The 288,358-nt window shown below is 42.8% G+C and overlaps 3 protein-coding genes across 4 annotated transcripts; 1 reads left to right on the top strand and 2 right to left on the bottom strand.

Moving 5' to 3' along the window:
* Positions 1–130,634: 130,634 nt before the first annotated feature.
* OSTN (osteocrin) lies at positions 130,635–213,087 on the top strand. Its single transcript, XM_040349566.1, has 5 exons — positions 130,635–130,708; positions 175,080–175,166; positions 176,081–176,295; positions 209,106–209,201; positions 212,409–213,087. Exons 2-4 carry the CDS (start codon positions 175,080–175,082, stop codon positions 209,188–209,190), a joined length of 387 nt encoding a protein of 128 aa, XP_040205500.1. The 5' UTR covers positions 130,635–130,708; the 3' UTR covers positions 209,191–209,201; positions 212,409–213,087.
* Positions 213,088–225,760: 12,673 nt separating this feature from the next.
* On the bottom strand, positions 225,761–244,275 carry UTS2B (urotensin 2B). 2 transcript variants are annotated; one of them, XM_040349565.1, is made up of 5 exons: positions 243,950–244,275; positions 232,947–233,030; positions 229,460–229,497; positions 227,970–228,063; positions 225,761–226,101 (listed from the first exon to the last, which is right to left on the bottom strand). In XM_040349565.1, exons 1-5 carry the CDS (start codon positions 244,143–244,145, stop codon positions 226,076–226,078), a joined length of 438 nt encoding a protein of 145 aa, XP_040205499.1. In that variant the 5' UTR covers positions 244,146–244,275; the 3' UTR covers positions 225,761–226,075. The 2 variants fall into 2 exon arrangements, with proteins under 2 accessions (XP_040205499.1, XP_040205498.1); XM_040349564.1 differs by having other exon boundaries at positions 232,947–233,048; positions 243,950–244,209.
* A 30,867-nt stretch (positions 244,276–275,142) lies between these two features.
* LOC120935352 (radial spoke head protein 3 homolog) lies at positions 275,143–276,488 on the bottom strand. The gene is given in 2 exon segments (XM_040347474.1): positions 275,143–276,094; positions 276,096–276,488. Coding segments are annotated over 2 exon segments (1,026 nt in total). The 5' UTR covers positions 276,390–276,488; the 3' UTR covers positions 275,143–275,362.
* Positions 276,489–288,358: the final 11,870 nt, after the last annotated feature.

Below are 288,358 nucleotides of genomic sequence, written 5' to 3'. Positions count from 1 at the left end.
TGCTTATGTAGCAACTGAGGATCAGATTACAGTTTGCTGTCTTACTCTTGGTGTATCTGATCTCACTCAAACAAATCTTTCTACAGCTTGGAGGGTTGTGCATGTATTGGAGTTTTCTGTGTATTGAACTTTTCTTGAAGAACTGCAAGAACTGTTGGTACTATAATGTATCTCTGTTGCTGGAGTTGCTGTGCTGTGTTTAAATTCTGCTCTATACAGAATTCTATGTCTCTGCATAATCTTTGCCTTTTGAAGTTTGACAGTCCCCTAGAGAACTTCAGGAGCTGGAGGTTCATGTTCAAGTCAGTAGTCCAGGACCTTAGCATCCCACCTATGCAAGAACTTAAAGCGGAGGTCTTCCCACCGATGCAAAAATTAAAAGCCAGCAGCTGCATATACTGCAGCTGTTGACTTTTAATAATTGGACACTTACCTGTCCTGGAGTCCAGCGATGTCTGCACTCCAGCTGATGTTTCCAACAGCTGTCGGGTGCATGCCCCCTATTTACGAGTAAGGCAGTGGTTCTCAACCTGTCTAGTGCCGTGACTCCTTGATAAAATTTCCCAAGTTGTGGGGAACCCTAACGGTATAATTTTCTTATCGTGGGTTGTTGCCACCCAAGGTAAGACAAGTAATTTGCACCCCTAACCCACGGACATTTAGCGCTCACTGAGTCCCTTCCACTCGCACAATATTAAAACCCCTTATAGTGCATTTTAGGATGTACCACTCTCTTCGTTCTCCTTTCTTTCCCTTTTATTTCTCTCTTTAGCCTAATTTCTTGTTTGTTATCCCCATTCCTCTCTAGACATCTTTCTTGTTTTTTCTCTTATTCTTTCTCTCCCTTTTTTCTTTGTTCCTTCCCCTCTTTTCCTCTCCCTTCCATTTATTCTCTATTTTTATTATTTCTCTTACTCCCTGGTGGGGAGTATGGGATCAGTGGCAGTGCTGCCGGGGAGTTGGGATCAGCCAACTTAGGTGCTCTTGATCAAGATCATCTGCTGATCTGAGAACTGTAGTGGGGACTTTTAAAGGCAACTCTAATCACAGGTAGTGTTACTCACTGTGTCTCAGACTTTGTGGTTTTTCGTAGCAGTGGCACCTATGCTGAAATCAGCAGATGGGGTCTCCTCCAGCCCCTCCCACTTCACATTCCTCACCAGTCAGCTGACCTCTAGTCCCTGCCCCCCAGCTATGCCATGAACTAAATGGGCAGCTGTGAAGAGGCCGAGTGGGTGGCCGCAGGCTTCAGGAACAGCCCAGGCTTTTGGTGACCCCTGGCAAATCCTCATTTGACCCCCAAGGGGGTCCCGACCCCCAGTTTGAGAACCACTGCAGTAAGGGAACCTGGCAGTGAAGCCTTTACGAATTTCAAGGAGCTAAGTGATCTCCTTCATGAGTTTGAAATTGCCAAAGACGACTCACATTTACCAGGTCTTAGCTACCTAGACACTGCACATGGTATAAATTTAGTCATTGCAAAATTGTCTTACAATATCCAAAGAAAAGAGGAAACAAGTTCATCAAAGACTTAACCATAGCTAAGAACAAGCAAATCTTCTCAATTATCAATCTGAGCATCTCTATCCCCTCAACTTGAGGAAAAGAAAACATCACACCTAAAGACGGAGACTGTAAAAACATTGTATATGTTAGAAAAACAAGAGTTACACCCACAACTAGCAATGGGGAAGAAAGGCAAAATGACCCAAACTCTTGCTTTCTTATCCACAACAAAACACATTCTCTCAGAAATTGCCATATGTTCAAGGGAAAGACATTTGAAGAATGAAAGGGATTTTTAAGGTCCCATGCCTTTTGCTTCAGATGTTGTGCATCCACAGAACTCTTTTGGCAGGCAGGACCCAAGTCAGATAGTGGAGGGGAAAGCCAAGAACTTCCACGGATCATATTGAAGCATAGTGAGCTACAGTACATCACAAAACGAGCGCTAAGATTTGTATGTTTGAAGTGTTGCCTTTAGAGCAATCAAAGAAGGCTGTTAGGGTGCATGATTTTTTAAACAATCAAACCAGTCATTTATTTAGCACTTCAGATTTTTTCAACATCTTTAATGTAAAGGGTAACGTCTTATCCTAGACACTGGTAAGGCAGAAACAACAGGAAGAATTGCTTTCACTGAAAAAACAATTCACATGGAAACAGATGCAATTCATCTTCCTACACTCATTGACTGAAATCAAATATTTTAGTCCACCCACCGAAAGGGGTAGGACCTTTATCCTGATCCCCCGGGGGGCAAGGTTCCTCATAGGGACCAAGGTTTCCAATGGTCTGCCTAGCCAGTGCAAAAGGAAAGCAATTTGGTGACTGTGACCATGTGCCTTTTCACACAGTGGGGTCCACATCCAAGTGTTACTCAGAGCACCCCTAAGGCCCCGTACACACGGTCGGACAAAACCGATGAGAATGGTCCGACGGACCGTTTTAATCGGTTCACCGCTGAAGTGGCCTGATGGTCTGATGTGTGTACACACCATCAGTTCAAAATCCGATCGGGTCAGAACGCGGTGACGTAAAACACACGACGTGCTGAAAAAAACAAAGTTCAATGCTTCCAAGCATGCGTCGACTTGATTCTGAGCATGCGCAGGTTTTGAACCAATGCTTTTCTGTACTAACCATCGGTTTGGTCCGATGGGGCATCGGTCCATCGGTTCGGTTTTGAAGCATGTTTTAAAATTTTGGACCGAAGGAAAACAGACCGATGGGCTTTACACACGGTCGGTTTGGTCCGATGAAAATGAACTTCGGTTCATTCTCATCGGACCAAACCGACCGTGTGTACGGGGCCTAAGGCTCCCAGGGGGCACAGACCACACAAATCAGAATGAAATGGGCTCTTCCAGCTTTCCCAGGAGGATTACGCCCATGCCCCAACTGCCTGTTGGCGCTCCGGTTTCTGTGCCAGCTGGAACTAACCTTCGAAGCCCCCATCATAGCCACCACTCCAAGAAAGGAAATCACCACACAAGAAGACACAAATCATGTGTCATTTATTTAATTGGTCTCATCTAACCACATGATAATGATGCAAAATTCATGTTTTTGCCTGGAAGAGACACTTGTAGGATGCACAAAATACATGAACAGTTCAGTGGTTGGAATGATAGGTTGGGTCAATATTCATGCTCCTCACTCCAGTAAGAATCAGAGATTAAAACTATTAAATGAACTCTGGCAATGAGACTTCCTATGAGTTATCAAGTTTACATCAGTGTATCATCTTATATCAGCATTAGTGAGACTACATCTCAAGTTATTACTGAAAGCAACAGGACTGAACCTTCAACAGGTAACCAGAAATCTGCTAATACTGAGATCCTGCATGGCATGTCATTGGTTCATGGACTGTGTACCTAGCGACTTTAAATCACTGTTTACTTATTTAGATGCTACAGCGTTTCTCACAGGACCAGCTGTAACTTCAGGTTAGTCCTGTTAGTCTCCAGAGGCTCCAAAGGATAGAAACTATACTTACTTACACCCATAAGTAACACCCCCCGGAAGGTAGGTTACGAGTCCAGCAATTACTGCATCTATGGCGCGGGCAGAGCTTCCCTCCAGGGTGATGGGCGGCGGCTTCCTCCATGTTTCTCCTCAGCCAATTGGAACACTTCTCCTTTTGGCCAATTGGAAAACGGGTCTCAGACACACTTCCTGATTGGTTGGGAGGAGAATCAGTGTGACAATAGCGAATATTAATTCGCTGTTGTCATACAACTGGGTGGGCTCGGGCGCAGTGATCTGAGCGCTGAGCCCACCCTTTTTTAAGCCTATTAGCGCCTCTGTCTCTAATCAGATGCTTAAAAAAAAAAACCCTGATTGGAATCCATACTTCCGGGGGAACCGCATGCAGATTAGGGGGCCAGATGTATGGATAATGAAAGGGTCGCCACTGGGAGAGATTACTAATCTTCATGGACTTATGGACCATCAATGCCAGGCTGGAAATGCTCTGCCACTGCAGCCTGTTTATTATGTGCCCTTGATATGTTGACCTTCTGTTTAGAGCTAGTTGGTTAAGTCACTAGTTAGACACTACCTGCCACACCCTCATGTACAGACATAGCCAGATTCAGAGATGTTTACGCCGGCGTATCAGTAGATACGCCGTCGTAACTCTGAATCTAAGCCGTCATACATTTAAGTGTATTCTCGAATTGAGATACACTTAAATGTAGCTAAGATACGACTGCCTGCGCCGTCGTATCTTAGCTGTCTAGTTCCGCCGGCCGCTAGGGGCGTGAACGCTGATTTTACGCCAAGAATGCGTAAATCAGCGAGATACGCCTATTCACGAACGTACGCTTGCCTGTTGCAGTAAAGATACGCCGTTTACGTAAGGCGTTTTCCGGCGTAAAGTTAGTTGAACAAAAAGCTGACCTAGCCAATGTTAAGTATGGACGTTGTTCCCGCTTCGAATTTTGAAAATTTGACGTCGTTTGAGTAAGTCGTCCGTGAATGGGGCTGGACGTAATTTACGTTCACGTCGAAACCAATACGTCATTGCGGCGTACTTTGGAGCAATGCACACTGGGATATGTCCACGGACGGCGCATGCGCCGTTCGTTCAAAACGTCAATCACGTCGGGTCACGAGTCATTAACATAAAACACGCCCCCCTGTTTCTCATTTGAATTAGGCGCGCTTAGGCCGGCCCATTTTCTCTGACTTACGGCAGCATAGCGTATATGCGATACGCTACGCCGCCTCAAAGTTAAGCCAGTCTTTCTGAATCTGGCTAAAAGTCTTACTTTCCACTGCAAAGAAAGGGATTAGATAAATCATATATAATGTGGTACTAATGCGCTTCTACTACTTCTGATTAACAAGGAAAAAAAATATATATATATATATATATATAGAAATAAAAAACTAAATAATACAGCTGCAAACACAAAGGGTGTACAAAACCAAAAAGTGATATGATAAAATGTGTGTGTTGCGCTAGTATTAACTTATTTCTAAGTACAAAAATGCATATAAGAGATCCCCTTGTAACTAGTAAAGGGGTATCACAAGTGCAAATAGACAACAAGCCATCAGATAATAAATGACATAAGTAAACAACCAGTGAAGTGCTAGAAGTAAATAAACAAAAAAAGTCCTGTTTAAAACCAGCATACAATCTTCATGGAAAAGAGCAGCAAACCAGTACAAACACTGTCAGGAGGGAAGGCAAACACAGTCCTATGTTAATGGAGCATTCAGTGTGATCAGACTTCACCCCCTAGATAGCCTATTCCTTCAGGGCAATGCAGCTCATATAAAAGGAAGGAAAAACAGATATGGTGCAAATAACGTTTGATCAAATGATGGGAGAAATTGCAATACAGCGATTGCACTCACGGAAACCTCGATAGTATAAGGCTCAGCTGTATAGTCAAAGATTAGATAAATCATTGCCTTCTTAATCTTAAAAAGATTGGAAAAACATGCATTGCATCTGATCTGATTCAACTTTCATGTCATACTGATGAGTTAAAGGTTCTGGTGCGGGTATTGGCCTTGTTGAAGGCTTTTCTTAGGGTAGTGGGAGTATACCCCCTCAGAAGGAGTCGTTCTCGTAGTGAGGCGGCCTGGGCACGGAAGTCCTCGTCTCGCACGCAGTTTCTACGTAGATGAAGGTACTGTGCAAACGGAATACTGAGCACAAGGGATTTGGGGTGAGCGCTAGAAGCGTGTAGCAGTGTGTTACCCGCTGTGGGTTTACGATATAAATCCGTGCCCAAGGAGCCGTCCAGGTTTTTTGTGATCAAGAGGTCTAGGTAAGGGATCTGTTTGTCGTCAGAAGAAACGGTAAAGAATAAGTTGTCAGAATTTTTGTTCAGTGTGTGGACAAATTCACCCAGCAGCGCTAGGGAGCCCGTCCACACAATGAACAGGTCATCAATGAAGTGGTACCAACACAGCACTGACTGTAGAAAAATGTGATAGGCCTCATTGGCAAACATCCTTCTCTCCCAAGCCACAAGATATAAATTGGCATAGGCAGGGGCGCAAGATGTGCCCATTGCCATGCCTTGGCATTGCAAAAAGTGTTGCTCCTCAAAGATAAAGTAGTTGCGGGTAAGAATAAATGTTAGTAATTTCAACAGAAATTTATTTAGGGGCCATGAAGTGTGGTCCTGTTCCATCAGGAAGGATCCAGCCGTCAGGACTCCCTGCTCATGGGGAATGCTCAAATATAATGTCTCGACGTCAATCGCCACGAGGAGGGAGTCTGGAGGAACCTGGATCCCCTCTATGTGCCGTAGGAGGTCAGATGTGTCCTGAATGTAAGAAGGTAGACTAATGACATGGGGCATGAGAAAATAATCAACAAATTTGCTAGCATGATCGGTCAGGGAGCCAATCCCCGACGCGATAGGCCAGCCCGGGGGTTGTTAGAGGTTTTTGTGCGTTTTCGGTAAGGTGTAGAACGTTGGGGTCCTGGGGTGTTTAGGGATAAGGTAACTAAGCGTATCCTTATCAATCAGACCCTGCCAAAATGCGCCAGTACAGAGTTCACAGAATTTATTGATGAAAACTTGAATGCAAGACATAATAATTCTATTTGGTACAAACCGATTCCTAAGTACAGTGTGGCACATCGTACGATATTGGGGATGTGTCATGACAACAATATTACCACCTTTGTCAGATGGTTTTATAATGATGTCCTTACATTGCTGAGGCTGTTTTAAAGCAGTTTGTTGGTGAGGGGTGAGATTGGAAGGGAACTCCTGCCACTGCTTGTGTTTGAGGTGCTTGATAGAGGAAGAGGTTTGAAACCACAGGCTGTAAATCCGGTAGGTCAGAAGTCTAAAACTGGCCATACATGGCTCAGTTTTTTCATTCAACAGGACAGCTGAAATAACAAACCTGAATCAATTTCCCCATCAAGGTGGATGGGGCTATCCTCTCCACTGTGTCTTTATATTCTGACAGCAGGACTAACCCTGCTGTCATAATACACTAATCAGTGCTGCAGCCCAAAATGAAACTAGTCTAGCTTAATTGTGTATGCTTTGAGGAGTTGTAATGATAAATTTGCTTGTCTGAAAAGGCATATACTGGAGTCAGAGTGTCAGGTGTGTACATCTTGATGCTCCAGTCTAACTTCCAGCATCAGAGGCTTGTAACCTGTCAGCTCCTGGATTTATTCTCTATCTTGTAATGCAGTGGACTCCAAACTTGCCAGATACGGCCCTTTGCTTGCCTTTATCTGGCCCTTATTGTGGCATCATTCCTCTGACTGATATGCACTACTCCTTCCACGGACACCAACAATGGGGCATTATTCCTCCCACTGACACAAGAAAAGGGCTCAATGCCTCCTTCTAATACCAATGATGGGGTACTATTCCTGCCATTGACACCACAGGCACTATGTAATTTTTTTTCTAGGATCACCAGGTCTGGGGCATTTTTCACAATGTACATTGACTCTGTCATTTTTTACTCCCAGTGGCCACCCCCTCCCCCCATGTCTGAAGGAATGTACGCTGTCCCTTTGTTTGGAGACCCCTGTTGTAATGAACCAAATTGTGGTCTTCTCTGGAAAGGGGTTTGTTTCCTTTTTAAGGAGCGCAGGCATTCTGCTCTATTTTTTGAGCTCAAGTGTATCATTCTTTAGAGTTGCCTTATGACTGATGACTGATGATTATTGGGTCTTCGCACAAAACCTATGCACTGAACTGACAAAGTTTACAGGTGCTTCCAAACCGAATATGTTAACAGCAATATTACTGTAATGCCGCATACACACGATCAGAATTTCCGACAAGAAAAGTTTGTGAGCTTTTGTTTGTAAATTCCGACCGTGTGGAGGCCCCATTGGACATTTTCTGTCGGAATTTCCGACAGCAAAAATTTGAGAGCTGGTTCTCAAATTTTACGATGGGAAAAGTTCTTGTCGGAAATTCCAATTGTCTGTATGCAATTTCCGATGCACAAAAATCCTATGCATGCTCGGAATCATTTAACTTAATTTTCTCGGCTCGTTGTAGTGTTGTACGTCACTGCGTTCTTGACAGTCGGAATTTCCGAAAACATTTGTGTGACCGTGTGTATGCAACACAAGTTTGAGCCAACATTCCGTCGGAAAAAAATCCATGGTTTTCTTGTCAGAAATTTGGATCGTGTGTACGCAGCATTCAATTTTTTTGAGCGTTTGACATATTTATGCATGTTATTTACCTGCAAAAGTCTCCCTTGTGTAAGCACCCAAAAGCAATGAGAATGCTGCTTGGCCCAGTCATTCCTAGCAGACTCAGAGCTGTCTTTCAAGTAAAGCTGGCCATACATTATACAATTTTCTTATTCAATTACCTTTAGATTTACCTTCAACTATGTAGTACAAGGGCCTGCCTGATTGCACACAAATTGAAAAAGTTTAGATTTGACCTCATATTATAAGGTTTTGGTAAATTTAAAGGAAATCTATAGTAGAAAATTGTATAATGTATAGTCAGCCTAACACTCTGTAGTATTTATTCCTCAGCAGTTACATAAAAGACTGTGTAGGGAAGTGAGGGGGGCTACGGAGATGCTGGGGCAGCACAGAATGTAATTAGGTACTCACAAAAGATAAGAAGGATATGATGTGCGTAGAGGCTGTGCTGATGAACTGGCTCTTCTTGGATTGGTCACATTTTTAAACAAGTTTAAAGGTACATTGAAAGAGAATAACAAATTAATAATGGTATGAAAACCACAAATAAGCATAACATATTTGATTTCTATGTGCTTTTACATAATTTTTGGTGACAGATTCTGCTTAACCATGATTTGTGCTAAAATAATGAAAAGCAGGAATTTATTTTAAATCTTTTCTTAGCTCATGTTTCACAGTTTTCTATGGTATCATCTAGCTGATATTTATAATTAATTAAAAACTTAATAATACGTATGAAAGATTGTTCATTTGCAATCTATGAGCCTTTAAAGTGTACAGTATATATATTTTGTCTATGAGGAACATGAAAAGATCTGTAGTAACAAGTTACTACATTTTAGACAATGTGAAGAAAGTTAGATACATAAAATCAGGATAATATCCTGCAGAGTTTAAATGTGTTCCATATGTTTTATTAGCCTGACCTCACAGCTCATTCACACTTGTTCTTTTTGACAGCCATAACATATTGTGAACTGTTCTGCTCAATTAAAACTTTCTTTTTCTTGCAACTGAGCTGAACGTTCCCTTTGTACAGGTCCATTTGTAAATGTTTCACTGTTCTAATTGTACTCTCTATGACATTTGTACATGAATTACATACTAATTACTGTGAAACTTTAGGGTATTGGAGGCAAAAAGGAAAGGAGATAAATACTCATAAAAAGTATAAAGTCAAAATGCAGGTGTTTTATACAAGTCACAGAAGTTTTTACATCGATGTGCTTCACAGTGACGTTGGAGCTAAATTGTAAATTGCCTGGCCACACAGGATGCCATATTGATTGGGATTTGAAAATATTGACTGGATCACCTCCAATACCACCGGAGCCTGCTAAGGGAGTCAGATGACCACACACTTAGAAATTGCACCTTACCAGTCTTTAGGTGTGGTGGCAAGTTTTATTTTGTATCCATCCTTTTTGATTTTTTTCACACTTTCAGTGCTTAGATGGCAGCATTTACCCTACAGGGCAACAGAAATGGGATAAGACTCTGTCCCTTTCCTCTTCTCTATAACATTGAGGGTGTGGTCCTGTAGTCCTGAAAAATAGCTGAGAACAATGTAACATAACATTCAGCACAAGAAAGGAGCACAGGAAGTTGTCAGCTCACAAGATTTCTTGCAAGCTCAATAATACTTTTTGCACTTATCAGACAGATATTGCACAACCTTTTCAATGGTTTATTTAACAAACCAACAGTCAATGATTACATACCCCATAGCTCCAAACTTTCCTTGATTTCGAGGGACTGTCCCTGATTTGGAACAAAGTCCATCTGTCCCTCTTTCCTCCTCATTTGTCCCTCATTTTGGTCTGATCTATATAGTTGTATTTAAAGGGAACCATTTATCTTTTAAGAAGTGTTCCTCAGTGCTAAACCTTTCACCAGTGTCTAAATTGCTGCATTTGTAAATTTCAAAAACAATAGTACTGGTAAAAAAAACAAAAAAAAAAACACTTGTGGGTTTACCTAATCATTTTTTGGGGATCATTTTCCTTTAAGGGGTGTGGCAGGCGGTGTGTCACATGCCTGCATGCTTTTGCTAATAGGTGTCCCTCATTCACCACTCAAAAAGTTGGGAGCTATGCATACCCTTTAACCCTTTTATATGTGTACTGTGAACTTTGGGGGTTCTTTAGCTCAGCGAGACAAGTGCTTAAACCGTAATAGTGAATAAAAAGGGGTTTTTGTTTGAAAACAAAACCAAACAAAACAACGCTTTCTTCAGCATAGGGAAAATCATCAAAACAAAAGTCCTGCTTGTCTTCAGCACAAATGAAAAAGTCTGTTTTACCTTCAGCACAGCAAACAAAACAAAACACAGGCACATACGGTTTGGTAAGTATTCCAGTCCTTCTCAGCAGCATACAACTTCTGCAGACACCTTCACTTCCACACTCCTCCACCCTCTGTCAGCACTTCCTCTCCTTTTAGCTGACTTCCTGGAAGTTGTTAACCCCCTGTGTGCTTGAAAGCCCGGTTTCAGAAGGGACTAGACTCCGAAAATTGGCGCTATGTAGCGTCCATCCAGGACCCAACCCTGGCGTCCTGTACATATCCCCCCCCCCTCTGCCTCAACACGGAGGTGTTGGAGGCACTACTCGCCATCATACAGTGGACTCTGGAGAGGGCATCGGCATTCTGATGCTGTCTTCCAGGTCTGTGCTCTACCATGAAGTTGAACTCCTGCAGAGACAGAAACCACCTTGTTACCCTGGCATTGGTGTGTTTGTTCTGTCTCATCCACGTAAGAGGAGCATGGTCTGATATAAGGCGAAACCTAGGAGAAAATAACGTAGGGAGTCCAAAGCCCACTTGATGGCAAGACATTCGCGTTCCACCACCGCATAGTTTTTCTCAGCTGGCGTCAGTTTCCTACTAAGAAAAACTATTGCTCCTCTCCATTGATTTCTTGAGACATAACTGCTCCTAGCCCTTCACTTGAGGCATCTGTCTGCACTATAAAATCCTTATAAAAATCTGGCGCCACAAGCACTGGATCCTGGCAGAGTGCTGTCTTAAGCATTTGAAAAGCTTTTTCAGCCTCGGCATTCCATTTGATCATGACCGACTTTCGGCCTTTGGTGAGGTCAGTTAGCGGTGCCGCAATGGTATTGAAGTTGGGGACAAACCTCCTATAGTACCCAACTAGGCCTAAAAACACTCTGACCTGTTTCTTTGTTAGGGGGCGGGGCCAGCCCTGTATGGCCTCTACCTTGCTCATTTGGGGCTTCACTAACCCTCTACCTACAATGTATCCTAGGTACTTGGCTTCCTCCACCCCAACCGCACACTTCTCCGGATTGATGGTGAACCCTGCTCTTCTCAAGGAGTCTACCACTGCCTGTACTCGGGGAAGATGGGAATCCCAGTCCGTGCTGAAAATGACTATGTCATGCAGGTAAACCGAGGCATACCGTTGGTGTGGACGTAAAGTTTTGTCCATGGCCCTTTGGAATGTGGCGGGGGCGGAGTGTAGACCAAACAGCATTCTCTTATACTGGAAGTGACCTTCCGGGGTAGGGGAATCTGCCAGTAACCTTTTGTGAGGTCCAGCGTGGTGATGTACCTGGCAGGACCCAATCTTTCAATCAGCTCATCTACCCGTGGCATGGGGTATGCATCAAACTTGGAGACCTCATTGAGTTTTCTAAAATCGTTGCAGAAGCGCAGAGTACCATTGGGTTTGGGCACCAACACGATCGGACTGGACCACTCGCTCTGCGACTCTTCGATGACCCCAAGTTCGAGCATCCTTTTAACCTCTCCAGACACTCACACTTTATGAGCTTCTGGGATACGGTAGGGTTTAAGCCGGATTTTCACCTTGGGCTCGGTCACGATGTCATGCTCGATGACGTTGGTGAGCCCTGGCAACCCTGAAAACATGTCCCTATTTCTTTGCAGAAATTATTTTACTTGCTGAGTTTGGGGCCTAGTTAGGGTAGCCGCAACCTGCACCAGGTCGATCCCTACATGGTCCCCTGACTGTACCGCCACCACCGCGGACACCGGTTCTCTGTCTCTCCAGAGCTTCAACAAATTTATGTGATAAATTTGATAGGGTTTTCTTTTTCCTGGTTGGTGTACCTTATAGTTTACCTCACCCACTTTCTCTACTACTTCAAATGGACCTTGCCACTTGGCCAAGAACTTGCTCTCCACTGTGGGTATTAGGACAGCTACCTTGTCTCCTACTTGGAACTGTCTCACTTTAGCCGACCGGTTATATACCCTTCTTTGGGCATCCTGAGCCTTCTGCATGTGCTCTCTCACCAGCGGCATCACTTTAGCCACCCTTTCTCGCATTTGAGAAATATGCTCTACCACGGTTTTGTGCGGGGAGGACTCACTTTCCCACGTTTCCTTTACCAGATCAAGCAACCCACGGGGCCTTCGTCCGTACACTAGCTCAAATGGTGAGAAACCCGTGGATGCCTGTGGTACCTCCGGGATAGCGAACAACAGGGCAGGGAGCAACATGTCCCAATCTTTCCCGTCTTTCTGGACCACTCTTTTTAACATGGACTTTAGAGTTTTGTTAAACCTCTCAACTAGGCCATCGGTCTGCGGGTGATAGACGGACGTCCGCAACTGCTTAATCTGAAACAGCCTGCACAAGTCCGCCATCACCTTTGACATAAAAGGGGTGCCCTGATCCATTAGTATTTCTTTGGGGAACCCAGTTTGTGAGAACATTTGAAATAACTCCCAGGCAATGGCCAATGGAGAGGACGTTTTCCTCAATGGGGCTGCTTCTGGGTATCTAGTGGCGTAGTCTAGGATGACCAATATGTATTGATGCCCCCTTGCCGACTTTACCAGGGGTCCCACAAGATCCATAGCGATCCGCTCAAATGGAACCTCAATAATTGGCAAGGGTACTAGGGGGTTTCTATAGCGGGACACTGGGGCAGTTAACTGGCAAACAGGACAAGACTCACAATATCTTTTAACCTCAGCCTTCACCCCTGGCCAGTAAAACCGGTCGGTTATCCTAGACTCCGTTTTCTCCGCCCCCAGGTGTCCTCCCAGTGCGTCGTTGTGGGCTAGATCAAGGAGCATCCGCCTATACGGTTGAGGGACCAGCAACTGCTCTATGGGTTCCCCTCAGCTCTCAGCAACACGATAGACTAGGTCCCCCTTCAACGCAAAATGAGGAAACCTCTGATCTGCACCTGGTATTTGTGAAACCCCATCAATGACAGAAACCTGCTCTCGAGCATTCACCAAGGTAGGATCCTGTAACTGGGCGTTGCCAAACGCACCCCTGGGTACATCCAGGTCTGGATGCACTGGCCTCGGGGACGTTTGCCCCTCACCCTCCTCAACTGGGGAGAGCTCCTTGTCATCCTCCCCCAGCATGACTTGTAATGGGGAGTCTCCCCCCCTCAGAGGTCAACTCGGTTTTGAGACCTGACACAGGATCATTATTATTAGAACTAAGATGCTCTGCAATGTCATTATCACCAACAGGTATCTCCACATTAGAGGGGTGTGTTGTGGAGTTTTCAGGCCCGGATCCCCCAGACTCTGTCCCTTCCAAGCTCAGTGTCCCCAGTTCTCCTGGCAGACCCGTCTGTACCGGGTTCCATAGTTCCAAAAATAGTGAACAGTCCCGCCCCACTATGATGTCATGTATCAAGCTTTTTACCACCCCAACCTCTTGGGTAACCAAGGTATGGCCATAGGACACAGTTACCGGGACCAAGGGGTACTCCTTGATGTCCCCATGGATACATACTACCCGTAGAGTCTTAGTTACTGGGCCTATCCTCCCAAGCACCCTGGCATGTACCAGCGCAACCATGCTGCCGGAGTCCAGTAGAGCCCTGGCAGGAAGGTGGTTCACCCACACTTCACACTCAAACCGTCCGGAAGCTAGGTCAAGATGCGTGGCACACGCTCTTTGCACATAAAAAGAGCTTCTTCGGGCAGTCTCGCACTCCATAGGCTCCTCCTTAAGCGGGCACTGTGCCCAGATATGCCCCTAGGACCGACATCACCAACATTTATGTCCCCCATCTTTGGCACAGGAACCGACCTCCGTGGTTCTATGGCAGACGGTGTAAACCTGCGGACGCCAATGTCTGGCAAGGCTTCTCTCCTCGGGGTGGTGGCTGGTCTGGGTGTCCTTGGCGTGGGTTCCCGACGCTTGGCAGGCCTAAGCAGGTCCTCCACCATGGTGTACCGTTCGACCAGCTCGACTAGCTGGTCAGCGTTAGTAGGGTTTTCATGGCTTACCCAGCGCTGTAGGTCATCTTGTAGGGACGTAGGTAACGGTCCATCACCACTCGTTCCGGCATTTGTGGTCCTGACAACTTTTCTGGCTGCAGCCATTTTTTAACTAACAGAATTAGTTCATGCATATGGGACCTGGGTGGTTGGTCAGGTTTGTACCGCCAGCGATGCACCCTTTGAGCCCGGACGGCTGTGGTCACTCCCAGGCGGGCCAGGATCTCGGTTTTTAGACGCTCAGTCCCTGATGTGCTCAGCTGGGAGGTCAAAATAGGCCTTTTGCGGGTCACCGGTGAGAAAAGGGGAGACAATGCCAGCCCATTGGTCCCGGGGCCACCTCATTCACCTAGGGTGGGGGGACCCGGATCTGGGGGCTCCCAGATTCCGACAAGCTCCCCGCCCGCAGACCTCGACAACCAACGGCCAGGGTTGCAGGAAGAGGCCCTGTCCTCATCAACATGGGAACAGGGTGCTTTGGGTTGGGGGGGCTGCAGGGCGCCCCCCTGCCCCAAAGCACCTACCCCCCATGTTGAGGGCATGCGGCCTGGTACGGTATAGGAGGGGGGGGCCTCGCTCGTACCCACCCCCTTTCCTGACCGGCCGGGCTGTGCGCTCGGATAAGGGTCTGGTATGGATTTTGGGGGCGGCCCCATGCCATTTTATCGGCGTACGGGGGTTCCCCTTAAAATCCATAGCAGACCCAAGGGCCTGGTATGCTCTTTGAGGGGGAACCCATGCCGGGTTTTTTATTTGAAATTTGGCATGGAGTTCCCCCTCAAGATTCATACCATCCACAGGGCTTGGTATTGGCAGGGATCGAAGTCGGATCCCCGTTCAATATCGTGCCGCAGCTAAACGCACTCGCAGCTAATCGCACTGTACAAATGCAGCTGATGGCTGTGCCTGGAGTCTTAAATTCCAGCAGAAAATAAACTGCTTTTAACTGCGGCAGAACGTGTGAAAGGGGCCTTATAGTTTGCTTTCTAAATAGTATGGCTGAAAGCCATGTGTAAATTACACTAGCACTAATGATCACACACATTTCATAATGAAATGGTGGAAACACAGAAATAAAAGGTAAGTTTATATTTTTATAAATAGAATTTGACTCGAATAGTTGCCTATTAAATCCTCTTACTTTTTTCAGTATTTTGTTCTGGTCTGCTACTTATAAAGTTTCCTAGTGTTGACCTCCATTACCTCTCTACCCTACTCAATGGGTGAGGTAGTTGCATACAATTCCTTTTGAAGTTATTTTTATGAATGTACGTCCCTTTCATGTAGGTGTTTACTGAAATATTAAAGAGGCTCATAGTTCATCTCAATACTTAATGACATCTGCATTGAATATTGACTTTTTCCAGAGACCACCAGTATCGCTGAGTAGTGATCTTAGAATGATGGATCTGTATGAAACTTTAAAAGATACTTAGAGACTCTAGGACTTGACAACATTAAACAAGTAAACTTTTAGTTACTTCAGCCAAATGTCACAGCATGTTCAGTTTCCTGGGGGGGGGGGGGGGGGGTACAGATCATAAACTGCTGCTTTAAATTTCCTAACCGTCTTTTGAAATATAAAATTGTACAGCTAAAGTAAACACTGCCTTAACCCACGTCATTAAGCTCTGTCTGTCTCAGAATATAGACACATTTCACATGCACTTCTTGTTACCTTACAAAAGCTCAGCTGTCAGTGAGACAAATGAATATTCAGCTAAACTTTCCTAAAACAAATTCAGTTTTTTTCCCTTTTCCCAAAGAATAAATACATATCACGCATCCTAGAAAATCATCAAACAATGACATTAACAAGTAATCTGTACAGTACTGTACTAAACAGCAGTTTTAAAAGCTAATAGAAAATTCTTACATTAAAGTGGTTGTAAAGGCAGAAGGTTTTTTCTTATCAAAAGGCATTCTATGCATTAAAATGAAAAACCTTCTGTGTGCAGCAGCCCCCCTCAGGCCCCCCAATACATACCTGAGCCCCATCTAGATCCAGCGGTGTTGCAGGAGTAACTAGGCTGTTCAGGACTCACCCTCTTCATTGGCTGAGACAGCAGCGTGGCGCCATCCCACTGCTGTCGATCAGTCAGTGAGCCAATCAGGGGAGAAAGGGGGCGGTGCCAGACTGTGGCTCCATGTTTGAATGAACACACAGAGCAGCGGCTCAGGTGCCCCCATAGCAAGCTGCTTGCTGTGAGGGCTCTCTGCAGGAGGGAAGGACCAGGAGTGCCAGCGAGGGACCCGAAAGAGGAGGATCTGGGCTGCTCTGTGCAAAACCACTGCAAAGAGCAGGTAAGTATAACATATTTGTTATTTTAAATGAATCTTTTTTTTCAATTTTGCATCATATAACATACAAAGGACATAAAACAATACACCATAAAAGAGAATAATAGCATACAAACAGGTCCACGTTAGTGTCATTCGTGGTGCTCAATATAATGACTAGAAAAATGGGGGGGAATGAGGCAAGTAGAGCATCATATCCATACTTTATTTGATGAATGTAAACATGAATGTGTCACCTAATAATCCAGCCCTGCGTGAGGCTAAAGGTGACTTAGACCCCATAACGTGGATTAGAAACTAGGGAGGGATAAGGAGAAGAGAGACAAGACAAAAACAAATAAAATAACAAAACAGCAATCCATGACATAATCAAATCGATACCAGGTATGTGGGTACAGTGGCTAATCTGGTTTGTCTAAGAAACAGAAACCACCACATTTCTATTCCCATCAGGAAGAGGGGTTGCAATGGGTGGAGTCCCCTGAGAGTACGGTGTGGCCTTGCCAGTGTAGTGTATCCAAGTGGCCCATATACTATAGAACTTGTCATAGCGATCTTTACTTGTCGCCATCCACTCCTCCGCAGTCATTATATTATTCACTAAGAGGATCTATTCAGCTTCAGCAGGAATTTATGGTCTCTATTACAGATTATCGGAATTAACCATCTGGCCGCATTAAGTAGATGAGGCAACAGTGACTCCAAACGGAGAGTCAGGAATCTCAATGTCCAGAATAGCCCTGATTTGGGATTGTATATCTTGCCAGTGGGGTTATTATCTTAGGGCACTCCCACCAAATGTGGAGGAATGAGCCCCTGAGATCACATTCCCTCCAGCAAGTGTCAGGTACAGAAGTGTAAATCCTAACAAGCTTAGACGGAACCCTATACCACGGGGTGAGTATCTTAAAACTATTTTCCTGCATTTTCATGTCCACAGAACTCGTATGTGTGAGACGGTAGAGATGGGCCAACTGTGTTTTGGTAAAGACATGCTGAATGTCTCCAACAACTGCAACATCTCATACAATACAGATATAGCATGAGAAATCGTAGAGGTAGATATACAGAGCTGATCAAAAGGGGATGCCGTGGTAGGGGTTTAAGCACTAACCGGTATACACCAGAGCTCCTGATGGTGGAGATGGGCTTTGCTGTGTGTTAGTGCCAGGTTGCGGTCCTCAGGATAGCCCCACCAGGAGATAAGCAAGCCGGGGTCCGTTAGCAGATATAGCAGGTAGGGATCAAGCAGAAAAACAAGCCAAAAGTCAGTAACAAATAGTTGCAGGTTGGGATCCAGCAGAAGCGCAGCAGCCAGGAAGTGCAGAGACATGGCTTAAATTAGGAAGTTCATGGAAGGAAAAAAAGAGTTCAAGGTTCAAGGCAAACAAGATTCAAGACAAGAACATTCAAGGAATTGTCTAAGGAACTATACAAGGAGCTGTCCAGCATTGCAGGATGCTCAGCAAGCAGAGTCAGGCCTCGTACACACGACAGAGTTTCTCGGCAGAATTCACCGAGAAACTCGGTCAAAACCCGGATTCTGCCGAGAAACTCTGTCGTCTGTACAGTTTTGGCTCGATGGAGCCGCCGAGGAACTCGACGAGAAAATAGAGAACATGTTCTCTATTTTCTCGTTGTCCTCGTTGTTCTATAGGAGAAGGCGGCCCGCCGAGCTCCTCGGCGCCTTCATCCCAAAACTCGACGAGGAACTCGACGTGCCAAGCACGTCGAGTTCCTCTGTCGTGTGTACGGGGCCTAACCGCCAGACACACCAGAGGTCCCAGGTTCTAACCGTACTCCCAGAATGTCCCCTGGACGTCTTAGGGCCAGGTTTCTGAGAAAACCTCTGGTGGAATTCCCTTGTTAATCTAGGGGTATGAACATTTTTTTCAGGTTCCCAAGAATTTTCCTCTGGCCCATATCCTTCCTATTGAACCAAATATTGCATTTTTTTCCTAGAGATCCTGGAGTCAAGAATTTTTCCCACCACAAATTCTTCTTCACCCAAGAGGAGGATGAATTCTTCCAGAAAAACGTATTTTCATATAACGGTTTCAGTTGCAATATATGAAAAACAGGGTGAATCTTCATATTGTCAGGAAGTTTTAGGCGAAAAGTGACCGTGTTTTGATTTCAGCGGAAATCTCAAAAGGTCCCATAAACTTTTGACCCAACTTAGCACATGGAATATGAACCTTTAAATTTTTGGTAGATAACCAAACTTTGTCACCAATGTGAAAGGTGGGAATAGAACTACGATGTCTGTCAGCGGCCTTCTTGTAATATTCCTGCACCTCCTTCAATGTATCAGTCAATTTCTCCTGGATCTCATGTAATGAAGTTAGTCTGTTGGTAACAGCAGAAATTGAAGTTGAGATAGGGAGATCAGGAATAAAAACTGGATGATACCCGGTGTTTAAGAAAAATGGGCTTTGGGAAGTGGAGCTATGTTTAGAGTTATTATGAGCGAACATTGAAGGTATTGCTCCAGAGTTTGATTGGTTCTCTTGGTCTGACCATTAGACTGCGGATCAAAAGCCGAGGACAGATTAATTGTTACACCCAAAGCTGAGCAAAAACTTCTCCAAAATTTTGAGGTAAACTGTACCCCTCTGTCAGACAACACATCATCAGGAATTCCATGAAGTTTAAAAACTTCTCTAACCATTACCTTAGCAGTATGTTCGGCGGAGGGTACCCCCATAACTGGAATAAAATAAGCCATCTTAGTGAGACGGTCAACGACTACCAGAATGGTGGTCATCCCTTTTGAAAGAGGAAGGTCGACCACAAAGTCCATAGAAATTGACCCCCATGGTCTTGATGGAACAGGCAGTGGTAGAAGTAACCCCAGAGGAGAAGATCGGGTGTCTTATTGCGAGCACAGGTTACACATGAAGTCACATAACTCTTTACATCTTTCTTGTACCCAGACCACCAAAAGGAACGTGATAAGAGTTCTTCTGTCTTAGAAACCCCAATCTAAAAGTATATACGACTATGATTAAATAACCCTCTATAATGGCGGCGGTCTCAGTTAAACTTGAGTAGTAGGGGCTTTTGTGCATTAGTATCTACGGCAGCAGTATCTCTGGCACAAAAGTCCTGCAATTGTTTATGCAGATCAAGGACTTTCACTTCAATTTTTAACTCAGAAAATATTTCCTGGTAGTTAACACCAAATGTCTACAACTCCGCGATTTGCACCCTGAGAGGAGACACAGCAGCTGCTACAATGGACTTCACGTTTTGGGCCAGAATATTATGTCACGGTCTGGAGTCAGGCTCAGAGGCCAGTAGCTATAGCAGCAGAGCAGGTATTCACACAGGTCACCCTGGCTGATGACACAGGTTCACCTGAGGTGCGGGGTCTAAGCAATAACTGCTTAGACCCCGCAAAAGCTTTGCTGCGTGTTAGTGCCAGGTTGCGGTCCTCAGGATAGGCCCACCAGGGAGTGAACAAGTCGGGGTCCGTTAGCAGATATAGCAGGTTGGAATCAAGCAGAAGCATAGTCAAAAAACAAGCCAAAAGTCGGTAACAAATAGTTGCAGGTTGGGATTCAGCAGAAGCGTAGTCGAGGAACGAGCAAAATGTCAGTAACGAAAGATACAGTCGGCAGCAGGAGAGACAGAAGCAAGATGTTGGCTGGTGAAGGCACAATATTCTGGTAACCAGGAAGTGCAGAGACATGGCTTAAATCAGGAAGTTTATGGGAGGAGCAAAGGGTTCAAGGTTCAAGGCAAATAAGATTCAAGACAAGATCTTTTAAGGAATTGTCTAAGGAATTATCCAAGGAACTGTCCAAGGAGCTGTCCAGCATTGCAGGTGGCTCAGCAAGCAAAGTCACTGCCAGACACACCAGAGGTCCCAGGTTCAATCCCAGGTCCTAACACTGATAGTAGAAAGCAAGGGGGCATAATTACAGGTGTACAACTGGGACCACTAAGCGGGTAAGTAGATACCCCAAAAAATTTAAAGAGGTCTGGCACCAGATAAAGGAGAATGAGACTTGCAGCTGTTTACACAATCCCAAAGGCATGTTCAATGGTATAATCTCTGACTTGTTATAGTTTATCTTAAAGTTAGAAAGCAGATTAAAGTCTCTTAGTTCAGCCATAATGTTAGGGAGGAAAATCAAGGAGTCCAAGACATAGAATAAGACATCATCAGCATAGGCCGATAGCTTATGCTCTGTCCCACCGTAAAACCTTTAATGGCATCGTTAAGGCGTATTTTGTTGAGCAGTGGTTCGAGGGTTATGGCAAAAATGAGGGAGGACAAAGGGCACACCTGCCATGTCCCGTTGCAAATGGGGAACGAGTCCTATAAGACCCTGTTCACCTTAACCTTGGCTTCTGGGGAGCTAAAAAGTGAAGATATCCACGAAAACATGTTTTTTGGATAAAACTAGTCTGGCCAAAAATGTTCGGAGATACGTCAAATCCACCCAGTCAGACACCTTCTCAGCGCCTGTGGAGAGCAGAAGACAGGGAGGGTAATTAGCCTGAGATTCACGCCAATAAATTAGTTGGATCACTCTTTTTAGAGTTGTCCCATGCTTCTCTCCCTGCAATAAACCCCATATGATTAGCGTGGACGATCGCTGTAAGGATTGGTTTAAGACAGTTGGCCAAAATCCTTGCTAATATTTTTTTATCGGTATTCAAAAGTGAAATCGGCCTATAATTACTGGGATAGGACGGTCCTTCCCCTCTTTGGGGAGGACCGTAATGTGGGCCATCAACGCCTCTCTGGCCATCGTAGTGCCCAAAGCTAAAGCATTGAAATAGGTACAGATGGGGCCAGAGAGCAGCAATGCCAGCTTCCTATAGTAGGTGTTCATGAAACCATCAGGACCCAGACTCTTCCCTATAGGGAGGTCTTTAATGACTGCCGCGATTTCTGCCAGGGAAATAGGGGTGTCCAGTTGGTGACTAATCAGGGTAGTGAGCTTCGGAGAGTGGGTGTCAGGTCACCTGTAGCCAGGTGACAAGTGCACCCTGTAGGGGTCAGGGATGCACCGCAGGGAAGTGAACCCTATAGCCGACTACTGCTGGCAGGGAGGAAGCGTGACCCAAGATCACCCAGGGCGCGGAGTCTAAGACCCAGTTTTGTATTCACCAGAGCCCTTGGTGGTAGGGATGGTCTTGGCCGCAACTGGGTCCAGGTCGCGTTCCCGGGATTCCTCAGGTCACACTCCGCAGGGAGAAGGGGGAAGCAGCCAGCAGAACAAACAGTGGTGATGGACAGGCCGAGGTCAGGGCAACAGGCAGACAAGGATAACCGTGGAACATGCAAATAGTCAGGGGCACAGGCAGACAGGGAAGTCGGGGACAAGCCAAAACGGTACACGGAAGATGATCGTAGCACTCTGCAACCAGGAACTAGCAATACACTGCAGACAGGAACTGAGCATTGGAACACTGTTGAACAGCACTGCAGACCTGTAGAGCAAAGGTTAATATAGGCTTCCTGGGATGGACTAGGGTGGAGCCATACAGGAAGAGGAAGTGATAAGAAGGGAAACCAGAACAGGATCTGCCTCTAATGAACACATGGAGATCAGGTAGGCAGACAGACATGATGCATATTCATGACAGTACCCTCCCTCTTACGAGGCCTCCCCCTTCCCTGCCTGGGTCCGGGTTTAGAGGGAAACTTCAGATGAAAATTCTTCAATAGACGAGGTGCAAAGACCTCTGATGCAGGAACCCAAGACCTCTCCTCAGGACCAAAGCCTTTCCAATGAACAAGGTACTGAAGAGCGCCTCTACAGAGTCGGGAATCCAGTACTTGACTGACCTCATATTCCTGATTCTCCTCAGAGACTGGTGCCGTGGTGGGGAGAGGACGAGAGAACCTATTAAGGACTAAAGGCTTCAGAAGGGAAACATGGAAGGAGTTAGAGATTTTGAGGTTTTTGGGAATCTGAAGCTTGAAACAAACTGGATTCAGCTTAGCCATTATGGTGTATGGACCAATGAATCTTGGAGCAAACTTCAGAGAAGGAACTCGGAGCTTGATGTTTCTGGTGGAGAGCCAGACTTTGTCCCCTGGTTGAAGAGAAGGCGGTTTACGCCTGCGGCGGTCAGCAAAGCCTTTGAATTTGTCGGCAGCTGCCCGGAGGGAATCATGGACGTCGCTCCAGATGGAATTGAATGACTCTTGAGCTGAAGCCAAAGCTGGGATATCCAGAGAACAGGTCATGGGAAGTGGAAGTTGAGGATGTCTTCCATAAACTGAGAAAAAGGGTGTTCTCTGCGAACTGGTATTCACATGATTGTTATGGGAAAATTCCGCCCATGGAAGTAGAGAGGACCAATCGTCATGATGAGCGGAGACTAAGGTACGAAGAAAAACCTCTAACTCCTGATTAACCCTCTCCGTCTGCCCATTGGATTGAGGATGGTAAGAAGAGGAAAAATCCAAAGCAATATTGAGGGATTTGCAAAAGGCTCTCCAAAAACGAGACGTGAATTGAACACCCCTGTCTGAAACAATATGAGAAGGAACCCCATGAAGACGGAAAATCTCTCGAACAAAAATGGGGACCAAAGCAGGAGCAGAAGGCAGACCAGGAAGGGGAACAAAATGTGCCATTTTGGAGAACCGATCGACTACCACCCAAATGACCGTATTACCGTCAGACAGTGGAAGATCGGTGATAAAATCCATGGCAATGTGAGCCGAGGGCTCCTTGGGAATGGGCAAGGGCATGAGGAGACCAGCAGGAGCTTGTGTGGAGGATTTGAACTGAGCACAGACATGACAAGCCTTGACATAGTCTTTAACCTCTGAGCGGAGATTTGGCCACCAATAGTGACGACTAATGAGTAGGAAGGACCGGAGGAAACCAGCATGGCCCGCCACCTTGGAATCATGTCCCCAACGAAGGATCTTGGCTCTTAGCTCAGTGGGGACAAAGGTCTTACCAGGAGGAATTTTTGAGTCCAGGGTGGTAGAATGGGCAACAATGCATGAAGTTGGAATGATCGGCTCAGGTTCAAGAGTGAGATCTTCGTCCAAGGTGTCAAAGGATCTAGAAAGCGCATCAGCCCGACCGTTGCAGGAACCAGGTTTGTATGTAATCGTGAAACTGAAACGGGAAAAGAAGAGACTCCACCTGGCCTGTCTGGGATTCAGACGTTTAGCATTCTGTAAGTACTGTAGATTCTTGTGATCGGTGAAGATCGTTATGGAGTGAGGAGAACCCTCCAAAAGATGACGCCACTCTTCTAGCGCCAATTTAATTGCGAGAAGTTCCCGGTCACCGATGGCATAATTTCTCTCTGCCTGAGAATTTTTTTTTGAAAAGAACGCACATGGTTGACGTCTCTTCTCAAAAAGTTGAAGAAGCACCGCTCCCACTCCCACAGAAGAAGCGTCCACTTCAATAAAGAATGCCTCCTCAGGGTTTGGTCTCCTCAAAAGAGGTCCAGAGACGAAGGCCTGTTTCAGATCGTGAAACGCAGAGACAGCTTCGGGAGGCCAGTCTTTGGCATTAGCACCCTTCTTGGTCAAAGCGATAATAGGCGCGGCAATGGAAGAATAATTCCTGATGAACTGCCTATAATAATTTGTGAAACCAAGAAAGCGCTGTGTGGCCTTGAGGCTAGCAGGAAGAGGCCAATTGGTAATGGCTAAGACCTTCCCAGGATCCATACGAAGGCCCAAGCTTGAAACAAAGCATCCTAGAAACAGGACCTCAGAACATTCAAAGGAGCATTTCTCCAGTTTGGCATAGAGATTATTCTCTCTGAGGCGCTGGAGTACAGTGCGAACATGGTTCCTGTGGACATGCAGATTTTCCGAAAAGATTAGAATGTCATCCAGATAGATGACAACAAACTGGTACAGCAGGTCCCTGAAGATTTCGTTGACAAAGTTTTGAAACACGGCTGGGGCATTACATAACCCGAAAGGCATGACCAGATACTCATAATGGCCGTCTCGAGTGTTAAACGCAGTCTTCCACTCATCGCCTTCTCGTATTCGAATGAGGTTGTTACGCCCCCCTGAGATCCAACTTAGTGAAAATGGAGGCACCCCTCAACCTATCGAACAATTCAGATATCAAGGGTAAGGGGTAACGATTCTTAATAGTAACAGCGTTTAATCCTCGATAATCAATACAGGGTCTCAAGGTACCATCCTTCTTGGCAACAAAAAAGAACCCTGCTCCTGCAGGCGATGACGATTTCCGAATGAAACCTCTGTCAAGGTTTTCTGCGACATACTCAGACATGGCCTGGGTCTCTGGGATGGACAAAGGGTATGTGCGACCCCTGGGCAGAATTGCTCCAGGAACAAGGTCAATGGCACAGTCAAAAGATCTGTGGGGAGGAAGCACCTCGGCTGATTTCTTACAGAACACATCCCGGTAATCGCTGTAAGCAGTGGGAAGATCCGAAGATACTGATGTGGTAGCAACCGGAAGTTCCCCCTTAGGAGTCACCTTGGAAAGACATGACGAGAAACATGAAGGACCCCAAGCCAGAATCTGCCCAGAAGCCCAGTCCACATGGGGAGAGTGGAGCTGTAGCCAAGGAAGGCCCAATACAATGGGAGTGGAGGCTTTAGGTAGGATGAGAAAGGATATCCACTCCTGGTGGAGAATCCCTATCGACATCCTAATGGGTAGTGTCTGGAAGCGAATAGGACCCCCTGGGAGAATAGTGCCATCAATTGCCGAGACTACCAGCGGCGTAGTGAGGGGTGAAAGGGTAAGCTTCATAGAAGAAGCAGTTCTCCAGTCCATAAAGTTGCCGGCAGCCCCGGAATCCAGATATGCAGAGATCGATAGGGGAGAAGTGCCTACATGAAGGGACACCGGAAGGAGCAGACGGGAAGGTGATGTTTCTGGGTCCAATACTCCACCTTCTAAATGTATTAGACCTGAGCGTTTCCCGGGCGAAGCGGGCAGGAGGCACGAAGATGGCCCTTGCCTCCACAATAGAGGCACAAGCCCAGAGTTCTGCGTCTAGCACGTTCTTCGGGTGTTAGTCTGGTCCGGCCCAACTGCATAGGTTCCTCAGCAGGCAGGGGGTGGTCTACGGGACGAAGTGAGGGAAGCACAGACTGACTACGACCTAGGGAGTGCTGGTGTCTTTTCTCAATGGACCTCTCCTGAAAACGAATATCGATCTGATTGCACAGGGAGATGACATCGTCCAGACCGACGGGGATGGTTCTTCCCGCTAACTCGTCCTTCACTCGGTCAGAGAGGCCATGTAAAAAGGTAGCGACCAGGGCCTCATTGTTCCAGCTCAATTCAGCTGAGAGTATACGGAACTGAAGAGCATATTGACCCACTGAACGAGATTCTTGGCGGAGACGTAGCAGAGCACTGGCTGCTGAAGAGGCCCGAGCCGGCTCTTCAAAGATGTTCCGAAAGAGCTTTAGGAAGTTGAACAGGCTGGAAACTACCGGATCATTCCTCTCCCACATAGGGGCAGCCCAGGCTAAAGCTTCACCGGAAAGGAGGGAAATAATATAGGCTACCTTTGCCCGATCAGACAAGAAGTTTTGAGGCTGTAGTTCAAAATGGATGGTGCACTGGCTAAGAAACCCCCTGCAGGCCTTGGAGTCTCCAGAAAAACGGACTGGAGGTGGTAGCTTCAGTGAATGCGACTCTGCGACTGGTGCGACGGGCACAGCCGCTGCCGCTGGTTGTACTTGGGGTTGTAGATTCGGGGCTCCCAACGAGGTCTGAAGCTGATCAAAGCGAGAAGCCAGATCCTGAAGGAAACGCATCACCTGAGCCTGATTAGCTTCATGCGTCTCGAGTCTGTGAACAACGCCCTGTAATGGGTCATCTGCAGGAAGCGGCACGTCGACCGGGTTCATGGCTGTTCAAACTGTCAGGTCACCTGTAGCCAGGTGACAAGTGCACCCTGTAGGGGTCAGGGATGCACCGCAGGGAAGTGAACCCTATAGCCGACTACTGCTGGCAGGGAGGAAGCGTGACCCAAGATCACCCAGGGCGCGGAGTCTAAGACCCAGTTTTGTATTCACCAGAGCCCTTGGTGGTAGGGATGGTCTTGGCCGCAACTGGGTCCAGGTTGCGTTCCCGGGATTCCTCAGGTCACACTCCGCAGGGAGAAGGGGGAAGCAGCCAGCAGAACAAACAGTGGTGATGGACAGGCCGAGGTCAGGGCAACAGGCAGACAAGGATAACCGTGGAACATGCAAATAGTCAGGGGCACAGGCAGACAGGGAAGTCGGGGACAAGCCAAAACGGTACACGGAAGATGATCGTAGCACTCTGCAACCAGGAACTAGCAATACACTGCAGACAGGAACTGAGCATTGGAACACTGTTGAACAGCACTGCAGACCTGTAGAGCAAAGGTTAATATAGGCTTCCTGGGATGGACTAGGGTGGAGCCATACAGGAAGAGGAAGTGATAAGAAGGGAAACCAGAACAGGATCTGCCTCTAATGAACACATGGAGATCAGGTAGGCAGACAGACATGATGCATATTCATGACAGTGGGCCTTCTCCAAGTACTGCAGAATAAGTTCCACCTTCTGAGGCTCCGTGGAGCCAGGTAAAGTATCAGGTAAAGTATCAGGGAGATAGTAAAGCTAGGCATAGTATTCCCTAAACGCGCCCGCTATTTTCGACAAATGCACCACTGAAGGGCCCACCGGAGTAGTAAAGTTATGGACATGTCCTGAGGCACATTGACGTTTAAGAGCCCGTGCAAGTAATCTCCCACATTTATTCCCAAATTTATAGAATTTGTGGGAATCATGTTGCAGCCTAACTTGAATCCGAACATCAAGCAAATTAGCCAATTCCTGACTGAGGGATTGTAGTTTTGTTTCCAGCTCCGGGGGAACGTTGCGCTTATGCGTGAGTTCAACCAAACAAATCTTTGACAGGAGGGTTTGCAGCTCTCCCTCTCTTGCCCTTTTTAACCTAGAGCCCTGGGAGATAAGTTCCCCCCCAAACCACTACTTTGCGCCCAGACAGATTCCATCCCTACCTCACCCCTCAAATTCTCAGCAAAATAGCGTAAGATAGTGTGAGGCCCCGTACACACGGTCGGACAAAACCGATGAGAATGGACCGCGGTTCAGTTTCATCGGTCCAAACCGACCGTGTGTATAGCCCATCAGTCTGTTTTCCTTCGGTCCAAAATTTTAAAACATGCTTCAAAACCGAACCGATGGACCACTGCTCAATCGGTCCAAACCGATGGTTAGTACAGAAAAGCATCGGTTCAAAACCTGCACATGCTCAGAATCAAGTCGAAGCATGCTTGGAAGCATTGAACTTCGTTTTTTTCAGCACGTTGTGTGTTTTACGTCACCGCGTTCTGACCTGATCGGATTTTGAACTGATGGTGTGTACACACATCAGACCATCAGGCCACTTCAGCGGTGAACCAATGAAAACAGTCCGTTGGACCATTCTCATCGGTTTTGTCCTACCGTGTGTACAGGGCCTCCGAGATTTGTTTCTGAGCCACTGCCAGGTCCATGTCTGTGCATCAGAAGACAGTGTAAACACTTCTGAGCCACACACTGCTCCTTCACCAAATATGCTGCTTGCAGGACATTTTTAACGCCCTGCCAGTGCATTGCCTCGGTGTGAAAGCCCTCTGGCTTTCACACTGAGACTGCAGGGGAGCCGTTTTTCAGGCGCTTTACAGGTGCGATTTTTAGCCCAAAAACACCTGAAAACGTCTCAGTGTGAAAGGGGTCTTACTGATGAATAAGTGAACCCTGGAAGGTGGTTAGAGCTGGGCCAGGCCCAGGTTTTATTTGGCAAGTGTATTTTATTTCAGTGTCCTTTATCTCTGCAGTGTGCTAATCCTTTATAAGACTATTTCAGGTAACCTCTACTTATGCATTTTTTCATTATGTGCTCAGTGTGAATTGCATACATTTGTAAATAGTCCATTTAAGGTTTAACATTTCAGTATGACTTATATTTTTAAAAAAACATAGTAAAATTAGTACATTGCTCATTCAAGGACTTTAACCATTAATTAACTATGGGTCTCTTTCTATGCATTTTTGTTTACAGTGATTTAAATCCTGCTTTGATTCTTGAGTTGGAATGAATGATACACTATCTAGTGAGCATTACAAAAGGCAATAATGAGGAAAAATTCTAAAGATACATGGGGCTAAAGCCTGTAACTAAAGTGTAACTAAAGGCAAAATTGTATTTTTTGTTTTTATTTTGGATAGAATAATAGAGTAGATAGTGTAAGGGAGGGTTATAACCTCATTAAAAAAAGAAAAACATATATACAGCATATACTGTAAATACTGTGTGTAAACAGTATCTCACAAAAGTGAGGACACCCCTCACATTTTTGTAAATATTTTATTATGTCTTTTTTATAACTTTTTATAACTTTTGTTGCCAGCTGTTTAGACATTAATGGCTGTGGGCCAGATTCAGATAGATTAGCGGATCTTTAGATCCGCGTAATCTATCTGATTTACGATTCGCCGGCGCAATTTTGCGAGGCTAGTGCAGTATTCACAAAGCACTTACCTCGAAACTTGCACCGGCGTATCATAACTCCCCCGGCGGAATTCAAATTCCGCGGCTAGGGGGAGTGTAGTATTTAAATCAGGTGCGTCCCCGCGCCGATTTAAATGCGCATGCGCCGCCGGCTAAATTTCCCGGCGTGCATTGCTCACAATGACGTCGCTAGGACGTCAGTGGTTTCGGCGTGAGCGTAACTAGCGTCGGGCCGAATTCTGAATCGACGTACGCAAACGACGTTAAAATTTAAAACTCGGCGCGGGAACGACGGCCATACTAAACATAGGATACCCAGCAGTTACCCCTACTATCCGCCGGAAAAAGCCGAACGCAAACGACGTGAAAAAAAAGTGACGGGCGGGCGTTCGTTTCTGAATCGGCGGTTTTCCTCATTTGCATATTCGTCGCGTAAAAAACCAAAGCGAGATTGTGGGAGATTGCAGTCTAGGATCCGACGGTGTAAGTCACTTATACCTGTCGGATCTAAGGGAGATCTATGCGGAACTGATTCTTATGAATCAGTCGCATAGATCCGACCGTCGGATCTCAGAGATACGACGGTGTATCAGGAGATACACCGTCGTATCTCTTTGTGAATCTGGCCCTGTGTGTTGAGTTATTTTGAGGGGACAGCAAATTTACACTCACTACTTTACATTTTAACAAAGAAGTGTGAATTTATTTAGTGTTGTCACATAAAAAGATATAATAAAATATTTACAAAAATGTAAGGGGTGTACTCACATTGTGAGATACTGTGTGTATGACAGGGTATATCTATATATCTATATATCAAGATCAGGGATCCTCAAACTATGGCCCTCCAGCTGTTGTAGAACTACACACCCCATGAGGCATTGTAACACACTGACATTCACAGACATGACTAGGCATGATGGGAATTGTAGTTTCTGAACAACTGGAGGGCCGTAGTTTGAAGACCCATGATCTAGATATATAGATATATATTTCCATTTACTTACTGTCCCATAGCCATGCAAGGAAGTGAGAGGAAATATCTTCAAAATGAGGGAATTCCGGTGTGTCACCAAGGTCACCAGAACTAGAGTCCCCTTGTTAGATTTATCCTTTATTAGTGTTCTAATGTCAATCTTAAATTTGGAATTTTCGTTTACTTTCGCTTTCCACGAAAATGGTAAAAAGGACAATTGGAGAGTATAAATCTCCTTAATTGGGACATAGACTGCAATAAAAACTATTTGGGGCAGATCCACAAAGAAATTCCGCCGGCGTATCTATTGATATGCCGGCGTAATTTCAAAATTCCCGCGTTGTATCTTTGTTTTAAATCCTCAAAACAAGATACAACGGCATCTCGGCTAGATCCGACAGGCGTACGTCTTAGTACGCCGTCGGATCTAAGCTGCAAATTTTCAGCGGCCGCTAGGTTAGCGTTTCCGTCGAATTCCACATCGAGTATGCAAGTTAGCTATTTACGGCGATCCACGAACGTACGTCCGGCCGGCGCATTTTTTTACGTCGTTTGCGTTCGGCTTTTTCCGGAGTATAGTTAAAGCTGCTATTATGAGGCGTACTCAATGTTAAGTATGGCCGTCGTTCCCGCGTACAATTTTGAATTTTTTTACGTCGTTTGCGTAAGTCGTTCGCGAATAGGAATTTGCGTAGACTGACGTCACTGTCGCAAGCATTGGCTGGTTCCGGTTTAATTTCGAGCATGCGCACTGGGATACCCCCACGGACGGCGCATGCGCAGTACAAAAAAAACGTTGTTTATGTCGGGTCACAACGTATTTACATAAAACACGCCCCCATTACATCCATTTGAATTCCGCGCCCTTATGCCGCGAGAGATACACTACGCCACCGTAACTTACAGCGCGGATTCTTTGTGGATAAAAAAAAAAGATAAGTTACGGCGGCGTAGCGTATCTTAGATACGCTGCGCCCGGTGCAAAGGTACGAGGATCTTCCCCTTCGTCTTTATCTACACTTTAAAGGTACATTGAGGCTGCTTTCACATTGCAGCGTGGAGCCGCGGTGACGGTATAGCCGCGCTATTTGTAGCGCGGCTATACCGTCGTATTTACCGCGATATTCGGGCGCTAGCGGTGAGGTTTTAACCCCCGCTAGCGGCCGAAAAAGGGTTAATACCGCGGTATTACCGCGCTTTCCCTTTGATTTCAATGGGAAGGCGCGGTATAGGAGCGGTGAACACACCGCTCCTATACCGCGGTAAAGATGTGGCTAGCAGGACTTTTGGTGCGCTCCTGCTAGCGCACCGCTTCAATGTGAAAGCCTTCGGGCTTTCACATTGAACACTGCAGGGCATGATTTTTCATGCGGTATAGCAGCGCTATTTTTAGCGCTGTACCGCATGAAAAACGCCCCAGTGTGCAAGGGGCCTAAGATAAAGTGAAGAAGGACTACTACAGGGAGTCCCCGAGTTACGAACATCCGACTTGCGGACGACTCCTTCTTACGAACGGGAGGCTGCGTGGCCACTTTTCGGCAGCGGACACATTTAACGGAACCTTTTGGACGGTGGGTACATTCAACGGGAACTTTTCGACGGCGGGCACATTCGACGCAACATCGCAAAACTACATATCTGCCGTTCTGCGCATGCTGTTCCGACTTACGAACATATTCGACTTGAGAACAAACCTACAGTCCCTAACCCGTTCGTACCACGGAGACTGCCTGTAAAGATGAAGAAATTGCTGATAAGTTAAACAGAAAGGAGACCGACGAAAGAGCGTTATATTGGGTGACAAAATATAAACTTGTCATTGATTCCATTTCATATATTAGGTATGTAGACCAGGAATACTGAAGTTTTTACTGTTACATGTTTCCTTTTCTATTTTATACATTTGTATTCATTTGGGGATGTCCATATTTTCTTACATTTTAGGCAATCTTTAGTTCCTGGTCAGCAGTGTTTCAAAGTGATTGTGGTTTACTGTTCCTCGCTCTCAATGCAAGTCAGCGAAGACTGACTGTAAACAATGTAATATATAGGTGGCTTTTCTTGGCCAGGTCTCAGCCTTATCCCCCTATTATGTCCAGATCTTCAGGTAAGTTAATTCCTGTGCTAAAGTTAATTCTCTGTATAGTTTTTTAACATCAGCATCAGCAAATACAATAATTGAGCTCTTAGTATCAAACTTAATGTTGATTATGAGTGGATTAACCACTTAAGGACCGTCTAACACCGATATACGTTGGCAGAATGGCACGGCTGGGCACAATCACATTCCAAAGCTCCGTGGCTGTGGGACCGCCAGACCTGATCGCCGCCAGAGTCCCGCAATAGGTCTCTAGAGCTGAAGAACGGGGAGAGGTGTGTGTAAACACACCTTCCCCATTTTTCACAGTGGCGCTGTCATTGATCGTCTGTTCCCTGATATAGGGACAGGCGATCAATGGCGTCACAAGTCCAGACCCGCCCCCCTGCAGTTAGAAACACACACAATGTCACACTTAACCCCTACAGCGCCCCCCTGGCGGTTAATTCCCAAACTGCAATTGTCATTTTCACAGGAGACAATGCATTTTTATAACACTTTTTGCTGTGAAAATGACAATGGTCCCAAAAATGTGTCAAAATTGTCCGATGTGTCCTCCATAATTTTGCAGTCACGAAAAAAATCGCTGATCGCCGCCATTAGTAGTAAAAAAAAAATTATTAATAAAAATGCAATAAATATGTAGAAGAAGACGTATCGGCCTAAACTGAGAGAAAAAAATGTTTTTTCATATATTTTTGGGGTATATTTATTATAGCAAAAAGTAAAAAATATTGAATTTTTTTCAGAATTGTCGCTCTATTTTTGTTTATAGCGAAAAAAATAAAAGCCGCAGAGGTGATCAAATACCTCCAAAAGAAAGCTCTATTTGTGGGAAAAAAAGTATGCCAATTTTGTTTGGGAGCCATGTCGCACAACCGCGCAATTGTCAGTTAAAGCGACGCAGTGCCGAATCTCAAAAAGGGGCTTGGTCCTTTACCTGCATATTGGTCTGGGTCTTAAGTGGTTAAACAAAATTAGCACTAAGACAGAACTCTGCGGCACACCACTTGTTACACTAGCTTACATAACAACTGAATAATGTCCCCTCTATTCCCCATTTTCACCCCAATAGACCTTAGATCTTCAGTGGCGTCTCTTTGGATTCCCCCAAACACCTTGCAAACTATTGATGTTAGGCTAACTGGTCTGTAGTTCCCTTGCACACATCTAGAGCCTTTTTGAATATTGAAAGTACATTTGCGTTACATCAGTTCATCCGTTTTATTCCTGTTATAAAATATCAAGAACCGCACCTCACCACACACGGATGTAAGCGATTAACCCTAGTGATTTGTTTTGGTTTTCAAATCTGCTTCAGCCCTGGTTCACACTGGGTACGATTTGGAACGATTTGAGATGCGATTTGACATGTCAAATCGCATCTCAAATCGGCGGCAATTGTCGGCAATGGCACTGTCCTAATCCAGTCCTGTCCAGTGCGACACCGCATCTGCGATTTCAAAAAGTAGTTCCTGTACTACTTTTTGCGATTTCGGGCCGCGATTTACGGTAAAATTGCGCATTTTACCGCGATTTTGAATTCGCAGCAGTGTGAACCTAGGCTCAGACCTTATTTTCTTATAACCAGAAAGGGGCTTCTCTCACATTGATACTAGCATTACTATTTCTTAATCAAAAATGCAAATGTTGTTTTAGCCTAGGTTCACACTGCTGCAAATTCAAAATCGCGGTAAAATGCGCGATTTTACCGCGATTTTGCGGCCACGATTTTGCCGCGATTTCGGCCGCAATTTAATGTAAATCTCGGCCCGAAATCGCAAAAAGTAGTACAGGAACTACTTTTTGAAATCGCAGATGCGGCGTCGCACTGATTAGGACAGTGCCATTGCCGACAATTGCCGCCGATTTGAGATGCGATTTGACATGTCAAATCGCATCTCAAATCGTTCCAAATCGTACCCAGTGTGAACCAGGGCTCAATGTGCATTTTTCCTACTAGCACATTAACACTGCATGCTACATTCAAGGCATGCTTCTGGTCTTAATTTTCACAGTTGCCTGGAACACAAAATAAAAAAATTGCCCCTGGGAGGTTTATGCCATAATGTACTAGTATGCACAGTATAATATGTTTACTATAGAAGATAACAATAGGTTCTCTTATCATAGACAACCTACCTGTCAGGGTTTTTGTTTTTTTGGAGTTCAATTCTGCTTTAAGTCAACTCTCAACCTATTTTTCAAACCTTTAAACAGCTGGTGTAATAACTGGCTATGTGTGACGCAGCATGGCAATTGAAGATCTAAATAGGGGCCATCCTCCAAGGATAGGAATATTTTGTTCCACACTTTATATTTATTGGAGGGATGGGTTTTTTACCTTTCTTATGTATACTTTTTAAATACCAGATTGTCTATATTTTAAACTCCATTAAATCTTTGGAATCCATGAACGCACATTGTTTATTTTAATAAGTATACATAGGTTTTGAATTACTGTTACTTTTTGATAAGCCCCTGGACACAAATTCACAATAGTTTGGTATATGAATATAGTTTTGCAGGGAAAGCTCAACTAAGAGCTCCATAAAGGGAGAAATCTTGAAAAGCACAATAGCTCTCCTGTCCAGCTGGCACTTAGCGTTGGCTTTTTCAGGTCTCCACACAATAAATCTCCAACTTCACTGAGGTTCACCACATAGAATATCATGGTCTAAAAATACAAAGATTAAAAGAATATTGACTCATTCATTTTTTCTTATAGATTTAAAGAATATGTATTTTATTTATGCTGCATTTTGTTTGTGAATATGCTGAGTTGATTCTTAATTTTGTGTTTTTGCTATTTTCAGTGCTCATTTCCTAAAAACGTTCTATAAACAGTTCACATATTTCATTTATATAGTTTTCAGGTAGTAAATACAATTTAATTATTTTTCCCCAGAACTGCAAACACAATATGCATAGCAGGAAAAAATGTTTAATTTTAATGAAACACAGTTTTGGTTGCTATAAAGATCCCATGCCTCAAAGATAATCCTCATTTTATGTAAGGGCTATGTGGTAACTTTACCATAGGGAGCAGCTTGCACAGGTTTCCCTGTGCAATTGGGCAAACAGTTGTTTGCACAAATGTAGGGTTGGAGGGGCCCACCAAATCACCAGTCTAGAGTGCATAGGGCAAGCACCATAAAACAATGCCCAAATGCAGTGCTTTGTAGCCGTGACTAATTTTTGCCATGAGTGTGTCTTGTAGTGGGACCTCTTTCTTTCTTTTTCTAGTGGGCTCCAGTGTCCCAGTCCTCGCCCAGATTGAGACTATTAATATGTACAGCTTGTAAAGCATTAGTGCCTCTCAACTGTCCATGGTTTTTCTGAACTGGCATTCGTTATCCATCCTGCATGGACTCTGGAACACAAGAGCTGAGAGAAAGGTAATTGTATTAATGTGAAGGAGGTAAAAATATTTTATTACTTTTAACAAAGGTTGTACAAGAATGTACAAGTGTTACATAAATAAGGAACACAAGGAGGGATAGCTGGTAGTTTTTTCAGTTCAAGTTCAAACTGTCCCAAGCCATAGCAGTCGCCACCCATCCACAGACAAGTTAGACAGGCAGCCTATGTGTGCCGGATAAACCTCAAAGGGCACGGACTGGGTGAAGAGATTGGTAAATACTCTTCCACTATACACCTTTTTTGCCATTTGTGTGTATATTTTGCTGTATGCTCATTTGCAATGCTCATTTTATAATTTGTAAAAACACTGTGTGGGTTATTTACGAAATGCAAATCCACTTTGCACTACAAGTGCACAGCAAGTGCATTTGGAAGCGCAATCCCTGTAGATCTGAGGGGAAGATCTGAAATGAGGGGAAGCTCTGCTGATTTTATTATAGAATCATGTGCAAGCTAAAATGCTGTTTTTAATTTCCCTTGCATGTCCCCCTCAGATCTACAGCGACTGCACTTGAAATTGCACTTTTTGTGCACTTGTAGTGCAAAGTGGATTTGCCTTTTGGAAATAATCCCCTGTGTTTTGTATACCTTGTATAATTTGTGCTGTAATATCCACTAATTGCCGCTAAAGATCTCTTCACCCAGCACATGTCTGACTCTATCTTAAAATTTTTACAGGACAACTTTATGTGCCAATTGGTTGATGCCCCAACTAGAAAGAATGCACTGATAGATCTAATAAGTACAAGTAACTCAGATCTGGTTGTAGATGTGGAAATATGGGACAACTTGGAGACCAGCAATCACAGCATAATTAAATTCAGCACAAATCATAGGAAAAGCATAGTTACATGGTAGGTGAGGTTGAAAAAAGACACAAGTCCATCAAGTCCAACCTATGTGTGTGATTATATGTCATTATTACATTGTATATCCCTGTATGTTGTGGTCGCTCAGGTGCTTATCTAATAGTTTTTTTAAACTATCTATGCCCCACACTGAAACCACCACCTGTGGAAGGGAATTCAACATCCTTGCCACTCTTACAGTAACAAACCTTTTACGCAGTTTAAGGTTAAACCTCTTTTCTTTTAATTTTAGTGAGTGGCCACGTGTCTTAATAAACTCCCTTCCGTGAAAACGTTTTATCCCTATTGTGGGATCACCAGTATGGTATTTGTAATTCAAATCATATCCCCTCTCAAGCGTCTCTTCTCCAGAGAGAATAAGTTCAGTGCTCGCAACCTTTCTTCATAACTAATATCCTGCAGAGAAGTTATTGCCCTGTTTAGCTTAGTGTCATCCGCAAATAAAGAGATTGAGCTGTTTACCCCCATCCTCCAGGTTGTTTATGAACAAATTAAACATGATTGGTTTCAGCACAGAACCCTGGGGACCCCATTGGCCATTCTGAGTATTCCCCATTTATCACCACCCTCCGAACTTGCCCTTGTAGCCAGTTTTCAACCCATGTACTCGCCCTATGCTCCATGCCAACGGACCTTACTATGTACAGTAAATGTTTATGGGGAACTGTGTCAAATGCTTTTGCAAAATCCAGATACACCACGTCTACGGGCCTTCCATTATCTAGATTGCAGCTCACCTCCTCATAGAATGTTAATAGATTGCTTTGGCAAGAATGATTCTTCATGAATTCATGCTGATTACTGCTAATGTTACCGTTTTCATTACTAAAATCTTTATATAGTCCCTTATCATCCACTCCAAGAGCTTGCATACTATTGATGTTAGGCTAACTGGTCTGTAATTCACAGGGATGTATTTTGGCCCTTTTTTAAATATTGGTGCTACATTGGCTTTTCTCCAATCAGGTGGTACCATTCGAGTCAGTAGACTGTCAGTAAAAATTAGGAACAATGGGCCAGATTCACGTACAATTGCGCCTTTGGAAACTTAAGCCATTTAAGTTACACCGCCGTAAGTTTTCAGGTTTAGTGCTCGATCCACAAAGCACTTACCTGGAAACTTGTGGCTGTGTATCATAAATGCGTCAAATCGAATGGGCGGCTAACATTTAAATTAGGCGTGCGCCCGCGCCGGACCTACTGCGCATGCTCCGTTTCCTAACTCCCGCCGTGCTTTGCGCGAAGTGACGTTATTTTTTCGAACGGCAATGCGCGTAGCGTACTTCCGTATTCCCGGACAGCTTACGCAAACGACGTTAAATTTTAAATTTCGACGCGGGAACGACGGCCATACTTTAGACAGCAATACGCTTGCTGACTAAAGTTAGGGCACCAAAAAAAACGACTAACTTTGCGACGGGAAACTAGACTAGCGGCGAAGTAGCGAACGCGAAAATCCATCGTGGATCCGCCGTAACTCCTAATTTGCATACCCGACGCTGGTTTACGATGCAAACTCCCCCCAGCGGCGGCCGCGGTACTGCATCCTAAGATCAAACAATTACACCTGTCGGATTTTAGGGATATCTATGCGTAACTGATTCTATGAATCAGTCGCATAGATAGAAACAGAGATACGACGGCGTATCAGGAGATACGCCGTCGTATCTCTTTTGTGAATCTGGCCCAATGATCTGGCAATTACTTGACTGAGTTCCCTAAGTACCCTCGGGTGCATGCCATCTGGTCCTGGTTATTTATTAATGTTAGGTTTCCCAAGTCAATATCTTAATCTGTTTCTGTTAGTACGAACACTAAATTTCAAAAGAGCAATCTTTTCTAAACTGCGCTCAATACTACAAGATATTAAATGGGACCAAATTCTTAGAAACATCGAACACTCAGGAAAAATGGGAGTACTTTAGGAACATATTAAACAAAGGTATTATGCATTGCATTCCAATGGGCAATACATATAACAGAGCCAAGGTTAAACCTGGGTGGCTAAACCATAATAAAAAAGTCATATTAAAAAGAAGAAAATGGGCCTTTAAAAATACACTGTCAGGGCGGTAAGTATGTGGAACTCCCTTCCACAATCAGTGGTGTCAGCAGGAAGTAATGATAGTTTAAAAAAACTCTTGGACATGCATCTTAGGGAGCTCAGTATACAGGGATATGGGAAATAATTTTTGACATGAACACACACCCACTCAGGTTGAACTGGATGGACTAGTGTCTTAATTCAACTTTACCAACTATAGGCCAGATTCACATACAAATATGTTACGCTGCGGCGGCGTAAAGTATCCCATTTACGTTACACCGCCGCAAGTTTACAGCGTAAGTGCCTGATTCACAAAGCACTTACCTGTAAACTTGCGTCAGTGTAACGTAAATCCGCTCGGCGCAAGCCCGCCTAATTCAAATGGGGCGGGCACCATTTAAATTAGGCGCGTTCCCGTGCCGAACGTACTGCGCATGCTCCGTCCATAAAATTACCCGACGTGCATTGCGATAAATGACGTCGCAAGGACGTCATTGGTTTCGACGTTAACGTAAATGGCGTCCAGCGCCATTCACAGATGACTTACGCAAACGACATGAAATTTAAAATTTTGACGCGGGAACGATGGCCATACTTAACATTGACTAGGCCACCTAGAGGGCACCCTTAGTTTTAGGCCGCGTATCTCTACGGAAACAACGTAAACTTAGAGCGACGGGCAAAGCGGACGTTCGTGAATCGGCGTAACTAGTCATTTGCATATTCTACGCCGACCGCAATGGAATCGCCACCTAGTGGCCGGCCTAGAATTGCAGCCTAAGATCCGACGGTGTAAGGACCCGAACCCTGAACTTTAACAAAAGAGTTCGGGTTCGGGAACTCGAACCCGAACTCCGAACCCCATTGAAGTCAATGGGACACAGACTTTTAGTAAAAAAAAAAAATGCGCGGAGGTCCCCCCAAATTCAATAACCAGACCCTTTAGGTCTGGTATGGATATTAACGGGAACCCCGCCATCAATATTTAAAAAATTTTTTTAAGGGGAACTCCACCCCAAATTTAAAAAAAAATGGCATGGAGTTCCCCCTAAAATCCACACCAGACCCCTTATCCGAGCACGTTGACCTGGCCGGCCGCAGAAAAGAGGGGGGACAGAGTGCGGCCCCCCTCTCCTGAACCGCACTAGGCCACATGCCCTCAACATTGGGAGGGTGCTTTGGGGTGCCCCCCAAAGCACCTTGTCCCCATGTTGATGGGGACAAGGGTCTCATCACCACAACCCTTGCCCGGTGGTTGTGCGGGTATGCAGGCAGGGGGCTTATCAGAATCTGGAAGACCCCTTTAACAAAGGGGACCCCCAGATCCTGGCCCCCCCCCTGTGTGAAATGGTAATGGGGTACACTGTACCCCTACCATTTCACGAAGGAAGTGTAAATAGTAGTTTTCAGAAAAAAAACACACACACCGTAGAACAAATTACTTTATTAATTAAACCAAATAAAAATCCAGCGGTGAAAATAGACGATCGATACTGCTCCCTGCTCCAACATTGTCTTGTATCCAGCGCCGGGTGATCTCTCCAGCGACGGGTGTTCTCTCCAGTGACGAGTGATTGGTCCAGCGATGAGAACATCCATCCATTCAGAGCACAGCTCAGCGAATGACGCGCCGATGCTTTGACGTTTCTTTTATAGGGGAGGCCACGTGACCCCGTCCACCTCTGATGCACACTCTGCTACGTCACTGGGACAGCCGTTGCGTCAGAGCGGGGGGGGGTCACGTGACGTGTGGCCCGCCTCCCCTATAAAAGAAACTAGGCCGGCATGTGGCCTGGTGCGGTTCAGGAGAGGGGGGGCGCACTCTGTCCCCCCCCCTCTTTGCTGCGGCCGGCCAGGTCAACGTGCTCGGATAAGGGGTCTGGTGTGGATTTTAGGGGAAACTCCACGCCATTTTTTTTTTATTTGGATTGGAGTTCCCCTTAAAATCCACACCAGACCTGAAGGGTCTGGTTATGGATATTTAGGGGGAACCCTACGTCATTTTTTTTTTAAATTGACGGCGGGGTTCCACTTAATATCCATACCAGACCTAAAGGGTCTGGTTATTGAATTTGGGGGGACCTCCGCGCATTTTTTTTTCCCGAACTCCGAACCCGGACACAAACTTTCATCAATTATTCGGGTTCGGGTCCGGGTTCGAGAAAAACCCAAAGTCCGTATCGAACCCGAACTTTACAGTTCGGGTTCGCTCAACTCTAGTTGTCAGTTTTTATTGCTTTCTGTGCCCCCATTCGGGAGATTTACCCTCTCTGTTTGTCTTGTGTACCATTAGCATTGAAAGTGAAAGTGAAAAAAAATCAAAATTTTGGGTTGTCTCCGGAAAAAAAATAGCTGGGAAATCTTCCAATGGGGACATTAGTTCTGGTAGCCTGGGGATCCAAAAGGATTCCCTTAATTTGCAGAGATTTACTCTCACTTCCTGCTTTGGCTGTGGGACAGGAAGTAAAGATAAAATTCCCCAATGGAACACAGGTGGCAATAAATAAACCAACGGGGGTTATAACCCTCCCTTACGCTATCCAAAATAAAAAAATAAAATAAAAAAAGTTTTGTCTATAGTTCTATTTTAAAGCTTACTTTATAAACATCCCAAGCACATGTTGTTGTTGTTAAACATTTATCCCAGGTGTGGTTCTTTCCTCACAGTGTAATAAAAGATAGATTTAGAAAGCAAAGCAAGTGACTCCAAAAAATAAGGAAAAGAGTTTTATTGTGTAAAAAACATCCAACATGAAAAACAGTTACAGTATCATGGCACACGCAGAGGGGAGAATGGTTGACACGTTTTTACAAATGTCTTCGCTTAGTCATAACCCAAAAACACTAACAACCACATATCTTAAATAGTCATAGTACAGCAGAATGAAATTAAAGTGCTTATTTGGTCCTGCTCAGGACAAACATCACAAAATGCCATATCTAAAAACAATACCGAAAAAGGATATATAGATATATTTATCTATATATAGATATATATATATATATATTGTGACAGGAAGTCAGGTAAATCTGGGGGTGTTGTCACAGACGGGAGATACATTTCTGCCTTGTTTAGAAAATTCACCAATTACTATCAGGTGGCGGCTGCAGAGGTAGCCAGAAAGGTTTAAGAACGTTGGATAGCTTCAGCTGTTCAGAATGAGGCAATTAAGGCCACTATAAGTTGTCCAGAGGATTACTACTGAATGCTGCATCCTGAGGCTTGTTGAGTTAAGGAGAGCAGTGAGCTGAGGAAGACATCTAAAGGTGAAGTGGTTGTTGATATTTTTGCTGTGTGATAAAAAAAATCAAAAAGACTATTGTTTTCTGCTGGAAGACCAGCAGTGTCTGCCCAGCAGTAGGCTGTGCCAGACTCCATAGGTAGGTTCCTGTGTTGTGAAGGTAGACGGCTCAAGTGGCCAGAGTTTATTTTATGTTTTGTTTTGTTTATGCTGTTTGGATGCTTGCACTTGTTTCTCGCAATATGGAAGAATAAACCATAATCCTTGGTTTTCAACCACCCTCGGCTGCCTCTCTGTATAGTTCAGTGTGTAGTGAACCCACTCAGGAGGTCACACACCCCCGCTACCAAGCTAACCCCTTCCAATATATATATATATATATATATATATATATATATATTTATAGATATACTGGCCGGGATTCAGATACATTGGCGCATCTTTGGAGCGGCGTAGCGCATGTGATATGCGCTACGCTGATGTAACTTAGAGAGGGAAGTACACTATTCAGAAAGCACTCGCCGACAACGTTGCGCCGGCGTAACGTAAATAGGCCGGCGTAGGCCCGTCTAATTCAAAGTAGGTGGAAGGTGGGTACGTTGTATTATAATGAAGCGTGACCCCATGTAAATGAAGCACCGAACGAACGGTGCATGCGCGCATGCTCAGAATCACGTCGAATTTACACCATAACATACGCCGGCTCAATGCCTGTGACGTGAACGTAACCTACGCCCAGCCCCATTCACGTACGACTTACGTAAACGACGTAAAAATCTACGCTTGTTCCGACGTCCACACTTTGCATTACCTGCGCCTCATATAGCAGGGGTAACTTTACGCCGGACGTACGCCTTACGTAAACGGCGTAGCATAATGCGACGGGCGCAAGTACGTTTGAGAATCAGCGTATCTAGGTCATTTGCATATTCAACGCGTAAATCTACGGAAGCGCCCCTTGCGGCCAGCGTAAATATGCACCCAAGATACGACGGCGTAGGAGACTTACGTCGGTCGTATCTTGGCCAAATCCAGGCGTATCTGATTTCTAGAATACGCGGAAAGATACGACGGCGCACATTTGGACTTACGACGGCGTATCTGGAGATACGCCGTCGCAAGTCCTTTCTGAATTCGGGCCACTGTGTATAAGTGTACAAAAAATCTAAATATTAAACTAAATACTAGAAAAACATTTGAACGTTTGGAAAATACTCCAAGGAACTTATAGAGAATTAATATAGTGGAAAAAGTCGCCAAAAAATATGCATATTGTAAAAAATGCATAAGGAAAATTGAGAAAAGCTGAAAAAATTTGATAAATGTGTCACATAGAGCTTTGACAGACCCTTTTATCCACGGGTTTGAACTTTAGCCCTCATGCACGCTTTGATCCATTTAATACTATTCTGGTCATAAATAAATTAATCCGTAACTTAACTGTTTATCGATATTATTTTAATGAAGACGACAGTATACAAAGAGGTGATGTTGATAATTGTCTTGTTGATATTAATGTTTTGTCCTTTAGTGAAAACTGTACAGTTATTGATATGGAGGATTTAAAATCTGAACAATCTCCTTTGTCTGGATTTGAGACTGATGGTGGTGACACCCAGAGAGTTATTTTCCATGTGCCATAAGATTTTTCAGCCATATAGTCTCGCAGTCCGGACATGGATAGATTCCAGAGATGGGTAGAAAGAGATTTATTTGATTTAGTTACACAACCATCATTCCAATCCCAGAGTAAGCCTAGGTTCACACTGCTGCGAATTCAAAATCGCGGTAAAATGCGCGATTTTACCGCGATTTCGCGGCCGCGATTTTGCCGCGATTTCGGCCGCAATTTAATGTAAATCGCGGCCCGAAATCGCAAAAAGTAGTACAGGAACTACTTTTTGAAATCGCAGATGCGGCGTCGCACTGATTAGGACAGTGCCATTGCCGACAATTGCCGGCAAATGCCGCCGATTTGAGATGCGATTTGACATGTCAAATCGCATCTCAAATCGTTCCAAATCGTACCCAGTGTGAACCAGGGCTAAAGGAGATAATTTCTCCTGTGCAGAAAGATCTGCCCTTAACAATCTTATGGAGGATAAAAACTATTATGATCCACAATGTGGACAAAGGGGGATCAGTGGTCATTCTGGACACCATTGCATATAGGGATGAGGCCCTTAGACAGTTGAGGGATACAGCTACTGTACGTATACATGTAGTTCTCTGAATCCATTACCCAGACCATGGACTGGACCAGCACCTGATCATTAAGGATAGAACTACTCTAATCCTCTTCAAAAGGCTTTCTAATCCATATTTTTGTCTTGAACATTCCAAGCTATGCTGGCTGGATATCTACAGGGCTTTGATTTCTTAGAGATGAAGGGACTAGTGGTATCTTATTATGTTAAAACAGGAATGCTGAGGAGGTTCATATGTCTAGACCAGACACTTTTAACATCCAGCAGGCAGCATCTTCAGGAACACCTATGCGAAGGGGAGACTCCTTCTTCTTCCAACCTCTGGATCTGAAGGTCTAGCTAGAGACATATAGCCAGATTCAGAAAGACTGGCTTAACTTTGTGCAGGCGTAGCGTATCGCATTTACGCTATGCCGCTGTAAGTCAGAGAGGCAAGTGCTGTATTCACAAAGCACTTGCTTCCTAAGTTACGGCGGCGTAGCGTAAATGGGCTGGCGTAAGCACGCCTAATTCAAATTGTAAAGAGGGGGGCGTGTTTTATGTAAATAAACCATGACCCCACGTAAATGAAGTTTTGAACGAATGGCGCGTGCGCCGTCCGTAGACGTATCCCAGTGCTCCAAATTACGCCGCAAGGACTTATTGGTTTTCGACGTGAACGTAAATTACATCCAGCTCCATTCACGGACGACTTACGCAAACGACGTAACATTTTCAAAATTTGACGCGGGACCGATGTCCATACTTAAAGTGGAGTTCCACCCATTTTTTTATGTTTGTCTGTGCTGCATGCTCTAATCTCATAGTGTTCAGAATGGACAATTTTTATTTAATTTGTTGCTTGTAAATACCTTTATTTTGTAGTCCTTCATTACTTCCTCCTCCTTATTTGCCTAGGCTATTTGCAAGGGTTTCTGGGATAGGCATCATGTTTCCCAGTAGTCCTTGCAAACCTGACTGAAACCTATTACATTGCTTGTGCACTGAGCATGTGCGAGATATGCAAAGCTGAAATCCAGGAAGTCATACAGTCTGGCTTCATGATGTCCACACTTAAGATGGCCACGGTCTATTTCTAGATTATAAACTATCTAAATGCTGTAACAACCTAACAAAACGGACCTTAGTTTACAGACTAACTTTACTAGAATACATTAAGCTTGTGTATTACAGGGGTATTTATATTTAAAAAGTGAAATTGTGGGTGGAACTCCCCTTAAACATTGGCTAGGCCAGCTTTTTGTTCGACTAACTTTACGCCTGAAAACGCCTTACGTAAACGGCGTATCTTTACTGCGACGGGCAAGCGTACGTCCGTGAATAGGCGTATCTCGCTGATTTGCGCATTCTAGGCGTAAATCAGCGTTCACACCCCTAGCGGCCGGCCTAAATAGAAAGCTAAGATACGACGGCGCAGGCCGTCGTATCTGAGCTAGATTTAAGTGTATCTCATTTTGAGAATACACTTAAAGATACGACGGCTTAGATTCAGAGTTACGACGGCGTATCTACTGATACGCCGGCTTAACTCTTTCTGAATCTAGCTAATACAGTTTTCAGCACCATCTCAGACCTAAGCCCAAATGGGAAGAAAGTGGGGCAGGAAATGTACTAAATATTTAACACTTCTCCAGCACAGATCACCACCTCACACAGATTTTGTCCGCTGTTATTTCCATCAGGGAACGCACCCTGATGTCTCGTACACACGATCGGTTTTCCTGACGGAAAAACTGCCAAAAAATTTGAACTTGTTCTCTTTTTCCCCCTGCCGTGATTCTCAGGTTTTTTTGTTCGGCAGTTTTCCTATGGGAAACACTGCAGTGGAGCATACACACGGCTGGTTTTCCAGACCAAAGCTTTCATGGCAGTTTTCCTGTCGGGAAAACCGGCCATGTGTACACGGGGAAAAGCAACCAAGTGTGTTTTCTTTTTTCCCCTCGGTTTTCCCGGCGGTCAAAAGTCTGATCGTGTGAAACCGATCATGTGTACGAGGCATGAGAAATGAAAGAGCATGTCGCAGAAAAAGGCTGCAGTTGCATCAACAGGTAAATAAAAGGTATAAAGAAACGTAGCAGTTGTTTATGATACAATGTAGTTAGCAAACTAAGGGCCTGTGTGGACAGCTTTCAAGAATTTTGGCATTCCTGTAGGTCAAATTATGGTCAAAAGGAGGTCAACTGACGGTCAAATGTATTTGCAAATACATTTTGAATGATCTCAGTAGCATCCCAGACTGATGTCAAAATTATGCCACTGATACAAGCCCGAAGCCTGTTGACAGGGCCCCAGATATCATTTCACTTACAATTTAAATAGAAACTATAATAGGATTTTTTAATACAGCTTACCTGTAAAATGCTTTTCTCTGGAATACATCACGGGACACAGAGCCTTAATTACTTAATGGGTTATGTAATCACCACAGGTAATTGGACACTGGCAAACCCAATTAGAATTGAGTTCCTCCCCTATATAACCCCTCCCAAATGGAGAGTACCTCAGTTTTTTCGCCAGTGTCTAAGGTGGTTGGTCACGTTGAACATGTGCTAAGAAGAAAAAGCTCTTTTGATGGTCTTCTGCAGAGACCTAGGAGCTATAACTGGATCCTTACCTCGGGACAATATCAAAAGCCTAAGATGGGTGGTACCCGGGCCTCGTGTAAAGAAGAAACAAAGTTTGCCAGTAATGTCTCTCTGGGGAGGTCTGGGCTCCGGGGTCCAGGCTATGGTGTACTAATGCAACTGTGGCATGAAAAGCTACTGGCAGAGTATTCTATAGGTCCAGGTATGAGGTTCCTCTAAGTAGGAACCCATGGAAACCTGAAGGTTAGCACAACATTACCCGCCGTGATGGGTGAAGGCTGGATGAACTATTTTTAGTAGCTTTCCTGTGGCGGGGATAAAGGTAAGAGAGGATCATTTTAATAAAATGTTATCTTCTGTGAGTAGGATGTCTTACCTGGTTTTTACCACTAGAGGGAGTAAGTTACATACCTGGTGTATTCTTACAAAGCCATCCAGGACACGCTCAGCGAAGTCGTTAAGTTTAAACACCAGTTACCTCCTTCGCTGCAGGCTCTGCCACACAACACATACAGGGGTCCCCCAAAAAGCCCCCCAGTGGTCTGTTCTCCTTCCTCTTTCACCATAGGGCACCCCCATGACGGTTGGCACGCGTATCGGGAGCGCGCTTTAGCTGTCTATAGGCAGGTGGATAGGGGAGGGCCATGGTTGCTCGTGCCTGTGCGCGTGCAGGCGCCAATAGGCTTGTTTAAAAGGCCCAGCACGCCAGAGCCTTCTGTAAAGCGGCATTGACACAGAGCTGTGGGCTGTAAGCATTCCTGTGGATTGAACCAGGCAAACCTTAGACTCCTACTCGGCATCAGGTTATGCAGTGAGCTAATATTTGTGTATTGTAAGACTATAGCACAACAGTGATTGCATTTTTTTGATAGTATCTTTGCTTTGCAGTAAGCACTATGTCCCCCAGAATTGGTACAAGGGCTAGTAAAAGAGGCACTAGGAAATCCCTGCTTATGGCTAAGGATTCTGAGCTTGCCTGCAGTTTACCATCCCCCTCTGTCAGTCTGGTAGCAGCCTCAGAGGATGATCATGTGCCCCTGTCTGGTTTTGCAGCTTCTCCTATGGCAGCTCCTGCATACATCACTGAGGACGCTTTAAAAGTTGCATTGGATGGCTTAGAAGGAAGGATTGTTACTATAATCGCAACCTCCTTAAAAGGTGGCAGAAAACGGGGTAGATCATCTTCATCTGCTCTGGCTCTCTCATCAGATGAGCATTCTGAGGGTGAGCAATCCCTCTCTGGAGATGAGGATCAGTCTGAAGACTCAGAGGATGAGAAGATGTCTTCTACCTCTCAGTCGCTAAAGATGCAGGTGCAATATTATGCAGAGATGGTGCGTGCAACTTACAAATTGTCCTCTGTTTCCTCATTGGGATCTCGGAAATCCCCACAGGCTGCATGCTCCTTTGCAGTTCATCCCTTGTTGTATAAACTGATGTATGATGACTGGGTTCACCCAGATAAACAGTTTTCTTCTCATAAGCAGTTTTCCCTCCTGTATCCTATGGAGGAAGGTTTCACTAAGAAATGGGGGGTACCTGCTATAGATGAAGCTATTTCTTGTGCAAACAAAAGCCTGTCCTATAGACAATGCTCAGGGCTCCTTACAGCCTCAGATAAGGCTGGAATATTTGGGCATGATTATAGACACATCCCGAAGCAAGGTATTACTTCCTAAGCCAAAGGCAAAAGCCATAGGAGACTTGGTCCGAGTGATAAAGGCAAAAAGAAGGCCTTCCATCCGTCTATGCATTGAATTATTGGGAAAGATGGTAGCATCATTCAAGACTGTCCCTTATGCCCAGTTTCACTCAAGGCCGTTACAGGGTTGAATTCTGTCCGCTTGGAACAAAGATGTTCAGGCCCTGGACCTTCCTTTGATCTTATCTCCAAAGGTTCGCCATAGCCTCAATTGGTGGTTGCTCCCCCAAAATCTATCAAAAGGAAGATCCTTTACTCCGGCTACCTGGAAAATGATAACCACAGATGCCAGCCTTCTAGGCTGGGGGGGGGGCAGTTCTGGAAGAGGCATCTGCCCAGGGCAAGTGGTCTGGAGCCGAAAAGCTCCTACCCATCAACATTCTGGACATTTGGGCAATTCATCTGGCCCTCAGAGTCTGGTCTTACAGACTGCAGGGTTGTCCTGTTCGGATACAGTCCGACAATGCTACAGCTGTGGCCTATATCAATCACCAAGGGGGCACCAAAAGTCGGGATACTTAAAAAGAGGTGAATCACATCCTGTCCTGGGCAAAAAAGGAATATACCTTGCCTGTCTGCGGTCTTAATTCCAGGGGTAGAAAATTGTCAAGCGGATTTTTTAAGCTAGGAGTCCAGGAGAATGGTCTCTACACCCCGACATATTTCAAATCATATGTCAGAAATGGGATACCCCAGATGTGGACCTGTTGGCTTCCAGGTTCAACACAAAACTGGACAACTTTGTGTCAAGAACAAGGGCCGGATGCCATGACAATTTTGTGGGATTGATATTCTCTGATTTATGCATTCCCTCCTGTTCCGCTTCTCCCACGATTCCTTCAGAGAGTCAAGAGGGAATCCGGTGATTTTGGTCGCCCCGGCTTGGCCCAGGAGACCCTGGTACACAGAAATCGTAAGGAAGACCTTTGGTTCTTCCACTACGCTCAGACCTACTATCGCAGGGTTCAATATTCAATCCTGCCTTACAAAGTCTAAATTTGACGGTTTGGCTGTTGAGACCCACATTCTGAGAAAACGTGGGCTCTCAGGTCCAGTCCTATCCAATCTGGTTAATGCTAGGAAGCCGGCCTCCAGGCTCATCTACTACAGAATCTGGAAGGCATATGTTTACTGGTGTGAACCCAGAAGATAGCATCCTAGGAAGTATGTCATTAATAGGATTCTTGCCTTTCTTCAGTTAGGCTTAAAGATGAAGTTGGCCTTGAGCACTATCAAGGGCCAAATCTCGGCCTTGTCTGTATTCTTTCAAAGACCGCTTGCCTCTCATTTCCTAATGCGGGCATTTGTTCAGGGAGCACTGCGTTTGTATCCTGTGTGCCCATGGGATTTGAATTTGGTATTGTCTGTTTTACAGAAACTACCTTTGAACCACTACACCATGCTTCTTTAAGTCTTTTGACAAAGAAACAGTTTGTTCTCGTAGCCATATCCACAGCAAGGAGGGTATTGGAATTGGCGGCTCTTTCGTGTAAAGAACCGTATATGATTATTCATGATGACATGGTGGTGCTGCGTCCTCACCCAACTTTTTTACCTAAGGAGGTTTCAGGATTTAATCTGAATCAAGATATAGTCCTACCGTCTTTTTTTCCAGATCCACAGTCGGCGGAGGAATAGAGTCTACACTCTCTAGATGTTGTAAAAGCGGTAAAATTTTATCTGCAAGCTACGGCTCAGATATGAAAGACTGATTATCTGTTTATTCTGCCACAGGGCCCAAAGAAGGGCCAGGCAGCATCGAAATCTACTATTGCATGTTAGATTCGACAACTCATTATTCAGGCCTATGGTTTAGAAAATAATATTTCTCCTTTTCAGGTGAAATCACACTCAACTAGAAAAGTTGGTGCTTCATGGGCAGTGCATTACCAGGCCTCCATGGCTCAGATCTGTAAGGCTGCTACTTGGTCTTTGGTCCATACATTTACTAAGTTCTACCAGGTAGATGTGAGAGGGTACGAGGATGCCGCCTTCGAGCATAGTGTACTGCAGGCAGCAGTATAGATCCTCCGGCCCAATAGCGGTCTTATTTCTGATCTGTGTCTCCCTCCCCTCAATTTAAGCATTGCTATGGGATGCTTAAATAATTAAGGCTCTATGTCCCATGATGTATGAGCAAGAAAATAGGATTTTTTAATACAGCTTACCTGTAAAATCTTTTTCTTGGGCATACATCACGGGACACAGAGCTCCTGCCCCTCTTCGGAGTTAAATGTGGGACACTTGTTGCTTTGCTACAAACTTGAAGTACTCTCCATTTGGGAGGGGTTATATAGGGGAGGAGCTCAATTCTAATTGGGTTTGCCAGTGTCCAATCACCTGTGGTGACTACATAACCCATTAAGTGATCAAGGCTCTGTGTCCCGTGATGTATGAGCAGGAAATTCAATTTATAATATTATATAGTCATGACAAAATGACACAGCAACAGTAAAATGTTGAAAGCTTAAAAAAAACAAAACAAGCAAACCATCCAATAATAACTTAAAATGTATACCCAATAAAATGTCACTATATTTTCCCTTAAACAACATAAAGACAGGCCCTACGCACAGGGAAAGATTTAGCCAGACAGAGACCACTACAGTAGGGTGGAACCAGCTAAAAAGGAGTTCCACTGCCATGTTATTGCTACAACTAACACTTTATTGCTCACTTGGCTTTCTAACACTATACTTATCTAACACTTAAATAATAAAGAAGTTCCTAGTGTCATGTCATGCACCTTTATTATAAATAATACCAAATGTTGTTTAAGTTGATATGTTTTCTAAGCTGTCGGAAAATTTTAGATGTTACAAAACATTATGTTAAATTTACCCTGCATTATGAATGGAAAAATACAAGTGGAGGTTAAAGTTACTAATCCAGTTACCATGAGATTCAGATCATTTTCCTTTAATATTTCAATTACCAAGTGTACTGTATCCAAGTCTAATTGTTCATGGTTAGATAAAAGCAGGGACACTATTGGCTTTTACACTGCCGGTTTACCACAAATTGTAGACTTTGTGAATAACTTAGAAAGAGCTTCTAAAAAGCCATGAAATTCAGGATGAGTACCAGCACCATAAGCACCAACCTCTATTGGTTTGCAACACTTTGACACTATTAAATACCACTGTTTATGGTAGTGCAGACATTTCATATTTTATGGATTTTTGCCTAGTTAATCATTTTACTTCCAGTTCATAACTTCTTGAGCACTGTACTCAAGTATTCCCACACACACAAACACACATACATGCTCTAACACCAGCATATTTTATTTCATATAAGTGGAAGTAAGGAAGAACCTCTGAAAATGTAATCTCAAAATAACTTAAAAAACCCATAGTCATTAGACAATGGCTGTGCATAGCTATTGGTCTAACTTTTTAAAGTGATCTTGCACTTTATTCATGCAAGGCCTTTGGTTCAATGTACTTGTCATTAATGCATACATTCAAAGCCATAAGTGTAAAGACTGAGAGAATTCATAGTGAACAAGTGGAATCATTATTACAAATGACCAAGATAAAAAAAATATATACACTGCAACATTTGAGGATGAGGAATTTGTTTTGGGAAACTTTTTCCATGGAAGATGAATTTTCATGCCATGGCAACATTGCAGAATGCCATGGGAACAACCACAAACCCCTACCATGTACCTCCAGCATTTGCTTCTGTTATCATTGCAATGTCCAATAAACTATCCTTAAGCAGCCATAGCAACACTCAGAAATGTCCTCCCAGTCCCCAACAGAAACAGCCACAAGCTTTATTTATTTGTAATGGCACCACCCCACACAGCTATCCCCTCAATTATTATCAAAATACATACAGAGCCATACTCTTATGCCGGGTACAGACGAGAGGATTGATCCGCGGATACGCGGATTTGGATCCGATGGAGTGTACTCACCATCGGATCGAAATCCGCGTCGAAATCTCATCGCGATGACGTGTCGCGCCGTCGCCGCGATGATGACGCGGCGACGTGCGCGACGCTGTCATATAAGGATACCCACGCATGCGTCGAATCATGCGAGGGAGGGAATCGGACGGATCGATCCGGTGAGTCTGTACAGACCACCGGATTGATCCGCTGAAGCCGATTCCAGCGGATAGATTTCTTAGCATGCTAAGAAATGTTTATCTGCTTGAGCCTAGGTTCACACTGCTGCGAATTCAAAATCGCGGTAAAATGTGCGATTTTACCGCGATTTCGCGGCTGCGATTTTGCCACGATTTCGGCCGCAATTTATTGTAAATCGCGGCCCGAAATCGCAAAAAGTAGTACAGGAACTACTTTTTGAAATCGCAGATGCGGCGTCGCACTGATTAGGACAGTGCCATTGCCGACAATTGCCGCCGATTTGAGATGCGATTTGACATGTCAAATCGCATCTCAAATCGTTTCAAATCGTACCCAGTGTGAACCAGGGCGGAAATCGGTCGGGCCGAAAAAAATTCACGGAAAAAGATCCGCTGGGATGTACACACCAGCGGATCTATCCGCAGATCAATTCCAGCGGATAGATCCTCTCGTGTGTACGGGGCCTTAGTTACCATTACAACATCCCCAACAGTGTTCCAATTGACTCAAACATTTTCTCTTTTTAGCAGTGGCAATACCTACAAGCTCATTTTTCTGTACCTTTGGACTAGGATTTTTTTTTAAAACTTGATGGAATACTCCGGGGTGTTCCCTTGCCAACACTACTAAATTCTTGAATTGTAGTGGATAGGATATGCACTACAATTCAGGTATTTAGTAATGTTACTAACATATCAATACAGGAATCTTTTTTTCACACTCATCCTTACCTTTAAGATTCCTGTTTTTTTAGTTCACATAAAACTGTGCTGAAGAGTGGGTGACCTGCATCCCAGCCCAGTGGCGGTGCGTCCATAGGGACGCAGGAGCGCCGCCCCCTCTGGCTCGCTCACAGCCAGTAAAATATACAGATTCATACACTGTATGAATCTGTATATTTTCGCCGATGCCGCCCACTATTCAGCTGGCCGGATGTTGAGTGCCGGTCAGCTGAATAGCGGCAGCTGACTGGCTGTGTGGAAGTGCCTATCAGGCTGTAGTCGGCTTCCTGAAGCTCATCCTCGGGACATACCGGCCGTACGTCCGAGGATAAGACTGACAGGCGTCTCAGCCAATCAGGTAACCTGATTGGCTGAAGCGTCATCGAGGGCGGGACGAGGGACATCGAGGGATGTAGAAGCCATAAAGGTAAGTGCCAGGGGGGGTACTGGGCATGGTGGCTACAAGTGGGGGCACAGTGGCTACAAGTGGGGGCATAGTGGCTACAAGTTTATAGACACAAGTTATCTGTTCTGTTTTTCCTTTTCAAAAATGAAAGATTTGATTTATAATGCTTCGGGCCTTTACCATGTTTTTTTTTTTTTTAGATGACCAGATATCTCCTGCTCTAAGCTATTCCCTGTTTGTTTGGTTCCACTTGTTTGTTCCTGATTGTGGATGTTTGTTACCCTACACATGTTTGGAGGAAAAACAACTCCTACATATTGACCCATGATGCAGTTCTCAAGCCTTCCCTGGAATACCAATTTAATCCCATAAGTTCTTTCTTTAAACTGTCCTCTTCCTTACTGGAAAATGGTCCTCTTTCAAAGCCTCCACTCAAGCATCAATTTTTTTTTTCACTAGTGGCGTGGCCCACTCATAAATTAGACTGCTTTTTGACCTACCACATGTCATGGGCTATGCCACAATCCTTTGTCTCTGAATGGACGTTAAAGAAAATAAGAATTTTACTTTCTGTAAAAAAAAAAATATTTTTGTAAGGTCCTTTGAGGATCACAGTTCCCACCCCTCTGTATTATTGGCCTTATGTACTGCTTGCTCACAAAACTGAGGCTATAAGTATAACCCACATGTTGTAGACTAGTCTACAATTCTGTGTCCCTGGACACAGAAAGCATTTTACATAAGTACAAAAATATTTTTTTTCTTTCTAATGGCCTTGCAAGAAACTGATATATATACAATTGTGTAAAGATCCAATGAGGTGTTGTGAATCTTTTAAGACTGGTTAATCTTCAACATAAAAAAAAAATAAAAATAAATTAAATGAACAGTGCATTTTTGACAGCTTTTGTTGATCACAAATTACATTTCTTACTCATGTTTTATTATTTCAAGATATCAGGCTTCTATCCAACCCTAAATTGTCTTTTTTATTTGGCTTTCAGTTTATTGTTATAGTTTCCATAAAGCCCCTAATAACTATTTTTACTTTTTTGTTCCTGGCAGTCTTAAAAGACTAAATACTAGTTTGCATTTTAGGCAGGGAATAGGTACCCAAATGCACTTTCAAAAGTCTCCTTCTTATGTTTTCCGCAGATCACACTTGTTTCAAAGAATTTGTTTTAACTTTTTCAAGAAAAAAAGATGGGTGTAGTACAGGAAATTATTTGTCTTAATAAAGATATTTACATTATTGCAAAATTTTTTGCAATAAACCGGAATGTCGTTCCTGTGTAATTTTAAGTTCCCAAAGTGTACTTGTCCATTACCTGCAATAAAAGCTTTACGAAGAATATAGATTATGCAATTTTCTTTCCTTCCACCAAGGGTGGAAAGAAAGAAAATGGCTTGATCCCCCCCATCAATACTGTCATTGTGGATGGAAGGATCTCTCCCACAGCGTTATAATGTTCTGCCGGTGGGCAGTGCGGGGAGCCCTTTCCTGCCACCAGAATAGTGTTTAATGTTGCCGACTATAGCTGGCGGCAAAAATCATTTGGGAAAAACCCGACAGGCTGGTTGTACACAAGTCGTTCGATAGATCCACAACCTTAATTAACCATGTGATATTGACCCCCTGTTAAAACCAAGGGTTATTACAGTGGAAAAACTCCCCATTGTTCTCTCTCTTGTTCTTAATTTCCTATTGTTCTCTCTCTTTTATTGCTGAATTTCTCCTGATAGACCATAACATCTAGGCAGCGACTATTTGATTTCATTTGATTTAATCTGTGTATAGAAAATGTTAAGCTACCTTAAAGCGGATGTTCCATTACAAAAAAAAAATAAAAGTCAGCAGCTACTAACACTGTAGCTGCTGACTTTTAATAAGGACACCTACCTGTCCTAGCCGCCAGCGATGTCTGCCCCCGCCGAGGCCGATCCTCGATCCTAGCAGCTCCAAGCGCCGCCATCCACAGTAAGGGAAACAGGCAGTGAAGTGGTACGGCTTCACTGCCCGTTTCCTACTGAGCAATGCACGAGCAGTGCAGCGCTTTGTGAATGGGCCGGCTTCTTTTTGGGACACACACAGTTCCCAGAATGCAGCGCGCCCCATTTACAAGAAGACACCCAGTGTAGGAGGAGGAAGAGAATCCACTCCGCATAGCAACAGCTATTTAGGGCAAGTAATATTTTTTTTCAGGTGGAACCTAGACTTTAAAGTGGAGATTCACCCAAAAGTGAACCTCCGCTTTTCTGAACCCCCCCCCCCCCCCCCCCGGCGTCAAATTTGACACCTTTCAGGGGGGAGGGGGTGCAGATACCTGTATAAAACAGGTATTTGCACCACTTTCGGGTATAGACTCCCGCGGGAGTCCGGCTCCTCCGCGTCGGGAGTCCAGTTGGAACTGCACAGCGCGACTCACGCATGCGCAGTAGTGAACCGGGCAGTGAAGCCGCAATGCTTCACTTCCCGATTCCCTTACCGAGGATGGCGGCGGGGGAAGCAAGAGCCGAGCTACCACTTAGCTTTTGCTGCCGACGTCGCCGGCGACTTGGACAGGTAAGTGTTAATTTTTTAAAAGTCAGCAGCTGCTGTATTTGTAGCTGCTGGCTTTTTTAAAAAAAAAATTTCAAGTGAACCCCCGCTTTAAGAAAATTTTTCTGATGGACACTAAAATTAAAGTTCCAGGTTGACACCCACTTGGAGCACTTTTCATCATATTTTTGATTATTATTTTGTATTTGTATATACATTTATTTGTATTGTTCTTTGGTGTGGTCACGTGATGTTATAGGTTCTCTTACTCCTCTGTTCTGTCCAGCAGAGGGCAGTGCTGAATGCTGCAAAGATCAGTGCCACGTAATGACATGCTGCTCCATGCAGTATTCTTTTGAAAAGCCAAAATCATTTTTTGGTGTGGGTTCACAGTTTACTAGATTGCAGAGTAGTGAGTCTACAAAGAACATCACCAGAGATAGGGTTATTATTTCAGCCAGAGATGCTTTTTCTTGTGTAGGGAAATTGTACTATATTCATTCAGGTAGCACAGTCACCTTAATCATATAACCAGAAAATACATCAAGGCAGATGTCGATTGTCCATTAACAAGACCCATCAATCAAATGCAAGTAAAATAACAGGTGTTATGGAACAAGCTCAGTTGAATGTGACTAGCTACTGCTAGCTAGCATCACTTTGTTACTGGAACCTGATTTGTATGACTTTAGGACTAAGCCCCATCAGCCACCTATCCCCCAATCCGAAAGAAATGCCTTACTTTTATGTTTAAATATTTGAAATAGCTGGCTTTTTAGATCAGTAAATATTGCTTACAATAAGGACATTTCTGTGGGTAGGGTTATTAGTGAACCAGGTTGCTGGCACGAGTTTACACAGACATCCACTTCCTCCTCAAGATACCCTCTGTAGACAGTGCTGACAGTTACCTGTCTGATGGCACAATCTAGGAAAATCACAAAACTTCCTGCACTGAACAGGTTTGGGTTTACTGCCAGGTCTCAAAAAGCTGCACAACATAACATATCTATGATGACTGAATTTAATGGATATAAAGGTGAAAGGAAAACTGCGCTGTCAATGATGAATGTAAGTAGCTGCCTGCACAACAGATATACTGTATATAAAGCAAGTGGAAAAGAGAAAGTGCGGCGCTCAAAATAATACTCTCGGTATGCTCAAAAGATATGTGTACATATAACCTCCGTGTTATACTTAATACATTAATTAAATTGCACACATAATAGGAAAACTATGCAAATGATTTATCAAAGTGATAATATAAGGCGATCATTGACTGAACAACATAATGGTATTCAAAATTTGGACATGATCCAAAATAATATGTGTAGGTTGAAAATGCACCAAATGAATATAGTGAATAAATAACCAATATTATATAAATAAATATAAGAAATACAAAGTGAAGCACCAAAGATGGAAATAAACCAAAAAAGTGCTAGTGAACAAATGAAACATAATTTCCAAAATTGATTCACTGTGATAAAAGTGACTCTGTATATAGTTGTCTGTAGGCAATTCACCACCATGAAGATCAAAGGCTTACTAGACAAGATGGACCCAACAGGGCATAAGCCTGAAGGATCGAATGAGCTTGTTAGTAACACACCCAGGGAGAGGTACAGCAAGCACAGCTTCCAATGGGGCCAGGCAGTGAGACCAGGCGATGATATTCCACTATATTGACATCAATGGGTATCCACCATAGGTTTAAGCAACGTTACTTCATACAACAATCCTCCCAGTGTAACATATTTTAAGGAGAGAAATTGGGCCACATTGTATAATTCCGTTTAAAAAGTGGTAATTTATTAAATAAAATATAAAATGGTCACTCACATGTGAGAAGACAAGTAAAAGCAAATAGGATCAAAATAACACAGTGGCATCAGCAGAGCCCTGTCCGACGTGTTTCTCCTAATAAGGCATCATCCGGCTATTCAAGCCTGCCGGTCACATACAGTCCCCGCTGTTTGCTCTACAGCGTTATGTGCCCTAAACCTGATCTGAGACTGTTACCTGTAAAAGACCCGGCTTACCTGTGACCATCCAGTTATCTGCCTGCACCTGATCTCGGCCAGCTTGTGACTACTCTTTTGCCTGCACCTCAATAGCTTTGCTGCCCGCCTGATATCCGACCCGGCCTGTCTGACTATTCCTGTGTTGGTCCTATCTGTTCCTGTTTCCGATCCAGCCTGCTAAGCTGATCCAGTCTGCTGAGCTATTTCTGATCCAGTCTGCTAAGCTGATCCAGTCTGCTGAGCTGTTCCTGATCCAGTCGGCTGAGCTATTCCTGATCCAGTCTGCTGAGCTATTCCTGATCCAGTCTGCTGAGCTATTCCTTATCCAGCCTGCTAAGCTGATCCAGTCTGCTGAGCTGTTCCTTATCTTGTCTGCTAACCAGTCAGCTACTTCAGTTCCTGTATCCCAGTTCCTGCAAGGAAATTTCCTGGCATCTGATCCACCTCCTCCTCTGTTGATCCTGCCAGGCACCCGTGCCACTCCTTACTTCTGTGCCTTCTGTTACCTTACCAGGGAGCTGCGAGTGGGAGCCTTAAGGGAGGCCTTCCTCTGCAATTCAGTCTCAAACCATCAGGTACACGACAGGTGCACGTCGCACCATACTGTCCAGGTCAGGACACACAAAGGTAGGAGCCTGTGTGGATATAGCATCTGGAAGCGGCAGGAGAAACAGTCAAGCTGACAAAGGTACAGCGTTTTGTGCACAAGAACTGGGACTGTGTGTTTGACTTCTGGAGGACCAAGGCAGGAGGCCTAAGCAGTGAAACTGCAAAGAAAGCCATGAGGCTGAATTCTATGTTTTGTTGCATTGATGGTGAGAACCCCCTGTGTGGGAAACTATTCAAGTGTGAACATTTTGCTTTTTAAAAATAAAATGGGCAGAAAAAGCCCTAAAACGGACTTCTGGCGTGGAGTAAAGGAATGAGCTACAAATTTCCCGACTTGTCACATTAGGTTATTGCATTTTAGGTTATATTTTTTTCTGGCAACGAACCTAACAACTTTACAGATAAAATTTGTGCAATTTTGGAATTTTACAAATCCTGGGCATGCACCAATGGTAGTCGGGAACCCGAACCTTGATACTTAGTCAAGACATCTACTTGCCTGTTTCTAACTGGCAGAAATGTTCCCTTTATGTAGCATACGAGAATGATCCAGCCCATATTTTTTTTATTGTATTACTATTCTCTTACAATGTTAATCTTCAGTGTTCTTAGGATATGTCACTGTTGGTGTTCTTAGGATATTTACACAGAAACTTCCTGTTCCTGTGTAAATAGAGAAACTCTCCCTAAATGGGTCATAAACTGGCTGAACAAAAGAAGTCTAACAGAATGCTCTATCCATGCTCTACAGTGGTGGCTATTGTATTCTGACAGCCAGAGAGGCGAATGTAATTTGATAAAGCAACTGTTGAGCCAACAATTTTCCATTACCCACCCTGCTCTTTTGATTATTGAGTCATAGGATGTTGATCGGGAGGGTGACAAGAGGACCACACATGAAGCTAATTTTGGCCAGTTCATCATCAACTGATCAAAATTCGCTCAGTGTATGGTTAGCTTTACTTGTATCCTCTAATGTTTGTCAACCTGCAAGCTACAGACAACATGCTTTATTTGTATCTAGAGCAAACTGTATTTATAGTTTTATTCCAGGCTAAATATGGATATTTGTACTATTATTATGTTCTTTGCACTATACAAAATAGTTTAACCATGTGCCTAGTGTGCACTCTTACCCCCTTTTTGGCCAAGCCAATTTCCATCTTTCCATGCTGTTGTACTTTAAGTGACAATTGCGCGGTCCTGCAACACTGTACTCATATGATTTATTTTACACAAATAGAGCTTTCTTTTGATGGTATTTAATCACGAAACAAACAAAAAAAGCACAGAAAAATTTGAAAAACAAATAGGTTTTTCTTTGTTTCTGTTATAAAAGTTTTCAGCAGGTAATTTTGTTCCTTCATTGATGTGCGCTGATGAGGATACACTGATGGGCACTGATAGGCAGCACTGATAGACACTGATGAGGCAGCACTGATGGGCACTGATAGACAGTACTAATCTTCACTGATGGGCATTGATGGGGTGGCACTGATGACATGGCACTGGTGGGCACTGATGAGGCTGCACTGATATGGCACTGCTAGGTGGCACTGATGGGCACTAATAGGTGGCATTAATGGCTACTGATAGGCAGCACTGATGAGCACTGATTGGCGGCACTGTTGGGGCTGCACTGATGATCAGGACACTGATGATCAGTGCCCTGATTATCAGTGTAGATGTCCTCTTTCACATTTGCCATTTTCCAGCTCTCCTGTCCTCACGCTGTGACAGCGTGAGGAAAGGAATGCTGTTAACCGGCAAATGCGTTTACATTGTGATCGACTGTAATTGGACACAGCTAATCATGTGGTAAAGGGGTGCTGTGATTGTCCCTTTACCCAGATCTGTGATCAGCTGTGTTCAAAGGATGGAACGATCACTGAGCGTGCCGCAGCAGGCATACAGGGTGTGTGGTTGTGGCAGGACATCAAAAGACGCCCTCCCAGAACTGGACGCTGTAGCCGTCATTCAGCTATCGGCATTCAGCAGTCGGTAAGTGGTTAACCACTTCCAGACCAGCCACCGCAGTTACACCACGGCAGGTTGGCACAGCTGCGTGAGCCGCTGGAGCCGCATGCACCCGCAGAATGTCCCCGGCGGGCCCGATGACCGACGGGCACTTGCGATCGTTCGTGACAGAGCGAGAGCAGGGATCTGTGTGTGTAAACACACAAATCCCGGTTCTGTCAGGGGAGAGGAGAGGTTGTGTGTTCCTACTAAGTAGGAACAATCTCTCGCCTCATTCCCCCCACAGTTAGAAACACACATAAGGAACACAGTTAACCACTTGATCGTCCCCTAGTGTTAACCCCTTCCCTGCCAGTGACATTTATACAGTAATCAGTGGCTATATTTAGCTCTGATCGCTGTATAAATGTCACTGGTCCCAACATAGTGTCAAAAGTGTCAGATGTGTCCATCGCAATGTTGCAGTCTCCATAAAAATTACATATCACTGCCATTACTAGTAAAAAATGAATAATAATAAAAATGCCATAAATCTTTCCCCTATTTTGTAGACGCTATAACTTTTGTGCAAACCAATCAATATACGCTTATTGCGATTTCTTTTGCCAAAAATATGTAGAAGAAAACCTATCAGCCTAAATTGATGAAGATATTTGTTATTTTGTATTTTCCGGGGGATATATATTTTATTAAAAAAAGCTCTTTTTTGTTTATAGCGCAAAAAAAATGCAGAGGTGATCAAATACCACCAAAAGAAAGCTCTATTTGTGGGAGAAAAAAAGAAAATAAATTTTGTTTGGATACAACATCGCACAACTGCGCAATTGTCAGTTAAAGTGACACAGTGCCTCTTTCAACTTGTATTGCTGTCTGTGGGAAAACTTGCTATTGAATTTGCACTTTATCATCAAGAAAGAAAGTGTAAAATAAAGGGGAAACACAACATTTTAGAGCTGTCCCCAGAACAAGAGGTAAGGGGAAATGTTCCAATGGAAACACCTGTTCCAGAAACAAGTGTCTAAGTGGGGATTCCTATTACTTCGGGAGATTCTGTCTAATTGCCTGCTGTGTCTCTGGGATAAGATGTGAAGGTAGATTTCCCCATTGCAACAAAGACATCAAAAAATAACCTGCCATAAGTTTTAACCATTCCCTACTCTACCGAAGAAAGTCATTTTGGCAATACATACACTTGGGTGTTTTTTCTGCTATGGTGTGTATTCTGCTATGACAGCATTTGGACAGTTATTTTTTAAATCTTTGAATGAAAGAAAAAGTACGGACATGCAGAAAACATAGTAAGAATTTAGTAGTAACCTCTTATCATGCCTCAATAGCAGCTCAGATTACACATTTCTAATTCAGTTTTGTGCTGACAAATATGTGGTTTCCCATTGCTATGAGTCTTTCACCACATCTCTTTTTTTTCCCTTGATAACCTGGCAAGAAAAAAATTGTTTATATGTTCTTCAGGAAAGCCATATATTAACATATATAACATACCAATGAAAACAGCAGTGAGAACATGTATACTTAAATAGAATAGAATAGAACTGGATAGAATGTTTACACAATATGAGTAGAAAATTGAGCATCATTTCACACTGAGGCCCCATACACACGACCGAGTTTCTCGGCAGAATTCAGCCAGAAACTCGGCCGGAGCTGGATTCTGCCGAGAAACTCGGTCGTGTGTACACTTTTCAGCGAGGAAGCTGACGAGGAACTCGTCGGGCCGAAAAGAGAACATGTTCTCTATTTCCTCGTTGTTCAATGAGGAAAGTCGGCCCGCCGAGATCCTCGGCGGCTTCCACACAGAACTCGACGAGGAACTCGATGTGTTTGGCACGTCGAGATCCTCGGACGTGTGTACGGGGCCTGACAGATTACAGTGGTTGTAAACACTACTTTTTTTTTTTACCGTAATGCATTCTCTGCATTAAGGAGAGAAAAAAAGCTTGACACTTTGGGGCCGCTCTGTACAATTATACTGCACAGAGCAGGTAAGTATAAACCTGTTTATTATTTTAATTACAAAAATGACTTTACACTCACTTTATCCAATACAATTAGTCTGAGGCCCCGTACACACGACCGAGATTTTCGGCAGAATTCAGCCAGAAACTCGATGGGAGACGTATTCAGCCGAGAAAACCGGTCGTGTGTACACTTTTTGCCGAGGAAACCGACGAGGATCTCGTTGGGCCAAAAAGAGAACATGTTCTCTATTTCCTCGTTAGTCAATGGGAAAAGTTGGCTCGCCGAGATCCTCGGCGGCTTCACAAGGAACTCGACGAGCAAAACGATGTGTTTTGCCCGTCGAGTTTCTCGGACGTGTGTACGGGGCCTGAGTCACAAAATCAAAAGTGCAAACATCTACTTGTAAAAAAATAAATAAAAATCTTTAAGGTTTTCGGAAGTACCAGAAGACACAAAATTGTGCTTATTCCTCAGCAGTTACAGTTTCTGCATGAACATTTTTCAATGCAAACGGGGCTTTGTGTACACTATTGAATTCAAATAAAGGAAAATTTAAAAACAGCATTTTTGCTTGTACATGATTGAATGATAAAATGGTCAAATCAGGAGAGCTTCCCCTCATTTCAGATCTTCCACACAGATCTACACCAACTGCAGTTGGTGACAAAAATGTAATTTTTCACATCATGAAAAACGGTCGTGTGTACGCGGCATAAGACTAGTGGCCATTGGTTTTAGCAGATAGTAAGTCATTGGTGAATTAAGGAGGGCATTTTCTGCTCAGTGTTGCTGGCGAAATCCAAACTGATAAGCATCAAGGAGAGTGCTGTCAGAGTAGCTCAGGTTGTTATAGACCAGGCGTATAGGAGTATCGCAGTGAACAGAAGCAAGGAGATGGGTCTTAGGTTGTGCAGATTGGTGGGGTCTGGTGAGAGCTTTTAAGTATGGGGATAATCAATTAATATTTTAGAGGATTATTTTAGAGGATTAGGGAAGATACCAGTAGAGAGGGAGAGATTAAAGGGGTTGTAAAGGTAAAAAAATTCCCTAAATAGCTTCCTTTACCTCAGTGCAGTCCTCCTTCACTTACCTCATCCTCTGATTTTACTTTTAAATGTCCTTATTTCTTCTGAGAAATCATCACTTCCTGTTCTTCTGTCTGTAACTCCACACAGTAATGCAACACTTTCTCCCTGGTGTGGAGAAAGCCTCTTGAGGGGGGAGGGGGCGAGCAGGAGGGTCAGGACGCTATCTACTTTGCAGATAGAGAAAGGAGCTGTGTGTTAGTGGGCGTCCTGACCCTCCTGCTCGCCCCCTCCCCCCTCAAGAGGCTTTCTCCACACCAGGGAGAAAGTGTCGCATTACTGTGTGTAGTTACAGACATGAATCAAAAATAGGACAAGGGGGGAGCATTCACATTTGCCACATCCGTAAATTTAGAAGACAAAAAAGAAACAGTTACTCGAAAAACGGTAATTGATGGTCGGATTTTGGAGGCAAGACGGGAATACCAAAAAATATATAAATTTATTACAAAAAGTACAGAATTTACAGAACAGATCAATAAAAGAAAATCATATAGGATATATGATATAGAAAATATCCTCTGTGCATCATCTACGCGTTTCACTGTTGGGCTTCCTCAGGACGAGCAGAAGAAATAGCACAGTATAGCACAGGCTATCCCCCGGGGCATACAGCGCTTATTAAACTACTGTGTGTTTGTGGTTCCATTGATTTCGCTGGCTGTCTTACCTCTGAGGGCTCTTAATACACACTTATTTGGATCCAGGTTTGATATACCTAGTTGTAGTGTATTGGATACCTATGTGTCTTTGCTACACCCTATTTTATCTGCCCTGGAACTAATGTTCATCTGTTAACCATTAGAACTGGCTCTCTATACCTACGGTGCACTTCTATAACCGATAGCATAGACAGAGGGAGCTTTTTCCGGTAGATCTTGGAGACTTTTCTACTATATTTGGAACTTCCTCCTACTATCCCCCTGATGTATGTATATATGACTTGGAGTATTCTGAGACAATGAAATATATTTTTCTACTGTTAATTCTTCTGCTCGTCCTGAGGAAGCCCAACGGCGAAACGCATAGACGGTGCACAGAGGATATTTTCTATATCATATATCCTATATGGTTTTCTTTTATTGATCTGTTTTGTAAATTCTGTACTTTTTGTAATAAATTTATATATGTTTTGATATTCCCGTCTTGCCTCCAAAATCCGACCATCAATTACCGTTTTTCGAGTAACTGTTTCTTTTTTGTCTTCTGTAGTTACAGACAGAAGAACAGGAAGTGAGGATTTCTCAGAAGAAATAAGGACATTTAAAAGCAAAATCGAAGGATGAGGTAAGTAAAGGCAGCTATTTAGGGAAATTTTTTTTTGCCTTTACAACCCCTTTAAAGATATGATGGTAACTGGAGTAGTTGTGAGGGAACAGGGTCCAAGTGGCAGGTGGTTGGGTGGGCATTAGAAAAAAGCTTAGCAACCTCCACTTTAGTAACATAGTTAAAAGAGGAAAGTAATGCGTGTGGTGTTGGACATGGCATGTTTGATGTCTATCTGGACAGTGCAGATCTCATCACAGTTCACTGAAAAAAAAATGTTGAAATGTTTGGTAATCTCTTGGGTAGTTAGTGAGTTAGTGGGAGGAGGCAGTGGAGTATGTAGTAGAGAGTTAAAGGCAGAAAAAAGTTGACAAGGACTTTATGAGAGGGTGTTAATGAAAGTAATACAATTGTTCTGTTTGGCAGTGTGGAGGCAGAAATTATGTTTTTGGAGGGCAAATATTTACAGGATGAAGTCTTGCTGGGAATTAGTTTTATGCCAGTCACTCAGAAGTACAATACAAGTAGCTGTATATGCTGAGGAAGGACATTCCACTGGTGTTGATTTACTTTTGTGTACCTTTGGTGCAGTTACAACTTTTTAGGGCTGGATGTACATCTCAGCAGCCTATAGGCAAAGAAAATCTGGCAAAACCCCCAAGTTAAGCACTTGTTTCACACTGTGTGTGTGTTTACCTCAATAGTAAATTGTATATCTCTGTATGTTGTGATCGTTAAGATGCATCTAATAGTTTTTTTTTTAAATTATCAATGCTCTCTGCTGATACCACTGCTTGAGGAAGTGAATTCCACATCCTTTCCACTCTGACAGTAAAGAATCCTCTACACAGTTTAAGGTTAAACCACTTCTCTTCCAGTTTTAGTGAATGGCCATGTGTTTTTTTTAACTCCATTTCACTGAAAAGTTTTTTTACCAGTAAGGTATTTGTATATCGCTATCATATCCCCTATCAAGCATCTCCTCCCCAATGAGAATCAGTTCAATGCTTGTAGTCTTTGCCCATAGATGACATCCTCTAGTCCCTTTATTAGCTTTCTTGCCCTTCTCTGAACTCTTTCCAGTTCCAGCACATCCTTCTTGAGGACTGGTGCTCAGAGCTGGATGGCATAATATTAAAGATTAGATATAAAAAAAATAATGAAACTATTATAGCTATAGAGAGAAGGGGAAGTGTCAGGAGCGTGTGTGCTGCATCCTGGTTTTGGCTATGGAATTCTCCTTGTCTGTCCACCTGCAAGGTGATTAATGTTGCCAGTCTTTGGGTGGAGACCAGACCTGTTATAAGCCAGCCAAACTTTCAGCCTCATGCTTGTGAGTGTGATAACATGTATATATCGGATCAAGCTCCCTGTCTGTCTGCCCTGCTCTGCTAGATTGGATTGCCCTGTGCATGACCTTGGACCAGATAACGTAATTGTCACAGAACTGGGTGGGTTTGGGGTGCAGAGCGCTGCATTTTGAGCCCACTCAGTTGTGTGACAATCGGCTGGGAGAAGAAGCAGGAAGACAAGAGCAAATATTAATTTGCTATTGTTACACAATTGGGTGGGCTCAGAGCGCAGTGCTCTGCACCCCAAGCCCACCAAACTACCTGGCATAATCTTTCCAGCTAGACCTGCACATGCCCAGTAAACTTTCCATTCAGTCCCATGGAGACATAGAGGGCCAGATCCACAAAAACCTGGCGTAACTTAAAAAATCCCATTTAAGTTACACTGCCTTAAAGTTTCTACCTAAGTGCCCGATCCACAAAGCACTTATCTAGAAATTTCAGGCTGTGTAACTAAAATTCCGCCGGCGCAAGGCGTTCCTATTCAAATGGGGCGAGTCCCATTTAAATGAGGCGCGCTCCCGCGCTGGCCGTACTGCGCATGCGCAAAGTTACGTTACGCCGAGTTTTGAGGATCGCGACGGCTTAAAAAAGTTGCGTCGGGAAAAAAAAAATGACAGCGGCATGCATTCCTGAGGGAGAACTCCATGCCAATTTTCAAAGAAAAAACCGGCATGGGTTCCCCCCCCAGGAGCATACCAGGCCCTTAGGTCTGGTATGGGTTGTAAGGAGACCCCCCCATGCCGAAAAATTGACGTAGGGGGTCCCCCTACAATCCATACCAGACCCGTATCCAAAGCACGCTACCCGGCCGGTCAGGAAGGGAGTGGGGACGAGCGAGCGGCCCCCCCCTCCTGAGCCGTGCCAGGCCGCATGCCCTCAACATGGGGGGGTTGGGTGCTCTGGGGCAGGGGGGCGCACTACGGGCCCCCCCACCTCAGAGCACCCTGTCCCCATGTTGATGAGGACAGGACCTCTTCCTGACAACCCTTGCCATTGGTTGTCGGGGTCTGCGGGCGGGGGCTTATCGGAATCTGGGAGTCCCCTTTAATAAGGGGGCCCCCAGATACCGGCCCCCCACCCTAAGTGAATGGATATGGGGTACATCGTACCCCTATCCATTCACCTGTAGGCAAAAAGTTAGTTAGTAAACACACAACACAAGGCTTTTTAAAATATTTTATTATTCTGCTCCGGATGCCCCCCCTGTCTTCGTTATTAGCTCAATTAGCAGGGGGGGCTTCTTCCGCTCTCCGGGGGTCTTCCACTCTCCGGGGGTCTTCTCCGCTCTCCGGGGGGGGCTTCTCCGGACTCCGGGGGGCTTCTTCCATCTTCTCCCCTCTTCCGCTGTTGACTCGGTGAACCCCGGTTCTTCTGCAGCTCTCCGGTGCCTTCTTCTTCAGCGCTGGCTGCCTGCTATGTTTGTGTGTTAGCTCGATTTCAAACAGGCAGCCGGCGCGGTCTTCTGTGACGTCAGGGTCTTCTCTTCCCTTCTTCCGATGTTGACTCGTCGCCTGTTGTCGCTGTAATGATGGAAGCGCGCCTTGCATCCCATTTATATAGGCATCACCGTCCCATCATGCTCCGGTAGGTACCCACGTGGTGGGTGCCTACCCATGTGCACCCACCACGTGGGTACCTGCCGAAGCATGATGGGACGGTGATGCCTATATAAATGGGATGCAAGGCGCGCTTCCATCATTACAGCGACAACAGGCGACGAGTCAACATCGGAAGAAGGGAAGAGAAGACCCTGACGTCACAGAAGACCGCGCTGGCTGCCTGTTTGAAATCGAGCTAACACACAAACATAGCAGGCAGCCAGCGCTGAAGAAGAAGGCACCGGAGAGCTGCAGAAGAACCGGGGTTCGCCGAGTCAACAGCGGAAGAGGGGAGAAGATGGAAGAAGCCCCCCGGAGTCCGGAGAAGCCCCCCCCGGAGAGCGGAGAAGACCCCCGGAGAGTGGAAGACCCCCGGAGAGCGGAAGAAGCCCCCCCTGCTAATTGAGCTAATAACGAAGACAGGGGGGGTATCCGGAGCAGAATAATAAAATATTTTAAAAAGCCTTGTGTTGTGTGTTTACTAACTAACTTTTTGCCTACAGGTTAATGGATAGGGGTACGATGTACCCCATATCCATTCACTTAGGGTGGGGGGCCGGTATCTGGGGGCCCCCTTATTTGAGGGGACTCCCAGATTCCGATAAGCCCCCGCCCGCAGACCCCGACAACCAACGGCAAGGGTTGTCGGGAAGAGGTCCTGTCCTCATCAACATGGGGACAGGGTGCTCTGAGGTGGGGGGGGCCCGCAGTGCGCCCCCCTGCCCCAGAGCACCCAACCCCCCCATGTTGAGGGCATGCGGCCTGGCACGGCTCAGGAGGGGGGGGGCGCTCGCTCGTCCCCACTCCCTTCCTGACCGGCCGGGTAGCGTGCTTTGGATACGGGTCTGGTATGGATTGTAGGGGGACCCCCTACGTCGATTTTTCGGCGTAGGGGGGTCCCCTTACAACCCATACCAGACCTAAGGGCCTGGTATGCTCCTGGGGGGGGAACCCATGCCGGTTTTGTCTTTACAAATTGCCGTGGAGTTCTCCCTCGGGAATGCATACCAAATGCCGTCGCTGGAATGGGCTTTTACATGGTGTGACTAGTTTACACTTTGTAGCACCAGCCCTAGTTTTACACTTGCAAAATAACACTTACGGCGAAAAAACGAAGCTGGAAAGCTTTGTGGATCGCCTTAAGTGCTAATTTGCATACTAGCAACGGCATTTCGACTCGAAATGCCCCCAGCGGCGGATGCGGTACTGCATCCTAAGATTCGGCAGTGTAATTCAATTACACATGCCTGATCTTCTGCCTAACTTTGGAAAAAGCCTTTTGAGGATCGTTTCCAAAGTTAGACACAGACTGAACAGCAGTTAAGTCTGCGTATCTCTTTTGAGGATCTGGCCCAGAGAGTATATATTCTGCTCAGGCATGGAGTAAAATGCTCCAAAGGATTTATTACTGTGCATGCATGAGCCCGGCTTTTCACAAAGATTTTCACAAGCAATTTAATGGCTTCATGGGCAATATCTAAAGTGAGTGGGGGGCAATGAGGAGTACAATATAAGAGGAACTGCACTAACCTAGTCCAGATTTTAGAATATATATTGAATCTTATTTCAGTCCACAATTAGATCTCAGCAGAAAATCTAAAATTATTAGATTTTGTAATCTGTTGTGCATATGACCATCTTTTAACCATGTTAATACAGGACCTGCAATGATATGCCTAAAGACAAGTAAGATAAAGAAAATGCTGAATGCCTAATGGGATCAGAGTATTTCCCATGGATGTCCACACTGAAATATTACAGCAATCATTTGCACATTGAAGATTTTTAGCACTAGGATTTTTAATTAAAAAAAAATACTAGCTTAATAATAATTTTATGTAACCTTATCCTAAAAAAAGTTCCAATAAACAATAATGCACATCTGATATTTTAAGTGATACTTGTGCCTCTGAATTCCATTAATACATTTGGCAGGTTTTGTTTGAATGATTATGTAGCTTCAGTACAGTCCAGACCAAAGCAATATCAAAAAAACCCAACTATATTTAAAATAATGTTATCTAGGTCTGGATCCTAGCCCTTTAGTTTCTTTCAGATATTTTTAATTTGAGCTGTTCTGTATTAGGTTTCATGGTTCTGTCTGAATTATTTTGCTTGTTGCTATATTTAAGCATACTTATGGAAGCAGAGTTTTGATCTTTAACACTTAGTTAAATTAAAATGTTATCGTCTTTTAACCTTACATTTGCAAGTTTTGTAAGGTAAAGACACAGATTTGTTAAAAATAATCAGAACAAAAGTATAGTCACTGCCATTAGTTACTTGTTTTTTAGCACGCTCCAGAGCCATTCTCCATCTTTTCTTCAGTACTTGGTCATTCACTTAAAGGGTTGTCAATAAATACTCTGGCAGTGATCACTGCCCCCACACTGCCAAGGTTAATGCCCACCCTAGAGGTTTCAGAGGAGAATATATTACTTTTCTTTTTTTCCTCACTAAAGAAAGCACCCTCCAGCATGGTAATCAATTCCCTGCAGTCTCTTCTCTAAGCCCCCCTCAAATTGGATCTACTTTGCTAAGTTCTTGTTAAGTATTTTTTTTTCCTTTTTTATTATTTCCTTATTAATTTTTACTATATAAAAATATAAAACATTTGCAACACAGCATTAATAATACACTTTATCTTACATTCCTTCCCCCACTCTTACCTCCCCCATCCTTACCCTCTCTCCTTATCTCTCATTATTTACTTGACATCTCCTGTTGCTCCCTTCATCACATATTGTTTTATTTGACTGTGCATCCCATGAAATAAACACTCCCAAGGCACCTTTGGTATATCTGTTTTGGTGATCTCTTTATTTAGTTGCAATACCTCTCCAATATTTTAAAGTTTTTGGGCACTCCCACCAAATGTGGGTCATAGTTCCCACTGCTTTACATCCCCGCCAACAGAGTGGTGATTTCCCTATCTGATATCTATGTGTTTTATCTGGTGTTATATACCATCATGACAGGCATTTCATTTCCTAAATGTTGTTCATTTCCCCATGCTCCCAATTCTTTTGCCCATTTTTCAATGTATGGCAGTATTTCTAGCTTCTTCAGTGTTACCAATATTTTGTAAATCAGTGAGATGCCATTCCTTGTGTTTGCCGCTATACACAAGCGCTCTAAAGGTAATAGATCTCCTCCGGATCTTATTGGTTGTGGTAATGTTGTAAAAAAAATGCTTCAGCTGGGAGTACCACCATTCATTTATCACCATTAAATCTTTCTTGTGTCTTAGTCCCTGTAGTGTGCATATTTTCCCATGTTTTATTATATCCTTTAACTGTGCATTTTCCTCTTTTATACATTCCCCAAATAATTTTCCCTTTCCTGGTGGAAAAAAAATGTTTCCCTAAGTGGATTTAATGGTGAATTATATTAAAATTATTATTTTATGTGAATTGAATCCCAAATTATAAATAAATTTTGTGTCATTTCATGTTCTCATCGTTTTCTCTATACTGTGGTGGTATCCATATAATCTTTCCCGATGGTGCATTACTTATTGTGTTTTTCAATTTAACCCATCTTTTTTTATTTTTTATTCTTGCCCATTCCATTACTCGTGATAAAAAAAATTGCATTATAATATTTTTTTAAATCTGGTACTGCTAGTCCTTGCAATTTATCTTTATTTAAAACCGAGAATCTTATTTTCGGCTATTTGTTCTGCCATATAAACCTCAACACCATAGTTTTCAATGCCTTAAAATATGTCTGTGGGAGAGAGATCGGCAACATTTGAAATGTATACATAATTTTCAGTAATATTACCATTTTAATGATATTTTTTTGTCCTAGCCAAGAGAGGTATCTTGTTGCAATTTTTTATTTATTCTGCTTTTATTTAATTTAATAGTGGAATATAATTTGTTTGATATATTTTCCCTAAGGATGATGTTAATTTTATACCTAGATATTTTAGTTCTGTTTTCCTCCATGTAAATGTGAATTCTCTAGAAATAGAGAACTCCGGCGCTGTCTGATGGACTGGGAGGTGGGGGGGACTGCAGCAGCACCTGTGGATCTGATTCTAACCGAAAAAATTATAATAATGTGAAGTATGGTAGCTGCGCTGTGGGGGAGGGAATGGGAAGGGGAAGTGAAAAGGGAATGCAAAGTAAAGGCATCGTGGGTGAACTAAACAGTGAAAAAAAAAAAAAAAGGGTATCTGATGATACTACAATGAACAATACAGATGAAAGTGAACAAACACCTATAATCCTGTAAAGATTTAACAGTGAAAATACATAGTAGAATGGCTACTACATATACAAACCCCAAACTAGCATAAAACAAGTGGAAAAAAGTGCAAAACTATTAAAAATCACACATGTGATAAACTCCTGTCCATAAATAAGGATCAGATCTAGCAGTCCAGTAATTCCTCCACAGAACAGTGTCTAGATAAAACACTTCCACCCAAAATGCAACGTGCACAAATGAAATCTTCAGTGATGACACCTCTGAGTGTGCTAGCAGCTCACCTCACGGCTGTTTGTCCAAACAGCTAACAGAGATACTGATTGCAGCTGAATGAGTGGGCTGATAAAACACCTCCTCCCGACTACTAAGACAGCTCTCAGTGGCCAATGTGTGTCATCGAAAAGATAAGATATATGTAATGCATATAGCGTGACACTGTGAGGGTACCTCGAACAGGTAAAGATTTGAGAAAATGCACTCACATGAATGAAAGGACAGCGGGCATAAATCCACGAGTGCCGAACTCGTATCCCCCTCAGAGTGTTAGCTATACAGGTGAAAGTGTGATGTGATCCTAATACGTCCAAATGGCAAGGCTCAATGTATCATAGGAGCATTAGGAAGAGCAAAAAAGAGACCATAGTGTGACTCCATATAATGGATACATTTAATAAAAAAAACGATAAAAAAACTCACATTTAGGTAGTGAAGTAGAATTAAACATCCACGAGCGCCGAACTCGAAGTCTGAAGTTTTAATACGAGTTTGCCTTTTTTTTTTTTCTTTCACTGTTTAGTTCACCCACAATCCCTTTACTTCGCATTCCCTTTTCACTTCCCCTTCCCATTCCCTTCCCCACAGTGCAGCTACCATACTTCACATTAAAATGTGAATTCTCGTTGCAGGGTCTTCTCCTTATGTTTACTCACATTTATATTCAGGATTTCTGACTTAGAGGGGTTTATTTTAAGATTTGATAATTCTCCATAAAATTTTAATAACTTATTTAAATTTGGTAGTGTTATACTCGGCCTAGAGACGTAAAACAATACATCGTCCGCATATGCCGCTATTTTATGTTCCTCATCTCGAATCCTAATCCCTCCTATGTCTGAATTGTTTCTAATCGCTGCAAGGAGAGGTTATTTCTTTTTTTTCTCAAAAAAGGATGTTTATTGAATAATATGGCAAAAATACATGGTTACATACATCTTGTCTGTTACATTACTTTTTGTTTTTTTATACAACCATATAATACCGCACAAAATAATGAAATAATAAAGAACAACAAAATTAAAACAACAAAAAAAAAGAACTTCTGGAATGCTACGTTCTCCCCCCACTAAACCTTTACATTATGCAGTAGTACAATTTAAGAGTAATGACATGCTCTCACACTCCGTGACCCGCCTCAATATATTACAGGGTCCACTCCCCTGGCCCTTTCCACCTCCCCCTTTCACGGTATGCTAATGACCCAGTCTCGAATCTTCACCCCCGGCCTTTTATATGAGCAGCCTGTCCAATACCAACTCAAGTGGGGCTAATCCCGGGGAATTTAACCATGGGGCCCACAGCAACTCAAACCTTCCCCACCGCTTCCTGCGCTGGTAGATATATTTCTCAGCCCGGAGAGTGAGTCCCATCTGGGCTATCCACTCCCCCAGCCTTGGTGGCTCCGCATCCTTCCAGTGCCTAAGGATGAGTTTGCGGGCCTGGAACAGGGCCCTGCCAACAGCTTTTTTAGGGTTATCCTCCAGAGGGAGGTCCTCTATAATAGGAGAGGTTATTTCTAATTAAAATGCAAATAGTAAAGGCGACAAGGGACACCCCCGTCTTGTTCCATTTTACATCTCAAAGGGTAGGGATAATGCCCCATTGATCTTTACCTTAGCTGTAGGATGGTTATATAATGCTTTGATCCATTGGAGCATCCTTGTGTCTACTCCCATTACCTCCAGAGTGTTCATCATAAATCCCCAGTCTACCCTGTCAAAAGCATTTTCAGCATCTATTGACAGGAGTAATCCTGGGGATCCTCCTTCCTTAAACTTCTGTAGAAAAGCAGCGTTCTTACCTTATTATCTCTCCCTTCTCTCTCAGGGATGAATCCGACTTGGTCCAGATATACCAAGTCATTCATCAAATTTTTGATTCTGGTAGCTAAAACTTTTGCAAATAATTTTGTATCTACGTTCAGCAATAAAATCAGTCTATTACTTGATCATAAGGCCCCTTTCACACTGGCGGACCGTTCAGGTCTGCCTGTCAGTTTATTTGGTGGTACTGAACGGGTGCTCCCTGCTTGTCTGTGGAGCATAGGATGTCAGCGGTGACCATGTCCGCTGACATCCGATCCGACCTGCTAAAATCAGATGCATACGTCGCCATCCGTCCTAGTGGATCAGATCGGGTGAGATCTGATGAAAACGGACATGCTGTCCGTTTTGTCCGATCTCTCTATAGCAAGCAGTGGCGCTTGACAAGCCCCTCCCCACTCACTGAGCAGAGAGGAATCTGTCATCCGCCGGCTCAGCGGAGATCAACGGGTGCCGCCGATGGATCCATCCCTGTGTGAAAGGGGCCTAGGGTAGTATCTTTTCCCTCCTTTGGAATAATTGTAATAGCAGCCAATAAAGCTTCTATTCTCATCTCATATCTTGTTCCAATTCCATTCATATATGAACATAATTTAGGAGTTCAAATTTCTTTAAACTTTTTAAGACAATAATTCGTAAACCCATCCGTGCCTGAATTTTTCCCTGATGCTGAATTTTTTAGAGCTATATTAATCTCTTGTGTAATAGGTTCTTCTAGGGGAGATAGCTTATTTTTTGATATTTTGGACAAACTTTCAAAAATTCTTCTATTTTTCCTATTCTTTCTAGCTCAGATTCCTGGTTACCTTTATGGTTTACCAAATATAGTGCTCCATAAAATTTTTGAATTATTCCTGCTATTTCTGTTGTTGTATGTACCATCCCCCCAGTACTATTTTGTATTCTTTCTATGTAATTCACAGATTATTTTCTTTTTAAGTATTTTCCTGTATTATTTCCCCATTGATATCTTTCTTTCTTGATTCTATTAAAAAGTCTGTTGGGTCTCCTGTTCCAATAATTCCATAAGGGGTCACAGCCAGGGAGCACGCCAGATCAACCACAACATAGTCCCGAAATGTACTATGTGTGCAACCTTAACATATGCCCAATCTCTGAAAATGGGCAGAAACTGAAAAACTAAACTGAACCCATAAATCGAAGGACTGACATCTATGTATTCCCACTATAGGAGTGTGTGTGTGTATGTATCGATCTGACTTTTCAGCATATACCATGCATTTTACTCTTGATGATTGGCTATGCCGCCATGAAACATGTTGCGTTTCCAAATAAGAGTCCTGAGAAATGCTCGCCCAATTATGCATTTTTAATATCATTGTTTATTATCTGTACATTTATAATGCAAATTTTACTTATATGCTCTGTATTCCGTATGAATTTTTTATTTATTCTGTATTGACTGTACCAATCATGTCCCTTGATTACTCGTATTAAATATGTTATATATTTGTAATGGAAATCTTTTATGATTATATTGTACTATATAGATTTTTTTAATATGATTGATATTAATACATTATGTTTTCTACATTCATGGACTACCTTATGGGATTTATACGCTTAATCAATTCACAGTTAGGTACATCATGACATGAGTAATGGGCAGTAAATTATTGTGATGACAAGCTTTGATTCTTCCTTCTGGTCCCTTTATCTTGTATACAGGGATCCCAGGTAACTTATCCACCACTGTGAAGATGTATTTCCTCCATCTGTCAGCTAATTTATGCTTTCCTGTTGCACAGAGTTTTTGTAGTAGTACTCTATCGCCTATATTCAAGTCCCTGTATCTCACACGAAGATCAAACAGTCTTTTGTTTCCTTCATTTATTTTGGCCGCATTTTCTTCATCCAAGCAGTAGGCAGGATTTAAGTGTATCTTTAAAGCCACATATTGGTAGTGGCTTTGGTGACTGATCCTATCAGTGGAGACCCCTAGTAGTAGGTTAATTGGTAATCTGGTCTATGTTCCAAACATTATAAAGTAAGGGGAAAACTTGGTGCTCTCATGCAAGGTCCTGTTAAATCTTTTAGGAAGAGCATCATCTTCAGGGTGGCAAGGTGTAGTCTGACTCTTGTGAATATTTAGCAGCTAAAGCAATTCCTTAATTAACTTGCTCTCAAAATCCCGATCCTGATTTGAGTGTATTCTGTGGGGGAGGCTGTAGTGGATAAAAATATTTCTCCCAAAGCACTGGAGCAACCATTACTGCCTTTTAATCTTTGATAGGGAATGTTTGGGCGTACCGAGTAAAGTGATCATCACCACTAATACATTTCCGATCCCTCTGGAATCTCGGTCAATACATAGAAATTCAATACAGACCACCAGGGCTGGACTGGGACAAAAAGTTGGCCCTGGACTTCATCCAGACTGGCCCACTATGACAGGTCTCTCCCACAGCAGCTGGACAACTCCCGCAACCCCCCGGCCACCCAAGCACCCTCTTCCCCTTTACTAGCCACTCTTTATTAGAGTAGAACGGCTGGTACTGGTACTCTTATAGGCAGGACCAGTGGGGAAGCTAGACATTATTTCACCCGGGGCAAAGAATCAGTTTGGTGCCCCCCCTTATGGGACAAGATTAGGCAGAAGTGAGAAACTCCCAGGCTGCTGTCACTGAAGTCGGCCCACCGGGAAACTCCCTGTAGTACCAATGGCCAGTACATCCCTGCAGACCACATCCATGGGTCCTTAACTTTGTAAGTGCTTCATGGGGGCACCACGGACTAGCAGAGCTTTCATGTGAAGACATTGAAGGCAACGGCTGCAAAGATCGACCATGGTGTCTCTGATTTTAGGCCTGTAAAATCGGTCTTGGTTGAGGTCATATGTCTTTTCCGGCCCCAGATGGCCATGATGGTCATTCAGACTCCTGAACACCATCTTGCGGAATTATTCTGGGAGCACTAATTAATGCCTCCCAGGGTGGTCATTAGGGATGAGCTTCGTATTCGAGTCGAATTCACGGTCGACTCGAACATCGTATGTTCGATCGTTCGTCGAATTACGAACGTTTTGGGCCGTTCGTGCCAAATTCGAGTGGCGTGTCTCGGCCCATAATTCACTGCGGCATCACAGTGCATTGCTGGCTGATGATTGGCCAAGCATGCACTATGACCCGCATGCTTGGCCAATCACAGCGCTCAAAAAACGGTGAGCCATAATTGGCCAAAGCCAGGGTGGCTTTGGCCAATTATGGCTCAGGGGGTTTAGTACACGCCCCATACTATATAATGCTGCCTGGAAGTCGGCCTTGTGTAGTGTGTTGGTGGTTTACAGAGAGAGACAGACAGAGAGAGAGCCCTGGTTCACACTGGGCTGCGGGAGTGAAGCCGTGCGAGTTCAGCTGAACTCGCACGATTTCACTCCCGCCGGCAGTCCCGATTTCGGCCGCGATTTAGGAGACATCTGTGCAGGTTTCTGCACAGATGTCTATGTAAATCGCGGCCCGAAATCGCAAAAAGTAGTACAGGAACTACTTTTTGAAATCGGTGCCGCACCGATTAGGACAGTGTCATTGCCGACAATTGGCGGCAAATGCCTCCGATTTGAGATGCAATTTCACATGTGAAATCGCATCTCAAATTGAAGGAAATCGCACCCAGTGTGAACCTGGGAAGAGTGTCATTTTTTTGCAGGCTAGTCAGTTAGAGTTACAGGGCCAGATCCACAGCCAGGCGGCGCAGCGGAACATAACCTATTTAGGTTACACCGCCGCAAATTTTCGGGCAAAGTGCCCGATCCACAAAGCACTTACCTTGAAATTTGCGGCGGTGTATCCTAAATCGGTCCGGCGCAAGGCGGGCCATTTCAAATGGGGCGAGTCCCATTTAAATTAGGCACGCTCCCGCGCCGGACGTACTGCGCATGCTCCCGACACTATTTTCCCGACGTGCTTTGCGTTACGTTACGTTGCGCCGAGTTTTGTGAATCGCGACGTGTAAAAAAGAGATGCGGCGGGAAAAAAAAAAAATTGACAGCGACGCGGGAAAGAAGGGTATACTTTTACATGGTGTACTAAGTTTACACTTTGTAAAAGCAGCCCTAATTTTGCGACGGCAAACTAACACTTACGACGACTTAACAAAGGGAAAAAGCTTTGTGGATCTCCGTAAGTGCTAATTTGCATACCCGACGCTGGATTACGACGAGAAATGCCCCCAGCGGCGGCCGCGGTACTGCATCCTAAGATCCGACAGTGTAAAACTATTACACCTGTCGGATCTTCTGCCTATCTATGCGTAACTGATTCTGTGGATCAGTCGCATAGATAGAAACAGGGATACGACGGCGTATCAGCAGATACGCCGTCGTATCCCTTTTGTGAATCTGGCCCACAGTGTGTAGAGGATATATATTCATCCCAGGTGTTGTATATATATTTATACAATGTATTGAGTTTAGATAGATCCGCTCTTCCTAATATACTGGCAGGCATGTGACTGTGCTAGCTGCAGTATTTTCACATGGTGTACAGTCTGTGTCCTCTGTACATTATGCACCTAAAGCTACGTCAATAGATTTGCTGGTGTTTCTCATATTATTTCCTAAAGGCAGTAGAACTGCACGATTCTGGGAAAAATGAGAATCAAAAAAATGCATGGTGCTTTTGTTAGCATGCATTTTTGTGATTTTTTATTTTATTTTATTTACACACACATTATATATATATATAAATCACAAAAATTAAAATGCATGCTAACAAAAGCACCATGCATTTTGGTGCAGCGGCATTAAAAAAAAAAGGCCCATGCACTTTGGTGCTATTGAGGGGTGGCAGGCAGTTCATTCTCAAATTAATAGGCTGTTCTGCAGCAAGGCACATACTCTGATGCATCGCATAGATGTGAAGTTGAACCTTTAAAACACAGTCAGGAGGCCGAGGGGCATCAAAAACCACAGCAGTGATAGCAGCATGGCTGTTAGTACACTTCCCAGTACATTAACACGAACCGCGTCAGGAGGACTCCACTGTCTCCTCATCTGTATACATACAAGCGCTGCATATCTCATTATCATGTAAGACTTCTGGGATTTATGGCATCATTTACCTAGGCTTGGAAGCCAGGAAGTAACTGAAGTAATGTAAAAAATATTTTAAAACAAGTACATTTGATATACTTTCCTATTTATTTAGAAATGCTAACAGCATAAGGATTAAAAATAAGGATACAAAATAGTCAATGTTGATTGAGAGAGTGAAGTTCCACTTTAACCCCCCTGGTGGTATTCCCGAGCCTGACTCTGGGTTACATTTTTTTGCTAGAATCTGCAACCCCAAGTCAGAGGCCCCGTACACACGACCGAGGAACTCGACGTGCCAAACACATCGAGTTCCTCGTCGAGTTCAGTGTGGAAGCCGCCGAGGAACTCGGCGGGCCGACTTTTGCCATTGAACAACGAGGAAATAGAGAACATGTTCTCTATTTCCTCGCCGAGGTCCTCGGCCGAAAGTGTACACACGGCCGGGTTTCTCGGCAGAATTCAGCTCTGAACCGAGTTTCTGGCTGAATTCTGCCGAGAAACTCGGTCGTGTGTACGGGGCCAGACTCGGGCTCGCCTCTCTGAATCCACAGGCAGTGTTTACTTACCTTGTCTCTGGATCCAGCGATGCCACCACGCTGTGTGAGCGAGCGGGTCCTCGCTCGATTCACACAGTGCCTCTGTGTGCCGCCGATCTTCGTTTCCTGCGACGTTATGACGCACGGGGGCGGAGAACGACGCCAAATTCAAAAAGGTAAACAAACACCTTACATACAGTATACTGTAATCTTACAGATTACAGTACTGTATGTAAAAAATACACATCCCCCTTGTCCCTAGTGGTCTGCCCAGTGCCCTACATGTTCTTTTATATAATAAAAACTGTTCTTTCTGCCTGCAAACTGTAGATTGTCCATAGCAACCAAAAGTGTCCCTTTATGTCAAAAATGGTTTTAGAGCAGCTAGAAAACAACGATAATAAATTATAATCACTTGCAGAATTGTGCGATAGCGATTTGTGGGGAAATTTGTCATAAAAAAATAAAAGTAATGACAGCGACAATTCTGCAACTGAGCAAATTTCAGTGATTTTGAGTTGATTACATTATTGAATCATTTTTATTATAATTATATTATTATTTGTTATAATTATTTATAATTATTTATTATATTATAATTTAGAATTTTGTTTTTAAAAACATTTCATACCCGGTTTGCATACTAGACTCTTGTTTGGACAGATTTAAGTGAGTTATTCCTAAGAATGACAGGCCTACAGTATAAAACGCCAAATTTACTTGCAAATAATGGTACCGCTTTCAGCACCTAAAACCAGAAAGAATCATACCGCTAGGGAGGTTAAACAGCTATTGTTGTCTGTTTCTCTGATGCAGATTATGCTCCCTACCTCCCTAATAAAATGTTGTCCCCGGAACTGAAATTGAAGAGAAATCTCTCTAACACAAAGGTTCTCAAACATTTTTGGCCTGCTACCCTTTTTTCAAAAAAAAATACTTGCCGTTCCCCTGGATATCTACTGTCTTTAAGCAAAAAAACAGAAAGATGCAGCGACATTTTTTTTTTTTTTTTTACATCTATATTTCTAACTACATCCTACAAGGGAAAGATGAATGGACATAAACTGATCAATCACTCTTTTCTGCTCAAGATCAGTCCCTGCTGTTGTCATGTTCTAGTGGTCGTGAGTCCTGACTTCATCAAGCCCAGAGCAGCGACCAAAGCCTGCTCTGGATATGAGGGTGCCAGGAACAGTCCACCACTGGACTGTTATTTATTGAGTATATAAAAATGCATGTAGTGTTAAGGGTTTCTTTTTACAGCCAACATTTTTAATAAACTAATGTTATTGCTACAGTTGACTTTCTATTTTTTTTTTACATCTTTTACTGTATGTAATTAAGGTAATGCTTTGTGACTATTTCTAATGTTTTCTGTCAGTGATAATTTCTCCTACTGTGCATAAATCCTGAAAATAGAAATATATGTCCTGGTGGTAATATATCGCAACATGAGGTTACTGTTTGTGTTAGGCATGGTGGAAAATATGTCTGGAAAACTAGTTAAATTACATTATAAAAGTGCAGACAATTCATAAATCTATTTAATCATCTCTGTGGAACTAATACAGTTTGGTGCTCTTAAGGAATAGGCTTCCTAGAAATTTCTCAAGGGTTTTAGCTGCTGAAACAATTTCCATCAACAAAAATGTTATAATATTTATTTGAAGGGAGGAGGTTTGACTATTATTCAAGTCAGATTTGTTTAGTCTTTGCTATAACTTCATCTTCTGCAATCATTTTATGTCATCTTGTAGCAAAATAGACCCGGACATTGTCTTCTGTGTGGCTATTTTAGGTTTTTCATGTTAGCTTTTCCCAATGCTTGCCTAAAAATCACTTTAGCATCTTTATTGAATCATATTTTTAGAGGTAATGCTCATCATATTTTAACTTGTAGCAACATTTTTTTTTAATTTTACATTTTTGTTTATATTTAATAAACCTACCCATGTCCATGTTTACTATAGGGATCATAATTAATCTGCTGCCTTTGGTGGCAGATTTGGATAGGTAAAAGGTGCCATAGAAGGAAAAAAAATATTGACTGGTTACAGTGTTAGAGATAACAAAATCAAAGGCAGTGTTTATCTCTTTTGGCTGCAGAACCAGTCACCCTGATATCTGTACTGGAGTTTGCTGCTGTATCTTCTCTTCACTTCAGCAGAAACGTTACTATGCATTTTGGATCAGGATCCCAGGTCTAAACCTGTCCTGATTATTTGTTGGATCCTGCAAACTAATTATGTGAAGTATTAGTGAAAATAATACAATTATTTAATTGGTTATGCTGCCTGTAACAGGATCTGTGAATGGGGGAATCGGTATAGGTATCAGCGAGTATGTGACCGAATGTATCGGTAATCACACTCTCCCGTAAAAACAATGGTATCGGTGCAACTCAGTTCTAACACCTTTCAGTTTTTTTGCCACCTGTGTCCATTGGTGAAAAGCACCTTCACTTCCTGTCCCATGGCCAAAACAGGAAGTGAGCAGAAATCCCTGCAAGTTAGGGGAATCACGCTAAAATATATATATTTTAGTCCATATGTACAAATACAAACCACCCTTCCACCCCTCCTGAACTAAACTGCTCTAATAATCCTCACCCCCAACTTCTTACTCACCTCTTCCGCAAGTACTTTTTACTTCACCTCAAGCAGAAACTCTGTTTGGTACCGACCTTGTAGACTTTTATTAGGCGATCCCAGACACTAAAAATGTGTTTGCCCCATACAAGTCCATGAGGGTGCAGTGCAAAAATGTGGCCAGCACCAAAGAGAATATCTGCCTGGAGTCAAGTAGTGTGAGGGGCTATAGAGAAGGTTGGTTCATGGGGTAGGTTGGATGATTTTATGGTAATAGTACAGGTGACCTTTAAAGTAAGTAGAATAGTGAAATATAATTTCTGAGCACGTCAGTCTTGTTTGTTTTATTTAACTAAATAAAATCATATGTTTATGCATGGTCATCTCCTCTGATATTATGTTGAGGTAGAAATACACATCTGAATTATTCCAACTACTTTCTATTTCATGTTTTTTGGCTACTCATGCCTACAAAGTTTTAATTTTAAGTATTTTTATTGGGCTATAGAGAAAAACGAGAGAGCTGACACACCATACAACCTAAAAAGCTGCTGACATTTACAAATTATATTTAACTCCAAGCATATACTACACACCAAGGAGATATTTACATTTTAAATTATGACAGACAATTAGTGAATATTCATACAGGCCCTCTTGTCTTTTTAATCAAAGCCATTTTATTTTCATGCTCTTTCATAATAATTATAGAATGATTATAAAATAATGGTTATAAAACATTCTGGCAGCTCAGGAAGTAATTCTTAATTACTTGGGATTACCACCTTGATGATTACCTCATCATATGAAGTCACCCTGAAAATGAGACCCTTCTTTAGAATGCCATAATTTTGGTTAGCATATGTGTTGTTTGTAATAGAGAACAGAAAAGGAAATGATTTTACAGTACTGGCAAGCAGTGTTTTATTTGAACATCAAATTCAAGCTGCACAGACATAGGAGAATTGAAGGTTCTCTTTCGTCATTCTGTTTCTGCATCATATGTTTCTCTAGAGATTCAGATCAGCAAATCAGAATTGTCTCTAGCTGTCTGGACCTTAATAATTTAATTTTATATCTTTAAATGTGAATACCTTGCCAATTCTTCATGACGTACATTATTCTCTTTTTAGACTAAGGGATTTCTATATTCTAAAAACTGGCAATAGTTTCTCTTTTCCTGTTAGCTGCTCAGGATTTCACCTTTCTGTTCTTTCATGAATAAATAAAGAAAGTCATGAAAATAATGTACACATGAATAACTACAAAGTTCTAACTTAGCTTTAAGGCTTGTAAGAATACTAAGCGCATTTTGAGCTAAAGTCCACTTTAAAGAATTTGCTAAATAAGGTGATACTTTCAAATGCCTTATATATTCTTTTTTTTTTTCATAAAGACATTCAAGTCAGTGGTAAAGATTATAAAAAAATGTCTCCATTTATGATCCATGCACCACTAATCAGATTCCAGATGCTGATCACGGTTGGGCGCCAGCTGGGCAGAATCAAAATGACTTGAAGACCTAGTATAGTGAAAAAGACAAATTTAAAAAAATGCTCTTGCTTATGTTTGGTTATTCAAAGTAAAAACCGCTTCACCTTATTTACCAAAATAAGTGACTATTCACTTTAATACATGAACAGCCTCTAAACATTTAGTAAATCAACCTCTATGTCTATCCGACCAACTTAAGAGAGGATAATTGGACAGTGAATGCCCTTCCTTTTTATCTAAGTACAAAGAGAAAAACCATATACATGATGGGAAGGCAATCTTAGTATGCAGTAAGTACACAGTATAGACAGTATATATCACACATGTTACATTTGTCAGTTCATTTAAATGATATTGTACATTAGGTCATAGATAATAATGACACTTACTACCTTTGGTATATCAGACAGGTTGTAGTGTGGATAGAAAAGTTTTGTGGATATTGTACATAAGGAGGAGAGGGAAGAATTCAGGTGGGAGGGACGTAAGGAAAAAAAGGGGGGGGATGGGAAAAGGAGGATAAATTCAGCTGAACCATTAAAACATGCCTGCTTTATTAGGCATGTATCAATCTGAAATGATCGTTTAATGTTCTTGCATGAATTTGTAAGTCATTCCAATAAAAACATTTTTTTAGGAAAAAAAATTCTTATGTTTTAATGTTGCTATGAGATCTTCTATATATGCGATTTCATTCATCAAGGGAGTCCATTGGCTGATTGAGGGCAGATCTGTGATTCTCCATTTAAGTAGTATACGTGTTCTTACTGCATTTAGAAGATGGATAAGAAGTGAGTTTTTGTACAATTTTTCAGGTTGTAAGTTGAGGTGGAGAAAAAGGGTAGTGGGGTTGTCCACCAGGGTGTCCTGTGAGTTTTGTAGCTATTTTTCTTCCCAGTAGGTGTATAGGATTGGGAATTCCCAGAAGTTATGGAGCAGTGTGTCCCTTGCCTGTTTGCATCTCCAGCACATTTGCCCCTCAGTGGGTGGTTTTCGATTGAGGGTGGAATGTCTGTAGTGGATGAACTTGTATGAGTATGTTTACTAGGTCTTGTTTGAGATCCACTCAGCTTTTAAATGAGGTATGTTTGCACCAGTTGATTACTCTTGAGAGGTGAACTGAAGCCTTCTCTTCTTTTCTGGAGTAAGAGTACATTGTATATCCATTTAAACGTATAGTCCATTTTCCATACTTTTTCAAAGTTTTGAAGAAGGGTGGCAGGTTTTAGATTGGAAGGGTTTGTAAAAAAAGATAACAAGCTGGAGTAAATATTTATTTTTAAGATGTTATTTATCCCAAACCATGTATGTGTCTTTGTTAAATTGTTTAAGGTCTTACCATTTCACTGTAAGGCTGAATTCACACTAGTGCGGCTGCGACTTGAGAACATTTTCAGTGTGATTTTGTAGTGTGTTTTTCCGTGCTTCATGCACTTTTTGTAGAAGGCCAAAAACACAAAAAAATGCATGTACAAGCCCATGGGGCCAGAATTGTGCTTCTTGTACCTTCAAAACGTGTTGCGCTGCATTGATGTGAATGGGCACCATTGAAAATATTGTGATTTCCATTGTCAAGTGACTCTGTGCACTAGCGCATCTGAAATTGCACTAGTGTGATGCAGGCCTCAGTAGAGGAGGGAAATGCTATTTAAACATTCCTTCTAAGGATGATGATTTGTGCCCACTTAAAAACAACATTTGATACAATGTTTGCTAACCTGCATTGGTTAATGGTGTTTAGGGCGTTTTCGATTTGTTAATCTTACCATGAGAGCTCTGTGTATGCTTTTAGTTATTCAAGTAAATTGGGTGTTGTGATTGCAGGTTATGTTTGGAATAAAATGGATATCATTGGCATATGCAACTGCTTTGTGATAGTCGTTGGTCCATTTCAATCCTGTAATGTTAGGTATCACTAATCTGTCACACAAAGGGCTTCACTACAAGATAAAGATAAAGATTAGTGGAGATAGTGGGCAGCCTTTCCTTGACACATTCATGAGGCAAAAGTCCAAGGAATGCACTTCATTTGCTTTGACCAAGGCCAAAAAAGCTAAATAAATAGCTTTGAGTCATTTGCTCATATTGTCTCCCAGTCCCGTGTGTCTGAAGGTGCATTTAAAAGAGAAGTGTGGGATTTCAAAGTAGTAAACAATCATACTTACCAAGGTGTATCCTTTTAGAGTCTGGACAGACTGAGTGAAGTCAGCTGACAGCGAACTTTAGCCTACTGCTGGCTGAATCTGGGTCACAGGAGTTCAAAAGTAAGTGCACTCCTGTGACCCACTGCTGAAGTAGGACCAAAAGAGAGGAACTGCCAGCTTACCTGGTCAAAGACCTTTTCCACATCTGCCAAAAGTAGCTAGTTCATGATGGCCCTCAACTGGGCAAAGTGGACAAGCTTTAGTACTTTGCATGTGTTGCATGTGTACTTAGTTTCTCTGTTTGGGTAAAATGCTACTTGGTCTTGGTGTATAAATCAGGGCATGTGGGATAGAAGCTGGTTAACTAGTATGTTTGTGACTACTTTAAAGTCTCCATTCAGTAAAGGATATTGGGAAATAAATAGTACATTGTGAAATGTCCTCCCACAAATGAATTGCAAGTTTTGGCCAACCAGGGTGATTTGGTGTTAAATAACGGGCCATAATATATTGTAGGGTCAGGCCATCTGGGCCAGCGACTTTATCAGATTTAATGTGTTTCAAGACCTCTGCCATCTCTGTTACCGTTATGAGAAAGTCCATGGATTCCCTCACTTATCGGGTAATCTGTAGCATTCCCAGGTTGGTGATGTTTTAAAAGCTATTAACATCATATCCTCACCAATGTTTCAATCTTGTTAAAAAAGTTTGTAAAAGATTTTGTAAAAATCACAAAATTAAATTAATATAGTTTTTGTCTCTGCACTGTGTTATACAGTATATGGTGTGTAAAATCAGGGATGAATATTAGGGATTTGTCCAGGTCTGCTAGGTTTGTTACAAAAAATGTATAGCAGAATTATCTGGTGTGGAGGAGTTTGGTCTTTACTTGCACTCTGGGCACTTTGGCCATAGCCGTGACCATGTCCCTCTAGTGACAAAACGCTGGGATGAACGACGTTCTGAAGTCACTGTGTTGTGCGCCAGACCCGGAAGATACGGGCTGCTGAATCGAAGAGCCAGCCCGCTCGATTGTATTTTATATGCCTTATCTCACTTCACTGTAAGTGTGCATTTTTATGTTACTTATTAAAAATGTTAAGGGTTTTACGCTATGCCAGTCCCTTCCTTTTTTATGTGGTGCATCCTGAATTGGTACGTTGTTTGAGACATCTTCTATGCAATATTGAACTATACTGAGGGATTTATGCTACCAATAGAGGCCCCAGGCTGGGATATCAACCATATGCGCATATTGATCTCCTATAATTAGAGATCACATCCATCTGGTAAGCGGCAGTGTTATTGTTTGGTGGAGGCACTATCCTGTCAGCACTTTTTCCTGGACTATTGGATTTGTTGAACACTGGGGATATTTAAGTTTATATGGACACTGCATTAGTATTTTTTACTATATTCAATTTTTTTTACCTTTGACGTTATTGTTAATGGTATTCCTAAGGATTTTTTTGTTTTGTTCACACGGAATTGCTATTTATTCACTTGATAATTTTCAGGTTTCTACCTAATTTAGGAATTAACCCCTTATTGTTATCTTATTGAGGTCTCACAGACCTATTTACAGATATAATTTTTTTTTACTCAGTCGATGTTTCATAATTTTAATTGATATTTATCTAGCACTTCATTGTCACTAGTGTCACATTTTAGCTTATAACAGCGCAGCTCTTCTTTTGGCCGTAGCAGAAGTCCAGCCTGAGCCTTTTTAGGCTGGGCTTTTCCTATGGGTCACAAAAGTGCAATTTGTTTTGCACTCCTGTGACCCGTTTTCAGCGGAGAGCGGTCTGAAGTCCGCTCTCCGCTGATGTCACTGCAATCAGTCGAGGCAGCGCATCTTCCGAATGTTTTTTTTCTTTGTCTAAATTTCTCACTTCCTGTTTCTCCTCAGTAAGCTTGCCCCCATGTTCTGGCTGAGGGTTAGTCAGCCAGAAAACTGAGGAGGAACAGAAAGTGAGAAATTCAGACAAAGAAAACAAAGAAAAAAACATTTAGAAGGGAAATCAAAGGAAAAGGTAAGTGAACCAACAATGCACTAGCTTAAAGGAACCTATTTAGAAAATAAAAAAAAAACCTTTACAACCCCTTTAAACTCCTAAAATTTCACCAAAGTCAAGTAACAAGGCTGCTAAATAAATAGTCAAAAAATAATAAAATATAAAAGTAAAAAAATAAATAGTCAAAAAAAAAACATGAAAAAAAGAATAACAACATAGCAAAAAAATAATGAAAACATCCACTGATCTACTGACCCCAGACCACTACTCTACTGACCCCCGTCCTCTGCCCTACTGACACTGTCCATTGCTACACTTAAACTGTCCACTGCTATATTGACTGACACTTTCCATTGCCCCACTGACACCTACCTCTTCTCTACTGACACTGACCATACACTGTCCACTGCCCTACTGACATGTGCACTGCTCTACTGACTGACATTGTCTACTTTTAGGTAGGCTAAGTTTATATTTTTACAGTGGAATTTGTTATATTATATTTTTCTAAGTTTTTCTTACTATTTAGTTAGGCCTTGCTATTTCATTTCTTTAAAAATAAATAAATAAGGGGGCACTGAACCCTGGTTATCTTTGACCTTTTTCATGCTGTTCAGGTAGATCTCCACCTCTCAAAGGTTGCCTACCCCTGCTCCAGGGTATTCAAAAGAATTGAACAGGTATGTCAAAATGTGGACAGTTTCTCCAAAACCATTTGAATTAGCCTCTCAATATATAAACAAAGATCTAAAATAACTCTTTAGCCACTTGGAATATCTTGGCGCTCAGTGGGAGTATCTTGGTTTGTGGTGGTAGCAACAGGTGGTAGTGGGGGCCTCAGGTCAACTGCCTGCCCATACAAGGTAGGAGCAGATAGATACACAGACAGGTCTGCAGGAGTGCTGCAGAGGAGAAGCTTCAAGCTATGTCTCTAGATTACTGAACAGTAGTTTTGTGTAGTCCCCAGGATTAAATAAAAAAAAGAAAGACATACAGCTGTCATTGCTGTGCCCGCAATGACTGTTAACTGCTGGTTTTATCTAGGGGCACACCCAAAGGTTATACTTACCAGATCCTTTGATCCTCTGGAAAATCATGCTCCCTGGACTGTTCCTGTTGACTTCACGTCCAGAATCGGTCTATGGGCATAATGATGTCAGAAACACTCCATCACAAGACCACTAGTGTGCGGGGGGGGGGGGGGGCAGGGGCATCCTTTAGACAAAAACGAGCAGTTTGCCCGTTCAGTGCGGACATAGCCCCATTGCATTTGAGATTTTTTTTGCCCTTTAAGTTTAGGGTTCCTGACATGAGGGGAATTTATTTTTTACTTTTTTTCAGAGGCAATAAATCCTCAACGCCAGTTTCTTGGTGCCAAAGTTTAACATGATGCATGTAAGTGAATTTACCAGCCGGTTACATCCTCACGTCTGTTTTACAAAAGTCCAAGTTCTTTAAATCTTGTAATTTATAGCTTTAAATATGAATTATAAAATGTAATGAAGCAACAAATGTATTAAAAAGTTGTGCTACAATTTAAAAAGTGAGCCTGTTATTTTTTACGAAATAAGAGTGCATTATTTCGTTTTAATGCAATACATTTTTTTCAGTGGCCACCAGTGTAGCAGAGTAAATCTGATATTTCCTTCAGGTGTTAGATGAGAATTTAATCCTAAAGATATTTTTTACTGATGACAGAAACATCATGTGAATCTTATATTTCTGCTCAGAGAATTCTAGTTGACTTTGGCTATATTTAATGTGAACAGAAAATGTCTGGCTTCACCCCTTTTGTTTTAGTGCTCATTTTAATCTTGCAGATAAAGTTTTTTTTTTGCTTCTTCTATATGTGACATGAAAACATTTATCACAATGAATGCAATCACCATTCAGACCACCATGTGTGTTTGATGCAATATAACATTTTTAATATGGAATAGTGTTGGTGCATTGAAATTGTGTGGCATCATTAAAGCGTTTGTTAACCCCACAAAAAAAACAGACCCTATTCCCTTAAAGCATGTTATACAGCACATTGATTGTGCTGTGTTATTTGGACCCCTGTAACACCTAAAATACCTGGCTGTTCCTGCCTGGCTATACTCTCCCCTTTGTAGACTGACCACGGTGTATCATGGTTCCTCCGTGCCTGGCTGCTCGTGTCAGCAACCCCTGACTCCTAATGTTCTCATGTTAAGTATAAAATGCTAACGCATCTGCTCCAAGCGATCATGTGACTCCTTGGCTTTCTCTCCCCTCTCCTCCCCGGCTGACATCAACGACAGTGCTCGGTCCTGCCCCCTGGAACTGTCAGCTGGGGAGAAGCGAGGAGGCACCAGTGCGCAGGAGCCGATGTGTTAGTGGTACAGATAAGCATATTTATTATATAACACAGACACAGGGGCACTTATTGTAATATTACAGAGGGGATAGGAGCATTTTATAAAAGTGGCTTAACAACCACTTTAACATCCTTTATCATGAAAGCGGAGTTCCACCCTTACATGCCACATTTTTTAAATAATTTATTGGTGTTTATATGGACATTATTTACACTGGTTGCGCCCTTTTGTACATTTCTTTCACAGTTGTATTAGTCACTCACTAATTTTTGGAGCTGCACTTGTCATTTTTTATTGAAATTTTATTATTATTGGCGCCATTTTCCACATTTTTCTATATATGCTATTAATACAGTATAACCATAAAGGTTATGGTGATGGACTAAAACCACCTTGGTTTCCATGCACTGCACTGATGAAAGTCAGAAACTCCTGTATTCAGTTTAGAATAAATGGCTCTATAATTTACAAAATCACCAGGAAACACCGTATTTTCCATTTAATATTGAACTTTAGGTACCAAGTAAGAACCATCGATGAACAAAGTCAGAAGTTCTTCTACATTTGCCTTAGTGTGTACTTCGATGCACAGACCTACATTTTTCACAAAGCCTAGTGCAGAACATCAATGCCAAAATAATAATTCGTGCAAATGTAAGTTAAAATCTATTAAAGTTAAGCAAATCTACCGTAATTTGATTTGTTTGTCTGGGCTTTACTTTTAAATTTTATTACTAACATAAGCCTGATATCAGGTAAACGAAACACTGCAAGCATAGGTGTTTATACAATAGAAAAATTATTTGGCACTCAGATTCATGGATCAGGAATATAGGGTTCCTATTATACAGGAATGTCTCCTTTTAACATTGCATACCAAGTTATGCTAATTTATCTGGCTGCCTGTAGACATTATAGAGCGATTGGACCTGCCCCAGGGCACTGAAATGGCAGATCGTGGCAACATGGTCTCTTAAAGTATATATATATATATATGTATATATATATATATATATATATATATATATATATATATATATATATATATATATATATACCGTACCATGTACTTGTATGAAAAGGTATCCTGTTCTCTTTGTATTGCTTCCTTTGTGTGAAATATCTGGTGTTCCTGTTCCTGCCAGTCCCTCTGCTTTTCTTTTTTTAAAAACTGACCACAGTAGGCACAAGAGCACATCATGGTCAGTTTTTTTTAGCTGTGATGGGAACTCAGCTTGTTCTCCGACAATGATGAGACTTGACGCATCCCCCTCTGCACAGCCATTCAATGGGAAGTTCAATGTGCTGCTGTTTCTCCTCTTCCAGCTCTTATGCATCTGAGAACAGAGGGAATGTCATCACTTATAAAAATCAGGAAAAAATATATTTATATTGTTTGTTTTTTACACATATACACAATGGGCCAGATTCTCGTAGATCGGCGTATCTTTGCGCGGGCGTAACGTATCCGATTTACGTTACGCCTCCGCAACTTAGATGGGCAAGTGCTGTATTCTCAAAGCACTTGCTCCGTAAGTTGCGGCGGCGTAGCGTAAATAGGCCGGCGTAAGCCTGCCTAATTCAAATTTGGAACAGGGGGGCGTGTGTTATGTAAAATAACCATGACCCGACGTGATTGACGTTTTTCACGAACGGCACATGCGCCGTCCGTGGACATATCCCAGTGTGCATTGCTCCAAATACACCGCAAGGACGTATTGGTTTTGACGTGAACGTAAATTACGTCCAGCCCCATTCACGGACGACTTACGCAAACAACGTAAAATATTCAAAATTCGACGTGGGAACGACGTCCATACTTAACATTGGTACGCCGTATGTACGCCACCATATAGCAGGGGTAACTTTACGCCGGGAAAAGCCTAACGTAAACGACGTATCTGTACTGCGTCGGCCGGGCGTACGTTCGTGAATTTGCGTATCTAGCTGATTTACATTTTTCCAGGCGTAAATCAGCGTACACGCCCCTAGCGGCCAGCGTAAATATGCAGTTACGGTCCGACGGCGTAAGAGACTTACGCCGGTCAGATCAAAGGCCCCGTACACACGACCAGTTTCCTCGGCAGAATTCAGCTTCCGACCGAGTTTCTGGCTGAATTCTGCCGAGGAAACTGGTCGTGTGTACACTTTCGGCCGAGGAAGCCGACGAGGAGCTCGACGAGGAAATAGAGAACATGTTCTCTATTTCCTCGTTGTTCTATGGGAGCTCTCGTCCCGCCGAGCTCCTCGGCCGCTTCAGTGCTGAACTGGCCGAGGAACTCGATGTGTTTGGCACGTCGAGTTCCTCGGCCGTGTGTACGGGGCCTAATAGAAATCTATGCGTAACTGATTCTAAGAATCAGGCGCATAGATACGACGGCACAACTCAGAGATACAACGGTGTATCTGGAGATACGCCGTCGTATCTCCTTTGTGAATCTGGGCCAATATTTTGTCTTTCATTTCTAATTTAAACTTAATGGGTTTTATAAGGTGAGGGTTTACATATACTGTACTTTAACATGTTAAGTTCTGCTCAGACTACCCCTACTTCCTGTGGATCATTTAGCAGTTCTGGCAAGCTCAGAAGCTGCCAATAGTTTATTATTTAGAGTTAAGAAGCGAGATGGGTCTGTAGTTATTGTGGGTCTTTTCAGGCTAACAATGCTTCCGGAGGTAGAGGGTTAGAAGTTGTGATTGTATTAAGATCACTACAGAGCGGGGATGCCAATATAGAGATACATTTCTTATAATATGTATTCCATAGGCCATCTGGTCCTGGACTTTTTCCCATTTTCAGAGTTGCCAATGAGTTGCTCACTTCCTCAATAGTGATTGGTCGCCCTAAATTCTCGCTGTGGAGGACAAGACGGGCAGGGCAAAGTCCTTGAAATATTCCCTGATGTCCTCGGCCTGCCCCCCATACACAGCCCCTTGAAGAAGATGATTGAATGTCATATAGATCCGTGTAAAATCCATGGAATTCTGCAGCTATTTTAGTATCCACTACCTGTTTATTATTAACTATCATATTATGAATATTCTGGTTCTCTTATTCACCTACAAGTTTAGTGCAAAATCCTGTTTGGGGAGGCAATTTCTTATACCACCCCTCCAAAAAAACAAAAAGAGGGATACAGTCATTTTATAGTTATGCTATTAATATAACTGTGAAAGAAAGGTACAAAAGGGCGCAACAAGTGTAAATAATGTCCATATAAACACCAATAAATTATAAAATAAAAATAAAAATGGTGGTGTGTCACTGGCAGGATCACCATGTGAAAACAGAGGGGAAAAAGCCTAAAAAAAGAAAATAAATGCAACCACCACATCTAATGATTGGTAAACTGCAATATGTAAGAAGGCCAGTATGGTGGCCTGAATTTATGGGAGGGGCCCGGGGGGTATTTAAGCAGCCCACTCACCCATGCTCTTTGTCAGTTCCAGTGCACGATTCATTACGTCACCAGGCCGACTCTCAAGCTCACTTTGTGTTCGTGTGTCTGTTGTTCCCAAATACAGTGCATTGCGGTTGCTTATTTGTGCTTTGTCAATTAGGTCTTGTTTGCTGTCACAGGTAAGAGTCATTACTTTGCATTTGTATCATGTCCTAACTGTTGCCATTCGTTGTATCCCCCATATCAGGTGTTCAGTTCCTGCCATTGCACTTACGAAGCGTTCATACATGGTTCTTCCCCTGTTATTTGCCAAATCAAAGTTATTTATGTGCGTTATGCACAGTGCCACGCCACACTCTTCAGATACATTGCATACCTGCAAAAGCCCAATGCGGACCCACTCGCACGGCCACTGGCACGGTAAGATTTGTTACCGTGTTTGTCATGTCAAATCGTAGTCACCCTTACCAGTTAAACTTACAAATCAATTGTATGCACTTCTTCTCTCATCTATTTTACTACACCAAAGTTTGTTGTTTTGCCTCGTACACGGCACCACGCCACACCTTCCCGATACGTTGCACTCACACTACAGTCTGATGCAAACTCACTCGCACAGCGCACTTTCGCAGGTAAGATTCGTTACAACATTCTTTATGTTGTATCAATTTTTTACCATTCGTTGTCTCCCATGTCGTTCATTAGTTCCCCCTACGGAACCTATGAATCGAACGGACATTGTCCTTATCCCATACACTACCCATTGAGACCATCGCAGCCATGAGAAAATCGTCTCAGCATCCTGACACTCATTTGAGACCCTTGCAAACGCAACACCATCTCAGCAACCCCTCACTCATCGAGACCTTGCGACCACGCAATCTCATCTCAGCAACCTGACACCCGTCTAGACACTTGCAGCCATGCAAAATCGTCTCAGCAGCCTGACACTCGTCAAAAATCTTTGCCACCACACAATCTCATCTCAGCAATCTGCCACCCATTGAGACCTTCATAGCCATGTGGAAATCGTCTAAGCATACTCATTTGAGACCCTTGCAAACACAATATCACCTCACACTTATTAAAATAAATAAATAAATAAAAAACCTCTGCGACCATGCAATCTCATCTCAGCAATCTGACACCCGTTGAGACCCTCACAGCAATGCGAAAATCAAATCAACAGCCTGACACACATTTGAGACCCTTGCAAATGCAACACCGTCTAAGCAACCTCTTACTCATCGAGACCTTTGCGTCCACGCAATCTTTGTCTGTCTCCCTTAGGGTCAGCACCTTGCACCCAAACCAAATAAAGACCAAGGGGAGGTGGGAAACTATAGCCCAATATCTCTGTTTAAAAATGACATGAAAATTTCCTGGATTTCCTGGATAGGGAGAGTGACTGCGGTTAAGATGACGCTGCTCCCCAAATTCTTTTACCTTTTCCAAGCTCTCCCGATCACCGTTAATAAAGATCATCTACGGATTTTCCAAAGTAAAATTATAAAATTAATTTGGGGTTCCTCTGGACATCGCCTTTGAAGACAAATTATATTTAGACCTAGGACACAAGGAGGACTGGGGAACCTGTTATGGTACTATCAAGTGGCACGCTTGGCACAATTGTCGATCATTTATATGCATCTGGAAAAACCTGACTGGCTGATATTAGAAAGACAAGCAGTCCCTACGCACACTAGACTTCCTACTTTGATGCCTTCCTAAAGATCACCCTCCTATTATGTCTCCAATTTTATCTCGTTCTATTGCGCTTTGGGAAAGCTTGAAAGGCCTCCCTGCCCTGACATCAGACAAGCCGTTAGCACATATTTACCATAACCTCAATTTCACCCCAGGAATGGACATTAAGGCCTTTAAGTGGTGGCTAGACAAGGGTCACCCTAAGCCTGCTCTCATCAGTTACTGTAAAAGCAAATTGAAGATGCCAGAACAACACAGCCCTGATCAAAGCTAATCTAAAACTGTTAACCAGGTGGTACCTAGTTCAAACCTAGTTAGCTAAAATGTTCCCTTCAGCCTCTTCTCAATGTTTCAGAGGATGCTCTTTTTCAGGATCTATGATCCACATATGGAGGGATTGCCCAAGAATCAGGGGGTTCTGGAACAGAATATTTCAAATGATATGTAAAGTTACAGGATACCAGGTGCCGAAGGATCCTTCGATAGCCTTACTAAATTCTCTGATCCCCAAAACCAACAAAGCTACCCAATTAGCTATCTAATTTTCTTTATTCTTTTAGGAGCAAAACTGACCATAGCTCATGCCTGGAAACAACCAAACATCTCTATTGCCGCAGCCAGGTGAAAAATGCCCTGGTTGATGGCACAAGAGAAAATGGTTAGTTCATTGACAGACTCAGTTGCTAAATTTGAGACAATATGGATTCCTTGGGGATCCTACGTAGGCATTTCTGGTTAATATTGCAATTTAGGTTGGGGATAGGGGGACTGGTAAAGTTCATTACTATCTTTTCTATTTTTCCTTTTTTTCCTCTCTCAGTCTATTCTTCCCTTAAAAATACAACACTATCTCAAAGTGCACCTTCATATTTACTATTAATGTTGTTTTCAAGGATTGATTCTCCAGATGCCTAGCTTGAACGGCTTTGTTAACTTCCAATAACATAAGTAAAGAGCATAACTCTATGGTTCAGTTGACCTTTTTGCATCTGATTGGCTTATATCAACACCTAATCAATCCAGTTTCCAGTTCAATGTGATCTTGAGGGAACGATGGGTTTAATGGTAACCTTGAACACCCCTACTGTTATGTATATATATATATATATATATATATATATATATATATATATATATATATATATATATATATATATATATATATATATATATATATATATATATATATATATTTTTGTGATGTGTTATCGCTAGATATCAACAATAAAAACGTATTGAAAGAAAAAAAAAAGAATTGGCTCACCAGACTTGTAGCCATTTCGTGGGTCTTACAGTTTTGTCTGAAAGATAATTCAATAAATAATAAAGACTTTATCTACCAAGAAATTATTACATTCACAAAATGAAACAATGCAAGATAATATTGCATTAATGCTTCCAGAAACAGGAAATGGGCATGCATCTATGAGATTACTGTAAAATAGCCATGTATTAATATGATGGAAAATGGCCCAAAAATCTGTTCCACAGATTTTCCTGGTGAATTGTGTCTGCAGTAAGGATCATTTTACGAAAAAATTCACAAACATGAAAATCATTCATTTTTCAACAGTTATCTTAAATCTCTGAACAGCCTTATAATATTTCTTAAATTGACTGACAATTAAAGCAGAGCTCAGATAATACTAAATGTAATGCATATACAGTGTGTGAGCTGTTTAACCTGTTAAATGATTTGTATTTCTATATATTTAGTGCTGAGAAGTAAAACCCATGTATGCAAACAACCTGATCCAAGTAAAAAATGATTATATACTTTACCTCCTCTTTCTTAAGAACTTTGGGCCAGATTCACAAAGCAGATGCGACGGCGTATCTCCTGATACGCCGTCGTATCTGTTGTTCTATCTATGCGACTGATTCATAGAATCAGTTACGCATAGATAGCCATAAGATCCGACAGGTGTAATAGTTTTACACTGTCGGATCTTAGGATGCAGTACCGCGGCCGTCGCTGGGGGGAGTTTGCGTCGTAAACCAGCGTCGGGTATGCAAATTAGGAGTTACGGCGATCCACAAAGCTTTTTCCCGTCGTTACGTCGCCGCGAGTGTTAGTTTTCCGTCGCAAAGATAGGGCACCTTTAACAAAGTGGAAAATTACTCCACCATGTTAAAGTATGCCGTCTTTCCCGCGTCGCTTTTGAATTATTTAAAACATTTTTAATTTTCCCGGCGTAACTCTTTTTTGACGTCGTGATTCACCAAACGTCGGCGCGTTGTAGTTTTCGAGCAAAGCACGTCAGGAAATTTGCAACGGGAGCATGCGCAGTACGTCCGGCGCGGGAGCGCACCTAATTTAAATGGTACCTGCCCCATTTGAATTGGCCCGCCTTGCGCCGGACGGATTTACGATACACCGCCGCAAATTTCCAGGTAAGTGCTTTGTGGATCGGGCACTTAGACAGAAAATTTGCGGCGGTGTAGCGTAAATCGGTTACGTTACGTTGCGCCTGCTGTACGTGAATCTGGCCCTTTGTACTTAACCTGTACTCGGATGCCCCCAAGACTTAAACTACTGTATATACTCTGCCTGTTTGTGTTGCTAACAGGCCCGCAGTTAAATGTATGATAGGTAGGGATAACTGAAGCAGAGACAGCAGACAAGAGGTCAGGACATGCAGCAGACAAGAGAAATTCAGTATGCTAGCTAAAGGTCAATATAGGGTCAGATGCAAGAGTGCAGTTGGTCTTGTAGTAAACACTGCCACAGGCACTAAAGTACAGGTAGGTGATGCTTAAATAGGGTGTCACCTAAACCATAGACCCATCCTAGAGCTGGAGGAATGTGGCTAGATTCATTACCATTAGCAGGTTGCTAGATAGTATGGTGAGAGTCATTACCCCACTGCTGATTAGAACAGGACTGCAATCAGTAACAAGAAGTTGGTTTCTTAGCATGAGATTGGTGGAATTTATTGTCATCTAATATGGTTGGTAACAAGTCAAGCATAAAATAGCTGATGGCAACACAATTTGGCATACAAAGTGAATAACAAGAAAGGCTAGACAGATCAGCATAAACAGTAGCAAAGCCACCTAAAGTGCAAGAGTGGACAGTAGTAAACTCATTTACCAAACATAGAAGCTATACTGCCAACGTGCATAGATGGCAACTAGGCTAGGCCTAGACCAACTGGATGTGCACGGTTCTTAGAAATGGAAGGAGGAGACTGGGAATAAAAGGGAATTAAAGGATTATTTTATGAGAAGGGCAGTCCTTTGTTGTTCTTCTGCCAGCTAAAGTTGAGGCCCTTTAAAGCAATTGTATACCGCTGGACATTTTTATTTTTTTGTTCCAGCAAGGTATATGTGCATACTAGCACATTATGTGAAACTTACCTTAAAACTAAGCTGTTGCAGTGCTGCAGACTCTTCCATTCCCATTGCACAGGAATGGCGTGCAGTTTCCGTGAAATTCACATGAAGTTTATAGTGTGAACCAGGGCTAAATGTGTACATTATTTATTCATGCATTCATTTTTACATTCATAAAATTGTGTTTTTTTTTGTAAACTGGATAATAAAATATCTCTCTATTCAAAATATCCAGAAGTGAATAGCTATCTCTCTGGGCCATGTAAACATTAGATCATGGATATCGTTTCATCACATAACATGGACTAAAGGTCTTCTGTAACAGTAGTACATTACACATTTGTGAGGTCCGGGACCCACTGTAATGTCCCTGGAAGACATCAAGGACCTTCTATTACTGTTCCTATGAAGTTATTTATAGCATTAGTCTAAGAAACTTGGAAATAATACATAGGTCTTAGTTTTATTTTATGATACATGACTGTGACTGTGGAATAACCACATTTTTTATTCACACAAACCATTTCCTATAAAATTCCCCACATAATCCCTTAATGTATGTTATTTTTTACTGCTTTAATATATGATCTCAATGATCCCGAGTCATTAAGCATAAAAAACCTATTGAAAATTGTGAGAATGCATGTTTTATGTGTTGGTTGGCCTCTGTTTAAAAATAGCAGCCTTAATTTAGGCACCAATGCTATTTTTGTTAGTATATTTTCAAACAATTATTGAAAGAGGAAACTTTATGAACAGTCTGGTCAATCTGAACGTTAACGCTTCCTTTTTCGAATTTTTCCTTAAAGTGGTTTTAAAGGCTCAAGGTAAAAAACCTTCTGTATGCCTGAATCTAAACACCCTCTCGGACCAGCCATGTGCACAAGTGCTGAGCTTCTCCTGGGTCTCTCATTCCTCATTGGCTGTGACAACAGCAGGGGCCATTGACTCCTGCTACTGTACATTTCAACCAATGAGGAGAGAGCAGGGGGCGGGGATGAGCCATAGCTCTGTGTTACTTATGGACTGACGTGGGGCTCGGGAGCAATCACATACCACTGCCCACAGAGCAAGCCGCTTGCTTGAGGGCACTGGCTTAAGAGGAGGAGCCAGGAATGTTGGTGGGGGACCTGAAAGAAGGTGGATTGGGGCTGTTCTGTGCAAAACCACTGCACAGAGCAGGTAAGTATGACATGTTTGTTATTAAAGAAAATGTATGTCACTTTAGGCTTTAGTTGAAGTATCTACAAGCATTAAGGTTCATAGGGATGGGCAAATATGTTGGGGTTCAATCTGCAGGGGGTTTGTTAAATCCTGTATGAAATTCACAAAACAGAAACTTAGCAGCAAATCCCAATAAAGTTTATGTTAAATTCCGATAATTTTTTGGATAATAGGCAAACAAAGACACAATGAGCTGGGCACTACCTTGGAGGACATTTAAAGGCCAAGCTTACATTTTACATTTTGGTAATTACAAGCCATCTGCCATGGTGGAAGACAGTAGTTGTAGTTCATTCATTCACAGATGTGGACAGAGCCCCTTACAGCCACGCTCTTTTTAATTTGTAACAGGGGCAGATAAATACCCCCGATTGCTGTCACAGTGGGGGGTAGGGTAGGAGCAGGCAGGTACTCTTTGGTAACATGTTACATTTTACACCCAAAATACAGGTGTAACATGTTACCAAAGTTGAACTTATCCTTAAAGTGGAGTTTCACCCATAAATATAACATTACATCAGCAGTTTTAAAAAAAATGTCATTAGTCCTTTAAGAAAAATTTTTTTTTTTTAGATGCCTTCAAAGTGTTGTTGCTAGGCAGAATAGTTAATCTTCCCACTTCCTGCACCTAGGTGCTTAAGCTTCCTAACCTACACTGCACAGACTCCTGGGAATGTAGTGGGTGTAACTTTCCAGGAGTCTGTGCACTCCCCAGTCTCAAAGAATCATGTGACTTGGACAGTACAGGTGCTGAAACCTGATCCCTATTACACTGCTTGTGCAGCACTGAGCATGTGCGAGATCTGCAAGGTTGAAATCCAGGAAGTCATACAGTCTGGCTTCATGATGCCCACACTTAAGATGGCCCCAGTCAATTTCTATTTTATAAAGTGTCTAAATGCTGTAACAACCTAACAAAACGGACTTTAGTTTACAGACTTACTTTACTAGAATACATTAAGCTTGTGTATTACAGGGGTATTTATATATAAAAAGTGAAATTGTGGCCGGAACTCCGCTTTAAAAAAACACCAATCCTTAAAATTATATGTTTGGGAGCCTCCTTTAAGCTGTATGTGTTGTTATGGACAAGTTCAATTTTCACAGACATCCTCAGCAACACTTATTCTAATCACATACATCCAAAAATCTATTCAGCTCCCCTGATCTCCAATATCTGGGCTCCATTTACTGATGTAAATATTGATATTTACCTCTATTGTCATTTCTACCTTTTGATTAAACAGACAATTTTGTACATAATTCCAATAGATGCCTAATACTCCTGAAGAAGCAAAAAAACTCTTGGGGAAACATGTCGAGGTTAACTACTTGCCGTCGCCGCACCGTCATAATACGTCCACAAGGTGGCTCTCCTAGGCGAGATCACGTATTATGACGTCCTACCCTTTAGCCGCCACTAGGGGCGCACGCGCGCCGCCGGAGGCGCGCGCACGCGCCCCCCGCTCGCCCCCGACTCCCGTGCGTGTGCCCGGCGGGCGCGATCGCCGCCGGGCACACGCGATCGCTCGGTACAGAGCGGGGAACGGGAGCTGTGTGTGTAAACACACAGCTCTCGTTCCTGTCAGCAGGGGAAATGCTTTTCTTCGGTTCATACACTGTATGAACCGAGGATCAGTGTTTCCCCTAGTGAGGCCACCCCCCCCCCCACAGTAAGAACACACCCAGGCATACTTAACCCCTTCCCCGCCCCCTAGTGTTAACCCCTTCACTGCCAGTGGCATTTTTATAGTAATCTAATGCATTTTTATAGCACTGATCGCTATAAAAATGCCAATGGTCCCAAAAATGTGTCAAAAATGTCCGAAGTGTCCGCCATAATGTCGCAATACCAAAAAAAAAATCGCTGATCGCCGCCATTACTAGTAAAAAAAATATTAATAAAAATGCCATAAAAATACCCCCTATTTTGTAAACGCTATAACTTTTGCGCAAACCAATCAATAAACGCTTATTGCGATTTTTTTTTACGAAAAATATGTAGAAGAATACGTATCGGCCTAAACTGAGGAAAAAAAATGTTTTTTTATATATTTTTGGGGGATATTTATTACAGCAAAAAGTAAAAAATATTCATTTTTTTCAAAATTGTCGTTCTATTTTTGTTTATAGCGCAAAAAATAAAAACCGCAGAGGTGATCAAATACCACCAAAAGAAAGCTCTATTTGTGGGAAAAAAAGGACGCCAATTTTGTTTGGGAGCCACGTCGCACGACCGCGCAATTGTCTGTTAAAGCGACGCAGTCCCGAATCGCAAAAAGTACTCTGGTCTTTGGGCAGCAATATGGTCCGGGGGGTAAGTGGTTAACGCATCTACTGTAAACATGAAATATGTAAACTATGTTTTTTTGATTACAATACAATGAAATTCATGGTTTTTATGAAAGATTTTAATTGATATGAAATAAAATGGTTAACATTTTTATAACTTTTGTGTATTTATCAGCACTTTAAAAGTCCCTTATTTTTTATTATACATACCTACCTTATTAACTTTTGGGATGTTGTGCTAAAAATATGTTTCCCTTCCATCTAGGACGTTGTATACATATAGTTTACATATAGTTAGTGAGTATTTTTTTATTTAATACCACACTGCATTGTGGTCTTAAAAGTCTCGCAAATTATTACCAAAATATTCAAAGTATAGATTTAAGATGTGTTTGGAAGAAAATGGCTCTTACCAGGCATTGTATGAGCACTTGAATATGCAGCATAGAGAAAGAGACAAGGTAGGTTTCATCTTTCAATAAAAATTAGAGAGTATTGTTTGAGAGACAATAGCCTACTGTTCAGTGGTTGGACAGTAAGCAAGCAACTTGTTCAGGTGGCAATATAAGATTCATATAAGATAATGAATTAGAGCGGAGACTGCAAGCCAGGTCTTCTCGCCCAACATCAGTGCCTGAATTCACAAATGCGCTTTTGGAACAATGGTCAAACATTCCCATAGACACACTCCTAAACCTTTTGGGCAGCCTTCCCAGAATAGTTGAAGCTCTTATAGCTGCAAAGATTGGGCCAGCTCTATATTGAGCCCTATGAACTACGATTGGGATGCTTTTAAAGTTCATATGCGTGTAAAGGCAGGTGTCCCAATACTTTTGAATATATAATGTATTTCATTCACAGTACACTGGGTAACTCTGCTTGCAACTCAGGAAATTGCAAGGATGCACATGCGCTGCAGTCAGCGGCTCATTGCAAGGGAAATATCTCCTAAACCGTAAAGGTTTAGGAGATATTTTTTTACCTACAGGTAAGCCCTATTACAGGCTTACCTGTAGGTAAAAGTTCCAAAAATGACTATGCAACCGCTTTAAGAAACAGTTTTTTGTTTTTTCCAACCCGTTTACTGTTTCTGCACTCAGGAACACACAGGAAAGTTGCATATATTTTTTTTTCTAGTGGTGGTAGTAAGCAGTCTTTATATGGAAGGGGTCTCACAATAGCACTGTCCAGTGCAGTATTGCTAAACAAGAGCCTATTCACACCATATCTGTTGAGTTGCAATTTATTGCACACCTCCACACATGTATGGTATGAACTGGGCACATAGAAAACAGTGGACCATATATCATACATGTGCCGTGTTGTGCAGTAAAATGCAGCTAATTGGACATGGTGTGAAAAATCCCTAAATTCTGCCACTTAATACACTCCTTTTTTTACACTAAACTCTGGTATAAAAATAAGATTTTATTCCAATATGTGAATATTCACATTCTCATGTAAATTCAAAGGAGCGGATCATGTGGTGGTCCAGACAAGGCAGTGGGGCTCTGTGATTGGCCCTCCTGATCACATGATGGCTTTGTTCAATCACAGCCATCATTATTATTATTATTATTATTATTATACAGGATTTATATAGCGCCAACAGTTTATGCAGCGCTTTACAATGTAAAAGGAAGACAATACAGTTACAATACAATAAAATACAAGAGGATTAAGAGGGCCCTGCTCAGAAGAGCTTACAATCTAATAGGGTGGGGTAGGTGGTACAAAAGGTTGTAACTGGGGAATGAGCTGATGGAAGTGGTAAAAGATTCGTTGGAGACGTGATAGGCTTCCCTGAAGAGGTGAGTTTTCAGGGATCGTCTGAAGGTAGCAAGAGTAGGGGATAGCCGGACAGGTTGATGTAAATAATAAGCAGGTTGCTAGGAGATCAGCTCTCCTTCTCCTCATGGAGCTTGTCAGTGAGGAGAGAACAGAAATTAGAAAATATTGTTTTATATTTTTGCTCTTTTTTCGCTTATATAGCAAAAAATAAAAAAAACAAGTGGTGAATAAATACCACCAAAAGAAAGCTCTATTTGTGTGCACAAAATGATATCGATTTCATTTGGGCACAGTGTAGCATAACCACGCAACTGTCATTCAAAGTGTGAGAGCGCTGAAAGCTGGAAATTGGTCGGGGAAGGAAGGGGGTGAAAGTGCCCTGTATTGACGTGGTTAAATATTGAATGTGTATGAATTTTATTTTTAAAAAGTAAGCATATCACCTCCCCTTACAGCTGGTCAATCATGCTCCTTTTTTTTATAGATGTTAAAGTGACACCAACCTTTGGTTAAAAAAAATATATTTTCTATTTAAGTATGTATTCTTAACCCAACAAGGTAATTTATACTGCTCTCAGCTTCCTCCAAATCCCTTCTTTCTTTTTTTATTGTAATCTGACTTATTTTTAGAGGGTGGATTTGTTACAGTAGTTATCCATTGTCCCACTGTAAGCAAGAGCATGGACTCCCTTTCTTTCTCACTCTTGAGAAGGGCTATGGACTATAGTGGGGGTTGGCAAGTCGTCAACCACAATCGACCAGTCAGCTGCGGGGACCCGACAGGTGGATCATGCATCCCCCCAGCCTCTGCTGCTCTCCTGTTAACCACTTCAGCCCCGGGAAGAATTGGCTGCTCAACGACCGGGGCTGCTCAACGAGCGGGGCTGAATTTTTTGCGATTCGGCACTGCGTCCTTTTCACATGGGGGGGAATCTGGGGGTCCTCTTGTTAAAGGGGGCTTTCAGATTCTGATAAAGGGGGCTTTCAGATTCTGATAAGCCCCCCACCTGCATATCCCCACAACCACCGGGCAAGGTTGAGGGGATGAGGTCATTGCCCCCATCAACATGGGGACAAGGTGCTTTGGGAACCCCAAAGCACCCCCCCCATGTTGAGGGCATGTGGCCTGGTATGGTTCAGGAGGGGGGGCGCTCTCTCGTCCCCTCCTCTTTTCCTGTGGCCTGCCAGGTTGCGTGCTCGGATAAGAATCTGGTATGGATTTTGGGGGAACCCCTAAGCCATTTTTTTTCTTTTTTGGTGCAGGGTTCCCCTTAAAATCCATACCAGACCTGAAGGGTATAGGAGATGACAGATCGTGTTTTTTTCTTTGTAGAAACACACGATCTGTCTTCTCTCCTCAGACAGCACAGGGATTTGTGCGTGGACTGCGGTGATCACGTGTCCTCTGGCGGCTCTCCCGGGCGAAGCCGTATATGTACGGGATTTCGCCCAGGAGAGCCATTTTGCTACAGTAGATATGTAAGAGCCGGTCGGGAACCGTTTAATATTCATACCAGACCTGAAGGGCCTGGTATGGATTTTGGGGGGACTCCATGCCGTTTTTTTAATGAGTTTTATCTATATTGTCAAAACCTGACAATTCATTACAGCCGCGATCAGTTTTAAATTACTTTTTTTCCTTTAGAAATTTCATTTTGCTGTGGTATTGTTCTAAACATGGGAAAAATGCATCACTTTACACTTTACAGGCATACTATAGACACCCCCCAGGCACGATATTTAAAGGAAAATTACATTTTTATTATTTCACTTTGAGCATTATTAAAATCACTGCTCCGAAAAAACTGCATATTTTTTTTACATTGATACATGGACCTGGGTCCCCAAACACTTTTTATGGCAATAAATTGCATGCAAGCCTTTAAAATTAGCACTTTGGTTTTTCATGTTAGTGTCCCATAGACTTTAACGGTGTTCCACAGCTTTCGAATTTGCCGCAAACACTGCATAATGTTGACTGTTGGGCGAACAGGCGAACGCCCGAGGTTCGAGTCAAACTTACGTTCGACTCGAACATCGGGCTCATTCCTAATTAAGATATAAAAAACTTCTGTGTTTTGTTTGCAGCAGCCGCCCTCAGCCCCCCCCTAATACTTACCTGAGCCACCTCTCTATCCAGTGATGTGCACGACTGCCTCAGCCATCCGGGACTCTCTCTCCTGATTGAGAGAGTCCCGGATGGCTGAGGCTAAAATTGGATAGTCGGAGCTGCGGCTCGGCTCGGGTTCCCCCATAGCAAACTGCTTGCTGTAGGGGCTAGGAGCGCCGGCGATGGACTCAAGAAGAAGAGGATCGGGGCTGCTCTGTGCAAAACCATCACACAGAGCAGGTAAGTATAACATGTTTATTATTTTTTTAAGAAAAAAAGTGAGACTTTTGTATTACTTTAAGTATTGGATGTGTATGGATTATTTATGAAACATAAGTTTACCATTCCACCATCATAAATCAAAGCATAGTGTGTTACTATACCACTATATATATTTTTAGTACATATATAATTTCCTATCAAATATATCTTATCTATTTTTTTTTTAAACAAAAGCAAAAAACATACCACTTTCTTACCACACAAGTATCTTATCTATATTTTCTAATATATATCTTATCTATTACCTATACTAACTTACCACACAACATAGAGAACGTCGGTGTCGTCTACATCACCGCGTTCTCTGTCCTCGGGGATTTCGGTTTGATGGTGTGTACAGCCATCAGACCGAAATCTCCGAGCGGACATGTCTGATGAAAACGGTCCGCGGACCGTTTTCATCGGATACGTCCTGTGGTGTGTACGAGGCCTTTGAGAACCTCACTGAAAAACGGTAGATGGGTGCCATGGAGAAGGATCCGCTGATCCCCAGTGGAAGGCGTCTTGAGCCATCTTTCAGAGTGCAGAAACTCTGAAATCTGCTGAAATTCTACAGAAATCCTGGAGCTACCACTCAGCAGCACAACTAGTGTTTGTATAATTAGTCAAAACTTGATGTTTTTCAATGTAGCTCATGTAGTGGATTTGTACATATATGCTTCACTTGGTGGATTCTTCACTGGGTATAGCAGAGCAGGGGGGGGGGGGGTGTATTTCATCAATCAATAAGTTAAGCTCTGGGGGCCGATTCCCACTGGTGCAATGTCTGAGATTGGATGTGATTCGCACCGCACTGCAGTGCAAATCACATGTGATGCGACTTCAGCCATAAAGATCGTATGCCTGAATTTGCATCAAACTCGCACAGGACCCTTTTTTGTATGCAGCAGAATGGGATCGCATGGGTGTTCACACGAAAAAAACTAAAAATCTATATAAAAATAAATAAATACCAACGTAAATAAAATAAATGTGCTTCAAAAAAGTGCATGTGACAATATCATGTATCAATATTGAATATCAATGTAAAATAAAATGTGATGAAAAAAATTGTGAAATGTTCATTCAGAGAAAGGCCCCAGGCGAATACAAATTCAAACGTAATATGGTGAAAAATCCTAAGCGGAGAGTAATGGAGCCTTCAAATAAAGTTCTTCCACCAATCAAACGAGAGAAGATAAACTCCACCAGACAGATGAACCTTACCAAATCCAAAGGCCACCAGTAACGGAATGGTTGTTGTAAAAAGGCCCACACTGTAATGTCATCAGGATGCCAATGAACCTCCAAACTCACTCCCACACCCTTGTCTATTTTATACAAACTAACATATAATTTGCTTATCTAAAGTGTACTTCCTTCTATTGAATCCAGCGCTTCATTGACTCCTGCACTGGCCACATTAATTTGTCACAATACCTGCCTTTGTGTCTCAGTCAGATGTATATCGGCTCCTTCGTGATGACACAGAATGTCAAAGTAGATCCAAGCAGTCTGACTCCCTGAGGGTGTCCTCCCCTCTCATACTATTCGGGGGCGACTCTTAGCATTACCTCAGGAGAATCGCCCCTGACTTGAAAATGTGAGGATTCCATTGAGAATTTTGTTGGCAACTACTGAGCACCAAACTACATTTATCTGGTTGACAAACTTTTTACAATATACAAGACTATGAAGTTTTATTTTTTGCATTCACCCTTGGACTTCATTCCAGAATATCTAGGTGCAGTCAGTGACGAACATGGTGAAAGGTTTAACCAGGACATTGCCACAATGGAAAATAGTATCAGGGCACCTGGCATTCATCAATGTTGGCTGACTATTGTTGGACATTGCAGTAGGGTGCACCAAACACTGAGTTCAAATAAAAATAAGCAGCAAAACACTTTTAGTCCTGTTGAACTCATGCAGTGTGTCAGAAATATTATGTGATTAAATAGTTTATAGTCATTAAAAGTTAATTTCAGACTCCCAAAATACCAAATCTCTCGTCTGCAAGTCGTTCAAAATACGGCCGCTCGACTCGTGACTGGGAAAAAAACATGGGAATCAATCTCACCTTCACTGAGATCCCTTGATTGGTTGCCAGTAAAAGACAGAATTACTTTTAAGGCACTCTGTCTGACGCATAAGTGTGTTCAAGGAAATGCCCCCCAATATCTATGCGAAAAATTTAAAAGTCATAACCCCAATCGCGTTCTCCGATCCACCGACCAAAATCTACTCCAGATACGCAAAGCCAGATACAAGTCCAAAGGAGAACGAAGATTTGCAGTCCAAGGACCTAGACTATGGAACGCTCTACCAACCAGCATCCGAATGGAGGTGAATCACCTGGCCTTCAGAAAAAACTCAAAACCCATCTTTTCTGAAGGCAAAAGGACAGTAGGCGATTCAGTTTGCATGTGTTGCGCTATATACGTTTCTCACTCACTCACTCACTCAGAGTTCTCAAGATTTATACTCATTCTGATATTAATCATATTTGTGTTCAGTTTGAAGGTGTTTTTATAATCACCAAAAGTTTATTTGGTATCAAAACTTTTAAACAAAATTGTTGTTCAATGTAAAAATAAATTAGTCCACAGTGTCTGCAGATACATATGTGATCGAGGGCTTGTTTTTAACCAGTTCCCGACGGCTGTACGACTTTGTACGGCCGCCGGGTGGCTCTGAATCTCTGGGACGCCGTGTTTTTACGGCCGCCCCTTTCCTCGTTCCCCGCGCGCGCTCCCGAGCGCGCATCGGGGAACTCCTGTACTGGCCGTGTCCCTTGGACACAGCCAATTACAGATCGCGGTAAATAGCCAATCAAAGCGGCTATTTACAGCGCGATTCTGTGGCCAATGAGAGATGATCTCAAATGTAAACATATGAGATCATCTCTCATTGCCGGCTCTCCCTCCTCACACAGACAGCGCGTTTGAGGAGAGAGAGCAGTCTGTAAGTGATACAAAGTATCGAATGTGAAAAAAAAACTTGCCCAGTACCGAATCAGTGCCCAGTAATAGCAGTGTCCATCTGTGCCACCAGTGTCCACCTGTGCCACCAGTCCCCAGTTCCCACCTTTGCCCAGTGCCCACCTGTGCCAAGTGCCCACCTGTGCCAAGTGCCCACCTGTGCCAAGTGCCCACCTGCCACCTCAGTACCCAATCAGTGCCCAGTGATACCTGTGCCACCAGTGTCCACCTGTGCCACCAGTGTCCACCTGTGCCACCAGTGCCCACCTGTGCCCAGTGCCCACCTGTGCCAAGTGCCCACCTGTGCCAAGTGCCCACCTGTCACCTCAGTACTTTTCAGTGCCCACCTGTGCCACCTCATCAGTGCCTACCTGTGCCACCTCATCAGTGCCTACCTGTGCCACCTCATCAGTGCCTACCTGTGCCACCTCATCAGTGCACATCTGTGCCGCCTCATCGGTGCACATCAGTACCCATCTCAGTGCCCACCTGTTTCGCCACATTAGTGCCATCTGTGCCGCCTCATCAGTGCCATCTGTGCCGCCTTATCAGTGCACATCTGTGCAATCAATCAGTGCACATCTGTGCCGCCTCATCAGTGCACATCTGTGCAATCAATCAGTGCACATCTGTGCCGCCTCATCAGTGCACATCTATTCCACCCCATCTCTGCCACCTCAGTACCCATCTCTGCCACCTCAGTACCCATCTCTGCCCATCTGTGCCGCCTCAGTGCACATCTGTGCCACACATCTGTCGCCAGCAACAATGTCTAAGCGTCTCTATTCCACCGAGCAGGCATTTGCAATTATTGCCGCAAGTGACGAGAGCAACGGGGAGCTCTCGTCTTCCGATTCCCAGCTGGATTCCGATTCGGATGTAGACTACGAGCCAGTATACAGCAGTGGAACCGATACAGGCTCAGAGGGGGAAGATAATCAGCCCGCCAAAAGAAGGCGCTCTGGTGAGGCAGTGCCATCCACCAGCACCGTCATGCCATCCACCAGCCCCATCATGCCATCCACCAGCCCCGTCATGCCATCCACCAGCCCCGTCATGCCATCCACCATCCCCGTCATGCCATCCACCAGCCCCGTCATGCCATCCACCAGCCCCGTCGTGCCATCCACCAGCACCGAAGTGCCATCCACCAGCACTGCAGTACCTCGGCAGCAAAGGCCAAGGACCCATGCAAGCCTTCCCTATGCCCTTCAGTACCCCTTGTGGCTTCCTCCAAATTCCGGAGAAGCCAACATTCCCCCTTTTACTGCCCAGACAGGAGTCCAGGTGGACACGGACAATTTTTCACCAATACATTTTTTCAATTTATTTTTTACTGAGGAACTGCTTTCTAGCATTGTGGCCCAGTGCAACCTATATGCCCAACAGTTTATTTCCAACAACCCCACATCGTCTTATGCCCGTCCCTACAATTGGAGAGATCTAACAGTGGAGGAGTTCAGGATTTTTTTAGGCCTCACCTTTTGTATGGGACTCAACCCAAAAAACGAAAAACATTCATTTTGGTCCAAACGCCCCATTTATCATATGCCCGTTTTTTCTGCATCAATGCCCCGAAACCAATATTTCACGATCATGAGGTTCCTCCACTTCAATGATAACACCCAGTGCCTTCCCCCGAAATGACCCAAATTTTGACAGGCTTTTCAAAATTCGCCCCTTATTAGATTATTTTTCAGAATTATTCCCCCAAATATATACCCCGGAAACAACACATTTGTGTCGTTGAGTCCCTAGTAAAATTTTGTGGCCGACTTAAAATCAAACAGTTCATTCCAAGCAAAAGAGCCCGCTATGGGGTGAAGATGTACAAGTTATGTGAACGAGCCACAGGGTACTTGTATTCCTTTTTGGTCTACGAAGGGAAGGACACCCAGCTGAATCCCCCCGATTGCCCAGACTACTTGGGATCAAGTGCAAAAGTTGTCTGGCAACTTATCACCCCCCTCCTGGATAAAGGATACCACCTGTACGTGGACAACTTCTATACGTCTCTTCCTCTGTTCCACAACCTGCACCGAAAGAAGACGCCAGCATGTGGCACCGCCAGAAAGAACCGGAAAGGCTTTCCTCAAAGCCTTGTGAATACAAAGCTGAAGAAAGGGGAATCGGCGAGTCTGCGCAACAAGGAGGTTCTGGCAGTGAAGTGGAGGGACAGAAGAGACGTGTACATGTTGTCGTCCATCCACAATGATTCCTTTGTAGAAACCCGCAGAAGGCGTGGCACCACCATCCAAAAGCCCACCTGTATCCGGGACTACAATTCGTTCATGGGGGGAGTCGACTTAAATGATCAAATGATGGAACCATATCTACCCACAAGACGCACCTACCATTGGTACAAGAAAGTAGCTATTTATTTTTTTCATTTGGCCGTCTACAACTCCCATATTATTTACCGCAAATCCACCCAAAACCCCCTACCCTTCCTTGGCTACCTGGAGGAAATTACCACTTCCCTGATATTCCCGAACGACCTGCCCCAACACATCCGATCAGATGTTCTAAGTCGGCTCTCCGAACGGCACTTCCCGGATAAGGTCCCTCCCACAGCATCAGGCCGACGAGCTCAAAAAAGATGTAAAGTGTGTGCCAGTGGAGGAGTCAGACGGGACACAGTTTATTATTGTGCAGAGTGTCCTTCACAACCAGGCCTCTGTGTAACTGACTGTTTCAAACGTTACCATACTAAACTAAAGTATTAGTTTAGTATGGTAAACGTAATCCTCCGTTCCTGCCTTCTCACCCCTTATGCCACTGCCTGCTTTGTAACTGACCCCGGCTTATTATTGGACCACGCTTCTGCCTAATGATTTTGCAATACCGCTGCCTGATTTGGAATTGACCCTGGACTGTTTTCCGACCATTCTTCTGCCCAACGATTTTGTAATACCTCTGCCCGATTTGGAATTGACCCTGGACTGTTTTTCGACCATTCTTCTGCCTAACGATTCTGTAATGCCTCTGCCTGATCTGGAACTGACCTCGGACTGTTTGACCATGCCTTTTGCCTGCCTCTTGGACTGATCTTGTACCCTGCTACTGGACTAGTGGGATTCAACACAGGGGTCTCACATATGTGAGGGGCACCAGAAAAGTTTTTCTAGATGAAGAAAACAATTTTTTTTGTTTTTTCATCCTAGATTAGGGTCTGGTTGCCCGGAGGCTTCAACGAGATTTGGGTGGGAGAAGCCTCTACCCCTGTCACCATTCTGTCCTGAACGAGGCCCTCCTTCTGCCTGCTGCCTGTAGGACCTATGCCATCATGCCTCTGCCTGTTGCATGAACTGACCACCTGCAGTATCCCTGCCTGGACAATTGTGTATGCCGTTGCTGACCAAGTCCCTGCCTGCTGCCTGGACCAGTGCTATCCTGCTGTGTAGAACTGCGCTACTATTACCACAGGTAATCTTTTGTTTACGCTTTGCTCAGCATAATGTATTTTGGGGTGTAATTCTTGGTATGTGCATGCTATGTGTCTCTGGAACACCTGACGGTGTTCCTTGCATGTTGGATCTCTATATGTGGTCAGGCTGTGTAGAAGTCTCACACATGGGGTATCGTTTTACTCAGGAGGAGTAGCAGAATGTATTTTGGGGTGTCATTTTTGCTATGTACATGCTATGTGTTGGAAATATCTTATCAATGGACAACTTTGTGTAAAAAATATGCGATTTCATTTTTTTTCCACATATTCCAAAAAATTCTGGAAAAAAATGAACCGTTCAAAAGACTCATTATGCCTCATAGATTATACGTTAGGGTGTTAGCTTTCCAAAATGGGGTCATTTTGTGGGTAATTCCATTGTCCTGGTGTTCCAGGGCCTTCTAAATTGTAATAGGTTGTCAACTAGTTAGATGTGCAATTTATGCTCCTAAAACCCCTGATGGCGCTCCCTGCATGTTGGGCATCGGTATGTGGCCAGGCAGTGAAAAAGTCTCACACATGGGGTATCGTTTTACTCAGGAGGAGTAGCAGAATGTATTTTGGGGTGTCACTTGTGGTATGCACATGCCATGTGAGAGAAATAAGCTATTACAATGACACTTTTGAGAAATTTTTTAAATAAAAAATAAAAATCTTAATTTTGCAAAGTGTTTTGGGAAAAAATTACAACTTCAAATAACTCACCATGCCTCTTACTAAATACCTTGGGATGTCTACTTTCCAAAAAGGGGTTATTTGGGGGGCATTTGTACTTTCCTGGCTTGTTAGGGTCTCAAGAAATGAGATAGGCCTTCAATACATCAGGTGTGATCATATGTGATCATTTATTATGCATTTATTATTTGCACTATAGCTTGTAGACTCTAAAACTTTCACACAGACCAAATAATTTCCCAAAAATTTGGGTTATTTTTATCAAAGACATGTAGCAGTATAAATTGTGGCCAAAATTTATGAAGAAAAATTAATATTTTGCAAAATTTTATCACAGAAACTAAGAAAAAAACATTTTTTTTCAAAATTTTCGGTCTTTTTTCATTAATAGCGCAAAAAATAAAAAACCCAGAGGTGATCAAATACCACCAAAAGGAAGCTCTATTTGTGGGAAAAAAAGGACAAAAAAATCATTTGGGTACAGTGTTGCATGACTGAGTAATTGTCATTCAAAGTGTGAGAGCCCTGAAAGCTGAAAATTGGTCTGGTCAGGAGAGTGTTTAAGTGCCCAGTATGGAAGTGGTTAAACTAAAACAATGCTTGTTAAGAATATGGCCTTTTTTGGCCAGGTATGGTTATACAGTGAGGAAAATAAGTATTTGAACACCCTGCTATTTTGCAAGTTCTCCCACTTGGAAATCATGGAGGGGTCTGAAATTGTTATCGTAGGTGCATGTCCACTGTGAGAGACATAATCAAAAAAAAAATCCAGAAATCACAATGTATGATTTTTTTAACTATTTATTTGTATGATACAGCTGCAAATAAGTATTTGAACACCTGAGAAAATCAATGTTAATATTTGGTACAGTAGCCTTTGTTTGCAATTACAGAGGTCAAACGTTTCTTGTAGTTTTTCACCAGGTTTGCACACACTGGAGGAGGGATTTTGGCCCACTCCTCCACACAGATCTTCTCTAGATCAGTCAGGTTTCTGGGCTCTCGCTGAGAAACACGGAGTTTGAGCTCCCTCCAAAGATTCTCTATTGGGTTTAGGTCTGGAGACTGGCTAGGCCACGCCAGAACCTTGATATGCTTCTTACAGAGCCACTCCTTGGTTATCCTGGCTGTGTGCTTCGGGTCATTGTCATGTTGGAAGACCCAGCCTCGATCCATCTTCAAAGCTCTAACTGAGGGAAGGAGGTTGTTGCCCAAAATCTTGCAATACATGGCCCCGGTCATCCTCTCCTTAATACAGTGCAGTCGCCCTGTCCCATGTTCAGAAAAACACCCCCAAAGCATGATGCTACCACCCCCATGCTTCACAGTAGGGATGGTGTTCTTGGGATGGTACTCATCATTCTTCTTCCTCCAAACACGGTTAGTGGAATTATGACCAAAAAGTTCTATTTTGGTCTCATCTGACCACATGACTTTCTCCCATGACTCCTCTGGATCATCCAAATGGTCATTGGCAAACTTAAGACGGGCCTTGACATGTGCTGGTTTAAGCAGGGGAACCTTCCGTGCCATGCATGATTTCAAACCATGACGTCTTAGTGTATTACCAACAGTAACCTTGGAAACGGTGGTCCCAGCTCTTTTCAGGTCATTGACCAGCTCCTCCCGTGTAGTCCTGGGCTGATTTCTCACCTTTCTTAGGATCATTGAGACCCCACGAGGTGAGATTTTGCATGGAGCCCCAGTCCGAGGGAGATTGACAGTCATGTTTAGCTTCTTCCATTTTCTAATGATTGCTCCAACAGTGGACCTTTTTTCACCAAGCTGCTTGGCAATTTCCCCGTAGCCCTTTCCAGCCTTGTGGAGGTGTACAATTTTGTCTCTAGTGTCTTTGGACAGCTCTTTGGTCTTGGCCATGTTAGTAGTTGGATTCTTACTGATTGTATGGGGTGGACAGGTGTCTTTATGCAGCTAATGACCTCAAACAGGTGCATCTTATTTAGGATAATAAATGGAGTGGAGGTGGACATTTTAAAGGCAGACTAACAGGTCTTTGAGGGTCAGAATTCTAGCTGATAGACAGGTGTTCAAATACTTATTTGCAGCTGTATCATACAAATATATAGTTAAAAAATTATAAATTGTGATTTCTGGATTTTTTTTTTATTATTATGTCTCTCACAGTGGACATGCACCTACGATGACAATTTCAGACCCCTCCATGATTTCCAAGTGGGAGAACTTGCAAAATAGCAGGGTGTTCAAATACTTATTTTCCTCACTGTATGTCTAAGGCCTTGTACAGACGAGCAGACATGTCCGATGAAAACGGTCCGCGGACCGTTTTCATCGGACATGTCTGCTGGGAGGTTTTGGTCTGATGTGTGTACACACCATCAGACCAAATTCCCCGTGGACAGAAAACGCAGTGACGTGGCGGCGACGTGGCGGCGACGATGACGCAGCGACGTGCGCGAACCCGGAAGTTCAATGCTTCCACGCATGCGTCGAATCATTTCGACGCATGCGTCGAATCATTTCGGCGCATGCGCGGGATTTCAGGCCAGCGGACATGTCCGATGAGTTGTACTAACCATCGGACATGTCCGACGGACAGGTTTCCACCAGACAAGTTTCTTAGCATGCTAAGAAACTTTTGTCCACTGGAAACCTGTCCGCTAGCCCAGGAATCCGGTCCGCTAGGCCGTACACACGGTCAGACATGTCCGTGGAAACTGGTCCGCGGACCAGTTTTAGCAGACATGTTCGGTCATGTGTACGAGGCCTAATAGGAAACTTGTGCAATCAGACAGCTACCATTTTTTTTTTTAACTAAGAGATTAAGACATTAAAGCAATAGTTAAAGTCTTCTGATATTTATTTTACAATATAAATTGATTTTAACATTAAAAAAGATTTAACTACACATAGACATAAGTATATATATATATATATAAAGTCTTTAAAATAGATTGGCTCAGAAACAAGGCAGAGCAAAGGCGGACTGTTTGCTTTTCTCAACTCAAGTAACATTGATTTTAAACTTAGCCACACCTAGGTTTCTCCTGCCCATGGTGTAGTGTAATGAAGGGTTTACTTTAGCTAAACTTCAGATCTTAAGTTAACATGGTCACTAAAATTGAACTGTGAAATCCAGATTGCCTTTCCTCGCCAGCAGTTGTTACTATGGGCACAAGTTATTGGAACAAACAAAGCAAAAAAGGAGATTAGGATATTAAGATAATTGCAGTTCTACACTAGAAATATCAGCAAAACATAAACTCATTTAGAAATATGACTATTTGACTGAAGTCCCATTTAAGGCCAGAAAGCATTAATGCTTCAATCCAAATGTTCCTCTGAAACCACTTTTAATTCCTGGAAGTCATTTTATGAATAACTGGGTGGTTTGGGAGCAAGAGAAGTAAGTATGAATATCAGTATCTATTTTAGTAAAATACACGTCAAGGTTTCAAGGATAAAAAAAGAAAAAAATGAAATTAGGATTTAGCAACAAATTAAAATATATATGTTTTAAAGGTTAGATGTGTGTACTCAGCTGCAGTTAAAAAGCCTCCTGTAGCACAATGTGACTCATTTTAAAGGGAGCCTATCTGAATAGAAATAAGAGAGTTTTTTTTTTTAAATTCAATTTAAAGGTCATCATCGTTGATCTTTATCCAAAACAATTTGGGTTAGTGATTTATTAAAGTACCCACAGACATAAAATTGTGGTAGGGTGTACAAGTAGGATCTGACATCTGAAAGGTGAAGGTGATGTAACATAGCCTTCAAGGATGAGCCTGGGAAAGCTGGGGATTTCAGCACAATCTACTTAAAACAACTATGGATGTTGTACAGTAACAGGGGCGGACTGACAACTCATGGGGCCCCCGGGCAATAGAAGATTATGGGGCCCCCGGGCTTACAGATGGCCACCATGCCAAGAGGCAGTGCAGAGGCGGGGCAGCTAAAATCTCAGGATTTTCACATCAAAAGCATGTCGGTTTCAGAAATATCAGGGACAGATGTAAAAAAAACACAGGTTTTTACATACTGTCCCTAGTTTTACTGAGCCTGGCAACCCTGATGGGCCCCCCTAGTGGCATGGGGCCCTCGGGCAGTGCCCGGGTGCCTCAATGGTCAGTCCGCCCCTGTACAGCAATCAGTAATTTCACAGTAAAATTCTAAATTCTCTGCATAGTTAACCTATGCAGTAAAGGGTACCTACCAGACCTGTTTCTAAGTTAAAGTGGAGTTCCACCCATTTTTTTATGTTTGGCTGTGCTGCATGCCCTTAGCACATAGTTTTCACAATGGGCAAAATGTTTTATTTTTTTGGCTGGCAAATACCTTTTTTCCCGTTTTTTCTGCATAGCTTCCTGGTCCTAATAGCCTAGGCGATTACGTCACAAGGGTTCCTGGGATATCGGCGTCATGTATCCCTTGCGAATCACCTCCTACCAAAATCTTGCGTTTTTTGGGATAGAGAGAGGAGCTTTCAGAAGTCATTAGCGATGTCTGGGTGGGCGGGACAGAGCAGCTATCAACAACAGCCAGATATGTGGCTTCTTAAGAAAGGGGGCGGAGCCGCATGACGTAGCATAATCTAACTGTGTGGAGGGAGAGATAGGATCTTTCAGAAGTCATCGGCGATGTCTGGGTGGGCAGGACAGAGCAGCTATCGAACGCCAGCCAATAGAATGGGGTCAGGGTGGGCTGCTATGTGTATACAGGTCCGCCCCTTTCTTAAGAAGCCACATAATTGGCTGGCGTTCAATAGCTGTTCTGTCCTGCCCACCCAGACATCGCCGATGACTTCTGAAAGCTCCTCTCTCTCTCTCTCTCCCTGCACACAGTTAGATTGTTTTAGAATTATAAAAGAGTTAGATTTTTTGTAACCTAACTGTGTACAGGGAGAGAGGGAGAGAAGCTTTCAGAAGTCATCAGCGATGTCTGGGTGGGCGGGACAGAGCAGCCATCGAACGCCAGCCAATTATGTGGCTTCTTAAGAAAGGGGGCGGAGCCGCATACACATAGCGGCCCGCCATGACCCCATTCTATTGGCTGGGGTTCGATAGCTGCTCTGTCCCGCCAACCCAGACATAGTCAATGACCTCTGAAAGCTCTCTCTCTCCCTGCCCACAGATAGATTATGCTATGCGATTCGACTCCGCCCCCTTTCTTAAGAAGCCACATAATTGGCTGTTGTTCGATAGCTGCTCTGTCCTGCCCACTCGGACATCACTGAAAGGTTTGCTACACTACCCATCCCAGTGCTAACCTTTATGTCCTCATCTGCCACTCCTTACCAACCGCTTCTGGGTTTGATGAAAGTAATGGCGCGTACACATGGTCGTTTTTCGACATGACATTTTTTTTTGTTTTTCAGCATGTCCAAAAAACAAAGTTTTTCCAACTTCATCATTAAAAAAAATGTTGCCCACACACCATCGTTTTTGAAAAATGATAAACAAAGCGCGGTGACGTACAACACGTACGACGGCACTCTGAAGGGAAAGTTCTATTTGCCTTTGGGCTGCTTTTAGCTGATTCCTTGTTAGGAAAAGACGATTTGCGCTTTTTTGTCTGTTACAGCGTGATGAATGTGCTTACTCCATTATGAACGGTAGTTTTACCAGAACGAGCGCTCCCGTCTCATAACTCGCTTCTGGGCATGCGCGGGTTTTAGCCCGCACACGATCATTTTTTGCAACACGAAAAACAACATTTTAAAAAACGAAGCCGAAAAATGATGTGAAGCCCACACACAATGATTTTAAATGACGTTTTTAAAAATGACATTTTTTTTCATGCCGAAAAACGACCGTGTGTACGCGGCATTAGAATCATTTAACTCATTAAAGGCATTGTAAACCCTCTTGTTTTTTCACCTTAATGCATCCTATGCATTAGGGTGAAAAAACACCTTTCTGTGTCCGGCCCCCCAGCCCCCCTGTTTTACTTACCTGAGCCCCGAATTTCCGTGGGTACGATCCCACGTCACTCTCTCCATGACTCCTCGGATCTTTATTGGATAGATTGATAGCAGCGCAGCCATTGGCTCCCACTGCTGTCAATCAAATCAAATGATGTGGCTGCCAGAGGGGCGAGACCGAGTGTATGACACAGGAGCGCACCCGCAAGGTAACCCCCTCGGGAGAGAGCTTCCCAGAGGGGGTTATCTAATGCGGGGAGGAGCCGCGAGAGCCGCTGTGGGACCCCAGAAGAGGATGCAAAACAAACTGCACAGTGGAGGTAAGTTTGACATGTTTGTTATTTAAAAAAATAAAAACTTGAACCTATCACTTTAATGTAAGCCCAAGCTGTAATGTACTGTACATACCACTGGGTATTTCCTCATGCCAGCCTTGGCTTAAAGCATTGCAAATTTAGTGCACTGTGCTACTGTGCAGTGACATGAATGAAGTATCACTTTGTGCACTTCACGTAAAGTTCAAACAAATTCTAAACCTGCATCACGCCGTTCCTTGCCTTGTGAACAGGCTCTTATGTCTGATAATCCTTGGTAGTATATACTGTATAATTACATTGACTTTAACCGCTTGCCTACCGCCCACCGTCGTTTTACGTCGGCAAGTCGGCTCCCCTGCGCGAGAGCACGTAATATAACGTCAGCTCTCGCGCAGGCCACTAGGGGCGTGCGCGTGCCCCCCGCTCCCCCAGACTCCCATGTGCGTGCCCAGCGGGCACGATCGCCGCCGGGCACACACGATCGCTCGTTACAGAGCGGGGACCGGGAGCTGAGTGTGTAAACACACAGCTCCCGGTCCTGTCAGGGGGAGAAATGCTGATCTTCTGTTCATACAATGTATGAACACACCCAGGGACATACTTAACCCCTTCCCCACCCCCTAGTGTTAACCCCTTCACTGCCAGTGGCATTTTTATAGTAATCAATGCATTTTTATAGCACTGATCGCTATAAAAATGCCAATGGTCCCAAAAATGTGTCAAAAGTGTCCGAAGTGTCCGCCATAATGTCGCAGTACTGAAAAAAACCGCTGATCGCCGCCATTACTAGTAAAAAATAAATACTAATAAAAATGCCATAAAAATACCCCCTATTTTGGAAACGCTATAACTTTTGCGCAAACCAATCAATAAACGCTTATTGCGATTTTTTTTTTTATGAAAAATATGTAGAAGAATACGTATCGGCTTAAACTGAGGAAAAAAATGTTTTATATATTTTTGGGGGATATTTATTATAGCAAAAAGTAAAAAATATTATTTTTTTTCAAAATTGTCGCTCTATTTTTGTTTATATCGCAAAAACTAAAAACCGCAGAGGTGATCAAATACCACCAAAAGAAAGCTCTATTTGTGGGAAAAAAAGGACGCCAATTTTGTTTGGGAGCCACGTCGCACGACCGCGCAATTGTCAGTTAAAGCAACGCAGTGCCGAATCGCAAAAAAGTGCTCTGGTCTTTGGGCAGCAATATGGTTCGGGGGTTAAGTGGTTAAAATGCTGCAATACTGACAATATTGCAGCAGACTTTTTATAAAGACTACTTACAAACATATTGGGCTTAATTTACTAAATGATATGTACTGTGACAGGACGAGTCTCTGTGAGAAGATAGTAAAAGGTGACACAAGATTTACATTTAGAGTTAATGTGGCGTTCCAGACTAATGTTTCTGGACAGAGAAAGCTGTGGATTCTGCAACGCTGGATCGGATCAGTCAATCCTGTGTTTGGGTCTTGCTAGACACCTTCAACCTGGCTGAGTACAAAGGTGTACAGTGTTGTTATATACTCAGGTCTGAGTATATAGTATATAGTATAGCAGTTTGGAGACAGCTCCCAGTGGGGGAGATGGAAGGTCTCATCAACAGGCCAGAGGGCCCAGCCCAACAGCCAATAGACAAAGGGTCTCAGTTCCTGGAGTCAGATTGGCTGCTATCAGGATGTCAGGAGAATCCCAATCCACTGGCCAGAGGTGGGCCGTGCAGCAGAGTGCTGTGGCCAAGTAACCAAGAGAGTTGGACAACATAGTCAGAGAGACTGGCAGAGGTGGCTGTCCATTAAGCGCCACCCCCCATCCATCATCATCCCCCCTCCCATCCCTGAGTCAGGCCCTTTGCAGGATGGCGGGGGTGTTGCACAGGCTGCAGTGTAGATATGTGTTTTTTACCACCAAATTTGGTTTGCGGTGGAATGTACACATCTGCATCAATATACCAGCTAAGCCATGGCAAGCATGGTTTTCTAATTTTTTTTGGGGTCTATCCAGCCACTGTTGGCATTTTAAAATACAAATATTATGTAGGAAGAAAATGGATCAAATGCACATGGCTGTTTTAAAAAAGATTTGTAAAAAATAATTGTATTTGGAATAGAGATTCCAATTATAATTATGCATGAGGTGCCTTTTTCATAGTATTGCAGTATAGTGATTTTTTTATTTTGTTTCTGCCTCCAAGTGAAGTCTGTGAAGTGCAACGCTGTAGGATTCTCATGTGTTCCTCTATTTCAAACTGCCTTGTAGTATCTTATCAGTTTGGGTATGCAGCATGTTACTGGCTCAATAAAGTGGTACTTATGTTTGACATAGCAATGGTTCCTTTGCTGGAGTAGTATGTCCCCCACAAATCATAATCAAGAATGGATCCCATTTAATGTTCTCGGTTATAGGATGTCTAATGATAGCCAGGGTTCTGTTGGAGACTTGGATGAAGAAGCATTTCCACAACAATCTGCAAATCCCCTGCAAAAAAGGGGATCACATGAACTGCATTTGTTTGCAATTCGAACTGCAATAGATGAGACAGAGCTTATATATTTCTATGCTTAAAGGGGTTGTAAAGGTTCGTTTTTTTTATTTTCTAAATAGGTTCCTTTAAGCTAGTGCATTGTTGGTTCACTTACCTTTTCCTTCGATTTCCCTTTTAAATGTTTTTTTCTTTGTCTGAATTTCTCACTTCCTGTTTCTCCTGAGTAAACTTCACACCATCATCATGGGGTGGAAAGTCAGTCAAAACTGAGGAGGAACAGGAAGTGAGAAATTCAGACAAAGAAAACAAAGAAAAAAAAATTTAGAAGGGAAATTGAAGGAAAAGGTAAGTGAACCAACAATGCATCCTCTGATGAAGTCACGTGACGCAACGCGTAAGGATACCCAAGCGTGACCGGAAGTGACGTGGAGCCCCGTCCGACCGGAGTTTTCGTTAGTCGCGTTTTTAATTTATGCTTGTAAGCAGCTTTTGTTTTTAATAAAATTCTCTGCTTTGATTTACTTCACGATGGTCGCTATTCTTCTGTTTCCCCTATACTGATCTCGGGATCCCACGGCAAGTCTCCATTTTGTTGGAGACCAGGAGTCACATCGTAGATATCAGAACGCTGCAGTATCTGGGGATTCATCAAGTTTGGCTGCAGTCACCTAAGGCTATAAATCCACAAGGGGGAGGTAAGCGCTCTGTGAGCTCACCATCTAAGAAGATCCATCTGTGAAACATCTGTGTGTTACTTTTGGAAGCATTGATCTGACAGATATTATATTGGACATTTTTATTTATATATTTATACATATTCACCTCTATTGATTTTTGGTCTGTAGTATTCAATACAATTTCATATCACTTGTATATACCTTTTTTTTTTGTTTTATTTGATTTGTAGCACATGGCACGGATATGTCTATAATGATATCATTTATGAATTGCATTCTGTACACGATTTAGTGTATTGAGGATTGCGTTCATCACACACTTTTTTCTTTCTCTTCTTAGAGGGTTTCAGCTCCCACTTCCTCCCCTGGGCACCGCGGCGCCGGAAGGAGACCTTTCTCTTCCCCTCCCTCTCAGCAATTATCTAGGACACGTCACATGTCCCAGATGATTTCTTGGCCAATCAGAGTGGCTTGCACATGCGCAGTGCGCTCCTGTCTGTGAAGCCACAGCCGGGGCGCCCACAGTAGTGATGCCGGCGCCGCAGAGAGAAGGAGGAGACCAGCAGGGCTTAGTTCCCCTGCATCGCTGGACCCTGGGACAGGTAAGGCCGCATACACACGATCAGTCCATCCGATGAGAACGGTCCTTCGGACCGTTGTCATTGGTTAACCGATGAAGCTGACTGATGGTCTGATGTGCCTACACACCATAGGTTAAAAACCGATCGTGTCAGAACGCGGTGACGTAAAACACAACGACGTGCTAAAAAAATGAAGTTCAATGCTTCCAAGCATGCGTCGACTTGATTCTGAGCATGCGTGGATTTTTAACCGATGCTTTTGCATACTAACCATTGGTTTTGACCTATCGGTTAGGCATCCATCGGTTCAATTTTAAAGCAAGTTCTAAATTTTTGGACCGAAGGTTAACTGACTGATGGGGCCCACATACGATCGGTTTGGACCGATGAAAAGGTCCTTCAGTCCGTTTTCATCGGTTTTGACCGATCGTGTGTCAGCAACTGCAATATTTTTATTTGTGTAGGAACTCCGCTTTAAGGTGATCCCTGAAAACTCATCTCTTTTTATACAAATCTATCCCACCTCCACCAAAACCTGTGCTTCTACTCCATCAGTTTATTCCTTGTAGCTATTACTTTTTTTTATCACTTGCCCCTCTCTTTTAGATTGTAGGCTTTTACAATCAGGGCACCACTAATCCTCTTCTTTTGAATTATATTGTAACTGTTCTGTCTCACTTTACTTTGTAAAGAAATACGCAAACTGTTGGCACTGTAAAAATCCTGTATAATAATAATAATAATAATTCTAATAATAATAATCATCATCTATGCAAGATGTGCTTCTGGCACTGTAACAGCAGAACTGATTGTATTTCTGGTAGTGTCACTACAGAACTGATTTGACCTCTGCAGATTTGTTTCTGGTGGTGTCATGGCGGAACTGATTGTATTTCTGGTAGTATCACTACAAAATTGGTTGTAAATCTATAAATGTATTTCTGTTGGTTTCACTGCTGAGTCTCTAAAGATATATTTTTAGCAGTGTAAGTATGGTACTGATTGTGTCTCCAGTGCTGTTGGTGAAGGCAGAGGTTGGAATTTCTAACCCCCCCAAGTGTTTTCAGAGATGTTGGTTTTACAAGAATGGGCTACATTGGGAAATCTCTGTATGGGGATTGGAGTGTTTAGACTGAAGTAAGTAGATTTAATCAAATTAGCCATGCCTGTTCTTTGAATTAGCTTTATACACCACTTGAGGATCACGCTTGTAAGCTTCTATGAGGGTTGACATCTTTTGTTCCAGGTCAGCAACTCAGACAGCGTTAAATCCAATGCATTAGAATGGCAGTGATAGAAATAGCATTTTTAAAAGTACAGTTCAATAATGGTAGCCTCTATAATTCTCTCATGAGAGAGTTTCTTTAAGCAAGCAGCTAAGCTTCAAGTCATGCCTAAACCCACTAAGGCATTCTAGAAGCTTATTTAAAGTGACAGAACTCAAATCAAAGCCCAATTCCAGAAAACATGTTAATGGCCGTCTTAACTCACAGAGGTGGTTTGAATGATGCTGGGGACCAGCCCTTAGCTCTATGTTTAATTTTCTTAAACTAGAAGTGAAGATTAGAAATGACACCACCACCAAGGTCTTCTGGCTGCTCTTCCTGACAGCTCATTCAAACTCCAGGCACACAAAAAAGAAAGGAATGCCTACACTCAATGCAAGTTTATTGAATGAGGGTGTACAAATAAAACTTTGGTGGACTTAAATGTAGGAAAAAATCAACACTGCTAGCCAACATTGTCAATGGCCTTGACTCCTTGACTTCCTCTCTCTAAGCTGTGCAAGACTTCTCAGAGATAGTTTGCTACCAAATAAGAAAATCATCAAGCTAGAAGAGCTATCTTTATTCAGCTCCTTCATAGCCACAATATTCACACACTACTAGAAGGAGTAATGAAAAACTTCCTGGCCTTTGCCAGCATTCTTGTACCTAAATTGTTCTTACAGTCAGCATTGCAGTCTATGCATCCTTGCTAAGCGACTTCAGTATTGATTTTGCATTGCTGTTCACTCACTTTCATTCCAGGGCTGCATACACCAAACAAAGATTGCTTCCACCTGCCTAAATCTTTATAAAGGTTCTTTAAAGATATGAACCAAGCAAATATACAGGCATACGTACCCCACTTTTAAGTACACAATGGGGTTTATTTACTAAAGCTGGAAAGTGCAAAATCAGGCTCACTTCTGCATAAAAAACAAGCACTTATGTTGGACGAGAAGGCCTGCTCGCAGTCTCCACTCAAATTGATCCCAAATGTGTTTGGGTTGAGGCCAGTCAAGTTCCTCCACCCCAAACTTGATCATTCATGTCTTTTTGGACACTTGTTTGTGTATTGGTGCGCAATCATGTTGGAACAGGAAGGGGCCATCCCCAAACTGTTTCCACAAGGTTGGGAGCATGAAATTGTCCAAAATATCTTGGTATGCTGACTCCTTAGGAGTTCCCTTCACTGGAACTAAGGGGCCAAGCCCAACCCATAAAAAACCACCCCACACCATAATCCCCTCTCCACCAAATGATTTGGACCAATGCACAAAGCACATAGTTAGTCAGGTTGAAAAAAGACACAAGTCCATCCAGTTCAACCACAAAAAAATAAACAAACAAAATAAAAAACACAGTACAATCCCATACACCCAACTCCATACCCACAGTTGATCCAGAGGAAGGCAAAAAACCCCAGCAGAGCATGATCCAATTTGCTACAGCAGGGGAAAAAATTCCTTCCTGATCCCCCGAGAGGCAATCGGATTTACCCTGGATCAACTTTACCTACAAATCTTAGTACTCAGTTATTTTATGTACATTTCGGAAAGTATCCGGGCCTTTCTTAAAGCAATCTACTGAGCTGGCCAGAACCACGTCTGGAGGGAGTCTGTTCCACATTTTCACAGCTCTTACTGTGAAAAAACCTTTCCGTATTTGGAGGTGAAATCTCTTTTCCTCTAGACGTAAAGAGTGCCCCCTTGTCCTCAGTGTTGACCGTAAAGTGAATAACTCAACACCAAGTCCACTGTATGGACCTCTTATATATTTGTACATGTTGGTCATATCCCCCCTAATTCTCCTCTTCTCAAGAGTGAATAGATTTAGTTCTTCTAATCTTTCCTCATAGCTGAGCTCCTCCATGCCTCTTATCAGTTTGGTTGCCCTTCTCTGCACTTTCTCCAGTTCTCCGATATCCAAGGTCAATAAAGATATGGAGGAGCAAGTTTGGGGTTGAGGAACTTGACTGGCTTGCACAGAGTCTTGACCTCAACCCAATAGAACATCTTTGGGATGAATTAGAGCGGAGACTGCGAGCTAGGCCTTCTTGTCCACATTAGTGCCTGACCTCACCAGGGGCAGATCCAGAGTCTAGTCTTGGGAGGGGCACTGCCAGAAAATAAGGTGTTGCTTACAGAACACATTTGTATTAAAATATATGTATTTAACATATCATACAGTCCTAACCTTGTTTAAAACAGTGACGCTGTTTTAAAGTGTTAGATGCATCCCCATGCAGGCATCCCATTTATTTGTATTTTGGGACATAGCTGGCTGCACGGACACAGACGTTATGTCCTAATATGATATGCTGGTGTGGATCCCTGAAGGCACCCTGCATGCATTCTGGGACCCACACACAACATATTGGGACACAATAGCTGTGTGTGTCATAGAAATAAATGGGACGCCGGCACAGGGATATGTGCAACACTTTATGAGACATTCCTTTATGTCATTCCTTTTAGTATGTCCCACACTTTATTCATCCCCAAGCCAGTAAAAGACAGCCTGCATGTTAGACGCATTTCTGCAGCACGCTCCCTGTGTGAATGAGGCCTAAAGATGAATATTACTGTCATTCTATATCATCATTATCATCATGATAATCACACAATACAGGTGCTGTGGCTCATGATGATAATGATGATTGGTTATTGTAATATGCAGCATGGAGGGGGTTAATGTACTCACTGACGCATTAGTGACCATGGCATCTAATTAACCCCTTTGTGCTGCATTAGTAGCAGTGTTTTTTTTTCAACCCCTTCATGCTGCAGCATAAAAGCGGTTAATTAACATTGATGGTGCCACTGCCACTAATGCAGCACAAAGGGGTTAATTAATTGCCATTGGTCACTAATGCGTCAGTGAGTACATTAACCCCCTCCATGCTGCATATTACAATTACCATTGTAACTGAATTATCTCCCATCCCCCCTCCTCCCCTCCCCTCCAAGTGTTAACCACTTCAGCAGTTTACACAGATAAAGACAGCTAAGGCACTGTTGTGTTAAGTAGTTAAGGCAGTTATGTGATCACTCACTTGCAGACAGTGCAGACGGCTCTGGCTACAGGTCGGCAGCATCTTGTCTTCAATCTCGCGCTCCCTGCCTCTGAATTGTGAAGTCACACCAGCCGGGACTAGGGAGCTCCTGTTGGGTGGAGATCAGTCCGCCTGACAGGGAAGTAACTGCTTAGAAAGCCAGGAGCATGTTGGGCACAAGCGCACTGCTCTGCTCCAGCTCTGCCAATAATATTTCACACAGTGTGTAGCGGCGACCCCAGTATCACCGCGGTCTATACCCCCATAATGACGCTACTGCCTGGGCCCCTCTAAATTAACTGATGGGGCACAATGAATATGTCTTAAGCCATCTGGGAGCCGGGAGGAGTGGGGGAAGCAGAAATAAAGTCCCTGCAACTGTATTTAGACGATACCTCACCAAACGTAAATAGGTAGCGGAGGGAGAGAAAGCCTTGGAGTCAAATATTTTTGGGGGGGCAATTTTCCCGTTGCCCCCCCCTGGATCCGCCCCTGGACCTCACAAATGCTCTTCTGGAAGAATGGTGAAACACTCCCATAGACACACTCTTAAACGTTGTGGACAGCCTTTCCAGAAGAGTTGAAGCTGTTATAGTTGCAAAGGGTGGGCCAACTCAATATTGAACTGTACGGACAAAGACTTGGATGCCATTAAAGTTCATGTGCGTGTAAAGGCAGGCGTCCCAAAACTCTGTAATATAGTGTATATCTAGTTTTACCTTTATACATTGTTTGTGCTGGTTGTGCATCTTTTGAAGAACCACTAACACCCTCAACCAACACATTTGGTTTTTTCTTTTCTCCTGTATGTTTCGCCTATCTATCTTGCATATATAAATAAACTATTCTTCTAATTTTCCGTAACTACATCCCTTTGCAGAATTTAATATTCTTTCTACGTGGCATCTTTGCTCTTGTGTCCTATCCCACAAGTATGTGTTTTGACTGTCTCAAAAGGTTAAAAAAAAAGGAAAATATGTGTCAGGGAAGACATATATCATATCAGTTACCCAATAATATTAACCAGGGTCACTTTATGTTTTCTTTTAGTATATGCCCAATCCCTCCATTTGTTTATCCATGTTTGTGTCGTTAGCTCATATTCCTTTCCTTTGCTTGCATTATACTTCAGTTTATATATTTATTCTTCGTTACATGAAATCTAAATGTGATTTTTAATCTAAATAGAAATTTCCTATTTCTGCTGACTCAAGACTGTGTCATAATCATGCGCTCCACCTAAAGCCCCTGTTTAACAGAGTTGATTTATAAAGGTAATGTGTAATTTTTGTTTAGGTGGACACTAGAACTGCAAGGCTTACAATATTGCAACAGTTCAATAATTACAGCATTTTATTTTGGAAGCCCTAATATTGTAAGTGCAACTGGTAGATATTGATCTATTTGGAAATCTAGCTAAGATCCACACCTGAATAGTCTTATATTTCACACTCATGTGTACATTTCAGGTGAAGAAACTGACCTGCAATTCATTCTGATTCGGACAATACTTTCCAGGTAAATCATAATTTACCACTGCTATAGTGTACCAATGGATGTAATTAGCCATCATTCATGAGGTACATAAAACCAAGGAATATTCAAAAGGATCCCAATAAACCTGCATGTGTTACATGTCAATATAGAGATATTGGTATTTATATCTCTGCAACATCATCTTCCTCTCCTTTTGGCAATGTATTCTCATGTAGATCCATTAAAAATGCAGGCATTATATTAGAATGAGAATCCTAAATCTAAAATTTTACAAGTCTATTATCTCCTGTGCTTCTCTTTTTTTATGTCATAAAGTGGGAAATAAAATAAACTTTAACCACAATATAAAATATACAGTATGTACAAATATACAGTATATGGTATGCGACACAAACTGTCATCTATTTCAGAACATGTTTAAAGGAAAATCAACTATTAGTATACAGTAACTAAAAATAAGATGGATCTGGAATAATTTCAACAAGCAGAAGAAAGAAATAAGAAAAAAAAAGTATGAACCACAATCCAAATTCAGCATAGAGTTTGATTCTATCATTTTTATTTTAGTTCCAAAAAGCTAACCCATTTCCTGAGGTTTGGATATGTCAAATAAAATGCTGGGGTAAAAATGAAATAAGAATTGTAATTACAGATTATTTGCGATGAGGCACTAACACAGTTGAAATAACTCTACTGCATTTGCCACTGTACCAATTTTTTCCCCAAAAAATTATAATAATATCAATATATATACACACATTTATATATATATATATATATATATATATATATATATATATATATATATATATATATATATATATATATATATATATATATACACACATACGGTCAGCAATGGCTACTGATCATTTTCTACAAAAGCAGCAGGCATCTATTTCCTTAGATGATCAAATATCCTATGCAAAAAAAAAAAAGAGGAAACAAAGGTAAAAGGATGAAAGACACAGTGGAAGTACAGTCTTAAAATAAAGATCAGTGGAAAATCCAGAAAAAAAATGATGTAAGAAAGACCTAGGCAGGGATTGGAGTGAGGAGGCTGGATCAGGGTCTATAAATTCTCACAGAAAAAGCTCAAAAAAGCAAAGATTAGACAGGAGGAGGAGGAGGAGACACAAGCACACAGAGCAGACATAAACTTTCAATTAGTTGAATTCTATTCAAGGTAAGCAGCAGGGGGATTAACTGCGTGCTAAATGGTCTTCTGTATTTCATAAACTACATGCATGTTATTACTGTATATTGCTTATATAGTATCATTTATTGAACAATTACACCTGGACTGTTATCTAGTTTTTTTAAAGAAATCTACTAGGACAGATAAAAAAAACATTATTTGATATATTAGAGTGTTTTTTTAGTTGTTATTTAATTATCAGTCAAAATGTTAAGGTTTGATCGTATATAAACCAGAACATGTTTGTTGAGTTTTTTGTTATCTGTGTTTATTGTTAACTAAAACATTTTTTTGTATCTTTCTTGTTTTTTACTATAAATCTCTGAAGAGATGTTTGATCTTGAATGATTTTAAACCTGATAAGTATGTTCCATACATTGATTCCTAATATTAAGCATGTTCTGTGTATAGTACTATTCCTATAAATGTACTAGTGAAGATCAAAAATATTTTGGTTCAATAAATAAATATAAGAAAAAAGGCAACCTGATTGATAGGAACCTGGATCTACTTCCTTGTGTCAGAATTGTATTTATCGCAATCTGATACTTGGCAGGGAGAGCCTTGTTCACTTTAATTATGGCATCATATGCAAGGGAAAAAAGCTATTTTAATTTTTATTTTTTTATTCCTATAAAGTTAACAGAGTTTTATTCTGAAGCCACCAATGTTCCCAGTCACGATAAAATATATTTATTAATCTTTGCACAATTAAATTCTAAAATAGTAAGGAATGAACTGCTGAAGGAGTATCTATTCTGTATGTGCAACCCAGTCTGGTTAAGAACTGACTTCCCCCAGAACCTGACTGTATATTAAAGTGCAAACAGCCTAGAATTGAAATGACTCCTATATCATATCAGAAAAGTATTTTACATGTGCTAAGCTGGCTTTACAAATGTTTCTTACTGCCTATGGATTTCCAGGTCTGTTTATTAAAAGGCATACAAAATGATGTAATCTTCATATGAAGTGGAGGCTACATTGATTCCAGGTGGCAGCTTTGCTAGTCATATTTCATTTTTATAATTCAGCTATGGTATCCGCAACTACGAGAAGTGTGTAAACATTGCACAGAATAAAACAAGTAGATTAAACCATGTTATTGTATTTGTAGAATAATGTCATGTTTTTATAGTTTTTGTGGACTAACTAAAAATATAAACTCCAAAATAGGACTAGACTACAAAACAATGCATTACATGTTTCAATAACTATCATAGAAAGATGTATAATAAATTGGAGCAGTATTGAGAAACAACAGAAGAATGTACCTTGCCTATGAAAACTTACAATCTAGATCAGTGTTTCTCAAGATCAGTCCTCAAGGCGCCCCAACAGGTCATGTTTTCAGGATTTCCCACAGATGAAACGGCTGTGGTAATTACTAAGGCAGTGAAACTGATCAAATCACATATGTTCAATAATGGAAAGCCTGAAAACATGACCTTATGATGCGCCTTGAGGACTGGACTTTTTGGAGAAACACTAGTGTTTCGGTAAGCGGTAAGGGAATAAGCAAACGTTAAAGAAGGTTGCAATTTGGCTGGTTTACTAAAGAAGGAGTCAAGAATTTTCAAGTGACGTAGCTTCATTAGCGAAGTTATGTCAACGAAATATGAGCAAGACAAAATCATGTTTCTTTTTTTTCTTTTTTTATTTACCTGCACATAATTGAATATTTAAAAGGCAAGCAGCCTGACATTGCTAAGTGAGCATTCCCGATTCTTTTAAATCAACCACAGCGCATTCACTATTTGAAATTAGAGGAGGAAGCAGTGACAAAAGGTGGAGAATTTTTTTTCATCAATGAACACTTGGCAGTCCTGAAAAGTTTCAGTTTATACATCCTATGATTTAAAAAACGTTATACTGAAAGCGTTATTAAACCCCAAAATGTTTTTTTATATATTGCAGCTTACCAATCATTAGATGTGGTAGCTGTGTTCTTTTTTTATGTTTTTTTTACCCTTTGTTTTCACCTGGCGAACAACATACCTTCCTTTTTTTATATATTGCAGCTTACCAATCATTAGATGTGGTAGCTGTGTTCTTTTTTTACATTTTTTTACCCTCTGTTTTCACCTGGCAAACAACATACCTGTATTTGAGTGCCGGAGCACAGGAGGCAAAGCAGAAAATAGCATTGTTAATTTGGGAGGAGGGGAGTGTAATGCCGTGTACACACAATCGGAATTCCGACGAAAAAAATAGAACATGTTCTATATCTAAACTCTGATGGAATTCATCGGAATTTCCGATGAAAAACTCCTTTGGGGCTACACACGATCGGAAAATCCGATGGAAAAAGTCCATCGGAAATTCCAATTGTGTGTACGGGGCATTAGATGTACTAGCAGATTTCGATATCCCAACAAAATGAAGCGAAACTCCAGCTAACACTGCAGTTACATAAGCAATTTCAGCAAACTTAATTTAGGATAAAGGTTTTACATAGTGGTAAAGAGTTTTACATTCAGCGGTAAATGGTTTGTATCAACACTGATACATTTTCAGGAGAGCTTGTTCTGTTGAAATACAACATATTTACTGGCTGGATCACCAGGGGACTAAGCAGCCTACTATTGAACTTTATGAAATGTCTGTGTGACATCTCAATACAGTTTTGTTAAAAAAAGGAAACAATGCCATCTGCTGAGATCAGTGCACCATCACTATGCTGAGCTCAGCCAGACCGCACTGATGCGTTGCAAGGCATCGGCTAGTGTGAACCAGCCTATCATAGGATATACTGTAGACTTTTAGAGTGCCAGGGACAGATTAGAAAATGGAAAAAAAATGATTAGAAAACCCTCAAAGTACAGCTTGAACCAGACAAAATCAAAGGACATGAAGTTATTTTGAATTCAGCTAGATGATATATGGACCATAACCAATGAACTCAAATTACTATAATAATAATATATATTGTGATTTTCCGCTATCCTATCTGTTTTGACCTGAAAACATAAACAAAAGTTTAAAATTAAAAATGCAATATTTCTACTGATAAACAAAATCGATATTTTTTGAATCTCACAAATTAAGGAGTTTGTAAAATGAAGTTTTACTGTACAAAAATGGCAACCACCCAAATCTATAACTGGCACATCGCAAAAACAAACAAATGATTTCCCAGCACACTTACCAGCCAGCCTGCAGAGCAACCAAATTGACCCTGTCTTATGCCCTGTACACACGATCGGTCAATCCGATGAGAACGGTCTGATGGATTTTTCCATCAGTTAACCGATGAAGCTGACTGATGGTCAGTCGTGCCTACACACCATCGGTTAAAAAAACTATCGTGTCAGAACGCGGTCATGTAAACCACGTACGACGGCACTATAAAGGGGAAGTTCAAATCCAATGGCACTACCCTTGGGGCTGCTTTTGCTGATTCCGTGTTACCGCGTGTTAGTAAAAGTTTGGTTAGACCCGATTCACGCTTTTCTGTCTGTTATAGCGTGATAAATGTGCTGTCTCCATAACGAACGCTAGTTTTACCAGAACGAGTGCGCAGTGCGACAGCACTGAGAGGCTGAAAATTGGCCTGAGCAGGAAGGGGGTAAAAGTGCCCTGTATTGAGGTGGTTAAAGAAGCATTAATCTTGCAGTCAACCTCAACACAGGGAGACCACTCAGAGCAGTCGTTTGAATAAACTGACATGGCTGCACTGATGCTTTCTAGGCACTGATGTATGTGTATTAAGCTGTTAAGCTAAATATATTTCAGCACTTTTGTTTGCGGAGTGCTCTATAATCTAAAGGGACTTAAGGGACTGTGCCAGCGCCCTTTATCACTTTGCTGCAATTCTGTGAATACAAAATATTTTGATGTCCTATACCCTTATTGCTACCCACAATTTTATTTGAATATACGAGGAGGAGGTGGGGCTTTGTTAGAGTGTACAGTCGCCGAACAGTAGACTGACACAGCGGGAGACCCTCACTGGAGTATAAATCAAGGGCGGCTTTTTCAGCATAAAAAAATCGGCTGAAAAAGTTGGCTTATACTCGAGTGTATACCGTATATATATTTTTGTATTTGTGATGTCAGTACTAGGTACCTATGCTGTTCTCTGAAATGCAGGAAGACCATGGCTAGTGGGAGTGACCAGCAAGATCACTGTACATACCTTTCTGAAAACATCACAGCATTCTTTTTCTTTGCTCCATTCAAGAGCAGTGGCCCAAGCAGTGGACTTGCTCTTGAGAGTAGTTGTGCAAATATCAAAATGCCTTGATGAGTGTATTTCTCTCTAGAGGAGTAGGGTGTTCCTAGGTATAAGAAAACAAAAAATTGCGTTAGAAATAGTTAGATATAAGTAGTAGACAAATTATTGGACAAACAAAAAAATATATTAATGAAAATGCATCATTAAAATAATGACATCAGATAATCCCATATGGTGCTCAGTGTTCAAAAGATGTCTCCTACATATTGGTGCTCGGACTGGGTGCCTCACGTAGATGTACACTCACCACTGGATATGGACCACCTATCTCTAGTATGGTCTTATGCGCATGTGGGGATACCCCGAATAGTTAGGATGACTTCTTGGAAGTAGAGATGTGCATTGCTGAGTGCCTGATAGTCCTGGCACCCGGCGTACTGTATGTAGCAGGCAATTATATAAAGGGTAATCGGCTCTGAACAGTTGAGCCCCTTGTTGGCATCCTGGTGCACGATTCACAGGGGTATTTTGGTTGGGCAGAAGTAACGCGATGATACGATATTACCTCTGTTCCTAGGTAGGCTGCATTTTCATGCAGACCATCCCAGATAAAGGCCATGTGTGATGCTGAGCCTCTATGTTTAAAAAAAATGAAAATGTAATAAATCTATAGGTCTGGCCAGGGATAGTCAGTCTAGGAAGGAAAGAGCTAGATGATCCTGGATGTCCTCCAGCCAGGAAATAAGATGGGCTCTATATGACTTCCTCCAGCTTCTAATACACATTGTAAGAAGCCCAGAGTTTTTAGTGAAATCAAGATAAGCCATTTCAGTACAGGAGAGAAACCTGTACAATTGTGCAAGACTGAAGGTACACTACAGTGCCTTGAAAAAGTATTCAAACCTAAATTTTCCACATTATGTCATGTTACAACCAAAAAACATAAATGTATTTTATTGGGAGTTCATGTGATAGACCAACATAAAGTGGTATATACTGTAATTGTGAAGTGGAAGGAAAATGATAAATGGTTTTAATTTTTTTTTACAAATAAATATGTGAAAAATGTGGTGTGCATTTGTATTTAGCCCTCCGGAGTCAATACTTTGTAGAACCACCTTTCACTGTAGTTAGAGCTGCAAGTCTTTTTGTGTATGTCTACCAGCTTTGCACATCTAGAAAGTGACATTTTTGCCCATTCTTCCTAGCAAAATGGCTCAAGCTCTATCAGATTGGATGGGGAGCGTCTGTGAACAGCAATTTTCAAGTCTTGCCACAGATTCTCAATTGGATTTAGCTCTGGAGTGGACTTTGACTGGGCCATTCGAACACATGAATATGCTGTGATCTAAACCAGGGCTTAAAATTTCAAGTCCTGAGCCAGTAAGCCAGGCTTTAAGGGTTACTCACCATCAGTTGCCTGACCCAACCCCTATCCTGCCCCGCCCCTAATTCCACTCCTAAACATGCCCTCATAAATTATCTAATCAAATGACACCTAAATGTTTTATGCAGAATTAAGATACAAAAATAAATATTAACAACAACTTTATTAGTGGCCATTAGTGCAGCCTCACCTGTGCCCATCAATGCAGCTTTACCTGTGCCCAACAATGCAGCCTCACCTGTGCCCATCAATGCAGCTTCACCTGTGCTCAACAATGCAGCCTCACCTGTGCTCAAAAAATGCAGTCTTACTGCTCTTCAATGCAGCCTCACCAGTGCCCAACAATGCAGCCTCACCTGTGCCCATCAATGCTGCTTCACCTGTGCCCAACAATACAGCTTTACCTGTGCCCAACAATGTAGCCTCACCTGTGTCCTGTGTCCATCAATGCCGCTTCACCTGTGCAGGGGAAGAGAGAGGAGAGAAAGAGGATTTCCGGCCAGATCATCACAGAGTGGGGAACATCACTGTAACAGCTTATATTTACCATTCCAAATGCTATCCCACACTCGCCATCACATACAGCCTCACCTCCTGGCCCGGATACTTTGATATACGTTGCACATCCCAGCATTGGACCAGTGTTCTGGACCGGGCCAGGAGGTGGGACTGTATGTGACGGTGAGCGTGGGGAACACTCTGCAATTTAAATGAAAGCTCTTACAGTGATGTTCCCCACTCTGTGATAATCTGGCTGACTCTCTCTTCCCTTGGGCAATCGCTGGGAGAAGGGTTGCTATTCAACCCCACCTGCCGGCAGTGCCCCCCCTTCGGGGCAGCCCCACACTCACCAGCAATAATTTTCCACTCACAAAATGCGAGTAGACTAGTGGAAATTTTAAGCGCTTATCTAAACCATTCTATTGTAGCTCTGGCTGTATGTTTAGGGTCGTTGTCCTGCTGGAAGGTGAACCTCCTCCCCAGTCTCAAGTCTTTTGCAGGCTCCAACAGGTTTTCTTCTAAGATTGCCCTGTATTTGGCTCCATCCATCTTCCCATAAACTCTGACCAGCTTCCCTGTCCCTGCTCAAGAAAAGCATCCCCCACAACATGATGCTGCCACCACCATGTTTCACGGTGGGGATAGTGTATTCAGGGTAATGTGCAGAGTGTGTTAGAGTTTTTTCCGCCACACATATTTTGCTTTTAGGCCAAAAAGTTAAATTTTGGTCTCATCTGACCAGAGCACTTTCTTTCACATGTTTGCTGTGTCCCCCACATGACTTCTCACAAACTGCAAACGGGACTTCCTATGGCTTTCTGCACAACTAATAGTTGTCCTGTGAACTGATTCTCCCACCTGAGCTGTGGATCTCTGCAGCTCCTCCAGAGTTACCATGGGCCTCTTGGCTGCTTCTCTAATTAATGCCCAGCTTGTCAGTTTAAGTGGACATCCATGTCTTGGTAGGTTTTCAGTTGTGCCATACTCTTTCCATTTTCAGATGATGGATTGAACAGTGCTCCATGAGATTTTTTTTATATACCCTAACCCTCCTTTAAACCTTTTCACAACTTTATCCCTGACCTGTCTTGTGTGTTCTTTGGCCTTCACAATGCTGTTTGTTCACTAGGATTATCTAACAAACCTCTGAGGACGTCACAGAACAGCTGTATGTATACTGATATTAAATTACACACATGCAGACTTTATTTACTAATTAGGTGACTTCTATAGGCAATTGGTTTCACTAGATTTGAGTTAGGGGTATCAGAGTAAAGGGGGCTGAATACAAATGCATGCCACAGTTTTCGGATATTTATTTGTAAAACATTTTGAAAACCATTTATCATTTTCTTTCCACTTCACAATTATGTCCCACTTTGTATTGGTCTATCACATAAAATCCCAATAAATTACATTTATGTTTCTGGTTGTAACATGTCAAAATGTGGAAAATTTCAAGGGGTATGAATACTTTTTCAAGGCACTGTACAAAACAGGTCATCATTTTGACACATTTGGGTTTATTTGCTAAAAGGGTAGAGAATATTTACTTGGCAAACTTGTGTTCATTTTAGGGAGAAACAATTGTCTTCCATGGCTTTTGCCTTTCTTGTGATTGAATGAGTCAGTTTCTTAAATGAACATTCTTTAATCCTTTAGTAAGTAAACCCCAGTATCCTGCTTTTCAGCTAGACCAGAGTTCTTTAAGACTTTTTTCCAGGAAACAACTTTAAATCAAACATGTAAAAATCCACCATTTATTAAAGACTACAATGTTTCTGATCTGTGTTTGATTTCATTGACTAAGCATAGGTAAACACATATCATTATAAGCAGTTTAAAATGCTTACACGTCATTTAGCTATGTATACTGACAAACAGGCAAAGAAACAATAAAAAAGGAAGGTATTATGTTCTTAAGAAATACAAAAAACTTGGGTCTTTTTTGGCATTTTGTGGTCTTTGTTTCAGAAGTTAGGAATTCAAGTTTTGTGACCTGCACTCTTCATTGTGACTCATGGCTTTGCAGTAAGTGAAAACATATCTGGTGGTGGTCTGAGACATTTTAATACATTCTAGGTGTTTATTGTACCGGGTGAGTATTGCAGAAAGGTATTTTGTATTATCAGTAATGACTGAAGTTCTGAAAAAGCAGGCAATACTTGACCTTATTGTTCTAGGAAAGTGTATTTGTATGTATGTGTTTATATATTACTAAAAGTAAATTATATAGATAAGCAAAAAAGCACATTAGAGCCTCCCCAAAGCAGAATGTATTTGCATATCTTACTTCTATCACAGATCCAAAAGAATACTAGGTTCATTCTTCAATTTAGGATAGTGGGCAGAGCATTTCTTTATACCCATGTGGCCAGCTGCACTTCTATAATTGCTGGTTTACAGTACAGATACAACTTAATATTATACAGGAATATATTCCAACTTACTTACAGCTGTTTTGAGCTGGTTGCCCATCACCAGTGCAGTGTATGGAAAATATGGCTTCCTTGGAAAGGGGATAATGAACCAAAACACAATGGAACAACCAGACATGTTATAGTGAGGTTTCTCAAAAATTGAGTGGGGGACATTTTAGTTCCTTTTGACCCACCATACCAAACATGTCTGGTTGTACAAAAAGGTAAGAGACAGTCCAAACAAAATATAGTTTAGTTAGCGATGGGGACTGATTGGTGAACCAGCTCTTGGTTTGGTATAGGTCTTTAATACTTCAAAAGCAAGAACTTTTTACAATGAATTTTAAAACTGTTCCTCTCCAGATGTTTTTGGGTGTTTCTGTTCCAATTATGATTTTCAACCTCCATTGTTGCAGTGTCCAATGACTAAGATAAAAAAAATCCAACAGGAAGAGTGGGAACCCATATAATAGACACAACTAATGTGCAGAGCCAAGAACACAAGAACAGATATCTCACGAACAGAAAGATATAACCAGTTGTCAAGTGATTTAACTCTCTGGCCTCTATCAAAAAGTAAAATATTTTTGTTAGCATATGTTTTAGTTCTAGCAAATTTGAATACAAGTCCTTTTCTTGATAAATGTACTGGGTAAACCGATATACACATTTTCTTTTTTTAAATCATTTGATGTGGTGCTTTAGATATTGAAAAGAGAGAAACATGTTTTTTTTTTTTTTTTGCCGAGGAAACCGGTCGTGTGTACATTTTTCGACGAGGAAACTGTCGAGAAACTCGTCGAGCCAAAAAGAGAGCAAGTTCTCTTTTTCCTCGACGGGAATGGAGAAAATTGGCTCGCCGAGTTCCTCGACAGCCTAACAAGGAACTCGACGAGCAAAACTATGTGTTTCGCCCGTCGAGTTCCTAGATCGTGTGTACGAGGCCATAGTCAGACCCAGAAGAGGTATGCAGACCATTCTGTTCTGACTTCACTTGCTGTAGCCTTGTTCTGGGTCAGTGAATCAAAGTACTGAATCTAGGGAGAGGCGGGCAACTAGCATTTTCAGACAAAGGTTAGAATTGGAAGCCTAAAAATGTCTCAGCTTTTCGTTATTGCCTTAATAAATAGCCCTAACCTTTTGCCAGGGACCAAAGCTGTATTTTCTCGATTTGTTCCTTTCAGTGTAAAGTAGCCAAGGAAGTACAGTATTACAGTATATATGTAGAGAACACTGGATTGTATGTTTTGACACACTCAAATAGCTGAGTTAGTCAGAATGGAAAAGGTGGCAGCAGAAAAAGGCAGATGAGGATCATTTCAGAAAAAAAATTAAGAAAAAAAAGTAAACCCATTTGGCAACACACCACAATAAGATACGTTGTGGTACACTGTAACTCAAGTGAGTTGCATTAGAATGTTGGGAAGCCATTCAAAATGGATGACACCACAATCCACAAATACACCTATTGATGGGAAGCCAGCCTTGAACTTAATAAAGTGTATATTATTGGACAAACCAAAACATAGGGACAGATTCAGGTAGCTCGGCGTATCTTTGAGCGGGCGTAGCGCATCTCATATGCGCTACGCTGATGTAACATAGAGAGGCAAGGCCAATATTCACAAAGCACTTGCTCCCTAAGTTACGGCAGCGTAGCGTAAATGGGTCGGCGTAAGCCCGCCTAATTCAAAGTAGGCAGGTAGTGGGCGTGATGTATTACAATGAAGCGTGACCCCATGTAAATGAAAGGCCCAACGACTGGCGCATGCGCGTGCATGCTCAGAATCACATTGCATATACTCCCTAAGATACGACGGCTCAATGTCTTCGACGTGAACGTAACCTACGCCCAGCCCCATTCACGTACGACTTACGCAAACGACGTAAAATCCGACGGCTGTTCCGACGTCCATACCCTAACATGACTTACCCCTGCTTTATGTGGGATAACTTTACGCCGGACGTACGCCTTACGTAAACGGCGTAGATTACAGCGATGGGCGTAAGTATGTTCGTGAATCGGCGTATCTAGGTCATTTACATATTCGACGCGTAAATCAATGGAAGCGCCCCTTGTGGCCAGCGTAAATATGCGCCCAAGATACAACGGCATAGGAGACTTATGTTGGTCGGATGAGGCCGAAATTCAGCCGTATCTTCTTTTAAGAATTAGGCGCATAGATACGACGGCGCATCCTGGACTTACGCGGCATATCAATAGATACGTTGACGTAAGTTCTCTCTGAATCTGGCCCATAGAGTCTATCTTTGGGCTTGTTTCACCAGAAAAGATGCAGTAGTAGCTTGAGAAGCTAACTAGCATCTGTATTACCTGTATATAATGCAAGATAATATACGAGGGTCTTAAAACAGCTTCCACACTTTTATATTTTTATTGAAACCAGTGAGGGCGACAGGAGTAGTAATTGGGAATTTCTGAGAGTGTCATGTGACTAGTCTGTCTGGCAAGCCAGCTGAACTTGCAGTTGAGCGTAATAGTTGTCAGTCTGTGGTAAAGATGACTGTGAAACTTATAAAAAAGTGCAGTAAACTTTTTGAAGAACCCTCATCTATAATAATGTCAGAGTTGCTAGTGCCACAGTCCCATCCACATAAGATAGCTGTATTCCTTGCATAAACAGTAATTGGAAGGTGGCAATTCTAATGCAATTTTAGGCCTCATGCACACAGACGTTCAAAGCATTAAATATGTAAAGCGCAAAAAAAATAAAAACTTGTCAATTTTACCGCAGGTGGGTCATAAAGCCAGTCATAGAAGGGAATGCCTGTACGCCCCTGTGTAAACCTTGATGCTTCATTGCCTTTGAGAAAATACACTGTATGCTTAAACAATAGTAAATGTCAATGCAATGAAGCATCACTGTTTGCATGAGTATGGGGGCGTACAGCCATTAACTTCAATAATATACTGTATGCCCCACCTGCAGCTCCACGGGAAAACATGGAGTTTTTTTTTATGTTAGACATAGTCACTAAGTACAATGATAAATGCATATTATCTGATTTCATGTCCATGAAATCTTATGGGACTTCAGATACACAGAGATTTGTTTCTATTGAGGAAAGAGATTGCAGACATCCCACTGATAGCATAACAGTTACCCTACCAGAAAAATATGTTTCTATAGGTTTGTCAGGTCACAGCATCATTAGGTAGAAGGTACCAAACTTTTTACATGTAAACATAACATGGGGGATCTTTCTTACAGATTTCAGTTATAGATGGGTAATTTCAATCCCTTTAGAAAGTAATGTTTGCATGGTGTTGTCAGGCTAAATGCATTCACGTATTTACATATTGTTAGAGTAGAAGGTTACCCATAAATTACTGCTTATTAATAATGATTGCTTTTCTTAAAATAGTTAAAGTGTTAGTAAACCCACAACAGTAAAATCAGTGTGTATATGCAGTAAAGCATGTTTGTTATACTCACTGTGGAACCTAGGGGATTAATCCTCTGCATTGTGTAAAAAGGCTGTGTGATCCTGTCTCTCTGATCCTCTTCTTTTTCAATTGACTCCAATCCATCTCCTTATAGAACAGAACATTAGGAGTCAGGCTGTACATGCTCAGTTTGATGTGTATTGCTAGATAGTTTTTATTTTTCTTGGGAGAATGCATGTGATCAGCACTGTCCAGACAGAGGGCCAGAAGAGAATGAAAATGCCTCCTACAAGTTTTAAGCAGACACTAATACAAGTCACAAGACTGCTATATACTGCTGATGAGAAATGGTATTTAGCAGTTCATATTTACTAAAATATTTGCATTTCCATGTTCTGTGTACTGTGGGAGACCAGATATAGTTAATGCAGGGTCCTAGGTTTAGTAACACTTTAAAATAAAATAGTGTTTTTTGTTGGATCTCAGTGCCTCTGATTTCCCTCTTTGCAGCAGATTACCTTCTAAGTGAATGCACCCCAATGCTGAATGGCATTTCTCATAGCGGGTTTCCTTGTGGTAGCAGAAATAGGCCATGCCTGCATAATGTTTGTCTAAATGGCCACATATAGTCTTTATTTGACAAGGAACACAGTTAGTAGGCAGAAATAGGACAATGTGACCCCATAACAAGAAGTGTCTGACCACATGCCCCACTTTGCATCAACAAAAATGATTTTTCGTAATTAAATGCCCTACTTTTTATGGTGGGATTCCACCCCACGAATCAAGTTGAAGACATAACAATGCCCCCCTACGGCTGGTAGTCTAGCTTTGCCGGGATTTTACAAATTGTATTCTGCTAGATAACTTGCACATTCACATAATTCGCTAGTCCTTCACCAAGGAAACACTGCAAAATATCTAATACAAGGGTCCTTGCCCTTGCCCTTGCCCCTTGCTGCCTCCATGAAATCTTTGATTTAGCATGGTTTATAATCAGAGCATCGGGTTCCTATATACAGCCACCTTGGTCCCCTCTCACACTTTGAATCCATCCCAGATCTATCTCACTTACATAATTTGTCCCTCAGGACAACAAAGCAGGCACTGCAGTACTGAAGCATTCACTGTGGGAGTCTTCCTTTTCTTCTATTTACCATATGCTCCAGTCTTCCTTCTTTACAAGCCAACTTCCTTGCAAGGCAACTCTGGACTTTCCCAACTCTTGACTTAGAGGATTGAGATGGCTGTATGTACTATCCCTTCAAATTGCCCTATCTCTAATAATATCATCCAATTTACATTTCTCTACAGGATATACTTGATCCCAGCAAGACTTTACAAGATATCCACTCCTGAAAGAATTCTGTTTTATCTAGGTGCCTTAACATGTGTACTGTCACTTTATATTGCCATTAGTCAGTCTACACCTGACCATTCTCCTTCTATAGGCTATAGGTGGAAGCATTCTCTTGACAGCTGGTAATACTCTTTTCTATCTTATCTTCCCTCCCATTGTTACATCCCCACTCCTCCCCTTCTTTTCTTATTTCATTTCTTTCTCTCCCCCATTCTCTGCCCCCAGCCCCACTCTCTACAAACTTTTTTGGGGCATTTTATTGATGGTCTCCTCTGGTTTATAGTGTGTTCCCCCAGTATAGGGTTCTGGTCTCATTCTGTGGTGCAACTTTAGGGATAGGCATATTGTCTTGTTATCATGTCTAACCAAGCAAGCTTTCACACACATTGTTTTTGTAGTAGTTCTTTCCTCACTTAACCTCCCTGGCGGTAATCCCGAGTGTGGCTCAGGGTGATTTTTCATTACCAAAAGCGGTAACCCCAAGCCACACAGGATTGCATCGCTGTATCCTGGGAAAGTTACTTACCTTGATACTGCGATATCTACAGTAATGTAGTCTTACAGATTACATTACTGTATCAAATCATTTCACTTCCCTTTTGTCCCTAATGCTTTTTCCAGTTCCCTGCATGCAGTTTTATAATATATATATACTGTTCTTTCTGTCTGAGATTGCCCATGGCGCCCCTTTACATCAAAAATGGTTTTAGAGCAGCTAGAAAACAGCGATGGTAAATTAGTATCACTTGCAGAATTGAGCGATAGTGATTCATGGGGAAATTCGTCATCAAACACTAAAAGTAACAACAGCAACAATTCTGCAACTGAGCAAATTTCAGTGTTTTTGATTTTATTACATTATTGAATACATTTTATAATTTTTTTATTATATATTTGTTATAATTATTTATAGTTATTTAACACCTTCCCTACCGAGTGGGAACCCTTCCTCCTTCAGACTGGACTTCATATGACTTCCTTGCATTCATGGGCGACTAGGGGGCACGTGTGCGCCCCCGCCGCATTGCTCGGGACCCGGTGCGCGTGCCCGGCACCCGCGATTGCCCGCAATCATGACAGGACCATGGATCTGTGAGTGTCACATAATTTATAGAGCCTGCCTTCTAAACTACAGAAGTGCTCAGATGTAACATTTCAGGAGGTAGAGTCAGTACAGGAATCACTGACTGCAGGCAGCCAGGTACCATGCAATATGTAGTCCTTAGAAATTGAAAGTAAACAATAGAGGAGAATCTGCAAAGCATGCAGGAAATTCATGATGTTGTGGAGATGACACCACTCACAACATGAAAGAACATTTTCAAGTAAGATTATATTGGACTGTCGAAAATATTTATCGTTTGTATTGCTATTACAATGTTGATGCTATAAAATTAAAATATATGATGTGACCATACTGTAGATTTCTTGTAACAATCTCCATTTGTACAGTTAAGCTTCACTTTCTTGAGAGTGCAGCATTCTCCCCCCAGCAGCTATCACGACCCCTGCTCTTTGATCCATGCTCTAGCTGCTTGAATTACAAAAGTGACAGTAGCATCACTCCTGACATTCAAGCAGCTGAAGAATAGGTGCTAACAAGCTCCCAGGACCCCCACATAAACACTGCACCCAGGACAGATACCCCTCTTGCCTCCCTTTTGTCCAAGCCCTGGGTCAGACACATCCCGTTTCTTTCTCTGTAATACAAATCTGTGTGAGGACACTTGTGTTTTTGGGTATGGCTGTTACTCAGCTAGGCCAGAACAAAGACAACAGCAACAATATTCTCCTGCATATTGGTGTGATAGTCCAAATCAGAAGAGAACTCTGAGGTCAGAGGTGTATATTACTACACTGCCTTGCTGCCCTCTAGGATTGGGGTTGCCCTAAGAACACTGTGGAAAATAGATAAAAACAGAGGGCACACTGGCCTCGTGCATTATCCAACATCAAATTTATTAAAGATAAAATAAAATATAACTACTCACAAGTGTAGGTAGTAAAATCGCTCATCAAGCCACTACAAGTGGCTACAACCTCCCAGCTTTGCCAAACCCTCTAGCCCAAGGAGGACCTCACAAGGGTTCTGCTGGCTGACGTGTTTTGAAGAATTTTCTTCTTCATCAGAGCCAACTTGGCTCTGATGGTAAAGGTGAGGTCCTCCTTGGGCTAGATATTTTGGCACAGCTGGGAGATTGTAGTCACTTTTAGTGGCTTGATGAGCAATTTTACTACCTACGCTTGTGAGTAGTTATATTCTATTTTATCTTCAATAAATATGATGTTGTATAATGCACTAGACCAGTGTGCCCTGTTTTTTAATCTATAGGCAAGAAAAAAACACTGGGGTGGGAGAGAAAGCCTTTATAACATTTTTAGACAAAACACACTTAAAAACTATAGCAAAATGTAGTACAGTACTATATAGCTAAAAATGCACAAGACTTTAGTCAGCTTTTAAGCCTAGCCCTAATTATTACGTTTTTCGTTTTGAACAGATTAGAGAAGAAATAGAACCCCTGTTAAATTGTTATTGTTTTCAGTGACTTCAGTTGAAAGTGCACTTGTAAGTGCAATCGCTGTAGATCAGGGATATGCAATTAGCGGACCTCCAGCTGTTGGAAAACTACAAGTCCCATCATGCCTCTGCCTCTGGGTGTCATGCTTGTGGCTGTCAGAGTCTTGCTTTGCCTCATGGGACTTGTAGTTTTGCAACAGCTGGAGGTCCACTAATTGTATATCCCTGCTGTAGATCGTTGTAGATCTGAGGGGAAGCTCTGAAATGAGGGGAAGCTCGGCTGATTTTATCATCAAATCATGTGCAAGCTAAAATGCTGTTTTTTTATTTTGCTTGCATGTCCTCAGATCTACAGCGACTGAACTTCCAAGTGCACTGCCAGTGCACTTCCAAGTGCACTGCCAGTGCACTTCCAAGTGCACTGCCAGTGCACTTTCAAGTGCACTTTCAATGCACTTGTAGTGCAAAGTGGATTTGCCTTTCGTAAATAACGCCCACTGTGTTGTAAAACCTTTTATATTTACAGAAGAAAATAATGACGTTTATGAGTCATGCCAAATATTCATATTCATAATTCATAGGATATTAGTATGGATAATTTTGGTTGCATAATATTGTCTGTACATGGATGTTTTATGATCTTTTGGCCTCATTCGCACTGCTGCGCTTAAACCCATGATTTTTGCGTTTTTGTAAATTGTCCAAAAGCTCCTGAACATAACTCAATAAAAGCCTAGGGGTTGATTAACTAAAACTGGAGAATGCAAAATCTGGTGCAGCTTTGTATGGTTAGCCAATCAGCGGAGAGGCGGATGACAGGTCCGTGTCTGCTCTGCAATGTAGAGCAGACACAGTTCCACTCTCCTCTATGGGGCAATTGGATGGAAACGGACCGCCTGTCTGTTTCCATTCGATCTGCCAGATGCTGACATAAAAGAGACTAGAGGGGCCAATCAGGTCTGCCTGAAAAACTGACAGGTGGACTAAATTGGTTCGCCCATGTGAAAGGGGCCTTAGGCTTTGGCAAAAAAACCTGGAAGCTAATTGGTTTCTATGCAGAGCTGCACCAGATTTTGCACTCTCCAGTTTTGGTAAATAAACCCCCATGAGTCCATGCACACATAGGCTTTTACCAGAGTTTAGGAGCATCTGCATTTAGAGGCAGTAAATGCTTTTCTCCTGAATGCCCAAGAATCGCATTTAAGAGAGGAGTGTTTTGGCAGAAAAATGCTACACGTTGCAAAAATGCGCACAAACTCATGTTAAAGCTAGGCACGTGTCTTAATTTGAATGGTCAGAATAAATGATATATTTAGGCCAATTAAATTAATTAACACCTAAAGACCCGTACACATGATCGGAATTTCTGATGGAAAAAGTCTTGGACTTTTTCCATAGGAAATTCCGACCGTGTGTATGCTCCATCAGAGAAAATCCATCGGAAATTCAGATGAATTCCATCGGAGTTTAAATATAGAACATGTTCTATTTTACTCCGATGGAATTCCGTCGAAATTCTGATGTGCTTTTGGCCGGGCAAAAGCCAGATCGTGTGTACGCAGCATAAGCGTTTGATGCTGCCAAACGTGGGTAAATGTGGCTAACAGCAGTACATTATTAAATGCTAGTTTTCCAAAAGGACTATTTGACAGAAACCAGTCTAATGACCAGCTTCTGTTAAACATACACCCATACCAAAAATCGGACGGTCCAGTAGGGCGTATATGTTTACCAAAAATTCCAGCAGGGAGCCAAGCGCAGAAAGTAAACCAAGGAGCCAAAGTATTTATAAAAGTCACACTGGACCGCTGCTACCGAACTCAAACGACCAAATGAGAAACAGGCAAAAACAACAGAATTGGGAAGCGCAGATCCAGGAGGTGGCAAGGAATCAATTGGAGATGGAATCCATGTGAAATTTAAAACAGTTATTGCTGATATAACATGATGTAACCAATACACAGTACAAATGGGAAAAATCGTCAGAATGGCCAAACTCACTGTGATAGTGCCAGCAATGGAGCCAAAGGTGGTGGAGAAATGGCTGTCCCGCTTCCGTGAGGGCTGTGGACAGAGAGGGCTGCAGACCAAAAATGGAAGGCCTGAAAACATTTTCCAACAGCTGGGAGCGGTGACCATAACCAAAGACAGGCTACATCAGGGAGGGAAAAGAAAAAAGTAAGTACGATCACTGTATGACCAGAATGGAAAATGGCAGAGCCACTGTAAAGCGACAGGTGAGACCAGAGCCATTTTTCCAATAGTCACCCATCAGATGGTTGAGTTCCACTGCCATTATTTCAGGATGAGTGTTAAACTGGGCATTGAGAATGCTTGCAGCTATAAGAGCAAGGTAGGCCATGTATCAGGGAAGGACATACTGTATACTGTAATTAAGATCTTGACATTTTTGTCTGGAGTTTAACCTTGGGGAGGAATACATTTCTTTTTCCTGCGTGATAAGTGTATAGCATATGCAGTAAAAGCTACTGTATTTATTGGCGTATAACACTCACTTTTTTACCCTGAAAAGGGTAAACTGTGGCTGCGTGTTATACGCAGGGGGCCGTGGAAAGTTTTTTTCCTGAAACTTCCCTCTTAAAGTTAGGGTGCGTGTTATACGCCTGTGCGTGTTATACGCCGATAAATACGCTAAGTTGCCAAAAAGCCATGTGACAACATTTCTGACCTCAGAAGCCAATAAAATAAAATACCAAAGTATAATGAATGTAATGAGTGTACTAGGATTATAGTGCAGATTTAAAAGCATGTAAATTTCTTCTTCATGTCCTTCATACATTTTTTCTTACAACGTTTTTTGGCATGCTAAAATATGAAGACAGTGCTGGGAACCATTGTTTTTAATTTGCCTGTCAAGAGGAACTGGTTTACTGGTCAATAAACCTTTTGCATTATGGAAACAATTGCATAATGCCACATCTCAATACTGTATATGAGCTCATGGTGTGGAGGGTGTTGTTTTTCGCAATGTTTTATTTTTAACTACAAAGCTTACTATCCTACAACAGGTTTATCTTAGGAAGCATGTTTATTGTGCTTCAATATGGCAGACAAATGTTCTCCAGCTTGCTTTTTTGGTCTCTTTTAAGTTGAACTTCCAGCAAAGACTTGACACATTGTAAACTATAATTATATGAATGATAAAAACAATAAAAAACAAATAGCTCAAGAAACAAATAGCTAAGTTGAGAATCGGAGGAGGAACTTATTTGCAGGCTCAAAGTGTATCTAAACCCATGAACAAAAATTGATAGTTCTGCAACTTTTTAGTCCTTAGATGTGGTGGCTGCATTTGTTTTATTTGTTCACACCCTTTTCTTCAATTTTAACCTGGTAATCCTGCCATTCACTTACTGTCCTAGGGTAACAACTGTATTGAGCAGCATTGTTAACCTAGAACAGGAAGTGTGTTAGGACTACATAACACCTACATAATGATAATGAATAACTTCCTATACGCTCCACCTCTGAACTGTTATCAGCTCTCAAGGTATCTGGCTGGATGAACAGCTTTTCTACACTTTCAATGGCATATGGTATCCTATGCCCTAAGGTAAAAAAAACATCCACTACTTACTGGCCCCCCGAGACCCCATTTTCTTACCTGAGCCCTCGAAAGTAAAGTGTCGAGAACATGCTTGGTTCTCGGCTCTTCTCGGGCCGGTCTTCTCGGCTCTTCACTGGATAGATTCATTGCGGCGCAGCTATTGGCTTGCACTGCTGTCAATCAAATCCAATGACACGAGGGCCAGAGTTCGGGGCTGAGTCCTGTAGTCGGCGGCTACGGACACTGGATACAGGACTCGGGAGCATACCTGCACTGTATCCCGCTTGGGAGAGCGCTTCCCAGGGGGGTTACCAGAAGTGGGGAGGAGCCGAGACAGCCGCCGAGGGACCCCAGAAGATGAAGGTCAGGGCCACTCTGTGTAAAACGAGCTGCACAGTGGAGTTAAGTATAACATGTTTATTATTTAAAAAAAAAAAATATTTGAAGCTTTACAACCCCTTTAACAAACCAAAAGAGAGTAAATATAAGAAACATATTTTTACGGCTTACCTACAGTTTAAACAGGAACCATCTATATGTAGCGCCCTGCTCCTGTTAAACAGGCGCTGCTGTAAATTTAGAGGGGGTCTGAGTCGTTATTTGGCACAGACATGTGTAATTATGGGCAATTTAGCCTCTGTTCCAGCCATGGCTGTGCTGGTAGTAACCACCATTGTTCGCCTGGGGGTGTTATTACCATTCCAAGCCAAGGGTGGCAGCAGCAGAGTCAGGGTGTATTGGGTGTCCCCCTCGGCAGTGAATGAGTGTGAGTGATCGTCCCGCTGTGCATGCTGGGGAGAGGTACTTAAGGGACAGACGCCATTAGCTGCGTGTTCATCTCACGCGCCTCGTAGCCTGCCTGGCCTGGGGTGCGTTTTCCTGAGTCCTGACTCCAGGACCACGTTGGTCCGGGGTTGCGGCTTCGCTTGGTAGGCCCAGTAGTCAAACTGGGTCTGCATTTTCAGGGTGATCCTGTGCTGTCTGTCCTGCATTTTCAGGGTGATCCTGTGCTGTCTGTCAAACCACTTGATGAAGGAAGCCAGGGGAGGACCTATACTGGAGAGGGCCATGCAAGAGGCTGGTATCTTGGGAGAGGGCCTGGAAATGTCATCAAAGGATGCACCATACACTGAGAGGCTCGACGAGTGGTCGCCTGTCAGATTTAAGTTCCGCAAAAGTTATTCTGGAGAGATCCGGGTGCTGAATCCTGTGGCAGAGGATTCTGGACCAAAAGTGTCTCCTGATAAAGGAAGGTTTGTGGCAGAGACTGTACTTTATTCCGTGCGCCATTCCGGCTGCTAGGCCAGTGAGAGGGACCTATCTGGGTGAGCAATACCTACTCTGGCTAGAGTGGCGACGAGAAATGTTTGCTGGAAGCAGGAGTGTTTCCTATTTGTGACTATGCACCTGAACTTATTTACTTATCTACCCTTCCACCCCTTCAACTTCTTTTCTACTAAGTTCTACAAATAAATCCTAGAAAAAGAAGTGTATCGTGTGGACATTGGAGTTCTTCAGACTCTCTTTCATCACCCTGGACAGCGAGAAGATAGAGGTAACATGCCACCCAAAAAATACTCAGCAGCTCCTTCGGGGGTTAGTGGTACATATATTTAAAAAAAATACCTTAATTTAACCTTTAGAACTTAACTGTATCTGAGCACCATAATCTGAAAATGTGATTAAATACATTTTTAACATTTAAAGCAAGCCCAGCCCTGTCTCCATGTTTTATTTTAGTTAAAAATCACTTTAAAATAACACCCCCTAGCAACACTCTAGCATTTCAAGCCATGGCAATATTGAGTACGTGCAAATGATTCATGTAGTGTTTACTCCATCTGCTCTTAGCCCTTAAGCCCCATACACACTATCAGTTTTCCTGCTGGTTTTCTCTTCAGGTTTACCAAAACCATGTAGTACAAGGACCTGCCTGATTGCATTCAAATTGAAACTCTTAAGGTTTGACCTCATATTAGATGGTTTTGGTAAACCTGAAGAGAAAAACATCAGGAAAACTGATAGTGTGTATGGGGCTAAGGCATACAGGCAGGATGGTGTGCTCCTCCAGACATAAAAAAAATAAATACCTATAAAGACTAATTGGATGTATGACATCATTTTGGCCTAGGTCAGAAACCAGGAAGCAACTGAAGAAATGTAGTAAAACAAGTTTAAAACAAATAAATATAATATAAAGTTTAAAACATATAAATATAATATAAACTACTTTCCTATCTATTTATTAATGTGAGCAACTCATTGATTGAGAGAGTTTAATTCCACTTTAAAATGTAAAATGTTCATGGAATTTACACTTTTATCAGATCAGGACTAGCCTTTTATTTGCACTAACGGTGCATACACACGGGATATTTTTACAGCTGCATTTAGGAACGTCTGATGTTTTTATTAACTGCCTCTAAATGCCCCTTTATGTTAGCCTGTTTTAGCATAATTATGAAATGTATGGCAGCAACACCTCTCCAAAAAGTTGGGACAGGGCAGAAAAAGGTTGGGAAAGTATGTGGTACTAACAAGGCTGGAAGAACATTTTGTAACTAATTAGGGTAATTGGCCACAGGTCAGTAACATGATTGGGTATATAAAGAGAATCGTAGAGAAGTAAAGATGAGCAGAGGTTAACCAATCTATAAAATTGTGTCAAACATTTCTGAATAATGTTCCTCAATGTAAAATTGCAAAGACTTTAAATATGTCATCATCTACAGTACATAATATCATCAATATTCTAAGAAATTTCTGTGCGCAAGGGACAAGGCCAAAACGCTATATTGGATGCCCGTGATCTTCTGGCTTTTAGAAAGCACTGCATTAGAAATAAGCATGATCCTGTGATGGACATCACTTCTGGGCTCAGGAATATTTTCAAAAATCACTGTCTGTGAGCAAAGTTCACTGTGCCATTCAAACATGCAAGCTCTATCATGCAAAGAAGAAGCCATAGTTGAACATGATTCAGAAATGCCTCTGTCTTCTTTGGGCCAAAGATCTTTTAAAATGGTCTGTTGCAAAGTGAAAAGCTGTTCTGTGGACAGACAAATCAAGATTTGACACTCTTTTTGACAACCAAGGGTATTTTGTAGTCTGAACAAAAAGGAGGGGGGTCTTCCAGCTTGATATTAGTGCTTAGTTCAAAAACTTGCATCTCTGATGGTATGGGGGTGCATTGGGCGTAAAGAAAGGAATGGAATTGCACATCTGGAAAGGCACCATCAGTGCTGAAAGGTATATACAGGTTTTAAGGCAGCATTTGTTCCCATCCAGACAACATCTTTTTCAGGGAAGGTCTTGCAAATTTTAGCGGGACAATGTTAAACCGCATTCTGCATCAATGATAACAGAATGAGTTCGTAGTATAAAAGTCCTAGGCCCGGATTCAGATACAATTGTGTATCTATCGGCGGGCGTAACGTATCTCAGATACGTTACGCCCCTGTAAATTAGGGCGCAAGTTCCGTATTCAGAAAGAACTTGCGCCCTAAGTTAAGGCGGCGTAGCGTATGTGGTCCAGCGTAAGCCAGCGGAATTCAAATTCTCCATGCAGTGGGCGTGTTGTATGGTAATGATGGCTGACCCCACGTGACTATTTTTGGCTAACGGCGCATGCGCCGTCCGTGAACGTATACCCGGTGCGCATGCTCCAAATTAACCCGCAAAAAGCCAATGCTTTTGACGTGAACGTAAATTACGCCCAGCCCTATTCACGAACGACTTACGCAAACGACGTAATCGATGGAAAATTTGACGCTGGCCCGACGTCCATATTTAACATAGAATACTCCTCATATAGCAGGGGTAACTTTATGCCGGAAAAAGCCTAACGCAAACGACTTAAAAAAAATGCGACGGGCGGACGTACGTTTCTGAATCGGCGTATCTACCTAATTTGCATATTCCTCACGTTAATCTACGGAAGCGCCACCTAGCGGCCAGCGTAATATGCAGCCTAAGATACGACGGTGTAAGAGACTTATGCCGGTCGGATCTTAGGGAAATCTATGCGTAACTGATTCTACGAATCAGTCGCATAGATACGACCCCGCACACTCAGAGTTACGACGGCGTATCCAGACATATCCGGACTTATACAAAGCATAGCAGGTACAGGAGTGGAGAAATCCCTGGGCATACAAAGAATACTAAATTATTTGGCTTGAATTCATTTGTTTCAATATGCAGTGTATACAGAACACAAGTTTAATAACTAGTTCATGATTATTTTTTTTTAGATTAGTTTATTAAAGGCAAATATACTGTGCACTGCATTTGCTCTATATCTGAGGAGGAGCTCTGAAATGAGGGTAAGTTACTGGTTTCTATCATCCAATCATGTACAAGCAAAAATTCTGTTTTTTATTTTCTATGCATGTGATTGGGTATTCTTTGCAAAGTGAAGCTTTCCCTCATTTACTAAGCAGTGGAGCAAGTGCACTTGCAGTGTACAGTATATTTGCCTTCAGAAAATCCACCCCAAAGTGATGCTGCATCCACAGGTGGTGTTTAGCCACCTCCGAATAGAGCAAAATATCCACAGCTAAACTGCTGTTTGATTGTAGCCATTACTCAGTCCACAGAAGCAGGACATTGGCTAATTTCATGCTTCAGGTCAGAAAAATCTAGAGTATATATTTTTTTTTCACTCGTCTGCAAAAACAAAAGCAAACCTGATATATATGGGGCTCCAACTACATACTGTACATGTTAAAGACATTTGTGTTTGCCTGGACCAATTATATGTCAATACACTGCAATAACAACAAAAAAACATAATGGTGATTGCTTTCGGCACGTCGCTCTTTGATTTACTAGAAAATAGAACCTGTACCTAAAAAAGCAAACCATCACTTTATTAAATTCATTAAAACTGAAAACAGGTGAAAATGTGTTACTTCAATTTATCAATAATGTGCTGATAAAAATCCTATTTTATAGATTTCCTTGATTGGGTATTCAAGCTGAATACCTGTTTACTTTTTGAGCTAACATTCACTATTCTGGAGTTTAAATACTAATGCCCTATACACACGATCGGTTCGTCTGATGAAAACGGTCGGACCGTTTTCATCGGACGAACCGATCGTGTGTGGGCCCCATCATTTTTTTTCCCATCCATGAAAAAAAAATAGAACCTGTTTTAAAAAATTTCTGATGGTTAAAAAACCGATAGAAAAAAACGTTTGTCTGTGGGGAAATCCATCGGTCAAAAATCCACGCATGCTCAGAATCGAGTCGACGCATGCTCGGAAGCATTGAACTTCATTTTTCTCTGCACGTCGTTGTGTTTTTTTACATCATCACCTTGGACACGATCGGATTTTTAACTGATGGTGTGTAGGCAAGACTGATGAAAGTCAGCTTCATCGGATATCTGATGGAAAAATCCATCAGTCCGTTTTCATCGAATGAACTGATCATGTGTACGTGGCATAAGGCTCCGTTCACATATATGTGAACTGAATGCATTTTGAACCTCATCCCAATCGCATGACATGTGAATCAAACCGGCTTTCTATTGAGCCAGTTAACATATGTGCAGTGCAGTGACAGTGTAAATTTGATGGACATTTAAAGAGCCCTGTGCATTTTTTGAGCACTGTGGTGTGGTTCAATTGCGAATTTCAGGCGTATTGCCTATGGAAACGCATCTGAATCAGATCTGTTTTGAACACAAATTTACTCAGAAAAAAACAGCAAAAACTATAGCACTTTGGTAAAATGTATAACAAATTCAGATTTTCAGATAAAGTATTCAGCGGAAATATTATGTAAAGATATTTATTTTTTTATCAACTGGAGAACAAATGGGACCCATTCTTGCCTATCAGTTGTGATGTGTTTTGCAACAGCACACACCTTTAATGCACACAATGCATCATACATTTGTTAGCATAATATATATTTTTAATGGCTTCAATGCACCTCCGCTACACATGTGTTGTAACAATGTAACAGACCAGACCAGTGTTAATGGGCCCATAAATTTAATTAGATCTGTTATAATTAGGGTTGTCCCGATACCGATACCAGTATCGGTATCGGGACCGATACTGAGCATTTGCGGGAGTACTTGTACTCCCGCAAATGCCCCCGATGCCAGATCCGATCCTACCCCCCCGCCGCCGCTGCCGCCGCAATGCCGCCGCATACCGCAACGCCCCCGCGCCTAGTTAATCAGCATGCGGGGAACATTACAGCTTTCATTTGAATAGCTGTCTGTTCCCCGCCGCGCTGCACTTTGTTAGACAGATTACCCGTCCAATCCTGAGCAAGGGGGAGTGTCTATACGCTGTAATGAATGAATGAAAACTTATATAGCGCAACACATGCAAACTTAATCGCCTCTGGGCGCTTGTTGTTCCTGTCTCCTTTGGTATCAAAAGAGATGAGTCTTGATCTTTCTCCTGAACGCCAAGTGGTTCTCCTCCAACCGAATGCTGGTTGGTAAAGCGTTCCATAGTCTAGGCCCCTGGACCGCGAATCTCCTTTCTCCTTTGGACTTGTAGTTGGCTTTCGGTATCTGGAGGAGATTTTGATTGGTGGATCGCAGAACGCGATTGGGATTATGAGCTTTTATTTTTTCGCATAGATAATGGGGAGCATTCCCATAGATACATCTATGCGTTAGACAGAGTGCTTTAAAAGTGATTCTGTCTTTTACTGGTAACCAGTGAAGGGTTCTAAGTGAAGGTGAGATTGATTCCCAGGGTTTTTTCCCAGTCACAAGTCTAGCGGCCGTATTTTGAACGACGAGCGATTTGGTACTTGGGGAGTCCGAGGTAAAGGGCATTTGCATAGTCCAATCTGGAGTTTACAATAGCCCCCACCACGACCGCTATGTCTTCCTTGGGAATAAAAGGAGTAAGTCTGCGTAGTAGGCGCAGCAGATGGTAAGATCCGCTGACTACTGACCCTATTTGTGCATCCATTGTCATGTAGGAGTCAAAGATGACCCCAAGACTTTTGACTTTGGTGCTAGGGTCCAAGTTGTTGCAGGTTGATTCATACGTTTGGCGTGAAACAGGAGAAGTTCTGTTTTCGCTCCGTTGAGTTTAAGATAACTCTTTGTCATCCAGTCCTCTATCAAAGAGAGGCATGTCTCTAGATTGAGGTGATGATCCTTTTTATTGCAAATGCGGAAATATAGTTGCATGTCGTCTGCATATGAGTGGTAGAGCAGTTTTTGACTGCTAATAATCTCAAAAAGAGGGCGAAGATAGATGTTGAATAACACCGGCGACAGGGGGGATCCTTGAGGGACTCCGCGCGATAATGTGCGTTTCTCAGAAGTGAAAGGTCCTAACTTCACTATTTGCGATCGGTTTTCCAAAAAAGAGGAGAACCAAGATAAATCGCCTTCTGCGACTCTGGCTACTTCAGCTAGCCGAGTCAATAAAAGCTTGTGGTCTACTGTGTCGAAGGCTGCGCTTAGGTCCAACAGAACCAGAAGACAAGATTCTCCTTCGTCTGCGGCCTCGAGAACGTCGTCCCATATTTTGAGCAATGCGGTTTCTGTCCTGTGTCCAGGCCGGAATCCCGATTGAAATGGATCAAGTAGGTTGTGGGTATCTAGATGCTGTTGCAGCTGTTGTACCACTACTTTTTCCATTACCTTTGAGAGTACATTTAGGCCTGTTATTGGACGACGGTGAAGTGGGTCCTTGGGGTCCAGGTTGGGTTTCTTCAAGATGGGTCGAATTATACCCTCCTTCAATTGGGAGGGCACTATGCCTTCCCTGAAGGATTGGTTGATAAGCTGCGTGATAGGAGGTGCCAGGATGTCGGCGCATTCCTTCAGCAGTTTAGTGGGGATGATATCATTCGGCGCGGTGCTGTTACGCAGAGTACCGATGATATTTTTTGTGGCATGGATAGAGATAGGTTCCAGCGTGAACTTACCTGGTTGTGGTGAATTACTGCAGGTATTGTGTAAATAATTACAGGGAGTGTTGAGGGGGCAATTATTTTGAAAGCTGTAATGTTCCCCGCACGCTGATTAACTAGGCGGCGGCATCTAGGTATGGGGAGACATGGCTGCATATGTGGCAGACATGGCTGCATATGTGGGGGACATGGCTGCATATATGGGGGACATGGCTGCATCTGTGGGAGACATGGCTGCATATGTGGGGGGACATGGCTGCATATATGGGGGACATGGCTTCATATGTGGGGGACATGGCTGCATATGTGGGGGACATGGCTGCATATGTGGGGGACATGGCTGCATATATGGGGGACATGGCTGCATCTGTGGGAGACATGGCTGCATATGTGGGGGGACATGGCTGCATATATGGGGGACATGGCTGCATATGTGGGGGACATGGCTTCATATGTGGGGGACATGGCTGCATATGTGGGGGACATGGCTGCATATGTGGGGGGACATGGCTGCATATGTGGGGGACATGGCTGCATATATGGGGGACATGGCTGCATCTGTGGGAGACATGGCTGCATATGTGGGGGACATGGCTGCATATATGGGGGACATGGCTGCATATGTGGGGGACATGGCTTCATATGTGGGGGACATGGCTGCATATATGGGGGACATGACTGCATATGTGGGGGACATGGCTGCATATGTGGGGGACATGGCTGCATCTGTGGGGGACATGGCTGCATCTGTGGGGGACATGGCTGCATATATGGGGGACATGGCTGCATATATGGGGGACATGGCTGCATATGTGGGGACATGGCTGCATCTGTGGGGGACATGGCTGCATATGTGGGGGACATGGCTTCATATGTGGGGGACATGCCTGCATATGTGGGGGACATGGCTGCATATGTGGGGGACATGGCTGCATATATGGGGGACATGGCTGCATCTGTGGGAGACATGGCTGCATATGTGGGGGGACATGGCTGCATATATGGGGGACATGGCTGCATATGTGGGGGACGTGGCTTCATATGTGGGGGACATGGCTTCATATGTGGGGGACATGGCTGCATATGTGGGGGGACATGGCTGCATATGTGGGGGACATGGCTGCATATATGGGGGACATGGCTGCATCTGTGGGAGACATGGCTGCATATGTGGGGGGACATGGCTGCATATATGGGGGACATGGCTGCATATGTGGGGGACATGGCTGCATATGTGAGGGACATGGCTGCATCTGTGGGGGACATGGCTGCATCTGTGGGGGACATGGCTGCATATATGGGGGACATGGCTGCATATATGGGGGACATGGCTGCATATGTGGGGACATGGCTGCATATGTGGGGGACATGGCTGCATATGTGGGGGACATGGCTGCATATGTGGGGGACATGGCTGCATCTGTGGGGGACATGGCTGCATCTATGGGGGACATGGCTGCATATGTGGGGGACATGGCTGCATATGTGGGGGACATGGCTGCATCTGTGGGGGACATGGCTGCATCTGTGGGGGACATGGCTGCATTTGGGGACACATTTAAAAAAAAGTATCGGTATTCGGTATCGGCGAATACTTGAAAAAAAGTATCGGTACTTGTACTCGGTCCTAAAAAAGTGGTATTGGGACAACCCTAGTTATAATAAAAGACAATCACATGTGGCCTTCAATTCAAGAAAACAAGCTCTGGCATGTGCCTAATATGAACTCCAAACCTGGTGACATATTCCCTTATTAAATTATTTACAAAATGTGTTTGCTGAGATTAATGTCTGCTTATTTATTTGTAGACATTTTTCAGCATGCTGGAAAACATTTGTGATCTATTATGGATAATTTTTCTCAGAATAGAAATGGAAATCATTCTTAAATCGACATTTAAACCAACACTAAACTAGACACCATGCCAAAACTGTACGGAAAACAAGCAGCTCAAGAATAGTCAATGACTAAAAATATGTCCTAATTACAGAAAATACCTTGAGTTCATTAATTTCTACTTTAAGGAAGAAGTGAGTGATTGTCTCAATGCTTATGTCAATGCTGTAGATTTCAAAAGGATATACATTTCGCTCTCTTTATTTTGTTTAAGCTAGCACGCAGAATGTCTTCATTATGACGTAAACCTGCATGATGTGAAAATATTTAGAGCTTGCTTATACAGTGATATGTTTTATTTGTGTCAAACAATTCTCAGCTTATTTATGTATACAAAATGCAGTGCATATGTGGCTGCCGAATGACATCATCAAGATTATTCATATTTGTAACAAATGTGATGTCAGTGGAAACTTCCAACAATATTTCAGTACACATGCTGTAAATAGCTTGACTGCTATGTATTGGTATCTCTGTTCACTATGGAGATAGATTAGTAAAGCAATAACACTTTATTTATAATTATATTGCCCAATGATCTCAGAGTGCCTTATGTTTTACTGTGTCAAATGATGGTAAGGAAAACATGGATTAGGAAATGAAAGGCTCTGTGTCCTGGGGCTACAGTGATGTCAGTCTAGTAATGCCCATCTTAGGTTCTTCTTCCAAAGATTAAAGGGCTGACAATTACAATATACCCATAATTCATCCGGAGAAATATATTTTGTCTGGTCATGTACCCATTAAAAAACTTAAATACATTTTTATAGAATTATCATAAGTTTTTTGACCTTTCTTAATAGTAGCCTGCTGTACTCCTCTGCACAACAACACTTAGATTAAGAGATAGTTGGCTTTTCCTGTCAGCATTCCAGGCTGCATTTGCTGTTTTTGAGCTTACTTACAGGTGGGGAGAACAGAAGAGTGGTCTCATCAGTGTGCTACTTCTTCTTCATTGTCCAAATTACAGGTTTTGGTTGGGTACTGAATCAAACTACATTGACTAAAAAAATAAGGGCCAGATTCACGTAGAATCGCGGCGGCGTAACGTATCGTAGATACGTTACACCGCCGCAAGTTTTCATCGCAAGTGCCTGATTCACAAAGCACTTGCGATGAAAACTACGCCGACGGCCTCTGGCGCAAGGCGGGCCAATTCAAATGGGCGTGTGCCATTTAAATTAGGCGCGCTCCCGCGCTGGACCTACTGCGCATGCTCTGTTTCGCAATTCCCGTCGTGCTTTGCGCGCCATGACGTCATTTTTTCGAACGGCGACGCGCGTAGCGTACTTCCGTATTCCCGGACGTGTTACGCAAACGTCGATAAATTTTAAATTTCGACGCGGGAACGATGGCCATACTTTAGACAGCAAAACGATTGCTGACTAAAGTTAGGGCACCCAAAACGACGACTAAATTTGCGACGGGAAACTAGACTAGCGGCGACGTAGCGAACGCGAAAATCCGTCGTGGATCGCCGTAACTCCTAATTTGCATACCCGACGCTGGTTTACGACGCAAACTCTCCCCCAGCGGTGGCCGCGGTACTGCATCCTAAGATCCGACAGTGTAAAACAATTACACCTGTCGGATCTTATGGATATCTATGCGTAACTGATTCTATGGCCGGGTACACACGGACAAACATGTATGGTGAAAGCGGTCCATCGGACCGTTTTCACCATACATGTCTGCCAGAGGGCTTCTGTACGATGGTTGTACACACCATCGTACAGAAGTCCGCGCGTAAACAATACGCGGGGCGTGTCCGCGGTGTCGCCGCGTCGATGACGCGGTGTCGCCGCGACAATGACGCGGCGACGTGCGCGGCCCGCCTTTAAAATGCTTCCACGCATGCGTCGAAGTCATTCGACGCATGCGAGGGACGGCGGGCGCCTGGACATGTACGGTAGGTCTGTACTGACGACCGTACATGTCCGAGCGGGCTGAATTCCAGCGGACTGTTTTAAAACAAGTCCAGGAATATTTGTCTGCTGGGAAAAGGCCCGGCGGGCAAATGTTTGCTGGAATTCGGCCCGCTCGCGCCTACACACGAGCAAACATGTCTGCTGAAACTGGCCTGCGGGCCAGTTTCAGCAGACATGTTTGCTCGTGAGTATGGGGCCTATGAATCAGTCGCATAGATAGAAACAGAGATAAGACGGTGTATCAGGAGATACGCCGTCGTATCCCCTTTGTGAATCTGGCCCTAAGTTTTTTGTTTTTCGGAAAAAAAAATGTAAACGATTTACATTTCATCAGTGGCGGCCGATTGGTCAATCGTCCTGCACTACTTACCCCTCCCAGGTCACGAGCGGTTCCCCACTGCTTCTCCTCCACGTCGGCTTACCAGGCGGCATCGGTGGCTTCCCAGCTACTTCTTCTTCTTGGCGGGTTCCCCACTGCCTCTCCTACTGGAAAATCTGGTCACTTGTCCTCCCCGCCAATCAGGTCTTAGGAACTGCTTCCTGATTGGCTGGGAGAAGCAGGAAGACATAAGCGAATATTAATTTGCTAATGTCACACAAGTGGGTGGGCACTTTGCGTCCCGAGGCCACCCATTTTCAAGCCAATTAGAGCCTTTGGCTCCGATCATGTGCTTCTAAAAAAAACAACAACAAAAAAAAATCAATAGAAATCCATGCATCCAGTGCCCTGCATTGAGATCAGGGGCTGGGCGCATGGAGATTAGTGGGGCAGCGCCCCTGCGCTCCTTATTTATTTATTTTTATTCATACCAGGAGGACTAGAAAGGGTTATTCTTTATATCCTCTGATTTTTGTTTTAACCTTTGAACCCCTTTTACAATACATTCCTTGAAACCCAGACATTGCTGGTCTACCCACCCAAGGCGATCAATACAAGGTTGCCACATATGTGCACAGTAACCTCCTTCTTTATACTACAAATGTCCTTCTTTACTGTCCTTATTACAAGAGCTCAAGACCTATGGATCCCTGTCAAACTTTATAATCAGCTTGCAAAAATTTGAGGCCTTAAACATATCTCTGGACAAATCTACTTTGAAGGCCCTCCATCCTAGTTTTCCATTAGTAATGAAAAAATAGATGGCATGATCTCATATTTTCTTGGTTTGGGAGGTCTATTGTCCTAAAAATAAATGCAATGTCCCGGCTGCTATACTTCAGACATTACCTGTATATGTCCCATGAGCCTTCTTTCGTTCCATAAAGTCAGAATTTATCAGATCTATTTTGTTGGGCAAAGCATCCTTTATAAGCAGGGACATACTGATCAGGCCCAATGTTAGGGGAGGTGTGGGTCTGCCAGATCCTGCATACAGTATTACACTGCAGTGCATATAATGCAGGTAACAGACTAGTGCAGACATGAGGAGCTCAAACTGTGGGTTTCTTTGGAACAGGATAAATCTCCTGTACTGTTAGCTGGGCTACTATGGGCAGGGCAACATGCTCCTAAATTCTTACTTAACATCCACTAATAGGTGCCACGCTAAATGAACTAGATATTTTCCCCTACTTAACATCCATAATTTTCCTTCTTCCCTGACTCCTATTGTGGGACATCCTGAGTTCCTCCCAGGCCAATTTAGATAGCGTTTTCTGCACATGGGTTGACCAAGGGGTTTTGAGGGCAAAGAAGTTCCTATCGACGATGGAGTCTAATTTTTCTGCTATTTTCATCACATACGGGGTCCCTGAGCTTGATACCTGGTGCCAACACTGGTTATCCCATTTTTTGCATTCCTTACCTAAATGCCAACATTTCTTCTTGCCTTTTGAGGAGGTCTGTCAGGCCACTGGGGCCATGCAATGTTCATTACCCTATTCTTAATATTCGCTTATGACCACACACTCACAGACTGATCCTGGATTGCTTAATAAATGGAAAAAGGACCTACAGCTCATATTCATGGAAGATCAGAAGACAGAATATTTTTCTTTGCCCACAGGCCCTCCACCTTTAACACATATCAGGAAATCTCCTACAAGATCATGACCAGATGGTAAAGGACCTCAGCAATCCTCACCAAACACCGTCAACAGCACACTGCCATTTGTTGACAATGTGGAACACACACCAGCTCCTTTATACATGTTTACTGGGACTGCCCTGTGCTTAAACCTTTCTATTATTGAGTGACAAAGCTAATTACAGGTATTTTATATGCCTACTGTTACCCTTATTAATGTTACGCCAATGTCACTTAAATGATACACAAAATCCCTGTTAATCTATTTATTAAATGCCACCAGGGCCTGTATCCCAAGGAACTCAAAATAATCAACTCCTCTGACATTGAGACAGTGGTTTACTAGGGTGAACGATATCCAAGCCATATATGACCTCTCTCCAATCCTCAGGGACAGGACTGCAGAGCAAACAAAAATGGTACTACTGGGAAGAATTACATTTTTCATCTGAATATAAACAAGTGATTTAGGAGCTTAGAAGCATTCTTTGCCTCTTATCCACTTTACCCCTTCCTCCCGGCTGCATACACATGTGAGTATACAGTTGTGCTCAAAAGTTTGCATACCCTTGGCGAATTCTTGTGGGATTCATATTCAAGTCTGCATACCCTTATTTCTTAATACTGTGTATTGCTCCCTTTAGCATCAATGACAGCATGCAGTCTTTTGTAATAGTTGTCTATGAGGCCTCAAATCCTTGCAGGTGGTTTAGCTGCCCATTCTTTTTGGCAAAATGCCCTTAGATCATGCAAAGTCTTTGGTTGTCTTACATGAACCACACGTTTGAGATCTTCCCAAAGTGGTTCAATGATATTAAGGTCAGGAGACGGTGATGGAACCTTCACCTGTTTCTGCTGTAACCACTGGAGGGACAATTTGTTTAGGGTCATTGTCGTGCTGAAAAGTCCAAGAGCATCCCATCGTGTAGAAGCATGCAAATTGTCTGCCAGTACTTTCTGATGACATGATCCATTTATTTTGCCATACAATTTTAGCTTTCCCCTATTTTTAGAGTTCACCCCCCCCCCCCCAAAAAAAAAACATCAGTGAGCCACCATCATGCTTCACATTGAGGATGGTAATTTTGTCGCTATAGGTCTTTTTGACCCCTCTCCAAACATATTGCTTGTGGTTGTGACCATAAAGCTCTATTTTGGATTCGTCACTCCAAATTACAGAGTGCCAGACGCTGTGAGGCATGTCAAGGTGTTGTTGAGCATATTGTAACCTGCCTTTTTTGTGGCACCTGCGCAGTAAATGCTTCTTTCTGGCAACTCAGCCATGCAGCTCATTTTTGTTCAATTATTGTCGTATTGTGCTCCTTTAAAACAACCGCACCATCTTTTTCCAGCGCAGCCTGTGTTTCTCCTGAGGTTACTTGTGGATTTTTATTTATATCGCAAACAATTATTCTGCCAGTTGTAGCTGCAATCTTTCTTTGTCTACCAGACCTTGGCTTGGTATCAAGAGATGCCCACATTTTACACTTCTTAATAAATGATTAAATAGTACTGACTAGCATATTCAAGGCTTTTATATATATTTTTTCCTCTTTATAAAGTTGCATTACCTTGTTATGCAGGTTCTTTTCTGCTACCCATGGCTCAGTATTTAGCCTGCTCAGTGCATCCATGTGAGAGCTAACAAACTTATGGACTATTTATACACATACACTAAATTGCGATTTAAAAAGCCACAGATGTGGGAAATTAACCTTAAATAGTACCAAGGCCAAACATTTTAGAGTAAGCAAACTTTTGATTAGGGCCATTTGGGTGATTGCTGTTATTATTATAACTTGAAAAGGATCCAAACAACTATGTGATAATAAATAGCTTCATATGACCACTATCCTTATATAAAATATTTTTTTTGGTAGATCAGTTATCTTTCAAAATCCATGCCACAATTTTGCGATTTCTGCTAGGGTATGCAAACATTTGAGCACAACTGTATATTAGAATGTATCTGGGTTTATATGAATTACTGCACATACATTTGTTTTTCTGCTCGTGGTCTTCTATGGTTCCTCAAGTTGGAGCCTCCTTACCCTCCCGCTTCCTTCTTTTTAACTTTTCCTAGACCCTACCTCCCCACTTCACACCATTGGGGTTCTCCCTGGGCATGTAATTAAAAAATATGAGTAGTTTCACTGAACATTGTAAGCTCTTAGCTGTTCCTCATCATTTCACTTCATCATTTGTACAATTGAATTCTATAACCCTATGCCTTTTTGTGTTTGTGTATGTCTTGTTTATTTATGTATACACTTATACCTGAAAAAAATACTGGCCTAATGATCAGTTTTCCATTGATAATGTGGGCAACACATTTTATGTTACTGGCCAGATGGTATCTTTACACTTTTTTACTTTTAGTGTGCTGTGTAACTTAGCAAAATAGGTTTTTAAACCCCCTTTTCTCATGATCGGGTGGTTTAGAAAAGCTTGTATGCTCAGTGCAAATATGAGGTAGCATTTTATAATGCTGTGATACCATATATGTTTGGGCAATAAAAATAAAACCACTCAGCTTCAACTTGCCCTGGAATAAATGCATACATATGGCACTTCCAATAAAGTGTTGAGTTAATCATAATCCATGGCATGGGAGATCTTTGATCTTTCTTTCACAGAGGGTGGTGACAGATTTTACAGTTTTGATACAGTTTCACTGTAAGATGTCAGAGATAATAATATGGTGGAGGAAATATACTGATCAAATCTGTATTCCCAATCTGCATTTCAATGGGCAGACAATAATATCAGCCTTTCTTTAAAGGGGTTATAAAGGTTTGTTTTTTATTTTCTAAATAGGTTCCTTTAATCTAGTGCATTGTTGGTTCACTTACCTTTTCCTTTCGATTTCCCTTCTAAAAGTTTATTTTCTTTGTCTGAATTTTTCTCTTCCTGTTTCTCCTCAGTAATCTTGCCCCCATCATCCAAGCTGATCTGGCTGGGGGTTAGTCATCTATCTATCTTTACTTTTTTCAGTTCATTTTTATAATTTAATACTTACTCTTAATGGCCGATCACATTTTTGTCAGAGGTTTGCTACTTGTAGTTTCTCTTTATTGAAATCTACTTTGAATTTTGTTGTTTTTTGATCAATAGTTTTAACTTATTTTGTTAAGGCATACATAAACATGTATATTTAAATTTAAGAAACACTTAAAGTTTATTTACCAGAATACAAAGTGCATTCATTAAAAGAAAATAAATCCCTCCAAAGTGAGGGAATCCCTGGTTGTCATCAGGTCACCAAAACTTGTGTCCCCTTTAGCATTTGCTTTTAATTTCTGTCCTGGTGATAACACAAAATGTTCTTTCACCTTCACTCTCAGTGAGGGTGAATCTCTCTAACTGGGACACAAACGGCAATAAAAACCTGACAGGTATCCAAATTCTTCTCTAGTCTCACTTCAAAAAAAGTTTTGATTTTAGCTATACTTTAACTTTATAATTGATTATATTTTGTATCCCCCTCTATTCTTGGATATAAACATATTTTGCACCATGTTAATTACCTAGTCAGTGTACGCTTAATAAATAATGTATCTTAGTGGAAACTGAGTGTAGTCCATTATACTGCAGAATAAAAAGTTGTTATTTTGATAGTGGAGTCAGGAGAGGTCACCTTCTAGGAGCTCCCCCAAAAAAATACCCAAAATAATCATGGAGTCTAAAAATATGTTTCCTCCTAAATCACCTTTAACCTCAGCATTTTGTTTTGGGTGCCAGTTTAAGGAAGTTGAAGACAGCAAATGATACACCTTCCAAATTCTGAACGCATTTCATTTCAACCGCTTAATCAAGTGTCTTTTGTAAGGCAGGTGCTAGGGTTTATTTTTGTTAGTATACCATATCCTATTTTTAGAAGTTCAGTCTTTTGGATGAATAGACCCAAGCAAGCACATTAAACCATATTAAATGTGTGTATTTAGGCTGCCCATTTATTTTTACATCCTCACATCCAAATAATCAGGATGTGGTTATCGAAGAGGTGATAAAGCCTCTTTATACTTCCACATGCATATGGGCATAATGTAACACTATTAGTAGATTCTCTATTGTAGGAGTAATGGCAGCCTGAGTTGTAAGAATCAGACACACCAAAACTAAACAAGGCCTTCTTGTATTTGGATTTTCAACTGGTCACAATATTGCTTACATGACTGCTAATGCTGAAGAGTCATTTATCAGACTGTTTGCATGTCCAACAGTTATTTAATGAAAACAAGTATATGCTGGCTAGGTGAATATTATAAGACCTTAGTAGATTAGGCCAAAATGTACAAGCCAAGAATTTTGCAATTAACAATCCAGCAGGCCAACATTTTCTTATCTCTAGCGTTACATTTAATAGAAAAATAAAGAGGTAAAAAAAATTGGACATAATCATCAAAACATTGCCTAGGGCTTCCTCACCCCTGTATTATAGTAATTTTGTGAACTCTTCAGTACTTATTTATATTTAGTATGTGTCGTCCAGAGCACCACATTGCATCAAATCTACAATCTCTGCATAATCACATTATATGTCGTCCATAAATCCTCTGTGCTACACTGAACCATGGTTACAACTCTGCTACACTACTCCAAGTCTATGATATCTGTACAACAGCAAGGCTTTACCTCTACAACATACAGTTTCAGCAATTTTCATATTAAACAAGTTTGTATCAGCAAATTTGGACCCTCTGCATAGCAATGAACCCAGCTTATGGCTCATCTGCATTACTTCAAGTCTATGATCTTTTACAGCTGCAGGACTGTGCCACTCCAACCTAAAGCAGAACTAAGCATTAAAGTATAACTAAATACAAACTTGAAAACATTTTTTTTAGATAGAGTGTAAAGGGATTAGAAAGCCTGTCCATATTTATGGCTGTCTGTGCCGCCATGAAGGAGATTCTCCCTCTCTATTTGGCCTGTTTACCATTATCATTGAAAGTGAAAGTAAAAGAAAATCACAAAATCACAACAGGGAAATCTTCCAATACGGACACTAGTTCTTCTGTCCTGGGGGTTCCCGAGGAATTCCCTTAGTTTACAGGGATTTCCTCCCACTTTCTATTTGACTAGGGGACAGAAAGTGAAGGGAATCTCTGCAAAGGAACACAGATGCGGAAAAAATCTGACAGGGGTTATAACCTTCCCTTGCTTTATCCAAAATGAAGCAAAAAGAAAATTGTACCATACTTACAGTTATTTTCTTTTCCTGGTGCCTATCCATGGCAGCATACCTGTGACAAGCTCCACCTTGGCTCCTCCCTCAGAATCAGTGAACATTATAAAAGAAAAGGATTAGTGTACCCGCAGCATTCTACGTAATATAGCATACTGAGGGTGGGATTGTATGCTGCCATAGATAGGCACCAGGAAAATAAAATTACGATAAGTATGGTACAATTTTCTGTTTTCCTTGTGCCTCCATGGCAGTATACCTCTGACAAATAACTAGCTGAAATGGGTGGGCTCATGCTTAGAAAAATATTTATTTGAAAAAAGATTATTATTTAGAACACGCAAATGCCGACCTGATAGCCTTTCTGCCAAATTCTACAGATGAGAGAGCTCCTGGGTCTACTATGTACTGCCTCACAAACTTATGTTGAGATGACCATGATGCTTCCCTGTAGATGGTTTTGATTGATACCTTTGCTCTTGCTGCCCAGGAAGCAGAAAACGACCTAGTGGAATGTGCCCTAATTGAAGAGGGGGGTTCTAGAACCCTAGCCCTGTATGCTTTCTTAACCAATTTGACAATCCATGAAGCTACTGTCCTAGAGCAAGCATGTCAAACTCAATTTCATTGTGGGCCACATCAGCATTAAGATTGCCCTCAAAAGGGCTGGTTGTATCTGTAAGATTAGATGTCCAGCGCATCCCCTCCCCTTACATTAGATGTCAAGAGCAACCCCACCAACAGAAGTTGAGTCCCCCACTCTCCCTTAAATCACAGTGCACCCCCTTTCCTTATGCTGCTGCTGGGGAAAAACCGGATGCATTGCTTGAAAGCAGAAATGAAGGGTCTGGTAGAGGACCAGAGGAGGGCTGGAGCTCTCCTGCAGCTGCAGGAGAGGTGCGGGGCCACATGAAATGGCCTGGAGGGCCGGATTTGGCCCGTGGGCCTTGTGTTTGACACCTGCGTCCGGATCAGGGCTCAAGTCCTGCGGGAACGCGTGGGAACGGAGTTCCTGCACTTTTTTTACAGCAGGAACGCAGTTCCCTTTGCAGGACTAGAGCAGCCGAGCCGCCCGAGCCAATCCTTAACTGAGCGGCGATGCCCAGCTCGAGTCACTGTCAGGGGCAGGCAAACCTTAGTAATCTTTTATGTTACTGGCCACTTCCTGTATATGGATTCATCGGGTAGTGTGCGGGTATTCCGTCACTTCCTCGATGCCGCAATTTCTCCTGGGAGCTTTTGTCATTATTCCCAGGAGACATTGCGGGATTTAGAAAGAACTTGCTTAAAAAAAAAACATGCGCTTTAGTAATTATGCATATGAGCGTATCATATTTTTTTTTGGGTGGGGGAGTGGATCTTGGGTGGGAGTTCCCACACTTTTTTCCCCAGGACTTGACCCCTGGTCCGGATGCTTGTTAGCCCTTGTTCTTTCCCTAGGGAATCACAAATAACTTACAGAGGGGAAAATAATTATCTGATCCCCTGCAGATCTTGTAAGTTTGCTTACCAACTTACAAAGAAATTAAGGGTCTATAATTTTTATTACATGTGTATTTTAAATGATAGATACAGAATATCAACCAAAAATCCAGGAAAAAAAACACATTAAAAAATGCAATAAATTAAGTTGCAGTTCAGTGAGTAAAATACTGTATGTATATGATCCCCAAGCAAAACATGACTTAGTACTGGGTGGAAAAACCCTTGTTGGCAAGCACAGAGGTAAGACGTTTCTTGTAGTTGGTGACCAGGTTTGCACACATCTCAGGAGGGATTTTGGCCCAGTCTTCTTTACAGATCTTCTCTAAATTCTTAAAGGGGTTGTAAAGGTTCAGTTTTTATTTTCTAAATAGGTTCATTTAAGCTAGTGCATTGTTGGTTCACTTACCTTTTCCTTCCATTTCCCTTCTAAATGTTTTGTTTCTTTGTCTGAATTTCTCACTTCCTGTTCCTCCTCATTAAGCTGTTCTAGCTGACTAACTCCCAGCCAGAACAGCTCAGATGATGGGGGCAAGCTTACTGAGGAGAAACAGGAAGTGAGAAATTCAGACAAAGAAAAAAAACATTTAGAAGAGAAATCGAAGGAAAAGTGAACCAACGATGCACTAGCTTAAAGGAACCTATTTAGAAAATAAAAAACAAACTCTTACAACCCCTTTACGGTTTCTTGGCTGTCGCTTGGCAACTTGAATTTTCAGCTTCCTCCATACATTTTCTATAGGATTAAGGTCTGGAGACTGGCCAGGTATAGTATGCTTTGGGGCTGTTTCTGTGCTAAAGGTGCAGACCGACTTTTCTGCATTGAGGGGACAATGGATGAGGCCATGTTATGTTAAATCTTGGATGAGAACCTTCTTCCCTCAGCTATAAAACTGAAGATGAGTCATGAATAGGTATTCCAGCATGACAATGACCCAGAAACTGCCAAGGCAACAAAGTAGTGGCTCAAGAGGAAGCACATTAATGTCAGGGAGGAAGCTGAAACTTATGCCCTGTATACACGATCGGTTCGTCTGATGAGAACGGACCGATGGACTTTTTCATCAGATATCCGATGAAGCTGACTTTCTTCAGTCTTGCCTACACACCATCAGTTAAAAATCTGATCGTGTTCAACGCGGTGAAAACACAACGACGTGCTGATAAAAATGAAGTTCAATGCTTCCGAGCATGCGTCAACTTGATTCTGAGCATGCGTGGATTTTTGACCGATGGATTTCCCCACAGACGATCGTTTTCCTTTATCGTTTTTTTAACCATAAGAAAAATTTAAAACAGGTTATATTTTTTTTTTCCAATTAAAACGGTTAGTTTTCATCAGACGAACCGATCGTGTGTACAGGGCATTAGAGTTGCCAAGCGACAGCCAAGAAACCTTAAGGATTTAGAGAAGATCTGTAAAGAAGAGTGAACAAAATTCCTTCTGTGATGTTTAAAAAACTGGTAACCAACTACAGGAAACATCTTACCTCTGTGCTTGCCATCAAGTGTTTCTCCAGCAAGTACTAAGTCATGTTTTACTTGGGGATCTTATTTCACTCACTGAACTGCAACTCAATTTATAACATTTGTATTGTGTGTTTTTTCTGGATTTTTTCGTTATTCTGTCTCTATCATTTAGAGTACACCTATGATAAAAAATTATAGAACCTTCATTTCTTTGTAAATGGGCAAACTTGCAAAATCTGCAGGGGATAAAATAATTATTTTCCCCAATGTAGATGAATTTCTGAAGGGAGTTGTGGTTTGTAGATAGTTTACAGAAGCGATATCAAGTTTGTGAAGAGAGCCTGAATCTATATCTGAAAAGGTTGTTAGGGCCCATGGTTCAGGGATAGTAGAGGAAGAGGAAAAACAGGAGAATGCTGGGGGGACACTAATACTTTTATTTTATAATATTCACTGATCCTGAGGGAGGAACCAAGGTGGAGCTTGTCACAGGTATGCTGCAATTGAGGCACCAGGAAAAAGTTTTGGGCCAGATTCAGGTACAAATACGTTACGCTGCGGCGGCGTAACGTATCCCATTTACGTTACACCGCCGCAGGTTTACAACGTAGGTGCCTGATTCACAAAGCTCTTACCTGTAAACTTGCGGCGGTGTAACGTAAATCCGCTCAGGGCAAGCACGGCTAATTCAAATGGGGCGGGCACCTTTTAAATTAGGCACGTTCCCGCGCCGAACGTACTGCGCATGCTCCGTCCGTCAAATTACCCAATGTGTATTGTGCTAAATGATGTCGCAAGGACGTCATTGGTTTCGACATTAACGTAAATGGCGTCCAGCGCCATTCACGGACGACTTACGCAAACGACGTGAATTTTAAAATTTCAACGCGGGAACGATGGCCATACTTAACATTGGCTAGGCCACCTAGAGGGCAGCCTTAGTTTTACGCGGCGTATCTCGACGGAAACAACCGCAATGGAATCGCCACCTAGCGGCCGGCCTAGAATTGCATCCTAAGATCCGATGGTGTAAGTCAATTACACCTGTCGGATCTTAGGGCTAACTATGTGTAACTGATTCTATGAATCAGCTGCATAGTTACGACGGGCGGATCACAGAGATACGACGGCGTATCAGGAGATACGCCGTCGTATCTCTTTTGTGAATCTGGCCCTTTGTCTATAGTTCTACTTTAAGGCACGTCTTCTCCCATATAATCTAGTTCTAAACACAAGACCTCAATTTGAGTAGCAATGGGCCCTCACCATTCCTAGCATTACTGACTAGACATCCTCTTCTTCATTGAGTAGCAATAGCCAAACCTAAATCCTTCATCCTACAGGAGCAGGAATAACAGGAAATCGGAATACAGAAATACAACATGATTCCATAATGAGCTGTTTTGTTGTGATAATGGGTGAATATGCGCCCTGCTGTTTTCTTTGTTGATATGACCCATGATTTGCCCATCCTATACAATATATAAATGTATAAATATTTTTGTTGTAAATTCTTTGTGTTATAGTGTTATAGTGTTATAGTTTGTGTTATAGTGCTATAGTGAGCTGTGATATATTTGACACCAAGATTCTAGTTAGAAATTCTCTGGCGAAAGAGAGTTCACCAGTTCTCCTCTGACCACAGTAATAACACAACTCAAATTTGTTGCCTCATACGACACAAAGTATAGCACAATTATGTTTCCTTATTCTGGGAACCTATTGAAATGTGTACATTATCCTTGGCATATTGGATGTATTTCAAAGCATAAAACAACAAGAATGTATTTTCTATGTGACCAGTTTACATTACCACACTTCAAGTAATCCCCCAAATGCAACACATAGTTTTGAATATTTTTAGCATATATTGTATGTATATCGTAGTATATCGTATACTCAAGAATACGCCGACCCGAATATAAGCCGAGGCACCTAATTTTACCACAAAAAAATGGGAAAACGTATTGACTCGAGTATAAGTCTAGGGTGTCCATCTGCATGCCTTACTGTGCCTCACTTTGCCTCACTGTGTCCATGTGCATGCCCCACTTTAAGTGGTAATGCACAAGGTCAGTGCGCCCTCCTTTTCTTTTCTGTTTCGTTTTAGCCATATGAACACCCTTTGTTCTGTGGAGGGCTGCAAGACTTCTGATTTTTGCCGTTAGACTACACTGCTGTACCCGGTTTGGCGAAACACCAGAGCGCAGGAGGTTTTGTGCTTTTTCTGCATGCCTCACTGTTCCCATGCCTCAGAGTGTCCATGCCTCACTGTGCCCATGCCTCACTGTGCCCATGACTAGACTGATGTTTAACATGGGAGTCTATGGAAGGGGTGCCCGGCTTTGAAAAATCAGTGCTCCCCACGTGTAGGTCTTCCAGACAACAAACTTTGCACACTTGTAGAGGAGAAATGGGACTACATATGTGCCAAGTTTCGGGTCCAGGGGACCTAGGACCGGCCAGTACCGGGTCCCCAAAATTACAGGAGAAATTACCGTTTAACATGGAAGTCTATGGAAGGGGTGCCCGGGTTTGAAAAATCGGTGCTCCCCGGCTGTAGGTCCCACGGACAACAAACTTTGCACACTTGTGAGGGGCTATATGTGTGACAAGCTTTTGGTCCAGGTGACCTATGGCCGGTTGGTACCCTGTCCCCAAAGTCTGGGAGGTCAGGCGCAAAAAGTTGACTCGAGTATAAGCCGACAAGAAATTGTGCTGAAAAACTCGGCTTATACTCGAGTTATACGGTAATATTGTTTTCTTTATTAATTTATTTTGGATGATTTTTCACCCCTCCCAAAAGAATAACACTAAAGTCAAAATGAAGCTTAATTATTAAAAAGTCTAATGATGATGTGAAAAGTGCATTAACCCAGGGCAACCAGTGAGAAAGTATTATTTATGTGATCTGATTGCAGTAAACCATATTGATTTGCCCTACAAACCTGTTGCTTTGCCCTGCTTTGTTAGAGTTTAAAAAGTAATGTTAAACATATGGTAATGGTTTACTGTATTTCTACCATTTGCTAATTTAAAGACTGACTTGAGTGTTAAAGCAGAAAATTGATCTGACATTTGCTTGTTGGTACATGATAGTATGGTTGTCTATTTTACAGATGTTGGACTGGAGTAATATGAGTGTCTACCTTTTCCTCGCTGTTACTCTACTGCAGTGGACTGGCTTCACTAAGGCTTCTACAGAGGTAGGGCAGTAAGTACTAAAGAATATGTTTTTTTTAAATGAAATCATTTCTTGCACATATGTCTAATGTAATTAACAACCATTAAGTAAGTACTAAAGAATATGTTTTTTTTAAATGAAATCATTTCTTGCACATATGTCTAGTGTAATTAACAACCATTAAGTAAGTACTAAAGAATATGTTTTTATTAATTGAAATCATTTCTTGCACATATGTCTTATGTAATTAACAACCATTAAGTAAGTACTAAAGAATATGTTTTTATTAATTGAAATCATTTCTTGCACATATGTCTTATGTAATTAACCACCAAGTCCAACTCTAGGTATCATCATATTCTTAGTTTTAGAGAAATAAGTGTTTACCTCTACAGTGTAATCATTTGAGGTTTGATTTCTTTACAAAGACTATAAAGATTCCCGCTTTACATTAGGCACCCCTGCCAACATCAGCGATACATACATGATAGAAACTAGTCCTGGTATTGTGTGTCTACCCTTACCCATTCACAAATACACAGCCACATAACCAGCTTTGTTTTGTCAATGACCAAGCATACAGGGGCAGAGACCCAACACAAGCACCTGTGTCTATAGTAAATGCAGAGCTGAAGTCAGATTGGACACAACTCGACTCTCACTTCAGGTCATTGGGCACAGCAATAGTAGCAAGTGCAGCACACTAGTGACATCATCAAATTTCTCTTCAAATCTCCTGAGATGCAGAGGCAGCAATGGCTTAGATTTCATGCCTAGACACCCCCTATATTTTAGGGGGAATTTTAGAAATGGATATATTTGTCAGGGTAAGCATCCAATAAAAGTTTCAGTTCCTCTTTTGAGAGTTCACCATAATCTTCATTCTGATATTTTTCATATATTTTATTTTCATACATTTTGTGTTTTACATTGCAGAGATTTGACTCTCCGATTGTTTTGGATGTCGGACAGCGATCAGTATCGAATGAAGAGAAATCAGCTGATCTGGCAGCTAAACTCTTACTATTAGATGAGCTGGTCTCTCTAGAAAATGATGTGATTGAGACAAAGAAAAAGAGAAGCTTTTCTGGTTTTGGGTCTCCTCTAGACAGGATATCAGCTGGTACCAGTGAAATAAAGGGAAAGCAAAGGTAAGTTACATTTGTTACTAAAGGTTCAGTGTGTGACTGGCAGACTATAAAACCTAAACTCCGGCAAAAACAAAAAATATACTTGCAGAGGCGCTTCCACTTTGCTGCAAGGGTTAAATGCTCATTTATGCCTAAGGTTCCAGCAAAAAGAACGTATACTAACCACTTGCCCCCACAGACTCCCTTCATGCCTAAAGATCAGCACCTGCAATCTCTTCTCTAAGGCCCTGTATACACGAGAGGATATCCGTTGAAAACGGTCCGCCGGACCGTTTCCAGCGGACATTTCTGCTCCCGATTTTGATCTGATGGGCTGTACACACCATCAGATCAAAATCCCAGCGGAAAACATATGCGGTGATGTGGCCGCGCCGTCGCCGCGACGATGACGCGGCGACGTGCGCGACCCTGGAAGGTAAATACTTCCACGCATGCGTCGAATCACTTCGACGCATGCGAGGGATGGGGATCGCTTGGACTTATCCGGTGAGTCTGTACAGACGACCGGATCAGTCTGACGGACAGGTTTCCAGCGGATAGATTTCTTAGCATGCTAAGAAATTTGTATCCGCTTGAAAACCGTCGGCTGGAGAAATGTCCACCGAAAAATGTCCGCTAGGCCGTACACATGACCGGATTTGTCTACTGGAACTGATCCGTGGATAAATCCCAACGGACAGATCCGGTCGTGTGTACGAGGCCTAAGGCACTCAAGTGGTCACACTCTGAACTTCATTAATACAATGCAGGGCTAATAGCTCTGCATTGTTCGTGGGGACCACCCACAACCCAGAGTGTGAGGAAGAGGTATTGAGTGTCAGCTGCCAAGGGAGCCAAGGGTAAGGTAAGCAAAAATCTATTTAACTGGTAACCTAGGCATAAGCATGCATTTAACTCTAGTAGTACAGGGGGAGCCCCACCGCAAAATACATTTTTTGTTTTTCCTGGGGTTCAGCCTTCCTCCTCCCATTTCCACCATAACAAAATTAACTCTTAATCTCTATGATTAAGACATGTTGTGGTGAAATGCACCAGAGGAGTATCGCCACAGACTGGGACTATACAGTAAGCCAGTCTGGCTTCTTAAAATACTAATGGTTTACCAACACCAGTGTGTGGCCTTGTTTGAATGTTCATTGCGACAAGCTGAGCGGAGATGAACTCCCTGAAGCTGGCACCTGGTTTGCCATAAACTGGAGAGAGGCACAGAAGCTTGCAGCGGTGCTCATTCCTAGAATTCCTAGAATCTTCAACATTTTTAAACAGAGATCAGTAGAACACAAGGGCTCCTCCAGAGGTTGTCGGGGATCCTTTGGGCTTTGGCTGATTGGCCTCCATTCTGATGGTACCTGAATAGTTGCAGGTCTATTGCCACTAGGCAGAGCAAGAGGGATGAGCAATGATCTTTATAGCTGTCTGTAAAGGTGGTATTCTGACCACCACTGTAAAGAGGGCATTCTTCCTATTAACCACTAGTTTAAGGGACATTTTCCAATGTAGACTCCATATACTGTACCCACACTGTTCACAATTTCTGTCTCAAGAGAACATCTAGCAATGTGGCTAATATCAGCACAAGCACAAACTCCTTGCCTTAATGTGTTTATTTTATAGACCAGTCTTTCTCAACTATTTTATACCAAAGAAACCATTTAAATAATTTTCAGGTCTCAGGGAACCCCTGATAAAATTGTGTTATCAGGGGTTCCCTGAGACGTGAAAATTATTTAAATGGTTTCTTTGGTATAAAATAGTTGAGAAAGACTGGTCTATAGAATAAACACATTAAGGCAAGGAGTTTTTGCTTGTGCTGATATTAGCCACATTGCTAGATGTTCTCTTGAGACAGAAATTTTGAACAGTGTGGGTACAGTATATGGAGTCTACATCTTCACCACCAGGGACACAGAAATCAACTAATAAAATCTGGAGGTCTTGTCTAAAAAATATAATCAGTACGTGTTATTAAAGGCTTTGATTTTGTTCTGTTTCTTTTATTCTAATTTCATAAAAATCAATCCCACTGCAGCACACGTCTAGTTAAATGCAGCACAGTGCTAGGGAGTATTGATTGCCTTGGTAGTCTGTCTGCCTCAGTGCAAGCATGTACTTAGTACATGTATGAAGCTCTTATTCTGACCATAGTGTATACCAGAACTACATTCAGTAAGTAGTCCCAACCAGACTGGTCCTGGTTTCTTTATCGCTGGATGGTTCTTACGCTTGCTTTCAGTATATGCAAAACGAAGTATAATAACTAAATGAACCAGTATGACTTATATATGTAATTGTTAAAAGTATACATTGAAGAAATAGGGAGATACTACTGTAGGTCCTCTTCCAGTGATTGTGAATGTACACGATAATATAATTACCAGGTGAAACTGTATGTAAACTTTTTAAAGGAGAAGTAGGGCCAAAACTATTTTGTCCATACTTCCCCTATGGATCACAGGAGTACATTTATTTCTGCACTCCTGTGACCTGTTTTCAGTCAACAGTGGGCTAAAACCCAATGTCTGCTGACATCACTCAGGTCCACGCTTTGGAGAGATCCTAACTTTAATGTCATGATCCACCCAGATTCCTGAGTGGCAGATGGTTTAGCCTCTCGGCGAGCTGCTGAGAGCCTGAGCCAGCCACTCCCACCCCCTTCACAGTCCTGTGCTCTAGTGAGTGCTGGAGGGGTAGAGCAGAGATCAGAGCGGCTCTCTGAAGACTGAGAACCAAGCAATCGGCGGTCTTTGATCGCTCAGGTCTTAGAGGTGGCGGGCAATAGGCGAGTATGTTTATTTATTTTTTTGTATTCTCAAACTTCTCTTTTTTTATAGAATAGGGAAGAGTTAAAGAGTAACTCCACTTTTTTTGCTAAAAAAAAAAAAAACATTCTCCCCTGGTAGATTTATGTACATTGCAAGTACTTTACCAAACTTTGTTGCAGTTTCCTGCCTTTCGTTATTATGAAGAAATAGCTGTTTGTATGTGCAGAATCTGCACGGAAGTGATTTTATAATTATCAATAGAGTTGGGTGAAGGGTTCGGCACGAGCCCCGTTCGGGGGGAACACCCGAATTTGCAGGGTGTTCGGCGAGTGTTCGCCCCTGCACAGTGCACAGTGCATTCTGTGCCCTGATTAGGCAAAGCTGGTTGTTAGGAGGATGGGCCGGGAATCCGGCATCCTTAACACGAGTCATCAGCTGTCAATGGTCTTCCCCGCTGACAGCTGAATAAAAAAAAAATCCTTCGGGCCCGGTATGGATTTTAGGGGAACCCAATGCCAAAAAAAAAAAAATGACATTTCAAATCTCCCTTTAAAATCCTTTTTCAATCATGATGCCATTTTGGTGCGGAAACCCTTTTCTGGTGCTGAATCGCATTGCGTGGGAGTGTCCACCCCAGGGGCGGACTGACAACTCATGGGGCCCCCGGGCAATAGAAGAGTATGGGGACTGACAACTCATGGGGCCCCCGGGCAATAGAAGAGTATGGGGCCCCTCTGGCTTACAGATGGCCACCACGCCAGGAGGTAGTGCAGAGGCGGGCAGCTAAAATCTTGGGATATTCACATTAAAAGCATGTCATTTTCGGACATATCGGGGACAGATCTAAAAAAAACACAGATTTTTACATACTGTCCCTGGTTTTACTGAGCCTGGCAACCCGGATGGGGCCCCCTAGTGGCATGGGGCCCTCGGGCAGTGCCCGAGTGACTCAATGGTCAGTCAGTCCGCCCCTGGTCCACCCCCATGCAGTGCAATTCTGGCAGTCGTGCTGTGTTTTGCAATCTGTTTTGGGGTGTCGCTACACTACACTGACACCCGCAGAAGGTAGCGTGGGCGCCATGCGATTGCAATGCGAAAGACGCACAGGGTTCGCTGTGTTTCCCGCGCTGCATGAGTGTGAACCAGGATATTTTAATTTTTCATCTTTTATTTACATTTTCATTCATTATTTTTTCCATTATCTTTTTCCATCTCTGTACTCTTGTAGAGAGATGAGCTTTTAGAGTGTCTTGCCAGAGTTCTCCTCTAACTCCTTAATTTATGTAGCAGAATTTTGTAAGGTATTTCTCCCTTTTTCAATTTTTTGTTTTTAGAAACTATACAAGTAAAGATTTGGGGTCTTTTATGGGGGGGGAAGAGGGGTTAAGTATTTTATATTTTAGCTACACCACCACATATCTTTGCACTTTTCTTCATCCACACACCGACTAAACTGGAGGCTGGCCAGTGAAGCAAATAGTATCTCTGTAGTTGCTTTGCCCATAGACCATCTTAATGATATAATCTGCATGACCAGCCTGATGTTACCTAACACACATGACACTTCATTACCCACTTAGTGGTGGCTGATGATGAATATAAACTGCCCCCTCCAACAGGAGACTCCATCCCCATGAGTAAGCTCCAGTGGGCGGAGTAAACGCATTAAAGACGTGGCCTGGTGGGGATCCAGGTTGAGACTACCACTTGTCCAAACAAAGCAGGTCTTGTTCTGATGTGCAGCTCCTGGGATCTTCTGCTCTTATCTGTCATTGTTTGGAGCATAAGCAGGCTCCTTCCCAGCCAGCACTCACAGCAGCAGGCACAGGACTACATTTCCTAGTAGCCTGAGCGGCTCACATATATACCCTTAACCACTTCAATACAGCGCTTTTATACCACCTCAACACCAGGCCTATTCTGGCACTTCTCTCCTACATGTACAAATCATCATTCTTTTGCTAGAAAATTACTCAGAACCCCCAAACGTTATATATGTTTTTTTTAGCAGACACCCTAGGGAATAAAATGACGGTCATTGCAACTTTTTATCTTGCACGGTATTTGCACAATCATTTTTCAAACGCCTTTTTTGGGGAAAAAAATTGTTTCATGAATTAAAAAATAACAAAACAGTAAAGTTAGCCCAATTTGTTTGTAAAATATGAAAGATGATGTTACGCCGAGTAAATGGATACCTAACATGTCACGCTTAAAAAATGCGCACACTCATGGAATGGCGCCAAACTTCGGTACTTAAAAATCTCCATAGGCGAAGCTTTGAAAATGTTTACAGATTACCAGTTTAGAGTTACAGAGGAGGTCTAGTGCTAGAATTGTTGCACATGCTCTAACGCACGTGGCGATACCTCACATATGTGGTTTGAATGGCGTTTACATACGTGGGCGGGACTTATGTGTGCATTCGCTTCTGAGCGCGAGCTACCGGGGGCTACAGGAGCGTTTTTAAAAAACAAAAAAATATATATTTACTTATTTTTTTATTTTTACACTTTTTTTAAAATTTTTATTTTTTTGATCACTTTTATTCCTATTACAAGAAATGTAAACATCCCTTGTAATGGGAATGGCGTGTGACAGGTCCTCTTTATGGATAAATGCGGGTTCAATAAGACCCCACATCTCTCCTCCAGGCTGGAAAGCATGAGATCGTGAAAAAAAATTCACTGATCTCATGCTTACTAGCCGCAGTCGTGGCTTTGTTTACTTTCGGGTACCTGGGCGTGACATCATCACATCGCGCCCAGGCCTCAGACGGTCATAGAGATGACTGGTGACCATCTGGTCACCAGTCATCTCTATGCTTCCCATCTGTTGCTGGACGATTCTTTCTCCGGGCCCCCGATGGCACGGAGAAGCACCGGATGGCGGCGGGAGGGGGGAGATGTCCCATCCCGGCCCCTTTAAAAAAGATCAAGTGGCGGAACCACCGCTATGATCGTTCTTATGGTGCGCAGAATCGCCGCTGGCAATAATGATATCTGAATGATGCCTCTAGCTGCAGGCATCATTCAGATATCCCCTCACAAAACCCAGGACATATGATGTCCACCCAGGATGAGAGATCCCATATGACTATGGGCCAGTATTGAAGTGGTTAAAGTACCAGACCCGGGTGCCGGCAATTGCAACCGCAAGTCAATTTAAATGTGATTTGATTTATTTTTTCTTTTGAAATTTAATTTTTGCTGCAGCATTTTCTATGCATTCTACAGATGTACCACTTTACAGACAGACTAAGGGGTCCCCCCGGGTACTATATTTCAAGGAATTTTTCATTTTTATTGTTGTACTTCAACCACTTTAAGACCACCCACCGCACGTATACTGCGGCAGGGTGGCTCTATTGCGTGAAACAATGTACCGTCGTCGTCCGTACCTCGTTTTAATGCAATAGATACTGTGGGCGCGCAAGCTACCCGCGATCGCTGCACAGAGGCAGAAAGGGGATCTGCCTATGTAAACAAGGCGGATCCCTGTTCTGACAGAGGACAACACAGAGATCTGCAGTTCCTAGTGATCAGGATCAGCAATCTCTGTGTTGTCCCAGTGAGCCCAGCACCCACACAGTTAGAACACACCCAGGGAACACAGTTAACCCCTTGCTCGCCCCTAGTGTTAACCCCTTCCCTGCCATTTATACATTGATCAGTGCATCAGTTTAGCACCTATCACTGGTCCCCAAAAAGTGTCACTTGGGGTCAGATTTGTCTGCCGCAATGTCGCAGTCCTGCTAAAAATCGCAGATCGACCCCATTACCAGTAAAAACATAAAAAAAAAATACATAAATCTATCCCCTATTTTGTAGATGCTATAACTTTTGCGCAAACCAATCAATTTACAAGTTTTTGTTTGGGTTTTTTGCCAAAAATATGTAGCAGAATACATATTGGCCTAAACTGATGAATATTTTTTTTTCTTTATATTTTATTTTTGGATATGTATTATAGCAAAAAAAAAATTCAAAATTGTCGCTCTTTTTTGTTTATAGCGCAAAATAAAAAAAAAATGCAGAGGTAGTAAAATACCACCAAAAGAAAGCTCTATTTGTGGGAAAAAAATGACATAAATTTTGTTTGGGTACAGCGGTGCATGACTGCGCAATTGTCAGTTAAATCGAAACAGTGCCACATTGCAAAAAATGGCCTGGTCAATAAGGGGGTAAATCCTTCCAGGCTGAAGTGGCTTAGCATCAGTTAATCACTGTTCCTTAAAAAAACAATAATTAAAAAAATTTTTTTTTGCATTGATACATGTTTCCCAAGGCAGTACCCGGACCCCCATACCCTTTATATGGCCAATTACTTGCATATACAGTAAGCCTTTAAAATTGGCACTTTGAGTTTTACTGTTCGGCCCCCATTGACTTCAGTAAGGTTCACTGTTCTGGTTAAAGGGGGTGTTCAGCCCATCTCTAATTATCAATCAGCTGCTGCTCCTGCAAGGCTCTAATGAGGGAAGTGGTAGGGTCTGCATCCCTTTAGACATGCTTTTGCTTTGGGAGTATCTCATCAAAAATGTAATTTTATTGCAGGGGTGCTCAAAATCTGACTTGTATCTAACTCAGACATCTGGAAAAATCAGTGATCCAGTCACACAAGCAGTGCAATTTCATATCTGGGGGGCTTTCTGGACACCATCTGTGTACAGAACGCCTCCAGGGGAATATTGCATTGCATTTTACAGAAAATGACAGCACTGCAGATTGAAAAGGAAAGGTCATTTTTAATAACGTTCAATCACAATATGACTTGTGTTCATAGGTGTGCGCAGCCTATTGCATTAGGGTGTGCACACCAAAGCTCAAACACATATGCGTGTGTAATATACCATATATGGCAGTGGGCAAGTCAGTAGGGCTTTGTCAGCAGGGCAGAGATCGGTGTCAGTAGTTTATCTTTATTTGTATTATTATTATTATTATTATTATTATTATTTTTTTTTTACAATTTTTTTTTTTTTATATTATTATTATTTATTTATTTTCGGAGCCCTGTTTGGGGGCTTTGGTGAAATATCAGTGGTCTAAACAGACCCCTGATGTCTAACTTTTGAGGCAGAGAAAGGGACTGTTGACAGAGATTCCCCAGTCCCTTTCTCTGCAGCCAGGCAGCAGGGGGAATCTGCATAGTACAGGGTGATTAGGGTGTGCCCAGGCACACCTTACACCCTATGTGCGCACGCCTATTCTTGTGTTGCAATTGTATATGATATATCTTTATTTTTAATTTGTTTGCTAATTTTTTGATGTCACAATGTACAGTATAAGATTTCCTATCATCTGTGCCCAGTCTTGCCACACAGAGTTAATCCAGCTCTGAGCAATCCTCTTTTATTGTTCAGTGAAATACAACAGACTTCCAGATAAAAACCAACGAGTCCTTGCTTCTGAAAAAAAGTGCAAAATTCACATACCCTCCCCTGTGTTTTGATTAAATGTTTTCAAAATATGGGGTGAGTCACAGTTCAGTGCCATGAGAAAATGCAACAGCCATCAGAATATACATAGAGCTGGAGGGAAGAGGGGAGGGGGATGTGAATTGAGCACTTTTTACAGAGGCTGTGTATGTCTGCAAGCAGTGCAAGAGATATGTAAATAACCTGTCACTCAAGCAAGGACTTTGGTTTTTATCTGGAAGTCTGTTTTATTTCGCTGAACAATAAAAAGAAGATTGCTCAGAGCTGGATTAACTCTGTGTGGCAAGACTGGGCACAGATGATAGGAAATCGTATACTGTACATTGTGACATAAAACAAAATTGATAATTGCTGTGCTTATATCCACAACTAAACTATAATAATGCATACATGAATGAAAAGCAGCTAGCACAGTATTGGTGAATAACAAATGTAGCAAACCCCCGAGGGAGCTGCTTTTGTTTGTTCAGTCCGTTACTCTGTCTTCCAACCCCAATGAACTGTCCCAGCCCCTCTGGCACACCTAGCAATGTTATTAATGGAATAACGCCACGGGAATACACAACACAGTTCCATTTGTAGTTAACTTAAAGAAAAGAAAAGTTCAGGTTAACATTTGTCAGCCAAGACCTGTATAAGTACCCAGGACTTGGCTGAAACAGTTTAAAGAAACAATCAGGAACACTATGCAACCAATGAAAGCAATAAGTAACAATATGCACAGATTAAACAGACTCCCCAACAACTTGTGGTGTGTGTGTGGGATGCTGTGGCTAAAGGGGAACCCCAGGTTGGCCTACGATACCTCTAGTACACACCCAGTGAAATAATCTCAAGACAAATTGTGTGTCCCTTTTAAGAGCAACCGCGGCAATGTCCTGGAAGCAAAACGTTGCGTTTTATTATCTTCACCGGCAATTTAGGAGCTCTGTGGACAATATTTGGATATGGTATTCTATGAAAAGCATTAAAGGTTCCTGGGCAAAGCCCCCTCACCAAATCCTGTACACAGTCAGCGGTCCTCCCCTGAGCGATCGAACAATCTTACATGCAGGTATGTCGCAGTGGCATTCAGTCCTTGAGCTGTTGCAGGGTGTCCTTCTTTAGCATTTCCAGTCTGTTCTTCTGGGTTGGAGCTGCATGAACAATCGGTTCCTCTGGGCTGGAGCTGCATGAACAATCTGTTCCTCTGGGCTGGAGTTGCAGGCTGTGTGCCCCTTGGTAGGTCACGATTCCACACACACATAGAGTGCAGGAAAAGCTCTCCTCATGGGGTGCAGGCAAAAAGAGGCTCTGGCCTAGTTCCTCTGGCCTTTTATCTCCTCCCACACAGTCCTTTGCTGCTGCCTGATGATTGGCTCAGGCTTTTCCAATAGGGAGTTTACAGACAGCTTCCAATAGAGAGTTTACAAACAAGGAGTTCTGAGTGCCTGTGTGAAGAGAGAAAGGGGAGGGGGGTGGAAAAGCCCACGCTGCTGCAACAGACAGCTGTCCCTAATAGATTAGATCAGTCTGGAGAAGTACCTGCTACACAAATATAAACATTATAGAGATATGGTGCAGTGTTTATAAAATCAATGAGTCCATAAGAAGTCAATCCAAAGACACTTCATATCAAAGGTGGGTAACAGAAGGTGAAAGAGGAGGAAACCATAACCGTCACCCGATAACACTACCGCTTACCCTCCTTAGTGGACCATCATCACAAAGGTCACATAAGCATTGGATAATAAAGGACGCCCTTCAATCTCCATACATCTCAATCAGGGCCAGCAAACATGAACACAGGTGTAACTACCCTGGTCTCAGTTTTCCTTCTCCCAATACTCCAGCAATGACCACCATAGATTAATCCATCCCATGAAAATATAAAGAGATAGACCTCATGGTGCAGTATATCAAAATACGTTTATTGTAATAAAAGGAGATAAATGTACATGCTCCACATAAAAGTATTAGCATAATTCTTTGAGAGGCTATGTCTTGGAAAACCATTTTTGATATTGGTCACATGCTCCTTCAACCTCGCCTGGAGTTTACAGATAGTTTACGTATAGTGCAACCTATATGTAAGCGATGGTGTTATGTATGGAGATTGAAGGGCGTCCTTTATTATCCAATGCTTATGTGACCTTTGTGATGATGGTCCACTAAGGAGGGTAAGCGACAGTGTTATCGGGTGCCGGTGATGGTCTCCTCCTCCACTTTCTGTTAACCACCTTTGATGTGAAGTGTGTTGAACACCGTCTTTGGATTGACTTCTTATGGACTCATTGATTTTCTAAGTGCTGAACCATATCTCTATAATGTTTAGGGGTTTTGCCATGACTCCCAACTTTCCAAAATGGGAATGAGGGACACCTATTAGCAGAAGTATGTAGGCATAGGACACACACCCTGCCACGCCCCTCTTAAAGGAGAATTGTAATAAATAAAAATGATTGGTTAAACCGACAAGTGCTTTTTCCACTACTGTTCCTTTATATTGGCTTTTGGTATTTACAAATGCAGCAATTTAGAAATTGGATGAAAGATTTAGAACTGGGAAGCACTTTTTGAAAGATAAATAGTGCATTTTATATACAACTATATAGATCAGACCAAAATGAGGGACAAATGAGGAGGAATGAGGGACAGAGGGACATTGTTCCAAATCAGGGACAGTCCCTCGACATCAGGGACAGTGGGGAGCTATGTATTGCCATTCATATTGTGTACTGGGAACACAACAGAAAGTTAGAGGAGGTCACGCCAAAGTGAGGGAATGTACCTTTTAGAAAGTTGTTACATGAAGAGGTGTCCCAATTACAAGATTTTCCTCCAGCTCTTTTTCTGGTGACAACTGTGAAACTTTGGACTTCGCATCACTTTCTTTGTCAGTTGCTGTGGTCACGGGACAAATTGAAAGGTTAAATTACTCAGCGGGACAGCAAAAAAATAAAAACTTGAGAGAGATTCTAATGCCTCGTACACACGACCGGTTTTCCAGACGAGAAAACTGCCATTTTTTAGATTGGTCGGGAAAACCGGTCGTGTTTATGCTCCATAGCAGTTTTCCCGATGAAAAAACTGCCCGCATTAGAACCTGCTCTATTTTTTCCCGTCGCGAAAACCGCTCGTGTGTATGCTTTTCCGAGGGGAAAAAAAGCATGCATGCTCAGAATCAAGTATGAGACGAGAGCGCTCATTCTGGTAAAACTAGCGTTCATAATGGAGTTAGCACATTTGTCACGCTGTAACGGACTGAAAAACACGAAAACTGAAAAGCGCGAATCGTCTCTCACCAAACTTTTACTAACACGAGGATCAGCAAAAGCAGCCCAAAGGGTGGCGCCATTTGAATGGAACGTCCCCTTTATAGTGCCGTTGTACGTGTTATACGTCACCACACTTCTTTGGTCGAGTGTTTTTTTGACTGAACGTGTGTATACAAGGCAGGCTTGAGCCCAGGTTCACACTGGGTACGATTTCCTTCGATTTGAGATGCGATTTCACATGTGAAATCGCATCTCAAATCGGCGGCATTTGCCGGCAATTGTCGGCAATGACACTGTCCTAATCGGTGCAACGCCGCATCTGCGGCGCTGCACTGATTTCAAAAAGTAGTTCCTGTACTACTTTTTGCAAATTCGGGCCGCGATTTGCATTGACATCTGTGCAGAAACCTGCACAGATGTCTCTTAAATCGCGGCCGAAATCGGGACTGCCGGCGGGAGTGAAATCGTGCTAGTTCAGCTGAACTCGCACGGCTTCCCTCCCGCAGCCCAGTGTGAACCAGGGCTCAGAGGAATCACGTCGGGAAAAACGTCGGGTTTTGGCATGTCAGGAAAACTGGTCGTGTGTACAGGGCATAACCCTCTATCCAAAACTAGAAATAAAACGTTTGTCTTTGCACACACTTTAGGCTTGTCATGTTCTTATTGTAAAAAAATAACACATTACTTTTTACAGCACTGCACAAAATAGTGGGGCTATATAAATCCTGTATAATATAATACTATTCATATTGTAGGGAAGTCTTTTTTGTGGTTTGACTATGGCACAGAGATAGATGATAATGGTGGTGGTTGCTTTACTAAATGAGTCTTCAAAGAGAAGAGGCAGTTGAAGCTTATAAATATTGACTTACAAAGCAGTTTATGTAGTGTCCTTGGTGTGCTTTCAATAACCATATAGATAAAACCCATAGTAGCTCAAGTGAAAACTATTTTGTCAAAGTGCATCACGACCTCAAGTTGTAAGTAGATGACAGCTTGAGAGATCACTGTGTCCTTGCTATAAAAGAGATGAAAAGTTTGTTTATGAATGTATTTCATATGTTCAGTTCACCGGCTCGCAGTGTTCGCCAGATGTCATGTACAGTACATTCTGCTTCTCATTCTTTCCAAGATGACATCGAATCCCCAGTACACCTGTTTTCCTAGTAATTTATGATATGAACAAATGTCTGCATAACTAGCAGAAGGCAATTGGTTTTTTTTTGAGACTCGACAATCAAACAGCCACTGTGTAAAGCCGAATTCAAAGTAAAAAGGCAAATACACATGTGTGAACTATTTTATCTGCCAAAGGATTTGTAATTCTGTCCAGCAACTTTTCTGATTCATACCAGTGTTGCCAACCTACCAGATTGAAATTTACTGACACAACACCCTATACTTACTGGAACAGCCAAATTTTTACTGGCATTTCGAAAAGTTACAAAATTACAGTTTTAAGAGTAAATTTGAGTATTTAGGCTACAAACAAATACAATATGCAATTAGCAATGTGATTTAAGGTAGATAATAAGGCAAAACACATATTTCTTATTTATTTTTTGATATAGTTAGTTCAAATCCAATGGCGCCACCCTTGGGGCTGCTTTAGCTGATTTTGTGTTAGTAAAAGACGATTTGCGCTTTTCTGTCTGTTACAGCGTGATGGATGTGCTATCTCCAAAACGAACGCTAGTTTTACAAGAACGATCGCTCCCGTCCCCTAATTTAGTCTGAGCATGCGTGGATTTTGAACCGATAGTCGTGCATACTAACGACCGGTTTTGACCTATCGGTTTTGACCAATTTTAAAGCAAGTTCTCTTTTTTTGGACCGAAGGACAACTGACCGATGGGGCCCACACACGGTCGGTTTGGACCGATGAAACTGAACTTCAGTCCGTTTTCATCGGTTTTGTCCGATCGTGTGTACAAGGCCTTAGTAGCTCAGGGACTGGCCTCAGGAGGGCAAGAAATTAGAATGGGCGACAAACATACATAAAATTGACTCTCACAGTGACACTGACAGCAGTGTGCAGCAGCTAGGATAATGATGAGACCTCACAGATACGACACGTCTAGGGATGAGCTTCGAGTTCGAGTCGAACTCATGTTTGACTCTAACATTGCCTGTTCGCCTGTTCGGCGAGCAACGAACAATTAGGGGTGTTCGCGGCAAATTCGAAAAGCCGCGGAACACCCTGTTAAAGCCTATGGGAGAAATCTAAAGTGTTAATTTTAAAGGCTAATATGCAATTTATTGTCCTAAAAAGTGTTTGGGGACCTGGGTCCTGTCCCAGGAAACATGTATCAATGCAAAAAAAGTTTTAAAAACGGCCGTTTTTTCAGGAGCAGTGAATTTAATAATGCTAAAAGTGAAACAATAAAAGTGTAATATTACTTAAAACTTCGTACCTAGGGGGGGTGTAAAGTCAGCATGTGAAAAAGCGCATGTTTCCCGTACATAGAACTGTCTCTGCACAAAGTGTCATTTCTGAAAGAAAAAAAGGCATTTAAAACCGGCTTTGCGGCTCTAATGAATTGTCGGCTCTGGCAATTCAGAGATGATTCATTCATAAAAAATAAAAATAAAAAAGCTGGGGGTCCCCCCAAATTCCATTAACAGGCCCTTCAGGTCTGATATGGATATTAAGGGGAACCCCGCCGTCAATTTAAAAAAAAATGACGTGGGGTTCCCCCCAAATATCCATACCAGACCCTTCAGGTCTGGTGTGGATTTTAAGGGGAACTCCACCCCAAATTTAAAAAAAAATGGCATGGAGTTCCCCCAAAAATCCACACCAGACCCTTATCCAAGCACGTTAACCTGGCCGGCCGCAGAAAAGAGGGGGGGACAGAGTGCGCCCCCCCTCTCCTGAACCACACCAGGCCACATGCCCTCAACATGGGGAGGATGTCCCCATGTTAATGGGGACAAGGGCCTCATCCCCAAAACCCTTGCCCGGTGGTTGTGGGGGTCTGCGGGCAGGGGGCTTATCAGAATCTGGAAGACCCCTTTAACAAAGGGGACCCCCAGATCCTGCCCCCCCCCATGTGAATTGGTAATGGGGTACACTGTACCTCTACCATTTCACGAAGGAAGTGTAAATAGTTAAAAAAAACACACAGACACCGTAGAAAAAAATCCTTTATTAATAAAAAAAATAAAAAATCCAGCGATGTGAATTCACTCTCGGCCCGGCCCCCCGCTCCAACGTTGTCTTCTATCCAGCGACGGATGATCTCTCCAGCGACAAGTGATCAGCGGTCCGGTCCAGCGATGAGAAGATCCATCCGTCCAGAGCGCTGCAGGCGAGCTCCTCTCTCCGCTGGACACAGCCCAGCGGAATGACGCGCTGGAGCTTTGACATTTCTTATATAGGGGAAGCGGCCACCCGTCACGTGACCCCGCCCCCTCTGACGCACCCTCGTATGTCACTGGGAAAGCCCGGTCTTTCCCGGTCTTTCCCAGTGACATACAAGGGTGCATCAGAGGGGGCAGGGTCACGTGACGGGTGGCCGCTTCCCCTATATAAGAAATGTCACAACTCCAGCGCGTCATTCCGCTGGGCTGTGTCCAGCGGAGAGAGGAGCTCGCCTGCTGCGCTCTGGGCGGATGGATCTTCTCATCGCTGGACCGGACCGCTGATCACCCGTCGCTGGAGAGATCATCCGTCGCTGGATAGAAGACAACATTGGAGCGGGGGGCCAGGCCGAGAGTGGATTTACATTGCTGGATTTTTTCTTTTTTTTTTTATTAATAAAGGATTTTTTTCTACGGTGTCTGTGTGTTTTTTTTAACTATTTACACTTCCTTCGTGAAATGGTAGAGGTACAGTGTACCCCATTACCAATTCACATAGGGGGGGCCAGGATCTGGGGTCCCCTTTGTTAAAGGGGTCTTCCAGATTCTGATAAGCCCCCTGCCCGCAGACCCCCACAACCACCGGACAAGGGTTGTGGGAATGAGGCCCTTGTCCCCATCAACATGGGGACATCCTCCCCATGTTGAGGGCATGTGGCCTGGTGCGGTTCAGGAGAGGGGGGGGCGCACTCTGTCCCCCCTCTTTTCTGCGGGCGGCCAGGTTAACGTGCTCGGATAAGGGTCTGGTGTGGATTTTTGGGGGAACTCCACGCCATTTTTTTTTTAAATTTGGGGTGGAGTTCCCCTTAAAATCCACACCAGACCTGAAGGGTCTGGTATGGATATTTGGGGGGAACCCCACGTCATTTTTTTTTTAAATTGACGGCGGGGTTCCCCTTAATATCCATATCAGACCTGAATTTTTTATGAATGAATCATCTCTGTAATTGCCAGAGCCAACAATTCTTTAGAGCCGCAAAGACGGTTTTAAATGCCTTTTTTTCTTTCAGAAATGACACTTTGTGCAGGGACAGTTCTATGTACGGGAAACATGCGCTTTTTCACATGCTGACTTTACAACCCCCCTAGGTACGAAATTTAAAGTAATATTACACATTTATTGTTTCACTTTTAGCACTTTTAGCTCCTGAAAAAACGGCCGTTTTTAAAACTTTTTTTTTGCATTGATACATGTTTCCTGGGACAGGACCCAGTTCCCCAAACACTTTTTAGGACAATAACTTGAATATTAGCCTTTAAAATTAACACTTTAGATTTCAAATGTTTGAGTCCCATAGACTTTAACGGAGTTCTAAAGTTTACACGAACATTTGGTGTGTTCGCAAGTTCTGATGCGAACCGAACAGGGGGGTGTTCGGCTCATCCTTGGACACGTCCTTTCCTGAGTCACAGTGATAGTCTCTCTCCAAGCCAAGTGGTCCCTCCAGTTTAAACAGCACTGACAGTCCTGGTCCCAGCCTGCCTTTCTCCCATACTGTTGACCCGCACACAAGGCTCTGGCTGCTCTGCTTGGCTCCATTGCATCTTGACACCACAAGACATGCCCAGGCACCGCCTCCGCCAGAGCTGCCCGATCACACTGTAGCAAGCACACGTATGGTCCCAGCCGACTCCGGACCAAGCTGAGCATCACAGCCATATTTTTTACTGATAACCTTTTACTTTTACTGGCATTTACTGGCAGGAGAAAATTGCCTGTTTTTTACTGGCTGTCAGTAAAAATACTGGCAGTTGGCAACACTTATTCATACACCACTGCCAGCCAGGACGGTGACACCATGTTCTCTGTAAAGTGACACTTTAATGAAAGTATTACATGGGTTGTCATTGCTGGCCTTCTAAAATGACTTGTAGCTTGGCTGTGTCTGACAGCCAATACGTTTTGAATCACAGAAAAGTTTTAGAATTGAATATCTCCATTCTTGTTCCAGGTCAGTGACTCAGGAAGAACTGAAGTCAATTAATCAGCATGACAGCCAGGCACTTTGGTATTTTCAGAAGGAATGATCAGCATGGGTAGCTGCCATGATTCTCCTATGACAGAGTTTGTTAAGAATGTAGTTACACTACGGGGTTAATTTACTAAAACTGGAGAGTGCAAAATCTGTTGCAGCTCTGCATAGAAACCAATCAACTTCCATAATTGAACAAGCTAGTTAGTGACTGATTAGTTGCCATGCACAGCTGCACCAGATTTTGCACTCTCCCGTTTTAGTGAATCAACTAGTGGTAGCTGGTGCTGTATATTTTGGAGGTCAGCCCCACCCTTACACCATCTAGGTTACGAGCAGTTTTGGCTCCTTCCTGTGTCTCCTTCTACTCTGCGTCTCGGGCTTCACATCGGCTTCCCTCGGCCAATACGATCGTTTCTCCTCTCGGCCAATCTGGTCTCAGGACCCACTTCCTGATTGGCCAAGAGGAGAATCAGGAAGACAATAGCGAATATTAATTTGCTATTGTCACACAACTGGGGGGGCACAGGGCGCAGTGCTCCTCGCCCCAAGCCCACCCATTTTGAAGTCAGTTAGAGCCCTTTGGCTCTAATAATGTGCTTTAAAAAAAAAAGAAGACCCCATTGAAATCCATGCGTCCAGCTCCCTGTATGTAGACTAGGGGCCTAGCGCAGGGATTAGGGGAAGTGGCGCCCATAATTGATGGGCTGTCATTAAAATCAACTCCTATGTGTTGCTGTAGCATGCGCTAAAAAGCTAATTGTATTGTTTTATTCAAGGTACATTAGTGTGCGACTTTATATGTGTTGCAATCTGGTGCCTAATACATCTACAGAATGTATTACAATGCACATGTGTTTTAGCGCACCACAGTTTACAGATGAGATGTGTGGGTGCATTGTAATTTGCCACAATTAAAAGATACATGTCCGTTAAAACATGTATTCTGATACATGGGAAATGCATTTAAAGGCGGCTTTACTGCAACACAATTTAATGCATGTGTGATTATGAACCACAAAGCATTTGCACAACATAAATGGGCCCTTACATCAGTATTAAACCCTCAGTGTTTTTAAGCTAAACACATTCAGCACAATAAAATAAACATTCTTTAGTAAACTATTTGTTAGCATTCTTACCCCAGCACTTTCAGTTTACAACTTTCATTGCCACTGACTCCTGATCTCCCAGTGCTGCTTTCCTGAACGTCTTCCCAAAAAAAAGTTACAGTAGATATCAGGGGAGTACCTTGCCATCCTCCGCTATGGGCCTGTGTGTTTCTATTAATTCATATAGCATAGGGAGAAACAACAGTAGTCAATGCATGCAAGGGTGACTTCATAGGATGCTGCAAGAAAATGGATCCACACTGAAATACGAAAACTGGGGCAGTGGTCATTTCAGCAACTTAAACAGGAACATAGGCATAGATTAAAGGATCAAGGGGTTGCATACTTTGTAAGTTAATAAATCAGCTGCTGAAAGTTTAATGTCATTTTACCACCTCAAGAGGTCCAGATGATTGCTTATTACAATGATGATCAATCATTTGCAATGTGCTTAGCATCCATTCATACTGCCATTGTTTACTATTGTGATAGCTGTGATTGGCCCCAGCTTTCACACGGTATAGGACCGCTGTGATTGGCCTTTTATTATATGATTGTGATTTCCAATCACAGATCACAGTAGTAGAGAATGGCGTTATGAATGACAGCCATTGTTTGCTACTTTTTATGTGATCGCTGTGATTGGTCACATTAATCACATGGTACCAGGGCCAATTACAACAGCCAGAGCTTTTTTTCTCAGAAAATAGGTGCAGGAACTCAACCACGACCCTGTTCAGATTTCAAAAACAGTAGAAGGGTCTTAAAGGGGCATTAAATACCAGGATTGCATTACATACAGAGTGCAGAGTTCAGGGGGTTACACACAGAGTGCAGAGCTGTCACTTATAAACACAGAAACCAGACTTCTGTGTTTACAAGTGATTTTGGTGAGCAGGAACCAAAGGGTCTGAGCCAGAGGTGAGTTCCCCCAAGTTCCCCCTGAAAAAAAGCCCTGACAACAGCCTAGTACACCGGTCCGTAAACCATTATGTCAGGTAGACACAGTCAGAAGTGGGAGGAAGCACTGAAGCATCCACTTAGAACAATGCTTGTTCCGCCCTGATGTATCTGTGCATTGACTGAGCTGGAGGCAGTTAAGGCCAGGGTCATACTGGTGCACTGCTGTTTGGCCTCAGCGCTCGTGTATGTGCATTTCCCGTGTGTTTCACGCACGTTTTTAGCCAGGGTCCCATTGACTTCTATTTGGTTGCAAATTTTTGCCAAGTTTTCTGAAAATGTGCCAAAAATGCAGCATGCAGGACTTTTGGTGTACTTTCCAAAAATGCAGCTAAAATGCACTTTCTAAGAGAAGTCTGCAAGATTTAGCTAAAACTTGGGTAAAGCACATACAAGCCATGCATACACCTGCACTGCAGCCAAACTATAGCACACCAGTGTGACCCTGGCCCAAGGTGCTGTCACACTGATACACTTTTGAAGTGGTAAAATGCACCTTTTCAGCACGACAAAGGCTCATGCAAAATTGTTCCCTTTAAATGTTATCTGTTCACATCTCTGCGCTGCATTTTTAGAATTTAGGTGATACCCTTTATTGGCTAACTTAAGTTATTAAAGAGCTTTTGAGATCAATTAAATCCTACTTAAGTCTTTATACATTTTTGAAAATGGTTACAAGGGGCGAGATTCAGGTAGGGGCGCGCAAAACTGCGGCAGCGTAACGAATGACATTTACGTTACGCCTCCGCAAGTTTTACGGGCAAGTGCTTGATTCACAAAGCACTTGCCTGTGAAGTTGCGGTGGCGTAGCGTAAAAGGGGCCGGCGTAAGCGCGCGTAATTCAAATGATCCCGTAGGGGGCGTGGTTCATTTAAATTAGGCACGTTCACGCGCCAAACGTACTGCGCATGCGCCGTCCCTAAAATTTCCCGACGTGCATTGCAGTAATTGACGTCGCAAGGACGTCATTGATATCGACATGAATGTAAATGGCATCCAGCGCCATTCACTGACGACTTACACAAACAACGTAAAATTTTCAAATCGCGACGCGGGAACGACGTCCATACTTAACATTGGCTGCGCCTCCTAATAGCAGGAGCAGCCTTACGACGAAAATGACGTACGCAAACGACATAAAAAACTACTGCCGGGCGCACGTACGTTCGTGAATCGGCGTAAGTATGTAATTTGCATACTCTACGCTGACATCTATGGGAGCGCCACCTAGCGGCCAGCGTCAGAATGCACCCTAAGATACGACGGCATAAGAGACTTATGCCAGTCGTATCTTAGGCTAAAGTCGGCGTATCTAGCTTTCTGAATACAGAAAGTAGATACGCCGGCGCTACTTAGCAATTACGCTGCGCATCTATGGATACGCAGGCGTAATTGCTCTCTGAATCTACCCCAAGGAGTTTTTCAATTAAGCTATCACTTAAACTTCAAATTTTCTGCATTCATTTATGGGTAACGGAATACAATACTTTACTACTGCAAAAGTATTTTTTATAGCGAGCCAGTCATCTAACATGTTCAGAAGGTCAGCAATAGCACCCTCTTCTGAATGTTTCACACGACTGGATTCCTTATAGAAAATGCTTTGCAGCGTTAAACTGTAATTAACAATTTTTGTCACAAGAGGGCACTAAGAAACAAGCCATAGCATAAGGATAGTTTAGCAAATGGGAAGTAGCATGACTTTTGAATAAAAAAAATGCAAACCTGTATGGTTCATACAGGATAATGGTGTGTCTTATAACATTAATGTCACTAGTAAAATCCAGAATAAGTTTGCTTGCAAAATGCTATTGTATGTCTATGCACATGATTCCAAACTATATATGATGCAGAATATATATATATTTTTTAATTATATTTATATTTTTTAATTATTACCAAAATGATTTCCCCTGTGATAGCACCCCCTCCACTCCTCCATGTACCTTATTCCTTGTTACCCTGGCAGCTTTACTTATCTCACACTCCAGCCCCAGGATTTGGGCTGGGCCTCACAGTCCTCACTTATGCCGCGTACACACGATTGCAAATTCCGACAAGAAAACCATGGATTTTTTTCTGACTGAATCTTTGCTCAAACTTGTGTTGCATACACATGGTCACACAAAATTCCCACCGTCAATAACGCGGTGACGTACAACACTACAACAAGCCGAGAAAAATTAAGTTCAATGATTCACGGCATGCGTCAAATTGATTCCGAGCATGCGTGTTTTTTTTGCGCATAGGAATTGCATACAGACGATCCGAATTTCCGACAAGAACTTTTATTGTCGGAAAAATTGATAACTAGCGCTTAAATTTTTGCTGTCGGAAATTCCAACAGAAAAAGTCAGATGGAGCCTACACACGGTCGGAATTTCTGACCCAAAAGCTCACATCAAATTTTTCTTGTCGGAATTTCCGATCGTGTGTACGCGGCACTACAGGACCAAGTTTAGATATTTTTGCTGAGATTTGAAGTACTACAAATAAAGCTATACAAGGTCAAAAGAGCTGAAAAAACGCTAGCTTTATGGAATTAAATGATGAATTTTTAGTAGCAAAAACACAGTATTTTATATATAACTAGCTGAATACCCGGCGCTGCCCGGTCTTCCTATCTTAACCTTTTGGGGAGGAAAATCATAGTAATATAAATATACCCATCTTTTATATAAGGGTGTAGGTAAGGGTTAATTTAACTGTCATATATTTTTATTTGGCATATAAGTAATATGTGTACCAGGTATTATTGAAATATCTCCAGGCGTACAGAAGTTATGTGGGAACATACATTTCCCATTGATTTGCATGGGACTTTAAACAAAAACCCCGACCCTCACAAATGGGGGTAGTTAAGGGATAAATTAACTATCCTATAGTTTAAGTGGACATATAAGTAACATGTGACCAAGTGTTATCGAAATATCTACAGCCGTTTGGAAGTTATGAAGTAACATGTATTTCCCATAGAGTTGAATGGGACTTTAAAGAAAAACCCCGACCATGGCAAATGGGGGTGGGTAAGGGTTAAACCACCTATCCTATGTTTGTTTTTTTTTTATAAATTCTTTATTTTATCTTAATTTTCCTTTTTTTTCCAAATTAAATAGTACATACTGTATTGATACATTTCCAAACAAATAAACAGATAATCCATTTCTAAATTCCATACATTGGTACACATAATATAACCAACCTCTTCACTGCTTCGGAATTTCTAAGTTCTACTGTACACTTAACCATTTCCTATACAAAAATAATCCCTCCCTTCCCCCCTCCCATCCCCCCCACTCGAGGAGGATAGAGAGAAAAAAAAAAAAAAAAAGACCCCTCCCTGGGCCACTCCCGCGCCCACGTCCCCCTCCCCCCATACTTCTCATAATTCCCCTTCTCTGTAATTTACATATGGACTCCATATCTGTCTATATTTTTCCTCTTGTTCTCTAATGCCCATGGTGAGCTTTTCCATTTGTTGAATTTCCGAGATTCTATTTAACCATTGCTGTTTATTTGGTGTGGTAGTACTTTTCCACAAGATTGGAATGCAGGCCCTTGCTGCAACCAGTAGATGTCTTATCAAGGAACCTTTGAACCTGGCCATGGAGACTGGTATGTCCAACAGTAAATAAGTGGCCGGGCTACTACCCAGATCCACCTCCACGATATCTTTCACAGTGTCCATGACCATTTTCCAAAAGTCCACTATCTTCTCACAGGACCAGAAAAGATGTAACATGGTACCTTTTTCCTTACCGCAGCGCCAACATCTGTCTGAGACTTCCGGAAATATCCGGTTCAGGACTACAGGGGTTTTATACCACCTAGTTAAAATTTTGTAACCCCCTTCCTGGTATCTGGTAGCTAGGGAGGCTTTATGTGTAAAATTAAATATTTTTGTTATCTGCTTTTCCGAGAAAACCACCTCTAACTCCTTTTCCCAAGCTCGTATAAACGTCAGTTCACGCGGTGTTGTTTCCTCCACCCAGAGGCTATACATCAGCGAGAGACCGTGTCTCAACTCCTCTCCCTTAAGGCACAGTTCCTCATATCCTGAGAGGTCTCTTATTGGTCTCCCTTTTGGGTTCAAAGCTCTAGTGGCCATTTTTAATTGATTTTGTCTCATTTGGTCAAGTTCATCTCTTATTACCTCATCTCTTTCCTCGCTTCTGATCCTTGGATTTTCTCCCTCAAAATGTATTACCCTGCTCCATCCTGCTCTTTTTACCCTCTTAAAATGTGGGTCTGATATCCCAATTTGGAATTTCGGATTACCAATAACCGGAGTGAGTGGACTTGGGGCGATCGAAAGTTTTGTTTTCCTGAATAGTTTTTTCACGACGCTCAGGGTTGCCCCTATGGTTGGATGTTTCTTAACTACCCCTGGTATATCCACTTCTTGTATCCATGCCAATCCCTCTAAGGGGATATCCGTACTTTTCTGCTCTATAAGTAACCAAGGCTTATGCTTCTCCTGCGTGCACCATTCCGCCACTCTTGACATGTGTGTTGCTATATAGTAACCTACTGGGTCTGGGAACCCCACTCCCCCTTTCTCCTTGGGTAAAGTTAGTATTTCCCTCCGAATTCTCGCCGCTTTCCCCGACCAGATGAACTTCGCAAACTTGGATTTTATATCCCTTAGATAACTCGGCGGGATTTTTACCGGTAAGGTTTGAAATAAATAGAGCAATCTTGGTAACACGTTCATTTTTAAGATGCTGATTCTCCCAAACCATGAGTACGTCTCTTTTTCCCATCTAATAAAGTCAGATTTCATTCGCCTTGTCAACGGAATAAAGTTCAATTCGAGGATTCTATTTAAATTTTTGGGGATTTTTGTCCCTAAGTAGAGTATGTGAGAGTCCGACCAATTAAAGGAAAAATTTGCTGTCAAGAGGTCCTTAATTTGTTTGTTTATTTCTAGCCCCATTGCCTCTGACTTGTTATAATTTACCTTAAAGTTAGATAGGTCACCATATGCCCTTATCTCTCTCATCAAGGGGGGAAGTGATAGTTCGGGAGCCGCTATTGAGAACAACAGATCGTCCGCAAAGGCAGCTACTTTATGTTCCGTTCCTTTAATCTGAAATCCTCTTATATCTGCGTTCGATCTAATTGTCCTCAGTAGCGGCTCCAATGTCAAAACGAAAATAATCGGGGAGAGTGGGCATCCTTGCCTTGTCCCATTCCCAATTGGAAATGGGTCCGATAGTACCTCATTCACCTTCACCCTTGACGACGGACATGAGTAAAGGCTAGCAATCCACTTCTGCATGCCCGCACCCAGTCCTATATGTTCTAATGTAGCTTTCAAAAAGCCCCAATCCACCCTATCGAAGGCTTTTTCCGCGTCAGTAGAAATAAGTGCTAGTGGTTTATGGTGGGTTTGGGCCAGATAAATGGTATTTAACACCCTTTGTGTATTTTCCCTACCTTCCCTTCCCGGTACAAAACCTACTTGGTCTGGGTGTATAAGTGTAGGGATATTAGGAACCAGTTTGTTTGCAATTATCTTTGAAAATATTTTTAAGTCTATATTTAGCAACGATATAGGTCGATAGCTCGCGCAGACTGTGGGATCTTTCCCTTCCTTGGGGATAACGGCAATATGGGCTCCTAATGTTTCTCTTCTCATCTGATGGCCTTCTTTCAGTGAGTTAAAGGCCTCTAGAAATTTTGGTATTAATTTATCTTGAAAAGTTTTATAATATGTTAACGTGTAGCCATCTGGCCCTGGTGATTTGCCTGGTTTCATCTCACTTATTACCTCTTGACATTCCTTCACTGTGATCGGACACTCCATACTTTCTATTATTTCCTTTGGTATTTTAGGCATTTCTGACTTTATTAGATAATCTTTTATTCTCTCTTCTCTAATCTGTCTTTTCTCTACATCGAGTTGATTATCTATTTGATATAGACCATTATAGTATTCTTTGAAAGCCTTTGCTATTAAATGTGAGGGGCTTACCAACTTATCACCTTGTATTTTTATTTTCTCTATGTGTTTCCTTGATCTCGATTCCCTAAGTGCATTAGCAAGCATCTTGCTGGGTTTGTTGCCGAATTCGTAGTAAGTTCTTCTGCATCTGTTCAATTGTGCCTTAGCCCTATCCATCAATAGTAAATTTAATTTTTCTCGCAACGCTACCAATTTCTCCTCATTGCTTGAATTTTGCACTCTCTTGTGTTCGTTTTCTGTTATTTTAATCTCTCTCAATAAAGTGTCCACCTTAGCCCCTAGTTTTCTCTTCCTGTGGGCCCCCATAGATATTAATATTCCCCTCAGATAGCACTTGTGCGCTTCCCACCTGCAGAGTGGGGAAGTCTCCTCCGCACTGTTCCTTTCAAAAAATGTGTCTATTTCCTGCCCTATCAGCTCTTCATATTCTGGATCTTTAATTAAGGTTTCATTAACCCTCCAGTTCCATTCCCTGAATCCTGATACTCCCCAGTCAATAGTACAGTTAATTGGGGCATGGTCTGAGATTGTAATAGATCCAATTGAAGTATCCCTTAAGTTCGTCAATACCGCTCGGTCTAGGAAAATATAATCAATTCGGGTATAAGTTTTGTGTTTATTGGAATAGAAGCTATAGTCTCTATCTTGGGGGTGTTGAATCCTCCAACTGTCTACTAGTTGCATATCGTATAGTATGTTTCTTGCTTGTCTCAGTTTAGATTTGGATATGCCATAGGATCCCTTGGAGGAGTCTATACTTGGATCTAATAACATGTTCATATCTCCTCCTAGAATTAAGACCCCCTCTTTGTTTTCATTTATTAATTCTGCAAATTTACTCAGAGCTGCCACCGGGTTTTCATTGGGGAGATAGATGTTTACAAGTGTCACCTTCTGGTCATCAATTGTCCCTTTTATCAGTATAAACCTGCCTTCTTCATCCGTGACCACTGTCGATTCTTTCCAACTTAAATTTTTTGCTAAAAGAATAGCTACCCCATTTGCTTTTGAGGATTGGGATGCCCCCATATACATCACTGGGAATTTCTGATTCCTCCATTTTGGAATCTTATCCTGTCTAAAATGGGTTTCCTGTAAAAACACGATTTGAGTTTTTAATCTCCCTAATTCTATCATCACTTTAGTTCTTTTCTCGGGGATGTTTAGACCTTTGACGTTGTATGATGTTATGTTTAATCTATGCATTTCCGAGGTCCCTCCTATTCCCTTTGTATTACTTCGCTATCCCTTTCTCTGCTGTCCGAGTACAAAAAAAAAAAAAAAAGAAAACGGGGGTGATCCAACCGACCCCCCCCGCCCAATGCGTCTCCGACTTCTTTCCCTCCTATAAGGAGGAGAGACGCTTTGGGGAAAGTGTGAAAGCACAGCGGAGAGTCTCCCGCGGTTCTCAATTCCCGTGCCCCTCTTCTTTGTTTTACAGGTCCGTTAACCCCCACCTCCTCCGCCCTTGTTACCTCTCACTCCAAGGCCTTGGAGCACCGGGCTGGTGAATCATATTATACACTTTTTACGCATATTTCCCCCCTTATGCTGGGCTTTTCCCCTGAGTGATCTCTTATTCCCTTTTTTTTTTTCCCTTTCTTTTCCCCTTGCCCCCCTTTCTTTCCCCATTTTTCTCCTTTTTTTCCCTTCTTCCCCTTTTTTCCTTCCCCTCTCTTCTCCTCCTCTCTCTTCCCTTCCCCTCCTGCAGGTGTTTTCAATATTGAATTATATACATATATACATATATGCTCACCCGGCATAAACACATGCAGTGAGATAATAATAATAAAAAAAAAAAAAGGGAAAAACACAACACAAAAGATACAAATTCATAAATTAACATCTATGGGGTGAGCTGTATTAAACTTCACCCATTTAAGCCTTGCTAGTTCTGTATCTCTTGTACGCTTAGCTCTTACGTATACTACCCCTCTTCCCCCCAATTCATTTATTCACTCTTCCCTTTCATCTCTCCCCATTCCCTCCTTCTTCCTTCACCCCCTCTCATCCCTTATCTACTTCCCATGAGTCCCCCTCCGATTGGTGGTGGTCTCCACCATCCCTCCCAACCCCCCTTACTTCTCATTACCCTCCTCCCGCCCCTAACCTATTTCCCGCCCCCCCCACCCTCAGTCTACAACCAAAAACCCCTCCCTTTCCCACCTTCCTAACCCCCCCCCCCCCCCCCCCAAAAGGGAAAAAAAATATATATTTAATGCTATATTAAACCACGCGACAAAACTATTACATCACCTCTACAATGTAACCTCTAGAGTCCCCCCCCCCCCGCCCCCCCCCTAAAAAAAAGCAACCCCCACATGCTATCTTCTTGTGTTCATATTTGTGTTGGTGGCTCCCAATCCCCCCTCCCCAATTCCTACGTGATCATCCCAATTGTGTCTTTGTCCTGTGCCCCCCCCCCCCTACCCAACCCCCACCCCTTGGACTTGGGGACCTCCCCAAAGAGATAGAGAAACAGGGCCAGTACTAATTATATCTGTGGGGGTTCTGTATTTCCTAACGGGCAATTATAGGGATCAATAAAGGAAAAAGAAAGGACTAGGAAGTAACATGACTCCCTCAAAAGGGAGTAGACCCAAGTACCAGAAAAGAAAAAAAAAAAAGAGGAAAAAAAAAAAAAAAGGGCAACCACAGTGGGACATATTACTGACATTTAGCATATGGGAAACCTCCATATCCCTATACTGCTTATATACATAATATACATAGTACATGGTGGATGGTCCATAGTTAATTCACCGATTTGTTACTCTTGTTGTTAGGGTCTAGGATCTAGTTTGTCATTAGCCCAACCTTAAGTCCCTTTAATGAACGAGAGTCAAGGCATAGAACCCAAAAAAAAAAAAAGGGAGTCCAGGCGGATACCTTCCTTTAACGTTCTCCTTATTAATTTCATCCTTTTGACGCAGGGAGAAGAATTGCGCCCCAAAAATACAAAAATACAAAATATCACTCTAGGGAGAGGGGACGAGGGAAAAAAAAAAGAGAAAAGTTTATTTTCTTTTTTTTTCCTAGATGTGTCTTTTCCTCTGTGAGATCCTCATAAATGCCGCTTGTCATCCCCAAAATACCCATATGCGTTAAAAAGCCCCTGATGCCCACAAGATCACATTCTTCAAAAGTCTCCGGGCAGTGCCAGCCAGTTAGGCACCTCTATTGGGCCCACCCCCAAAAATTGAAAAAGTTTAGGGAGCTGGGATGGTTCACTCAGGTAATAGCTTGTTGCCTCTTTCTTGATTATTAGCGCTAAGGGAAATCCCCAACGATAGGTGGCGCCATTTGCTCTAATATAGTCTAATAGAGGTTTTAGTAGTCTTCTTCTACTCTTGGTTTGGGGACAAAGGTCCGAGAATATGTGAATCTCCCCCCCTTCAAATATCCCGACTGTACCTTCCTTCCACGCTACCCTGAGGATTTCCTCTTTTGTCCTGTAGAAATGGACCCTACAGAGCACATCACGGGGGGTCGCCTGATCTTGGTACCTCCCTGTAGGGACTCTATGAACACGATCTAGTTCCAGTAATGTTTCTGGGGGTTTCTTCAAGATTTTATTCAGAATGGAGGTTACCACTTCTCTCAGCTCCAGCCCTGCCAGTTTGTCTGGTATTCCCTTTATGCGCAAGTTATTCCTCCTGCTCCTATTGTCCGTTTCTTCAGCTTGTAGCTGTAGCCTAATTAGTTGATAATGTTGGGATTGCACTCTTCCCTCCAGATTACTCAGCCTAACCTCCATCGAGTCTTGTTGCTCCTCACATCTCTCGACCTTTTGCCCCATCTCTGTTACACTTGTGCGCACTTTATCAATCTCCCCCTTCATTGCAGCAGTTAGATTGGCTACCATTTGTTCGATATCTTCCTTAGTGGGGAGAGCCTGGATTAGCCTACTAATTTGCCTATTATCTGGGGGGGGGTCCATCTCCTCCTTCCCTGTATGTTGGCGAGGCTGTGATAGAGGTACAGAGCCCCTGATTCCCCCAGCATCTGAACCTGGATTGGCTCGGGTTAAATCCTTGAGTCCCTGTTCCATATTGTGCGGTGTTGCCCTTGTTATCCTATGTTTGTTGCTGACATATAAGTAACATGTGTGCCAAGTTTCATGTTAATATCTTTAGCCGTTTGGACGTGATGCTGGAACATACATACATACACACGCTGAGTTTTATATATATAGATTTATTATAGATATACCAAGTAACAAAATAATTACATCAACATCATTCTCAGGATTTCTTAGTAGATTGCCTGCTTTAATTGCGATGAAAGACATAAAGCCCTGGTGCCCAACCTATCGCCCATGGTCCACATGCGGCCCTTTGGTTTATGATTTGCAACCATAGGCGTGCGCACAGGGTGTGCCCAGGCACACCGTAATCACCCTATGCACATTATTAGTGTTATCACTCTGTGTAGCAGTAGGAACATTGGAAAGATCTGCCTCTTACTGTCTCTGCTATAAGAGAAGTGTTTATGCTCTTCTCTTTCACTGTGCCGGCAGGGAGATCAATGTGTCGGGGTCATATATATGTAGACACATACACGCACATGTATTTTCATGCCTCCCAACTTTCTGAGATGGGAATGAGGGACACCTATCAGCAAAAGTATGTAGGCATAGGACACACCCCTTGCCACGCCCCCTTAAAGGAGAATTGTACAAAAAATAAGATTGGTTAAACCCACAAGTGCTTTTTTTACCACTACTATTTCTTTATATTGGCTTTTGGAATTTACAAATGCAGCAATTTAGAAATCAGATGAAAGGTTTAGCACTAGGAAACAATTTTTGATAGATAAAAAATGTATTTTATATACATCTGTATAGATCAGACCAAAATGAGGGACAAATGAGGAGAATGAGGGACAGAGGGACATTGCTCCAAATCAGGGACAGTCCCTCGAAATCAGGGACAGTTGGGAGGTATGTATTTTTGAGCTTAAGAGTGCACACCCTAATGCAATAGGCTGCGCACACCTATGTGTGCAACCCTCGGACTTCAGCAGTCTGTAGTGGGAACATTGATTAGGGTATTGGTATTGATCTCTACTAGCCTCGTGTAATATATTGCTAGTTTCATATTGTCTTATCCAGCAAATCCCCAGGCAAAAATGTAGCATAAAATGCAAAAACATAGTGCTGCCTCTAATACACCTTTAAAAATATTCAAACATAAAATGCATATATGACAACAAAATGCAAACACAAAAATAAAGTGTAGCAAAGAACGCCAGTGCAGTGTACAAACACATACTATAGTTCATGCAGTGAGTAAGTGTAACACAAATCTCCAGTACTATAAGCAGCAAGATTACAATACATGATATGTAGCGGGTTCCTTGCTGGTATGGATTTTGATGGGAACCCCCACGGCAAAATTTATAAAAAAAACAGAGTGCCCATCCCAAATTCTTAATGACAGGTCGACTTGGCCTTGTGTTTTGGATCATTGTCATGTTGGAATGTCCAAGTACGTCCCATGCGCAGCTTCCTGGCTGATGAAACCTTCCTGGCTGATGCAAATGTTTCTCCAGTATTTTTTTGATGACATACTGTTTTCATCTTGCCATCAATGTTTACCAAAATGTCATGTACCTTTGTAGCTCACCCATCCCCAAAACATCAGCGATCCACCTTCGTGTTTCACAGTAGGAGTGTTGTACCTTTCATCATAGGCCTTGTTGACTGCTCTCCAACTGTAGCGTTTATGGTTGTGTCTGAAAAGCAAATTTTTGGTTTCATCACTCCCAATGACTTTGTGCCAGAAGGTTTGATCATTGTCTCTGTGCTGTTTGGCATATTATAAGCTTTGTGGTATTTGCATAGTAATGTCTTTCTTCTGGCAACTCGACCATGCAGCCCATCTTTCTTCAAGTGCCTCCTTATTGTGCATCTTGAAACACCTCATATTTCACCATAAGTTATCTGCGGGTTTTTCTTTGCATTCCGAACAATTTTTCTGGCAGTTGTGGATGACATTTTAGTTGGTCTACCTGACCGTGGTTTGTTTTCAACAGAACACCTCATTTTCAACTTCTTGATTAGACTTTGAACACTGCTGATTGGCATTCTCAATTCCTTGGATATCTTTTTATATCCCTTTCCTGTTTTATACAGTTCAACTACCTTTTCCCACAGATCCTTTGACAATTCTTTTGCTTTCCCCAGAAATGCCAGTGCAGCACTGGATGAAAGATGCAAGGGTCTGTCAGGAGTCCAGAAACTCATTGACCTTTTTATACACACACACTAATTACAAGATAACAGATCATAGGTGAGGATAGTTACCTTTAATAGCCATTCAAACTCCGTTGTGTCAACTTGTGTGCATGTTATCAGGCGAAAATCATCAGGGTATGTAAACTTTTGATCAGGGTCATTTGTGTAATTTCTGTTGCCATTATGATTTAAAAATAGTAAACACAGTTGATTGATAATAAATGGTTTCAGCCAAACACTAACCATGAGTTAAAGAAATGTGTTTGTGTTATCATTCATATTCTCTGAAAAATGGCCAAGAAATCATAAATCCTGCCAGGGTATGTAAACTTATGAGCACAACTGTATTTATAATGAACCAGACCCACCCATTTAGATTAACCACTTAGCGCAAACTGCCATCATTGTACGTCAGTACTTTAATGCTAAATACCATGGTTATGGCAGCAGAAAGCTGCCATAACCCTGGTATTTTCAACAACCGCAAGCAGCTGGCCTTCAGATAAAAGTGGTCTCTGTGGCCAATTCGCTGCAAGATCACTTTTGTCGGGGGCGGAAGAGGGCCGAGACGGTAGCGGCCGAGACAATCGCGTCCTTCTTCCTGACAGACATGGAGCCGAGTGAGGCAAAGATGGCCCCTGCTCGGCTCCAAAACATTGAATGGCAGAAGCCGCCCAATAGTTTTGAATGGAATTTTTTATTTGCGGAAAAAAATGACATTTCATTTTTATTTTTTTATGTATTTTAGTGTACATGGTCTTTTTGATAACAGATCTCACATTGAAGAGGTCCTGTCATGCTTTTTTTCTATTACAAGGGATGTTTACATTCCTTGTAATAGGAATAAAAGTGACCCAATTTTTTTAAAAGGACAGTGAAAAACTAAAAAATAGAAAGTAAATGAAAAAAGCTCTAAACTTGTAACCTGTAGAAATTTTTAAAGTCACCTATGGAGATTTTTAAGGACAAAAGTTTGTCGCCATTCCATGAGTGGGCTACATTTTGAAGCGTGACATGTTGGGTATCAATTTACTTGATGTAACATTATCTTTCACAATATAAAAAAATTGATCTAACTTTAGTGTTGTCTTATATTTAAAGTCAAAACAGTGTATTCTCTCCAAAAAAATTGCGCTTGTAAGACCGCTGCGCAAATACAGTGTGACATAAAGTATTGCAATGTAAAGTATTGGAGGGCCACCAGTTTGACAACTGTGCTCTAGAGTGTCTGACAAAAATATATATATATATATATAATGTTTGGGGGTTCTAAGTAAATTTATAGCAAAAAAAATGTAAACTTGTAAACAAGTGTCAAAAAGAGGCTTGGTCCATAAGTGATAAGCGAGTTCCTGTGCTATCCTACATGCTCCTGTGTATGATGCAGTTTTAACAGCCCATTCATTTGTGATTATACAAAAAAACACAGAACAAGTAAATGTTTCTGGGATAGGGCTTTTTAGTGCTACTGGTAATCCTGGCTTGCACAGCACTGGCTGACCAGGTTTAGAGGGTATCTCAGGGGAGCTATGTATGTACTGTATATAGATTCCAGTATTCAACATGTGTTGAACATTGCAATCTATTTTCATACAGACCAAGTAGAATGTTGCTTTGTAATGTCTTTACATAAAAAGGAACAGGTGTTGTCATTAACGCAAGTGAAGCAAAGGAAACCCCACCTCATGTTATATGAAACATGCTGAAACGCCAGCTGATGAAGTATTTTTTCTACAGGAAAGTTGTGGATCTTCCAAAAAGGAGATTCGGGATTCCAATTGACAGGATTGGCATGAACCGCCTTGCTAATACCAGAGGCTAAAGATTTATATTGTAAGTTTATTTCAAATACTTTGCTAACACTAATTGCACAAAAGATACACAGTATACAAAGTGACACCATGCATTGGAAAAAAAAAAGCAAATGATGTTTTATGGCTAATGTAGAGAAGGATTGTTATTTTAAAACTATAGTTGTCCATATGTGTCCATAGTACAAAGGTCAAGAGATGTGATGCTTTAAATATTGTTCCACTGAACCACTTACTAAGTTGCATTTACAAAATAAACCATCCCTGTAAGCAATGGGGAAAGAGGCGTGTATTTTTATCATCCATTAGGTGACAGGGATTCGTAAACAGTCAGGGTATACTGCCAAAGTTTGAGACACTGGCAAACAAAATATGCTAAACGAGCCCTGATATGCTTTCAATTTTTTGCTAGTGTACTAAGAGGTTGGATACTTTTTTCTTAGCTCAGCTGAGAAAAAGTCTAACTATATTTTTGCTAGCCTCTTTATTTTTATGTTTGCATGAGATTTTTTTTCCTTCAGTTAAGATACTCAGTACACTGTAGATATTTTTTTTGTGGATGACTTCAATCAAGACTTTAAAATCCGTTGCTTAAACTAGTCTCTGCACAGCAACTTTCCGAACCAGTGAATCCTCAGCAACAGCTTTGGAGACCATACCCAGACCCCACTGGACTGGAAGATTGTGGGGCTAGCCTGGAATGTGACCAGATGGCACTGGGTTTTGCATTGTAGCACTTTCCAGACCTTTTGCATTGTGTTGGTTTCAAGCTAGGACGTAGCTTCTAGTGTACCCCAGTCTTTGAGAATTTACGTAGTTTGGACTTAAGCACCAGGAGCTACTTCACAGTTGTCATTGTTGGGCGCCATTTAAAAAATTCTGCCACCACCAATGGCTAAGACTCAGCGACATCATCTGTATTGTGGAGTGTTGTGTGCACATGCTCCACACTCCTCCTGCCAGTCAGCCTAGACTATAAGTACCATCCCACTACTGTTCTTGCTTCTGAGGCAGTTCATGGATCATCTAGTCTATGTTCTTATTTCACTGTGCCACAGTGGTTTGGTCACTTCCAAGATAATGCAGGGCCTTGCATCAATTTGGGATTTGTAGTGTTATGCTACCCAGTGTAATGTGTTTTTAAAGTCACACAGAGGACAGTCCTGCTACAACAGGGGTTGATCTTTCCACACCCCTAGAAAGAAACAATGCCTGTAATCTAGATCCTGGGACCCTTTTCATAGGGTTGTCCCCATCAGAGTCTTCTGTAGCCCCTTATGTCCACTTAAGTTTTTTTTTTGCTGGTTTGTGCACAATAAATGGAACAATATGTTCGCAGAGCCACTAAGTGCACCCCTACTCCATCTAAAGCAAAATTGCTACTGGGCCCCATATTCTAAGTGTTCCTAAGGGCCCTGTTATCATCCCTAATTCTAAGTCCTCAGGAGGATCAGCCTGCTGTTCTAGGTCTGGGGTCTTTTGGAGTTTCTATGGATGCAAAGACCTTCCCAATGCAATTAATATTTAACAAGGACTAGAAACAACCTATAAAATCATGAACCTCTCCTGACAATTTTTCAAGGGAGGCTTCAAGGGAATTTATTGCTAAGTGGCCTCTGCCCCTGCAGACACTGTTAAGCATAAAACAAATTTATGGCATTCTCACCCTTACTTAGGTCACAGATTGAATTAACTGGAGTGACTCTTCATCCTCTGTTGGTGGTAACTTAGATTTGTAAGACCATATCACTATGGATCAAATCACTTAATGCAGACCCTCTCCCTCACAATGACAAACTCTGTTGCCCTGGAGCTTCTGGAACAAGTATCTGGAGCCGTGCTCTTCAGCTGTGATAACCTCATGTAAGCATCTAAGCTTGTGTCTCAAATGGAGGTGAAGTTTGCTCACAGGCCTCATAGACATAGGATGTGTCCAGAACACCAATGATATACCTAAGGAACATCTGATTCACCTGCCCTTTTAGAAGGCCTCTCTTTGGATCTGCCCTTGACAATGTTATTCCTTATTCTTCTCTTGGTCAGACGGTGTGCCTGTCTCAATGGAGAAGATCTTTGGGATTAACCCCATCCCTCATCTTCTACTAAAGTAGAACCTAATAGGTGGCCAGAGTCAGAAGTCAGCTCAAAGTCAGAAGTCCTTTGAAACAATCTGCTCAGCCTTTTGCTTGCACCTCCCTCCCTGCCCCTCTTCAGCCTTCTGGTATTACTGCACCTCAATGTGCATCTTTCTAGGTTTGTTTGGGTTCCCCATACCCTGGGATCTCGGATTCCTACTCTGGTAGGTAGCCTTTCTGGAATTGGTACTTCTACCCACAAATGAGTTGTTTGGAAAAGAGATTACCTTCAATGAAAACCAACAGTTGATCGGAAATTACCGCTGAAATTGAATGTACATTATATCTCAAATTATCCTATAAGTTGGGCACTGTCCTCTTACACCTTCTGCAACTCAAAATTGGATGCCAGTACACAGACTTGGGAGATGGAAGAGAGTTGAGCTAAACTTGGGCAAAGAGATAGTTTTATATTATCAGGCTGTTTTGACTTATTTGAATTTGACTATCTTCACATAATAAATAATGTGAATATTTACTCCAACTATCCCTTCGTGTGAAAAGAAATTTCCTGTTTACTTATTTAATCTGCAAATAATTGGATAATTAAAGTGAATATTCAGTTTATTGTGTGAAGTCTCTCAACTCCTTAAGGACCTACGTTGATGGGCTATTGTTCATTTTAAATGGGTTTTGCATTCCCATATAGTACATATCTATGGAAATGCAAAATCCACCTAAAGCAGCTTAAATTAAGATCAGGGGGACAGCAACAGGACAAATGCACATTTCAATGGATTTTGAATGATCTCAGAAGCTTCTCAAACCGATACCTTCGACACCAGCATATAGCCCATTGACACAGGTCCTTATGTCTATAGTTGCCTATATATATCTGGATCTACTGCAATATCTCAAGTGATTTTGTTTCCTTTTCTATAAACAAAAAAGGAAAAGATTACTGTTATGCCATATAGGCTTTACAAAAAGTACTTTAGAAGGTCTCAAGTGATCATTATGTCTTGGGAATAAAGCCATATATTTGCCAACTGTTATAAGCAATGTTGTGATCAGTTATATATTTTATATTGATAAGGCAACCTCAAATTAACAAAAAGATTTTCTATTTTCCTTGTTCTTTTATTTTTCTGCAGATATGTACACCCTGGATGATATATGATACATCACGGATGCCACAAAAACACTTCTGATATCTTACAGGACTCCAATTCCTGATTTCTGCTACAGTGATTAATGAATTGACTATCTATAAATCAATTTCACATCCACTGTCAAAACAATAATAGATCCAATTCATCAGGTCAGAACTTTTACAGCCAGGGTGTGTCTAGCTTAGACCACAGGGTGTACGTGTAATACCGCACATCCTAGTGATCTGACAATTGCTGGGTTTCTGATTACATTTGATTTCCGTGAAATAACATTTCATTTGTTACTGAAAATTTGTCCTGCATATAAAAGAATGCACTTTTTTTATTGCGTATAGTAGTCCCCACTAAACAAAACAGACCATTTAATCTTTGAGCATCCATTCCTTCCCACCCCTATAATATAGCGCAGCATAATATGTAGGAAATAAAAATGTACATGGAGTCTTTGATATGCAAGTATAAAGGTAGAAATTTCAGGTTTCTTTTTTGCTCATTTAATGAACATATGCATAGAATCCTGTAAATGATTAGGTACCTATGTATGCATATAAACGTTTACATATTTTTTGTCAGGTAACAGTCTGTCTCATGTGAAAAACTCTATACAGGCATGGCCAAAAATATTGGCACCCCTGCAATTCTGTCAGATAATGCACCACTTTACCAGGAAAATTGTTGCATTTACAACTATTTAGACATTCTCATGTTTATTTCTTTTGTTTGTATTGGTATGATACAAAGAAGGTGGAAAAACAAAAAGCTAAATCTGACACATTCCACGCAAGACTCCAAAGATGGACTGGACAAAATTATTGGCTTTCTCAATTTAATATTTGGTGGCACACCCCTTGGAAAAAAATAACTGAAATCAATCACTTCCTGTAACCACCAGTGAGTTTCTTACACCTCTCTACTGGAATTTTGTATCAATTTTATTTTTTTGCCAACTCAAGCTCCAGGTCTCTCAGATTGGAAGGGTTCCTTTTTCCAACTGCAGTTTTGATATATCTCTACAGGTGGACTTATTGTTTTGGCAAGTTCAGTACTCTCCGGCGCTTTGTCTTAAACTATTTCTGGGTGCTTTTTGACGTGTGCTTTGGGTCATTGTCCTGCTGTAAGACCCATGACCTTTGACAGAGACCCTACTTTCTGACACTGGGCCCTACATTGCACCCCAGATTTCTTTGTTAGTCTTCAGATTTCATAATGCCATGCACACGGTCAAGACATCCAGTAAACTGCCACCATGTTTGACTGTAGGAACTTTATTATTTTCTTTAAAGGCCTCATTTTTTTTTTTCTGAAAATAGTAGAATGATGGGCTTTACCAAAAAGCTGTCATTTTGTTTTATCTGTCCACAGCACATTCGTCCAAAATGATTTTGGCTTCCTCAGGTAAGTTTTGGCAAACTCCAATCTGGCTTTTTATCTTTCTGTGTCAGCAGTGGGGTCATCCTGGGTCTCCTACCATAGCCTCCCTTCTCATTCAGATGGCAATGTATAGTGCGAGCTGACACAGTTGTACCCTGTGCCTGAAGGTCAGCTTCAATTTGTCTGGAAGTTGATCGAGGTTCTTTATCCACCATTCAAACAATTCTTTGTTGCAATCTTTGATCAATGTTTCTCATTCGTCCACGTTTTCAGGGAAATTAGATACAGTGCCATGAGCTGTAAACTTCTTGACAATGTGATACACAGTGGACACGGGAAGATGAACTTGTAGACTTGAGATTGTCCATGCTTTTCCACAATTTTTGTTCTCAAATCCCCAGACAATTCTTTGCTGTCCTTTCTCTTCTCCGTGCTCCGTGTGGCACATAGAGTCAGGCCTCGTACACACGACCGAGGAACTCGTCAGAAAAGACACATCGTTTTCCTCGACTAGTTCCTTGTTAGGCTTGTCGAGGAACTTGACAAGCTTGCTTTGCGTACACACTGTCAAGACAAAATCTCCTCATTCTCAAACGCGGTGACGTACAACACATACAATGGCAGAGGAATTTCGATTCCACTGGCACAACCCTTGGGGCTGCTTTTGCTAATCTCATGTAACTGCGTGTTAAGTAAAAGTTTGGTAAGAGACAATTTCCACTTTTCAGACTGTTACAGCGTGACAAATGTGCTATCTCCATTACAAACGCTACTTTTACCGAAGGTGCGCTCCCGTCTCATACTTTATTCTGAGCATGCGCAGGTTTCTTAGCATACACACGAACGTGTTTCTCTTGGAAAACCAGCCCTAAGAGGAACACGACAAGGAAATTGAGACTCCCGTCGAGGAAAAAGAGAACTTGTTCTTTTTTTTCCTCGTCGAGTTCCTCAACGGTTTCCTCGATGAAAAACATACACACGACCGGTTTCCTCGGCAAAAAAGCTCTGCCACCAAGTTTCTTGATGGATTCTGTCGAGTTTCTCGGTCGTGTGTACGAGGCCTAAGTTTTTCACCATTATAATTGGTTGCTGGTATGATTTCTATATTCTCGGTGCCTGTTAATTGATACAGCTGAGTTTAATTACAAGTTACAGGAGCATTACAAACTTGGAATGCAATGATTTCTTATAATTTTGAGATGGTGAAATGATTTTGTTGAGTTACATTTTTGGAGTTTTGCGTGGAATGTGTCAGATTTAGCTTTTTGTTTGTCTACTTTTTTTGTCTCATACCAATACAAAGAAAATAAATAAACATGAGAATGCCTAAATATTTGTAATTGCAGCAATTTTCTGGGCAAAGTGGTGCATTATCTGACAGAAATGCAGAGGTGTCAATATTTGTGGCCGTGACTGTATAAATCTTTTTGTGAGTCAAAATTTAATTTGACAAGTAGCTGCATTTTTCTTATTTAAAAAAAAAAAAAAATCAGAACATGCATATTAAGACCTAATATCTTTTTTTAGTTGTTGTGGAACTGATTACCCAATATTCCATTCAAGTCAATGTAATACTGTAATGAGAAGGATACCCGCCTTAACCATTACCCTTAATTATGCTGTAGTTTAAAAAACAGATACGTTTGGCATCTATATTTCACAAAATAATTTACAGAAGGATTAAATGTATCCATAATAACACACTTAAGCAGCTATACAGAAATGATGATGAACAAAGTGTAGCAAGCTGTAGAATTTAAATTAAAGTAGCTGTAAACCTCAGACATGAAATATAAACAAAGCATATCTCTTTATAGTGTGTACTTGTCTCCATTAAGATCACTTGGTGTCATTTCTGTATGCTGCTTTGTTCATCTGCTATCAGCATGAATGACTTTTGACAGGATTTCCTGACACAAAGGTGACAGGGGAGAGACCTCCAGCTGTTCAAAGGCGGGATGTCCCTTCCCTGCCCTCCAATCAGCTGTTGGAGCTCTCCTCGCTGAGCTCTGCAGAATGTGACTTCAGCTCTGCACCCCCTTTTTTTCTGAACACTAAGGCCCCGTACAGACGACCGGTCCGCGGACCAGTTTCATCAGACATGTTCGGTCGTCTGTACAGCCGAGCGGACAGGATTCCAGCGTACATTTGCCCGCCAGGCCTTTTTTGAGCGGGCAAATATTTCTAAACATGTTTAGAAACATGCCCGCTGGAATCCTGTCCGTCGGACATGTTCGGTCGTCTGTACAGACCTACCGTACATGTCCGAGCGGCCGCCATCCCTCGCATGCGTCGAATGACTTTGACACATGCGTGGAAGCATTGAACTGCCAGGGCCGCGCAGGTCGCCGCGTCATCGTCGCGGCGATGGCGCTGCCTCGTCGCCGCGTATCGAGTACGCGCAGATTTCTGTATGATGGTGTGTACAGCCATCATACAGAAATCTCCGGGCAGACATGTACGCTGAAAACGGTTCGGCGGACCGTTTTCATCGTACATGTTTGCCCGTCTGTACGAGGCCTAAGACAAATTTATAAATTCTGAATTTTGAATAGCTGTAGAGAAGAGATGACTGTAGATAAATAGGTACAACTTGTGTAGGAGGATTTGTTTCATCTCTGTGTAGCACTTGAGGCCAATCACTTCACTGGGTATATGTAAAGGTTTACAACCACTTTAAGTGCAGCAACTAGATGCAACATATCAGTAGTGGAAATTAAAACCAAATGTGGATTTGAGACAGGATTTTGTTTGCTCTGTGTCTCAAACCCCTCTGTCCACCACCTTACGACCAGCAGAGTAATTAGAGATGGCTGCATATTACAGGATTTACAGAGATTCTTATGACTCCTCTGCGCACCCCCTATATCCCATCCACCCCCAGTTCTGATGCTATATCTATTCTTAGCTTTACAGAGGAAGCCAGACAAAAACAACAAATGTACTGTAATGGTATTTTTTGTTACATTCTCCACTTTTTTACAGCAGTCTAAAATTGGCCACTTGTAGGGGTTTTAAATATCAATTTTAGGCCCAAATTTACTAGAGGCAAAGAACACTTGTAGGAGTTTTAATACAAGAATTAAGATCTTGCAAATGACACAGCAGAGTAAAATTGGCCAGCAGCTGGACAATTTTAACCATTTAAGGACTGGCAGGATTTGCCCTCTTAATGACCAGGTCATTTTTTGTGATATGACACTGCGTTGTTTTAACTGACAATTGCGCATTTGTGCGATGTTGTGCCCAAACAATATTTATGTCCTGCAGCCACCGGAATTGTGTCTATATCTGACAAGCCAAATGCTGGCTGTCAGATAGAAGCAATCCGGAAGCTCTGCAGCTGCCTGATCACTTCTAAAAAACTTGGTAATGGCTTCCATCCCCCATGCGCACCCCCACCATGTAAGCCCGTTGTCGCCAAGTAGAGGGTAGGGAGCCAAGCAGACATCCATCTGCCCTCCTCTCCTTCTTGCTAACCTGCAAGTGACATGTAAAAACATAATTTCCGGGCCCCCCTGTCACTTTCCCCAGCGTGTATGGCTGGGGCAGCAAATGATGGCACGTGATCTGCATTTCATCAATCTCATTAGAGCAGTGGTCATCAACCCTGTCCTCAGGGCCCACTAACAGACCAGGTTTGCAAGATAACTGAAATACATCACAGGTGATATCATTTACAGTGATTTCAGTATTCTAGTCTGCATCTCCCCAAGGTAATACATAAAATCTGGCCTGTTAGTGGGCCCTGAGGACAGGGTTGATGACCACTGATTTAGACGACAGGTCAGACATAACAGGTCTCTTAGACCCCTGGTGTCTCATTAAAGAGGACCTGTCACCAAAATGATCACAAAGGGGACATTTTGTCCTTATGTGATGAAAAAAAGGTAGATAAGTAAGAAATTCCACCCAGGCACTTATAATCCCCCCCCTCCCCCCCCACACACACACACAAAATAATGTTTGAGACTACCCACAACATGCGCGCACGTATGAACGTAAATGCATGTGTTGGTGGCCTACACATGGAAACATTGATTGTGCTGCACATGTTACATATCGCCATGCACACCAGAGTGAGAGCAATAATTCTAGCTTCTGGCTAATTTTAAACTGATGACCTGTAGGGGCTTTTAAATGTCGCCTATGGAAAATATAAGGTATTTAAGTTTGTTGCTATTTCACAGGTGCATACCATTTTAAAGTTTGACATGCTAGGTATCAATTTACTCAGCAAAAGCTTGTCTTTAATATTTTACCAACAAGTGGGTAATGTATTGCATTTGTGTGGCCTAAAATTAACATTAGTGTATTTTTACTGAAACTTTTTGTTTCCCAAACCGGTGCACTTATATCGTGTAACATAACAAATTGGAACTATGACCGTTTTATTCTGTTGGGTGTCTGCTTTCAGAAAATATATAATATATGGGGGTTTCATGCAATCTTCAGGCCTAAAATAATTTTTTTAAACAGGTGTGCAAAAACGGTTCTGGCAGGGAATGGGTTATACAATTGACTTTTATTAAACAGGGAGCCACGCTGATTAAAATTTGGTGTGTTCCTGCTGGCCTGGCCGAATTTCAATCAATGTATGGCTGTTCAAAGGCCCTTACAGTGCATTTTTTATTACATTCTTTATTGTTGTCTGTGCCTTACTGTCCCTAAGATGCTCACACCCCACATTTCTAGTACAGCCATCACAAGGAAGCAAGGAAAAATCTTCATAATAGGGTTACAGACTGGGGAAAAAATAAAAATGTTAACCCTTCCCCACCTAATCAGAAAAATTATGTCTGGAGTAAGGCTTTAAAGGACAACTGTACTTTTGATACAACATTTCTTTAAAAAGTTCCTACCTCCCCCTGAGTGCAGACAGCTAGTTTCAAATACTTACCTTCCTCTTCAGTCCGGTGATCTTTGTTGTGCTGCCCTGCCCAGCTGCACGCAGCTTTTCCAGGGAAAGCTCCCTAAAGCCCGATTCACACCTATGCATTTTCCGTGATTTTTGCATTTTGCAGATTTTCACTACAAAACGTGTTCCATAGGAAACCATGTTAAATGGACTGTAGTGAAAATCTGCAAAATGCAAAACGCACTAAAAAATGCATAGGTGTGAATCAGGCCTAAGTGGATCTTTTTGCTGAAAAGGCTGTGGCGCATAAGGAAGGGGCGTGCAGCAATCCAATGAAAAAAGGCAAATTAAGTTAGTTTTTTTATGGAAATACTACCATTAATGAGTCCATTCATTCATATCGTGATTTTTGTCTGCAGTAAATGGTTTATGCATGACATTTTTTTTTCTTTAGAATACTATAAATTAGAAACAAGAATGGCTACTATGCATGTAGAGTGGCTGGACCACACTGATATCTTATACACTGTGTTATGCTTTCAGTTTGCATATGTGACCTATGTGACAAGTCACTGGTTTTATTCATGTACTCATCCTGCTAAACTGTTTGTACTGTCCTGCTCAGATTAATGTTTTCTCACATTACTGTAAATTAAGCTTTTTTTGATCATTTTTACCTTGATGACCTTACTTTCTTGCTTTGACATTTTCTTGTTGTAGCACTTGTAATTATGGTGCTGTAAACCCACGCTTAACTAATTATCTTGGAAATGCTGGAAAATTCATGTACACATATCTAAAGTTACACACTCAGCTGAAAAATAATCTTCACACCATATAATATACTGTAAATCATAAAAAGACCATCTGTTAGCTACACCATCTGTGGGTTCACCGCATCCAATTCACAATTGCAGGAGATTTTGACCGACTCTCTTTGGAGCCGGTTCACACATCTCTGGAGCGGCTCCGGTGCAAATTTGCACAGAAGCCCTATGCGTCTTTTGGTCAATTTAAGGTCGGAATTCAGACAAAAATTCAGGCTGAAATCAGACCTGAAACGGTGAACATTGACGAACTGAACCCCTGCTGGGAGCAGCATGCGGTGATGGTGTGAACCCAGCCGTGCTCATTTTGAGGTGATTTCCTTTGCATTCACATTTGATGCGTAGCTAAATTTTCCCATTGATAAAGAACTGAATACAGGCGGTCCCGAGTTACAAACAAGATAGGGTCTGTAGGTTTGTTCTTAAGTTGAATCTGTTTGTAAGTTGGAACAGGTACAGTTGTTAAGTGTAGCTCCAGCCAATTTTTAAGCCTTTTTGGATAGAATAGGGAGGGGTTAACATCCCCATAACATTTGTTTTGCTGTCTGTGCCCATGTCCATCTCACTATCTGTTCCAATGAAAATTGGATTTTGAAAATTGTGGGTTGTTGTGGAAACAAGCCTTGATGATAAACCATTAGTGGGGGCACCTTTTTACCATAATAACTCTTAAGCCTCGTACACACGACTGGGTTTCTTGGCAAAAACCAGCAAGAAAATTGCTTCTTGCAGAGATTCCCGTTCATGTGTATGAGGCATTCAGGTTTCTTGTCTGGAAATCTGGCCAGAATCTCGACGAGAAAAAAAGAGAACCTGCTCTCTTTTTTCTCGTCGAGATTCTTGTCGGCCTGTTTCCCGATGAGAAACCCGAGAGTGTGTATACTTACCTGTCGCCGTGAAAACCTGCGCATGCTCGAAATGATTTCAACGCATGCGCGGTAGCTTCCACGGCATAGGTAGGGTGAAGCAAGATGGCGGCGACGGCATCGAATGTGACGAGCGCATGCTCGTCGTACGCAATGACGTCACAGCGTTCTTTACTTTCAAGAGAACCGCGGTTCTTTTGAAACGAAAGTCTGTACACTCCGGAGGAAAGAGTTTCTTGCCAAGAATCTCGTTAGGGAAAACGACAGGTTTTTCCTGACGAGATTCTCGGTCGTGTGTACGAGGCCTAACAGGAGTAAATTTCCATTCATAGGGGTAGATTTCCTCTCACTTCCTGTTTCCTCCCTCTGTTTGCAAGTAGTAGTCGTTTGTAAGTTGGATGTTTGTAGCTAGGGGACCGCCTGTACATTGTTATTCTTTGAGAAGGAAGTAGGAAGTCATCTGTGTAGAGTAAAATACATAACCCCCTTCCCAATTCTGCTTGAATAATTTTTCATTTTGATGAATTCTTACATACATATTTGTGATCTATATTTACTGGTCAGCTATACATGGTCATCTTGTTGGCATGGTGAAGAGCCTCTGATTTTCACCTGTTTGGTTCATATTGGTTGTTGAGCATTGGAGGGATTAGTGTTGGCAGTTTTAGGGCTCGTTCACCTTAGGTGTGTTGGGACTGTGCTGGGCGGCCCTGTGTACTATCCCATGCAGGTCAAGGCAAAACACCTTGTTTACATATGAGGCCAGTGCACACCACCGCATTGTGTATGTGCTGAAAAAAAAGGAAATGCATATGGTACTTTTTTTTTAGCTCAGTCCACCACATCGCACCACACCGTGGCTAATAAAACTGAAAGAAATCTTGTGACATTTCAGTAAAGTTCTAACCAGGATTGGCCCATCATCAGGGTTTCCTCCCAGTACACACTAGCAGCCATGCTTTCAGCACAGCTGCTGGTGTGAATGAGCCCCTAAACATATTATAAAACTTTATCAGGTAGTCTCTACCTGTGTTACTTTTCCAGCTCTCTTTTCTTTACAATAGGTGAAGTTTTCTCAATTTTTTTGTCTAATAAACGTAACTTTTTTACATATCTGAATACTTGTTCCCTATTAGGAATGAAACACAAATAGTTGTAGTTATTGTTATTGTAGACACTCATTCTTACAGAATGCTAGATAACAGATATATAATTAGTGTGTAACCACTACTTTTGATGTATGTAATAATTGTTTTTAGATTGGTATTTACACAGATAGAAGGCTGTCTTCTGTTCTGGCTTTGACAGCTAGTCAGAAGGAATGATACTGGCGCATTGTGGAGCAATGTCATTTTACAGTGACAGATATGAATGTGGCATGTCTGTGATTCCTGCAATATTTAATAACATATACACAGATTGGAAAATTCCATCTTTACATTAATGCATTGGTTTCCAAGCACACTGCTTAAAGGAAAAGTTTGGGGTTGTTAAAAAAATTAACATACATACCCACCTCCATGCAGCAGCATTGGTGTAATGCTGCAGCTCTACCCTGCCAGGTCTAAACCCGAGAACTAAAACATCACATGACCGTTGATCGCTCAGTTCTTGGTCAGCACTGTCAGTTGCCGCTCTCTGCTCTGCCATGCCCCTCCAGTGCTCATTCCCGGGCTGGGAAGGGATCAGGATTGTCTGGCTCCGGCCCTCAGCCGCGCATTGAGAGGCTGAGCCAACTGCAGATCAGGCATCTGAGTGGATCCTGACACCATGGTCGGGATCCTTCCAGAACCTGGAGTGGGCTTTAGCTTGCAGCTGGCTGATTCTGAGTCACAGGAGAGTGCAAGTAAGTGCATCTCTGCAGTAGATGCACATTTCCCCAATGCTGCAAGTACAGGAAAATACCTATTAATCTGTTACTGGTAAAATTGCAGATCCTCTTATATTTATAAATATATATTGTATATAATTGGTAGAAGGATACGTTTTCAAATCAGAGAGTAGGCAAATGTATTTACTCAACTGAATATCCTTTCCCGCAAAGAATCATATGAATAACAAAGTGATGAGAAAAAAAACTTAATTAAAAGATTTGGGTGAATACAAATGTGTAAATTGGTGATTTTCTGGTAAGATACCTACTTTTAACTTTTAAACAATATAAAGTGAAACATTGAGGAGCATAACTATAAACCAATGCATTATAGTAATCCAGTGTTGGGATTTTTTTTCAAGTGTTAGGTTCATTTGGCTTAGAAAATTGGGTTTAGAAATGGATCATGGTATTGTATCCAAATCATTTTTAAGTTAATTTCTTCCACTTTAACTGCCATGTTGACAACTGTTTTATACTTGGTAGGGTGTTTGTTGTCTGAACAAAGGTGCATGAAATATTTGTTTGAAAGTAAACTTGTCAGTAAGAAAATGTGTGTATGTATATCAGGCCTAAAATTATGTACAGCAGCCAGCCCTAACGTTGTCACATTTTGTTCCATAGAAGACCCCATGTGATAGGGATGCAAAACTGACAATTCCAAGCATGACTCCAAGAGGAAAATAGCATGATGGGACTTGTAGTTCTGCAACAGCTGGAGGGTCACAGTTGCCTGTCCTTTTAATCAGTATAGTTTATTCATAATGAAAATGGCAAATGTGTTCTTCCTTCTAGGAACCAAGGTGGCTTATAACTCATCAAAAGTGTAAATGTTATCTTGTGATTTGTCTCTATTATAAATTCAGTATGATTATGCTCCTACTACATAGTTTGTTGAAGTTATTTCAAAATTAATATATATTGTTTTTAATATTGTGTACTTCTGTAATGCAGTGCTACAAAAACTAACTGATAACATGGACAAAAAGGTGAAACAAGGTTTACAGCCTTAATTTATAAGGAGGCATTGTCATTGCTCATAGCCAGGGAGCTGGAGTGTCAAACTGATAACCGAGTCCTGCAAATTGCACTACCCCATTGTCAGTTTGACAGCTTGTCACAGGGTCCCCCTAACTACTGGCAAAACAGAAGAGGCTCCCACCCCGATGCACCCCCTTTTTCCTCAGCACCCTAGCAGAAGCTTCTGTTGCCTCGATCTCAGCCTGACCCTGTCTACACACAGATTTCTTCTGTATAGAGCTCTGGAGCACAACAAGGAACCCCTTGCATGTACTATGTGTGAAATTCTTTGGCAAACTCGTGTCATTTCATGTCACACCTTTCATTAAGTCACTACATATTGCATTATGGGATGTGGAGGAGAGGCAAATTTGTATTTACATATGGTTCTTGCCTTGGTTCCTAGGATTTTAAAGAACACATTTACCGGTATATTTTTCTGTGAATGTAAGGGAGGTGCTGGATGTACTTATGAATGGTGCCTGATATTATTTAACCATGTTTGTTAGACCACTTTTTTTTTATGACAAATTTGCTTTAAATTTAAATATTTATTTTTCAAACACAATTATAGTAATGCCAGTTTTGTCATTTGTTTTTAGAAAACCTCATAATAAAGGAGCATTGTTTCATTACTTTTACACAGTTATAATGTATGTCGAAAATTTTAATGTATGCACCCCTGCCTTTTGTCTTGTTAAAATTCTTAATACATTTTGTAAAAATAAACTTATCTTACAAGGAAATGTTGTTACCAGTCTTTTTTTTTTATGAGTGTGCAGTATTGAAAATCTACCCCTTAGATAGGAGCTAAAATAAAGTCCATAATTTTTTTTTTTAAACAAAACACCAAAAGTGAACCAAAATGTAAAAGTGCAAAAAAGTGCACTTAGAGCAGGGATCTCCAAACTATGGCCCTCCAGCTGTTGTGAAACTACACGTCCCATGAGGCATTGTAAAACTCTGACATTTACAGACATGACTAGGCATGATGGGAATTGTAGTTCCTGAACAACTGGAGGGCCATAGTTTGGAGACCCCTGACTTAGAGTATATCATACGGTCCCTTCCCAAAGGGGAAGGACCCTTCTCTAACCCCTAAGGGTACAAGACTTCTGACAGGGGCAAGGCACACTGATGCCCAACAGACCCCACATAAAGTAGGAACCTGAGAGCCACACTTCTCCTAGACTTAAGGGTAGACCCAAAGACCCCAACCCTACTGCCCATTATTCAGAGCACCCCTGGGCCGTCCCTTTCCGGAGGCAGTTAACAAAGGCTCTCTGCCTTCCCAGCCCCTGGTTTGAACAGGTAGCACCACTCAAATCAAGAGGCACTGGGCCCCTCGGAACCCTCCACACCAGGGAAATTCTCCTGACCCAGTGTACACTTAATTTGTTTTTTTAACCTCAAGGAGGGCCCTAAGGACCACCATCATACCAACAGGAATACTATAAAGCCGACCATCCCTGCCAAAAGGCTAGAATGATGGCTGAGCACCCCTACTGGACACTGATAAAAAGAGATACTACACATGATCGTTAAAACCCCAGTGCTACAAAGTAAAAATTGGACAGCTAGGGGCATAGCTTCATCTTTACAATCAAAGGGGTAGTAAACCCTCATGATTTTTCACCTTAATGCATTCTATGCATTAAGGTGAAAAAACTTTTTTAGTGCTGCATCCCCCAGCCCCCCCATTTTACTTTCCTGGATGCTGTCATCCCCTGTCCGGGAACAAGCACATCATCAAAAAAAAAAGCTTTACAATCCCCTTAACTTATAGTGACCCTGTCACCAACGTAAAAGGATTGCAGGCACAAATACAGAAAAATAATTAACAGGCAGTTTTATTTCCATATTTTTTTTTAATACTTGCAATGTGCCTTTGAACTTGCTAAAAACATTGACTACCCCAGGTGAATCAATTTGCCAGCACATTTGCCTCCCTCCTGGCATGTCATCTACCTTGCTCGCTTCTGGGAGAGTCTAATTACTCTGCGTACTTGCTTAACTCCTCCTCCCCTCACCTCACTATATAACCTTTCATTTAGCAGCTGGGGGAGGAGTGACGAGGAATAATATAGTATGTCACTTGAGTGGCAGCACCGAGGGCTGCTAAGAAAATGACAGGACCCAGCAGCAAACCTTGGGTTTTGGATATCTACACAAGGAATGATTTTATCGTTAAAAAACTGTATTTTTGTTGAAAGAACTGGTCTGGTGACAGGGTCTCTTTAAGAAAATGTCCTACTGTGTTGGAACTGTGGTAAGATGAGCTAGAAAATCTAACCGGCTGGGATAACATTTATTGCTGCCTGTGTCCCCATCAGGGACTCAAAAGGGTACTGTACCACAGGGTGGCGAAGGCTTCTTGGTAAATTTTCTCATACCAACTTTAGAAATATAAGAACTATTCAGGAATCATATATATATATAATGAATAGAATTTTATTCAATGAATGCAAAAAATAGTTTTTCTATCAGCAACTGATACTTAAAGAAATAAAAGACATAGGTGTGTAATAAAGATTTCATGATGACAGCCAATGTCTGAAAATACAGCAATAAATTCATTTTGACACATCCAATGAGACAAAAAATGCATTATATTTAATGCATTGTGAACTCATGAATCTCCAGGGAATTGAAAACTCCAAAGATTATGTACAGCTTTCCACTGAGATGAACACACCAAAACACACAAATAAATTACAAACATTGCATAAAAATATAACTTCACAGTTTCTGTTTGTTGCTAAAGTTAATTTGGTTTATATTCCAAAGCTTCAATAAAAATTGAAATGATTATATCCTCTTTTGATATGGATTCTTCACACACAGTATTTCCAAAAACAAGCTGTCAGAAAGAGAAGAAAAAAATGAAGGAATTAATAAAATACTGCCCAATAAAAAGCAAAGATTTGAACCATGAAAATATAAATGCATATGTTCCTGTGGAGGTCTATCCTAAAAAATGTTTAGGTGTGGTAAAGATCATTGTGGTGACACTAGGCTATTTAAAGGATAACTTTTTAAAAATAAAAAAAAATGCATATATTTTTGCAGGGAATTTCACAGGCGCTCACAGAGCATTGAACCCGCATGTGAATACTGATCAGCACGCTCGCTGCCTATTGAGAACTGCAAGCCGTCTGCTGAGGTGGAAGACAGGACTTGTAGTTTTCTCATTTTCAGATTCCTGTCAGTGACCGCCACAGCTGGGCAAGCGGCGCCCCACACAACCGTGTTATTTTCAATATGTGACAGCGGGCACAGAGAGAGGATCCCCTGCCTGCTGTCACAGGGAGTTGGGGGGTCAAGTCTGGAGCATGCTACATGTTACACCCTAAATATGGATGTGTGGAACCACAAAAAGAAAGAGAGGGTGCACTGCACAGATGTAGTGCATTATCCCAAAACCGTTGCTTTATTGATAAGTATGCTAAGAATTAGGCCTCATGCACACTGGACATATTTGGACAATTTTACAGCTGCTATTTTTGTCTTTAGACTTTTTTTCTACAGTCAAAAAAACTCTCCAGCATGTTATCCTATGTGTCTATGCACACATAGGCTGTTATCAACTGTTTTTGGCTGGAAAAACAAAACTTTTTTTTCTGTTAAAAAAAAAATGGCTAAAAAAGATGATAAATGCTCAAAAACATGGCTCATCAGCATTTAATGTTTTTTTATTCATTGGGGAAAAAAACGCTATTGCAAAAACGTTGAAAAACTCTCTGCAAAGCTACTGGCGTTTTTATAACGTTAATATAACGTCCAGTGTGCATGAGGCTTAATACTCACAAGATATCTAATTCATCACATAGTACAACGTCACTGGTGACGCTGTACTATGTGATGGGTTTGATACATTTGATACCTTGTGAGTATAATACTTACCATTTTTATTAATAAAGCAATTGTTTTTGGGATAATGCACTAGATCTGTGCGCCCTCTCTTTCTTGTTGTGGTTCCAGTTGTCCTGACTCCCCCAGTCTTAAGAGGGCAGCAAGATGAGGTGTCTCTAAATATGGATGTAACATGCTCTAAAAGTGAACTTACCTATTAAAACTGGCCCAGAAATCACTCTAAAATGCATTGAGAGGAGAAATAAATGTTCACTCATCTTAGTAAAAAGGAGAATTTGAATTTACTTTGAATGCTCAATCACGCGCAAGGGAGCTAAAAAACAGGACTCTTGACTGCACATGGTTGGATGATTAAAGTAATCACACAGGATTATTTACTAAAGCTAGAGAGTGCAAAATCTGCTGAAACTCTGCATAGAAACCAATCAGCTTCCAGGTTGTATTGCCAAAGCTTAATTGAACAAGTTAGAAACTGATTGGCTACCATGCACAGCTATGCCAGATTTTGCACTCTTCAGTTGTAGTAAATCAACCCCTGTCTGTCCTGGCAAAGAGTTACAGGGTGTGTAGGCTGGGCTTCTTGCATTGCATGTTAACGAGGACAGACTTGGGACAAGCTCTCTCTAACATTGTTAAAAATACCTTTTAGTCAGCCAGGACACCTCTTCCTAAGAAACATGTAAATGGTAAGAAATATTTTGAAAAACAATATTTAGGCATGCTGTGTGAAAGGGAACACATAACAAACGTATAGTGGGTATATCTGAAATATCACAAAAAAATGGAAATACATTTTTAGTTAACATTTTCAGTAAATCATCCCTAAATACTTCAGTAATCGGTAATATAACCTACCTCGTTTGGTATGGTGTGATGGTGACAGTCTATCCATGGTGTAGCTCATATCTCCACTTTTATCTTCCAGAAGTTGTTCTTTAAGCTTTTCCAGCTGAGTTAAGAAAACATTGCTCCAGCTTTATTCATGTGTGTTATATCTGTTTTGCGTAATTTTTACTAATTTTGTATTTAAAAAATAAAAAGTTTAATTTTCACATGCAGTCATGAATTTTTCTTATTGAAGATAGCAAACTAATTTCAAGCACATTGCTTCTATTATTGTGGCAGTGTAGGAAGAAAATATACTTAGCACCTTATAAAGACAAGATGTCAAGTGTCAAAAAGACACGTTCACTGCAGGCATTTGGTAAAAATAAATTATTGTAAATAGATGTACATTTTTGCTGTATATAAAAAAATTGAATTGTGCAGGTTGCCATTTCTAGCATATCATGCTGAAAATCTATTTGTCTGGCTGTCATGCTGATCCAGTAGATTTAATATGTTCTGAAATTATGACCTGAATCAAGTTAGGACTTAATTTTGATGTCTCTTGCTGTATAATTGAGTCAAGACAGTAATTGATAAAGTATTTAAATTAAAGACAGTCAGACAACTAGCACAGGCAGAAGACGTTCAGTAATTGTAGCCTGCATAATTTTCTCAGTACAGATTTGTTTTAAAGCAAAGCTATCATACTTGAATGAAAGGGTAGGAAGTCAGACTAAAGCCTCATACACACGATTGGATTTTCTATGGACAAAGCATAAGACTTTTGTCCGAAAGGCGTTGGCCAGGAACTTGTATTGCATACAAACGGCAAAGAATTGTCAGCCAACAAGCACAAAACTATCTATTTTTTCAGCTCTTTAGTGCCACCCTTTGGGACACTTCTGCTAATGTGTTATGGTGAGCATTGCTTCTGAGCATGCGTGTTTGTACTTTGAAGTTTTGTCCGATGGACTTGAGTACACACGATCGGATATTATCCCAAACGGATATAAGCGCTTATTGCAATTTTTTTTACCAAAAATATGTAGAAGAATACATATTGGCCTAAACTGTTGAAGAAATGTTTATTTTTGCATATGTACTATAGCAGAAAGCATTTTTTTTCAAAATTGTCGGTTTTTGTTTGTTTATAGCGCAAAAAAAAAAAAAACGCAGAGGTGATCAAATACTACTAAAAGAAAGTTCCCTTTGTGGGAAAAAGGGACATCAAATTTGTTTGGGTATAAAGTCACACGAACGCACAAAATTCAGCTAAAGAAACGCAGTGTCGTATCGCAAAAAATGGCCTGGTCATTAAGGGTGTAAATCCTTCCGGGGCTGAAGTGGTTAATAAATATATATCTATATATAGATATAGATGTGTGTGTGTGTATATATATATATATATATATATATATATATATATATATATATATATATATATATACAGATAGATATACAGTATATATATGTACATGTATGGAATTAAAGAGACTTAAAGAAATTAGATCACACACCTGTTCCAGTTGCTCTAGCTTGCTCTCCAGCTCCATCTCTGTAAAATTGCACAGTAATAGTTATCAGATATAATGGACGGTGGCTTAAAGTTGCCCTAGCATCAAAAACAGGTATACTGGTACCCATTGCAGCTTTCATTTAAAAACAGCTCTGCAAACATCCAGACATTTACCTCTTTCCTGGAGTCGGGTCACTCAAGAGTTCCTGTGTCCTCTGGCCACTTCCACTTCCCCCTGTTAGCCACAGCAGAGGACCAAATCCATATGAGGCAAATGTGAAGCTGCTTCTTCTTGTACAGCTAATTAGAGTAAGGTGACCAGATTTTTAAAATGAAATCCGGGGACATATTTTTTCTTTACTAGTAATGGCAACAATCAGCGACTCTCTGCCCGTCGCCGCCCGCCTCACAGCCTCTCAAATCTTACTCTTCGGGCCCTGGCTACTACTGGATGGGGAGCGGAGAAAGATCACTCCGCCAGGGAAGGCAAGGAAATAGGCAGGTGGCTGGCCAGGATTTGAGCCAAGGCAGAAGAACATGCGAGCGAAGCTCAATGGTCATGCGCCCGAAACTGAAGAAATATTCCCTCCGCTCCGACCAGCACATTGTAAGGAGCACAGATTATGGGGAAAATACAACCCCCCCCCCATTCTAGTAGCCACGGCAGAGCGGGGGGGTGCAATTCTAATTTTTATTTTATTTTAATTCTGCACTGACTGTCTTTGAAATTGCCCCTGCCCCCTATTAAATCCAATCTGGGGACAAAACCAGGGACAGACTTGGTCCGGGGACAGTGTCCTCAATCAGGGGACTGTCCCCTGAAACTGGGGATGTCTGGTCACCCTAAATTAGAGCCTCTGTCTTACACAGCACCTGTCCCAGTGGAAAGTGGAAATAAGGCAGAGATCACAGGACTTCTGACATACCCCTCTGCAAGAGAGATGTAAGTATTGGGGGAAAGGAGCCAGACAATAATTGTTTAAAAGGAAGCTGCCAGGGACCAGAAAAGGTGCACTTTAATAGTCATCAGTGTGACTTAGCAGAGCTAGGCTCCTATTTCAGTATCCTCTAAAGACAACATTTACGAAATTTTTCTGGCAATATGGGCCTATTAGAAAGTCCTACATCTAATTCATGTACGCCTTGCAACAGGTTCATTAACAGTTCCAACATGCACAACAGGTCCATGTAGTTCTTATGCATGCTACTTTCAGATTGTGTCACTATGTCTGCAAAAAAAATGACAATGAAATGAAACTGGAGGCAATTAAGACCAACCCTAAGTCGGTGTACAGACAGGCCATAGTGTTGTTGTGTTTTACCTTTATTATTGTGTTCTGTATTTGCTTCACTGGTTACTAGGGGAGAGGCCACCAGCATCCTAGCAACCAATAATGCTGAACTGAGCTTAGACAGAGCCTGACAGGGATGCTAAGAGACTAGTTTTACATCAGATCCTCCTGCCTTGATATTGACAGCAGTGGGTGGATTCAAAGCCTCTACACTGCCAGTTAGGAGCTACAGAATCCGACCACTGCCATTCCCTGTCTATCAGAAACATGGCAGACCTGATGAGGAACTTTGAGAGACTAGTTCTCCATCAGTCTCGCCCAAACCCACAGCAAAACTTCTTGGTACTTGTATTTGTCTGTGTGACAGGCACACAGACCAGGAAGGGAGCTCAGTAATGTTAATCCTTAGTGCCAGCCGTCTCATGAATCTGTTGCAAGCACTGACAATAGTAGTTGGAAAGCTCAATGAAATTCTCAAGAGAGCGTACAACAATTTTTATGAATTCCACTGCCTATGTGTATTGTTTCTATCAAGATCTAAAGTGCTAGTAGGTTCTTCACATTCCAAAACACATGATAGTGTAGTGCCCTGCTACTTTGGGTGGTCAGAGATTTAGTTGCCTCTGGCCATGTTGTTTTGCCAAATTTGGGCCTCTGTTCCAGGCCATGGCTGTACTGTGAGTGACCACTATTGCTGTCAGGGGTGTGGGTACCACCCCAGGCCAAGGGTGGCAGCAGTCAAGTCAGGGCGTATTGGGTGTTTTTTCCTCGGCAGCCAATCAGTGGGGGTCAATCGCCTTGCTGTGCATGCTGGGGGAGAGCACTTAAGGGACAGACGTCATTAGTTTGCGGTCGTCGATCGCTGGTCTGTCGTCCCACCACCCCCCCGTGTGTGGCCCTCATGGCCGGGGGTGCGTGTTCCTGGCTCCGAGACCACGTTGGTCCGGGGTTATGTTCTACTTAGTAGGCCCCGTAATCAGACTGGGTCTACAGTCACAGAGTGGTCCTGTGCTGTCTGTCCTGAGGGAGGAAGCCACCTGATGAAGAACCTGTCTAGGAGAGCACCGAGCATGAGACTGGTATCTCAAGATAGACCTTGAACTTCATCGAAGGACGCACTATTACTGAGAGGCTGAGTGATGGTCGCCTGTCAGCTCTAAGTTCACAAGTTTATTCAAGAGAGATCCGGGTGCTTAATCCTGTGTTGAGAAGGATTATGGACCGAATACATCTCTACCTTAAGGAAGGTCTGTGGCAGAGACTTTGCTAAAGTTTCCGTGTGACACCCTGGCTGCTAGGCTGGTGAGAGAGACCTATCCAGGTGCACAAAACCCACTCTGGCTAGAGTGGCGACAAAAGTTTCATCGCTGGAAGCAGGATTGTTTCCAAACAAAGTTTTACACCTGAACCTACTTCATACAACTCTTTATACCTCTTCAACTACTACTTTAATTATTTTACCCCGTTGGGCAATAAAGCATAGAAAAAGACACCTGTAGTGTGGACATTGCAGTTCTTCTCAGTTCTCATCGCATACCCTAGACGGCGAAGAAATAGAGGTAACATGCCACCCAAAATAACCAGCAGCTCCTTCGGGGGTAGTGCTACAATAAGTTAATTGGTTTCTCCCAAAATTGCCCCAATGTACCTTCCATGGCATAGTCTAGAGTGAATAGTTCCTGTTAACATTAATTCAGCATGAAATATATTGACACTAATAAAATATATAAATAAATCAAATATATATGTAAAAAGAATGTGGATTGCTTACAGCTTATTGTCTATCGTAAAACCACATGCAGATTTATACAAATCAATCCAACATCACTAATGCTTTTTCAGTGAAGCTGCAATGTATACACCTAAAAATTGTGTAATTTGTTGTGTAGAATGGGACTACAGTTAATGCTATTAGGAGTAATTTTAGGTGGACAAAGTCCAAACTGATTCACCTGACAAATTCAGCCAAAAAAAGCAGAAAAGCAATTTTCCCCACTCGTTCACTAGATTGTAAAAAAAAAAAAAAAAACACCTTCATAAGCCGCATATCCAGTACATTTTATTTACATTACTAGGGTGGCTTATTCAGGTATCTTACATACTATTTTTTAACTTCTTTATAATGTTGTTACTGATGGTAATGTTACTGTGTAGGCCCCATTATTTAATCTTAATTGTAGACACGTAACTTCTTACCAAAATGTGAAGGTCTTCTCAGTGGAAGGTGTTTGTTGAGGAGAAGTGTCAATAGCATATCCTGGTGATTCATATCTTCTTTCTCTGGAAACAGTTCATTATCTATGAACATACAAAGGTAAAGTATACTGGAAAATAGTTTAATGACATAAAGATAAAAAATGGTTATCTTTGTGACATACAGTAAGGGGGTACAGACCAAGACGGATGTGCAGTACAAATATCAATTGGTTGGAAGGTAAATGCTCAACATTTAAATGAGTACAAAGATAGATAGCATTTTATTTTGATGGTTAAGTTTCTTCATTTACAGTGCATATCTAGTAATTTATTTGTCTATATTGTACATGGCATTTTAGAACTCATGCATTAGGCAATGAAAATGCACAAAGAGCCTTAACCAATATAAGCCCGAGCTGGGATTACTTTACCTTTAATGGTATGATTTCTGCTTAAAAAAATATGGGTCACTACATATTGGTCATTCAATTGCTCTGTGTACCTCCTTACTTTTAAAAAATTGTTAGTGGTGATTATGGTATGTTAATTTTATACACATGTAAAATTATACAATTTATGGGGGCGTGTCCCGATGTGAGCAGCGGCAGACGTGTTTTAGGAGTGCTCCGGTGATCCTATCTCCATCCTGTGCCATCCGTGCATCTGCCAACTCAGGGAGCACCGCCACAGCCTTGGGATTGTTCCCTTTCCTCTCCTGCCCTGCCCTGGCCGAACATTGAGCTGGGGACCGTTCGCTGGAGGAGACATTTACCCGGCCTGTACTCGCGGCGGCCGCCGTCATCTTCCTGGCCGGAGCCTTTCACCAGCTGCTGCCGTCTCGGGGGGCACCGCCACAACATCAGGTGTGTTCCCCTGCCCCTTCTGCTCTGCCCGGGCCATGTATTGTGCGGAGGAGCCGCTCGCTGGAGAGGATGTCTGCCCGGCCATAGCCGGCCTGTAATCGCGGCCAGAGTTTCCCATCCATCCATCGGGCCTTGACCATCTGCAGCTTCGGTGCTCTGTCGGGCCATCCTGGTGTCTCCCCCTTGCCTCCTCGCTTCCCTGCTGTGTGTCGGGGGCCGCTTGGCTGACGATCCCTGTGGAGGCCTGCTGAGGTCTAGCCAACGGCAGCCATCTTGCCAGACCTGGGACTCGCGGCCGTGAAATCCCTATCCAGGGCTCCGGAGTACAGACAGGCCTGCCATCCCTGTACATCCCACGGGCACTGCGGATTCCCCCTCTCTGTGCCTTCCCCTGCGCATATGCCAGCAAAAAAGGCGCATCTTAAGTTGGCTAAGTCCACTCCGCAACAGAAACCGCTAACCCCCCCCCCCTCGTCACGTCCAGATGCCGTTTTGGTCGGGAGGTTACAGGCCCTACTGGTCGATTTGGAGATGGAGCCCGGGGACGCTCCAGTGGTGACGACATCAGCTCCCATACCACAAGATAGTACCGCCACGATCCTTGCAGCCATTGAACAGAACAGAACCTCATTGCTGATGCGCATAGATCACCTTGCTGAGGAATGCAACCTGATAAGGAACGACTTCAGGGGGAGGATGACTGAGTCTGAATCCAGGATCTCGGCTACCAAGGATCTCACCGCTACCCACGTCACTTCCATTGCTGAGTTGCAGCGCACAGTGCAGGCCCTCGTTGCCAAGTCTGATGATGCCGAAAACCGGCTCAGGCAGAACAATATTAGAGTCCTTGGCCTACCTGAGGGGGGTGAGGGGGAACATCCGGCGAAATTTGCGGAGGGGTTCTTTAAAGACCTGCTGGGTATTACTGCTGTTTCACCTACCTATGTGGTTGAAAGAGCCCATCGGGTGCCCACGGGCCAAGCCGTCCCAGGGAGCCTCCCCAGACCCTTCCTGGTCCGCTTTCTGAATTACCGAGACAGGGACAGGATTTTGGCTGAAGCTTGTAAACATCCCACACTTAAACACGGCAATACCTCCATCCTCCTCTTCCCTGACTTCTCGGCCGAGTTGCAGAGGAAGAGAAAGACCTTCAACGATGTCCGTAAACGGCTTAGAGCAAAAAATATTAAATACGGCATGCTTTACCCTAGCCGACTCCGGGTCCAACATGACAGGAAAGTTTTTTTTTTTTTACACCCCTTCGGAGGCTGACAGCTGTCTGGCCACTCTGGGATAATGGTCTCCTTCTGCTTCAACGTTATTTGATGCACGGTTCATACATATCCTGAACTCCCTATCCTATTATCCGCCTTTTCACACATGCCGGAGCTGCGGCAAGCACACCCTTACGCTGGATACGCATTTACCCCTTGCAGCTTGACTCTGCTTAGATCACCAGACGTTCCCTGACCTGTTACTCCTACACCTGTTTGGAGAAACCCTATCATAGGGTTGAACCTGCAGCTTAGTTTAGTGCTGCAGATGACTGTATTGTGGCCTAATTCTCAGGTTAGCTATACAGGTACTGTGTTTTTTTGGGGGGTAAAGACCACTTCCTGACCTCCATGATGTTCTGGGGGGTAGGGGGATAGGTAGGATAAGCACCTGGTGCTTGGGAAGTTATAGTTTTGTTACTGTGAGTTTTTGTTTACATGTGTGTTTTGTGTTTCACGTACAATGGCTCATGCTCCACTGCTGCTCACCGGGTGCCACCTGCTCGAAGACTATTAGTCTCCTCTAATTATTTTGTCCGAAGCTCCTATGGCGTCACGTGATCAGGATTCCTTTTCCGTGGTATCCTGGAACGTGCGTGGCCTCAACTCTAAGTTTAAGAGGGCGCTTCTTTTTCAATATATCAAACAATACAATCCAGCTGTCCTGGTCCTGCAGGAGACACACCTGGTGGGCAGTAAGCTCATGGCTTTGAAAAGGCCCTGGGTACAGAAAGCCTTTCATGCCTCCTACTCAACATATGCGAGGGGAGTTTCCATCTTGAGTACATAAGTCTCTCCCATGTGTCATAGAAGCGGTTCACACGGACCCGCTGGGTAAATTTGTTATATTGGTACTCACGCTATGGCAGCAGAGGTATGCTCTTGGAGGTATATATGTGCCACCACCCTTTAAATCTGAAGTTCTGTATACTATACTGGAGAGGATCACCCCCTACTGTCCTGCAAAATTTTTACTACTGGGCGACTTTAATCCTCTCCCCTGATTTGGATAGACCCTTTCCACCTAAGTCCTTCACCGGGGAGTTGTCTAATTGGGCATTATCTGGAGGCGTAACGGAAGTCTGGAGGTGGAAATTCCCATCCACTAAAACCTTTTCATATTTTTCTACCACTTACAAAACCGCCTCCAGAATTGATTATGCTTTTGCTAACCCCTCCATGCTGATGGACGTTCTAGATGCATCTTATTTGTCCAGTGGTCTCTCTGACCACAGCCCCCTGCAGATCACCCTGCGCATCTCCTCCTCTCATAGTGGCTCTATGTGGCGGCTTGGTGCGCAGTGGATTTCCCAACCTGATATAGCGGAACAGGCCCCCCTAGCCCTACGTGCTTACTGGGACTCTAATGAAGGGTCATCCTCTCCTGAGATAGTCTGGGATGCTTTCAAGGCATTCACAAGGGGCCATTACATCTCGGCCATCATGGCGGTCAGGGTACAGCAAACTGCTGCCACAGTGGTATTTTAGAATGGGGTGGAGTTGACTTCTGCCCACTATGGATTGGATCCCTCCGCCTCAAACTTTGATGCGTTGCAGGCATCTAAACGCAGCCTTCACCTTCACGTAACAGAGGTTACTAGATTAGAACTGTTTCATACGAAGCAAAGGTTTTTCGAACAGGGGGACAGGAATGGCAGACTGTTGGCAATGATGTCCCACCATGACACCCCGAGTACAGTGATTCCTGAGCTCACCCCTCCCACGGGTGAGGCCATCTCATCTCCCGAGGCCATTTTGCTAGAGTTCCGTGACTTTTACCAATCCTTGTACGCCACCACATTGCCCACCGGTTTAGACCCAGAGGAACTGGAACTCCTCCTAGATCCAATAGCCCTTGGTTGGCTCTCCGATTCGGAGAGATCACATCCAGTTGCCCCAATAACCGCCGAGGAGGTTCTTGCTGTGATTAATTCCCTGTCCACTGGCAAGGCTCCTGGCCCTGATGGTCTTCCGGTTGATTTTTATGTAGCACATGCAGGCATGTTTGCTCCCCGACTGGCTGCCCTGTTTTCTCATTGCCTGAAGCGGGGCTCTCTCCCACCCTCCATGGTGCACGTGCATGTTATTTTCATTCCCAAGTCTGGTAAAGATCCCAAGTTATGTGCCTCCTATAGACCCATAGCGCTTCTTAACAACGACCTCAAAATTCTAACCAAGCTCCTCACTGCTAGACTTAACATTTTAATTCCCTCCCTCATAGACTCGGATCAGACCGGCTTCATGACCCAAAAGTTCACACATATTAACCTGTGGGGACTGCATAATCTTCATGCACAACATGACAATCAGGGTACCAGAGTAGTTGCCTCTCTTGATATTGAGAAGGCATTCGACTCAATATAATGGCCTTTCCTGTGGGAGATTCTACGGAGAATGGGATTCCCCCTGGTGTTTATACAATGGTTGCAGACTATATATCACTCGCCGACGGCTGGCATTCGTTTAGGGGGTCGGCTATCTCCGGTTTTTAAGCTTGCTAGGGGTATGCGGCAGGGCTGTCCTCTCTCTCCGGCCCTCTTTGCCATTGCCATGGAACCAGTGGCTGAGGCACTGCGTGTCTCCCCACACATTAAAGGATTCCGTCTGGCCTGGCTGGAGAAGAGGGTGGCCCTGTACGCAGATGACCTCCTCCTTTTTCTAAATGATGCCGGCCCTTCACTACAAGGGGCACTGCAGGTCCTAGAACGCTTTTCAGAGGTGACAGGGCTTAAAGTCAATTGGTCAAAGTCGCAATTGCTTGCTATGGATGAGAATGTTAGGGGAGGGGCTTCGGCTTCTCTTCAGCTACAAGGAGAGGGTGGCCCTGTACGCAGATGACCTCCTCCTTTTTCTAAATGATGCCGGCCCTTCACTACAAGGGGCACTGCAGGTCCTAGAACGCTTTTCAGAGGTGACAGGGCTTAAAGTCAATTGGTCAAAGTCGCAATTGCTTGCTATGGATGAGAATGTTAGGGGAGGGGCTTCGGGCTTCTCTTCAGCTACAATGGGTGGACCAATTTACATACTTAGGGGTACGTATCTCGAGGAATGTGGCTGACTTCATTCCGCTGAACTTGACCCCAGTAGTCAACTCAGTCAGGGCCAAGCTGAAGGCATGGGAGAACCTTCCTCTATCCCTGTTGGGGTGTGTCAATCTTATCAAAATGAAAATCCTTCCCAAGTTTACATATTTGTCTCATAACTCCCCTCAGTGGATCCCCAAATCGTTTTTTTTCCCACCTAAATCAAATTTTCTCCTCCTTTCTATGGGGCCCACTCCCTCCCCGCTTCAAGTTAACCACTCTCATGCGCCCCTGTTCGCAGGGGGGCCTAGCGTTTCCTGACTGCCACAAATATTTCATTGCGACTCAATTGGTCACTGCATTCTGGTGGCTTGTTCCGGATGGATTCAACTCAGCCTGGGCCACTGAAGCGGTGGTGTTACAGTCTGTGGAGACTTTGTCAAACCACCTATTGCGGGGTCCGAAGGCTCCTTACAACTTGACCACCTCTATGTGCACCACCCTTAGGGCCTGGAGAGAGAGCATGGCTTGTGAAAAATATCCTTCGATGGCAGTATCCCTGAACGCCCCCCTCTGGAACAATCCCACACTACGTCACTTTCTCAACATCCCAGAGCCAGTGGTGTGGACCAAGTTTCATAATTCTCTCGGATATCACCTCAGACCTCTCGTTTTTCTCTTTTGGTCATTTAATGTCTACAAACATTGCCCCGCCCTCACATGGATTCAGATATCTTCAGTTGTCCCATGCTTTCAGGGCCTAGTTTCCACCTGGCGAGGGACAGCTGGTGCAGTCCGACTTGGAGCGGATTTTACGCTTTGACTGTGCAAACAAACCCACCTCCGTGTTATACGCACATTTGCTCCGAGTCTCCTCTCCTGAGTTGTCCAGCCTCTGTCGGCAATGGGGCTGGGATGTTCCTGAGCTGGACCCTGAGGACTGGGTGGATGTATGGGACTTCCCATTTAAAATACTGGTCTCCCTGAGAGATCGCCTCATTCAATACAAGATTGTCCATAGAGTGTATCTCACTCCCGCCCGGGTGCACCGGATGAGGTCTTTCCTTTCCCCCGGAGTGCTGGCGTTGTGACCATGCTCATGGGGACTACATTCATATTTTCTAGTCCTGGCCAGTAATTAGTTTTCTGGTCACAAATCCTTCTGGAGGTGAATGAATTGCTAAGTACCTCTATTGTCCCATCCCCAGGAATATGCTTGTTGGGGCTGCTGGAGGACCTGGTGCTCAGGGTGGCTGAGAGAACCCTGCTGGGTCTCTTGCTGTTCTATGCCAGGAAGTCCATCGTCCTGTGCTGGAAGCGGAGGGCCCCTCCCTCAATGGGCCTATGGAAAACACTTGTCAATAATGTGATACCCTTATACAAAGATACCTATATACAGGGCTGGACTGGGACAGAAATTTGGCCCTGGACTTCATCCAGACTGGCCCACTTTGACAGGTCTCTCCCATGGCGGCCGGACAACTCCCACACACCCCCCCCCGGCCACCCAAGCCCCCTCTCCCCCTTCACTAGCCACTAGCTGTTCTACTTTATTAGAGTAGAACGGCTGGTACTGGTACTCTTTTAGGCAGTACCAGTGGGGAAGCTAGACATTATTTCACCCGGGGCAAAGAATCAGTTTGGTGCCCCCCTTATGGGACAAGATTAGGCAGAAGTGAGAAACTCCCAGGCCATAGCTGTTGAGTCAGCTGTCTGTCCCCTCCCCCATGCTCCTCTGTCGTCCCCCCTGCTCCTCTGGTCCTCCCCCTGCTTCTTTGTTCTCCCCAGGTGAGTGCTGCGGGGAGGGAGAGACAGAGGAGCGGAGGGGGGGTGGCAGTCCGCTGTCACTGAAGCCGGCCCACTGAGCCATCGGCCCACCGGGAAACTCACTGTAGTCCCAAACGGCCAGTCCATCCCTGCCTATATACATAGAGGCTGTCCGAAAAAATATGACAGGGTCTGGTCTAAATGGTTGGCGGAACCCTCCACTGTGGCAGCAGATTAGGAGGCTTCTTTGATTTCTGATAGCATAGCTTGATGTCTTGCTGAACCGTCCCCTGTTAGCATAACAACGTAGGTGAGCTAGTTCATTATCATCCTACCCCTGGAGCATGAGCCAGACCACCTCATTGATGATGGTTTATTATGGTAGTCGCAAATGCTCTAACATATCTTGGTTCTGTACTGCTACCTTGCGAACCCCTGCGCGGGTCCCGGCCGTGTTGTAACCCAAATGTTGGCTGTGCTATTGTACGTTTGTATTGTCTATGTGTTTCTCTAAATAAAATAAAAAAGATTTAAAAAAAAAAATTATACCATTTATTAAAGACAAGCTGCAGTAAAAACATAGGTTTTGATTTTACACAGTATAATATATGCCCAGTGATTTTCCAGCTGAACTTTGCTTTTTTTCTCTATAGGAATAAAAATATTAAATTCTTTGGAATTTTCATATAAAATGTATGGGGTTCTCCACTCAATGAAAAATATGTAATACTAGAAGTACTGTAGATAGTCAAAGAACAATGCTCACACCAGTTGAACTACTATCTACTACAATATAAGTGCTCTGTGAAGGGTACAACAATCACAAAGCCTGTGCATATGCACATGTACAATTGTTAAAGGCTAATCTAATTTAAGAAAAAGCTATTGGCTAATTAAATTGCAAACTCTTCTTGGAAAAGCACTGATTTCAATGATAAATCATTGCTTGTAAATGTCTTTACTAAACATTGCTATTATAGAAAGAAAAGACAATAAAATTGCTACTACTATCATTACATTTAATAATAACAGCAACGATGATAACTGCAACCACTACTCATTCCACATTGGATACTTTCCTGAATAACAGAACTGTTGCTAAATTACTGCATGCAGGATGACATTTTCAAATCCCAATTTAGCATGTAAATCTGGTGCAGCTGTGCATGGTAGCCAATCAACTTCTAACTTCAGCTTATTCAATTAAGCTTTGACAATAAAACTTGGACGCTGATTGGTTTCTTTACAGAACTGCTCCAGATTTTGTACTCTAGTTTTAGTAAAACAATCCCATTATGTGTATGATAGATATCAATGTGTGGTTGTAAATGGAGCTCGTTCCGAATAGAGACCAATTACCAGTGGTATACCAGAAGACTCTGTACTGGGTACCAGTTCTATTTTATCTGTTGTGAGTAATTTAACTAAAGGTTTGGTGGGTACGGTATGTCTTATTACAGATGACACAGAGATGTGAAATAGGGTGATATCCCTGGAGGTGTCTGTTCCATAGAACAAGATTTGGCATTTCAGTGCAGTTCAGTGTTTCTAATGGTAAAATAACGCACCTAGGAAAAAAAGAATCCATTGATTTAGTACAGAATTGGCAGTTCAGTGTTGGTCATAACTACAGAAAAAAATAAATTTGGGGTACTTCTTTCAGGTGATTGTAAAATGAACAAACAGTGGGGTTGATTTATTTAAACTGGAGAGTGCAAAATCTGCTGCACCTTTGCATAGAAGCCAATCAGCTTTCAGTATTTTTTTTATTTTTTTTGTCAAAGCTTAATTGAACAAGCTGAAGTTAGAAGCTGATTGGCTACCATGCACAGCTGCACCAGATTGTGTACAGGCATACCCCAGGTACTCTCCGGTGTTAGTAAATCAACCCAAGTGTGTCAATGCAGTGGAAAAAGTAAAATACAATTTAAGGATTCATCTCTGGAGGGGCCACCAGCAGGAGAAAGAAGGTTCTGATTCCTCTATATCAGGGGTTCCCAACCAGTGACTGTGGGCCACATGTGGCTGAGACCTCTGCTCTGGGATGGCTGGTTGGCAAGCCAAGATCGTGGGTTCCCGACCCGCCATCCCAGAGCATCAGTGTTGTGAATTAAGGTAGAGGAAGCAAGCAGCTGCAGAGCAAAGCTGCATAGGCCGATGATTCCTGTATAGTCTCCAATCACAGGCAGAGTGATACCAAGTGCACTCTGCCTGGGACAGCAACAGCTGGCGATACCTGAATGGAAGACTGTTATTTAAAGGTAAGTTTAGTACTAAAATCACAGTGTATATTTGGGCATATCTGTTCTGCAGTGGTTACTGGGCAGCTTTCAAACTGATCCACAGGTGCAGCACAGTGCACCTGCAGGTTATCTGCACTGAACCATAGACTTCGGTTATTACCTACAGATTTGGTGCACTCTCCAGTTTTAGTAAATCAACCTCACTGTGTTTAGTCCTTGCTTACAAAAAGATATTAATAAGACAGAACAAGTCCTGAGACAGGCAACAAAAATAGTGAAAGGTCTGAGGGATAAAACATATCATATCACTTAAGGAAATTAATATGTACAGTTTGGAGGAAAGAAAAGAAAGGGTAAAGAAAGACCTATAAATACATTAAGGATGTGAATTAGGCTGAGCAGGGCAGTATTTGCGAAATTACGAAATTAAAATCAAGACGCAGACATGACCTTAAACTAACAGAAGGTAAGTTCAAAACTAATATTAGAATGTTTTTTTTATCAAAAGAATAGATGATGCATAGAATAGACTTTCAGCAGAGGTAATGAGTCAGACAAGTAAGTGGATTGAACATGCCTGAGACAAACATAGATCTATACTCAGACAAAAAAGTAAAAAAATATATATAATTAAAATTTTTTAAAAATAATAAAAAAGGGCAGATTTAATGGACCACTTTTTTTTCCTGCCGTCACTCATCTAGGTTACTTATCATTGGGTATCTAGAAATCGTATTTAAAATGTAGTATACCAGTGCACCTGGTTCCTTAACTCTAGGCTGAAAGGGTATTCAGTCTTATCAATTATAAGCCCGGCTTCACACTGATGTGGCGCGGTACACTGCATGTGATTGGCACAGGAACCACCGCACCTTCCTGTGCAAATTACATGTGGTATCTCTGGGGTGTAATTTTAGCCATGGATTTGGATGCAGGACCCTTTTTTTGTCCACACCAGAATCAGATCATATGGGTGTTCATACCCATGTGATCCGATTCTGCAAAACGCACTACATTTTGCAAACCAATTTCGGGATTTCGTTAACTTAACATACATTCTGCAATCATTAGTACAATGGTTTGTGAGTTTAATGCAGTGCGGAATCCGCTGTAAATTTGCACCGCATCTAGTGTGAACCACATCCTACAGACTGAATATCATGAATTATATATGCTGCCTAAATGCTAAAAAAAATATGGAAATAAGCCTGGCTGAAAATGGCTACAAGACTAACCTAAAATGAGACATGTTTTGAGAGAGAGTACTTTCTTGAAAGATTGGAAAATAGATACCTGGAAAATACTAACCTAAAATGATATGTATTGCACCTTAACTTAAGAAAAATCCAGTTTTAAATTATATTTTTCCAAACAGATATTAGAAAAACGCATTTCCAGCAATGAAGAAAAAAATGCAGTAAATGAAATGTTTTATAATATATATCTTATAAAAATGTCTCAAGTGCTAGAGTTTCCCCAGCGATAGTGACCAGTACATTACAGTTAAATAACTAGTGATGCTAGATTCATTTGTTTTTATCTTAAGTACAAGTATCCCATAGCAACATATTAGAACTGATCTTGTACTGTTTTGACATCAGCAGTAAATTCTGATTGGTTTCCATGGTTCACTCTACATAAACATTTGAATTTAACAATTCTTCACTGAATAAGCTCTGGGCATATTGCTCTTTGACATTTATGTAAAAATAAGTTTTGCTACATTTTTTTTACACTTGTACACATATGCATGCATTTAAAATAAAGTTAGGATTCCCCATGTATGACACACTGATGATGCACAATATTAAACTGCGTTGTATATCTGCTTACCTTGCAATATATAAGGCTTCCCTTGAGTTGAATGAGCAGAAATCATGAACAAGAAAGTTAATGTCCCAAGGCACAGATGAACAGAAGTGGCTTTATCCATCATTTTGCTCCGTAGGTTGATGGAACTGTGCCGAGGACCTGGTATTTGAATGTGTTTCTCCCTGGTTGGGCTGACTTTTAAATAGTCTCCAGACATGCCATTGTGTCATATTCCAAAAACTTCCAATGAAAATCAGTCATCCTGTCAATGGATAAATACAACTCTTGGAAAACTGACAAATGAACTGCGTGAATTTCTTGACGTCAAACCTAGATCAATCCATCCTCAACATGACCAATAAAATGAGTGCTGGAGTACACATTCTAAATACAAAGAAGGTCTGGTGGCAGGCTTATGGTAATTTATTGTTGCATTTCCATGCTCTCATTTTAATTATTCTAAGATGTTTATAGTGAGTGCCATGATGAAGACTCAAGAATCGCTAATTGAATTGATTTTAAGACTTGGATCTTTACAGTGACATTTGTGGCTCATGAGATGATGCTATAAGGTAAGTAAAGAAAAAAAGATGAAAAAGCAAGGACTAGAAGACTGAAGACAAATATGAAATTCATCAATGAGACATAGCAGGTCTTCACAGATGTCAGGAGAAGTTGTAATACATTGTGTATCTTAAGAGAACACAAGGCAGAAATTGACCAGTGGTTTGATTAAGTTTAGATGAATGGATGTCCTCCACTGCTGATGACTTCGGTGTGACTCTTCTTTCCTTTGATTTTCTACAACTATCCGTCAATGTCACATTTCTCATTTTCTTGTTCAAGTTTTGTAATTTGGAGGAAGATGACAATCCTTTGTCTGAATTAGAAATACTAGAAGACATGTGTGCATCTTACAATTGTTTATGTTAAAATTGTCAGTTGTTTAGTCGATGATTATTAGGTGTGATCTGCATTAAAGTTTATATTCAAATTTGAGACCTTATAAGTCTTTCCGTTTGTGGTCCCTAAGATTTAAAGAAGCCAGGAGGGCGAACGCAAAACAACTGCATGCAAATACCTTTGTTTGTGGTCTAAGGTCTGGATACACATCTGGTTATAGGGTCGCCAGGCAATGATTTGCATGTATCCTCTCAAAGCACTACAGTAATAAGGAATAAAGCCCTCTTTTCTGGATTTGTGATGCTCATGAAGATACGCAACAATAATTTTTTTTTAGAAGGCAATATTGTACTTCAATGCATATTTAAAAAATGCTGATTAGGTTCTGGTACTACTGGACTGAGCAGCTTCACATGAAAAGTTATTGTTTTAGGTGATAGGTAGATTCCTATTTCTGGGCCTCTTTTGTAAAAACAGTAATGCCGCGTACACACGACCGTTTTTCGGGTTGTAAAAAATTATGTTTTTAATGGTCTAGAAAAAACAATGTTTTTTTCAACCCGATCATTAAAACGGCCTTGCCTACACATGATCATAAAAAAAAAATGCTCTAGCAAAGCGCAGTGAAGTACAACACGTACAACGGCACTATAAAGGGGAAGTTCCATTCGGATGGTGCCACCCTTGGGGCTGCTTTTGTGTTACTAAAAGATGATTCACGCTTTTCAGTCTGTTACAGCGTGATTAATGTGCTTACTCTATTACGAACAGTAATTTTACCAGAACGAGTGCTCCCGTCTCATAACTTGCTTCTGAGCATGCGCAATTTTTTCATGTCGTTAAAGCCCACACACAACTATTTTTTACGACGTAAAAAATTAGAGCATGTTCGAAATTTTTAATGCCCATTTTTTAGATCGTGAAAAATGCTCTGGAGCCCCAACACGATCGTTTTTAATGACATTAAAAAAAAAAATTTAGAACCTGAAAAACGGTCGCGTGTACGCGGCATAACACTGCAATAATGTCTTGTGCTTTTGTTGCTATCTCTGCTAGACAATCTATCTGTGCAGGAAATGTGTTGAAAGACCAGAATGGCAAAGACACACATAGGAGAGTTCAGGCTGCGCACCCCAAAATATATTTGAATAATATAGGAAAATTCCCCCAGAGGGTTTTAATGAGGCAATATATGTAAATCAAGTAAGAAAATTGTATAAATATCTTTAATGAAATTAATTACAGATACAAGTTACCATTAAAATATAAACTCTGGCTGTAGGGATACAATGCATCTTCCATAATGCAGCAAGGCAACCATATAACGTATTTTTCGCTCCAAAAGACGCACCTGACCATAAGACGCACCTAGATTTTAGAGGAGGAAAATATGGGGAAAAAAAATCCTCAACCAAATGGTGTACTAAAATATTTAATACAATTTAACAGAATAATATTTCTACACTGACAACCAATGTAAGGGGGCACCCTACACTGATCCCCAATATAACTGTGACATTTACACTGACTTCAACACAACAGGAGTATTTGCATATTGAGACATTTACACTGACCAGTGATTTAAATTGTGTATTTACAGTAACCCCCCCCCCCCCATCTTTCTACTAATCTCTGCATTCTTATCTCCCTCTCAGTACAACATTGCCCCTCTAACTCATCTTCTAACCTCTGTCCTCCAAACCCCTACTCTGCTAACCTCTGCACTCCAACCCCTCCTTCCTATTCAATTCTGCACACCTCTGCTCACCTCCTCTGCACCTCAAACCCCCCTCTTTGATCCCCTCTACATGCCCCCTATGCTCACTTGTATGCTGTTCACACCTTCTAGGTGAGCGGCATGCAGAGGTGCGGGGTGTGACAGACCTAGCTGCGACAGAGGCTTAAAACCACCACAGTGAATGACCAGCTATGCAGCCTGCAGGAGAACCAAGCTGAAAAACTAACTTGAGAGCTGTGGATGGCACAAAGATGGCACAAAGAACAAGTCCACCCTGATCAGTGAGCTAGCTGAGATGGATCAGAGGGATGGTGATGCAGGACCCCGGTCAGTTGAAGACTTGTTTCAGCAACGAGTTCGAGAGCGGTTGGCATTATATGGTGCTAACCCATCAGAGACCGCCATACAGAATTCCATTAGAGACATCCAACGGCAGGATGAGCGACAAGAGAGAGAACGAGAGCGACAAGAGAGAGAACGAGAGCGGCAACATGAGCGGAGAATGGCGAAAATACGACAATCGGTGACAACGCCTAAAGAAGCAGTACCAAATGAAAGGAGAGGAGAGGTACAGATACCAGTCACCATGGAAGAGGAATTCAGAAGGAGGTTGTGAGAGAAGCAGATACAGCACAGATGACCAGTATCAGAGGAGGTCCTGCTTGGATGGTCTGATTCGATCCGCTGCGAACTCTGGAAGATAGTGCTAGCTCTCGAGCAGCAACAAGTTCTCCCCTCCATCCATGTACTGGTCACAGTATGAAGTACGAATGCTGTTATTGGGGGAACAACCGAAGCAGGAGTGGACTGCTGAGTTAAGCAGGCTGATCCGGGCAGAGATGCGGTTTGACGAGAGCTACAGAGCCCTCCGGTGGTATGTAGCACAAAAGTGCCCGTGGTCAGCGGATGACAGCCCCACTGAAAGGCTATGACTATGATGGCCTGAGATTGTTGTATTGGAGGATGTCCAGTGATCCTGACTTTGGGAGTGATCAGGAGTGGCGCTTGAAGGAAATAATGGAACACAGAGAGCAAAAATTGAATGTCTCGGAAGGACACTGGGCACAGGAAGATTTGGAGTTTCTGGTCGTTCAGGAATGGGAGCTGGAGATCGCCTACAGACAGCTGCTAGACTCTGCTCAGCAGCAGGGTGGGGCTCCCCTTGCCTGGGACTATGAGGAAATTTTAGATGACAACTCTGAAATCCTGGCTGATGAATCGGCAGTGGAAAATCGGAAGATTGCCATCCCTAAAGCCAAAGCGGATGATGTGGAGTTCCAGGGGGCTAGGGCAGTTGGCTCATCTCCCCAGCCACAGATTACAGAATGTATGGACTTAATGGACCATTCAGAGAATGTTACGGTTTATGCATCCCCAGCAGAAGTGCTGGCAACAGGGCAGGGTGCTACCAATCTCTGCCCAGCACCGGAACCAACTGTGGAGTTCCAGGGAGCCGGGGCGGTTGGCCCCTCTCTCCAGCAACAAGCTGAGGTTGTAAAGCTTTTACTCCCAGCTGAATCACTGGCAGCCGGGCAGGATGTTACTGGCCGCTGCACACAACTGCAGCTCGAGCTGATATCGGTGGACGGGACTGTGGTCTCCACTCACAGCAACCCAGCAGAAGAGCTAGCAACAGAGCAGAGTGCCACGGGTCTCTGCTCTCAACTAACGGAAGAGGGAGTTCCTGTGGTAGTGGATGGGACTTCGATCTTCACTGACACAACCCCAGAAAATGGTGCGGCACTGAGACAGGAGGATGTCAGCCTTGCTTTGCAAGAACCGAGGGATTTTCACCTACCACGAGTGGATGGGATTTCAGTAAAGTAAAACGATCAGCATAAGATTTGAGGAGTTTCATCAATGATACATAGCAATTCCGACCACAGTATAACCAAATGTAGATTCCGCCATAAGATTTTTTCAAAGACGAGGACATTACTTCGAATAGCTGATCTATTGCCCTATACTTGTCTATTAATATAAACATGCATGTTTAGGGAATGGATCATACATGCTTATAGGATGATTGTTATGATAAAAGATTTTTCAGTGGTTGGATTTAGCTCACATTTGTAACCATCCTGTGATGATTATGGCCATGTTCTGTATATGCAGGTTGTAAAACTGTCCTCTGGGTTTATACAGTATATAATACATACATGCATCAATCTCTATAGCTAGTGCATAGCCTGCATTTTCATTGAGCCTCTCAGAGACACAGTGACAGAAATGTAATACTATTCCTGCAATTAATGACAAATATACCGTATAGCTTCATAGATAGCAATAATCAAAAATATTTTTCTCTTTTATTTCACAAGTATGCATATGGGAGCATCCATCTTCATTTAGTCGTTTCTAGTTCTAGTCTGCCAAAATGTAAATGTTAAATTCTAAATTGTATAATATTTTTAGTAAGATCTATATCCACTTCATAAATCTAGAACAAGCTGCCAGGGAAAATGAACAAACCAACCATTTTAGTTGTAGTAACGCTAAAGAACAAGGCTGTATGTACCATTAGGCACAGAAAGCGTTTGACTATTGGCAGCCAAGGTACATTTTCTAATTAGCACTAAAATGAGAAAAAGTTCAGCTTGATAGAGGTAATCCTAGAAGAGGGAAGTTTATTTAGGCTCTAAAGGTTGTGCCTTTAGAGGCTCCAGTGACGGAAATCCAGTTCTTGTAAGCCTTGGACTGTCAGGTTTAGAGAAGAGACATAGCGTGGCACAACTCTGGACTGTGATGACATTATTGACTGACCTTCTGATTATAATTAGTTATGTAAGGGCCCACCTGGGACTGTTTATTTATAACAATCATGGTAAAACTATAGTGCATTCTTAACAATAGTTTTAGTTGGGTTGCATTTTCAGGCAGCTTCACTTCAATTAAGCTAATCTAATACTGTGTGAGAACCGATATGGATCAGAACACCAAGGGAATGCAATTTGGTGTTAAATTATAGCCACACTAGTGCAATATGCCTTTTCTCTGTGATCATGTACATTATTTATCCTCTTGTAAATAAAAAAACATTGTACATATACAGATACTGTAGATAGATAGATAGATAGATAGATAGATAGATAGATAGATAGATAGATAGATAGATAGATAGATAGATAGATAGATAGATAGATAGATAGAGGTTTCTGGAGGGCTGTTTTCCTCGATCCATCACTTTCCCACACTCTATGGGCCACTTGACTGGACTTGCCCCCCAGGCCTAAGGCTGCCAGCCCACCCCAAGATAGAAAAATAGATAGATAGATTTTATATAGTTGAATGGTGATAAATGCGCTGGAGACCCCCGGTGAAGTGGTAGGGGGCCTCAATCTCTGGGCGGCAATGCTCGGTTGTCGGAAGGCGGACATCACCATGCGGTTCTCCTTCTCTCTTTGGCGCGAAATCACACTATACATCTCACGCAGGGGAGGGTGACTCCTCCCACCTGGAAGAACTTGTCCGGACACGTTGTAGGCACGTGCTATGCCGCACGTACGGCCAAGCTTTTTTTTGCGATGCAAAGTTAACTCCATCGCTGCTGGACAGTTCAAGTACACAACACCGGACATTCTTCGCTCTTTAGGAAATGATCACCCACTTCCGTTGTTGCTAATAGTAACAGCCGAATCCCGGACGAGCCCCCACATGTAGTGCTACCCCCGAAGGAGCCGCTGATTTGTTTTTGGGATCGGCATATTGAGTTACCTTAATGTGGCGTATGGGTGCAGTTGGAGAACAGAGCAGTGAGCGAAGGTCCAGACAGTGAATAAAGGGTTTTCCAATGCTTTCTTCAGGCCAAACACGGCCAACATCAACATTAAGTGGAAAGAGCAGGTTGATGAAGAAGAAAAGAGAACCTTGCAGTGTCAGGCCCGGATATTAATTGAGCAGTACTTGCTCGATAGAGTACCAAACTGTTATTCGAGTGGGTAAAGTGCCCCCAGACAGACCCCTCTCACAAGCCTGGCAGCCGAAGTGTCACTTAGGATTTTTTGGGAGGAACAGATCTCTCTCACAGACCTGGCTCTAGGGCCTCTGCCACAGGCCAATTACTTTAGGTGAGCTAGATGGATAAATTGAGCGAATCCTCCCAGTAGGTTTTTAGCATAGGTCACCGGATGACAGCAAAACGTACCTGTCAACATTCCCGTCACCAGATCCCCGATTGGTTCGTTTAAGCCCTGTTGGACAACCTGCCTCCGGGTTCCCCTCAAGCCGACTCCCCAATCGAACGGCACCCAGCCTGGGATCCTTTCAATAGAACCGGGAACTGTAGTCCCTTTTTACCTCAGGATGAGGGTTTATGTAGACTGCAATTCTGGCCTGGTGGGCCTCGCTGGTGGGGTTCATGGATGCGCTCAACTTGGTTAGCACATGACACCTGTCACTGATATACCCCTCCCCAGCATGCCTTGCGAGGGAGAAACTTCTCTGATTGGCTGCTGGGGAAAGTTGCTCTGCCAGAACCCCTCTGGTGTCAACTGCTGGCCAGTGGACGTTTCTGGAGAGACAGAAGTCCCAATTTTAGCAAATTTTGAATAGGAGCAAAGTAGCTCTCCCATTCCCCACTAACTTGAGCGTAGTGCCCATACTGAAAGTAAGGGGGCGCTACACGCGTTTTAAAAAAAAAAAACTGTTTCATCCTTTGAAAAAAAAAAACAGTAAAGTTAGCCCCTTTTTTTTTTGCATAATGTGAAAGATGAAGTTACACCGAGTAAATACATACCTAACATGTCACACTTCAAAATTGTACACGCTCGTGGAATGGCACCAAATTTCAGTACTTAAAGATCCCCATAGGCGACGCTTTCACATTTTTTACTGGTTACATGTTTTGAGTTACAGAGGAGGTTTAGTACTAGAATTATTGCTCTTGCTCTAATGTTTGCGGCGACCTCACATGTGTGGTTTGAACACCATTTTCATATGTGGGCGGGGCTTACGTATACGTTCGCTTCTGCGTGCAAGCACACAGGGACAGGGGCACTTTAAAAAAAACATATTGTTAATTTTACTTACATTTATTTTATTTTGCCACTTTAAAGAAAATTGATCACTTTTATTCCTACTACAAGGAATGTAAACATCCCTTGTATCAGGAATATGACATGACAAGACCTCTTTACAGTGAGATATGGGGTCAATAAGACCCCACATAGCACCTCTAGGCTGGGAAGCCTAAGAAAAAAAATGATCACCGCTTTCCAGCTGAGGCGGTACCGTTTTTTTTAAAGCAGAGGCTGGGCGTGACGTCATAACATCGCGCCCGGCGACCATCTGCTCCACCGGAAATCTCTATGATCACCATCCGGGGCCGGCAAATCCATTCTCCAACTCACCAATCGCAGTGGTGAGTCGGGAGAAGCACCGGAGGGCGGCGGGAGGGGGAGTGACGTCCCCTTTCGCCGCCCGTCAGAACAATGAAGCGGCGGAACATCCGCTATGATCATTCTCATGGTGTAGGGAATCGCCGGCTGAAAACTGCAATATCTGAATGATGCCTGTAGCTGCAGGCATCATTCAAATATACCACCACAAAGCCCAGGATGTCATATGACGGCCTCTGGGCGCCAAGTGGTTAAAAAGGTCTTTAACGTTTTTACCAATTTACTACAGATCGATTAGTTTAACTTCTATAGCTGGGAAGGTACTGGAGAGTTTAATAAAAGAATACAGAGTTTTTGCTAGAAAGAAATATTTGAAGCAATAGTCATCATGGATTCATGAAAGACTGAAGTTGTCAAACAAATCTGATTTATTTTTATGAGGAAGTACCGTATTTGCCGGCGTATAAGACGGCTGGGCGTATAAGACGACCCCCTAATTTTCCAGCTAAAATGTTGGTTTTGGGATATACTCGCCGTATAAGACTACCCCCTTCCTACTAGTCATGCCTCGCCTCACCGTGCCACCATTACATGCCAGACTGTGCCACTACATGCCTCACTGTGCCCCATTACATGCCAGACTCACTGTGCCCCATTACATGCCAGACTCACTGTGCCCCATTACATGCCTCACTGTGCCCCATTACATGCCAGACTCACTGTGCCCCATTACATGCCTCACTGTGCCACTACATGCCAGACTCACTGTGCCCCATTACATGCCAGACTCACTGTGCCACATTACATGCCAGATTCGCTGTTCCCTTATGACATGCCTGACTGTGTCTTGACGATCCCTTACCTTATCCTAAGACATGCAGAATCGCGGCCGTCCGTTTTTCAAAAGCCGCGCCTCCTACTTCTTCTATTCCATGATAGGGGGAACACTCAGCTTCCCAGGAGGCACTGGGCCAGATTCAGAAAGATCAGCGGATCTTTCTGCTGGCGTAACGTATCTCTATTTTCAACGGCGATCGTGCGGCTCCCGTGATGTCATTGCGTGACATCATCGTGCCTCTGGCCAGTCACAGCGCCGGGGCCGCGATACCAGGAAGTCACTCCGGGAGAGATGGTGGCGACGGAGGAGACGAACGAGGACCACTGTGGGGGCTTCGATCTCAGGTGTGTAATTCATAATGAGCTAGTATGCTATGCATACTAGCTCATTATGCCTTTGTCTTGCAAGGTGTTTTTTTTTATTATTATTTTAGAGAGGGTTTACTTCCTCTTTAAGAGTATGTTTCAAATGTACAAATTTACCTCAATGTACTATTTAATTGGGCAACTATATAGCAAATGAGTTGTAATGATAATAAATGATAATAAATGTCAGGTTATGTACTTGGGGACTAAAAACATGCATACAAGGAGAATAACAGCTGGGGGGTCAATTGTGGCGAAGGATCTGGGTGTTCTGGTGGATCATTGACTTAATAATAGATTGCAATGCAGTTTCTAAAGCTTTCAAAATATGTGTATTAAAAGAGGTGTAAGAGGGGATGGCGGTAGCAAGTATGCTTTATTTAGCTTGTGACTAACTTTAGGCTTTGACACTCTGGGAGATGTAGTCTGGAGGAGTGTCTAAGCCACAGAAATCACTGGGAAGCCAACTACACTACCCAGGTATACCTGAGAGCAGGAGGGGTCTAATAAATGGAAAAGCCCAGGAATAAATGGGGGCAGTTGGGGAGCACACCAACTTCGAGAGAGGATAGGAGAAGAATTGCTGTGCTTTGCCAAGCCGTGTTATACTGGGTTTCACTGGAGGCTGATGTATCATGAACCAGATGGCTGGACCAGGCTGAATCTGCTGTGCCATCAGCTGCTCCGTTCCCTTCTTTGAAATGCCAGCCTGTGACCCAGGCCTCCACTGTGCGAGCCCACTGGAGAAACACAGGAGTGAACCACAAAGGTACTTGTCATCTCACCTGCCATTATTGATGGTAAACTACAAGAAAAGAGGATCCCCCTTTCATTCATCTAACCAACTGCCACAGGAGAATTACAGAGAAAGAAAGTGGTGAATGGGTCACAGACCCGCAGTTTGCCAGGAATCCTTTTTGGTGTTGTCAGTTTTCATTTGCAGGTATCTTTCCTCATATCTCCATGCCTCTCCGATATCCTTTTTGTATTTTGGTAAATCTAATGGAAAATTGTACAAGAAAATTGTATAATGTAGGGCCAGGCTTACTTCAGAGGATAAAGGTTTATATCAGCATTGCAGTGGCTTTGCTATGCCTGCATGAACAGTGGGTGTCATATTTAACAGCAGCCCCGAGCCCATGCACCAGGTGCAATTATTCTTTAAGATACATATATCTTTTTTATGTAAAAGTGTATATGAATAATAATTAAAATAAATTTGGGGCAAGAATTTTGGGGGTGTGAAAACATAACCTTTTTTTATAAATGAGCTTAAAACTAGGGGTATACACAATTTTTTATCTTAAATGTTAAAGTCCAGTATCTAATATTCAATCAAAGGTTATGCATAGGTATGTTGTTTATTAACTACTGGCTACAGTGCCGGCCCAAGACATTGTGCTGCCTGGTACCAAGAATGAAATGCTGCCCCCCCCCCAAAAAAAATTACGCCCACCAAAATGCCCCCACGTCCATTATTTTATATCATGATAACTAAAGTGGACCTATCATGGCTCTATACATGTATATAGGAGTATAAATAGGACCTGTTATGGCTCTATTCATGCAATTAACCCCACAGTGGAGCGGAGAGCGGAACGGGAGGAGCAGTCGGGCGGCAATTAGCCCCACAGTGGAGTGGAGAGTGGAAGTGGCGGAATGGGATGGCGTGCGGGCAGGAAATTTGCTGCCCCTCCTGAAAGTGCTGCCTGGTACAATTGTACCATCGGGTCCCATGGTAGGGACGGCCCTGACTGGCTATCTTCCTGTGTGTATGGATACATTGACTTGTTAGAGATTACCTTCACAAATTAGTCACTTTCTCCCACAGTTTACAATGTGCAGGCTCCTATGACATGCTTTGATAAAATAAATTAAGACACACTTAGATTGTGTGTCATATAGATTTACCTAATATTTTTTAAATTGTTGGGATTATTGGAGCAATAGATGCTGTGCTGCAATAGTTACCCGCGTTGCGCGGAAGTGACGTCATTGCAGCCCAGCGATTTGGAGAGCGCAAACACAGAAGCAAGACATGGCAAAAATGGAAGCACTGGTAGTGGTGACAGCTCAGTGCTATATGCGAAAGATACATCTGTCACAATGTGCTAGTATGCGCTGCATACCAACACATTATGGCATAAACCTTTACTACTGCTTGAGAAATCTGCTTGTCTACACATTTAAATATCCCTTTATCATGCCTAAAGGTTCTTCAATACTTTTTTTAAAAATACAAAAGAAGTTGTATATTTTAGAAGCCATTTAACAGACAAGATGTTGCTCCCTCTGTGATTAACTTAAAAGCTGAGATTCATCTGTAATGAACAAAAAGGCTTTTAATGTTATCTGGAAGTCTTGGCCACTGTTCAACTACTTCAACTTGCTTTTTTAATGGACAATTTTGTGAATCAGACCAAACACCAAACATAGCAGAATAAAACAGATCAATTATGTAAAATAGATCTATTACGCAAGAGCTGAGTGGTATGATTACGTGTTTCTTAATCTCTTCACTAATTCATATCTGTGTACCGATAAATCAGCTAAATGCTTGCCTCCATGTGGTGTCCATATCCAGCACAGATGAAACCCATACTTCTTTACTTAGTAAGGCAATGGGAAAACGACAGTAACCCATAGGGAGGACTCCATTGTTGTCACATTTTAAATACAAAGCGCTTGAATATCATCACAAATGTAAGTGTTCTGACTTCATTAAACTTTTGATATGTAATATAGAGTTACGCTATGTGACCGTTTTTTTCTTCTATTGTATGACACAACCCTTCTACATCTATTTGGGATTCCCTGGACCATCATTTCTATAAGACAACCCACTAGGAAGTCACCTTTCCCTGAGATTCTCTCTATACTGCTAGTGTTTTATCATCTCTGGCACAGCATCCTGAAGTCCATAGGATCGCCCAAATTACATTGTGGTTTCACCACGCAAGCCTTTTTGACCCATTCAATGTAGGTTCTCTAGGGTCCATACATTCTGGTAAGCCTTTTACCTGTGGGGTGGTTCCCTTCACTTCATCACTTCTTCTTCTTGAAGTCGTCACCATATTTTGAACTTTGTCAACACCGAAGTTTGATCACTTGAAGACCCCACTCACACCTGAGCATTTTGTAGTTTGAAGCCTGAAGATGGAGCCATGGAGATGGTTCAAATCTCCACTCCAAAACGCCTGAAGCCAGAAGCTCCAAAACGACTGAAGCTCAAACAAGTTCTGGGACTTTTTTTTAGGCAGATTTGGGCGTTTTTCTGCTTTTTACATTGGTGACCTTTTGACCTGTTCAAAATCTGATGAAAAAATCCATCGGTCCGTTTTCATAGGATGAACCGATCGTGTGTACATGGCATCAGAGGGGTAACAGGCATGTACCTTGGAAACATTACATTAGAGGGACACAGAAATCCCAATCATACGAGGTCTCACTGTGACCAGGCACAAGCCATAAGGAAGATCCAATGGGATCCCTGGGAGCTCTATGTAGCTTCACTTATGAATGCAAATATATGCAACAAAAGCCTCTGTTTTAACATTTTTGAACCAGTTTAGACACTCAATTTATTTCTTGCTATATATTTCTCAATTTGGAAACGTTAGAGTAGAGTTAGGGACTGCACTTTGCAGAGGGGCCTTGACGTGGCAGTGCGGCTTCACATATATTTGCATCCAATGTAAATTGTGGAAACAGTTTAGACTTTTTTCTTTATATTATGCTGGCTAGCTGGTAAGTATGCTGGGGAATTTTGTGTTTTGGATTGTTTTGTGAACTGCTATGCTTAGTGCCAAATTATACCTTTGTGTTGTGGTAAATGTGCATTACTGCAACCTATGTTAATACAAGTTACAAGCATCAGTGTGTTGCAGTGCCATCCATCGTCAATGGTACCCCAACACATTGAACCAACGCACTTACAACACACATGCAACACAACGCAGATCAACGCACTACCATGCATTGTGGTTCATCATGGCAGAAGAAATTATGTATATACTTTATTGTTATATTGTACAAAACATTTAATCAAATCAAATAAAAATAAATAGTGTGTGTAAGATTTTAATTGTTTATTCGTTCTAAACACAATGCACCGGAACGCAGGTCTGATTCCAACCTTGTAGTATCTATTTAAAGCAGGTGCAACACCGATGAATGTTAAGCCAGCCATAGATGGTTAGGTTTTCAACCTGTTGTTGCAGGAAAGAAAATAGGTGCATTCCCACATCAACACTGATGTTGATGGGGAATCCATCCCGTGGAGCTATCGCGTTCTCCTCGTGGGGAGAGCCACAGTGATTATTGCTAGAGGCTATAACCTCTGACAATGATCTCATGAAAAATCCAGCAGGCTAGTTCAGATCGATCAGCTTGGGTGCAATCATCCTGCCCATACATGGTTTGAATCTCGGCCAGCTCAGCAGGAACCGATTCACCTTAAACTGAAGACTGAGTCCTCTCCCTTTTTTTTAAGGGCCTGATCGGACCCAGAGGTAGGCAGGTGTAAATGGACATAAGTCTGTGTACAGCTGCTTGTCCATAGGGATGAATGGAGAGATGCCCATGGTTTGTATGGCCAGAGGAGACTAAAGTAAATCATATAAACCAGGATGTGTTCTTAGATTGTAGGGGGGAACAAAAAGAATGTCAAATTGCCTCTAAATGCTTTGCATTCAAAGCAGTTCATCAATGAGGACAGGCATCAGCCAATTGTCCCAGCACAGTTTGTGGTGCTACCACATTCAATGTTTCTTGAAAGTGGAGCCAACATGCCCATGTGCGGGTAAATTTAGAGAGCTTATCTTGTGCAACACTGATCAGTTATTCCATTTCAGCTATATGACTGACCCAACAGTACCAATCTGCTAATGTCAGGGAGGTAGTGGTGCCCTATTTTGTGGGGGTACATCGTCTTGCAGCATTTACTAAGTGAAGAGCCAGTGATTTATGGTATTTGGATTTTGGGAGGGAAATATTGTTTAGCACATATTGGGCAGGAGTAAAATCAAGTGTATAAGTGGTGATCTTAGTTATCTTATCATGCACCACACTCCATAATTCCTGCAGTTTCGGGCAGGACCACCAGGCTCAGGGAGCCAGGGAGCCAGGCTCAGATACGCATCTCCATCAGAGAGAGGAGGTTGAAGAAGAAAATTGGAGAAGTGTGGGTGTTCTGTACCCCTCTGAGAAAAGCTTGTATCCCGTTTCCTGAACGGTAACGTTCACTGACCCCTTGTGCATGTGAGTGAGGATTCTATCCCAATCTTCGTCTGTGAGGTTGAGGTCAAGTTGTGTTTCACACATCCAACAGATTTTACTGGTATTTGGGGTGTACAATATAGATATCATGTGGGCATTGTGTCATATTTCCCAAGCAGATAGCTTCAAACAGAGTATGAGAACGAGACCAGTAAGGGAAAGGTCTTGGGTGGTTAAAAAAATTTCTTAATTGAACGTATGTCCAGAAGGGGAAAGGAGATTTTCGCATCTTGGCCTTTAGCGCTTCATAAGATAGGAAGATACCCCTGTGGAAAAAGTGTTCAGTGTATACCTGTTTGTAGGGCCATACGTATTTTAGGAACTGATTAGAAAAACCTAGAGAAAAGTCTGTGTTGTGTCTAAGTGGGGTGAGTGGGCCTGGCTGAGGTGAGATACTTCCATTGAAATCTTAATTTTCACCATGCTCCATGAATGGAGGAGGTGGACTTTTCATTCACCTGTCCTTCCTCCATTTATAGAGCAATTTTCCTTAGGAGAATCAATTTTTATTGAGCAATAGATTGGAATGGCCAGGTATAGTTCGCACTTTCACATGAATGCCTGTGACAGGTCCAGCAGTTCATATTAATCCTCACAACACCGGAAAGATCATAGCTGCTAGGGTTATGAAAGGGACACTTTTTATTCACAGTAAGTACTGTCCCTGGTGAAGGGCGTGGCCGGTTGTAGGAGAGAGTGAGAGTGATGGTGTGAGTGTACGTGAACCTCCACTCCTCCCTTCCCCTGGGTGAAAACTATGCCGCTGCACTGCACCTAAAATCGGATCCCTATCCCAGGAAAACATGGACTTAAGGCTATCTTTACCTGCTTGATAGCCGGAGCTAGAAGCCAGATACTGGAAACCGCCGGGCGCTGGGTTACTGTAATCGCGGTTTCCCCACTGTGTGCGCCTTCCTGGTCGGATAGGGAAGCTGTGATCGGCGACACCTAGAGGCGGCTTGCACTGCACGGAGGAGCGGTGAGTGTGTGGAGCTGCCCGACGCCGCCGGGACCACCGAGATCTCGCAAGACTACGTGACCCCACAGAGCGAGTCTCCCTGTTACTCGTCTCTCCATAGCACAGCCCGAGAGCTGGGAGAGCTGGGGGGGCGAACCGGAGAAGAGCGGAGGATATGACTGGAGCCATTAGAGCCACCAGAAGACGGTACCAGAGGCAAAGAGAAAAGGCAGAGCACATGTGAGGGGACGGGTAAGGAGACAATTATCGCAGCACTCAGAGATAAACACTTGAGGCTTCCCTGTGTTTCCCTGTGTCTCCCTGTGCCTCTTGTATTAGAAGCTCCATAATATACAGACTGTCTTTTTTTTTGTTTATTTCCTTTGCCTCTTTTTCATTAAAAAAATATATATATATATATTTTCTTTAAAAGAGGGGAGTGGACCTAATATCCCCTAAAGGTCAAGGAGTGATTAAAAGTCGGAAGATCCTCCCCTTCTTTCCCCCTTTTTATTTAGTCTGCTAGTTGTATAGCCTGCTTGATATGGCATATAGCGCATATATAATATTGCATATAGTCCAGTCTGCAGCCCAGTCAAATTCAAAGGGGGACTGCCCTCCTACATGACCTGCTGTGGTGTGGGGGTCCTCGACAGCCTTTAGGAGCCCTTAAGAGATCTGCTCCCCCCCCTTTTTTGCTGGGGGGACACCCTACTCCACCCTACTCCAATTCTTATTTGCCATGTTTACTATGAATAAAAAAACGTGGGCCTGAGGACCAGCCACACTCAGAGGGAGCCCCTACTACACGGTCCGCCAAGGAAAAGGAGAAAGGTAGCCAGGCTGCAGCAGTCAAGTTGGAGCGTTTTGTCCACCCCTCCCAGACTACATCTCATTCACCCACTAAAGGGGGTCTATCACCATCAGCTACACAGCCCAAGGGTCTTGCAGGGTCATCGGCTGCCAGGAAGAGCCAGGGGTCGACGGTTTCTAAACCAAACAATCCAGCCAACCTAACTGGGACCAAACCCCCGATTACTAAAGGGCTTGGAGGGGGGGGGGGCGCATGGAACCGTACCTGTATTGGCTATGCTTGCGACATCTGATCTTGCTACTGTACCCGGCTCTGAACTGCTAGAAGAGCCTACATTGAAAGATGTTCTGCGTGCTGTCAATGACTGTAAAGAATTTATTGTGGGCTTTGACAGTCGGTTAAAGAGCCTGAGGGATGAGCTTGTTTCAATACATTAGGATATGCACAAAACTACTGAGCGAATAAGCACTGTCGAGGATACCCTATATCCATTTGAGAATGAACTTAGGGGGCTACAGGAGAAAACGAACCACCAAGCAGCTAAATTAGATGAAATTGAAAATAGACTCCGAAGGAACAACGTTCGAGTGATCGGTTTCCCGGAACGGAGTGAAGGGCCTAACACTATATCATTTATGGAGGGTTGGCTCAGGTAAATTTTTGGCCCTGCCACCTTTTCACCCTTATTTTCCATTGAGAGAGCTCACAGGGTACCTTTCAAACCTCCGCAGGCAGGGGGGCGCCCTAGATCACTACTCTTCAAGCTTTTTTATTATGGCGACAAAGTCACTTTGCTCCAAAAAGCCAGGGAGATGGGGGATATCATGTACAATGGAGCTAGAGTTTCATTCTACCCTGACTTTTATCCAGATCTACAAAAACGCAGAGCCGAATTCATGCCAATTAAACGCACCCTACAGCAGCATAAAGTATGCCTTACTGTATCCAGCTCGCTTACGGGTCACAGCACTGGGCAGGACTTTTTTTTTTAACTCACTGGCAGAAGGGGTACAATGGCTGGAAGTTAACCGCAAGGATCTGTAGACATTTGCTATTTCTATGTCCTCCTCCTTTTTCTTTCTACATGTAGTGTATATATGTCATTGAAATAATTTTTCGTAGGATTCTACAAAAAAAAATATATTTTTTTTGACCACTTGGTGCCTGCACATAAATGTTAATGATGTTGACGTTGGGGACGCTTTTGAACTTGTCCCCCTTTTTTTTTGAACACTTTAAACACTTGGGGCCAGATTCACGTAGCTGCGCGGCGGCGTAACGTATCTCATTTACGTTATACCGCCGCAAGTTTTCAGCGCAAGTGCTTGATTCACAAAGCACTTGCCTGTAAACTTGCGGCGGCGTAGCGTACATGCGTTTGGCGCAAGCCCGCCTAATTCAAATGGGGCGTGTACCATTTAAATTAGGCGCGTTCCGGCGCCGAACGTACTGCGCATGCTCCGTTTTGTAATTTCCCGCCGTGCTTTGCGCGAAATGACGTCGCCCCGACGTAATGTTTTGAACGGCGACGTGCGTTACGTCCTTTCGTTTCCCGGACGACTTACGCAAAAAAAAAATTGAAATTCGACGCGGGAACGACGACCATACTTAGACAGCCCATGTTAATTTTTACACCACCTAAATAGCAGCCGTAACTTTGCGACGGGAAAAGCCAACTAGCGACGACGTAAGAGAATGCGACGAACGCTCGTACCTTCGTGGATCGCCGTAAACAGCTAATTAGCGTAGCCGACGCGGGAAACGACGCGAACTCCACCCAGCGGGCGCCGAAGTATTGCATCCTAAGATCCGAAGGCGTACGAAGCCGTACGCCTGTCGGTTCTTAGCCAAATGCCGTCGTATCTTTGTTTGTGAATTCAAAATAAAGATACAAGTACGCCGGAGTATAAGCAGATACTCCGGCGTACTGTTTCTGTGAATCTGGCCCTTGGTTGTTTACACATGACAAACAGCACCACAGGATCAACGGCACCAAATGACTCAACTTCTATTGTTGCTATTTTTTGTGGGGGTCTTCCTTCTTTTTCTTTTTTTGGAGGGGAGGGTGGGAATAGAGAGGGAATAACACGTATCTGAAAAAAAGGTTATTGGACTAATTTTTTGGACCTTGTCACTTTTAATATTTGCACTATGTACACTTTAATAATGCCAATGGATTTAACTTGTTTGGGCCGCTATACCTACGGAATATTTGTTTAATTGAGGGTTTTTTATGCTGGGCACTTTCTTTTTTCTTTTTGGGAAGTGGGGATTCAGATTTTGATTAAAAAGTTGGGGGAAGGGGGGGGGGGTGCGATGCTCTCACTCCCTAATGGAGGGAGGGAGGGAAACGAGTGTAAAAATGGGAGGGTGGTTGTGGTTAGGTGAGAGTGGCGAGGCCACAGGTGAAGCCCTAGGGGGGAGCCCAAGTGGGCAGAGGGGGAGAGGAGGGGGGAGGAGGGATTGGGTAGGGGGGTGTTGGGAGGGGGGTAGTGGGGAGGTGGAGTTTGCAAAGCAGCGGGGGGGGGGGGTCAGGGGTTGGGAGGGAAGGGGAGAAGGAGAGGGAGGGATGGGATAAGGGATGGAGACAAAGGGTATAAGATTTTGAACTTACTATTTCAAACATTATTAGGAGAGGTCAGGGGTGACCAGAGTGGTTGATCTTAGCCTGAGCGAGCAGTTGGAAGAGACGGAAGAAAGGCTACTCTATGTCACTGTTGATCTTTGCTTATTCTTTTATATATGTAGGGCATGGCTTGGAGGATTAGATCATGGAATGTGCGAGGGCTGGGGGACCCCATTAAGAGAGCGCTGGTTCTGGCATCAATGGAGGGGAGGGGACCGGGGATACTCTGCTTACAGGAGACACACCTAACTAGAGATACAATGGCTCAGCTGGGATCACGGAAATTTCCATTTCGCTACCACTCTGTACACTCCTCATATTCGAGGGGGGTGAGCATAATGGTGGGGAAAGGGGTGTCATTTACTTGTGAAAAGAGTTGGATAGACGAACAGGGACGGTATATATTTTTGTCTTGTACTATTGAGAATAGGCCCTATGTACTAGCTAATATCTACATCCCCCCCTTTAACTTCGCTGTCCTACAGAAATTAGTGGAATTTATGTTGGATAAATCGAGTATTCCCCTGATAGCAGTGGGCGACTATAACAAAGTCCTTGATAGAGCCTCTGACAGGTTTCCTTCGATGTATGAACCAAATACAGAACGAGGGGGCCAGCTAGCCCATTTTTTGGAGGAGACAGGACTAAGGGATATCTGGCGCATCCGCCACCCCCAGACTCGGCAATACTCCTGTTTTTTCTAGCTCCCATGCTACTTTGTCCAGAATTGATATGGCGTTGGGAATGAATTGGTATTGGGCATGGTGAAGGAGAGTATAGCCCAAGAGGGGTCTCAGACCACTCACCGCTAGAACTAGTAATTAGGAAGGGTGATAGAACCCCTCCAAGAGAGTGGAAAATTAGTCCATATTGGCTTGAGCTGCTTTGCGAACCGCAATGATTGCTGAACAGCCTGAAAGAATATGTTCAAATTAATACATGCTCGGCGGCGGTTGATGTGGTCTGGGACTCTCTAAAGGCTTATTTAAGGGGCTTGCTGATTCAGAGGGTGGCGAGACTACAAAGGGAATCCAGGGCGAGGGAAAAAGATCTCAGACGTGAGGTGATGGTAGCCGAACAACAATACATTGTGGATCCGTCCTTGTGCAGGCAAATAGAATGGCTGGATAAACAGCAGATCTATAGAGTGGCCATTATGAGAAAGGCAGAAAATCGCCAAATCTTCCAGAGACAATCTCAATTTGGTGAAAGAGAGAAAGTGGGACGAGTGCTGTCTTTGCTGGTTCGGGCTAACACACCCTCTTCCAATATTGCGGCAATAAGGCACACGTTCTATGACTTTTATAAATCCCTGTACAAATCCAGGGGAGGAAATGACGGCATGGAAACCTTTTTTCAGGGAATTACAATTCCAACTTTGTCAGAAAAGGACAAAAAAAACTTGGAATCCCCTGTTACACTGGAAGAAATACAGCTCGCAGTGGCGGGGATGTCTAGCCATAAATCACCTGGCCCTGACGGGCTTCCAATAGAGATTTACAAGCGATATGGCGAAATATTGTTACCAGAACTGCTGCAGACATTGAAATGCACTTTCTCTGAGGGGCATCTCCCTCCCTCTATGGTAGAAGCAACGGTTATTGTAATTCACAAAGAGGGAAAGGATCAACTAGATCCCTCCTCCTATAGCCCAATCTCATTGCTCTGTACGGACGTAAAAATTCTTGCCAAGGTCCTGGCAACTGGCTTAAATGGGTGTATTGTGAGCCTTATTCACCCTGATCAGTCAGGGTTCATTCCAAACAGGTCAACAAGCATTAAGATCAGAAGGGCCTTTTTAAATATACAGATCCCCACCGATAAGGAGGGCCCTAGAGCACTGTTGGCCCTTGATGCCGCTAAGGCATTTGACAGCTTTGAGTGGCCATACCTGTGGAAGGTATTAGAGAGCTTTGGATTCGGCCCATCTTTTATTAGGTGGGTCAAACTTTTGTATAGCGAGCCACGAGCAAAAATTAAAATAAATGGCGAAATGTCAGACCAATTCAAACTGGAAAGGGGAACGAGGCATGGTTCCCCCTTCTCCCCACTCCTGTTTGCACTCGCTATGGAACCTTTAGCTATTAAAGCTAGGCTCATGGAAGATATACAGGGGTTCAAAAGGGGCTCGGTGGAAGACAGGATATCGCTATTTGCGGACGATGTCCTGTTCTTTATAGGAGATGTTGATCGCTCGCTGGATCCAGTGGTCCAAATGGTTAGGGAGTTTGGACGGTTCTCGGGATTGGCCATCAACTGGGATAAGTCGGCTCTGCTTCCAATAGACCCACTATGTGACCAGACGATAGTTAAAATGACCCAAATGACCCAGTTGAAAATCATCACAAAAGTAAAATACTTGGGGGTTTGGATTACTCGAAATGTTAAGGAGTACACCAGCAAAAATATAGTTCCACTATTACTTAAATTGAAACAAAAAAAAGACATTTGGTACCGCCTCCCTCTCTCCGTAGCTGGGCGATGCAACTTAATAAAGATGATTTGGCTTCCCCAGATATTATATGTACTTCACAACGCCCCGATTTGGGTAAGTCAAATATGGTTTAAAAGAATGGAAACATTATTCAGGGAGTTAATGTGGAAAGGAGGACAGGCCAGAATTAGTTTACAGACTATGCAACTCCCGGTAAAGGAGGGGGGGATGGTGGTCCAAAACCAGAGACCATATTTCCTAGCGTCCCAGCTCCCAGCTACAGCATCTAGCGGGTTGTGGCACCCAAAAACCAGGTAACGATAGCTACAGATTAATGCTATTAGGGACCCCACATAAAATATTGGTAGAAGCCCCTAAAAAAATGTTTGATTTAGACTGGAATCAGAGCGATTAATGCCCCATATGCCCCATATGCAAGGCAACAGGAGACCTGATTCACAAGGTCTGGAGGTGCCCTAAGCTTTTTAGGTATTGGATAGGAGTAATAAATAGGCTTAATAGAACTTTCAAGACCTTCTTAGAGCCAGAGGCTAAAGCTTGCCTTTTAGGGTGTATGGAGGACTATAAAGTTCTACCAGGAGCCCTGGAAGGTGTGTTGAGGTGTTTATTCCAAGCACGTAAGATAATAGCACAGAGATGGCAAGCTCATGCCCCTCCATCGGTCAAGAACTGGGCTGAAGTCATCAATGCAATAATCTGGAGTGAGAGGGTGGCTTTTATTAAGCAAGGTAACTACAAAAGATTTGAAAGAGTGTGGGGACCCTGGTTAAGGGAAATGGGTTACCCCCTATAGAGGCTACCCCTATACGCGACCCGGAATCTCTCCCCTCCCAGGAACCAGAATGTCTATTTACTGTATGTGTATAATTCACTGTTGGTGTTTATATATTTGGAATATATATTTTATATCCCTTACAAGAAAATATGTAATGTTAATATTTGGAAAACAATAAAGAAAAATTAAGATTAAAAAAAAAAGTACTGTCCCTGGTGCTGATTTAAAAACATATTTAACCACATCCCACCCGGCCATTGCATATATACGGCTGGGTGGGCACTTCCTCCTTCTGAGTGGACTTTCAGGAATGTCCCTCAGTAGGTGGGGGATCGCGCGCGGACACAACGCATATCCAATCGGCAGGAGGGCTCTGTGATTGGCTATCCTGATCACATGATGACCGTATCCAATCCCAGCCGCCATGTGATGTAAATAGAGAGCCGGATGCTAGACGATTGGCTCTCCTCACACAGAAGTTGTCGGTGAGGAGAGGAGGGCAGATCGCTGCAGCCGGCTGGTGATCAGTGAGTATGAGCTGTTTTTTATAGCTTTTTTTACACACTAATCACCAGCCTAGTGTCCCCACAGAAATTGTAAACACACAAAGTCCCCCCACGATGTCCCCACAAATGTCTGTGATCACACAAACCAATTATTTGGTTAACAGGATTTTTTTTACCAAAGACATGTAGCAGAAAACATTTTGGCTTAAATTTATGACAAAATTAGATTTTATTAGATTTCTTTTAAAATGGAAAGTGGAAATGCAAATGTCTGCTCTTTTTTCACTTATATAGGTAAAAATAAAAAACGTAGTCATGAATAAGTAACACCAAAAGAAAGCTCCATTTGTGCAAACAAAAAAAATGTAATTTGGGTACAGCGTAGCATGACCGTGCAATTGTCATTGAAAGTGCGAGAGCGGTTAAAAGCTAAAAATTGGCCTGGGAAGGAAGGTGTGAAAGTGCCCAGTATTAAAGTAGTTAACCTAAAGGGGATGTGCCATGAAAAAAAAAATTAAAAGCCAGCAGCTACAAATACTGCAGCTGCTAACGTTTAATATTAGGACACTTACCTGTCCTGGAGTCCAGCGCCGTCCGCAGCAGAGAACGAGCGATCGCTCGTCACTCTGCTGTTCCCCCCGCCATCCTCAGTGAGGGAACCAGGAAGTGAAGTGCTCCGGCTTCACTACCCGATTCCCTACGGCGCATGCGCGAGTTGCGCTGCGCCGCTGATTGGCTCCCGCTGTGCTCTGGGTGGCTGGAAGTGGGTGCAAATACCTGTCTTTAGACAGATATCTGCACCCCCTCCCCCCTGAAAGGTGTCAAATGTGACACCGGAGGGGGGGGGGGGTTCCGATCAGCGTGAGTTCCACTTTAGGGTGGAGCTCCGCTTTTACTTAAGCTTTAGAGCACACTGTCCCTCTGGAATAAAAATGTTGGGCCTCATGACTTGTCATTGCAATAGAAGAGTTCTCATTAACGCATAAATATAAGGTAATTAGAAATGCTGTTTTTTGTCTGACTGAAGGCTGGGTGCCATGCATAAAGGAGCTATATACTGCAAGTGTGTTTTGTAATACATACTGGTACTGGTTAACCTCCATCTTATCTAAATGCTGAAAATTTGTCTTCTGTCAGACAAACTGAGGAAGTGGTAAAAACCTAGCTCAGACCCCGCACATGAAGAGGAGCTCTGTGTCAGGAAATTCAAATAAAGCCAAAGTGACAGCATGTGTGACCAACAGTGTTGTGCACTTAACCCTTATATTATATCACATTTTATTTAAATATGGAAGGGTCACTGAAATTTGACTGATCAAATTAAAAGATACATGTAAACTATCCCCAGTGGTAGTCAAACATAAATGGACGTGCTGATTAATTCTAAAAACTGTTGTTCAATATTACTGAGACAATATTTGACTTTTAAAGTATAAGTCCAGCCAAAACGTTTAAATCCTGACACAGGTTTAACCTTCAAAAATGTAATTTGCATTTTTTTTTTTGCTTTTGTGTGCTCCCATTGAATGCATGTCCTCTCACTTAAATAGGTAGTAAACCACACAAAAAAAATACAGAAAAAATGTCCCCTGCAGGATTATAGCATAATGTACTAGTATACAATGCATACTAGCACATTATAAAAACACCTTACCTGAAAACTAAGCCGGATGACGTCACCCAAAGGCCCCGTCCCATGCCAATATAAGTAGTGGCACACTGCAGACCCAGAAAGTGTCAAATCAACATCGGAGGAAAAACAGAGGGAGAAGCACAGAGAGGAGACCCGGCAGAGGCAGAAGACAGTGAAAAGAGAAGAACCGGAGAGGGCTAGAAGACATCAGCGGAGAAGAACCGGAGAGGAGAGAAGAAATCAGGAGAGATGATGGAGCTGATTTAATAAATTATTTTGTCAAAAATCTGCGTATTGTTTTTATTTTTGACACTTTTTTTAGGTGAATGGGCAGGGGTACATTGAACCCCATACTCATTAACATAGAGTGGGGGGCCAGGATCTGGGGGCTTCCAGATTCTGATAAGCCCCCAGCCCGCAGACACTGACAAGCACCAGCAAGAGTTTTCTGGAAGAGGCCCTTGTCCTCATCAACATGGGGACAAGGTGCTTTGGGGTGGGAGGCTCCCCTGCCCCAAAGCACCCACCCCCCATGTTGAGGGCATGTGGCCTGGTATGGTTCAGTAGGAGGGGGTGCTCGCTCGTCCCCACCCCCTTTCTCAACCTGCCGCACTGCGTGCTCGGATAAGGGTCTGGTATGCTCTTGGAGGGGGAACCCCATGCCGTTTTCTTTTTTAAATTTGGCGTGAAGTTTCCCTATAAGAGCCATACCAGACACAAAGTGCCTGGCATTGTCAGGACCAAAGTCAGATCCCTGTTCATTGAAGTCGGTCGGAGATGTTGGACTTTAGGTTGCAGGGCAAAGTCAAATCCACAGTGGTACGACTGTACAATCTGATGGAATGCTTCCAAAATTAGGGGAAAATTGCTACACATATGGCATTGACGCGTTTCACACTATTACTTAGTGCTTACTCATAGCGATGAGTAAGCACTAAGTAATAGTGCGAAACGCGTCAACTGTATGCCCCTGTTTTTGCTGTGATGTATGGTTTTTGATAACCTGTACCAATAAAATGCAACCGAAAAGGTTTTTTCCAGAGTGCGGCTGTCCAAATACTTCTTTCTACTAATCCAAGTCGGATCCCCGTCGCTTCTATGACGCGCTCGCTGGAATGTGCTTTTTCTATTCCAGATAGTGCGAGATGTCGGCACTATGTCGCCGAGAACAAGCGCGATGCCGTCGTGCTGGAAACACATTCTCGGCGACAGGTATTGTACATCCAGAAAATGTACAAAGCCAGAAAAATATAAACGGCCATCACAAGAACCAAGAAGCCATCTATGAACTTCTGAACTGCAATATATTTGTTATTCTTGGGTTGACATATACTTTGTATAACAAAATATGTAAAATCTAAATTCATAATCAATAAACCACAAAACAATAAGTTGGCACTTTAAGATTTGCTTTATTGATCATGGGTTTTGAAGTTTTGAAACATGGATTATTTATGGCACAGCTGCAATCAATTCTAATCTATTTTAGGATTGTGTTTTAGGGGTTTTTATTTGTAGTAGCAGCAGCAGCAGTGGAATTGTGTTTCTATTTTTGTGGTTACACATTTAACTTATCAGATTACACTGTCACTATCCTGAACACAGACTAGGTGAGATCCAATAAAATATGAAAAAATAACAAACGGTAATCATTGAGCTATGACCCGGTACAAAGAGGAACTGAAACAAATAAATATAGAAGAAACATAAAATATTGCATCTGTGCACAGGAAACGTAACTATTAGGGCATGTTTCACAAAACTTATATGCAACATTCAGAATTATGTGAATATCTGTACAGGGAACAATAAATGTAGAAGTCAATTATACCTTCTGACCTGTGGACAGATCTCACTCCATACAGAACATTGGCTGGGGTGCAGCCACACAGTAAAGTCAGTATACATAATCAAAATATATTGGGGGCACTCTCAAGTTTTGAAATAGGAGCTAATGGAAATCAACAATGTTTATTACATTGACATTTGGAGAGAGCACTGGCCATCTTTCTGAAGAAAGACATCTTGAGAAAGACGGCAAGCGTGTTATCGAAAAAAGGAGTGTCAACCCCAGGGGTTCATTTATTATGAACCCCTTATTACCTTGTATGGTAGGCTGAGCTGGATTAGTATACTCAACCACCCAGTGAATCCAGAGCTGTCTCACTGTGATTCGCTGAAGGTCACAAAAATCAGGGTTCCATGCCGCTATCTTTTTCGTGACCTCATCAGGAGGCCAGCTGTCTTTTCTAGATGCTAGGAGACAGCTTCTTGAAAATACTCACAGTGAGCAGTGGGTTCTACCAGTGGCGGCTGGTGGATTAAACAGCCCACCCCCCGGGTCGGTTAGTCAGTAGCACTTACCCTATAACCAGCGGCTTCCCCTGCTCTGCGCTGACTTCCCCAGCTCTGCGGCCTCCCGATCTCCTGCTGTTCTCCTGTGGCCTCTTGTTCTCCGGGTCTTCACGGCAGCCTCCGTTTCCTCCGTCCTCCTCTGTGGCCAATTGGGAGTCTTCTCTTTTCAATCGAATAAATCTCACACCCGCTTCTGATTGGCCAGATTAAGAAACAGTGTTTCTACATTCACTGTTGTAACACACCTAGATGGGATCGGAGCTCATCCTCTGCGTCCCAAGCCCACTCTATTTTGAAGCCTATTAGAGCCTCTGGCTCTAATCAGGTGCTTCAATAAAAAAAAACTGCATCTGTAATTCATGCACCCGGGCCCTGAAAGGTGCCAGACACATTAATTGGGGGCAACCATGGATAGATTCATGCTATGCATGAATCTATCCATTACCTTATAGGGGGTGGAGTGGAGAGAGGGGGCGGCACCTGGGTGGGAGCTCCTAATGGACGGGCCACCACTGGGTTCTACACATTTCCGAAGCCTACTGGGGTCCACAATGTGTACGACTTCCTCATCTACCTGCTCCTGCTCCTCGACGGCTTGATCAATGACACAACGCAATGCACGCTCCAGAAAGAAGGCACAAGGTACATTGTCACTGATGGCACCCTGGCTGCACCCTGGCTGCGACTGACCGGTTTGGTGATCTCATCAAATGGCCTCAGAAGTCTGCATGAGTCGCGCATGAGCAGCCACTGGTGCGGTGAAAAAAACCAAGCTCCCCAGAACCTGTCCTGCCGCAGAGTTCGTACAGGTAGTAGTTAACTGCACTTTTCTGCTGGAGCAGCCTATCAAGCATATACAATGTTGAGTTCCATCGCGTCGGGCAGTCACAAATAAGACGTCTGACAGGCAGGTTGTGTCGCCGCTGAATGTCAGCAAGGCGAGCCATGGCCGTGTAAGATCTTCTGAAATGGGACGAGATTTTCCTGGTCTGCCGCAAGATGTCCTGGAGCCCAGGGTATTTGGCAACGAATCGCTACTTGACCAAGTTCAAGACGTGTGCCATGCATGGCACGTGTGTAATTTTGCCCTGTTTCAGCGCGCTCAGCAGATTGGCACCATTGTCGCACACCATTTTACCAACTGTAAAATTGAGCAGTGTTACCCACTGATCTGCCTGTGAACGCAAAAATGAAAGGAGTGCAGGACCAGTGTGGCTCTTGTCTTCCAGACACAACAGACGCAGCACAGAATGGCAACGTCTCACCTGGCGTCTCACCATGTCGAATAGGTTCTGGGGATCTTGGACGGCGCAGCGGAAGAATAAAAGTGATCAAATTTTTATTTTTTTTATTTCAGTGTAAAAAGTAATAAAATAAATAAAAATAAATAAGAAAACAAAAAAAAATTTTTTTAAAGCGCCCCGTCCCGACGAGCTCGCGCGCAGAAGCGAACGCATACGCGAGTAGCGCCCGCATATGAGAACGGTGTTCAAATCTAACGATCGCCGCGATCGTTAGAGCGAGAGCAATAATTCTAGCCCTAGAGCTACTCTGTAGCTCAAAAAATGCAACCTATAGAATTTTTTAAACGTTGCCTATCGAGATTTGTAAGGGTAAAAGTTTGACGCCATGCCACGAGCGGGTGCAATTTTTAAGCGTGACATGTTGGGTATCATTTTACTCGGCGTAACATTATCTTTCACAATATATAAAAAAATTGGGCCAAATTTATTGTTGTCTTATTTTTTAATTCAAAAAAGTGAATTTTTCCCCAAAAAAGTGCGCTTGTAAGACCGCTGCGCAAATACGGTGTGACAAAAAGTATTGCAATAACCACTATTTTATTCTCTAGGGTGTTAGAAAAAAATATATATATATATAATGTTTGGGGGTTTTAAGTAATTTTCTAGCAGAAAAAACTGTTTTAGTCTTGCAAACACCAAATCTGAAAAACACCTAAGGTCTTTAACTACTTAACCCCCGGACCATATTGCTGCCCAAAGACCAGAGTACTTTTTAGGAATTCGGGACTGCGTCGCTTTAACAGACAATTGCGCGGTCGTGCGACGTGGCTCCCAAACAAAATTGGCGTCCTTTTTTTCCCACAAATAGAGCTTTCTTTTGGTGGTATTTGATCACCTCTGCGGTTTTTAGTTTTTGCACTATAAACAAAAATAGAGAGACAATTTTGAAAACAATTCATATTTTTTACATTTTGCTATAATAAATATCCACCAAAAATATATAAAAAAACATTTTTTTTCCTCAGTTTAGGCTGATACGTTTTCTTCTACATATTTTTCGTAAAAAAAATTCGCAATAAGCGTTTATTGATTGGTTTGCGCAAAAGTTATAGCGTTTACAAAATAGGGGGTATTTTTATGTCATTTTTATTATATTTTTTTTACTAGTAATGGCGGCGATCAGCGATTTTTTTTTCGGTATTGCGACATTATGACGGACACTTCGGACACTTTTGACACATTTTTGGGACCATTGGCATTTTTATAGCGATCAGTGCTATAAAAATGCATTGGATTACTATAAAAATGCCACTGGCAGTGAAGGAGTTAACACTAGGGGGCGGGGAAGGGGTTAAGTATGCCTGGGTGTGTTCTTACTGTGGGGGGGTGGCCTCACTAGGGGAAACACTGATCCTCGGTTTATACATTGTATGAACCGAAGATCATCATTTCCCCTGCTGACACACAGCTCCCGGTCCCCGCTCTGTAACGAGCGATTGCGTGTGCCCGGCGGCGATCGCGCCCGCCGGGCACACGCACGGGAGTCGGGGGTGAGCGTGCCTCCGGTGGCGCGCGCGCCCCTAGTGGCGGCTGGGAGAGAGGACGTTATACTATGTGCTCTCGCCCAGCCAAGCCAACTTGCCGACGTATAACGGCGGTGGCGGTCGGCTAGTGGTTAAGTGGCTAGAGAACCGCAGTATATGTGGAAGAAGGTATATGACAAAATCTGTCGATTTGAAGGGCCACTGCTTTATCGCACCAGTTGTGAAACTTTTTTTTCAGGAAATTTTGTTAATGTGTGTAGCAGAGGTAACGCAGCGAATGAGGCAAAAATTCAGCAGTAACCACATACACCGCCAGTCACAATGCTACACAATACAAATCCACTATAATATGCTTTCTATATTCGAAAGTATATTATAAAAGTATATTACACCTATATACTGCAGAGCAAGTAGTACATCTATACCAGTGCTTGAAAGGACTTTTGTGGACCTGTTAGGTAAGGATTTGTGTCACTACAGTCTGTCCCTGCTGGAAACAGCAACCTGTCTCTACACTGAGAAAAAGTATATGAATGTATTACACACCTATGTACTGCAGAGCAAGTAGCACACCTATACCAGAGCTTGAAAGGACTTTTGTGGACCTGTTAGGTAAGGATTTGTGTCACTACAGTCTGTCCCTGCTGGAAACAGCAACCTGTCCCTACACTGACAAAAAGTATATGAATGTATTTCACCTATATACTGCACAGCAAGTAGTACACCTATACCAGTCCTTAAAAGGACTTTTGTGGACCTTTTAGATATCTATTGGATTGAATACAGCCTGTCCCTGCTCCAAACACCAACCTCTCCTTACACTGACAAAAAGCAGAATGTAAGATGCCTGCCAGATCAGGTCTATTTATAAGGTAGGGGGTATGTCCATATGCTGAAATGTCTCAATTGGCTGTCCTGCACCAGTTGATGAATGTGTCATAGGTCAAAGTTTTTACCCATGTAACATTGCGGACTGCCGCGAACATCGCCAGATGTCCGCCGGTGCGGCGGACGGCGAACATGCTAAGTTCGCCGTGAAAACGACCACCAGGCGAACCGGCAGGCCATCTCTACTTATGGTAAGGGGTGTAAGTCTCCAAATCAAGTTGGGAAGGTGCTGTTCATTTAAAATGAGGGTACTGAGAGAAGGAGGAGTGGAGAGTGTCGCGGGGGACCCCAAAAGAGGAGGTAAGGGGCAACTTTGTGCAATGCCATTGCAGAGAGCAAGTAAGTATAATTTTTTTTTAATTTTAATATATATATAAAAAAAAAAAAAAAACAGCCTTTAGAATCACTTTAAAAGTACAAAGCCTTTTCAATCTGTGCTGAACCAGGCCAGGACAAATCTAAAATTGTCAGCTCATGTGGGAAACCAGTATGTACTCCATCTAGGACAGATAACATCTATGATAAGGTTTTATTTCTCCCTTCATGTTACAGGGAGTAGCAAAAATACTATTGGTTTTATTAGTAAATACCATGCATAGTGGAAAAAATTTGTTCAGATGTTATCTGGAAGATGAATGTACATATAGTGCTTTAGAATACTGTAATTAATGTTATTACTGTGATATTGCAGAACTATTACATCACAAGAGCCAGTCAATTTTTACAACCACTGTTGGTAAACAAATAAAAGTCAAATTTGTGCACTAAAATATTTCACTTATCGAGCCAAATCTTAAAAGCTGAAGTTTTATAAAAAAAATTAAAATCAGCATCAAGGACAATACTTAATGAATGGTGAGTGTTTTTATTTTGGTACCTGCTCTTTTCTTTTAAAGGGTAACTCCACTTTCTTTAAAGTGGAGGTTCACCCGAAAAGTTATTTTTTTTTTTATTTTTTTTTTTCAGATCCAAATGAACCTATCAATTGGTACCATATATTTCAAGAATATTAAATACATTAGGCAAACAAGTACAAGTCAATTATACAGTCACAGTTAAAAAAAATTAAGTTATTTCCACTGAATTTTCATTGCCAAAGTGGACATTAATTCTTCCCAGTTCTATATTTGCTGTTTGTTGATGGAATATAATTGTGATGTCAACTGTTGACTCCTTCTCTTATGCATCTGATGTTGTAGATTCGTGTAACTCCAATCTTTTGAAATCATAATTTCTCTTTCCTATGACGTCTTTTATTAACATGTCCAGAATTGCTCTTCCAAGTTCATTCTTCTTTAGTGTCTTCTCTACCTCATTCATAACCCATGGTATGAATACAGTCTCTACATCTCTTTCCACTGGGTCATAGAAATATCTATTATCCCTTAGGCTGCTGAACACAGATGGAATAAGGTCAGCCAGGTACTGCTGTGCAAAAGCCCTTGCTGCCACCTTCTCTGCCGTTTCCTTTTCTTTCAAAAGCATTTCCCTTTGTTGCTGTTTGCGTCGGTCCTTTTCTTCCCTGTGTCTTCTCTCCTGTTCCTCGAGACGTTGTGCCTGAGGAAGTTCAGCATTGCGCAGTTCCTCAAAGGCACGCTGTTGTGCTCTTAAGCTGGCAAGTTCTTCTTCTTCCATTACCTCAAGTAAAGCCTGCTCAACTGTTTTGCCAATCGGCACCTCCAGCAGCGGTTTAACTTCCAGATCAAGGTCAAAAAGTTCTCCTTTCAAAATCTGAGTGGAAACATCAACTCCTGTCTTTGCCGGAATAAACAGAGGTGTAGGTGGTCTGTCCAAAAAGGCATCTGTCTGGCATTCCATATCTTTCTCTTCGACATGGTCACTTAGTTCTTCCAGGTAAAGCTCTGTCTGCACATCAATATGCTTCCTGCCTTCTACTGGCTCTGGGGTCCTGATGCCGCAACAGATCTTTGGCACGTTTCTTTGCCAGTGCTCTTCTGCGCGCTTCTTGTGCTCTCTGAATCTCCACTGGATCTGGCTGAGCTGCCAGGGGTAGTATCAGCTGTGCATATGTGTTACCACGCACCACTCTTCTATCATACATTATATTTCCATAATGATAACTCTCTTCAGACGTGGGTGGTTGTATTGTCCTGTATTTATGGCGGTTTTGAACCACCCTGGGTTGGCTGGAGAATGTGTATGTTCCACTTCCCATTTCTTTATGAGATAGTAATAGAGATGCCATGGCTGTAAAGGGCTTGAAGAACTTTGTAGTATGCTTGATATAACAAGATGCTCTACAAACAACCCTCACCGACCCTCTACAGTGATCAGATGTGCTCTGACAAGCCAGCCCTGACTGTGTACTATAGTGACCTGTAACCAGGCAACACATCTCTTCGAAAAGTACATTTTTAACCTTAGATTGATGCTCATTTTGTCAAGGGGAATCGGGTATTTTTTTTTTTAATCTAAGCAGTACTTACCGTTTTAGAGAGCGATCTTCTCCGCCGCTTCCGGGTATGGGCTGCGGGACTGGGCGTTCCTATTTGATTGACAGTCTCCCGACAGGCTTCCGACGGTCGCATACATCGCGTCACGATTTTCCGAAAGTAGCCGAACGTCGGTGCGCAGGCACCGTATAGAGCCGCACCGACGTTCGGCTTCTTTCGGCTACTCGTGACGCGATGTATGCGACCGTCGGAAGCCTGTCGGAAGACTGTCAATCAAATAGGAACGCCCAGTCCCGAAGACCATACCCGAAAGCGGCGGAGAAGATCGCTCTCTAAAATGGTAAGTACTACTTCGATTTTAAAAAAACTACCCGATTCCCCTTGACAAAATGAGCATTAATCTAAGGTTAAAAAATTTTTTTCGGGTGAACTCCCGCTTTAAGCAAATAAAAAAATATTATAGCGTAGACAGTTGCAACGCGTCATATTGTAATTGAATGTTGTAAAAAATTACCTTTCCTTTTCAATCTGCAGCTCTGTAATTTTCTGTAAAATGCAATGCAATATGGCTAACTGGAGGTGTTCTGCACAATAGCCCCCCCCCCAGAAATTCCTGCTTGTGTAATTGGCTTACAGGTCTGCACTAAGATATAAGTCAGATATCAGGCATCCCCGGCAACAAAAATTTCATTTTTGGTGAGATACTCCCAAAAGGAATGCAGGCCCTGCAATTCTCCTCATTAGATCCCTGCATGTGCAACAGCTAATTGATAACTATAAAATCACTCCCATACAGATTCACTTAGCACATGGACACAAACAAACAGCCATTCCTTTCAGAATAACAAAACGTAGGAATCTGAAACAAAGTTTGTTAAAATCCCTGCAATGTACATAGATAACCCAGAGGCTAATGTTTTTTCTCAACAAAATATCCTGTCCTCTGCCTCCCCAGCAGGGGTGATCTTCCGGTGTTGTACTGGTTAATGCGAGTGGCTTCACCTGTGACAGGTGCTCTTCAAAAGTGTCAGCTATGTCCCCCCCCCTTTCCATTCCATTCATAGCAGCTGTGCTATGACTTCCCCCAATGAAAAGTGCTCTATGACTAGAGGAAAGTTGGATGAATGAAAGGTCCTCCTTCTCAAGTGCCCTTCATTATGGGAAGTGAAGGTGTAATCACTAACAGTGGGAGGGGTTTAAAGCTTAAACCTATGTACCATACATATTTCAGAAGCCTGGGTTGGGTAATGTATATAGTGCAGGGTCAGGTGAGTAACGTATAGTCAGGTGTATATAACCCCTTGCCGCTGCCTATACAGCCTCATTGAAGTAGGTCTTCATTTGTTTGTTTGTGCTGAGAGTGTGCTGGGTCTCGTGCTAACAATCAAGAACTGGGAGGCCCAGTTCCCAGTCACCTAATCACTGGGATTGCCAATCAGAGGCTATCAAAGTGATCAGTTACTGTTCAGTTGGCCACTGTGTTTATTTTCTTCTCTAAGGCCCCTTTCACACGGTCTTTCTGATCAGGTCCGCCTGACAGTTTTTCAGGCGGACCTGATCAGACGCTCAATGCACCTCTATGGAGCGGTAGATGTCAGAGGTGACATATCCGCTGACATCCGCCGCTATCCGATCCTGTCCGTGAAATCCAGATGGATGGAAACCCTATTTTGCATCGGTCTGGAGAATCGGATCAGATAGGATGAAAACGGACCGCCTGTCCTATCTCCATAGAGGACAACAGGGCTTTGACAGGTCCATCCCTGAACAGTTAGTGGAGATGGATCTGTCAGCGGGGAACACGCTCCGCTGGTACATGGACAAGCCTGTGTGAAAGGGGCATAACTAGAGAGAAAGATACATTGTACCCTTTTCTCCTTGCCAGAGGAGAAAAGTGTAAACAAATAAAAGTATGTAAGAAAAAAATGTAAGCCCAATGGCCTGAGAAAGAGGGTTTGATACCCTGGACATTTATGAATAGCTATATAAGGGCTCCTCGGACAACACCTGAGGAAGGAGGCCACACCCTCTAAAGCGTGTTGTCCTGGCAACCACATAGCGTCCCCTGTCAGTCTGTTCCATCATAAGCTCCCCCTGGATTATGTGGTGGAGGGTTCGACAGCCTCGTCCTGACCGGCCGACACCTGGAGTCAGTGAGTGGCTTGATCGCACCCTGTGGGCAGCTGCGTGGTTGTGGAGGTACTCATACATTCATCCTGTGGACGATCCATCTATCTTGGCGCTCCTGTATGTGACCCTTTTCAGGGCTCCATACAGGAGAATTCTAGATGCAAGCGTCTAGAATTCTAGAGTTCTATCTAAACTTGTAAGTGTATTGATTTTATTTCCTTTATCCAATAAACAAACATTATTTGCACCATGAGCCTGTGCGTTCGTATCTCCCTTTATGTTTTCACAGCTGTCAGTTCCCTGCTGATCACAGAGATGCAAGGAGAGTGGTGTTATATAGACATTTGATATTAACCCTTTCGCTGGAGGATTTCTTTGGACAGTGTTTTTTGGGGATGTGACCCCCAAAACTGAAGGACTACAGGTCCCAGCATGAACCCCTCGGAGCTGAAGATGTGACAACCCCAGCCCCCGCATGGAAGGAGTCACATCAGCAGCCAGCTGTGGGAGGGGTGTTCACTTTCCCGGGGCTCCGGTGTGTCGGACTGGTAGCAGGCTATGGGTGACAAGTGGCACACTGCATCTGGTGGCAGGCTATGGGTGGAAAGTGGCAAACTGCATCTGCTGACAGGCTATAGGTGAAAAGTGGCACACTGCATCTGGTGGAAGGCTATGGGTGGACCAATTTCTGTATCATGTCTGCAGCCTCTGACCATCTCCTTTACTATGTCTGCAGTCTCTGACCATCTCCTGTACTATGTCTGCAGTCTCTGACCATCTCCTGTACTATGTCTGCAGTCTCTGATCATCTCCTGTACTATGTCTGCAGTCTCTGACTATCTCCTAAATATCTCCCAACTATAGAAGTTAAACAAACAGGTCTATAGTTGTTTGATAAAGACTTTGTTCATTTTTTAAATATAGGCACCATGTTCGCCACATGCTAATCCAGTGGTACTATTCCCGTCATTAATGAGTCCCTAAATATTTGATTCAATGGCTTTGAAATTACAGAGCTCAATTCTTTTAGGATCCAAGGGTGGATGCCACCTGGTCCAAGTTCTTTATCCACCTTTAGGCTACTTTCACACTGAGGCACTTTGCAGGTGCTATAGAGCTAAAAATAGTGCATGCAAAGCACCCTGAAAGAGCAGCTCTTTTCACTCCAATGTTTCACACTGGAGCGGTGCGCTGGCAGGACGGTAAAAAAAGTCCTGCAAGCAGCATCTTTGAGGCGCTGTAGGAGCGGTGATCACACCACTGCCAAAGTGCTCCTGCCCATTGAAATCAATGGGCAGCGCCGCCAAAGCGCCTCAGCAGTGGTGCTTTGCTGGCACTTCAAACCCTTTATTCGGCTGCTAGCGGGGGTTAAAGGCACCCTGCTAGTGCCCAAAAAGCGCTGCAAAAACGTGTGAAAGTAGCCTAATCTGACTCTAACTAAATATTTTTGGGCCATATGACTTTTGAGCCATTGTGGATCATTTGGGGCTGTCTCAATACCACCCCCATTATGGACATGAACTCCCCCATGCTCCTTTGTATACATAGAGCTGAAGAAAGCATTTAATAAATTAGCCTTCTCTTTGTCCCCAGTCACCCACTCTAGATTATTTTGTAAGGGGCCTACATGCTCAGACCTGACCTTTTTACTATTAATATATTTGAAGAATCTTTTGGGGTTTGTCCTACTATCTTTTGCAATCTGTCCTTTTTACATATCCTGTTATATTTTTTGTAACATTTAAACAACACTAGTGTTTCTTTCATTTTTATATATTTTTAAAAGCTCTTTTCTTTTTGTTTATAGCTTTTTTAACTTTAACCTTGAGTCTCATAGGTTTTATTTTTAGCCTTTTAAACTTATTGCCCATGGGAATATATTTTGCAGCAAGTTCACAAACAGTCTTTCCTGTCGCATCATGGCAGCATACACCTTTGGGTTGTAGCTCCGCCCCCACAACCTGATAGGACCGTTTAACTATTAAGCGCAGAGAGGGCCCCCGCCCAGATATTCTCATTTTTTTTTCCTCACCTGAGAAGGACAAGATGAAGAACCCCTTACCGCTTTCGCCCCAGCCAGGTTCTAGCCTCTCCTGGGTGGAAGTCCTCTCCTGTACAGCCTCTAAATGAGCTATATGGAAGGAACCCCACTCTGATGGTCTCAGGGGTATGATACCAGCCTTAGACAAACCTTAAATAAGTTTATACTGCAGCGACCTCCAGCTCTTCTGAGCATCTCTTTCAAATAAAACTTACTGAGCCTTGTAGTCCTCCAGCGATCTGGTCTCCAGACATGCGTGCCAGCTCCTCACAGACCTTAAAGGGGTGTTCCAGTCATTTTTAATGTCTATTAAAAGTCAGCAGCTACAAAAAGTGTAGCTGCTGGCTTTTAAAAAACATACACTTACCTGTTCCACGTTCCAGCGACGCGCCGGGGTCTTCATTCTAAGTGTGGGCACCCGGCCGTGACAGCTTTCGGCTTCACGGCTGGGCACCCACTGCGCATGTGTGAGTGGCGCTGCGCCATCCGATTGGAAAGGCGATCGCCTGGGACCTGTCATGTGTCCCAGGCGATTGCCTACAGGGAGGGGCTGCCAAAAGGCGATTAGACTATTCGCCTTAGCAGCCCCTCGGCGGAAGGAGGAAGTGGGACAAGAAGTCCCACTCCTCCTGAAGCCCCCACTCCCCCCCCCCAAAAAAATTATGCATGTAAGGGGGCGAGGAGTGGATTAAGCGGAAGTTCAAATTTTGGGTGGAACTCCGCTTTAAATAGGTCTCTACAGCGGCCTCCAGCTTTCCAGTATAAAAGAAACTTTTTCACACAAAACGGGCTTTCTGTGCCCTGTAGTTCCTCGGCAGGCTCCAGGCTTGTCGCTGAGCATCCAGTGACTTTCATGCATGTGCAGACAGGCTGAAAACATCCCCTACAGGCTCACAATGCTGACTTCTATGAGGATTCCAGTTGCCAAGATGGCGCCCATCTGCTCACAGCACTACTGAGCATGTGCGGCTGTGATGTCATCACTGAGTGGCAAATTTAAAAATCCAAGCTTTCTCTGCTGTTTTTCTCTGCAAAAAACACTGTTCTGACAGCGTTTTTCAGTGGGATAGTTTGCACTGCTGTTCCTCCTTCAAGTAAGCCCCTGGGGTTTATCTTCCTTTCTGATCCCACCTTACTACTGCTTTCATTGCTCACTTCCTACTGTCTCTGTAGGGGGAAAAACCTATCACTCCTCAAGGAGGTTGCTGCCCTGGTAGACCATCACCAGCCTAATAGGTAAGAGGGGGAAGATTGGTAAGTAGTGAAGATTGAAAAAGAGAGCCTGTCACTAATGCTGTCTAAATTGGACAGCCCTATCAGGTCGACCAGATCGTCAGTTTCAAGACGAAAAGAGCCATCTAGAAGAAGCCGCTCAAACCACCGGCAAAGCCACTCGGATCGCGGCAGAAGTCGCTCACGCAGCAGGGGAAGTCGCTCAAGTCACAGGAGGAGCCGCTCAAAATCCTATTCAAGGCATAGACACTCCTATCATAGGAGGTCTCTTTCACGCAGACGATCTCCTCCCTCTCAGCATATCCGCCCATCAGGGAATTCATGCTGGGTCTGCGGTGCCATAGCATTTTCAGACAAGCTGGCTTGTCGCACTTGCCTAGACAAAGCGACCAGAGAAAGAGAGCCACGCAGAGATCCGGCCAGAGACACTTCCCTGCAAATCGCAGAGTCTGAAACAAGTAGGTCCGCACAAGGCACTTCACCTGCGACTCCTTCCACATCTAAAAAGTCAGATCCCTTATCTGACAATCAGGAATTAGAGGTCTCCACTGGATTCGACTTTGCACTAATAGAACCCTTCATTAAATCAGTGAAGGAAGCCATCGATTGGGAAGAGGAAAAATAAACTCTGCAAAAAGCGAGAAAATATTTTCCGGATCTGAAAAGAGAGCCAGAGACCTTCCCATTTATTGATGAACTGGAAGACCTAATCAAGGATCAATGGCAGAAACCTGAGAAAAAGACCAGTCTCAGCAATAGGCTTGCCAAACTGTATCCGCTGAAGGAATCTAGTGTCAACCCACTAGTAACACCGCCAGTGGTAGATTCTTCCCTGATGCGCCTCGCCAGGCATGTAACACTTCCAATAGAAGATGCGGTTACTTTTAAAGACGTGCTGGACAGAAAGATCGATCTAGATCTTAAAAGAGCCTACCTATATGCAGGCGGTGCCTGCAGACCAGCAATAATGCTAGCAGCAGTGGGAAGAGCCATTTCAAGCTGGTCCTCTAACGCCGAAAAATTGGTATCTGAGGGAACGGATCAGGAGAGAGTAATCGCAGCTCTCCAAGAGCTTAGCCTTGCAGGCGAATTTGTCGCAGAAGCCTCTGTAGACATGATAAAATCAACATCAAGAGCAATGTTAAGCTCAGTCATGGCAAGGAGGGCACTTTGGCTAAAACCCTGGTCAGCTGACCCTTCCTCGAAGTCTAACTGGTGCAAAATCCCATTTGATGGCACAAACCTCTTCGGAGAGAAGTTGGACTCGGCCATTTCAAAGGTCACCGGCGGGAAGTCAGGCTAAGTCATACAGGCCCGGCAGATAGTACAGGAAGAATTGTGCAAGTGAAGTGAATCTGTCGGGACTAAGAGCAATGTATGTACCAGGGCCCCAGAATCAGCTGGCCGACACCCTAAGCAGGAGCCTCGTTTCCCACAACGAGTGGACTCTGAGTTACCAAGCTTTCTCCCTCATGACAAAAACTTGGGGCACGCCGGATGTAGACCTGGCAGCAACTCCAGACAATGCGAAGTGCCGGAGGTACCTGACGAGATTCCCCTGCCCGTTAGCGGAGGGGACGGATTGCCTGCAGCACGAGTGAAAGTTCCGTCTGAGGTACATCTTTCCCCCGACACCTCTCATACCGAGATTTCTTCTCAGACTCGAGGTCGTCATCCACGATAATAGCAGTCCTTCCCTTTTGGCTGAGACGGCCATGGTTCACCACTCTCCTTCAGCTCAACACAGCGAGACCGTTACCGCTTCCACCAGCAGCAGACCTACTCTCCCAGGGGCAACTTCTTCATCCATCCCCGGAAAGGATGCATCTGAGAGCCTGAAGATTAAAAGCACTAGGTTCCTAAATCAAGGTTGCTCCCAGAAAGTGCACCAGAAAATGCACCACCAACAATACCTATAAGAAGATCTGGGAGAAGTTTCTCTCAGTCGCACAACAATAAGACTGGAACCCGTGATCTCCAACAGCTGCTCAAATCCTTGAGTTTCTCCAGTTAGGCCTAGATAAAGGCCTTGGGTCAAGCACTCTAAAAGTCCAAGTATCAGCCATGACAGGAGTCAAATGGGCACAAGAACCTCTTGTCATCCAATTCCAGAGGGTCTGCTTAAAGATAAGGCCTCCCAGAAAACATTCCTTCCCAACCTGGGATCTTTCGGTCATACTGGAAGTTCTAGCGCATGAACCATTCTCTCCATTGGACAACATCTCCCTGTGGGACCTAACGCTCAAGGTCACCTTCTTGATCGCAATAACATCTGCAAAGAGAGTCTCGGAGATGCAAGCCTTACTGGCAAAAAAAAACATATTTGATCGTCTATCCAGACAAAGTAGTCTTAAGACCATCCGATCGGTTCATCCCAAAGGTATCATCCTCCTTCCACTTTAACCAGGAGATCAACCTTCCTGCTCTCTCCACCGATCAAGGGTATCCACATCCATTGGATGTAAGAACCAACCAACTAGCCTACCTCTTGGCAACCAATGATCTTAGGAAATCAGAAAACCTCCTGGTCATCCCACATGGATTTAGAAGAGGGCAAGCAGCAACCTCTCGCACCATCGCGGCTTGGCTGGTAAAAACCATCAAAAAGGCCTACTCGCTGAGCCAAGCACAAACACCTGAGGGCTTGAAGGCACATTCCACAAGGGCAATGGCGACCTCCTGGGCGGCCTACTGTAGAGTGTCCTCGGAAACTATTTGCTAAGCAGCGACTTGGTCATCCAGAAACACCTTTATTTCTCATTATAAGGTGGACTCTGCCAGATTGTCTATGGCAGAGTTTGGACGAACAGTTATTCATTCCAGCACCTCTATTCTTTGTAAATAAAACATTATCTTTATGCTCAGACCCACCCAGTTTGCGAGTTATTCACCCAAAGGTGTATGCTGCCATGATGCGACAGGAAAACGGAAAATTGTATACTCACCTTTCCATAATTTTCCTTTCCTGTCGCATCTTTATAGCCGCATACAGGTTCCCACCCATCTGAGGTGAGGTGTGTGTGTATATATATATATATATATTATATATATACTGAGAATATCTGGGCGGGGGCCCTCTCTGGGCTTAATAGTTAAACGGTCCTATCAGGTTGTGGGGGCGGAGCCACAACCCAAAGGTGTATGCTGCTATGAAGATGGGACAGGAAAGGAAAATTACAGAAAGGTGAGTATACAATTTTCCATTTTTTTAAGTTATGTGTTTATCGATGCCAATATTCCCTCCCAGTAGTAAGCTTTGAATGGTGACATCACTATAGAACATTTTTTTTTGCACTGAATACTTTTGCACGGAGCACTTTAACATTGTATTGGAATTGTTTAGGCAGAAGCTTTTTTTACACAGAGCATTTTCTGTATTTCATTAGAATTGTGTACAGACATCTCATTTGATTATCTGCAATATATTGTATACGCGTATGTTTATTTATTTTAGCTTATGCACTTTAATGTATTTATTGTATTGAAGTGCCACATTATTTGCTTTTCATATTTTTATTTGGGGACACCTATTTCATGTTGGCAGCTACTCATTGAACATACACTACACTGGTTTGCGCATTTGTTTATTTACACTTTTAACAACCATGTTACACTTACCTCCTTTGTGCAGTTGGTTTTCCACAGAGCAGCCTGTATCCTCCTCTTCTCAGGTCCCTCATTACTGCTCCTAGCCCTTCCCTCCTTTGAGTGCCCCTCAGCCAGCAGCTTGCTACAGGGAGGCCGAGTCAGAGCTCTGTGTATCAATTCAGACACAGAACCCCAACCTGGCCCCACCCATCTCCTCTGATTGGCTGACTGACTATGACAGCAACGGGAGCCATTGGCGCCACTGCTCTGTCTCAGCCAATCAGGAGGAGTGTCCTGGATGGCTAAGGGGATCGTGGACTTCACCGGAGAGAGAAGGGGCTCAAGTGTGGACTCTAATGTAAGGGGAGCTCTGTGGATTGTGATGTAAGGGGGCTGTGCAGACCTTATTGTAAGGGTCTCTGTGTACTCTTATGTAAGGGGGGCTCTGTGGACTCTTTTGTAAAGGGGGGTGGATTGTGATGTAAGGGGGGCTGTGCAGACTTTGATGTAAGGGAGCAGGGGGTGGGAGGATCTGGAGATCTGCACAGTGAATCGAGAATAAAAGGAGGCACTGTGATTAGAGAGAAAAGGGGTGCATGATTGCAAGGGACACTGTGATATAAAGCAGACTGCACTGTAATCATTACAGTGCCCCTTTACAATACAGTACCCTTTACATAACAGTGCTCCTTTACATTACAATGTGGAGTACCGGCTGTAAATATCCCTTCATCAACTGCCCCAGTGAACACCTAAACCCCCCTGGCTGCTCAGTCTAAAATGCCCAGTCCGGGCCTGCACACAAGGACATGTGGAACCCGGAGGATGTCTCCATCCAGAGTCTGAGGAGAACTTTGGAGGGTCTGTCGAGTTTGGTATTGTTGCCATTTGGATGATACCAATGAGCCTGTTTTGAGTTTGCCTGAGGTGAGCAGGTTTTTCACCTGGTTGGTGGAGGTGCACAGGTCATGTGAAGATAGTGGATCACTAATTGCACTTTTTGTGTCCTGGACTGTCTTCCTTTTCCATTTTTGTTATTGGTATTTTTTATTTTGGGCCAGTTCATACCAGATGCAGTTTCGTGTGCTTTTTTTCTGCACTAAAGATGCATGCACAGTGTTTTCCATGTATTCCAATGCCTCTAATTCACACCAGTGCTGTCAGTTCCAGTCAGTTTCTGGTGCAGCAGCAGAATAATGAAAGAGAAGTGCACTGTGATGTAAGGGAGAGCGGGGGACTCAACTTCTGATGGTGGGGTGGCTCTTGACATCTAATATATGGGGAGAAGGGATGTGCTGGACATCTAATCTTACAGATACAACCAGCCCTTTTGAGGGCAATCAATGCTGATGCGGCCAACATTGAAATTGAGTTTGACACCCCTGTGTTAGAGTCTGCAAAAGACTTGAGACTGGGGCAGAGGTTCACCTTCCAGCAGGACAAAGACCCTAAACATACAACCAGAGCTACAATGGAATGGTTTAGATCAGGGGTCTCCAAACTGCGGCCCGAGGGCCAGATGTGGCCCTTTGCTAGCCTTTATCAGGCCCTTGGGGCACTATTCCTCCAACTGATATGAGGCACTATTCCTCTCACTGACACTTACAAGGGGGCACTATTTCTTCTACTGATATCGATGATGGGATACTATTCCTCCTACTGATAGGGGCCCTACTCCTTCTCCTACTGACCACCAACCCTGAGGCCATATTTATTCTCACTGGTGCGGGACATTTTCTGCCCCCGCTGGCCACAATCTGGCCCTCCTAAAGTGTAAAGGACATTAAACTGGCCCTTTGTTTGAAAAGTTTGAAGATCCCTGGTTTAGATTAAAGCATATTCATGTACCCAGTCAAAGTCCAGACCTAAATCCAATTGAGAATCTGTGGCAAGATTTGAAAATTTCTGTTCACAGCAATCTGACTGAGCTTGAGCTATTTTGCAAAGAAGAATGGGCAAAAATATCACTATCTGGTTACTTTCACACTGGGGCATGGCGGGCGTTGGCGGTAAAGCGGCGCTATTTGTATCAGCGCTTTGCCATTTTTTTTTGCATCACTTTTAACCCCCGCTAGCGGCCAAAAAAGGTTAAAAACGCCCGCAAAGCGCCGCTGCCCATTGATTTCAATGGGCAGGGGCGCTTTAGGAGCGGTGTATCCACCGCTCCTACAGTGCCTCAAAGATGTGGCTGGCAGGACTTTTTTCAGCATCCTGCCAGCGCGCCGCTCCAGTGTGAAAGCCCTCAGGGCTTTTCACTGGAGTGAAAGGAGACACTCTTTCAGGGCGCCCTGCAGGCGCTATTTTTAGCGTTATAGCGCCTCAGTGTGAAAGTAGCCTAAGGCCCCATTCACACCTCCGCGATAAAACGCCCGACACCGGACACTCGTGCCGCTGGAGGGGAGAATTCCCATTGCTGTCTATGAGATGGTTCACATCTCATAGACGCCGTACGCCTGCCGCCTGAAAGTCCCGTACCCTTTTTTTCAGGCGGCATTGGCGTTCGGCCATACAAAGCAATGGGAAGGATTTGTAAAAAAAAAAAAAGTTACACTATTCGCGGCAAAATACGCCGCGTACGCGGCGTTACTTGTCGCGGAGGTGTGAATGCAGTGTAAAGATGTGCAAAGCTGGTAGAGACATCCCCCAAAAGACTTGCAGCTGTAATTACAGGGAAAGGCGGTTCTACAAAGTATTGACTCAGGGGGCTGAATACAAATATGCACCACACTTTTCACATATTTATTTGTAAACAAAATTGAAAACCCTTTA

The sequence above is a fragment of the Rana temporaria genome, chromosome 4, assembly GCF_905171775.1.
Source record: "Rana temporaria chromosome 4, aRanTem1.1, whole genome shotgun sequence".
Lineage (NCBI taxonomy): Eukaryota > Metazoa > Chordata > Amphibia > Anura > Ranidae > Rana > Rana temporaria.
The sequence above is the reverse complement of the archived record's forward strand: the minus strand, read 5'-3'. Positions and strand labels throughout refer to the sequence as shown.

Coding starts and splice junctions, on each gene's coding strand:
- OSTN (XM_040349566.1), top strand. CDS start 175,080: ATGTTGGACTGGAGTAATATGAGTGTCTACCTTTTCCTCGCTGTTACT. Junction 175,167..176,080: donor TCACTAAGGCTTCTACAGAG/GTAGGGCAGTAA, acceptor TTTACATTGCAG/AGATTTGACTCTCCGATTGT. Junction 176,296..209,105: donor GAAATAAAGGGAAAGCAAAG/GTAAGTTACATT, acceptor TTTTTTCTACAG/GAAAGTTGTGGATCTTCCAA.
- UTS2B (XM_040349564.1), bottom strand. CDS start 244,145: ATGTCTGGAGACTATTTAAAAGTCAGCCCAACCAGGGAGAAACACATT. Junction 233,049..243,949: donor GAAGCCTTATATATTGCAAG/GTAAGCAGATAT, acceptor GTATGTTCATAG/ATAATGAACTGTTTCCAGAG. Junction 226,102..227,969: donor ATCACACCATACCAAACGAG/GTAGGTTATATT, acceptor TCTTTCTGACAG/CTTGTTTTTGGAAATACTGT.